General features: G+C 40.9%; 4 protein-coding genes and 2 non-coding genes across 12 annotated transcripts; 1 reads left to right on the top strand and 5 right to left on the bottom strand.

The window, feature by feature from the left end:
• Positions 1–219: 219 nt before the first annotated feature.
• On the top strand, positions 220–178,279 carry SH3D19 (SH3 domain containing 19). Of its 7 annotated transcripts, XM_032633065.1 has the most exons (22): positions 75,724–75,922; positions 76,005–76,044; positions 114,773–114,813; positions 119,401–119,441; positions 120,824–120,866; positions 123,147–123,285; positions 123,413–123,566; positions 124,800–125,831; positions 136,115–136,222; positions 146,438–146,553; positions 151,811–151,872; positions 153,147–153,411; positions 155,747–155,815; positions 155,996–156,136; positions 162,623–162,695; positions 164,003–164,133; positions 166,187–166,242; positions 168,742–168,944; positions 169,418–169,470; positions 172,215–172,401; positions 172,815–172,912; positions 176,338–178,279. In XM_032633065.1, the coding sequence occupies exons 4-22, from the start codon at positions 119,426–119,428 to the stop codon at positions 176,452–176,454; spliced, it is 3,063 nt and encodes a 1,020-aa protein (XP_032488956.1). In that variant the 5' UTR covers positions 75,724–75,922; positions 76,005–76,044; positions 114,773–114,813; positions 119,401–119,425; the 3' UTR covers positions 176,455–178,279. The 7 variants fall into 7 exon arrangements, with proteins under 7 accessions (XP_032488953.1, XP_032488957.1, XP_032488958.1 ...); XM_032633062.1 differs by lacking the exons at positions 75,724–75,922; positions 119,401–119,441 and adding an exon at positions 220–643; XM_032633064.1 differs by lacking the exons at positions 75,724–75,922; positions 119,401–119,441 and adding an exon at positions 279–643 and having other exon boundaries at positions 124,839–125,831.
• Positions 24,641–38,437, bottom strand: PRSS48 (serine protease 48). The gene is given in 10 exon segments (XM_032633183.1): positions 24,641–24,708; positions 24,711–24,759; positions 24,762–25,025; positions 27,057–27,222; positions 27,950–28,060; positions 28,062–28,127; positions 28,129–28,203; positions 30,443–30,590; positions 30,768–30,784; positions 38,304–38,437. Coding segments are annotated over 10 exon segments (1,098 nt in total).
• On the bottom strand, positions 157,264–158,070 carry LOC116754423 (transmembrane and ubiquitin-like domain-containing protein 1). Its single transcript, XM_032633069.1, has one exon. The coding sequence runs from the start codon at positions 158,068–158,070 to the stop codon at positions 157,354–157,356; it is 717 nt and encodes a 238-aa protein (XP_032488960.1). The 3' UTR covers positions 157,264–157,353.
• A 15,273-nt stretch (positions 178,280–193,552) lies between the features above and the next one.
• RPS3A (ribosomal protein S3A) lies at positions 193,553–198,914 on the bottom strand. Its single transcript, XM_032633539.1, has 6 exons — positions 198,793–198,914; positions 197,924–198,027; positions 197,367–197,554; positions 194,759–194,967; positions 194,115–194,224; positions 193,553–193,928 (listed from the first exon to the last, which is right to left on the bottom strand). Exons 1-6 carry the CDS (start codon positions 198,852–198,854, stop codon positions 193,807–193,809), a joined length of 795 nt encoding a protein of 264 aa, XP_032489430.1. The 5' UTR covers positions 198,855–198,914; the 3' UTR covers positions 193,553–193,806.
• Positions 194,425–194,496, bottom strand: LOC116754892. The gene has a single exon (XR_004350215.1). It is a non-coding gene; the product is annotated as a small nucleolar RNA SNORD73 (small nucleolar RNA).
• LOC116754893 lies at positions 196,271–196,333 on the bottom strand. The gene has a single exon (XR_004350216.1). It is a non-coding gene; the product is annotated as a small nucleolar RNA SNORD73 (small nucleolar RNA).
• Positions 198,915–223,446: the final 24,532 nt, after the last annotated feature.

Here is a 223,446-nt window from a genome sequence, read left to right on the forward strand (position 1 = left end):
GCAAATGGGTTTCCTGTTAACACCGGAATACTGTGAAAGGGCAGGAAGAGGCCAGGCCGCCTCCTCTTTCCCCCCTTCCTATCCGGTTTATTTATTTTGTACATGTTTGTTTTGGTGGAGCGGGTGATTGCAGCGCGTGCGGCTCTGGGGCAGCCTCGGCGGCCGGTAACCCCTCCCCGAGGAGGCGAGGCCCGGCCAGACCCCGCCCGATCCCGGCTCCAGCTCTGCAGGGCGGGCTAACGGAGAGAGGAAGGGGGAAGACAGTGGGAGAGACAGAGCTGTGAGACGGAGGCCGCCGGGGCGCGCGAGGAGGCGGGGAAACCTGCTCGGCCCGCGCCCGGCCGCTCCCCCGCGGGCTGCAGGTGGAGCCGCGGAGGTAGCCGCTTCCGCCGCCGCCGCCGCCGCCGCCTCCTCCTCCTCCTCCGCCTCCTCCTCCGCCTCCTCCCCCCTTGGGCCTCCTCCCAGGCCCGGAGGCTGCTGGCGCGGGACGCCCGGAGCTGACGGCCAGCGCGCGGGGCCCTCAGCTCGTCGATGGCTGAAGGCCGGCGGCGGGAGGACGAGGACGAAGAGCTGCACGAGCGCCGGGAGCTCGGGGGCCCGCGCCGCGCCCGGGGCCGTGCGCTGTCGGGCCACTCGGCCGCAGGTGAGGGGCGCGGGCAGCGTGAGGGGGGACCGGGGCACCGGGGACCCAGGGCTGGGTGTCCCGGGGCCGCGCAGGTCCTGCCCCGGACGTCGGCGGCTCCCTCGCCCGCCGGGAGGGGGCTGGCACCTTTAACTCTAGGAGGTGAACGGGAGGGAGAGTAGCTTTTCTATCTCCATCCGAACTTTGCGGCCGAGCCCGAGGAAATTCAAACCTGTTTCTACCTGCTAGTGGCCCTGGAGCCGAAACTACAAATTTTCCATGCACACTAAATCCACGAGCTGCTGGCTTGGAACTTGTGGCCCGGGTGGTTATCTATCTCTGGATGAGTCAGAGACCAGTGGAGAGTGCCTCCTCCCGATAGGTTTGCCTCCGCTGTCGCAACCGGGTCGAACCACATGCTAATCGTCCAGGCGGGTTTCGGTGCCTCTTGAACTTCGGACCTGTGACTGTCCTCCCAACCCCCAGCCGCCCGAGTTCACCTACTTTCTATAGGACTTGCTTTAGAGTTACTTGATGACCCCCAGCCCCACCCCCCAGTCCAGAATATAGCCTTCCAAAAGGCGATTCATCTGGACTGATCATTTCTGGGCCTGTAACTTGTGTTTTGGGGGTGCGCAAAGGGGCGCGGATCAATAGTTTGGCGCAGAAGTGGAAGAGTAAATAAGTGTAGATCCACACCCCTTCCCTCTTTCCTGGGCAGCTTTTCAATTAAACAGAATAGAGAGGACGTTCTTTGGTCTTTGGTTCCAACTGGATAAGCCAGGTATCCTAAAACAAGAGGGAAGAACAAACCTAGGGAGGTGACAACAAAAGGGAGATAAGGCCGTGAGAAAGGTTCAGATGTGAACATTCATTAACGCCCCTTTAGAAGGTGGAATATAGTGAACATTCCACCCAGCCATGGAGCAGCTTTTCTATGTGGCTCCCTTAACCTAAGAGAAAGTTGAAGAATTAAAAGAAGGTAATGGGTCTGTGGGGAACAACTGGAGGGTAGAAAATGGGATGAAAGGAAAGAGTTTGAGTGGAACAGGAAGAAGTAATCAATCTTGCAGCCTTAAAAATAATTCCTTTTGCCCGTTACTCTTTCCATCGAAATGAGGCATTTGACCAAGCACACGAACACCAGCTGTCTTGAAGATAACTGATAGTTTTGTTCAGTATAAACCCAGACCTAACGAAATAACGGGTAATTGCTGGATATGAGTAAATAATTCTTGCAAGAATACAATGAAAAAACTTTACAAAGATGTTCCTCTGTTAAATTACTGATCTGAACATGCCTTGGATTCCTCTTATCTTCAGCAAAAAGCTTCACTTAGGTACTGTGCAGAGCTGTACCCGAGGTCAGACTAGATATGATCCAGATAGATATTTATCATTTAGTTGCAATATGTGTATTTATTCCAAGGCTGGTGGAAATGGCATTTTGTAACTTGTTTTTCCCAGTTCCTTAATTTCCCAAGGCTACCAGAAGCTTTTCTAAGTTTCATGATAATATTTTGCTGATACGTGACACAGTGTCCTTTTTCACTCAGAAATTGGTGTTTGCAGTTTCTAACCATTTAGTGTACCCTGTCTCTGTTAGGGGGTGAGGGGCAGAGATATTATGGAGTGGGCAGAGAGTTAAACTGGCCGTTATCGGGCTTCTTTCTTTTGAGACACATTATTTAATAGTTTACATTTCTTTGCAAGCTGTGCTCCTGTTTCCCCTCATTAGTTCCCGTGTGTTTTTCAGACTCCATCGCATTCCTTACCAAGCTTGGGCATTTGTTAGTTATGTTTTGTGCTGGATGTTCTCTCTCCAAGTGAGAAAGTAGGAACTGACCCAGAGGCTTCATGTTTCTTCTTTTTAACATCTTTCTAGTCTTTCACTTTTTCCTGTTCTCATCCGCTCCCTCCTCCCTCCACCACCTCACAGTCTAAAGATTTTCCGTTTTTCTTTGATTTCACAGAGGTTGACACCATAAAATGAGGGTTTATGGACTTGAGGGAGTCTGTGAACTTCTTCTCTCCATGCTAAATTTAGGTGTGGTTGTGGAAATGTGTTTTTTACTTTGTAATGTACATTCAGGAGAACGTATAAAACCTGTAAATCATAAAGTAAAACTCTTGTAACCTGTGCCCAAGTTGAGAAATAGAATATTATCATTTCTCCGAAGCAAACTCTACTCTCTCCCAGTCATGGCTTCTTCCTTCCCCTTGAGGGAACTACTTTTATTCCCTTGCTTTTCTGTGCAGTTTTACCTGTACAGTTTTATCTGTGCATCCCTATACAATATTATTTAGTTTTGCTTATTTTACAACTTCTTATGAGTGCAATCATCCTGTAATTATTCTTTAGTGTCATTCTTTTTTCACTCCATATTAAGTTTGTAAGATTTATCCCTATTGTTGCATGCAGCTGTAATTTCTTTTCTTTGTATTCTCATATCACACTTTTTGCTTATTTTTTATTGCTTTGTTGGAGTTCTTTACTTGCTCAGGAATCTCAACTTCTGTTGGTTGCATGTGTTGCAAAATCTGCTTCCACTCTGTGGTTTATTTAAAAAATGTTTGTGGTTTCTTTTGATGTGGACATTTGTAATTTTAACGTAGGTGTATTTATGAATCTTTTTCTTTGTAGTTAGTGTCCCTCCTCCCCTCACTGTCCACCTTGGTTAAGAATGCTTTCCCTACCCCAAGGTCATGAAGATATTCTCCTATATCTTCTGTATTATCTCCTAAACTTTTGTTAACTTTCTTTGTGGAGAGGTGCCATAACTTTCTTCAGACTCTCAAATGGGTCTGAGAACCTCTGACTGACCTACAGCATTTTTATATTGTTTCTCCAAAGGGCAGGGAATACAAAATTCTAGGTCCTCCCTTAATCACCTGGAAGAGTGGTAGGCACTTAATAGGGTTTAGTAAATACTAAATAAATGTACTCTCTCTATATGTTGATGTGTTTATGGTAAATGCTAGAAGAACAGATATAACTTCTCCAATGTGTTTTGAGTAAAATAACTAATATTGTCAGTATGAGGTCACAGAATAAAGTTCTTTGTATTCTTTATGAACCAGTTGCTTCGTACATGCTAGCGCCTGTGAGGGAGGTATTATTTTCTCCATTTTATAGTTGAAGTGGGTACGACTCGGTGCTCCCAGTGCAGGGGGCCTGGGTTCGATCCCTGGTCAGTGAACTAGATCCCACATGTATGCTGCAACAAAGAAGCCCGCATGCCGCAACTAAAAGATCCTGCATGCTGCAGCTACACGTGCCGCAACTAAACATGCTGTCATGAAGATCCCACAACTAAGACCTGGTGTGGCCAAAATAAATAAATACATATTTAAAAATAAATTAAAAAAAAAAAAGATTGAAGCTCAGAAATACTTAAGTGACTAGCTCAAGATCCCGCAGCTAGTAAATGGCAAGATGTGGACTTGAATCCAGGTCTGTTTGACCTGAAAGTCCATGTTTTTCCAAGCTATCCCACTGGCTGCAAATAAAAGTCAATTGCTTTTAATGCTCCACATGTTTATATCTGCATGTTGATTGTTATATTTTAGAAATACTTTATTACACTTACCTGGTGCTTTTCTGCTTAGGAGAGGCTTTCACAGCCTCATGGAACTTGATTGTTACAATGACCTAAGAGGGAAGAGGGTACATTTTTATTATTCCCATTTTAAAGATGAGTAAATTGAGACTCAGAAGTGTTAGAAGACTTAATCTAAAGAATACAGCTAGGTATAGCTGCACCTCAGTTACCTCTTTTGGGTGTTTCAAGTCATAAACTGTCGTTTCTTTTTTTTTTTTTTTTTTCTGCGGTACGCAGGCCTCTCACTGTTGTGGCCTCTCCTGTTGCGGAGCATAGGCTCCAGACGCGCAGACTCAGCGGCCATGGCTCACGGGCCCAGCCGCTCCGCGGCATGTGGGATCTTTCCGGACCGAGGCACGAACCTGTGTCCCCTGCATCGGCAGGCGGACTTCCAACCACTGTGCCACCAGGGAAGCCCAAACTGTCGTTTCTTAATTTGATTCATATAGCATGCTAGGTCATATGGCCCATAGTTTGTGGCTCTGTCTAGTAAGTTGTGTAGTTTTGAAAACTGCATTAATTCTTCTGGGCCACCATCTTACAGTTTTTGTTATTAGAATTCCAAAGTTGTCTAATTTACTTTGAGGAAGTTATTTTAAGTCCCATAGAAACTATGGATATATATACATGTTGTTTAAAAATCCTGCACTCACCAACTTCTTTTAGAAGACCTGTCTAGTTATCCTGTCAGCAAAATGTATGCAAAATGGTGTAGAAAATACAAGGAATACAAAGAAATATATAAAATAGGCTCCCTGCTTTTAAAGAACATGTCATAGAATTAAGGAAGGTAAGACTAATATACTTTAAAGAAATAAATAAGAATATAAAGTAGTCCATGGTGACTAGCAAGTGGAGTTTAGCATAAGAGAACCAGACAGTCTTGGTTCATTTCTTGGCTTACCTTTTACTGTGTGACCTTGTGCAAGTTACCTAACCTCTCTGTGCATCCATTCTTTATTTGTAAAGTGGGAATATTAATAAAACCTATTGCATAGGGTTTGAGGATTAAGTGAATTAGTATATGTAATACCTTTAGAACATAGCTAGGCACATGGTGAATACTTCCTATAAAGTTATTAGTGTTTATTTATGTATATTTTTGTTAAAATATCTGATGCCTCAGTGAGTCTACATTTTTCTCCCTTTGGGAATAGTTATGGGGTTTCAGGTTGGCAGAGAAAAAGGAGGTAAAACTGCATCTTCACCATTTCTAATCAAATGTAGTTGCTTTGCTTTGGAGTTCATACATCTTTTTGAAATATATCAATCTTACAAGACCCCAAAAGACTGAGACTAGTTCTTCATTTGACATTCCTTGCACCATACAAACTATTTTAACGTGGCTTGTCGTTGATGTTTACCCTTCCTTCATCATCACAAATGAAAAGCTCATTCTTGTGACATAACTATTTGTGTTCAAAGTGATTTCAACAAATCAAAGGTAAGTTGATGACTCTGCATCCTCTTTTTAACCAGGGTGCATCCCTTCATTTTTTTTTTTTTTTTAATTTTGCCACTATTCATGCAGTGCTTCTGTAAGGTCATTGGCATGTTACATTCTGGGGGCAACTATTTTCCCTCAGATCGTTTCAGCTTTACATTTAATGGTACTTAGAGTCTTATCCTGAGAACGCTTGGGTCTCTCTCAGCTTTAGCCTCAGCAATTTACAGCATCTTTCTGGGCCTTAGTTTTTGCCTTATGAATTGAAAGGATGAGGCCTCCAACATTACATTTTATGATTCTAGGGGATGAGGAGGAAAATAACTTCTGACTCGGTTTACAGAAGCCTGCCGGTGTGCAGGGTCCGATCTAGGGGGTGTTTCTCCGGGCTCCTTGTGATGAGGGAAAAGCCCAAGGTGCCACACTCAAGATGTCGCCTCACTGGGAAAAAGGCAGTCACGTTAGCTTAAGTTGTGCCGCAGGGACCTGCCTTTCAAGATGGGCACTTCACTTCATCAGTGGAGAACATGGGATGTATTCTGGGGGAGTTTATAATACTGAACATAGGTATGATGAAAATATTATCCATGAAGTACAAGATGAAAATATATGTCTAGTAGCTTCAGAGCAAAGAGCAGCGTTAAGGTGGGGAGGAAGGAGGCCCGGCCCCCTCGTTTGTATGAAGGTTCAACATCCATTCCTGCCCCTCAGCAGCTGTAGACCTCACCTTTAGGGACTCTAAGCTTGCCTTTGGGTGGGGATGGGTGCATGGAGGGGGAGGGGTGTACAGGCAGTAAACCATTGTTTTATTTTCTTTTTTTAAATAAACTTTGTTGTTTTAGAATAGTTTTATAGATTTACAGAAAAATTGTTAAGATAGTACAGAGAGTTCCCATCTACCTCACATCCAGATTTCCCTGTTACTCACATCTGCTTAGTTTTTACCTAATGTCTTCCTGCTCTGCAGAATCCCATCCAGGACACCACATCACATGTAGCTGTTGTGTCTCCTCGGGCGCCTCTTGGCTGTGATGGTTTCTCAGATTTTTCTTGTGTTTGATGGCCTTGACTGTGTTGAGGAGTACTGACCAGATATTTTGTAGCATGTTATTCTATGGGGATTTGTGTGATGTTTTTCTCATGTTTAGACTGGAGTTTTGGGTGTTTGGGAGGTAAAGTACCATTTTAACCACATATTAAGGGTATAATAACATCATTTATAACTGTTGATGTTGACTCTGATCTCCTGGCTGAGGGAGTGTTTTTCAGGTTTCTCTAGGCCAAGGTTACCACTCCCCGCGCCCGCCCCCCATACTGTAGGAAGTAAAGGAAGTCACTATGCAGAACCCACACTTAGGGAATCAGGAGTTAGGCTCCACCTCCTTGGGGGTAGAATATCTACATACATCTTTTAGAATTCTTCTGCACAGGAGATATCATTCTTTTTCACCCTCACCTTAGTTTCTTCAGGTTCTCCAAACATCTGCCTTGGGATTGTGTTTAGACCCTGCCTTTTGGGGACTGTAAGCTCAATTCCTCCACCCAGTTCTGTCCAGAATATCCCATGTGTGCTGCTATCTGGCACTTCCTTTCATAATTAGAAAGGAAGGCATGAAATGAGTCTCCAACTTGAGATGACCTGTGACTAAGACTCATTCACACTAGAGTATCAGCAGGTACAATTTTGGAAATGGAGAGGAAGTTCGAGTATGAGAGGAATTTGGAAAAGCCCTGGACTAGGATAATCAAACAATAATGATATAATATTTATTGTGTGCTAGGTCCCAGGTGGCATTCTAATTGTTTTCCATGTATTTTCCTCACTTAGTCCTCATACCAATCTTATGAGATAGGTGGGATGATTTCCTTCATTTTTGCAGATGAGAAACCGGAGGGGGTGTTTACCCAGAGGGGGTAAATAATCTAGTCAAGGTCACGTAGCTAGAAAGCTATGGAGTTGGATTCTGTGCAGACTCCTACCCAGTATTGATTCTCGTCTTCCTTGGTCAGTGCAACCCTATATTGCTGACTGTGGCAAGGTACCCACCTGTGAAACTGCTTCACCCAGCCTACTAATGAGAGGCAAGAAAAGGTTGCTGAGTGTGGTTTCTGGAAAAATTCTTTAAAGGGGACCCAACTGCACAGGATATCCTTTTGCCCTTATCACCTCCCATCCCCCTTACCAGGAACGAGGATGTGTAGCTCACAGCAGCCATCCTGGGTCATGAGGTTATCTTGAGGATGGAAGCCAGGCGCTGAGAATGGTGGAGCAGAAAAATGGATGGAATCTCAGTTTCCAGTGGTAATAGAGTCATCATATGAGCTTTTGATTGCCTGCTCCTCCTTTATTTAAGAAAAAATAAACTCTGTCTTATTTAAGCCACTGTTCTCTTAGGTCTTTTAATTAGCAGCTGAATGCAATTCCTAACTGATAAAAGTTCTGACTTGTTCCTATTTTTCTCTCCTTACCACCAGGCTATTTTTGTTAACATGAGGTTACCTAGGTTCTTGTTGCTATTTTGTACTTTATTATAATGTGACCTTGGACAGATAACTTAAAGGCCCCTCCCTTTTTGCATCTTTTGAATGGGAGTTATTCATTCTCTAAATACAAGTTTACTATGGGAAACATGCTTTTAAGCGTCACATTTTCTCATGAGTGATGTACATTTCTTGAAGAGGGTCATGGTCATACTTGGACAAGTTTAAGGGTATTGCAAAGGAAACCTATAGAATCTGAAAACAGTTTTCTGATTTTGTCATTTTGCTGAGTGCCAGGTCTGAATACCTCTCAGGGAACAAATAAATAGAAGCTGTGACAGGAGGTGATTTCGTCCTGCTCTGATATGCATACGAGCAGATTCTCAGTGGCACCACTGATGAGCGTATAACTCATGCTGGGGCTGCTGCGTAGGATTCAGAGTTTGTTTCCGATGCGGCTGCCTTCAGTGTACCGGAGTGTTGTTTTCTGAAGATACATTAATCAAGGAATCACTATACTGGAAGAAAGGTAAATGCTTTTTCTGAGAGCCGGCCAAGAACATGGCACAGAAGAAAACGTTTGCAACATGTGGAGAATAACTATCACCATTTCCAAAGAGTCCTTTGAAACTAGTACAGAGGTGTTCACAGAAAACTGGAAGGCCCCTCCCTCAGCACGGGGCCACCCATGTCAATGACCCTTTCTTGCTTTGTCATCACCCTTGTTTCTTTATTTCCTCACAAGGACTCCCCCTCAGTACACACTAGCTCAGTGGAGATGAGCTATCTGGAGATTATAAGGTAGATTTGTGTCACTCCATTGAGGTATAACTCTTGCCAGTGGAAGGTGTGGTTTGTAAGGGAAATTCATTTGGAATAAGGCGTGGTATTTCGAGTTTTAAAAGGTGCAGACTTGTGTTTGAATATTACTCTTAATTAGATGCTTAATAATGTGAAATGCCTAATATCACAAACATTCTATCTGTTATGCTGTTCTATTCCTGTTTCTCCTTTCTTCTTGAGGCATTCAACTTTAAAACGTGGTGTGGTATTTCTCGCATTTCTGTAGCAATGGGACCTTTAAACAGTGCTTCTCAAACTTTAATATGCCTACAAATCACCTGGGGATCTTGTAAAGATGCAGATCTTGATTTAGTAGGTTTGGGGTGGAGCCTGAGATTTTGCATTTCTAACAAGTTCCAGGTGATGCTGCTGCTACTGGTCTCTGGACCACACTTTGAGTTACAAGGTACTCAATTACCTCTACCGCAGTGCCAGGGTTCTCAGTGCTGGCTGGACATCAGAATTAAGTGAGGAGTTTTTAAAAGGACCTATACTCATGACCCCACCCTCAGATTTTCCTGATTAATTACTTTTGGAATAGTATCTAGAGAACTGTATTTTGGGAGTTCTATGTGAGGTGAGACTCACTGGCTTAGTGTCCTATTAAAAAATGTGATGTTGAGTGGTTTCAGTGTGCTTTCTTGTAATTTGAACCGTAATATTTTTCCATCATAAGTAATTTATGTTGTGATGCCTTTTGGTCAAACAGAATAAATAAATGGGATCCACATGCATTTTATACATGGATTTTATTAAGTCCCTCTGTTATCCATAGCCTACGAAGACTCCACATAAAGAATGATGTAAGGACCTATCATTGAAGTAACTGGAAAGCAACGTATGGGATAGTTAACGTGCTTTCAGATTGCAAGAAATAGAGGTCTGTTCTGCTAACCTCGGCTGACGGGAGGCAGCTTATAAGGATACTCCAGTAAGTTGGAAGACACAGGAAGTAGCCTTGGAAGTCATTTGGAAATAAGAGTAGCTCTAGGAAACTGACAGCAAATATTTACCCCAGAGAACATTCCTTTGTAAGTTGCGAAGGCCGTTATTCTTTATGTTACTAACACCACCATTCTGGTGACTCAGTTCACTTCTGTCTCCTTCCATGGCTTCTGAACTTACTGAATAATTGGCTCTTGTTTTTCTTACAGTCAGCCTCCCTAAGAAAGAGACTCTTAAGTAGGCTGGCCAGTCAGGGTCCTGCACAGAGTGCCCCTTCGGGGCAGGGGTCTCATGCTGGTTGACCTCAGAGGCTAATGACAAAGTATATAGTAGCCAACTTTTCAGGCCCATCCCTGGTCCCTTCTCCTGGAGGGGATGGTAGGGTCTTGTGGTACCCACACGAGAATTTGAGCATCGCCTGCAGCTGATTCTGTCAGATGGGACTCTGGGCCTGGGGGGGTGTTCTGAGGTTTCTTAGAATGAAGAGAAGGTAAAATTGGCAGATTCCATGCGGACACTCTTTCAGTAATGAGTTCCACGAGGGAAGATTTATGTTGTTCATTGTTATAGCCCCAGAACGCAGAACGGTGCCTGGCACATATATTCGATACATGTCTGTCAAATAGAATAGAATTTTTTAAACGATGTAATGTCTTTATTGTTCATTTGATTACATTTTATTCTAACCCGAATGCACGGGCAACTATGGAGAGTGAATTTGTACTCTGCCCGTGGCTCACCGAAGCAATATGCTCTGACGCGCCAGATCTTTCCTTGTTGCCTTTTTTTTTTTTTTTTTTGCAGTACGCGGGCCTCTCACTGTTGTGGCCTCTCCCGTCGCGGAGCACAGGCTCCAGACGCGCAGGCTCAGCGGCCATGGCTCACGGGCCCAGCCACTCTGCGTCATGTGGGATCTTCCCGGACCGGGGCACGAACCCGTGTCCTCTGCATCGGCAGGCGGACTCCCAACCACTGCGCCACCAGGGAAGCCCTCTTGTTGCCTTTTTAGCAGTGATGAGCTTTAGATGTTTGCCACTTGGCGGCATCAGTACGGCTGGCGTCAGGCTTTGGGCTGAGGGGCAGCAAATGGATGTCAAGTCCAGCGCTCGGAGTCCTTCCTAACGGCCTCCCTCTAGGGTAACCTTGGCGGCGGTGGTTTCTCCTCTGGGAGGCGAGCGGCCCCTCCCCATCCAAGGGCGCAGCCATCTTGGGTCCCAGTCGCATCGGCTCTGAAAGGTCAAGTGTGGATTTGGACGTTTGGCCAAGGAAAGGAGGCTACTTTTCAGGTAAAGAGGGAGACACTGGGAAGATGGGAGTCGTCGTTACTTACAGCAGCTGCTGCCTCTTAAAAAGCTCCAAACCCCCTATCTGTGCGGAATGGGTGGAGGGTGGATGTTAAGGATGTTTTCGAGGAAGGATGGACCCAGCTGATGATGGATGGGATGTAGGGCAGCACAGCAAGCGCCAAGTCCAAGGATGCTGACCTGCCCCGACCCGGGAAAAGGAGCTTGGAGTTGGCACCTTCCCAGGAGAGAGGAGGCAGTGATACCCACCATTGAGTACTAAGCCTTGATTGGAGCGCGTTTGCTCTTCGTGTGAAATATCACGGCCAATACCCACGTAGCTCTGGGAATAAGCCTTTCAGTAGTAGCTCCTTGAGCTCAAGGTTTCTGTAAAACTTGAAGAACGTAATTTGATACTGATCACCTCGTAGGTTTCCAGTGAATGTTTAATGAAGGTGATGAAGAATTAGGGGTTTTAATCCCAATATTCTTCAATTCTTTGCTCTTTTAATTAAAAACTAGATTTCTTCCTCTTGCAGTGGGTGTTTTAAAAGTACCAACTTTTTAGCATGTCTGAACAAAACATTTTATAGATCACTCACCAATTTAGTGCCTAGCATATGCCAGGAACTCACGTAATCCTTCAGCAACACAGAAAGTCAGGTTGTTTTTAATAACAAGGAGGCAAAGAGAAATAGAACTGGGATTTGAAGCCCTGCAGTCTTTTTTCTCCTTTAATTTTTAAATTTACATACAGTAAAGGTGACTTCTTTTGGGTATGTATTTCTGTGAGCTGTGATACACGTACAGATTCTTGTAACCACTCCCATAGTCAGAATACAGAACAGTTTCATCACCTCGAAATTCCTGTGCTGCCCCTTGCAGTCATATCTTCTCTATACCATTTAACTCCTGATCTGTTCTATGTCTCTGTAGTTTTGCCTTTTCCAGGATATGATATAAATGGAATCATTTCACCCAGCACATTGCTGTGGAGATTCATTCATGTTGTTAACTGTGTCAATAGTTTGTTCCCTTTTGCTGCTGAGTAGTATTCCATTGTATTAATGCACCACAGTTTGTTTATCCATTTACCTGATAAAGGATATTTAGGTGATTTTCAGTTTTTGGTATTTATGAATAAGCTGCTGTAAACATACAGGTTTTTGCATAAACACAAGTTTTTATTTCTTTGGTTTAAGTACCTAGATGTTGGTTTAATGGGTAATATGTAAGTGTATGCTTAACTTTACAAGAAAATGCCAAACTGTTTTCCAGAGTGGTGCTAAACCATTTTGCACTATTATGAGCAATGAATGAGAGTTCCAGTTGCTCCACACCCTCATCAGCACTTGGTATTATCAGGTTTTTCTCGTTTGCTTTTGTTTTTGTTTTAGCCTTTCCGATAGTTGTGTAGTGATACTTTGTTGTGGCTTTAATGTATGTCTCCTTAATGGATAATGGTGTTGAGCATCTTTTCACGTGGTTAATTGCCATCCATTATGTCATCTTTGGTGAAGAATGTTCAAATCTTTGCACATTTTAAAATTGGGTTGTTTGTTTTCATATTATGGAATTTTAAAGAGTTCTTTATATATTTTGCATTCAAATTGTTTGTTGGATATGAGATATGAAAATATTTCTCCTAGTCTGCAGTTTATTTTTTCATTCTGTTAACAGTGTCTTTAGCTCTTTGAATATATTGGAAATAGCTGATTTGAAGTCTTTGTCTAGTAAGTCCAATGTCTGGGCTTCCATAGGAACTGTTTATATTGATTGCTTTTTTTTTTCTTTTTCTTTTTCTGTGCATGGGCCATTACTTTCTTGTTTCTTTGTGTGCCTCATAATTTTTTGTTGAAAACTGGACATTTTGAGTATTACAGGGTAGCAACTCTGGAATCAGATTCTTCTCCCTCCCCAGGGTTTGTTATTGCTGCCTATTATGATTGTTGTTGCTTGTCTAGTGATTTTTCTGAACTAATTTTGTAGAGTGTGTAATTTTTGTGTGATGTGAGGCACTGAAGTCTCAGTTTCATTAGCTTAGTGGTCAGCTAGTGATTGGACAGAGTTTTCCTTAAATGAATGCCTAGAATCAAAAAAAAAATCTCCCAGTCTTTGCAGGGGAGCTCTGTGTGTGTATCACAGCACCCCTTCAACTCTCAGCCAAGCAGTGTACAACTAACCTTAGCCTTCACTTTCTGCTTGTGCAGAGCCTGTAGTTCAGCCAGAGCTGAGGTTAGGGCCCTCTCAGATTCTTTCTGAGCATGCACGCACCCTGGGAATGCACATGGACTTCTAGATTCCTAGGAATATGTGGGACCTTTTCAAAGCCCTTATTTCCCAAAGCATCTCATCCTTCAGCCTTTCCCCCCAACTTCTTTGGTTTAGTCTGTTGTTTGCCCCAACTATTATCCATTGCCTCATGCAGCAGCAACAAATATATTTATTTGCCTGTAAATGATTTCAGTAAGCTTTCTCGAGCTAGCCACTTCTTAGCACTTGGAGAGTTTTGAGTTAGGCAAGATAAAGGCAAGTCTTTTGTGCTGGTCTTCCAGGGTTCCACCGGACAAATCAAAGCAAATTATTATAGTTCTTTGTGAATGAGGTCTTTTCTGCTCCCTCTGGTACTGGTACTGGTACCAGTACCAAGAGTGCAGGCTATTATTTTCAAGGCTTCCACTGAGCTGGAGAATGAGGGATGGGACCAGGGTAAGTTAAAATGCCACAAAACTTGCTACTGCAACCAACACCCAGCTAGTTTTCCTTGATTAAGTGTTTCACTGTACTTAAGTGCATCAGGTGGTTGCTGTAAGCTTTTGGTTCGTTTTCAGTGTTCAAAAAGGGTTGATTCTGCCCATTTTAAATTGCTTTTATGGAGGACAGACTTTCGGAGTTCTTTACTCTGCCATTGTCACTGATGTCCCTAAAGTATGGATTAAAAGAAAAACTGATTAAGATTGTTGGTCTTTTTATGAGCAAATTGGCCCAAATTTTCCCAATAAAATACCAAACGAGAAAGTATGGATAGTCTTACTCATTTTTGAAGTGTTTGCACATCCCACAGTAGCATCATCAAGGTATTTGAGGAGCCTCACTCATCTGGTTACAGTGCTGGGGTCAAGACCCTCCGTTTAAACCCTGCATAGGCAGCTTGCTTTTCTCAATTCCAGGCCACAGACCACACCTAACCTGTCTGTTGCTTTTTAAAAAACATGATTTTCAAGGGATATCTGGTCAGGAAACCTATATTCCTCTTTGTTTTTGAAAGAATGACTTAGAGAAGGTAGCTTTATTGCACTCTCCTGATATAAATCAGTCACGTGTTAACACTGGGGAGTGGAATTGAGGAGGGTGCGGAGTGTTTAACTTTATATACTTCTGTATTCAGTTTCCTCCAATGAGTATTATTTTGGAAATTAAAAGAAAGGAAAATAAATGAAAAACACCATGTGAAATAATTGCCTTCTGGCCTAGTGTATTTGTTGCTCATTTTGTGGTATGTTTTTAAACCGGTTTTGCCTTAAGATGAGTTACTGCAATGACCATAGCAAATGCTGTCCTGTTGATAAAAGAAATGATTGATAAGTATTGGAGAAAATGATAGTAGGAAGGAAGTATATAATTACATTTCCTCTGAAGATCATTTTTCAGACACTGGCTAATTTATCATTCGTTCACCTATTCCATCTTATGACATTCACTTGTTTTTATGAAAGCCATAATCACTTGAAAAGCAAATCCTCATCTATAACCACACTGTTGAAAGCTGTTTAACATAATCAAAACCTACCCTTAGCGTTCTCCACCTTATTTTTTGCTGTGTATTTCATCTCCACGTTGTGACGCAACAGAACCTGTTCTAAAGCAATAGATTGAGGAGACCTGCATTGTAATGCTCAGCTTGCCACCAGCCAGCTGTATGTCCTTGATTTAATCTCTCTAGGTCTTAGATTCCTCATTGACAATATGAAGGATTTAGACCAGGGATCTGGAAACCATAGCCCTGTGGACCAAATCTGGCTCACTGCCTGTTTCTGTAAATAAAGTTTTATTGGAACACAGCCACGCTCATTCTTTTATATATTGTCTATGGCTGTTTTTGTGCCGTATCTCAGAGTTGAGTAGTTGCAACAGAGTCTGTATGGCTTGTGAGCCTAAAATATTTACTGTTTATCCCTTAACGGAAGAAGTTTGCCGACTCCAGACCATCAGCTTTTCTTTCAGGTTAAAAGTTCTCTGTTTCAGTTTTGGGATACTTGGGCCAACTATTTCTTTTTTCCCATCAGATTGCTTCTTAGCAGATCACCAGAAAATTTCAACTGGAGGAGGGGAAATACAAATCATACATTGTTATTTGTTAAACACCTATATCCATCATACGTCTGTCATATTTTGTTAATGCTGTGGTTACAGACAACCTCTAAAGCTCAGTATCTTATGACAGGTATATTCAGAGGTGAGCTACAGCTCAGCCTCACTTGTCTTCTTCATTCTGGGATCCTGGCTGGAGGAGCAGTTCCTAACTGGGAAAAGGAGCCGTGGACAAACGATGTGCCAGCTTTTAAAACTTCTGCTCAGAAGTGGCATATATTACTTCTACACACATTTCTTTAGCCAGCTGGGTGTTAGTGGTACAGGGAAGGATAATCCTTCTGTAGGATACCCTGCAAATCACCTGGTACCTCGAGTGGGTGGCTGGCTCATCCTTCTGCAGGGAGAGCTGTGGAACACTGAGAATAACGTCATCTACCACAGCCTCCTTAAGGGTTCCCTGGTGTGAGCAGACTGAAACTAATGGCAAAAACTTGGTTTCAGAATTCTTTGTGTGTTACATTTTTCATGAACTCTCTGCAGTTAACAAGTAACTAGAAGTTGGCCCGTTGAGCTTTTGGAATATATTCTAAATCTCTCAATGTGCTTATTTAATAAATGCTCATTGTAAGAATGTAGTATCTGTTTGGATTTCTCTTTTATAGACTCCTGATGTCTTTAACTTATAATTCTCACCGCTAAGCTGTCTTCTCCAGGGTTCCATATAATGACACAACTCAAGTTGCCCCAGCCAGAAACCTGAGTGAAGTTCTTAACTTCCTCCCTCCCCATTATTACTTATATCTAACCAGTCAGTTACCAGAGTCTATTGAATACATCCCGTAGGTAGCCCTTTGACTAAGTCCTCTTCCCTCCATCCTCATTGCTACCATCCCTGTCCAGGCATCTCTCACCATGCACAACAGCCTTGTAACTAACTAGCCTTTCTACCTCCTGACTTGCTTGTCTGTAATCCATTCTCTACACAACCACTGAAGTGATTTTTCTAAAATGCAAACTGATCATGTTATTCTGTATTAAAACCTTTCAGTGTCTTATTTAATCTTCCCCTTAAAGCTCAAATTTCTTAGCATGCCTTGAACCTTTTTTTCCTTTTTTTTTTTCTGGGAATTCCCAGGTCTGTCCTCTTATACTTAGCTTACATTCATGGCTGGAAAAATATAATCTTTCTTCTAGAAAGATTTTTCTAGAGCATATTTTATGAACTCACATAGTATTTTGCAGACGTTTTTCACTTGTAGAGATTCAAACACTTGATAAAAAGCATTGTGCAAAGCTGACTGTGTGCAGTATTGAGGATGCTCCTGTCCGGATGCTCAGTGGGTTGCTCCTTCTTGGAAGGGTTTGGATAAGCCAGATCGGCTCCAAAGAAAGGCGGGTTGACACAGTTTTGTTTTACTTTCTCAGTGACCTGTTTTTAGAAGTTTAAAATGTGCCCATTTTGGAACTAGTCATTTATTGGCCCTCTTTAAGTGAGCTAACATTTTTCCTTATGATACCAACTCAGCAACTTCAGACAAAAAGAATGTGAAGCAAATGCATTTTTTAAAAATACCATCTCCTCTAGGTCTTTCATGTTAGCTCTCTGTTTCAGAAATAAAAATAGCTTCATTGAACTCATAGGGGGATAGTAGAAATCCAAATACTTGCCTTTGAAGATGCTCTAGTGATTTTAATTTTTCAGGCAAAAATGTTTTCATTATTTAAAATTCATTGACACAAAATTTCTTTGATCAACCAACTGCTATCCTTCTTTTTATCTAGCCTAGTTATGTGGAATTTTTTTTTTTTTTTGCGGTACGCGGGCCTCTCACTGTTGTGGCCTCTCCTGTTGCAGAGCACAGGCTCTGGAGGCGCAAGCCCAGCGGCCGTGGCTCATGGACCCAGCCGCTCCGTGGCATGTGGGATCTTCCTGGACCAGGGCACGAACCCGTGTCCCCTGCATCAGCAGGCGGACTCTCATCCACTGCGCCACCAGGGAAGCCCTATGTGGAATTTTTAATAGAAGGAATCAAAAGTCTCAACTCTGAAGCTTTGCAGTTGTTGTAACCAGCTTTCTGTTATCATAGGCTAATTTTAAAAAGCAAGCTTAATCAAAGAAAAAAGCAAGGTTAAAAAAACGTGTATATCTGTATACACATTTAAAAAGGAGTCAGAGGTGTGTTGGCCACATCTTTAAGCAAGAGGAGAACATGTAAAGGGTGATAGTGATGAACACAGTGGGTACATGGGGATTTGAACTTCCTATGTTAGATATTTCTGTAACATTGTGGGGTTTTTTTTTAATAAGCAGAATTAGGAAAAAGAATTTTTTAAAAAAGATTTTTTTTTTTTAAATGAGTTACTTGGTTTCCTCCTCCTTAGGGAGGGAACAATCATCAGAGTTAGAACAGGCTGCTTTGTGATTACTTACACTATTCTAGAGGTTCCATGAGTATAGAGGTTCTTGACCATCTTGAAATTTCATGAAAAGTTGTGTTTGTGCATGAGTGCTTTTTTGGGATGCAGGGTTAGAGTAATGTGGGAAAGAGGGTCCATAATTCAAACAGATTCTTCTAATTTTTTTTCTCTAGTCCTGCCCTCTCTGAGCTCCAGACTGCCTCCTCAACATCTCTACTTGTATATCTAATAGACATCTCAAATCTAACATGTATGTATGTTTCCCATTGCTGCTGTAACAAATTGCTACAAATTGTCCTACAGTTCTGGAGGTCAGCAGTCTGGAATCAGTTTCACTGGGCTAGAATCAAGGTGTTGGTAGGGCTGCGTTTTATCTCCAGGCCTAAGGGAGAATCATGTTTTCCTTTTTAAAATTTCTGTAGGCCAGCTGCACTCCTTGGCTTGTGGCCCCTTGCTCCATCCTCAAAGCCAGCAGCATAGCATCTTTGTTCCTCTCTTCCTTCTGCTTCCATTCTTCTGCATAGTCTCATAAACACCTCTGACTCTGACTCTCCTGCATTCCTCTTTAAAAAGATTTGGGATTATATTGGGCCCACCCGGATAATCCAGGATAATCTCCAGATCTCAACATACTTAATCATATGTGCAGAGTTGCTTTTACCAGGTAATGTAACATATTTACAGGTTTGGGGATTAGACAGGGACATCCTTGGGGGCCATTATTCAGCCTATCACTGCATTTGATAGCCCAGCAAACTGTTCCTCCTCCAGCCTTCCTCATTTTATTTAATAGTATGGCCGTTCTCAGGCCACTAACCTAGCAGTCATTCTTTTTTTTTTTTTCATCTTTATTGGAGTTAAAGATTGCTTTACAATGGTGTGTTAGTTTCTGCTTTATAACAAAGTGAATCAGTTATACATATACATATGTTCCCATATCTCTTCCCTCTTGCGTCTCCCTCCCTCCCACCCTCCCTATCCCACCCCTATATACACTGCCATACGTAAAATAGGTAGCTAGTGGGAAGCAGCAGCATAGCACAGGGAGATCGGCTCGGTGCTTTGTGACCGCCTAGCAGTCATTCTTGATTTCTCTTTTCAAATCTTTATCTTTCCCATCCTTCTATTCCAGTTACCACCCTCACTCCCATCACCCACATCCAATCCATCGAATCACATCTGAATCCAATCAAAATGTTATCACAGTCCTACCCAACTGTGTCTAGAATCTGTCCTCTTCTCACTAATTTTCACTAAAATCAGGATGCCTTTAGCATTTTGGAGCCTTAGGGCCTCATCCCATCCTATTCTTTTTACTCCTGGGTGTTAATTATCAAAGTTAATTATGGCACAGGGCAGTGTGGGCTAGGTGTCATAAGAGTGGCACAGAGAGCCACGGGACTAGACTTCAGTCACTTCATTCCAACCACATGGAGATCGGAAGTGAAGACTTACATGGTAGAAGACACTGTGGAGAGAATTTGGATTGGTTGAGGATAATTATCCTGGAAAGCAATTAGAATTTCCCATTAAAAGGCTTCCCTGGTGGTGCAGTGGCTGAGTCCGCCTGCCTGTGCAGGGGACGCGGGTTCGTGCCCCGGTCCGGGAAGATCCCACATGCCGCGGAGCGGCTGGGCCCGTGAGCCATGGCCGCTGAGCCTGCGCGTCCGGAGCCTGTGCTCCGCAACGGGAGAGGCCGCAGCAGTGAGAGACCCGCGTACCGCAAAAAAAAAAAAAAAAAAAAAAAAAACAAAGAATTTCCCATTAAAGATTTCAGTCTTCTTTTATTGTTATGACGGTGAACATTTCCTCTCAATTATTGATTGTAGGGAATAAAATTAATCTCTGGTTATTTTGAATGACTCCTTCCCTTCCCTTCTTTCCTGAAGAAGGAACATGTTTAACAGAATTCTCAGGCAACTGATTTCTAGTATGTAAATAAACTGTATGTAGTCAAATTTGGTGTAGAGAATATTATAGCTTCAGGATGAAGCCAAGCATCTGAAAAGGGAAAATACCCATTGTTGAAATAGTATAAAAATAAAGCGTCCACATTTTATTATTCTGAATCCTTTTTCTGTAATATTGCTACATGTTGGGGGTGACTTTACAATTTAATGAAATAAAGAATAAAAAGGGCGATTACTTGAAATAGTCTATTTGTTATATGAATAGAAGACCTGGAAATAACTGTATTTCCTCACTTTTGGGGGAAAAAAAATTCTGGTTGGATTTCAACAGCCTTAGTGTATAGCTTTATTTGTTAAATGTGACCTTAGCAAATCCAACCTTAATTAAAATTCCTCAAGACAAGAAAATGAAAATTGGAGCATATTAAAGCAGATATTCCAAGGAATAAAGTATTCTGCAAATTAAAATAGATTTTTAAGGCAGAAAGGCTATTGAGCCCACCTCCAAAATAAGATGTAAAGTTGTTCCTATTAATTTTCTCCTCATTTGGTCAGTAGTGGTATGGACTAAATTCGTTACCAGTAAGTGTGACATTTTAGTTTTGTGAATACACATGTTTATTGATTTTTTGGTCCTCCAGTAATGTGTTACCAGTTGCTGTACTCATATATTGGGTTAAGCTTTATATTTTGTGTTTTAGCAAGGAAACAGAAAATGTATGTAGTTATTTTGAGCCTTTTCTTGAAATACAGTCACAAGAATTATTTAGAAGATCTTTAGAAAGCCCTAAATACACCATAGACTAGTTGTTTTTTGTATAAGCAGGAAAAAACTTCCCTGCTCATTTTTTAAAAAAATACTTTATTGAGATATAATTCACATACCGTATACTTCACCCATTCCCTGTTAGTTTTTAAAACCATTTCCTAGGGTCCTTTCAGTGTGTATTTCAGATATTCACTGCCTCCTTTTCTAATCAACAGATTGATTGGGTTGAGGTATACAAGAGTAGGGCATTCCAGGTATAGAGGACAGATTAAATAAGGCCTTGAGGTGGAAATGGGAGGAAGGAATGAGAAAAATACTGCTCTGGGTAAGAAGGGAAAAAACAAATAGGAAGTAAGGTAGGTGTCTTAGTGATGAATTATAAAGTGGATGGTAAAAAACTTGGGCTTGTGCCACCTTGGTTCATGGGGCCTTATTATAAGGGTGGTGCAAGTAGGGGACAGGGAAAACAAACAGCCCACAGCCTCCTGGAATCGAACCTTCCTCACTGATGTTCAGGTGCTGTAGTCCTCTGGTGTTTTGCTTGTTAGCTCACTGGGGTTGATTGTCTTTCTCTCTGCTTCTTGTCTAATTCTGCTACCATCCAGCTACCCTGTGTACCATCCTAGCTCCCTCACAGCCTCTGCAGACTCCCATGAGCAGTGGTGTGGGATCTTCTGTTCTTCTATTCTTTGATCATTCCCCTGCTCTCAGCCCTCAATACCTTCCCATCCCACTGAGAATGTGATTCAGAGCCCTTACCTAGGGCACTGCTCCCCCTCTGCTCCCAGTTCCCAGCCCTGTCCCCCGGCCTCCGCTCAGCAGTGACCTCTGTTCAAGCTCACACACACACAGCCGTGTGCTAACTCATCCTCCCACCTCAGGACCTTTGTACTTGCTGTTCTGTCTACCCGGAAGGTTCTTTCTCAGGTATTTGTTTTGCTTCCCTCCTTCATGCGGGCCTCTGTAAATGTCAACTCCTTAGAGAAACTTCCTTGACCACCTGACCTAAAGTGGAGTCCCGCACCCTGATACCTTATCTGCTGCTTTGGTGTTATCTTCCTTTATCAGACTTTCTCGTACTTGACATTATAATAAACATTTGACACTCCACAGCCAGAGTTTTGCATCTGTGGGATTGGTTGAATCCACGAACGTGGAACCCACAACAGATTTGGAGGGTCAGCTTACTATGCCATTTTATATAAGGAACTTGAGCATCTGCAGATTTTGGAACCCCTGCAGGTACTGGAACAAACCCCAGTGGCTACTGAGGGAGGACTGTATTTTGCATTTGGTTATTGTCTCTCTCCCCCACTGGAATGTAAACTCCTTGAAGGCAGGCTTGGTGCACTGTATATGTTGCAGTATCCTCAGTACCTAGAATATGCCTGGAACATGGTGGGCACTTAATATTGTTGATTGCACACGGACATACTATAGGGCCCATTTTCAGACTTCCCATGAGAAGAGGTCTGTTGGGTTGTCCAGTATTTAGTGCATCTGTTGGGTAAGATGCTTGGCCAACCTGCCCCGCTACCTGCTAGGCAGCTCTTTTTTTTTTTTTTTTTTTTTTTTTTTTTTTTTTTTTGCGGTATGTGGGCCTCTCACTGTTGTGGTCTCTCCAGTTGTGGAGCACAGGCTCCGGACGCGTAGGCTCAGCGGCCATGGCTCACAGGCCCAGCCGCTCCGCGGCATGTGGGATCCTCCTGGACTGGGGCACGAACCCGTGTCCCCTGCATCAGCAGGCGGACTCTCAACCACTGCGCCACCAGGGAAGCCCTAGGCAGCTCTTAGGTCAGGTGCTCGTCCCTAGTAAGTCCAGCCAGTAGTGGTCAGGTCAGTGAGGTCATGTGGTCTTCTTCTATAGTTATCCCTTTCTTCCCACTTGAATGGCCTGGTTTCTCCAAAAGGTTTACATTTCAACTCTTGTTTCAGGAGAAAAATTTTGTCAGGTTCCCATGCTGTGGAACAGTTGCTTCCTAAGGGTCTGGAGGAATGATAGGAAGCAGTGTTTTGGCTTTCTGGACCTTCTTTATGGCCCCTTGCCGTGTCATTCTGGCTCATACATTTGTGTGTTTTCTCTTCCTATTTGTTCTTCTCCAGTCCTTGAGTTTAGTCTGTCCTTTCTCCTCCATTTTCCTTTCTTGCCCCTCCTTTCTCTTTTTCTTTTCTCTCAGCTGCCATCTTGCTTTGCTTTGTATCATTCCAGAGCTTGCTTAGCTTGAATTATTGTCTCTGAGAAAGATTTCAGTTTACCTGCTTTGTGTACTGTTTGTTCCTTTGTGCCGTATACGTGGAGAGAGGTAAGAAAGAGAATGGGGCCCAAACATTCTTTCCTTCATCCTTTTATTTAACCTGTATTTGAAAACCTACTTTGTGTAAGACACTGTGCCAGGTTCTGGGCTACCTCAGTAAACAAAAGGTCCTTAGTTGGGGAGACAAAGAGACTGTGTATTTATTTCTCATTCATTCATTCACTCATTCAACAAATACTTATTGAGACTGGAATATAGTGGTTGGCAAAAGCAAAATTTCTTCCTCTCATGGACCTCATTGCATTTTGGTAAGACAGACATACATTAATTAGACAGTTACACAAATGAATGTTAAATTACACCTGTGTTGAGTCCTATCAAGGAGGACACCATAGTGCAAGACTGTATATTGGGGGAATTTGTTCTGGGAACAGCTTCCTTGAGGAAGTAAAGAATGAACTGAGATCAGTAAGACTTAACTATGCAAAAACAGCAGGGAAGGGGAAATAGCAGGATACAGAAGTCTGGTGCTGAGAAGGGGCTTCTGGAGCATTTGAGGAAGTGGGAGTGTAGAGAGCAGGTGGGGGGAGGCCAGATGAGGCTGACGAGGCAGCCTGGGATCAGATCCAGCAGGACTTTGTAGGTCCTGTTAAGGACTTTGGTTCTTATTCTTTGAGCAATGAGATGCCTTTGAAGTGTGGTAAACAGGAGAAAGGAGGAGAAAAGCATTTTAAAAATCTTTATTTTTCAAACACTAGTCTGAATTCTGTGGAGAACAAATGCACTTGAGCATAGGTGTGAGTGACGGTAAGGAGGTGGGAACAGCAGTTGGGAGGCTGTAGTGGCAGCCTAGAGGAGAGGTGAGAGGTTCAGGGTTAGCAAGGGCTTTAACTTTCCAAACCTACCCTCACTTCCTGTTAAATGTATTTATTTATCCAAAAACATTGTTTTTGAAGTTGACTTACCCCAAAAGACACAGATGCAACAAAACTTAAATTCATTCAAATGAGAAATGAAGGATGATTGAAATAAAAAGGAGTATGAGTAGAATTATACCAGAGAGTATAGGATAAAGATAATGACTGAAATCATGTATAAAACTTAGCTCTGAGCTCCTGGAAGCCTAGGCAGAAAAGGAAATAGTACAGGTCACGTGATTGTTCAACAAAAAGAAGCATGCTAGTTAAGCAAGGGAAATAATCTTTTCCTTATAAACATTTAAAGTACTTTATTAAGAAGTAAAATTAACCTGGATAGGTCCAGATTATTGAAGCCCAAAACCTCAGCTCTTGAGATTATTGCATTAATCCATTTTTGGTGGTAGTTATTTCAAAAAGTAAACATTTCAGAAATATTCAGAGCTGAACTACATACATGGATTTCTTATTTGATGCCTGGTTACAGAGGGGAAGCACAAAGCGAAGAGAAAGTAGAGGAAGACAGACCAGATAAGATGCTCATAATGCAACCTATGGGCGCGAAGTAAACCCATAATGTACTTTCTTGAGGACCTTCCCATTTGCTTTCCCAGATACTTTTTTTGTTGCCTGCTTCTGTCCCCATTTCATTTGTGTCTGTAAATACTTCTTCATGGAAGGCATCCCTCCTGCCTTGCAAGATGCATAGTCAGGGACAAAGAATGCCATGCACAGAAGTGGCATTCTTATTTCTCAGTTGTTCACATTCCAGCCAGTGAAAACCTCCTTCCAGAATCAAGAATCTCAAAAACAAAATCACTTCTCATTTTAATGAAGTCATCCAGAGTTCCCAGCGACTCTCCTTGTGAGTTCTCTGCCCCTGGGGCTTCTTCTCCACGCATTCCTTCCTAGCCCTGTACTTGGCCAGCAGCTTCAGTTACACTGCCTACTCTCCCGGTAAAATGTTAGGCCCAAAGGCGCAGGAGGGTCCCAGGAGAGCCAGAGACAGCAGTACAGTAGGGAGCAAGAAGTCAGATAAGTCCAGGTTGTTGGCATCCAAGGCCTCAGCTCTTGAGATAATGGACATAATCCATTTTTGGTAGTAGGTCACGTTGGTGTAGACCCCAGGAAAAGAAAGACCACATCCTGTTCCCCAGCTTGACAATCCTATCTGGATCCATATACCATCAATATGACATGACGGAGGCCCTCCAGAATCGCCCTAAGGAAGAGGGAAAGATCATGAGCCTAGTGAAGAAGGCCCACGAAGAGGAGCGTGGTCACAGGGGTGGAGGTTCCTTCGAATGGGGCAGCGGAGCCCATGGAGCTGTAAAAATCCGGAGGGAGCTGGATTTCCCACTGACATGGAAATTTAGAATCATAGAATCTGAAATTGGCAGAGACCTTAGCTAAATACATCAGTAGTTTCAAACTACTCATCTCTGATTGAAAAGAAATAAATATGATGAGTTTTTCACTAAATTCATTCAGTTGAATGAACTGTCCTTATTTTTCTATTTTTAGGTCCTTTTTTAGTGTTAAGATAATGCTCTCTTATATAAAATGGTGGTGACAGTAGTTGGTGATGTATCTCTCAATCTTGCTATTATTTTGGTAACAGCTTTATTGAGATATAATTCACATACTGTACAATTCACCCATTTAAAGTTCAGTTTTAGTATATTCACAGTGTTGCTCAACCATTACCACAACCCATTTTTGTCACCCCCCAAAAAAAACTCCATACCCTTTAGCAGTCACCCTCATTTCCTCCCATTCCTTCCAGGCCTAGGCCAGCCAGTTACCTACTTTCTGCCTCTGTGAATTTGCATATTATGGATATTTTGTATAAATGAAACTATATATGACCTTTTATGTCTGGCCTCTTCCACTTAGCATACTGTTTTCAAGGTTCATCCATGTTATGTCAGTAGCATGTGTAAGTACTCCATTCCTTTTTATGGCTAAATAATATTCCATTTTATTGACATACCACATTTTGTTATCTAGTCATCGGTTGATGGTCAGTTGGGTTGTTTTCACTTTTTGGCTATTATAAATAATGCTGCAATGAATATTCATGTACAAATTTTTATATGGATGTATTTTCCATTTCTCTTGGGTGTGTACTTAGGAGTGGAATTCCTGGATCATATGGTAAGTCCATACTTAACCTTTTGAGGTTTTCCAGAGTGGCTGCACCATTTTACATTCTCACTAGGTATGTGAATGTTCCCATTTCTCCACATTCCTTGCCAACTCTTGTTATTATCTGTCTTGATTATAGCCATCCTCCTGGGTGTGAAGTTGTGTCTCATTGTTGTTTGATTTGTAAATAATGAATATACAGACAGGAAATTTTTGCAGAGATATAGAAAAATGCGTGTGAGTGGGGCGGGAGGGAGGGAAGGAGGAAGTAAAACCCAAATGGTCATTCTAGAACTAAAAAATAAAATATCTGAAATAAAAATTTCACTAGATGAACTTAACAGTAAAATGTAGATGGCAGGAGAAAGAAGCAATGATTCTGAATATAGATTAAACTATCCAATTTGAAAAACAGAAAAAGGTAAAAATAAAATATCAGGGACCTGTGTGAAAATATCAAAAGTTGTAACTTACAAATTTTCAGTTTCACCCAGAAGGGGAAAAGAGAGAAATAAGGCAGAATAATAGTTGAAGAAATTATGAATGAAAATTTCCCAAGTTTTGATGAAAGGTAAAAGAGTAGATTAAAAAAACAAGTCAGTGAATCTCAAATAGGATAAAGACAAAGACAATCACACCTAGGACATGACATTCAAACTTCTAACAATCACATATGAAGGACAGTGTATTGAAAGCCACCAGAACAAAACACATCACACCCAGTGGAGGAAGACACAAATGATTGCTGAATTTTCATCAGACAGTTATGATCAGGAGACAGTGGAATGACATCTTTTAAGTGTACAATGAAATGTTTCTTACTTCAGAAAATTAAAAAGTTGGCACTTCTATGTCAACCTCTTAATATATTTATAAAAACATATGAGACTGTGAAAATCGAAGCACCAGTGGTTAGCATTGCTCTAGATCAGTAGTTGAAGAGATTAAATTAATAGATAAAGGTTAAGTGACTTATCCAGGTTAACACAGAATTATCGTCGGAATATTTGTCTCCTGATTCCCAATTCACTGTTGTTTACAGATGGGCAAACCTGGATCCAAATTAAGATCTCATGTTAAAATAATTTCAAGAGCAAACCCTGACCTGGCAAGTATCCTTTCTTTTCTCAAGATCACCAGTACAAATCGTGCTTTCCTGGATGACAGGCTCTGTTTGTGGTAGTAGGTAACCCACCGGGTTGTAGATTATTTCTCAATGCTGGTGTTCAGTGATGGGTATTTCTGCTTCTTGGAGGATGGTAGGGTAGTCAGAATATGTAGAGATAAGTAGGAGTGAAAGGAAAAGCAGCCTGGAAAGGTGCAGGGACAACATTCAGTCATGATATGCAGACATCTCTGAATGGGAATCCAAAAGCAGAACACAGTCACTTTCCAATCATGTTGGCTAATGGAAGAGTTTTTTTGGTACAGTTAATCTAAAACAATGGATAATTCAAAATTCTGTTTGTTTGGGGCTTTTCTAATGTGCCACTTGGGGCATTCCTAACGTTCTAAATAAAGAGAAGTGCTGATACATTTTGATTAAGTAAAGACGTGAGTATTCAACAGTATTCTAAAACTTTTTCCTTTCTCATTTTTCTGCTCCCAGATCATTTCCTGTCTTTACCTTATCCTGGGAAAGAGTGACACAACACAACACTTTAAAAACAGATTTAAAGTACTAGACTCTTTCCAGCCTTACATCAGGCTTGTTAACCTCTGTTTCAGAGGGGTAATTGTGTGTTTAGATTGTTAGTATTAAAAAATAAATAAATTGTTAGTATCTTTTCTTGCTGCTATAGCTAGACTCTAGGCAGGATATAAGAGTAAATAAACATATAAATAAGCAAACATTTTATTTGAAGACTTTTAGATAGTGTCTGGTTTTGTTGAAAATATTTGCCGTAGTAATGAAATGCCTAGAATATGAATATTCTAGAATGGGTACAAGAAGGTGATGTATAAAACAGCCCCTTTCTCTTCCCATTCTCACCTTCATCTTCTGCTTTTCCCCATCCAGTCACCCAGCAAGAGTCTGGAATTGTCCACTGCTTTTTGACACTGGACAAGCAAATAGGCAGGATGGAAGAACTGTAGGTGACTCGAGAACAGCCTCAACAAGGCAGTGTCTGCCGTGGTACCGTGGTGTTTGGGATGGATGACAATTCGGAACACGATACTTCACGCCTGTATTTGAATGGCCTATGTCAATTGATCCCAGCCACACAGTATATAAGAAAGGGATCCAGCGCCTAAGGGGAAGAGAAAGAGGAGAATAAAAGTGGAGCATGCTTTTGTGCTACAGCTGGGTCAGAACAAGCTGCCTGTGTGTAGCACTAAGTCTTTAGGTAGGAAAGGAGAGTAACAGACTTGGAATTAACCAGGCTGCTTCCAACTTGGCATAGGGTTGGTTTGTCTTCTTTTCTCCTTCCCTCACTCCCTGATCACTCTTTCTTTTGTTATCTGCTGTTTCTGTGGTCTCCTTTTATATGATTATGGCCAGAGTTTTGTCCTGTATTTTTTCCCTGGTTCTCTTATTCACTTCTACTATTCTCCGTGGTTTCAGCCATAGCCTATATGCTTAACAGTCATTGTTGTTTTATTTTCACTTTTGAGTTCTGAGCACTAGACCTTCATTTCTAAATTTAAAAATTAAAGCAAAATATAACCACCAAAGTTCATATATATATATATGATATATATGTAATTTAAATGTTCAGTAGTTTGATCAGATTTATAAAATAAATAAATAACAGAAGTTCTCTGCCCTACTGCCCTCAATTCATGCTATCCAAAGGCAATCACTTTCAACTCTTAGCTCTTTCTTTTAGCATTTTCCCTAGTGTTTTCAAGAAACCCTATATATTGCCATTAATATTTTTCTTTCAGTTTTAGAATACTGTATTCCTCCTGTAGAAGGTGAGGATTGACCCAACAATTACTGCTAACTCCGCACTTCCTTTTCACCATCCTCCTCATCTAATATAACTTTCTGTTAGATGAGTATTTAGTATGTATGTTCTTGTGACTGTGAAAACATTATTCACTATGAGGCCATATTGAGTACCATAATGCGATTTCTTGTAAAACTTTTTGCTTCTCCTGGAATTAATAATGTGGTCTCACTTGTTTGTTTTTTTTAGTTTTCTATGTACCTATCACTGACTCATTATTTGTTCCCCAAACTGTCTGCCAGAAGTGTAAATCTCTCAATATGTTGACACCTGTTAGGCTTTTTATCAATACTATCCTTTTTTAAAATTAATTAATTAATTTTTTTGGCTGCATTGGGTCTTCATTGCTGCGCACGGGCTTTCTCTAGTTGCAGTGACCGGGGTCTACTCTTTGTTGCGGTGCGCAGGCTTCTTATTGCAGTGGCTTCTCTTGTTGCAGAGCTTGGGCTCTAGGTGTGTAGGCTTCAGTAGTTGTGGCACACGGGCTCAGTAGTTGTGGCTTGCGGGCTCTAGAGCGCAGGCTCAGTAGTTGTGGTGCATGGGCTTAGTTGCTCTGCGGCATGTAGGATCTTCTTGGACCAGGGCTCGAACCCGTGTGCCCTGCATTGGCAGGCGGATTCTTAACCACTGCGCCACCAGGGAAGTCTTTTTTTTTTTCTAAGACCTCTGCCCTCTAACTCCAACCTTGCTACTTTTCTTTATGATTTTCTTGAGGGTTTTCTTCTGCGTTTTATTCTGTTTCTTCTGGATCCCATGTTTTCCTGTCCCCACTCCACCCTTTATTTTGGTAAAGCGCATTCTCCTATGGCTTCCTGAGAAAATATGCATGAGGGGTAATATTTTTTCTGCTTTGTATATGTGAAAATGTCTTATTTCTGTCCCACACTTGATTGATCATTTGTAAATATGAGCAGAACTCTAAGTTGGAATTCTCTCAGCATTTTGAAGTTATTACTCTCTTTTCTTTGAGCTTTCAGTTTGTTATTGAAAAGTCCTGTCGTTTTGATTTCTGTATATATGTCATCTCCTGTGGCATAACAAGTTACCACAAAGCTTAGAGGCTTAGAACAGCAAACATTTCACGGTTTCTGTGGATCAGGATCTGGGTGCCTCTGACCAGGCAGCACTCAGGGTGGACTGCAGTGTCATCTCAAGGCCCGACTCAGGAGGGTCTGTCACGTCTTCATTAGCTGTTGGCTGGAGACATCAGTTTTACATGTGCCTCTCTCTACAGCTTACTCACCACATGGTACCTTACTTCTCTCAGAGATTGTGTTTGTGACCCAAAGCAGCTTAAGACAGAATTCCCTGACTGGTGTTTAGGAAGTGATGTGGTGAAAAGTAAGCAGTTTCTAATATAGTGACTATTTTCATCATTTTTTTTTCTACCTCTATGCCCCGTCCCTAGTCCAAGATGACCTAGGTTTCCTTCTGCCTGTTCATCTTGGCACTTTCCTTAGTCTGTTGGTTCATTCTTGGGTTCATTCAGATATTTATCAAGAACCTCTCTGTGTGCTAGGCGCCAGCTAGGACTCACCTGTGTAGGCGGTGTGCTGCTGTCAGTATCCACCTGTCACTGATGAGGGAACCTCTACAGACGTGGGACTCGCCCAAGTACAGGCTGACCTGCCAAGGCCAGTGCTCACCACACACAATACGGCTCGAGTGTACAGGTCGTCTGCACACTAGAGAAAGAGGAAAGAGAGGAACATGGGAATCTGGTTGTGCTGTTCTTCTGATCCCCATCTTATCATCTCCAAACTCCCATCCATTCCTGGGACCTGAGTCCTCCTGAGCCTCCATACTCCATCCTCTTCCAGTTCCAAACCCAGCAGTTTTGGGCCCAAGGGGAGACCACTCACCTGACTGCAGAGATTTCCTTTGGAAAGAAAAGGATAGGCAAGACCTTAAAACAAATACAGCATATCATTAATATATAACAACACCTCTTATATCCAGATTCACTGAATAGAGAGGCTTCCTACCTACTTAAATTTCTCAGATTGGTGTTAAAGGCCAAATTTTTTTTTTTTGCAGTACGCGGGCCTCTCACTGTTGTGGCCTCTCCCGTTGCGGAGCACAGGCTCCGGACGTGCAGGCTCAGCGGCCATGGCTCACGGGCCCAGCCGCTCCACGGCATGTGGGATCTTCCCGGACCGGGGCTCGAACCCATGTCCCCTGCATCGGCAGGCGGACTCTCAACCACTGTGCCACCAGGGAAGCCCTCCTCCATACATTTTTAATGGTTTTTGTTTTATGCATCCTATGTTTTTTGTGTGTGTGGTTTATCCATTCATTCTGGTTATGTGTCCACCACTCACTGCGCTTTTTATCATTATATGATGACCCTCTAGGTACTTTTCACCTTAATTTTTTCCTGAAATTAATATTGCAACCTGCAATTTTGTCCTGTTCATTTAATCAGAGAAAAGATTCCTTATTCATATCACAGTTGATATTCCAATTAATTTATTGTATTCACAGGCAATTTTAACTATTTAATCAACTCACTTAAATATAGCTTTTAAGAGTCAGACCTCAATTTGAGATTTGCCTTCAGGTCATGTTTGGAGTAAAGATCATCTTTTTGCAAAGTTACTAAAGGTCTGAACAGGTCTTTCTGTTGATTTACCAAACGAACAAAATTTGACCAGACACTCCTTTCCCTCTGAGGGTCCTGTGGTTGTCCTAGACCTTTGGACGTTTTTAATATCCCTGGACAAATCTGTGGTCACTGAAAACTCTTTACATATTAACTGGGTCATTCAGACGATCTTTTTTCCCTTTTGCTTAAATGTTTTGTGAAAATATATTTTTGGTTCTAATTTAGTTGGAAGTAAACTTTATTGTAACTAAGACATGAGCTCCTTACTATTAAAATTGGAAGTAAAAGGAAAGAATTAAATAGCTATCTTGCTTTTCTTGTCCAAACTGTAGTTCAGGGTAACAAAACGGGCTTAGTTGATGAGGGAAGAATTTCAGCTAATAAATTCTTACTGGTTGGAAAGTGATAGAATTTGAAAGCAATACTTACAGCTCTTTATGAGATAATTGATTCAGGGGATGATTCTCAGTAGTTGAAAGTTTTAGATGAAACAGCTCAGGCTGTTACTATTTGAATGATCTGTTCCATCTTAACATCATGAAAAGTGGGATCAGGCAGACATGAGCCTCCCGATGTGACGTAACGTGAAGGAATATCCAATGAAGTTTTCTTGTCAAAAAAGTGAAACCTGAATCTCTAAAGCTACTTCCACTTATAGCAAATACAAGGGATGAAGGAGTAAGTTAAATTACAAGGCCAAGGAAGTTAACAGTCACATCCAGAATGTGGGACATTTTATAAAACAACTAACACTGGTTTCTATAACGAGTCAATGGTATGAGGGTACAAAGGGAGGGAAACTCCTCTAGGTGAAAAGAAACATAAGAGTCATAAGTGTGTGTGGCCCCTGTTTGGATCCTGATTTAGCAAATCAACCCTAAGAGACATTTTGATACAAGCAAGGAAATTTGATAATTAACTGGGTCTTAGATGTTATGAAGGAAGTATTGTTAATCTTGATGGGTGTAATAATGATACTGAGTTATGTAAGAAAATGTCCATTTTTAAAGAGACAGTTGGAACCTATGAGTCCTTTCTAAATCTAAGCTAATCTCTTCTATCATATTGGAGAAATCGTCTTTGGTTTTCAGCCCACAGAGCTATGCTGTCGTTTTTATGGGGAAGACTGCATGACCTTAGGCAAGTCACCTTTCCACTAGGGCCTGTGTTTTCCCGTTGTACCATGAAGGCACTGGAATCAGCTGATGATCTCAAAAGTGTCTTTGCAGATGTAACATTGAATTTTGACTTCCTTATCTATTTACCTGTATTTACTTATCTTTATCTATTACCTCCATTACTCCTCTGCAAATATTTCATTATTGTTGGTTTAGCAATCAAGAAATGTGTCGGGTCTTCCATTTTAATGCTCCCTTGCTTCTTCTAAGGTAAGGAAGTACCGAGGAGTTGGAAGTGAGAGAGCAGGTGCTTGATATCCACTCTAGAGATTTTCCTGAAGACAGCCCTTGTCGCTTTCTGCCTTCTCTTCATGCCCTGTCTCGAGGTCCTAGAGTCTCTGTTCCCAGATCATTACCCTGTTATCATTAACGTTATCTTTAAATACCTCTACCGTACACAATAACTGTTGGTTTGGGAAGTGGCCATGTGGTGGTGTTGGTAAGAGCTTTATTGCTTGCCATGTGGCTGTTGCCTAGTTACAACCTTTTCATCTCAGCAAAATGGGAATAATAATACCTCACAAGATTTTGGTAGGAATTAAATGAGATAGAGGGCAAGTACTTAGCTTGCGTTTAGGCTATTTAAGCACAAACTAATAAATAGTAGCCACTGTTTTTATTATTGTTTTTGTTGAACTAATATCCTAGTTTTAAGTACTAACTTAATTCTGGGCAAACAGGTCATCTTGGTGGTGGCTTAGATTGATGTGAATGGTACCTGTAGACCAGGATTTCTCAGCCTTGGCACTGTTGACGTTTGGGGCCAGATGATTCTTTCTTGTGGGGGGCTGTCCTCTGCATTGGGGGACGTTATGCACATCTCTGGCCTTAACCTGCTGGATGCCAGGAGTACCACCCATCCCTAGTGGTGACAACCAAAAATGTCTTCAGACATTGTCAAGTATCCCCTGGGGTTGGGGTGGGGAGCAGAATCACCCTTGGTTGAGAACCACTGCTGTAGAGTAAGGATGCCACTTCAGGGTGCAGTCTTCTCTTGAGCACCCTGAAAATAAAACAGGGACGACAGTAGAATTGCAAGTCTTGTAGATTTTGTTTTGTTTTGTTTTCTTGGCCACAGCTTGCGACCTGCAGGATCTTAGTTCCTGCAAGCCAGGGATCAAACCTGTGCCCCCTGCAGTGTCATCTTAACTACTGGACCACCAGGGAAGTCCCCCAATTTTGTAGCTTTTTATCTGTAGTTCTAAGAAGGGCAAATGGATTCCATTGTCCCTTTTCTAATTCAATCCATCAGATCAATCTGTTATATTGATCTGAAAATGAATAATTGAAAATGAATAAATCTCTTTATAAAATGAGTAAATGTCTTTATAAAATTCTCCTAAAGAATAACTAATTTCTCACTGATTCCACTTACACAAGGTACCTAGAATAGTCTAGTCAAATTCATGGAGTCAGAAAGTACACTGGTAGGGCTTCCCTGGTGGCACAGTGGTTGAGAGTCTGCCTGCCGATGCAGGGGACACGAGTTCGTGCCCTGGTCCGGGAAGATCCCACATGCCACGGAGCGGCTGGGCCCATGAGCCATGGCCACTGAGCCTGTGCGTCCGGAGCCTGTGCTCCGCAACGGGAGAGGCCACAACAGTGAGAGGCCCATGTACCGCAAAAAAAAAAAGAAAAAAAAGAAAGAAAGTACACTGTTAGATGCTAGGGGTGGGGAGGGGGAATGGGGAGTTAGTGTTTAATGGGGACAGAGTTTCAGTTTAGGAAGGTGAAAAATTCGGGAGACGGATGATGGAGAGAGTTGCACAACAAGGTGAATGTACTCAGTGCCACTGAATTGTACAGTTAAATATGGTTAAAAGAGTGTGTTTTCTATTATGTGACTTTTACCACAATGAAAAAACATTAAAAAGAAAAGCATAATTGATTTCTCTAGCACATGTGTAGCAGCAACAGACGCCTATGCCCTCTATTAAAAGATTCAGTTTGGTCTTCGTTCTTGAACTTGGACAGGAAACTTTTAGTCCAGCTGTGGTTCCACTAACCAGTATGTCCTAGAACTAGTCCGTATACCTGGCCTCTGTTATGTCAGGGCCAAGGCCTAGACAGCCTTTGAGAGACGGCCTTCTTCCTCCTGTTGCTCTCCACCTCGTTGTCCAGTCTACGGTTTCCCTCCCCTGCACTCCCCTCCTCCACAGGGACTGATCCTGCTCGGAACTCCATCCTGCTTGCCTTGGGCCCTACTGCCCTTTAACTAGTTCCCCTCTGCAAGAGTTGGTCCTGTTCTTTTGATCACTAAAATAAAATGTTTGTATGTTTATTCACTTATACTAAATGAATTCTTCCTTTCTGTTTTGACAGCTAGCCTTCTACAGTCTATTGCTCTCATTTTGTTATTTAGAAAATAAGATTTGATACTTTGTTTGCGACACTCTAATAGATGCTGTTAGAAGAGCAAGAAGATGACTAGGACAGCAGTTTCTCTTTCTCAAGGTTGTTCTTATCTATTCAGAAGAAGTAAAGCTGTGTGCGCTCAAATAATTACAGATGGAGACTGGAGTATAATAAGAGGTACAAATAACAAGAACCAAAGGGCAGATGTTATTTTGGCATTGTATAAGGAAGACCTTTATTAGAGCTTTCTAACAGTAAATGGAGGTAACTTGGTATAGTGGAAAGAGCCAAATCTTTTGAGTCAGACAGTCCAGGGTAAATCTGTTTAATCAGATATTAGCTGTGTGATCTTAGGCAAGTCACTTAACCTCTCTGATCCTCAGTTGTTTTTTGTGTGTGTGTTTTCATTTGTAAAAGTGGAATAAGTAATACCTTCTTGAGTTGTTAGGACAAAATAAGATGATTTTTAAGTGGCCCGCATAGTAACTGATAGAAGGCATAAGTAAGTACAAGTTCCTGCCATAGTTAGAGGTAAGATAAAGATGGCATGACCCTCAGAGAATCCACTTTGGCAGGCAGCATGACTAGGCTGAAGTCATCCCGTAGCTTTTTAGCTTCTGAAGTTCTTGTCAGAGCACCTAGAAGAGATCAAATTCAAGAGACTAACTCACTAAAATTTAAGAGACTTGTATATGAACCAGAATGTTGATTTGCAAAGAGGACTATTCATTTTTATCATTTGGAATTTGCATTTTTCCCAGCCAGGGCACACCTTCTCGATATTGAGTAGGGAAACCAAATAAGTAGGTGGGTGGTGGTTTGATGAAGAGTCTTCGGATCAGAACAAGTGGAAGTGGCAAATCACTCACTAGGAGGAAATATCCCTTCTTCACAAAAACTGAGTGAGTCAGTGCTTATCCATAACAGAGCGTGTTTTTCTAAATAGATACAAAGTTTATATTCATCAGACTCAAGAGTCTCTCTTCCTTTACAGCCTAGGGTCTGATGAACACAGAGCTGCCTGGCTTGTGCTTTCTTAGATTCCATGCTGACCATTCCCTTTCCTAATGATGTTTTTCTTCAGTTTAGTGCCCAATACTGTTGATTACACTTAAGCATTCTCAGGTATGATCTTGTTCCTGGTGTGCTGCTTTGAGATTATACCCAAATCTCCAAGTTTAGCTTACTCCTAAGACACATAAGACCTGTATTTACTGAAATTTTGGGCATCCTTTCTACAGAAAACCATCTCCTTCCATCTCACCCATTTTGCGTATATTTTACTTATTAAGTTTCAGTTTTAGAGGATTCTGGTGGGCAAGTGGTGGGACAGTGCCATGTAGTAAAAATAGTTCCCTTTCCTCCATTACCAAAAGTTAGTTAGTTAGTTAGATAGTTTTCCAGTTCTATGATATTAAGAAGCGTAAGATCATCGTGTCTGTGAAACAAGCAAACGTGCCTTGAGCTGAGAGTTGTACCAAATAACTTGTAAGGTACCTTCCAACTATTTTATTTTATGATTCGAAAACCTGCTGTTATCTCTTTGTTGGATTTCTTGGCTTTAGTATCTAGATCCATCCTCTTCGCTCACATTCTTTTATCGTTTTTTACTTATTTAGCATCTCACATGTTTAATAGGTTTATCTCTTCTTTTGCCGAAGCATTGGCACAGTGTCAATTATGCCTTGCTTCCAATTCTGTAGTGTTGCCATCTAAAAAAAAAATCTGAGAAGATCTTGTTAACATGAACAGTGTTCCTTTCAGAATAAATTGTAATCAATCTTTGAATCCTGCTTATACTTTGTATAATTTTTGCATTTGGAAAATTAATTTTTTTCCAAGTTCTTACTATTTTCTTTGTATGTGTGGAAAGCTTTTTAATGGCCCAGATTTAATTTCCTTATTTTTATGTAATTATCTTATCTTTGCAGTTATTAATGAAAATTTTCATTCTCAAACAGTGATTTTATTGGTATTTAATGAAATTTGAGCAAGGGATGATCATTTTGCTGCTGTTCATTCCACCATCTTGCCCAAACTCCTTCTAATCATTTTTCACTATTATTTGTTGAGTAATACAGAGCATCCTGTATTATTTTAATCAGTATCTTATGAAATCCATAAATTAACTCACTGCTGGCCAGGGTCAGATCCCATGTTCCTAACTACTCTTTGTATACGTATACCACAGGCCCAGGAAAAGGATGGGGATAAAGCAGCCATATGAGACATGTTCTTGGACCCCTCTCTGGTCACAGGATATTGCAGGTTGGATATCTCTCTAATAAACACCTTCCCTAACCCCAGTGCACCTCTGAGCACAACCATGAAGTGCTCTTAGTGGGTGGGGTGAACAGGAGACTCCGAAGGCATTCTCCCTGAAAACCTCAATTTAAACCCGCCCCCATGCCTCTCCTTAATCTGTGACCACTAAACACAGTCAGTTTTCGCCTTCCAGCTCCTTAATCCAGACCCTTCCCTTATTGCATTTACAGAATGCAGCCTTTGAGATGTCCTCAGTGATTCTTATCAGCTCACTTCTGAAGAATAGAATACAATAGAAGTAATGAGATGTCGGTTTTGAGTTATAGAGAGACTATAGCTTCCATTTGGGGTATTCTCTCTTGCTTTATCTTGTATCACTCATCCTGGGTGAAGCCAGCTGCCCTGAGACAGCCCTGCAGAGAGGCCCGTGTGAGTGAGCTTGAAGCAAGAAGTCCTTTCCATTTGAGCTTGGAGGTGACTGTAGTTTACAGCAGCAGCCTCTTGAAAGACCCTGAGCCGGAACTACCTGGCTAGGCCCTCCCTGATTACTGACCCACAGACACCAAGAGATAGTAAACATTTGCTATCTTCAGCCGTTATGTTTTGGGGTAATTTGTTATACAGCAATAGATAGCCAATACACTGCCCTAGGCTCCTTTTGCCTGGTGTGCTTCAACTGAAACCTTGTAATCTTCTGAGTCCCTGCTTTTTCTTCAGAACCCGGTCTAGTCCCGGACTGGGTGGTTTTCATCTTGACTTCAGCCAAGGGCAAACTAGTTAACCTCTCCGTACCCTAGCTACTTCTTCCTTAGAATGTGATGAATTGGTTGGGTCAGGTGATTTCCAGATCCCTTTCAGCCCTAAAGTTCTTTGCTTCTGTATTTCCCCAGACCCTGACTCCAGTTTCATAAAAAAATAAGTGAATATGAGAAGTAATAGTTAGAACCAACCAAACTTTATTCATGCCGGGGACCTTGCTTCCCAGGTTGACCTACAGGAGACAAGGCAGCAAGCAGACTGGGCTCCTGGGGGCTGCACCCAGTGGTAGCAGAACTGCATCTGTCTTGCTGAAGCTTCGGAACCGCTCCTCAAAATCTTCAACTTCTAGAATTTCCACTTTCTCCGTCATTCTTAATTGCCACTTCACCTTGGCCATACTGACCTCATCCAGTTAGGGTAGCCCTGGGAAAATGAGAGGCAGAAGCACAACAGGGAAGAGCCCGGAGAAGTCCGGCCTGAGGTCAGCGTGTGAGATGGCTGACTTCTCAATCCAAGACTTGCAGAAACTGATGTTTGTAAATACTCCAGGCTCATTGGTTCTGATGCAGTTTGATTCCCAGCTCACCACTCCTGCCAGGACCCAGAAATCCTCCACTTTACACATCAGGGGATCTCCTCTACTGCCCTGGGGGAGAGAGGAAAGATGGCTGGGCCATGCACGGGGCAAAGGGAGAGACTCCAGTAATTCAGCCAAGAGCAGTGGAGTTAGGGCCTGTCCAGACACTCCTGGGTTCACGCAAGGACCCCGAAGCTACGAGACATGGAGGAAGCACACTGGGGAATGGAAGGGCTCTGAAAGGTGCCTATAGAATGGATTCTTACTATGCACTGATCTGTCTGACCCACTGGGAGCCTGGAGCAGATCATGGCTTCACTGATGGGCTCAACTCCATGCAACAAGCTTTCTTTCTGTGGCGGTTGTTGCATGTCTGGAGATCACTGAGGGGCACTTTTAGCTCCTTCAGCGTATAAGATGGTTTCATAGCTGTAAGGGCAAAAAGAGTCAAAGTTGTCTTAAAAAATTAGGAAGCAACTTTCAGCTATGGAAATAGCTTTCATGCCTTTGATTTTCAGGGATAGCTCTGATTTCAAGTTTCTGCCCCCATAACAGGCAGCATTCTGATGTCTGGTTTGGCAAATGGTCTAAAGGCTGAGTTCCCTGGGTCTGAACAGGACTGATGGCAGTTGCTCCTGCTGTACCACAAAAAACAGAAGAATCTTCTGATTCAGAAAAACCTAAAATCATGAAAGATGTAGTATTAAGTTGTTTGGCTTTGGAATATATTTTTATATTCCATAGAACATAAGAAGGTGGATCTAATAGATTAAGAAGAATCAAGACTATTGAGGGCTTCCCTGGTGGCACAGTCGTGAAGAATCTACCTGCCAATGCAGGAGACACGGGTTCGAGCCCTGGTCTGGGAAGATTCCACATGCCGTGGAGCAACTAAGCCCGTGCGCCACAACTACTGAAGCCCACGTGGCTAGAGCCCGTGCTCTATAACAAGAGAAGCCACTGCAATGAGAAGCCTGTGCACCACAATGAAGAGTACCCCCCCGCTCGCTGCAACTAGAGAAAGCCTGTATGCAGCAATGAAGACCCAAGGCAGCCAAAAATAAAAATAAATAAAAATTTTTAAAAAAGGACTATTGATACATGTAGCCCTACTCTCCTAGTCTGACTTGGGACCTGCTGAGCACTCTTAACTTTCCTGGATCCATCTTTGTGTCTGCTTCCCCCTACCCACCTACCCGCACACACTCTACCCAGGTGCCGAAGGAGAACTGACAACTCTCCTTAAATTCATTGCCCTGTCCTTTTCACTTTTAAGGTCTTAGTAGTATTGTGAAACAAGAGCAGAAGCAGATGTAGATAAGCAAAGCAATTACAGCAGCAGAAGTATGAAGGAGGCAGAGGAAACCTGGGGGTTGAGGAGAACTGAAGTCTGCAGTACCTCGGATTAATTTCCGGAGAGCGGGAGTGCACCACGTCTGGTGCCAGGAGTGGGATAGAGAGTAGGGGGAGGGACTGTCAGTGGAGGAAACAGAGCTCAGAAAGTCTACTTATCCTCACCTTGGGATATCCCAGAATTGCCCCATCCAGTCACCCAGCAGGAGGTTGAGTTCTTCAGCTGGACTGCCGATGATGGGAGGCAGATGGGCAGGACAGCGGGGCCTAAGGAAAGCAGGTGGGCCAGTTCTGCCACAGCAATGGCGCTGGATGCATTTCTCTGGAAGTTGGGGTAGAGAATAATCCTGGACACGGGGATGATCGTCGTTTTGGAGTCTTGGTGACCAGAGACCTGAAGTGACCCCACCAATACCTTGTATTTTCTGGTGTCCTTAGACCTGAGAAGAAGAGGAGCAGAGCAAGTACCGTGGGTTTCTTGTGACTCTGTCATGGAGTGTCACAGCAGAGCCCAGAGTTCTGGAGGTTGTATTTTTCGTCTAGCTCTTCCTAAGCATATGTTCCTTCAATAAGTGCTGAGCATCTCCTGAAAATATAAATGAAACTTAGACACGATCTGGCCCTCACAGGGCTTTTGGTCTCAAGGATTATGTGTGTGTGTGTGTGTGTGTGTGTGTGTGTGTGTGTGTGTGTGTGTGTGAGAGAGAGAGAGAGAGAGAGAGAGAGAGAGAGAGAAAGAGGGTGGAGGAGAGGGAGGGAGGGAGAGAGAGAACACACAAGTAAACAGGTATAAAATTTTAAATTGTGATAAATTTTATGAAGAGAACAGGATTTTGAGGTAGAGAGTAAAAGATGGGGGAAGAGCCTATGAATTGGTGATCAGGGAAGGTCTTGTTGAAGAGGTAACTTTTCAACTGAGTCCCACAAGGTGGGAGTCAGCCATGAGAAGAGCTATAAGGAAGAGCATTCCAGAGGGAATAGCGTATGCAAAGGCGCTGAGCATAAGAAAGAGCTTGGCAGTTTCTAGGAATTGAAGTATACCTGGAGTAGAATGGAATGATGTTAGGGAAATGAGCAGATACCTGGCAGTTCATAGCTTAATAGGTTTTATTCTAGGTGCTTGAGCAGCGACTGGAGGATTGGAAGGGGGGAATGACACGATCCTGCCTCTGACTTTAAAAAAAAAATCACTTTGTTGTGTGTATGAAGGTAGCAAAACTTATTTTGCTATTGCAGTGGTCCAGAACATTTGTGCTGGAGTGAAAGTATTCTGTGGAAGTAAAACTGAAGAATTGGTGTGTGCAGTGAATATGAAGGGTGAGGGAAAGTGAGACTTCATATTTCTGGCTTGAGCAACTGGCTGTGTTGTTGAATGAGATGGGAAGAAAGGGAGAGAAAAGGTTTGGGGATATTGCTGGTGGTAGAATTGTAGTTCTCTTTTGATTACATCACCTTTGAGATACCAGTGAGATATCTGAATGGAAATGCATCAGAATTAGAGTTCGAGCTGGTGATGTTAACAAATCTATGACATTTTAAACCGTGGGAGTAGATGAGGCCACCTAGGGAGAGTGAAGAGGGCTCAGAACTGTGCATCCAGAGTGGTATGCGGATGTGGGCATGCAGTAGAGGGAGTGGCTCCCCCTGGGGAATGTCTCCTTGGGTAAAGAATTAGATGGGGGGGGTGGGGTGTGTGTGTGACATTTTCTAGGCACTCATTTCAGTCAAGATGATTGTCAAACGTAAAGATACCCGAAGTCTAAGAGTAGTCGTATTGAACTGAGAGCTAGGGCAGGAAACATTTGGACCCACTCTTAGGCACAGATACTGTATCGGGCAGTGCAAGGTAAACAACTCTCTGTCCTCAGCCCAGGAGCTCCAGTCACCCTCGTCCCTGATGGGTCTGCCCGAAGCAAGGCTCCGCACTCACCGGAAGCAGCTTGCCACCGTCAGTACCCACTGCTTTCAGATGAGGGTGGCCACACAGATGTGAAACAAGCCCTGGCGGTTGCTGACCTGCTAGGGCCACTGCCCCACGTTGGCCTCCGTGCCTGAGGCAGTGCCAGATAAGGCCGTGGGCCACCCACAGACTGCGGACAAAGAGGAGAAAATCCTGGGAGGCCTGCCCCCTCCCCACACTGGTGTCCCCTCCTCCCTCCTCCTTCGCCCCATCCCCCCCCACCCCCCCTCCCATGCTGGCCCTGGCTGGGGCGCCTTACTTGACTTCACGAGATTCTTTGGTCATCTGTGCCTAGGAAGAGGAAAGGTGGACCGTGGGGACACCCAGGATGGCTTCTTATTGCCGAGGGCGGCCCACACCCCAGGCCCTGTGCAGCCCCCTCCCGGGACTCTCCTCACCCCAGGGGTTCACCTGAGATCCCCAGCAGAAGGGGCAGCAGGAAGACACAGCCCGCAGGGCCCATGTTTCTGTCCTCAGAGCCAGCACTTCCTGCCGTCTGGACTCAGGCTCCCAGGGCGAGGCCCGCCGGGGAGGAGAGAGGCAGGGCCAGCTTCACCTCCTAGCTGGTCCTCGGCTTCGCCCCCTCCTGTCCTTTGGTCCTCACCCTGGTCAGCCCAGATACTGAAGGGTGCAGCTGCAGGACCCAGGGGGCGGAGCTAGGGCCCGAGGCAGAGCAGGGTGCCTGGGCTTCCTGCCTGCGGGTGGAGAAGGGGCCGTTGGGGGAGGGCGCTGGAAGGAGTAGGGCTCACGCAGTGCAGAGACCCTGGTGTGGGCCGAGGCCAGGCTCACAGGCTCCCTCTGCCCCGTCTGCCGCATCTCAGGGACTTGCCCTAGTTGCTCCCATCTTCTCCCCCACCCCCCGGCCGAGGGTGAACTGTCCAGGGCAGGTCCCTGAGCTTGGGTCATGGAGGGCTGTGCAGCGGTCTGCCCCGAGTCCTGGGCCTCGAGAACGGCTACAGGACTGACAGGAGAAGATAAAAAAGAGGAAATAAGCCAGCCAGTTAGCTGACCAATACGTCCTGCTTTCTCACTTTCCCTTTTCTGCTTCAATCTCTACCTGTTGTAACTGGTTCCTTGCCTCCCTGAGTCAGGGAATATTTATTGGATGTTTATTGTGTACAAGGAGCAGGACCTATAAAGGGGCATGAATCATGGGAGTGCCTGCCCCCCAGGAGCTGACGGTCTAGTCCGAGAGAGGCGGAGTAAGGAAGTAACCCTGGAGGTTTTGCCTTACGATTGGTACCCTGTTCATTAGAAAAGGAGGGGCGGGTGGCTCTGAGACCCGAGGGCAGAGCGCTGGGTCCTGGTCCTGGTCCTGGTCCTGGTCCAGAGTGTTGAGCCTCTTTCCTGGCTCCGCCACAGACTGGTTTTGAGAACTTTTAAAGTTAGACAAGACACAGAACCTAAGTACTGAGCAAGTGTTGCTGCTGTTTTTAAAAGCATGGCAATGATGAGACAGCTATTGAGACCCTAACGTTCCATGCCTGTTGCTTGGCACAGGAGGGCATCGTGGGTACATAAAGTGAACGGGATTAGAAGGCCTGTGGGAGGAAGGGGGAGCTTATACTTGCAAATATTGAGAATGGGATTATTACAGTTACTGAAATCGAGAATTTATTTAACTTGAAGCTTTCAAGATCAAGGTGTGGGGAAAAAAAAGGTGAACTACATAGCTCACATCATCTGATAATAGGAACCATATTCTTTAGTCAGGAGATAACTTTTTCCCCCTTGGCAATTAATTCAATGAGTTTGTTACAATATTATAAAAAGCACATTTATAGGTGACTAAGAAGCATTTCTTGCTTTTTACATTATCTCTCACTGAATGGGGATGCCATCATTTTGAATCACGATTAAGTCATTTCTGTGAAGAACTAAACTAACTTAAAAGAAGTATTGATATTTCTCGTTATGTAATTTGAAATAAAAGTAGAATTTAGAGAAGATGCCTCTTGCCGCTTCCAGATGCCTCTCTTGCCAGCTGTGCTTCGGTGGGGTCCACATTCTCTGGATACCTTTTGGACTGTCTTGACATTTTAGTGATGTTTTATTTCCTAAGGAAGCTGGCTCTTATTGCTGCCTCTATGAGATCCCGCCTCAGCTTTGCCTGGTTGTCGGCTGTAGGAAGGGCAGTTCCAGAGCCAAATGCAAGTACCAAAGACCTCAAGATACCAAGTCTCTTCTGTCCCTATTTAGAAGAGAATAGATAAGGTCTCAGAATAGGAAACAAAAATAATTATAGCCATGAGGCTAGAAGTTAGACACCAGTATTAAGATACTAATGTGTATAATTAGGGCTTCCCTGGTGGCACAGTGGTTGAGAGTCCGCCTGCCGATGCAGGGGACACGGGTTCGTGCCCCGGTCCGGGAAGATACCACATGCCGCGGAGCGGCTGGGCCTGTGAGTCATGGCCGCTGAGCCTGCGCGTCCGGAGCCTGTGCTCCGCAACGGGAGAGGCCACAACAGTGAGAGGCCCGCGTACTGCAAGAAAAAAAAAAAGATACTAATGTGTATAATTAATAGTGTAGACAATTAAAAATTCTAGAGCAGGAAGGACTGTTTAAAATCTTTGTTATAATTCAAGTTTGGTTTTTTTTTGGTTTACAAAAAGCATGAACTAGTGTCTACAAATGTTACATTGATTCTAAACAGTTTAACGTGATCAGTTACAGAAGCTTGACAGTATTTTACATTTGCGTAACATTTTCATCCACACATTGACTCTGAGAGAGAAGCATGTTTTCATTTCTATTTTATAATTGAGGAAACTGAGGTTCTTGGAGGCTAAATGACTTAACGAGTTGTATCGTACTGTTCACTAGCAAAGCTTCTATTTCCTAGTCTAGTAATCAGATTTAAATCTAAGTCTTCTGATTTGTTGTCTAGAAATCTGCCTCCATGCTCTGGCAGCCTCCCAGGTCCAGGGTCAACACTCATTTATGTAGCAGTCATGTTCTCAGTGCCCATGCCAGGTGCTGTTCTAGAATAGTCAGGTGACAACATAGCAAAAGCCCTTCATCATGGAGTTTATATTCTAATTTTAGCTCAGATCATGACAGGTTCTTTGGAGAAAAGTAAAACAGGGTAGGGATGCTGGGGTGGGCATCACTTTTAGATAGAGCCGTCAGGGGAGGCATCGCTGAGGTGGTTTCTGAGCAGGACTTTGAGGAAAGAGAGGCAGTGAGCCAAAGGGTTATCTGGGATAAAGGGGTTGAAGCACAGAGCATAACTTACAAGGTTCCTGAGCAGGGGTGTGTTTGGGATATTTGAGAAAAACTGAAGCTAGAGCAGAGTGGGCCAGGGGCTCCAGTGATAGGAAATGAGGTCAGACAGGGAACAAGGCCAGACCACATGGGCCCTCATAGGCTACTGTGAGGCCTTTGGTTTCTGTTCTAAGTAGAATGGCAACATTTTGACCTGACTTAAAGTTTTAAATGGATCCCATTGGCTACTGGATTGAGAATGGTCAGGGGTAGAAACAGGGAGACCAGTCAGAAAACTATTGCAGTCATTTGGGCAGGAGGTGATGGTGGCTTTGGACCAGGGCCATTGAGACAGAAGTGGTTAAGAAGTGGCAGATCTGGTTGCATTTTAAAGGCAGAGCGAATGGGACCTGCTGATGGATTTGGTTGTGGGTAGGAGTCAATAATGACTCCAAGGTTTTTGGCCTGAGCCCCCGGAAGTGTAGGCTCTCCATTTACTGAGATGGGGTGCACAGTAGAGGGAGGTTGTTGTTGAGGGGTAGATAAGAAGTTCATTCATAGGCATGTTAAGTTTAAGATGCTTGATAGGGACTTCCCTGGTGGTCCAGTGGTTAAGAATCCGCCTTCCAATGCAGGGGACATGGGTTCTATCCCTGGTCAGGGAACTAAGATCCCACATGCCGCGGGGCAGGTAAGCCCATGCGCCGCAACTACTGAGCCCACACGCCTCAAACTACACGTAGAGAGCCCACGTGCCGCAAACTACAGAGCCCATGCGCTCTGGAGCCCACCCGCCACAACTAGGGAGAAGCCCACACACTGCAAGGAAGAGCCTGCACGCCGCAACGAAAGGTCCCACACGCCGCAACGGAAATCCCGAGTGCCGCAACTAAGGCCCAACACAACCAAAAATAAATAAATAAAATATTAAAAAAAAAAGATGCTTGATAGATGTCCAACTGGAGATGTCCTCTAGGCAGTTGAATATACCATTCTGGAATGAGGAGATTCCACAAACTGAAGGGCTAGATTAGGGTGCTGTCAGCATGTCATAGTATTTAAAGCCAAGAGATGAGATAAGGTCACCTAGGGAGTGAACATAAATAAAACCCTCTGAGTTTTAAGGACTGATCACACCAAAGTTGGGATGAGATAAGCAGGAAGCAATAAGAGACTGAGAGGAAAGCAGAGAGGAAGGCAGAGAACTGACAGAAGTATTCTGGAAGCCAAGTATGTAGAGAAAGTGTTTCAAGAAGGAAGAAGTGATTGGCTGCTAAATGCTGCAAACAATGAAGAACTGACCGTTGGATTTGGTATCGTGAAATGGATTCAAGAGGAAGAGGAGAGTGATTGGAGACAGCAAATATAGGCAATTTTTAAGAGTAGGTTTGCTATTAAAGGAAGTAGAGACACAGCTGGCAGAAGAACCTGGGTGGTGCAGAGTTTTTAGTTGTTTTGTTTTAAGATGAGGGAAATTACATCATGTTTGTGTGCTGATGGAGTTATCCAGGAAAGAGGGGGAAATTGATGATGCAGGAGAGAAAGTGAGAGAATTACTGAAGTGGTGTCCTTGACAGACAGGAGGGGACTGAGCCTAACTCACTAGTTGGGGTGAGGATGCTTAGATTGGAGCACAGACCAGTCTTTCCTACAAGAGCACAAGCAAGCATGTGGGCACAGATGCCAGCTGGTGGGAGATGTGGTTGTAGAAGTCGTCTGCTGATGGCTTTCGTTTCCTCAGTGAACTAGGAAAGACATCATCTGCCGAGGATGGGAAGGGAAGTGTTGAGGACTTAAGAAGGAGTGAACTGAGTGTGGGAGATGAATGGACCAGAGAAATAGTAGTGTGACTGCTGAGCACAGAAAGTATCCACTTGAATAGGAAGTGAAAGTGGCATAGTTGTGTGTTCACAAGCAGTGTTCAGTAACGTGGGTGGAGGCGTAGAGAGGGCAGAAGGTTGACTGTAACCGGGTTGAGGATTTCTGACGCGCATGTGGTGAAGAGGGGGGGAGAAGGGAGTGATTATAATGATCAATCAGGGACTTCAGCTGGAAAGGAGGGAAGTAAGGGATGGGGGAGGGATGTGCAGAGAGTAAAGCAAGGTGAAAATCAGTGGATTATAAATCCTAATGGTGTTGAAAAATAGTGGAATTGGCATTTTTGCTATAGGGAGTGGAAGAGAGATAATTAATGTTCTGGGAAGGTGAGATGCTTAACATTGAGATCATGGAGAGGGTGCAGTTCTTGGTGATTCTGAGGCCAGGGAGGACCACAGAAGTAGCATCTGAGGCTGGGTGAAAAGATCAGTTAGTCCTAACGGTGGATTATGCTGGAAAGGCAGTGAATGTTCGGCTAATCAGGAGCACGCAGAGATCCGTGGCTCTCCTTTCACTTTCCCTGAGTCCTTCAGAGTGAGGACCAAGATAGATTTCAACCCATGTTTATGGTTCCAAAGTCAGTGCTCTTTCAACTTCTCCAGGAGTCTATTTTCTGTTGATTTTTATCATTGGAAGAAATTCTTGATGCTCAAAGACGTTTTGCTAATCTTAGATCTAAATGTCTCCTGACTGGATTATGCGTGTTTGAACATGTAAAAATATTTTCATGTTAAATTAAGTTTAATCTTTTACTAAATGTTCCCTATTGTATGGGGAGAACTTTGAAGCAAAGATCAGAAATCAGATGACACTAATGCTTCCTAATTAAAGAAATTTCTACTTAATCCTAACTAAAAATATATTGGCTGGACTTCTAGTCAGCTGGGTTTGATTCTCAGCCCTACATTCCTGAACATTATGGGTAAAACACTTTGTCCAGTTTAGAAATAGCCAGACTCTTATTAGGGGAAAAAAAGAAAAGAAAATGAAAATTATTTAAAACTATTTTATTGTTAGAGAACAAGGTATAACGCGCAGTAAAGAAGAACGGCAACCTCTGATGTGTCAAAAGGCAAGGCGATCATGTTTTAGTATTTGCTTGCTGCCCATGGGGCTATTAAGAATAAGTGTTTCTGGAAGTCTCAGTACTGAAGATAGGAAAATGAGAACAATCATACTGCTTTTTTCCCATGAGTACCAGGTAGCTTTAATAAGCAATGAGAAAATTATACCACTTGTTCACAGCACCACATTGTGGTCTCAAAAGTAAAGAACTTTTTAATATAATATAGTCACATTATATGCAATTCGACTCAAGATTTGACTCTTACTGTTCTATTTAATCCATATAAAATAGATGCATCTTTCCATAAACATTAAGGTTATAGACTTGTGCTATTAAAATGGAGGGGCAGGAGATGGCAGCAGGGGTTGACTCTAAATGGGCAGATGGGATCTTTTTAGGGTGATGGGAATGTTTGAAAATGATCGTGGTAATGAATGCACAACTCTGTAAATTTACTAAAAATCATTGAATTGTATGCTTCAAACAGGTAAATTTAATGGCGTGTAAATTATGCTTCAGTAAAGCTGTTAATTTTTTTTATTGAAATGGAAAGTATGTGACCCCGGAAGACAAAAAATCTGAAAGAAAATTTATTATTGATGAAATAAAGCTGTTAAAGAACTACCCTCCCTTCCCTCTCCTTCAGGTTTACAAGGCACATCTGTCACACCTTAACACATCATCCCAATATGATTTTTTTTTAACATCTTTATTGGGGTATAATTGCTTTACAGTGGTGTGTTAGTTTCTGCTTCGTAACAAAGTGAATCAGTTATACATATACATATGTTCCCATATCTCTTCCCTCTTGCGTCTCCCTCCCTCCCACCCTCCCTACCAATATGATTTTAAACTGTTTCAGAAGATAGAAAATGAAGGGAAGTTTCCATATTCCTTTTTATGAAGGGAAAATAACATTGATATAGAAACAACGAAAAGATACTTCTCCTAAAAGAAAAACAGAGATCAGTTTTGCTGTGAATATTGAAACAAAAATCGTTGGAAGAAAAATTATAAAATAGAATTCAGTATCACATTTGAAAAGTAACATACAAAACAGCAACGTAGTATATGCTGAATAGTTTGGGCTCTGGAGCTGGACTGGCTTGGAATCCCAGTACTAGGACCTAGCTTCGTGACCTCAGCAAAGTAACTCAACTTCTTTCTTTTCTGATCAGTAAAGTGGGACCAGTAAATAAGAGAACTTACTTCATAGGGTTCTTGTGAAGGCTGAATGAGTAAAGCACTTAAGTAAGTGCCTGACACTCAGTAAATGTTGAATATGATAATAACTGCATAGCTTATAAGAGTATGAATGTGTCAGAATTTATTTTGTCATCCCTCTATTGTTGATCACTTGGATTTGCTATTATAAAGAACAGTGCAATAATTATCTTCATATGGAAATTTCCCTCACTTTTCTCTCCTGAAGATAGATCTTTAGGAGTAGCATTTTGGAAAAAAGCCATAAACTTTTTTAAAAAAGTTATTGAAGTATAATTGATTTACAGTGTTGTGTTAATTTCTGCTGTATAGCAAAGTGAGGCAGTTACACATATATATTTAAGTTCTTTTTCATGTTCTTTTCCATTATGGTTTGTCACAGGATATTGAATATAGTTCCCTGTGCTATACAGTAGGACCTTGTTGTTTATCTGTTCTATATATTGATGTAATATATAGTTTGCACGTGCTCATCCCAAACTCCCAATCCATCCCATCCCTCCCCCACTCCCTACCCCCTTGGCAACCAGAAGTCTGCTCTCTATGTCTGTGAGTCTGTTTCTGTTTTGTAGATAAGTTCATTTGTGTCATATTTTAGATTCCACATATAAGTGATATCATATGGTATTTGTCTTTCTCTTTCTGACGTATTGCACTTAGTATGATAATCTCTAGGTCTATCCATATTGCTGCAAATGGCATTATTTCATTTGTTTTTATGGAAAAGCCGTAAACTTTTTAAAGGCCCATGTTGCTCTTCAGAAAGATCATACCCCTTCCTACCGATGGTGATAAGAGTGTTTATATTTGCATTACTCCTACCACTACTGAACATCATCATTGCAAAGAAAATCTGAGGTGATTGGATTAGCCCCAAATAGAATGTAATCATTTTATCTTCATTTATTGAGAGCATACAACGCAACCTTAACTCAAACATTGTCCCAAAACACCTGAAACCCTGAAAAATAGAAATGTTTTCAGTGCTCCTCTAGATGGATACCTGGAGTTGAGTTTTCATTTTCATATTCAAATTTTACATGCTGTTAGGATATTTGCCTTTTGTAGCTTTGCTTTAGCTACTTAATCTGATGGAGAAATTTTCCCTAAAAACATGAGTTAAAAAATAATCTACCAAAACAGTTACCACCAGGGAAAACTGTTTATATTTTCAGCTTTATTTTAATTATTTATTTTGCCTCCAAGACAGTTCTAAAGGCATGCATCTTTCCAGCCCTTCTCTGTATTGTTCCTTCTCCAGGTAACGTCATCCCAATCTTTCAAATGACTTTTTTTTAGGCCGTGCCTCACGCGTGGCATGCAGGATCTTAGTTCCCTGACCAAGGATCAAACCCATGCCTCCTGCAGTGGAAGCACGGAGTCTTAACCAGTGGACCACCGGGGAAGTCCCCCAATCTTTAAACTCTTTGGGAACTGAGAATGGTTCGGGTCTCAGAGAAAGACGCATAAGACTGCATCGGGCCAGTGTAAATCCATTCAATTAAATCTGAATTTAGATGACTTTTCAACTAGAGCACACCAGGAACTTTTATGATCTTTTACAGGGAACAGGTATGCCTGTCCTAGGACCATCTAGCAGAGCCTTGGGTACAGTCATCACTAAAAGCCGGGAGAGTGAAAAGAACCCATCTCTGTACTGGATTTGTTCTCCTGCAGACTTGACACTTCAAAGGGAGGAGTCCCTTTTCCTGTGGTAGAACTTTCATCTGAAATCTTGCCATATAGCGAGGTCCCCTTAGTTTTTCCCTAAAAAACAAATTAACAGGGAACTGTGTCTTGTTACACTATTTACTCGACTTGAACGAATTAATATTAATATATTAGTTTTAAGACTTAAAGTCAGAAAGTTCAGCAGTGATAAAATTCCTTAGAAGTTTATTCTTGTATAGATTTGAATTCTATTTAATAGAGATTGCTCCTGTTCACCTGTCGTGTTTTCTATGGCTGTGTTTTAGACACAGCCATACCCATTGACATGTGGTTAACATTTCAATCCAATATTGGAAACATGTTCTCTGTACAGATTAATTATTTTAAATTGGATGGCACAACTAAGAGACTACCACGGTTCTGATGTGCGCTAATGTCTCAGGCTCTTCCAGAGTGTATGTTTCACTTGACATATGTATCTTATGGTCTCTGACTATAACATGGTATAGTTAGACCTTTTAAAAATAAACATTGGATTTATATTTAAATCTTAGTTTTAATCTCCTTTTTTGTAGTTGTTATTTCCTTTTAATTTTTTAATTGAAGTACAGTTGACATACAATATCATATTAGTTTCAGGTATACAGCATAGTGATTCAACATTTATATACATTATGAATTGGTCACTGTAAGTCTAGTAAGCATCTGTCACCATATAAAATTACCATAATATTATTGACTCTATTTTCTGTGCTGTACATTACATCCCCGTGACTTAATTATTTTATAACTGGAAGTTTGTACCTCTTAATCCCCTTGGCCTATTTCACACCCCCCCAACCCCTTATTGCTTTTTTTTTTAAAGGTAATTCTGAGAAAAAGTCATTTCTGTTATCCTCAGATGTAGAAAGAAGCAATTTAGAATCAAGTATTAGCATCCTCCTTTCTTAACCTAGTTGCAGATTCTGTTTTCCTTAGGTTAACTGGATGTTGAGCTTTCCCCCGTGCCCTATTATGGTTTGCTTTTTTTAAAAAAAGATCTTTACTGGAGTATAATTGCTTCACAATACCGTGTTAGTTTCTGTTGCACAACAAAGCGAATCAGCCATATGTATACACATGTCCCCGTATCCCCTCCCTCTTGAGCCTCCCTCCCATCCTCCCTATCTCACCCCCTAGATCATCACAGAGCACCGAGCTGATCTCCCTGTGCTATGCTGCTGCTTCCCGCCAGCCAACTCTTCTACGTTCGGTAGTGCATATATGTTGATGCTACTCACACTTCGCCCCAGCCTCACCCTCCCACCCCATTTCATCAAGTCCATTCTCTATGCCTACCTCTTTATTCTTGCCCTGCAACTAGGTTCATCAGTACCTTTTTTTTTTTTAGATTCCATATATATGCATTAGCATACGGTATTTGTTTTTCTCTTTCTGACTTACTTTACTCTGTAAGACAGACTCTGCGTCCATCCACCTCACTACAAATAACTCAATTTCATTTCTTTTTATGGCTGAGTAATATTCCATTGTATATATGTGCTACATCTTCTTTATCTATTCATCTGTTGAGGGACATTTAGGTTGCTTCCATGTCCTGGCTATTGTAAATAGTGCTGCTGTGAACATTGTGGTGCATGTCTTTTTTTGAATTATGGTTTTCTCAGGGTATATGCCCAGTAATGGGATTGCTGGATCATATGGTAGTTCTACTTTTAGTTTTTTAAAGAACCTCCATACTGTTCTCCATAGTGGTTGTATCAATTTACATTCACACCAGCAGTGTAGGAGGGTTCCCTTTTCACCACACCCTTTCCAGCATTTATTGTTTGTAGCTTTTTTAATAATAGCCATTCTGACCAGTGTGAGGTGATACCTCATTGTAGTTTTGATTTGCATTTCTCTAATAATTAGTGACGTTGAGCAGCTTTTCCTGTGCTTCTTGGCCATCTGTATGTCTTCTTTGGAGAAATGTCTATTTAGATCTTCTGCCCATTTTTTAACTGGATTGTTTGTTTTTTGATATTAAGCTGCATGAGCTGCTTGTAAATTTTGGAGATTAATCCTTCGTCAGTTGCTTCATTTGCAAATATTTTCTCCCATTCTGAGGGTTGTCTTTTCGTCTTGTTTATGGTTTCCTTTGCTGTGCAAAAGCTTTTAAGTTTCATTAGGTCCCATTTGTTTATTTTTGATTTTATTTCCATTTCTCTAGGAGGTGGGTCAAAAAGGATCTTGCTGTGATTTATGTCATAGAGTGTTCTGCATATGTTTTCCTCCAAGAGTTTTATAGTGTCTGGCCTTACATTTAGGTCTTTAATCCATTTTGAGTTTATTTTTGTGTATCGTGTTAGGGAGTGTTCTAATTTCATTCTTTTACATGTGGCTCTCCAGTTTTCCCAGCACCACTTATTGAAGAAGCTGTCTTTTCTCCATTGTCTGTTCTTGCCTCCTTTGTCATAAATTAGGTACCCATATGTGTGTGGATTTATCTCTGGGCATTCTATCCTGTACTGTTGATCTGTATTTCTGTTTTTGTGCCAGTACCATACTGTCTTTTTTTTTTTTTTTTTTTTTACTGCGGTACGCGGACCTCTCACTGTTGTGGCCTCTCCTGTTGCGGAGCACAGGCTCCGGACGCGCAGGCTCAGCGGCCATGGCTCACGGGCCCAGCCGCTCCGCAGCATGTGGAATCTTCCCGGACCGGGGCACGAACCCGTGTCCCCTGCATCAGCAGGCGGACTCTCAACCACTGTGCCACCAGGGAAGCCCCTGTCTTGATTACTGTAGCTTGGTGGTATAGTTGGAAGTCAGGGAATCTGATTCCTCCAACTCCGTTTTTCTTTCTCAAGATTGCTTTGGCTATTCGGGGTCTTTTGTGCTTCCATACGAATTGTAAGATTTTTTGTTCTAATTCTGTGAAGAATGCCATTGGTAGTTTGATAGGGATTGCATTGAATCTGTAGATTGCTTTGATAGTATAGTCATTTTCACAGTGTTGATTCTTCCAATCCAAGAACATGGTATATTTCTCCATCTGTTTATGTCATCTTTAATTTCTTTCATCAGTGGTTTATAGTTTTCTGAGTACAAGTCTTTCGCCTCCTTAGGCAGGTTTATTCCTAGATATTTTATTCTTTTTGTTGCAATGGTAAATGGGAGTGTTTCTTTAATTTCTCTTTCTGATTTTTCGTTGTTGGTGTATAGGAATGCCAGAGATTTCTGTGCATTCATTTTGTATCCTGCAACCTTACCAAATTCCTTGGTTATAGTAGTTTTCTGGTGGCATCTTTAGGATTTTCTATGTATAGTATCATGTCATTGGCAGATAGTGACAGTTTTACCTCTTCTTTTCCAATTTGTGTTCCTTTTATTTTGTTTTCTTCTCTGATTGCTGTGGCTAGGACTTCCAAAACTATGTTGAATAAGAGGTGAGAGTGGACATCCTTGTCTTATTCCTGATCCTGGTGGAAATGCTTTCAGTTTTTCACCATCAAGTATGATGCCTGCTGTGGGTTTGTCATATATGGCCTTTATTATGTTGAGGTAGGTTCCCTCTGTGCCCATTTTCTAGAGAGTTTTTATCATAAATCAGTGTTGAATTTTGTCAAGAGCTTTTTCTGCATCTATTGAGATGATCATATGATTTTTATTCCTTAATTTGTTAATGTGGTATATCACATTCATTGATTTGCGTATATTGAAGAATCCTTGTATCCCTGGAATAAATCCCACCTTGATCATGGTGTATGATTCTTTTAATGTGCTGTTGGATTCTGTTTGCTAGTATTTTGTCGTGGATTTTTGCATCGATGTTCATCAGTGATATTGGCCTGTAGTTTTCTTTTTCTGTGACATCTTTGCCTGATTTTGGTATCAGGGTGATGGTGGCTGCATAGAATGAGTTTCTGCTGAAAGATCATCTGTTAACCTTATAGGGATTCTCTTGTATGTCATTTGTTGTTTTTCCCTTGCTGCTTTTAATATTTTTTCTGTGTATTTAATTTTTGATAGTTTGATTAATTTGTGTCTTGGTGTGTTTTTACTAGGGTTTATCCTGTATGGGACTCTCTGTGCTTCCTGGACTTGGGTGACTGTTTCCTTTCCCATGTTAGGGAAGTTTTCTACTATAACCTCTTCAAATATTTTCTCAGACCCTTTCTTTTTCCCTTCTTCTGGGACCCCTATAATTCGAATATTGGTGCATTTAGTGTTGTCCCAGAGGTCTCTGAGATTGTCTTCAATTCTTTTCACTCTTTTTTCTTTATTCTGTTCCATGGCAGTGATTTCCACCATTCTGTCTTCTAGGTCACTTATCCGTTCTTCTGCCTCAGTTATTCTGCTATTGATTCCTTCTAGTATATCTTTCATTTCAGTTACTGTGTTGTTCATCCCTGTTTTTTTGTTCTTTAGTTCTTCTAGGTCTTGTATTTTCTCATTCTGTGCTTCCATTCTGTTTCCGAGATTCTGGATCATCTTTACTCTCATTACTCTGAATTCTTTTTCATGTAGATTGCCTGTTTCCTCTTCATTTATTTGGTCTTGTAAGTTTTTACCTTGCTCCTTCACCTGTGACATATTTTTCTGCCACTCCAATTTTTCTTTTTTTTAATATGTGGGATTGTGTTCCTATTTTAGTGGTTGTTTGGCCTGAGGCTTCCAACACTGGAGTTTGTAAGCTGTTGGGTAGAGCTGGGTCTTGGTGCTGAGATGAGGAACTCTGTGAGACCTCATTCTGATGAATATTCCCTGGAGTCTGAGGTTCTGTGTTGGCCCAGTGGTTTGGACTTGGAGCTCCCACCGCAGGAGCTTCCGCCTGACCCCGGGCTCACAAATCAAGATCCCACAAGCCACATGGGGTGGCAAAAAAAAAAAAAAAAAAAAGAAAACAATAACAAAGTAAAAGATAAAATTAGACTAGGAAACTAACAGATGTGTTAGAAAGAATCTAAAAATAAAAATATGATGAATCAACAACTGGAAAGTACCACAGTAGTAAAAAAAAAAAAGGAGGGAAAAGGAAAAAAAAAAGGTGGGGCAGGGGGTGGGGTGGGGGAGGCCGTGGCTGTGGAGAGCAGGGCCTAATCAAGGGTAAGGTTGGTCAGTGGGCGGGGCCAGTGCTTAGGACCCACAGGGCTGGAAAAGGCCCCGGGGGCTGTGGGGGGTGGGGCTTAGGCTCAAGGAAGAGAAGGGGCCCAGGCATGCCCCCACCCCTGGTCTCAGAGGGCAGGGGACCTCACCTGGGAGCCTAGCAGGCTTCCTGGGCTCGAGTGGGCAGGGCAAACGCCCTCCTTTACTCTCGTGCTCCTCTGGTCTGGGGTCTGGGAGGGCCCCTCCCCCCTGCCTCTCCTGATCTCTCTGGCCTCAGGGGCACCGATCCTGTCTGGCCTCCACTGCCGCTCCCTGCCTCAGTCCCGCTATGTCCTACCAGTTCATTCTGGGGTTCCTCCCATCTCCTTGAGGGTCAGAGTCTCCCACCAGCGGCCAGCAGGTGCCCAAGTTGTGGGGAGATGCTAACTCCAGGCCTTCGCACCCGGACATCTTGACTCCTTCCCCTATTAAAGTTTTGAATGATGTCTCTAAAATCTACAGGTGTAGTTCCCCACAGTCATGTATTAGGGTGTCTTTGAGCTCAAGAAAATCCTTAAGCATTCTTTTTTCCAAGATGTGAAAAGATTCTGTGGCTTCACAGTAAGATGTCCATGTCTTGTTTACTATAGACTCTTGTTAGACCCAAACGGTCTACGAGGGATTCCAACTCGCCCAAGAACCGCCAAGAGTCGAGAGCCGCTGCAACACGCAAGAGGTTTATTAGGAGCCGATGCACCGGGGTTCCCTGAACCTCACGCAGGAGGCCGATGGGGAACCCCTAAAAGCGGAATCACATACTTTTTATAGGTTTATTTACTCATAGGGCGGGTATATTCTCACAATGATTGGGTAAATGTGGTGACTTTTGAATTCATTGGCTTAGGAACTTTTGTCCCACCTTCTGGCCGTTATAGTTGTTTGTTCATTGTGGCGGTTAGGGCGTATACCTGTTACGGGCAACTGGAAAATTACCCGCTGTCTGGAAAGTTCCCGTCAACTGAAAAACTCCAAGAATTGGTTTCGATAGGGAGAAGGAGTGGCGCACGATAGGGAGAAGAATTGGTTTCGATAGGGAGAAGGAGTGGCACACGATAGGGAGAAGAATTGGTTTACGGGAACAAGTGAGGGGGTGGAAAGTCCCTAAAGGCCCCACACTCTTAAAGGTCAAATCAGCTTTCGTGTCCTTATTATTTTTTTTTTTTTTTTTTTTTTTTTTTTTTGCGGTATGCGGGCCTCTCACTGCTGCGGCCTCTCCCATTGCGGAGCACAGGCTCCGGACGCGCAGGCCCTGCGGCCATGGCTCACGGGCCCAGCCACTCCACGGCACGTGGGATCTTCCCAGACCGGGACACGAACCCGCGTCCCCTCCATCGGCAGGCAGACTCTCAACCACCGCGCCACCAGGGAAGCCCCCGTGTCCTTATTATTAAATTCAGGTGCCAGTAGCTATTTCACTAACCCACAGAAATCACTTAGCTTCCCTACCAATCAGCGCCTGCTAATGCTTTGAAGAAACATATGTTAACACCTTGGAAGTTAAATTCCACGATGAGTCTTGAAAATCCATTGAGTTTTTCACTTTTTGAAGAGGATGTGTTTGGAGATATATTCCCTGTTCAGTTCTTGTTCTTGCAAGGATTCGAAAGTTTCCCTGTTTATGGTTTGTCTCCTTTTTAGCAGTGATTCTCAAACCACATTACCCGGTCTTCCCTTAGCTTATATCAAAGAATTACAGTTTTCCTCAATACTCAGGAAAGGAGTAATAAATCAAGAGTTTTTGAACATTCAGTTTTTTCCCAACAGTTGTGATGCATTGACTTAGGAAATAGCTTTGGGAACACATGGTATAGATCTAATATCTTATGCTTTGTTTTGGTCTTTCAAAATAATCACAATATTGATTACCATTTGTTAATCTCTTTGTCCATTTATGACTTAATTTCTGCCAGTAGGCAACATGGTATGAATGTCTAAAACAGTTAAGAACTTCATGTTGTCAGTTGTCCTTACCAGAGATGGAAGTCACTTAACTTACCCCTTAATACAGTTTGATTCCAGCATGTTAATGGTATTTATGGAGAGAAACAGAAAGCAAGAGACATTTCTTTTTCCCTATTATAGTGTAAGGACTTACATTTTTATTTGCTATTTATTGTATTTTTTATTTGATCTTAGAGTACTCTCAACTTACATATTAAGTGATTTTTTGCAACTTTATTTGCCTTTAGTTGATTAACATCGTAAAGTTTGAGGAGAGAGAACCAGTGAGAGGTCTTTCCTCTAAACAATGCTGTTTGTTTCTGGGAAAAAGGAAGAAAAGTTTGGAGATATCCTGTTCTCTCTAAATCCTTTTACAATGTGTCTAATAGTCAGAATTATTCCTGTGGAATTATCAGTGTGTCTTTCACCTGGAGTTATTATTGGAAATTTCTTCTGCTTATTCTTTTTCCCCTCTTGATTCCTCCAGCTTAATTAGCTGTACTACTATCAGTGCCAAATCTATGTCTGGGGGAGACTTTCTTACAGCTTTTTATTGAAAGATCATTTTTCATTTTTATTTCCCATGTATCATATTTAGCGATTAAGAATCTTCTAGCCCTAGTTAAATACAAACCCCTTTATTATTGAAGCTGTCATACCAGAGGCTTTATGTCTTAGAATATTGTCATTAATTTCCCAATCAACTGTCACCCAAGGGTATAAAGAGCAGCTTAAAGTCATATAAAACCTATACTTCTAAATACATCTTCCCCTTTCTGTTTCATTGCAGTTTTTTTCTTTTTACAAGCAAAATTTTGACTTATTAATAGAAATGTGATGTTTTTACTTTCTTTTACTATTTATTTTAAAAGATAGATCAGGAAAGCCTATGCGTAGTAACGAAGACCCAACACAGCCAAAAATAAATAAATTTATGAAAAAGAAAGACCAGGAATGGGCTGTTGTGAAAAGCCATCTTGAGCATGAGATTGGAGTCAGATCAAGTTGAGTTCCAGTCCCAGTTCTGCCCTTTGCTGGTCTTGTGATCCTGGGCAAGTTAGTTACCCTCTGGGAACTTCAGTTTCCACATTTTCAAATGAGAATAATTGCAGGGCTGTGAGGGTTAGGGTTGATGCACATGGCACATGAAATGGAAGTCAGTAAGCGCAGCTCAGATTATTACCAATTCTCTCCAGTTGGGCCAGGTCAGTATGTGAACTTCACAAATATTAAAGAACCAGAAATCCACTCCTACAGTATTTTAAATTGGAAATCTGAACTTTTAAAATGTGAATATTCAGAGTTCCAATTCATGTCTTAATCTTCCATAAATATTAAAATAAAAACCTCAGCCATTCACTCATTTAATCTGGACTGTTATTTTTAGCAACTTTTTTTGGGTAAAAGCTTCATTAAATATAATTCACATATCATATAATTCACCTATTTAAAGTATACAATGCAGTAGTTTTTAGTATGTTCACAGACTTGTGCACCCATCACCATAATCAGTGTTGGGGCATTTCATCACCCCAAGAAAAAACCCTGAACCCTTTCACCCTCACCCCTCATCCTTCCCAGCCCTAGGAAACCACGAATTGACTTTCTATCTGTCTTTCTATAGATTGCCTATTCTGAACATTCCACATGAAATGGAATCATTGACTATGTGGTCTCTTTGTGACTAGCTTCTTTTCCTTAACCTAATGTTATCAAGGTTCATCCATGTGTAGCATATATCAGTACTTCATTCCTTTTTATTGCTGAATAATATTACATTGTATGACTATATCATATTTTGCTTATCCATTCACCAGTTGGTGGATTTGGGGATTGTTTCCACTTTTTGACTGTTATGAATAATGGTGTTATAAAAATTTGTAAACAAGTATTTTTGTGGACATATGTTTTCATTTCTCTTGGGTATACATCTAGGAGTGGAATTTCTGGGTCATATGGTAACTTTGGGCTGTTTTCACAGAGGCTGCCACATTTTACATTCACACCAGCAGTGCGTGAGGGTTCCATTTTCTCCACATCCTTTTTCACACTTATTATTGTCTGCCTTTTCAATTATAGCCATCCTAATGGGTATCAAGTGGTATTTTCTTGTGGATTCTTAGCCAATTCTTAAAGTCAAATATATGAAAATCATATGACTCATGCTTTGGTACAATAATATCTGATCAATGCTGAGAGTGATGGAGAAGTTAAGCCTCATATGCAGAATCTTCCCTTATTGAATACCTAGTGAACAGAACTTCCCTAGACTTCTTTCTCTTCCCATAATCTCTATTTTGTCTCCTCCTGATTTGCAGTTTTCTGTTTCCAGCAGTTCTCCTGGGCTTATGAGCTCTCCTCCAGCAACCCCTCTCTGTAGATATTACAGCAGAGTGAACAGAGCCATAACAACCTTTTCGTTTTGCCTTTCCTTTGTCCATCCTTCTTGAGAGATTTTCTCCTGACAGAATTTTACAGCATGTTCCTAAAATAAATCTCCTTCTGGATGTTTATGTACTAAGTCCTCAGGATAGATTATTTCTTGTTCATAACTTTTCATCTGTCACTTCTTGAGCATTTTGTCCCTTCTAGCCTCTCTGTTTTCTTCTCCTGAAATGCTAATTTTAGAAATGATGTGCACCTCCCAAATCTAGTGTCCATTGCTGTTAATTTTTTTCTTCATCTCTTTGTGTTTTTAAAAATTCTGTCAACTTATTTTTCAGATTTCAAATTCAGCTTTCAGCTGTGTCTATTCTGGTTTTTAGCCTGTTTAATCTTTTATATTCACAATCATATTTAATTCTTATTTTCTGGTTGCTCCTTTTTCATGGCAGAATCTTCTTCTTTTATAGATGTAACATGCTTGTTCATGTATGAGGATGCCAATTAGAATATCTTAAATGTTCCCTTTTATTCCGTAAATTTTCTTTCTTTTTGATCCAGAGATGATCGTACATTTTGGTCTTTCTATTTTTATATCATTGATTTTCCGTAGATGTTTGCTTATCATTGGTTGTAGGTACATGTTTATGAATAAAAGACTAAATTGACTGGTATAGGTAGTGGGTTTGTTTCTCCAGAAATGCTTTCTTCTGGATGATATAACTGCCTGTGTCAACAGGTACAGTAATGGGTGTACCAGTAATAGGTGGGCTTTTCTGTAGGGGAGGAGGAAGGCAAGCTCAGGACCCCCCCAAATTGCCAAAATAAGGAAGGGGTTAGATGTATCTGGAGATGGAGTAGTTGACTGTGTTTTACCTCTAGGACATGTCTTTCTCCTCCATCTCTCAATTTCTGGGACTGAAGTTACCGTAAATCATAAATTACCTTAAACTCTAGTCTTTTTCCCTCGCAAGCCCCAGGTCCCCCACAGGGAATCTTCCCAGGCAGATCACCAACTTTGTGTGGACAGTAGTTTTCTGCCTTTAGCTCAAAAGGGAAGCCTTGACTGCCTACTAAGGTGTAATTGGTTGTGGAGTGGTCTGGGCACTGCTGAGTAGCTGGATCTGGTAACCTGAATGCAGCTCTTTAATTAACTGTCTTTTTGGTTGCTTCAGGGCCTACTTTTTATTCTTTGATGCAGAAGGAGCTCCCTAGGGAGAATTCCTGTTTAACCTCTGATGTCTTGGACTCTGGTTTCTCAGGATCTCTGATCCCTTGATGACTCTCATTCTTGGTTTGTTTGTTTGTTATGGTTCCACTCAGTTTTTTTAAGTTCTGTTTTATTGTCATTTCACATCTAGAGGGAGGGGAGGTGGATGTAACTACTTATTCAGCCATCTTGAATGAGTCAAGTAAACATGTCCGTGTGATTTTTCACTTAGAAGCCTCAAACTTAATATATCCTAACGCTAAAATCTCCCTGTCTGTTCTCTCATCTTGCTTTTCTGCTAACCTCAGTTACTGGTAGCAGATGCCCCGTACCATGTCATTACTGCTGCTTCCTCCTGCAAAACCGTACCATCCATTCCTAATCCTGTCGTATCCCCTCAACCTTCCCACTTTCATTTCTTCTTACTCACTCCTTATGTCTGCTTTTAATCCTGGTTTATACTGTTGTTAGTGGTCTCTCTGCTTCCATTCCCCACCCCTCTACCAAGTCCATCCCACCAGGTTACTTACCTTTCCTCCATTGCCTACAGAAAAGTACAGATGCTGAGGCATGACATTGATGAATTGCTCCAAGTGATCCTGAATTAATTTTGTAATATTATCTCCCAGTATATTTTCCTCACACCTTGAGGTCTACCTGCAACTGGATTACTCAACACTTTCCCTCAGTTCTTCGCACTGTCACACTTCTGTACGTATGATTCTCCTAAACTTAGATGCACTTCATCCCTTTTTACTTCTCAAATTTTGCCAACCTGAAGTGATGCTCAGGGAATTCCCTGGCGATCCAGTGGTTAGGACTCAGCGCTTTCACTGCCATGGGCCCAGATCCAATCCCTAGTCAGGGAACTGAGATTCCACAAGCCACGAGGGGCAGCCACATAAATGAATGAATGAATGAATGAATAAATAAATAAATACTGTTTTAAAAAAATAAAGTGTTGCTCAAATCAAATGCTATCTACTCTGGGAAGCCTTTGGAGATTTTTTAGTCACAACTAAACCTCTTATAATTCTGTATTTTGGTAACTCTTGGGCATTCATTTATTTTGATATTCACCATTTGATTATTCACTAGCAACTCTGTAAGTCCAAGTAATTTGCATGTCAGCTGATGCAGGAAGTTTTTTATTCCTGCTGCAAAGTAAGTACAGCTGTGCAAGTGATTGATAAAACTAGTGAAAGATGAAAATGCAGTTGACTCACGCTACAAAGATATACACAGGAAATACATGGATTTTGATGATATTGTTATTTGAGAGAGGTCTGGGAATTTGTGCAAATATTTTTGTTGAAGCCTTGGCAGATTCTCACAATTCTTGTTGATATGTCAATCAAGAATGTTAAGGTTCTTGGGCTTCCCTGGTGGCGCAGTGGTGGAGAGTCCGCCTGCCAATGCAGGGGACATGGGTTCGTGCCCCGGTCCGGGAAGATCCCACATGCCGCGGAGCGGCTGGGCCTGTGAGCCATGGCCCGCGTACCACAAAAAAAAAAAAGAATGTTAAGGTTCTTATGTACTTTTTGTATTCGCATTATCCTTTAGAAATTGTTTGTTCTTACAGTCCTCGACATGGATTGTGAGTTTGTCGAAAGCAGATTTTGATGTGTTCCAGCTGTATTCCTTAATCTCTTATCCTCCTAATCTCTTATCCTCCAAGACAGTCAGCGTTATCTTTGTTTCTTTTTTCTCTGGCCCCAGAGCTGAGTAGATCAAACTGAGCCAGAAAGTGGCTGAGATCATCTCACTCACCTGCATCTGCTGGTGTTTCATTTATGGCTCTGTGAGGAGAAAGCACACAACACCTTACTCTGGTTTCTGACAACGTTGAATAGGTCCTGTATTTCATCCCTATATTGCTGCATTTGTCCCCTGATCAAATGATCACTCTGTTTTTCAGACTTAATTTTTAACTGCCTGTGGCGCATGGGTTAATCCATGAATGATGCAAACAAACATATTTCACCATGTGCCCATGAGTCTGGGTGTGGAGTAGTGTGGTGATGACAGGCAGACCCAAGATATCTGAAAGTCTGGTGTGCATAAAGGACACACCAGCTGCCCCAGAGCCAATTTCTGGTCACGTGGCTAATATATCTTATAGTTCTTCCTCCTCATCCTCCAATGTTTGTGTGTCTTAGCTGTCATTAAGAGTGGACTTCGCATTGCAATAAAAAAGATAGCTAATTGTATTTGAAAAGAAAATCAGCAACATCCAGATTGGTATCCTATAAAAATATAATAATTCTCTGAGGTCACTTTATTCTTTTTTAAAAATTTCACTCCGAGGGTACAAGAATTAACAACAAACAGTATTCCAACAGAATTCAAGCTTTTCTCACAATCTGTTAATTTTTAAATGAATTGTCCCTCCCATCATGTACCTGTGTCCGTACTCTGCTGAGCCCATAAATTTCATGTTAGTAGCATAAGATTATTGAGAGCACGAGGTAGTGAATTGAAACGGTTTGCCCAGACATCTTGTTATAAGATGCCCAAGTCAAAATCTTCTGTATTCTTGGGAATTTATAAGAGGGCGTTTGTATGTTTTGTGGAGCTGAGGAAAACATCAGAAACAGTTGGAAGGAATTTGAGGCCCTGGATTCAGTCTCTACACAAACAATACACCATCTGATGCTGAAATATAAGTGTGGCTTCTGGTGAACAGCATTTCTGCACATTTACCCTGTAGTTCATCAAACGAGTGGGACTGCCAGCCTTCTGATGTAGTGGGAAGAGCAGGGACTTTGGGATTCTTCAGATCCAGATTGAAAATTCATACTCCCTTTTAATTTAACTGGCTTCTCTGAGACTCTGTTTTCTCATCAGTAAAATGGAAAAGACTTGCATCATGGGACTTCTGTGAAGATTAAATGCGAATGTATTAAGAATGCTTCTAACATAGTAAACGCTGGGTGAATAACAGCTGTCATTGGTGGTGGAGTTGGCCCACTGATAGCCAGTTCTCGAACTGACCTCAACTATTTTTTGTGACCAGGCACCCACAGAAGTGAATCCCTTGTGCAGCTTCCTGTACTTCTTTGTGATCATTGCATTGCCTCCCCGCCCTCACTTAAACAGTGCATTTTTTCATGACATGAATATGTTTTTACTAATTCTGCAACTCTGAAGTAGCACTTCAAAATGCTTTCATTCCAAATCAAAATTATTTGAAGCCTTCCCATGGTAATGCACAAAATCTCTTCTCTAGGAATTAATAACAGCCGCCTCCTCCAAAAAAACACCAACAACACAAAGGCTGTCCACTTTGCAGAGGTGTTGGAGAGGTTTCATACCAGTATATTCAATGACAGATACTTGGGTTTCCCTACTGTGTGTAAGGGGCTCTGCCAGGCATTACAGGGTACGTAAGGCCCTGTCTTAGAGGAACTGATAGTGGTGGAAGCGTGAATACATAAAGAGAATTATAACGTGAGTCAAAATGTGATAAGTGCCAACAGGTGCGGGGCACTGTGCGTGTTGGCGGGGGTGGGAGGCCCGTGGGGGTTGGAGGGAAAGCATTATTTCTGCCCATGGGAAACAAACAAGCTTCAAAGCAGAGATGGAAGATGCCTCTCGGGCCTCCTCTCACCCCGAGTTCCTTTGAAGAGTCAGAACTGAGCCACACAGCTAAAGAGCAGGAGGCCACTGGGCATGCTCCTTGTCTGTGTTCCAGTAGCCTTTGAAGGTGCCTGCGTGGATGGTAGTTTGTTAATGGAGTGGAGAGGAGGGAGCTCGGCGGGCCCGAACTTGCAAGAAGCCGTGTGGTGTTGTACAGAGAATACATTCTCTACCCGTCAGTAAGGTAACGTGGCCAGGCTTGGATGTGACCTTACCTTTTCTTGAGTAAAAGAAAAAAATGTTTTTCATCATTCTAGATTAGAGGCCAAGACTGCCCCACTGTGGATAAAAATAAGACTCAGATCAGAAAACTCCTCAACCACGTAGGAAAGGTTTGCCCATCAGAGTGAGGTGTGTGGTATTTGGAATAATGTGATCTTCCCTTTGTTTCCTGCTTGCCCAGATAAGGGAGTCTCTTGATTCCAGTGGTTTCTGATATTTGCTCACTTTGCAGAGTCAGTTCTACCAAGGTAAAACCTTGTTGCGACATCTGTAAATTCATCCTGAGTTAAAGGGAAAGGAGCAGTAAGAATGGACCTTTAGGGCTTCCCTGGTGGCGCAGTGGTTGAGAGTCCGCCTGCCAATGCAGGGGACACGGGTTCGTGCCCCGGTCTGGGAAGATCCCACGTGCCGCAGAGCGGCTGGGCCCGTGAGCCATAGCCGCTGAGCCTGCACGTCTGGAGCCTGTGCTCCGCAACGGGAGATGCTGCAACAGTGAGAGACCCGTGTACCACAAAAAAAAAAGAATGGACCTTTAAGGGGGAAAAGAATCATCTTTATTTTTACCCTAACAGCTGAAAAGGCAACCTGTGGTTAGAGATGTTACCTATCCTTTGACACCTGAAATAACACATTTTAATCTTTGTTTTCTGGGTTCTTATAGAAGAAATCCATAGAATCCTAAAATATAGAGGCAGATTTCAGTCATTTCGTAAACAGATAAAATATCTATATTTAGTCTATTTAGTTTCTGTCCTTATATCACTCATTCATCCTTGGGTCTCAGAAAATGACTGTGAGGGCTTAACACCTTCAGGATGAACTCGGATTGGGAAAGGACTTCAAGGGGTGGGAGGGGTGGTGATCCTTGGTTGGCACAGTTTTTCATCCTGAAGGAACTACCTCTGTCTGCCTTTTAGTTCTCTTTCTCCCTTCTGCTGCTTACTTTCGGGGCTTATTTATCACTTCTGTCAGAGGCTGCAGTGGGAAACTGAAAAAAAGTGAAAATCATATGTATTAATTTTTCGTAGTAGCCCTTGGTTCAAAAGAAGGGGAAGGGAAAGAGGCTGGAGCCGTTGGGTAAAGGAAGATTTTGGAAATTATTTATTAGTGCATTCCTGTCCTCTTCACCACTAATAAGCAAGAAAAAAATCCTACAGAATTTCAAAATCCATATTGGACAAAGGATGATTAACCTTTTAGATAATTCTACTTACAATATTATGAACTCTATGAATATTCTGTATCCCTCCTATTATCATCATAATAGTAAACATTTATTGAGCATTTATCATGGTCAGCCACCATGCTATCCTTTTTATGCATCTCTTCATTTAATCCTTGTTCAGCTTGATAAGATGAGTACTACTATGACATGTCCCCCTTTTACGTGTGGATGCTGAGGCTTACAAAGGCTAACTATCTTGCTAAGGTCATTCAGGTAGTATACAAACAGTGGAGCAAGAACTCAACACAAGGCCTGTCTGACCTAGAGTTCCTGCCCTTAACCTCTATCTAGGTTGTCATCCTGAAATAGCAACTGATTTCCCATTATGGGTATGACCCGGTAGTCGAGACCTGGAAGCACTACATGCACAAACCTTCTTTGTGGAACCTGTAATTCTAAAATGCACAAATTAACCCAAACAATGCAAAATTAAAGATAAATAAGTGACGGGATTAAAGGAAGGACGCATTTAATATAATCTTCAAAGATCAGGGTTTAACCCGATCGGGTTGAGGGATTTGTTCATCGTTAGTTCCTTCTCCTTTTTGCGTTTGGGTACCGTGCCTGGCCCTACATCGGCTGGAGTTGAGTTAATTAGAGAAGTGCCATCTACATGTCAGGGGTGGCACTGGACGTGGAGATGCAAATACTAGCTCTGTAAAGGGGCCTTGGGTTCCCAGGGGAGTGGATGGTGATAATTAAATAACATTGTTCATGCTAAGGTACCAGATATCAAGTCTGATTTTGTACGAAATGTTTCCTCTTCAAATTAGTTTGGGAAATGCTAGTTAAAGTCGAACAGGTTTTTTTAATTGTAATTTTTCTTAGAGCCTTTAAGATACTAATATGCTTTGTGACTACCCCAGAGGTTTTTAGAATTTGGGAAATACTGAAAGCAATCCCTGTTATTGGGTCACTTTCTCAGGTTACCTTTCTTGTAGCATATCTTATTCCAGGTAAAATTTATGCCTCCTTTAGAAAAACCCTTAGGAGTGGCCTAATATTTTGAATATGGGTCTAATATTTTTAACTTGGCAGTTGGGGGAATAGAGATTTTTTTTAACTAAAAGTTCTTTTTATCCCATCTTAAATCACAAGTTTCACTTGCTGAAAAAAGTGAGATTTTGTAACAAGAAGAGTTACAAAAGGGGCTTCCCTGGTGGCACAGTGGTTAAGAATCCGCCTGCCAACGCAGGGGACATGGGTTCAAGCCCTGGTCCAGGAAGATCCCACATGCCACGGAGCAGCTAAGCCTGTGCGCCACAACGACTGAGCCTGCGCTCTAAAGCTTGTGAGCCACAACTGCTGAGCCCATGTGCCACAACTACTGAAGCCCGTGAGCCTAGAGCCTATGCTCCGCAACAAAGAGTAGCCCCCGCTCACCACAACTAGAGAAAGGCCGTGCGCAGCAACGAAGACCCAACGCAGCCAAAAATAAATAAAATATATCAATTTATTTAAAAAAAGAGTTACGAAAGTAATTATTAAGAGACTCACTAGGGAGCTTGAGGTTGGAGCAGCAGGGAGTGTTGAGGACACCTTGCTGCGAAGCCTGCTTCCATCTACTCCCCTCATCACCTTGCCTACCAGGACCTGAGTGGCTCTGATGGAATGCCCACCTTCCAGAAGTCTCTACTGAATTCACTTTGAGGTGAACATGGGCAGTGTAGATGGTGGCTCTGATGTTTCATCTGTGAAACTAACACAAAAACCTCAAATCATATAAAGCCTCTTTCAGTAGTGAGTTGCACTCAACAATCAAAATGATTCAGTTGAACTATTTAAGGAAGAATTATTAAAAAGAAGTAGCAGCCTGTTATCAAATAGCTGATTCTTCCAGTTCAAATGTGCTATGTAGTTTTTTTTTTTTTCTCCTGTGTGTAGTTTGGTTTGGTGAGAGCTACTTTGAGACAGAAGAATAGACCAAATGTGGATTGTTTTAGGGCAGAGGTGATCCTTAAATCACTAGAGTGTTTATAAAAAGTAAAAATGTTTGGGAATTCTTAGGAAGGCACATTTTTCAGCAATATCAGATATATCAGTGAACCAACCACAGCCTAAAGAATGCAGCGCAGGAAAGGAAAGGGCTTGGGAGGGCATTGGGTCTTACCATTATCAACAAACGTTTACAGGGGGCAGTCTGAAGCAGAGTCTAAGATAGAGTTCTGCGTTCATCAGACACACTGATAGGATAAGGGGGTAGATAGATGCCTAAAACTAAATAATAGTACAGTATTATTTAGTATTGCTAAATGTCAAGTGAATGGTATAGATAGTACGAGAGTTCAGGTAGGATGTGGTAGGCAGAATAATGCTCTCCCCTCAGAGATGTCATGTCCTAATCCCTTGGCACTTGATCATGTTGTATTGCATGGCAAAGAGGAATTAAGGTTCCTCATCAACTGATCTTGATGTAACATTATTTTGGATTATCCTGGCAGCCCCAATGTAATCAATAATAAGCCTTCTCCACAGTGGAAGAGGGAGTCGGAAGAAGAGGTCAGGGTCAGAGATTTAAAGATGCTACATTGTTGGAGGAAGGGACCACAAGCCCAGGAGTGCGGGTGACCTCGAGAAGTTGGAAAAGACAAGGAGACTGATTCTTCCCTAGGACCTCCAAAAGGAATATAGCCACGCACACACCTTGATTTTAGCCTTGTAAGACCTATTTTGACTTCTCACCTCTAGAACTGTAAGATAATACATCTTCGTTGTTTTAAGCCACAAAGGTTAAGGTGATTTGTTACAGCAGCAACAGGAAACTAATACAAGGGTGCTGAAGAGGAAGAAGAGTTAGGGGCAATTTCATGAAGAAGGTGGTTCTTGAGCCAGGCATGAAGGATAATAAGAATAGTCATAACAGGGGAGTTCCCTAGTGGCCTAGTGGTTAGGATTCTGGGCTGTGGCCTGGGTTCAATCCCTGGTCAGGGAACCAGACCCTGCAATCTGTGCGGCATGCCAGAAAAGAAAAAAGAATAGTCGTGGCAGAATTTGAGTTGTAAAACTTATGTTCCAGGTACTGCACTAAGCTCTTTATACAGTTTAATTCATTTATCCTCACAAAAACTCTACAAAGGTAGTATTCTTCCCCATTTTGTAGATAAGAAAACTGAGGTGTAGAGAGGTTAAGTAACTTGTGCAATCACTACTCTGCAGTACTAGTCACTCCACCTAGTTAATAGCTGGCCTTTTAATGCCAGATGGCAGCTGACATTTATTACTATGCACAGGCAAAGTTCTAAGGATGTCACTGTCATTACCTCATGGAGTCTTCTCAGGGTCTGGGGCACATAGTAATTTGTAATTTTCCTGAGGCATGGACTTATCTGGCCAGCAATAAGGCTGTATTGGAGGGGAAGAGACAGGAACCAGAAAATTCGATCAAGACACAACCATTCATACGAGTGCTGATCAGAACCTAAAATGCAGGTAAAGGCAGCAGGCATGGGAAGGAGAAAACAAGATTCCAGAGACAGTCTGCTTCTTTGTTGAAACATAACTTCCACATGGAAAAAACTTCCCTTCCCTCTCTAATTTCTCTCCCCCTGTGATTTTAGCCTGCTGCATTTGAACGAGTTGAGGCGCTTTATAATTAGAATTAATGAAAGGCGTCAGTATTGGCAGTGATGTAGACCAGACGTTTCCACTTACCCACAGAAGCGTGGGCAGCGCTCATGTAAATACATCTCACTTCTCTCATGCAACAGTCACTCACAGATGTTGTCTTTCATTCCTTGGACCAAGAGAGTAGTAACTTTCTTGCTTAAATTCAACAACAACAAATACATATGTATTGAAAACCTACCATTTAAAAGAGCAATATACTAGGCACTGTGGGAGTCTCAAAAGTGGCTAAAAATCAGTCTGTAAACACCTGAATGAGAGTGGTGAAATGGAATTAGAAAGGGGAGGTGAGGGACTTCCCTGGTGGCACAGTGGTTGAGAAGCCTGCCAGTGCAGGGGACACAGGTTCGAGCCCTGGTCCAGGAAGATTCCGCATGCCGCTGAGCAACTAAGCCCGCGAGCCACAACTACTGAGCCTGCATGCCACAGCTACTGAGCCCATGCGCTGCAACTACTGAAGCCCGCACACTCTAGGGCCTGTGTGCCGCAACTACTGAGCCTGTGTGCCACAACTACTGAAGCCTGTGCACCCTAGAGCCCATGTGCCACAACTACTGAGCCCACGTGCCGCAACTGCTGAAGCCTGCACACTCTAGGGCCCATGTGCCACAAATACTGAGCCTGTGTGCCACAACTACTGAAGCCCACACACTTTAGGGCCCGTGTGCCGCAACTACTGAAGACCCTGTGCCTAGGGCCTGTGCTCCACAACAAGAGAGGCCACCGCAATGAGAGACCTGCACGCTGGAACGAAGAGTAGCCCCTGCTCGCCACAATTAGAGAAAGCACAAGCGCAGCAACAAGGACCCAACACAGCCAAAAAAAAAAAAAAGAAGAAAAAAGAGGAGGTGAATAGGTATTAGCTGGTGTCAGTAATTTCTAGAACGAATGCTGAATTTTTTTCAAGTAGATGTATTTGCCATTTTCTCAGCCTACATATAAGAACCATTTAAAGATTTTAGGAAAGCCTCTGAAACTCTCATCTGAGATATATAAAATTCCATTCACGTTCTATTTGAGTAGAACCAGTTTTGCTATCTTTTAAAGAGTCATGAAAGTAGGATTTGTGAACCCTGCGTAGATACCCTGTCTTCTAATGGAGGGATTCATTGTTTTATTTATTCTGCTTATCATAAGTAAAGAGGCAATAATACCGTAGGTGCAAAGAATTCTTCAGGGCTTCCCTGGTGGCACAGTGGTTGAGAGTCCGCCTGCTGATGCAGGGGACATGGGTTCGTGCCCCGGTCTGGGAAGATCCCACATGCCGCGGAGCGGCTGGGCCTGTGAGCCATGGCCGCTGAGCCTGCACGTCCGGAGCCTGTGCTCTGCAACGGGAGAGGCCACAACAGTGAGAGGCCTGCGTACCGCAAAAAAAAAAAAAAAAAAAAAGAATTCTTCAGAGTGTGTGTATCTTTCAGTTAATACTGACTGGCATTGACCATTTTTTTAAAAAACATAAACTATTCGTATGTACTCCCAAGCCGGAGCACGTAAGTAATGCTTTGGAGCCTGATCCAGAATCCCTTCACAGATAATAGCCATTCTAAAGAGACATGTTAGTATTCTAATATGAGGTACAAGACAGATTCCCAGTCTATGTATTTTCATTCCCATGGACTGTCTTCCCACTAATTTCAAAGAATGATTTCGGACCTTTTGTTGCCGACTTGAGCAAGTAGTGTAAGTCCCTACCCAATGGGGTTTGATTTTTCTCTCCAGTTAAAAGTGATCAGAACCAAATCCTCAAAGTCTGAATGTCTTACAGTAGATTCTAATAAGCTCTGAGTTGGCCATTCTTCTTAGTTTTAATCAAAGCAAAAAATGACATTTGCATTTTTGTCATCTTCATTTCAAAGTGTTTGTCGTATTATTAGATTCAGAATCACTCTGAATGATTAGCATCAGTAGAATCTGTCTAGCCATTCCCAAAAAGCTGTCCCTGCCAGAATAAGGGCCTATTTCTACAATGGTGGTATACCACCTAAATATATGAACATTGGAATCATGTATGTCAGATTACTTAGAACCAGGAGTCATCATGGCAGGAAAATTTGGGTAATCTCGACTTCTCACACAGACCCACGGAAAATTCCCAGCACTCTCCTGATTCTTGGTCCCCTTGATGTGCACGTTGCCTCCTTTCCATGTCCTCACAACATTTACACACATCCAGGCTTCAGCACCCTTTGCACCAGTTCTGCCTACTTTCTGCCTTTGTTCTTCTTGCAGGGTATTCTTCCATTTCCTCAGTTAGCTTTATCAACTAGGAGACGTGGATGAATGGGGACAGGGAATGCAAGGTTTCTCGCTCTCCCTCTCTCTGTCTCTCCATTGGCGTGTGTGTGTGTGTGTGTGTGGGGGGGGGGGTGTGTGACATACACCTACGAAACCAACACACTTTCACACAGCCACCCAGCCATGCTGACCTTCACATTGAGAGTGTACTGCTCATCTTTGAGTGACCTAAAGATCATCACGCTCTACTCGGTGGGCCCCCAGAGTTAGTGCATTATCCACAGCAAATGTGCACCATTTGGCAACTAAATTTTAGAGTTAGGGCATTCTTATCTTTTTTTTTTTTTTTGCGGTACGCGGGCCTCTCACTGTTGTGGCCTCTCCCGTTGCGGAGCACAGGCTCCGGACGTGCAGGCTCAGCGGCCATGGCTCACGGGCCTAGCCGCTCCGCGGCATGTGGGATCTTCCCGGAACGGGGCACGAACCCGTGTCCCCCGCATCAGCAGGCGGACTCTCAACCACTGCGTCACCAGGGAAGCTCGGGGCATTCTTATCTTTAATAACTCTTTTCTTTGTGGAAATGGTGAGACTTTGGGCTAGTAAGTTATTTGTGTGATTTCTAAGTATATAAAAGTTTGGGAAGCCTTTGCAAGTATATTCTAATTATTTAAAAATTAGAAACTCTGAAAAAAATTGGGGGGAGTGTGCCAAAGAGTATTTAATTTGAAATAAATAGAAACCATATGCTTAAAGCACTGTATGTAGTCAAGATGAAATTTCTATGTTTGCTACAGATCTGTTCTCATTTTTCGTAAGGGGATTTTAATCCAAATGTTTTATTATTGTTGGCAAGATCCAGATCCCAAATCTGCCCTCAGTGCTTTGTTTTGTTCAGTCTTAGCTTTTGGATCAAAATAAGCCCTTACTATTTTGCCAGAAATTCAGTGTTACCGCTAATGTATCTCCTGACAATGGCACAATAGCCTCGGCTCTCATGAAAATTACTTTGCTTAAAATAAGTATATAAAAATATGTGTAGACACAGAGGTACACAACATACAGACACTACATATTTATATGTTTTCAAGCTAAAGATGACTTATGGCAAAATGTGAAGTACAATTATTTGTATACTTTAAGAAAAAAGATCAAGCCAAGAACATGTATTTTAATTTGTTTTCCATTGCCAAGAGCTAGGGGCTGGGGAATATTGTGAATAATGGATAATTTACCCTTACCCTCAAATTATCAAATATATGGGTCTTAGGAGTAATTGTGTATGCATATTTACATAGAAATGTAACACATGTAACACTAAGAGTGAATTTGGGAGGAAATGTTTAAAATGTCCTCCAACAGATTATCAAGTTATTGTCTCAGATTTTAATTACTTCTCAATAGGGAAGTACAGTGGGGAGATATTTGTATTTTCTTAGAGCAGAAAGTATTAAAGTGACTGTAGAATTTCCTGTTTTAACCAGGAAAGAAGGAGAACCATGAGCCATTCACTTCCTGAATGGCCACATTCCAGCTGTGCAGACTGATGATAACACATCTGCCAATCAGAACAGGCCCTGGAGGGAAGCCCTCAGATGCTGGGTCTTGTTTACATGCATTGTGACTCTGTTTCTCCCCTCCTCCTGTGTGTTGTACGACTAGGAAGATTTGTAGGGGAATTCGCTATTACATGCCTAAAAAAACTGAACGAAACTGGGACCACAGCCACAGCAAATGGTGTTACGGGCAGACTTTTAGCTCATCCTTAGCCGCAGGTAAGACTTGTTGCTTTGTTATGAGGATAGCTGATCTACATCTAGTAGATGTGCACTGCATTCCTGACTTTAAATTTTTAGTACTCAACAAGTGAAAAACTCTATTTTTATTTAAGGGAGGGGTAAACCAAGTTACATTAAAACAAAAGTTTTAAAAGCAGCAGTAGCACTCAGTGTGTAGAGAAAGTGGAACCAGAAGCATATTAACCTTGTGCCTTTTGAAGAGCATTATATCTTAACAAACATGTTTTATTGTGACTCTTCCTACTTGTTAGTGTTTCAGAGTACAGTGTTTTCCTGTGTGCTAACTCCTTGGTTTAAAAAGACGTTTCTTGTTTATTATGAACCATTCAGAAAGAATTTATATTTAACTATGTAAATCTGATTCCTTTTCTTCCATAAATCTCTCTAGAAGTTTTAGAGAATGTCTTCGTTGCCTTTATGCTGCTCCATCAGCAGTAAAATTAAGGAAGAAAAAAAATGAGAATTCTTGTCTAATCTTTGTTTCACCATTAAATTATATCATGTTAGTGTTAATTCAGAAGATACTTTAGAGAACTGTATTTTGATAACATTGCATAGGATTTTCTTTCTTTTTTTTTTTTTTTTTTTGCGGTACGTGGGCCCCTCACTGTCGTGGCCTCTCCCGTTGCGGAGCACAGGCTCCGGACGCGCAGGCTCAGCGGCCATGGCTCACGGGCCCAGCCGCTCTGCGGCATGTGGGATCCTCCCGGACCGGGGCACGAACCCATGTCCCCTACATCGGCAGGCGGACTCCCAACCACTGCGCCACCAGGGAAGCCCCTTACCCACTGCTTTCTGTTGTTAGTTTTTTCATAACACTGAGATCTTTTTACTTCATTTATTTATTTTTAAGCATGCCCTGAAGAAAAAATAATTACTCAGAGTCAAAAAAAAGACATCCTGTGGGTTTCGTGGCTCTTTCTCTTGTATATAATAGTCTTCAGGCTGATTGTGACAACCAAAAAAAGTCTCCAGGCATTGCCAGATGTCCCCTTGGGGAGGAGGAGCAAAGTGGACACTGGTTGAGAAACACTGCCTTGTGGCACATTAGACCTAATTATCTGTGAAACATGGAAATCCAACTTCTGAAAGGTTCTGGGTGGTAGAGAGTTAAGGAAGAGGCTCTACTGGTCTCTGGGTATTTGCAGATGTAGCTGACTGCTCATTTTTTCCCCCTCCCCATCCTGTTAGAAGCTTTTGCCAACCATGATTCATGGAATGATTTTTTTGAGCTGAGTAATTTGTGGCTTTTCAGTTTCCTTACTTTCTTTCCTTAGCTAAATTTGTTTTGGTTTTAGCAAAGTGTTTAAAACAGCAAAGATCTTTGAAAATGAAACAATACATGTAATGATATATTTTCTAAGTAGATGATTTTAACAAACTGTAAAACCCTTACACGCCTGTCCTTCTTTGTATCGTTCGTACCTCCTCTGTCAGACAAATCCTTTCAACTCTGAAGAAGAGCCTTACAAGGGGAAGACACAGCAACCTTTGAACAGTCCTTTGTGAAATCTAAGGGTACGGCAGCTGGGATGTAAGAACTTCTTTTCCAGGACGTCTAAAGAGCATTTTAAAATGTAACTGTCTTCTTTCTTTACAGATCGAAACGAACGAAATAAACCAGAGCATCGTTCTTCAAGGTATGAATTTATAGTATTTACTAGCTCTGTATAAAGCTTCTCATTTGGAAAATATTGTTTGGAGGGAGTGCAAGTATCCCTTTTAGAAATACTGTACACCTGAATCCTCTGTAGCACTCAAGCTTCACAAGGGAAATACTGTTCATTCTCTGAACAAAAATTCTTTATAAAATTATTGACTACCTGGAAGACATATTTTATTTTGAGAATTCCTATCAGTGACAGGTATATCTTTGCAAAAAATTATTTTATCCCTGCTTCTTTCCTTTTGTGGTTTACTTTCCTCCTTGTTCTTTAATTGGTATTTTTATAAATATGTACTGTTTTTTTCCTAATTATAAAACTAACATGGGCTCATTGTAGAAATTTTTAAATTACTTTTTTTTTTTTTTTTTTTTTTTTAAGAGACCGGGTCTCGTCGGATGTCCGGGCAGAACTGCAGGCACTGCTCGCAGGCGCGGTCCCACCGCCGCCCAACACGGGGAGTTTGACCTGCTCCGTGTCCGGCCTGGGCCGGGTCCCCCCCTCCTTAGACAACCTGGTACCCCCGGGCTCCCCCGGGAGCCCCATGTTGGTGCCAGGCCCGGTGCGGACGCCCGCTCTACACAGCGCGGTAGTCCCGAACCCCGGGGCACCCACGATCCGCCGACCTCAGCCTCCCGGGAAGCTGGGATTACAGGCGCGCGCCACCGTGCCCGGCTAAATTACTTTTTAAAATATAAAGCATTAAAAAAAAAACAGCATGTCTTTCATCAGCTAGAAATGGCTGGCTACTGCTAAAAATTTGATGTAATTCTTTCTAGATTATCAGTATATATGTATTCCAGCTGAATTCTTTAAGTTCTTGTTAGATAGTTTCAAACGGCTGGGAAGGTTCTATTACTTCAGCCTCTTTCTCATGCTGTCTGAGAGTATGTCTCACAAGACCTTCACCAGCACTGAAGAGTATTTTTTTAAATCCATGTCAAACTTATATGTGGAAAATTGTCTAACTTCCACTCCTAGGCAAGAATGACAGACCTGTATTTGATTTTTTAACCCAGTTCTGTGAAGGATTGTAATTTTTTAAATACTATTTTCACCTTATTCCACATTCCATCACTTTTTCTTTGCATTTTATATTGTGGGAATTGATAAAATGGTAATAATACATTCACTGGGTTGAGTGGCCTGGTAAACAAATCCTGATGCTTTTTCAAGGTATCAAACTCTAGAATGCATTGACCTCAGATGAATAAAAATACAAAATCTATGAAAACTCTATTAGTTAGAACAGCAATACATTTTGCAGAGATTGTCAATCAGAATAAGTTAGTGAGACCTAATCTGGGAGAAAAATGTAAATGAGTATTTGGGATATAAGGCTGATTTTTTTTTTCAGTTGTAATTCACATACATTTAAATTTACTCTTTTTGCTGTATGATTCTATGCGTTTTGACAAACACATACAGTTATATAACCACAACCACATTCATAGAAATATGTGTAAGAGTGATTTTTTAATACTTAAAAAAATAATAGAAGGGACTTCCCTGGCGATCCAGTGGTTAAGACTTTGCCTTCCATTGCAGGGGGTGTGGGTTCAATCCCTGGTCGGGGAGCTAAGATTCCCACATGCCTCGCAACCAAAAAACCAAAACATAAGACAGAAGCAATATTGTTAACAGATTCAATAAAGACTTTAAAATGTCCAATTCAAAAAATTATTTTAAAAAAATAAATAATAGAAAAAAAGACAGGGACTTACTTCCCTGGCTGTCCAGTGGTTAAGACTCTATGCTTCCAATGAAGGGGGTGCGGGTTTGATCCCATGTCGGGGAAGTAAGATCCCACATGCTTCGCGGCCAAAAAACCAAGATGTAAAACAGAAGCAATATCGTAACAAATTCAATAAAGACTTTGAAAATGGTCCACATCAAAAAAAAATCTTTAAAAAAAAGGAAAAGAGACAATGTAAGAGGACTCTGACGGCGTGCTTGACTGACATAAAGTTGGAAGGGTAAAAAATAACTAGGGGGCTTCCCTGGTGGCGCAGTGGTTGAGAGTCTGCCTGCCAATGCAGGGGACACGGGTTCAAGCCCTGGTCTGGGAAGATCCCACGTGCCACGGAGCAGCTGGGCCCGTGAGCTACAAATACTGAGCTCTGCGCGTCTGGAGCCTGTGCTCCGCAGCAAGAGAGGCCGCGACAGTGAGGCCCGCGCACCGCGATGAAGAGTGGCCCCCGCTTGCCACAACTAGAGAAAGCCCTCGCACAGAAACGAAGACCCAACACAGCCAAAAATAAATAAAAAAAAAAAAAAAAAAAAAAAAATAACTAGGATTATAAAATCAGGGTGCATAAGACCCTTGACATACCAAAAGTTTAACTGAATTAAGCAATGTGTGTTTTCATTGAAACAAATGTAAATCCTTACACCTAAGGCTGAAGGATCAGTGGAGCATGAGGAGATAGGGGAGGTAGACCTTAACAATATGTTGGAAAAGATCTGGAGGATTCAGAAATTCATCACGAGGGGAGTTCCCTGGTGGCCTAATGGTTAGGATCCTGGGCTTTCACTGCTGTGGCCCAGGGTCAGTCCCTGGTTGGGGAACCGAGATCCCCCAAAAGCCCCGTGGCGGGGCCAACAACAGCAACTAAATAAATAGATTCAGTCATCGTGAGTCAAAAATTTCATGTCATTGCCTCCACCTCCCCAGAAATGTCAGCATTGATTTAGTTACGCTGAAAGAACTCTAATGTCCGGTACAAGAAAAGTGGGTAGCTCTAGGCCACACTTTTGATATTGTATCCAATACTGGGTCCACAAGGCCTTAAAAAATTGGCATACGCAGTGGGCTGGCTATGTTGGTATTACTTGGGGAACTTAAGAAAAAGAAACAGAGTCCCATGATCTACTCCAGAGATTCTCATCCAGTAAGTGTGGAGTGAGTGGATCCTGGGAATCTGTGTATGAAAGAAGTCCTCCAGTGAATCTGATGCAGAGCCGGGTTGGGAACCAACCACTGGGATAGAAGACAGCAGCTGAGTTGGGACAGGGACTATGAAAGAGACGAGCTGGGTAGAAATCAAAGCTAAGTTGCAGGAAGACTTGTGTAAGAAATTGGGTGAAGTTAGCCTCGGTTTGGAAGTTTGGGGAGGGGTATGGGACAGAAATAACTGGCTTCCAACACCTGGAGGACTGTATAGAAGAGACTAGCAAAACTGTTCCTCATAAGTGCTGTTCCCTCTAAGAGGAACCAGGGAGCCTCAGAGGAATGGCTAATTCTAGGCCCTGGGAAGGGGAAAGTACAGGTAAGCTTGGACCCCTAGTGACAGAAAGTAGGAAATGCTCAACTAATGGGGTCATGTCAAAAAGGCCTAGGAGGCAGCTTCAAGAGGCTCCCACTGGCCAAATCTGGGACAATTTGAGTAGCAAAAAATTTTTAAACGATAGTGGATTCTAACACACTGGATTTAAAAAAATCCATGTAGAAGAAGAAATAGAATCAGAAAATTATCATTTTATAATTCTCAATGTAATAATAGTTGATTCAGGTAAAGATCACCAGTGGCTCCTAAAACTTGGGTAAAAAAATTGCTGGAGGAGTAGATATTCATACTCCCATAAGATGATATTTAAGTTTTTAATTATAAAGGGGAAAATGTACCTTTTCAATGAAGAGATCTGGTGATCACATTCTTAATCAAGTGGTCAACTTATATACACATCACCACTAGTGAGACAACCTGACAGTATGTGGCTCCAGCTGATGCTTTAGCAGTGTACACAGATATCACTTATGTAGTAGTGTTCCTGGCCAAAAAAAAGGTAATGTTATGAAAAATACAAAAAGGCTAGAAAAATATTCTAGATTAAAAAAGGCTGTGATTTTTTTTAATCTGGAATTTTAAAATCCAGGTTTAAAGAAAAAAAAACCAAAAAACACTTTGGGGAATTCCCTGGCGGTCCAGTGGTTAGGGCTCCATGCTTCTTCCACTGCCGAGGGCCTGGGTTCGATCCCTGGTCAGGGAACTAAGATCCCACAAGCCACGCAGTGTGGCCAAGAAAAAAATAAAGAATAAAAATAAAATAAAAGAATAAAAAAACCACTGGGGATAATTAAGAAAATTTAAATACGAATTTTATTTTAGATAATATTTGATTAATATTACTTTGTTTAGGTGTATAGTAGGAAAGCTGTTATGTGGGAGAATGTCCTTATTCTTAGATGTATGCAGACATATTAGAGGTGATGCAGGCTTGTGTTTGCAGCATACCCTCAAATAATTCATGAAGAAAAAAAACAGCAAGAGATAAAACAGTAAATATGGGAAGATATTAATAATTGGTGAACAGATGATAAGTATATATGGGTGTTCATTGTACTGTTTCTTTAACTTTTCTGTAGACTTGAAATTTTCACAATAAAAAGTAGCAGTGGAGGGGAACCATTCTGTGGCATCCCAGAGGGTAGAATATGCGTCTGTGGGTGGAACCTTGAGGGGGTAGATTTCTACACAATGCGAGGAAAGATTTCCAGGTGTAGCAGGTCAAGGATGGAATGCGCCATTCTGTAGGGGAACATGTCAAGGAAAAGCTGGACAAACTAGTGCTGGGATAAAATAGGAAAGATTCATGCATGGCTACATCATGATTCTAGATGGCTCCAGTGCTTGCTCATTCAGTAGCAGATAAATATCCAGGCTCAGGATACAACAGAAAACAAGAAAAAGTCTCCAGCTTCCTGGAGCACAGAGCGCCCATTGTTTGGGATTTACATTCCCAGTCTCTCACGTCAGGATCCAAGTCTTCCTAGTTCTGCTTCAGGCAATGCTTGTGGTACTCGGTCTTCAACCTCTAATTTATACTTTCAGGTTCTCAAGGACTCTGCTGCTGGTCTTGGTAACCCTCCCTACCAATTAGCTTCGTGCCTGGTCCACAATGAGTACTTAATAAATGAATATGGAATAATGGAATGAATGTCAAATGTAGCGCGAAGAGAGAAAGGAAGTGCCAGTGTTTTTCCCTTGCAGATTGGGAAGAACCTGACTCTCAAAAGCTCGCCCATGACTGTTATTGAATGTTTGTTACTACAGCAGCAAGGAGTAATGCCCTGTAAGAAAGGAGAAATGTTTTCCAGGAAAGGCCATCGTTGTCTGTCCAGGGTGTCTGCTGAGATTGGCAGCGACCTCCTCTTCCCCTCCCATCCTTAGCTGAGCCAGGCCACCCTGCCAGTCCAGCAGTGCGTCAAGCAAATTAATACCTGCTGCATCAACAGAGCAGAAAGGAGAAAATATAAATAAAAGTCACTTAATTTTGGTATGTTTTTTGGTTCTCCTCAGGCCACTTGGCAGCAAGAACATGGGCTCAACGCCCAGCAAGGATAAGAGATGCATTTCTTTGGTTTGTGTTTTTCTAAGGCCAAACACTCCTATAGCTTTCACAGTGAGAGGTGAATAAATCTGGGATGGCTGCCTGTTCTTTCATGTCGGTGCTGAAATAAGAAGGAAAGTAAAACTCTTGTCAAGTTAAAGGAAAAGTCTTATTAGGTATAGGTCAACACTAAGACCCCAAGCTAAAAAACATCACTAAGGCATTTTCAAGAGGCTTGCTGGGTGCTATTTGATTAGTTTGTTTTGTAGAAGTAAGAAATATCTGAATTCTTCTTGTCTTTTCGTTATTAGTTTAAATATACCATTTCCCAAATTGCTGTCCCATGGAACATTCTTTGTGGGATATCAGGATGCAAGAAGTGAATAATTAGTGCATGCAAAAAGTTTGGAAATGGTGAGTTAAGACAAAATGAGACATATTTCTTTACTGAGAGTCTTTGATATACTGAAGTGCATTATAAAACTCCAAGTGAGAGACTTACTATAAAGGATTTAAAAAATTTGTTTGAATTTGTTACTTCCTTTCCCAGACACAGCTATTAATAACATCTAGAAGAATGTACTATGGAATGGCAGTTTGGGAAACTAATTGAGAGGGAGGTAAAGCTAAAGATAATGAAGAAAGTTAAGCCTTGTGGCAATCCGTGCCAGCAATGGAAAATTAGGAACTCTTTTTATCACCCCACCAGCTCTGAATAATAGATCCCAGTGACTTATGGAGGCTGAAAAACCAGCTACTTTGCCTTCAATGCTTTACCAACTGCAAGGAAATAACTTATAGTAGGAAAAAAAAAAAAAAGAAGGCAGCAAAACAGAGAACCCTTAATCTCTTTCTCAAAAATTATCATTTGAGGGCTTCCCTGGTGGCGCAGTGGTTGAGAGTCCGCCTGCCGATGCAGGGGACACGCGTTCGTGCCCCGGTCCGGGAAGATCCCACATGCCGCGGAGTGGCTGGGCCCGTGAGCCATGGCCGCTGAGCCTGCGCATCCGGAGCCTGTGCTCCGCAACGGGAGAGGCCACAAAAGTAAGAGGCCCGCATACCGCAAAAAAAAAAAAAAAAAAAATTATCATTTGAATATTAGTCTTCCTAAAGCCTGTCATAATCCCCTTTGATACCCATTTATAAAGTTCAGTGGAATTTCAGTAAAAATCACAAAATGTTTTAAATATTAGACAAAATGATTCTAAAATTTATAAGGAAGAACAAGAATAACCAAGGAAACTTTAAAGATCAAGACCAGGAGGTAGACTCTTGCAAGTGTTTTGTCAGCAGAGAAACAGGTCAAGGGAACAGGATAGAGAGTCCAGCAAAGACACAGATGGATGCGCATGGTTCTGTGTCACATGCTGTGATGGAGCTAGCAGTACAGGTCAGCAGGGAAAGCGGATGTGTCAACAAGTGGTGCAGTTGATTACCCGTATTTAAAAATCTAGATGGAATTTGCTTTATTTTATCCTGTAGGGTAGAATCTAAAGCCATACAAGTAAAGAAGTAAAACATTTTGAAGAAATACATAAGGATATCTTTATGACTTTAGAATAACGAATGAGTTCTTAGACAAGTACAGACCACAAAGAAAAAGACTGATAAATTTGACTCTGTGAAAACTTTAAACTTATGTACATCGAGACAGCAAAAGCATGTGAAAAGACAAGTCATGACTGCAATGCACATAGGCAACAACAGGTAGTGTCCAACATAAATAAAAAACTGTGCATCAGAAAGAAAAAGACAAATAACTCAGTAAAATAGGGGCAGGGAGCTCAGAAAAGATGAAATCTAAGGAGCCAACTAATATTTGAAAAGATTCTTTACCTTGCTACTACTAAGAAGATGTGTTCCGTGGGATAATGAGGTACCATTTCACTTCCATTGAGTTGGTACAGGTATGTCAAAGATTGACAGTAACAGTTCTCAGAGGTTGAGAATAATTTGGTACGCCATATTTAGAGAGTAATTGAGCAATGTCTCGTAAAGGTAGAAATGCCCATACCATACAACCCAGCAGGTGTTATATACCCTAGAGAAATTCTTTCACCTGTGCCAAAGGAACTATGTATAGGAATGTTGAAAGCAGCACTCTTTGGACTGAGGGAAGTACAGCTACGTGTGACAACATAGATAAATCTCAGAAACAGAATTTTGGATGATAAAAAGCAAGTTGTAGGGAACTATATCCAATCTCCTCAGATAAACCGTAATGGAAAAGAACATTTAAAAAAAGAATGAGTGTATGTGTCTAACTGGGTCACTTTGCTGTACAGCAGAGATTGCCACAGCATTGTAAACCAACTCTACTTCAATTAAAAAAAAAAAAAGCAAGTTGTAGAAGAAAAATAGGTACAGTATGATACCATATATGTAAAGCAGAGGTCAGCAAATGGTTTTTATAAGGACATGAGTGTAAAATTGAGTGAAATTTTCTTTGATTATTTCTGAAAGAGGAAAACAAAAAGGAGGAAGTAATCAAGAATGTTAAGAGGGGCTTCCCTGGTGGCGCAGTGGTTGAGAGTCCGCCTGCCGATGCAGGGGACACGGGTTCGTGCCCCGGTCCGGGAAGATCCCACATGCCGCGGATAGGCTGGGCCCGTGAGCCATGGCCGCTGAGCCTGCGCGTCCGGAGCCTGTGCTCTGCAACGGGAGAGGCCGCAACAGTGAGAGACCCGCGTACCGCAAAAAAAAAAAAAAAAAAAGAATGTTCAGAAAAAAACATGATCAAACACTGCTCCCATTTCATTTCTACTCATAGTCTACTCCTGTAGTTCCCACTACTCAAAGCACTATTTATTGCTCTGTGGATTTTTATCTCATTTTGTTACCCAAGAGTTAAACAAGTAACACGTGAAAACATTTTTTAGTAGTATAGAAATATGTGGTGTCTGTCTTTATTCCACAAGCAACTATTAAAGGAGTCTGATGGTTCATTGTCTATCCTAGTCTGCTTTCTATGCACATACATAGTATATATTCAAATAATATTTACAATAAATGAGGATATATATATGTGTGTAGTGTATATGTATATATATGTGTGTATATATATTCATATATATATTTATGCCAACTTGCCTTTTCACTGGTATCTTAGAAAGTTTTATCATGCCACTTTCCACTTCATTGTTTTTTTCAGCTGCTACATAGAATTTTCTAGTGTAGTTATATTATTATTTATTTAACCAGTCTTTTATTGGTAGCATTTGGATTGCTTATTGATAGCATAACAGGAATGATGCTGCAGTAAACATACCTTTGTGTACATGTGTGAGAAAACCTCTTGCTTCTTACAAGATAAATTTTTTACTCAAGTTTCTGTCGAACTCCTATTCTCATTCACACTTAAATTTTGACTTTTTTTTTTTTTTTTTTTTTTTGCTGTACGCAGGCCTCTCACTGCTGTGGCCTCTCCCGTTGTGGAGCACAGGCTCCGGACGCGCAGGCTCAGCGGCCACGGCTCACGGGCCCAGCCGCTCCGCGGCATGTGGGATCTTCCTGGACCGGGGCACGAACCCGTGTCCCCTGCACTGGCAGGCAGACTCCCAACCACTGCGCCACCAGGGAAGCCCTAAATTTTGACATTTTATATACCCTACATTTCTGTTTTCTTCGCCAAATCTCAGATGGCTTCATGGTGGTTTGGTCCCAGTGCAGGTTCAGTAGGGCCTGTTGCAACCACTGTCCCCATAATGGGCCTGAACTGTCACCCACATAGGGAGGTACGTGAACTCAACATGAAGAATATTTATAACACATAGTTTGGTGCACTCACAGTTAATAGTTGATGATATTAAAACTCATAGCAACCACTTTGTCATTAAGAATTTGAAAGGGTCTTGGTTTTCTGCATTGGTACCCTACTGTTGGTCTTATAAAGATGTTTAGGATTTTGACACTTTACCATTATCACATTATGGTTTAAATAGATTAGCTAAAAGCAGAAGATTTAACTTGTTTTTGCTTTTCTCCTTTCTAAATATGTCTATTAAAATGTCATGCTCTGCTGGGCTTAGTTTAACTACTGTCATTCTGTAGCATTTCCCTACCCTTATGTTCTGATTCCCATACCTCTATAAACTATAGCTTGTGTGTAATTACTTTCTGGCATTATGTTTTCTAAGCTATAAGAAAAACATTACTTTTGCTGTAGCATCTCTAATGCTGTAAACAAGGTGAAAAATTAAAGTGTATGCAGGTTTTGGGGGAAAAAAATCCTTTTGCAATGGGAGATGAGAAAGGATTCTTAACATTTTATGTCATTCTGCAGAGAATATATACTTTTTATTGTGGTTTTAAGAAATGTGACTTTAGCATTCCCCCCTAGTGTGATGGGAATGAAAATGAAGCATTTATATGGTTTATCAGTTGGGTAATTGAAAAGTTTTATCAGCTGGCCTATCACTGCTCTAGTGCTTAGTGTGGGGGTGGGGGGCCTCTCTGAAGCTGTTTCAAATTAAACTATCAGCAGGCAGTTAACTTTGGAACAGCAGCTGGTTCTGTGTTTGCTGCTTTTCTCAAAACTGGCAGGTGCGGCCCACACTTCTCAGCAGTCCAGGGAGCGTGTGGACATCCTGGCCCTTAAATCTTTTCATCCTAATTCTTTTCTCTCTTTCCCTTGGGTTATATTTTATATTAGTTCTTTACTTTTCTGCAGTATAATTTAGAAGCAGTTATTTACACAGTTCTACAAAATCTATATTAAATAGCCTTTAGTTGAGTGAACTTTGTATACATCTTTGTGGATCTCTGTCTGCCCTTCAGTTATGATTTTACCCCGATTAATAAATATCCTTGTACAGCTAGACTTTAATTTTTTATTTTAATTTTTTATTTAAGTGCTTTCCCTTACTGGCAGAGCATGATCACATTTTTCAGTGTGTGTATTGAATAGGACTATAAACCATAAAAGTGTACTAACTAATTCCTGGAAGCATCTTAGTGTGGACAGAATTCCTAAACAGTCATTCAGAAGCCCAGTCACCTGCTGTCTCGTTAACAGTAAACTGCTGTTGATCAAAATTCAGTCTTGTTTCATACATAAAACGCTTCCTTATTTTCTTTTTGTTTTAAGTTGAAGTATAGTTGATTTACAATATTGTGTTAATTTCAGGTGTACAGCAAAGTGATTCAGTTATATATATGTATTTATATGTATTTTTTTCAGATTGTTTCCCATTATAGGCTATTACAGGGTATGGAATATAGTTCCCTGTGCTATACAGCAAATACTTGTTGCTTATCTATTTTATGTATGGTGGTGTGTACCTTTTAATCCTATACTCCTAGTTTGTCTTTCCTCTCCTCCCTTTCCCCTTTGATAACCATAAGTTTGTTTTCTATGTCTGTAAGTCTGTTTCCGTTTTGTATATAGATTCATTTGTATTATTTTCTCGATTCCACATATAGGTGATATCATATAATACTTGTCTTTCTCTCTGACTTAATTTCATTTAGTACGATATTCTCAAGATCCATCCATGTTGCTGCAAATGCAATATTTCGTTCTTTTTATAGCTGAGTAACATTCCATTGTGTATATATACCATATCTTCTTAAACCAATCGTCTGTTAATGGGCACTTGGGTTGCTTCCATACCTTGGCTATTGTAAATAACGCTGCTATGAACATTGTGGTGCATGTATCTTTTTGAATTAGTTTTCATCTTTTCCAGATATGGAATGGAATTGCTGGATCATACAGTAGCTGTATTTTTAGGTTTTTAAGGAACCTCCATACTGTCATGAAACCATTCTTGAAACCAGAAATCAGGCCTGCTCCCAAAAATATAATTTCAGGGTTGAGGACTTCCTTTCTGATGAGGGGTTCCTCTGGACACCAAATCAGAGCATTCAGTTCTGCCCCGTGAGAAGTTTCTGTCACTTTCCATCTCGTTCCAGTTGTAGAGCAGTTCTCAGGAGATGCAGAGTGAGCCTGCCCACCCTTGTACAACACTTCTGTTGATAAGTGCAGCAAAAATAAGGCAGGTGTGCCAAAGAAGGACTTCGTGTGATTCTCTCTCCTTTTGGAAAGGAGAATTGAGAATGAGTACCCTTTGATAATTAAGAAAATAAAAGAATAGAAGGAAAGTATAAATTGTCTGAATGCTTCAGAGTAACATTGTGTCTAAAATACAAACATCCCATCAATTGTAAACCTGTTTTCTACAGATAAAGTTGTCCCTGGCTGCACTGCCTTGTGTAGACAGTCCAGGGATGTTATCACGGAATGACAAGCAGGCCTTAAAGTTCATCACCATCTCTTGCCCAGTGGTTTCTCTTTGGTTACAGATTCCAGAGAGATGCTGTAAGTAGAAAAAGTCCTTATACGCTGAATTGCACTCTTCGGAATTATTTTTTTTTAATTATTTAACTTTGGGGTTGGTCGGGGCGTATATATTGATTAACACTGCCGAGGTATGCTGATGAACAAGCAGAAAGAGTCCAGCTCTAGCAGGAGTTTTAAAGAAAGAAGCAGGGATAGCGTGGTCTCAGAGGAAGAGAGCTTGTGTAAGAAGCTACCTTATTTCCAGCGCTGCATGAAGTTCAGGTGTACTTCCTCTTTGTGGGAATTCCTGAGATAACCTTGTATACTCATAATGAAAATTCCTTTTATTTAATTCAAGTTGAAAGGGTTTCAGTTGCTTTTAACCTCGTGAGTTAATATAATATCATTAGGAGGAATATCAACAATACTGTAATTTAGAAATGAAAATCAAATACTTACATTGACTTTAGGACTAGCCCAGACTATAGCCTTGATTCTAGGATTTATTTCCACAGAGGTTAGGGTACCATGAGTATATCGACCAAATCCCTGCCATACAATATATTGTGTGTAGAAGAAAATGTATTGCTTGTCTTATGAACACTGACAGCAGATCTATGCCTTGGGGAGTAATAGAAGGCTTTATTGTTCTGTCGTCTTCAACAAAAGGCCAAAAAACAAAACAAAACAAAACACCCCTCTTTTATTTTATTTTTTTTAAACATCTTTATTGGAGTATAATTGCTTTACAGTGGTGTGTTAGTTTCTGCTTCATAACAAAGTGCATCAGTTATACATATATCCCCATATCTCTTCCCTCTTGCATCTCCCTCCCTCCCACCCTCCCTATCCCACCCCTCTAGGTGGTCACAAAGCACCGAGCTGACCTCCCTGTGCTATGCGGCTCCTTCCCACTAGCTATCTACCTTACATTTGGTAGTGTATATATGTCCATGCCACTCTCTCACTTTGTCCCAGCTTACCCTTCCCCCTCCCCATATCCTCAAGTCCATTCTCTAGTACGTCTGTGTCTTTATTCCCGTCTTGCCTCTAGGTTCTTCATGAACTTTTATTTTTCTTTTTATAGATTCCATATATAAGTGTTAGCATAGGGTATTTGTTTTTCTGACTTACTTCACTCTGTATGACAAACTCTAGGTACATCCACCTCACTACAAATAACTCAATTTCGTTTCTTTTTATGGCTGAATCATATTCCATTGTATATATGTGCCACATCTTCTTGATCCATTCATCTGTTAATGGACGCTTAGGTTGCTTCCATGTCCTGGCTATTGTAAATAGAGCTGCAATGAACATTGTGGTACATGACTCTTTTTGAATTATGGTCTTCTCAGGGTATATGCCCAGTAGTGGGATTGCTGGGTCGTATGGTAGTTCTATTCTTAGTTTTTAAAGGAATCTCCATACTGTTCTCCGTAGTGGCTGTATCAATTAACATTCCCACCAACAGTGCAAGAGGGTTCCCTTTTCCCCACACCCTCTCCAGCATTTATTGTTCATAGATATTTTGATGATGGCCATTCTGACCAGTGTGAGATGATATCTCATTGTAGTTTTGATTTGCATTTCTCTAATGATTAGTGATGTTGAGCATTCTTTCATGTGTTTGTTGGCAATCTGTATATCTTCTTTGGAGAAATGTCTATTTAGGTCTTCTGCCCATTTTTTTTTTGTTTTGTTTTGTTTTTTGTTTTTTTTTTTTTTAACATCTTTATTGGGGTATAATTGCTTTACAATGGTGTGTTAGTTTCTGCTTTATAACAAAGTGAATCAGTTATACATATACATATGTTCCCATATCTCTTCCCTCTTGCGCCTCCCTCCCTCCCACCCTCCCTATCCCACCCTTCCAGGCGGTCACAAAGCACCGAGCTGATATCCCTGTGCCATGCGGCTGCTTCCCACTAGCTATCTACCTTACGTTTGTTAGTGTATATATGTCCATGCCTCTCTCTCGCCCTGTCACAGCTCACCCTTCCCCCTCCCCATATCCTCAAGTCTGTTCTCCAGTAGGTCTGTGTCTTTATTCCTGTCTTACCCCTAGGTTCTTCATGACATTTTTTTTTCTTAAATTCCATATATATGTGTTAGCATATGGTATTTATCTTTCTCTTTCTGACTTACTTCACTCTGTATGACAGACTCTAGGTCTATCCACCTCATTACAAATAGCCAATTTTGTTTCTTTTTATGGTTGAGTAATATTCCATTGTATATATGTACCACATCTTCTTTATCCATTCATCCGATGATGGGCACTTAGGTTGTTTCCATCTCCAGGCTATTGTAAATGGAGCTGCAGTGAACATTTTGGTACATGACTCTTTTTGAATTTTGGTTTTCTCAGGGTGTATACCCAGTAGTGGGATTGCTGGGTCATATGGTAGTTCTACTTGTAGTTTTTTAAGGAACCTCCATACTGTTCTCCATAGTGGCTGAACCAATTCACATTCCCACCAGCAGTGCAAGAGTGTTCCCTTTTCTCCACATCCTCTCCAGCATTTATTGTTTGTAGATTTTTTGATGATGGCCATTCTGACTGGTGTGAGATGATATCTCATTGTAGTTTTGATTTGCATTTCTCTAATGATTAATGATGTTGAGCATTCTTTCATGTGTTTGTTGGCAATCTGTATATCTTCTTTGGAGAAATGTCTATTTAGGTCTTCTGCCCATTTTTGGATTGGGTTCTTTGTTTTCTTGATATTGAGCTGCATGAGCTGCTTGTAAATTTTGGAGATTAATCCTTTGTCAGTTGCTTCATTTGCAAATGTTTTCTCCCATTCTGAGTGTTGTCTTTTGGTCTTGTTTATAGTTTCCTTTGCTGTGCAAAAGCTTTGAAGTTTCATTAGGTCCCATTTGTTTACTTTTGTTTTTATTTCCATTTCTCTAGGAGGTGGGTCAAAAAGGATCTTGCTGTGATTTATGTCATAGAGTGTTCTGCCTATGTTTTCCTCTAAGAGTTTGATAGTGTATGGCCTTACATTTAGGTCTTTAATCCATTTTGAGTTTATTTTTGTGTATGGTGTTAGGGAGTGTTCTAATTTCATTCTTTTACATGTAGCTGTCCAGTTTTCCCAGCACCACTTATTGAAGAGGCTGTCTTTTCTCCACTGTATATTCTTGCCTCCTTTATCAAAGATAAGGTGACCATATGTGCGTGGGTTTATCTCTGGGCTTTGTATCCTGTACCATTGATCTATTATTCTGTTTTTGTGCCGGTACCATACTGTCTTGATTACTGTAGCTTTCTAGTATAGTCTGAAGTCAGGGAGCCTGATTCCTCCAGCTCCGTTTTTCTATCTCAAGATTGCTTTGGCTATTCGGAGTCTTTTGTGTTTCCATACAAATTGTGAAATTTTTTGTTCTAGTTCTGTGAAAAATACCATTGGTGGTTTGATAGGGATTGCACTGAATCTGTAGTAAGCTTTGGGTAGGATAGTCATTTTCACAATGTTGATTCTTCCAATCCAAGAACATGGTATATCTCTCCATCTATTTGTATCATCTTTAATTTCTTTCATCAGTGTCTTACAGTTTTCTGCATACAGGTCTTTTGTCTCCTTAGGTAGGTTTATTCCTAGATATTTTATTCTTTTTGTTGCAGTGGTAAATGGGAGTGTTTTCTTAATTTCACTTTCAGATGTTTCATCATCCGTGTATAGGAATGCAAGAGATTTCTGTGCATCAATTTTGTATCCTGCTACTTTACCAAATTCATGATTATATCTAGTAGTTTTCTGGTAGCATCTTTAGGATTCTCTATGTATAGTATTATGTCATCTGCAAACAGTGACAGCTTTACTTCTTCTTTTTCAATTTGGATTCCTTTTATTTCTTTTTCTTCTCTGATTGCTGTGGTAAAACTTCCAAAACTATGTTGAATACTAGTGGTGAGAGTGGGCAACCTTGTCTTGTTCCTGATCTTAGTGGAAATGGTTTCAGTTTTTCACCATTGAGGACGATGTTGGCTGTGGGTTTGTCATATATGGCCTTTATTATGTTGAGGAAACTCCCTCTATGCCTACTTTCTGCAGGGTTTTTATTATAAATGGGTGTTGAGTTTTGTCGAAAGCTTTCTCTGCCTCTATAGAGATGACCATATGATTTTTCTCGTTCAATTTGTTAATATGGTATATCACATTGATTGATTTGCGTATATTGAAGAATCCTTGTGTTCCTAGAATAAACCCCACTTGATCATGGTGTATGATCCTTTTAACGTGCTGTTGGATTCTGTTTGCTAGTATTTTGTTGAGGATTTTTGCATCTATGTTCATCAGTGATATTGGCCTGTAGTTTTCTTTCTTTGTCACATCTTGGTCTGATATTGGTATCATGATGATGGTGGCCTCGTAGAATGAGTTTGGGAGTGTTCCTCCCTCTGCTATATTTTGGAAGTGTTTGAGAAGGATAGGTGTTAGCTCTTCTCTAAATGTTTGATAGAATTCACCTGTGAAGCCATCTGGTCCTCGGCTTTTGTTTGTTGGAAGATTTTTAATCACAGTTTCAATTTCAGTGCTTGTGATTGGTCTGTTCATATTTTCTATTTCTTCCTGGTTCAGTCTTGGAAGTTTGTGCATTTCTAAGAACTTGTCCATTTCTTCCAGGTTGTCCATTTTATTGGCATAGAGTTGCTTGTGGTAATCTCTCACGGTCCTTTGTATTTCTGCAGTGTGAGTTGTTACTCCTCCTTTTTCATTTCTAATTCTATTGATTTGCGTCTTCTCCCTTTTTTTCTTGATGAGTCTGGCTAATGGTTTATCAGTTTTGTTTATGTTCTCAGAGAACCAGCTTTTAGTTTTATTGATCTTTGCTATAGTTTCCTTCATTTCTTTTTCATTTATTTCTGATCGGATCTTTATGATTTCTTTTGTTCTGCTAACTTTGGAGTTTTTTTGTTGTCCTTTCTCTGATTGCTTTAGATGTAAGGTTAGGTTTTTTATTTGAGATGTTTCTTGTTTCTTAAGGTAGGATTGTATTGCTATAAACTTCCCTCTTAGAACTACTTTTGCTGCATCCCATAGGTTTTGGGTCGTCATGTTTTCATTGTCATTTGTTTCTAGGTATTTTTTGATTTCCTCTTTGATTTCTTCAGTGATCTCTTGGTTATTAAGTAATGTGTTGTTTAGCCTCCATGTGTTTGTATTTCATACAGATTTTTTCCTGTAATTGATATCTGGTCTCATGGCATTGTGGTCAGAAAAGATACTTGATATGATTTCAATTTTCTTAAATTTACCAAGGCTTGATTTGTGACCCAGCATATGATCTATCCTGGAGAATGTTCCATGAGCACTTGAGAAGAATGTGTACTCTGTTGTTTTTGGATGGAGTGTCCTATAAATATCAATTAAGTCTATCTTGTTTAATGTATCATTCAAAGCTTGTGTTTCCTTATTTATTTTCATTTTGGATGATCTGTCCATTGGTGAAAGTGGGGTGTTAAAGTCCCCTACTATGATGTATTACTGTTGATTTCCCCTTTTATGGCTGTTATTATTTTCCTTATGTATTGAGGTGCTCCTATGTTGGGTGCATAAATATTTACAGTTGTTATATCTTCTTCTTGGATTGATCCCTTGATCATTATGTAGTGTCCTTCTTTGTCTTTTGTAATAGTCTTTATTTTAAAGTCTATTTTGTCTGATATGAGAATTGCTACTCCCTCTTTCTTTTGATTTCCATTTGCATGAGATATCTTTCTCCATCCCCTCACTTTCAGTCTGTATGTGTCCCTAGGTCTGAAGTGGGACTCTTGTAGACAGCCTATATATAGGTCTTGTTTTTGTATCCATTCACCCAGTCTATGTCTTTTGGTTGGAGCATTTAATCCATTTACATTTAAGGTAATTATCGATAAGTATGTTCCTATGACCATTTTCTTAATTGTTTTGGGTTTGGTATTGTAGGTCTTTTCCTTCTCTTGTGTTTCCTGCCTAGAGAAGTTCCTTTAGCATATATTGTAAAGCTGGTTTGGTGGTGCTGAATTCTTTTAGCTTTTGCTTGTCTGTAAAGGTTTTAGTTTCTCTGTCAAATCTGAATGAGATCCTTGCCAGGTAGAGTAATCTTGGTCGTAGGTTTTTCTCCTTTATCACTTTAAATATGTCCTGCCACTCCCTTCTGGCTTGAAGTGTTTCTGCTGAAAGATCAGCCGTTAACCTTATGAGGATCCCCTTGTATGTTATTTGTTGTTTTTCCCTTGCTGCTTTTAATATTTTTTCTTTGTATTTAATTTTTGATAGTTTGATTAATATGTGTCTTGGCATGTTTCTCCTTGGATATATCCTGTATGGGACTCTCTGTGCTTCCTGGACTTGATTAACTATTTCCTTTCCCATATTAGGGAAGTTTTCCACTATTATCTCTTCAAATATTTTCTCAGTTCCTTTCTTTTTCTCTTATTCTGGGACCCCTATAATTCGAATGTTGGTGCATTTAATGTTGTCCCAGAGGTCTCTGAGCCTGTCCTCAATTCTTTTCATTCTTTTTTCTTTATTCTGCTTTGCAGTAGTTATTTCCACTATTTTATCTTCTGGGTCACTTATCCGTTCCTCTGCCTCAGTTATTCTGCTATTGATCCCTTCTAGAGAATTTTAAATTTCATTTATTGTGTTGTTCTTCACTGTTTGTTTGCTCTTTAGTTCTTCTAGGTCCTTGTTAAATGTTTCTTGTATTTTCTTCGTTCTATTTCCAAGATTTTGGATCATCTTTACTCTCATTATTCTGAATTCTTTTTCAGGTAGACTGCCTATTTCCTCTTCATTTGTTAGGTCTGGTGGGGTTTTACTTTGCTCCTGCATCTGCTGTGTATTTCTCTGTCTTCTCATTTTGCTTAACTTATTTTGTTTGGGGTCTCCTTTTCACAGGCTGCAGGTTTGTATTTCCAGTTGTTTTTGGTGTCTGTCCCCAGTGGCTAAGGTTGGTTCAGTGGGTTCTGTAGGCTTCTTGGTGGAGGGGTCTAGTGCCTGTGTTCTGCTGGTTGAGGCTGGATCTTGTCTTTCTAGTGGGCAGGTCCACGTCTGGTTGTGTGTTTTGGGGTGTCTGTGGCCTTATGATTTTAGGCAGCCTCTCAGCTAATGGATAGCATTGTGTTCCTGTCTTGCTAGTTTTTTGGCATAGGGTGTCCAGTACTGTAGCTTGCTGGTCGTTGAGTGGAGCTGGGTCTTAGTGTTGAGATGGAGATCTGTGGGAGATTTTCGCCATTTGATATTATGTGGAGCTGGGAGGTCTCTTGTGGACCAGTGTCCTGAACTTGGCTCTCCCACCTCAGAAGCACAGCCCTGATGCTTGGCTGGAGCACCAAGAGCCTTTCATCCACATGGCTCAGAATAAAAGGGAGGGAAAAAAGAAAGAAAGAAGATAAAATAAAATAAAATAAAATGAAGTTATTGAAATAAAAAATAATTATTGAAAGGAAAATTTGTTAAGTAATAAAGAAAAAAAGAAAGAAATTAAGGAGAGAGCAACCAAACCAAAAAACAAATCCACGAATGATAACAAGTGCTAAACACTATAGTAAAAAAGAAAAAAGGACAGATAGAACCCTAGGACAAATGGTAAAAGCAATGCTATACTGACAAAATCACACACAGAAGCATACACATACACAGTCACAAAAAGAGAAAAAGGGAAAACAGTATATATATCGTTGCTCCCGAAGTCCACCTCCTCAATTTGGGATGATTCGTTGTCTATTCAGGTATTCCACAGATGCAGGGTACATCGAGTTGATTGTGGAGATTTAATCTGCTGCTCCTGAAGCTAACACCCCTCTTTAATGTAGGATTTTGTAAAACACAAAATACAGCCAGACCCATGAATTTTCAAACATTTATTTGCATATACTCCTTGACATTTTATATATTATGAATAAATCCCAGAAGTGATGACAGTCTTAAATAATTTTCTAATACTCTTCAAGACACCTTCCCCTTTCCTCTGATTTTAAAGCTTCCACCCATGGAGAGTCAGTGAAAGAAGACAAGTTCTCAAGTATCCTTGGTAATTGATTCATAATTCTTATTTAAGTGTTTTTTTGGTGATTTCCTCTCAATGTTCAGCTGTAGGTGAGGCAGTGATGAACACTAGTAGCTAAGAACTCAGGCTCTGGGACCAGATCATCAAAGTTTAAATCCTGGCATCATCATTTGCAAGCTGTGAGACCTTGAATGTTTAAATTACATAAATTCTTTTCTCATCTGTAAAATTGGGATAACAATAGTACATTCCTCTAAGGGTGGATGTGGGGATTAAGTGAGTTAAAAGATGTAAGGCATTAGAGCAGTGCTCAATAAGGTTGGCTGTTATTACCATTGGAATGGATGTTATCAACTCCAGTGTCCTTCATTCCAGGTGGATTAAGTAATTGATTCTTATTAAGTGGAATTTAAATTGGGATCTTGGAGTTTTTTAAGTTTCATATTGAAAAAAAATTTAGAAGGTAGACTAGAGATCATCCAGTCAAAGTGTATGATAGATGAGGAAACTGACATTACGGTTATGCTCAGAGTAGTGGCATGGCTGTAACTGGACCTTGGACCTCTGAACTCTTCTCACGGTCCACTCTCTGTGTCTGACAACTGTCAGGATCCTTGATCCTGAGCCCTACATGCCCTGTGTCTCCAGGAATTCACTTGTAGCATTATTGCTATCAGGTGCTTTATGTACAAGGGTGGATCACCTCTCCCCTCTTCTGTTTGGCCCTTACTTGAATAGAGTAGAGACTTGACCTTGGTATTATTTTATAATAGTGATTGTTGAGAATATAGCCTTCAGATCTCCCGTAGGTTTGTTCTGCTTAAGTCTGAGGCAAAACCACAACTTGCATTTAGGGTAGGCGTCATGTTGGGAAAGGATCGTGACTTAAAAAAAAAAAATCTCCATGAAACATCGATGAATGCAAATTTGATATCAAACAAATGTATTGGGGTTTCTGTATGATGATATATTTGAAAGTGGGATTCACTTATATTCAACAAGTAGTTATTGTGTGTGATAAACATTTATAGGGCATTGAGGTGGTTTTATACTAAATCTGGGGAATTGGAACCCTAAAAAATAATCTACAGAAATTTTGCCCCTCCCTGATTTACCTTGCATTCTTAAGGTTAGCAGTCTTTCTATCTTCCTTTTATTAGTACTTCTCTTCTCTGTAAAACAGCACTCCAGATGTTCCTTCTAGTGGTGCTAGTCTAAGTGGCGAGCCCCATGATTGAGTCTTCTTGACCTCACTCCTCATTTTGAACGTGACCTCACCTTGAGAAAAAAATATTTGGGTTTTGACAACGTTACAATTCCTGTAGGGGAGCTTTTCTAGTGCCTCCTGTAATCTCTTACAAATAAAACATGGAAAAGCAGAGTCTGCATAATCAGAGTGGGGTTTTTTTTGATATAATTTTTTTTTAATTTATTTTATTTTTGGCTGCGATGGGTCTTTGTTGCTGCGTGCAGGCTTTCTCTAGTTGCGACGAGCAGGGGCTACTCTTCGTTGTGGCACATGGGCTTCTCGTTGCGGTGGCTTCTCTTGTTGCAGAGCACGGGCCCTAGGCGCACGGGCTTCAGTAGTTGTGGCACGTGGGCTCGGTAGTTGTGGCGCACGGGCTTAGTTGCTATGCAGCATGTGGGTTCTTCCCAGATTAGGGCTCGAACCCATGTCTCCTGCATTGGCAGGTGGATTCTTAACCACTGCACCACCAGGGAAGTCCCAATCAGAGTGTTTAAAAACACACAGTAGGGCTTCCCTGGTGGTGCAGTGCTTAAGAATTTGCCTGCCAACGCAGGGGACACGGGTTCAAGCCCTGGTCCGGGAAGATCCCACATACCGCAGAGCAACTAAGCCTGTACGCTACAACTACTGAGCCCGTGTGCTACAAACTACTGAAGCCCGTGTGCCTAGAGCCTGTGCTCTGCAACAAGAGAAGCCACTGCAATGAGAAGCCCATGCACCGCAGTTAAGAGTAGCCCCAGCTCGCCGCAACTAGAGAAAGCCCGCGCGCAGCCATTAAGACCCAATGCAGCCAAAAATAAATAAATAAAATAAATAAATTTAAAAGAAAAAAAAAACACACAATGGTGATAAATGTAACATTAATGTAAGATGTGAACAACGGAGGGAACTGGGTGTGGGGTATACGGAAACTACTAATCTTTACAACTTTTCTGTAAATCTAAAACTATTTACAAAAATTTTTTAAAAGGTCTTCCCCCCACCCCAAAATACATATAAAATTACTGTGACAAAATAAGTTACAGCAATTCAGTATTAGCACAGTGAGCAGTTTTTATTCTACTTTACCAGATAATCTAAGATAAAATGGTCAAGGCTGAATCACTTCAATAAGAGAAAGGTCACTATTCTTATACGAAGTCCTAGTTTGAAAACAAACGTTTCTAAGGAAATGTTAGATGTAAAAGGGAATATGAATACAGTCTTTATGTTAAAATTTTAAAATGGGGCCTAAAGTCATTATCATAACATTTTGATATCCAGGGACAAAAAGAAACAAACAAACTGACCAGCTAAAGACTGCTTCCTAATTACTTCAGCATAGTTCTCTCTAGAGCACAGATCACCCTGCATGATAGTTCATCATTATGTTTATAAGTCTCACTCCCCACCTGAAGGCACTTGTTCATCTTTGTATCTCCAGGTTTGGTACATGACAGATGATCAGTTAGGGTTTCCCAACTTGAGAAGAGATACTTTCAAGTGAACTAGAAACAACTAGAAATCTGAGGATCTCAAGAAGTGTACTCCGTTTTGAGGCTACTTGCAAAAGTAAATATATGATGTAGAAAACGCTTTCTGATTTGTACTTGTGTCGGTTATCTCCACACACTGCTGTTTTCTCCGGCTGCTGAAATCCTCCAGAGGCCCTGCTGCCCCACCACCAAGCATAGTCCCACATCAGCAAACCTTCTGGTAGAGGTTCTGGTGGGAACAAAGAGGGAACCTTTGCTGTTCCTGTCCCGAGAATCCCACCCCGTCTTTCTTAGACCCTTGCCATCAGGGTTGTGGCTTGTGGGAATGAGGTGAGATTAGGAGGAGAGCTTGGAAACATGTCTTAGATTCTAACCCCACCATCAGTAGTTATGTTTCTTTCCTCTTTTGTCTCCATCTCCTTCTTTCTTCTTTTCTTGAAATTCCAGGAAGAACCCTAAGTATCGTTGGACTGGGTTCAACTCAGACTGAAACAGTGGTACATCTCTCCTAGGAAAACTGTGGCCCCAGTTTTAACAGAGTGTTTGTCTAGAAGCAAAATGTGTAATATTATCACACCACCTTCAGGTGTGTGTGGGGCTTTCCTCTTTTCGCAGCTCCATTAAAGCAGGAATGATATTTGCTACCTAGATAGGTGGGATGTATAGGCGGTAAGAGTTACTAAATAATGTATCTTCTTTTTTAAAAGTAACATCATTAAGAAAAAACAGGTCTGTCTACCCGTCCATCTGCCTGTCTGTCCACCCACCTACCTGTCCATCCATCTGTCCATCCACACATTCATTTCAGTTGATTTCCGTTGTCAGGAATGCTTGTAACAGGAGGGGCCATGGCCCAGGAAACAGTTGACGTATCTTATAGGCATTCTTAAGGTGACATAGGCATTGGTGGCAGGTGAGCAGGTTGTCCCTGGCGCCCCTGGAAGTTTGAGTTAGGACTGGATTGTTGTGCTAAGCCCATTCTAGAAACGCCAGCCCTGGACTAGCTGGGAGCTTGAGGAGTGGTTCTGGCTTTGGCTGCTGCAAGGAGGTAGATGTGACTCTTCCTATCTGCACCGTCTTGCCACTCAGAACCCATTTTATTATTTTTTAAAGTTTGATTATACTTTACCATCTCTTTCAATTGCATTTCATTTGAATTGACATTCCTGATTTGTTTTATATTTGCAATATTATTTTTTAAAGGATATCTGGAGATGTCCTTAGGTTGTCCCACACTTCCTAATGCAGATTAAAATTGCCGGATTAAAAAAAAAAAAGGAAAAGGAGCTTACCTGTTTACTTTTCTGTCTTTTCCACTAAACTATAAGCTCTTTGAATGTGGGGCTCACCATTTTTATTCTTATCCCCAGCACCTAGGAGAATCTCTGGAACATAGAACACACTAAGGAAGTAATAGTTACACTAATGATTTTTAAACTCTAGATGCTCGTGTTCATTTAATTTGATTATTAACTCCCTCTTTTAAATTTTCATGCTGGAACAATAGGGGTTTGTAAAATATATAGATCATTTTCTTTTTGTAAACTGTTGTGAAGTTGTATGCATGCTGCTGTCCATACTAGGATTCTGGGGGGTTTTCACCCCATAATGGCATTTAGGTTTGACCTTAGCCTGCTGCTTCCATAAAGTGATTCATTATCTGATGGTTTGAATGTAATTTTAATAATTATAAAGTCATGACTTTGATATAAACCGGTCACTTTTTTTGCTTTTTGCCATAACAAATCTTTTTTTTTAATAAATTACAAAAGTAATAATGTTCATTACATAAAACTTGGAAAATACAGAGATACAGGTAGATAACAAATCATATGCAGTGGTGTCCTGATAAACGTTCAACAACCAGCTAAGTGTAATTGCAGTATGAATGTTGGTTGATACTTTTGTTTATATAAATAAGGTGACAGTGAAACAAGCAAAACATAGGTCAGAATTTCCACTCATTTTGTCAGTGACCTGAGCAAATTTTTTGCTGATTCAGATAATAGTTTTCAAATACTGGAAGACTGTTTCCTCAATTTGGGGGTATGTTCCTCATGGAACAGCTACAAACACAACATACTTTTATTTTGAATCTGCATTATTAACATTTTATCCATCACTTTCTTAAGTCTAGACAATCAGTAAAATGATAAATTCAACCCTGGTTTGCCAATTTCTGTGGTGTAAATACTCCCACCTTGAGCAACATGACACCACTGATGATGAACTGGAAAGAGTTGCACAGTAGCTCATCATTATTATAGAATTTCCACCATTCAGAAATGACAGGCATACGTCATCTCGAGAGCATAGATAATAGTGAAATGTAGTAAAGTAATTAGGAGATGATAAGTTTTGAGTATTTATTACCTTTTTTATGTGATTTATTTGCTTGTAAGTTTATATAATTTAAATAAGTTTATATAATTTTTAATAATGGCTATGTTTAAAAAACTGGCCTGTAGAATTTCTGAAAATTTAATTGTCAGCTTTCATGAGCCAGTATGAGCTGTCTCCAGTGCACTGCTGGGTAGATGTATTCTCACTTTTCTTGTATAAATATAAAATATAAATATATAAATTATATATGTGTATATATAATGTGGGTATATATATATAATATGTATATGTGTATGTATATGGTTTTTTAGGTAAGATTTAAAAAATAAGATTGGGATCACACTGAATATTCAGTTTGGGGATCTGTTTATCTACCTTATAGAAGTAACTTCTGTACTGGTCACACTCTGTTGCTTTGCCACAGACTGTACTTTAGGCCATTTCACTGTGGTATAGCTGGTCACGAGGCAGACTGGGTGAGAATGGCTGAATACAAAGCCTCTCCTCTCCAGTGTGGGAGGGAAGAGGAAAGAATGAATGGGGAGGGGACCCCAGAAATCTCCTGAGTAGCGGGCCGGTTATATCACGGTGTGGCACTGGTGTGGGCTGTTCATTCCTCTTCTCTTTAGAGCCTTGGCTCATCCACATTCTATATAGCTGGACCCCATCCCTGCCATTCTCTCCTGTGTTCTCTTCAGCATTTTCTTGCTTCCCTCCTTTCTGCTGCTTTCTAGTGCTTATAGCAGGCAGATTTACTCTCTCTGAATCTTTTAAAATGTCCTGTAAAGATAGAACTGCTGGGACCTCCCTGGCGGTCCAGTGGTTAAGACTTCGCCTTCCAGTGCAGGGGGTGTGGGTTCGATCCCTGGTCGGGGAGCTAAGATTCCACATGCCTTGCAGCCAAAAAACCAAAACATAAAACAGAAGCAGTATTGTAACAAATTCAATAAAGGCTTTAAAAAATGGTCAACATAAAAAATATCTTAAAAAAAAAATAGAACTGCTAGTTTGGGGGCAGTTGTACTCGGTGGCTGCAGTCTTCATCAACAGTCATACCCTTAAATGAAGGTATCTTCAAATATCTAATGTGTATCCTAAAACCTGTTTTTCTGTGGGCTCCCTAATCTAGCGATTTACTGTACCTGTTAGGTAATTTCATGTAACTCTTAGTAGTCATCATTTTAAATGCCTTTAAAGTCTTTTGGCTGCCAAACATGTTCTTGTTTTACAGTGAAAAAGATTTCCAGTGGCTTTGCAAAAACTAGGTATTAGCTGGTAGGTGCGCTGCTTGCAATCCTTATTGTAATGGAGAAGTTGTTGAATATTGCAGTAAACGTTTTCATGCCTACCCGCTGCTGAAGTTCTGTTCCAGTTCCCAGAGGAGAACAAATCTGCATGTTTGTTGTTAGAATGAGCTCAGCTATCTCCGTGTTCTCTTTTACAATTCTTAGTCAAAGTTTTAAGCTTTAACAGAAACTCTAAGAACTGCCAGCTTTTGAAGTACTTGGTTAAATGATTTTTTTAATGTATTTGTTTTTATTAGCAAAACAAAAGCCTTTTTAGGCCTTCAACATATGAAAATGATCAGATTTTTCTGTTTTTGTTATGTTTATTGCTTCATTATTATTTCCTCCACCATTGATTGAACCTATTTTATTCTGGCTTAGACATCACTGAGATTTGGTGAAAAGATAGAAATGTAATGCTGTAGGAAACTATAAAAGGGTAAAAGGAAAGACTTAGCCAACCTAAAACCTTTGATCAAGAAATTACAAAGCTAAGAAATGTGTGGCTACGACATTCACTTTTAAAAGAGATTTTTAAAAGAGTATTGGTCTAGAAAAATCTTGTAGTGCCTTATAACAAATAATTTATGCATTTTTATTAATAACATTTAAACCTAGCTTTTAAAAAATATCTGCCTCACTATTTCAAATAAAAAATGGAGCCAACATTTTACAAATAATACCTTTGTAAAGTTTTAAAGTCAAGGTTTCAAACTGACCTAATTTTCTATCTTATTGGAAGCATCACTTAACTGATATTTTGATCAGTTTCAGATGCTTAAAATATATATTTGTTTTTGCAATGAAAAATAGCAAAACTGCCTTGTGGCAGTTTTATTTTCATCCCATAAAGAATGGAGAGGGGACTTCCCTGGTGGCGCAGTGGTTAAGAATTCGCCTGCCAATGCAGGGGACACGGGTTCGAGCTCTGGTCTGGGAAGATCCCACATGCTGCGGAGCAACTAAGCCCATTCGCCACAGCTACTGAACCTGCGCTCTACAGCCTGCGAGCCACAGCTGCTGAGCTCGAGAGCCACAACTACTGAAGCCCGCGCACCTAGAGCCCATGCTCCGCAACAAGAGAAGCCACTGCAATGAGAAGCCCGCGCACCACAGCGAAGAGTAGCCCCCGCTCACCGCAACTAGAGAAAGACTGCACGCAGCAACGAAGACCCCACGCAGCCAAAAATAAATAATGGAGAAACACGAAATCATGTTTCTCACCTTTTTCCTTTCCCTGCTGCCTTCTACTAAACCCACTGATTTTTCATATGCTATTATTAATAGTAAGATTTCATTTTTTACAAGAGGATACTACAGTGGTTAATTGAGATGAATTTGATCTCATTTGAAAACTACCACATGCTGAGGTTAAGGCATCTTCCCAAATATTCATATGCCTGCACACACCCCTTTGTTTGGAACATATTTTGTTGCTAGCCCAGCTCCAAATATCAGCTGCTTCTGGAACTTCTGAGTTTTGGTACTGATTTTTTTTTTTTTTTTAAAGAAGATGTTGAGCGTAGGAATTTATTAATTTTATTTATTTATTTTTGCTGTGTTGCGTCTTCGTTTCTGTGTGAGGGCTTTCTCTAGTTGTGGCAAGTGGGGGCCGCTCTTCATTGCGGTGCGTGGGCCTCTCACTGTTGTGGCCTCTCCCGTTGCGGAGCACAGGCTCCAGACACGCAGGCTCAGTAGTTGTGGCTCACGGACCTAGTTGCTCCGCGGCATGTGGGATCCTCCCAGACCAGGGCTTGAACCCGTGTCCCCTGCATTAGCAGGCAGATTCTCAACCACTGCGCCACCAGGGAAGTCCTTTGGTACTGATTTTGATTGCCCATGTCATCAGGAGACACCAAGCATCTATGCTATGCAATTATCTCTTCTAGTTAATCCTGAATTATTCAAAGTGAGTTAGGAATGATGTCAAAACGAAGGCCAAAAATATTGGTCTGTACTAATTGTACCTAATTGTACCTCCACTAAAAATTAATCCCCTCACTTTCACTCTGATAGATTTATCAAGTTGTGTGTAGAGTGTAATTCCTCTTTTCCTCCTTCCATCCTTCCTACCTTGTCCTCCTGCATCTTTTATTTATATGACCTAAAATTCAAATAATCTATTAATCAGATACTCTCCCTTACTTATCTATATATATATTCCTTTGATTTTTTTTTCAGTGTCTCCAAAGGAATAGAGTTAATCTCAGGTTATTTTTTAAGTGTTAGATTTGTTCACGTACTAAGGAAGGAAAAAGATAAATAAAAGCTGTAACCAGAAATGTTAGAAAAGAGCCCATCTCCATAACTGACATCAAAAAGTGTTACCAGCTACGTCTCTGAGTTTACAGCAGCAGTGAAGGGGTGGGGTCATTACCTCTTTCTGCGTCCCACCCTCTTCCATCCTTTTGCATAATAGGACAAAGAGAATAGAAAAATAGATTACATCTTCTGATGAGAACTGTCATATAAAAACACACTTATACCAAAAAGCAGATTTTTCTAGGTAGGTGATAAATTAATGTTATGAGAAATTCTTCCTCCTTCTCTTTTCTCCCTGAATATTTTTTTCATCCTTGAGCAGAGGGTTTTCACTTGGTGTTTGCTTCTTATTATCTAGGCATTAGGACTCTGTATATGGTCTGTGATGTAGGAAACATCTGCCTTTAATTGTTCCTTCTGTAGTGTGACCAAGTGACTCTGGATTTCCACCAAGCTTCCTGTGTCCTAATTTTTCTTGCCAGGTGGAGTCCCCTGCCAGTCTCCTGTCTGTCACAGGAGTTTATCCCAGGTTTTCCCTAACATCCGTAAGTGTCCAAAGGGATGTGGCAACCTTTTCCAGTAGAAGCTCTGCCGCAGAATGACAGATTTTAGGGAAGGGTGTGGATTTTCTTTTTTTTCTTTTTTAAAAAGAACTTCTCTTTAAAAAATTTAAAAGTCATTGTTAAATAGGGTGGAATTGCAGGGGTCATTTGTTTTTAGGAGACTTGTTCTTTACTTATGATCTAAAATATTTTATGGCATGGAATCTGAACATGCCAAAAGTACTTTAAAAGTTGTCTTACTTTTTTTAAATTGGCCCTACTTATTTTTTTTAATTTAAGGTTTATATGCAACATCCTTCCAATATGTACCTTGCCTGAGAAGGAGTTTATAGACTAGCAGAGGAAATAATACAACAAAACACCTCTAATACAAGATACCAAGAATATGAAAGACCTAATTTTAAGAAAAGCAGAACTACACACAAATTGTGAGCTCCTGCCCACAGGCTTCTCGCTAGACCATCAGCATCTTACAGCCAGGGACCATGTCCTAATTGTAGATCTTATTTCTTTGGTATCTAGCATAATACCTGGAATAAAATAAGCATTAAAGTTCCTGGTTGAAAATTAAAAATTTCTCTTCATAACTGGGTACATGCCTGTCTTTTGGTCAAAATTACAGACATCATCAGCTAATAAGACAGAAGTTTGAAAAATCAGGCTCTGGATGTTTTGGGTGCTTCAAACTTGAAACTGCCATCTATTTATTTGACATTTTATTATCCCTCACTCTGTCCTGGCATATATATAATGGACGCCCCTTTAGAACCGTGAGATCTTTTTCATGCCCTTTACCAACAAATAACTTTTAATCATAAAATTTAATCCTCCTATATTGCTATATATCCAGCAAGGGGAGGGGTAAATTTTAGCCCTTTTTCTCTTTCTGGGTTTTCTATGTAAACTCATTCTATAGATCACTTTAGGTTGACTATAAAGGAAAGATATAAGCCCAGAAAAGATTTATTCTGATTATTATTTCCTCGGTTCATTCGATAGGTGTTTGTTGAACACAGTTATACATCAGACCCACAGTTTTCACCCTTTTTGTGTTAACATCTGAAGATCCAGCTAAAGACCCTATTCTCACATGTTGCAGTAAATGCCACCTTTCTTAGGTGCTGACTTGACGTTATGCCTATTCCTCTTCTCAGAGTAAGTTGTACGTGCTCTACATCATATAACATAACCCACGGTTGCATCTGATTAATATCACTGTACGCTATTGTGTATGAGACATGGTTTGAAATTTAGCAGCACACCAGTGAAGTTCGTGCTGCTTATGGGTTGGGAATTACCAGAGGCTTAACTTATAAAATTACCCCTGAAATTCCATTAATTGACACTTAAAGTACAGTATTTGTTGCCAAATTAGGTGCCGTGTCGATGCCATCTCTTAATAAGGTGAACCTGGCCAGTTTTCCATCTACTGTTAGGAGAGAGTTCTGTTCTTCTTTGAGCACCAGATGCTCATCAAGGTGACATTTTGTAGGAAAAATACCTATTTTTAAACATCAGACCCAGACACTTTTGGCAAGATGGGCATACAAGATGTACCTGGGAACTGAAACCAACAGAACAAAGCCAGCAGCAAAATTATTTCTGGGGATTTGCTTATTAAGTAGATTGTAGGTGGGATCACCTGTACTATTCAAGTTACATGTGTTTCTGTCTGTGAGTAGGATTGAGTTTGCATTAGTTCAGTGAGCATGTGATCCCACTGAGCTGCACTGTAAAAGCGAGTGGAGACCGTTTCTTTCCTTGAGAAGTTTGCAGGCTAATTAGGAAGTCGAGACATGCATGTGTGGGAAAAAAAGAAAAAAACAAAAAAGTGTTGGAAAGGACAGGGCAACATATTCTAATTTTAAATGTACTCTAGTTATTAATAGTAGAGCTGAAAGCCTCTTTGCAGGATCTTTGAACACTTTTGTGGGATTTGTTTTTTAATAGAGCTAAAGAAATATGAAACTCTGCAGAGCTACTGATCACCATGCCCATTTTGTGAGAAACATCATGGGAAGCATGACCTAAAGGAACAGAGATCTGTGTTCTCAATGGGGAAAATACAGCACTCACAAAAGCCTGGTGGTCTGCTTTGTTCTCTCGGCTTTGTTGTTGCTTCAGCTTCGTAGGAGATTAGGTACATGAGAAGCATGCATTGTGAAACTCAGAGTGGTTGTTAAGTTGTGAATAATCATTGCAACTGAAATGCGAATGGTCAATTATTTGAATTTATAAGGCAGGGTTATGATAACTACCGGGCAACTCAACGGGCGTGGGCAGAATAGCTCCAAAAATTTCAACCACATGTAATTATGGACTCCAGAAGTTTGTGTATTGGCAAACAGGGTGGGAAAGAGAACTAACGTTTTTTGAGACTCTAATAAATGCCAAGCACTGTGCTGTATATTTTATGTAGTATTTTTTCATTCAGTTTTAGTAACAAGCCAAAAGATGGGCATTTGTATCCACATATTACAAATAAGAAACAGTCCCAGCAAGTATTGGCCGAGCTCACACAAATAGGAAAGCAGGTCTCTGGCCAGCTCCAGATTCTGTCGTTTTCCCACTACAGTCATGATACCCCAGAGGTACATCATGCATTCTGTTTGCTTTCTTTCTGCCTGTCCTCTGTATTCTTCAGGTTCACCGGCACACTGTCAATAGAACTCATTTTACAAATTTTATAACACGTAGAGTGTGTTAATGAGACTCATTAAAATATGTATTAACTTTTTTTGTCCAGAACCCAAATATGTAAATAAAGGTTGTACATATGATTTTCTTGTCTTTGAAAAAGATTAAGTAGAAAAATACCTGATGTAACTTGATGTTATATTATAGATCTCAGTGATTATACTTGAGCTGTCAACGTGATGAAAAAGAAAGTTAGTAAACTCAGAACTCATACAACTTTTTGCCTAAAGCTTTCAAAGTATTAATAGAAGTATTTTATAGTTTTGTTTTAGTTTTTAACTTTAGCAAAAGTCATTCTAATTGGATCTCAATTATTTTTCTTTACTAACCTTTATTTTCTAATTCTGAAGAAGGAATTCACTCCCCTTGCCATACCCAAACTTTATGGAAGCCAATCAGAGTTTTAGAACTAAAACATAATTTGTTTTCATTAGTTTCAGATAACTACACTTAATCTTATTTTTTTCCATTCCCCACAGTGTATCAGATCTGGCTCTACATGTTATGATGATGATATTAACTTAGACACTTTTAAAATGACATCATAGCTTTATATTTGTCTCAGTGGCAAAATATTATTTACTAACTCATACTTTCTTCTCCCATTACATGATATTGTCTTAATCTAGCAGGCAATATAGGGTGATAAATTTTGATTGATGCACGGAAAAGATGAAAGCACAAGTATTTTTGTTGTTCTGTAACACTAGTGCTTTCTGTTTCGAGAAGCAAATCAAGGTTGGCCCAAGGCTTTGTTTATAAAAGTGCTATATATGTAATGATTTCTTTTTCTGCAGTGCAGCAAGTCAAGGTTTATTGTAGTCCTGAAATTAGTATCATAAAAAAAGCCGTGCACATAATCCTTGGTTTGTAAACACCTGACTTAAAAAGGTTATTTTCATAGAATGACTGACTTCTTTTGTTCCTTCTTAGAAAGACTAATTTTTTCACCTGATATAGCCATAGTACCGCTTTTCTAAAACTGTTCTTGGTGCTAGAAGTTGCTTTTACTTCTTCTCTTCTCATCACTGCCTTTGTCCTATTCCCTCGCATTGAGCCTCTACCCCTGCCCCATTTATTCCCACTGCTGCCACCATCAACTTGGCAGCCGGAAATGGCAAAGCCAACATCTTTCCCATCTGTATAAGCACTGTTACTCTTTTTTGTTGCCATTGGCTTAGTGGTCCAACTGAGGGCAGTTTTCCTCCACGGGACATTTGGCAATGTCTAGAGACATTTTGGGTTGTCAGAACTGCAGAGGGGTGGGGGGAGTGTGCTTTTGGCATCTGGTACGTATAGGCCAGGGATGCTGCTAATCCTCCTATAATACACAGGACAGCCCCCCACCCCTACCCCCTTAACAAATGTCAGTAGTACCAAAGGTGAGAAAACCTGCACTAGTTCTATTCAAGCATCAGCTCTGTCCTTTCCTCACCTCTCCCAGGGCTAAACTTAGACACTCCTCTTTTGAGCTCCCATAATACCTTGTGTAACATTTTTTTCATATCCTGTTTATATCTTTTATTTGTTGATCTTGTCAATAAGATTGCATACTTCTTGAGGGAAGAGGGTATTTATTACCAATATTTGTGTCGCCAGTTTGTGGCAAAATGTCAGATACATAGTGAGAACTCCATACCTAAATAAATGCATTTTTGAATAAGACACCCTAGACTTCTCCAGTGCCTTTCTGGAACTTCCAGAAACCTCCTCTTGCTCACTTTTATCTTCTTTTTCCTACATCTACTCATTACTTATTTTTTAAAACGTTAGTGTGTCAACCCTGTCATTCATATATTTAGTTCCTAAAAATATGGATCTACCCACAATTCAAGACATATAGTGGGATAGGGAGGGTGGGAGAGAGACGCAAGAGAAAGGAGATATGGGGATATATGTATATATATAGCTGACTCACTTTGTTATACAGCAGAAACTATCACACCATTGTAAAGCAATTATACTCCAATAAAGATGTTTAAAAAAAAAAAAAGACATGTAATGCCAGATTCCCGGGTTTATTCATAAACCCTTTAAAAATGTCAGGCATGCCATAAACATCATGGCTGGTGCATACAGACCAGCTACAGTCAACAGGGCTTGTTCTAGGGAGATGTCCCAGACAAATTCCTACTTGCTTTTGAAGCACTTTGCTGTCATATCCCTGACCCATGGATTCTTAGTGTTTAACCTAGCTAGTCATGCCTGGCATCAACACTGCCCTCTGTAGCACGTTCCCACATCCTTTGGCATGGCACTTGGGTTCCATTCCTTTCTTATCTTTGACTATGGCTTCTTCATATGTGGGGCTCAAACCATGCTCAACTGTCTCTTTACTCCTGATGGTTTGCTACCTGACGCTCTCTCTTTAGAACCTTTCCTCCTACACATTCTTCAGGTCTCAGTCAAGACACATGTCACATGTTAGAAGCCTCTCCTTGGACCCCAAGATTGAGTGATGTATACCTTCTCTGCATTCATAGCACCTTGTGCCTACCCCTGTATACTATTAATAGAAAAGCAGTTGCAGTATTTGTCTTTCTTACCAAGGTCAGAGTCTGTGCTTTCAAGGCATTTCTGGTGCCTGGTACATATTATACATGTAATAAGTATTAGATGTATGAGAGAATGGATAAGACAGGATACCTCTTCCAGCCTGCAAATATCACACCGATCTGGTTAAACCTTTCTGCTGGGATGTGGAGATAAATCAGTCCAAATGTTGAGAGCCTTTGGAGAAGATGCTACATACAAGGAGATAACGTTTATGTTCACTGGCAGCTTTATCAGGTTGACTAGAGGGCTGTACCTCTAGATCACATTAGTTTAACTCCTTGTTAAGCTGATGGCTTTATTAACTAGTACTCTAATGATATGCCCATGGCCTTTATTGAGGATTTTTATATAGAATGCATTTTTAAAAATATACTCAGTTGCCTCTGCACATAGAAAGAACTCCAAAACCTATAAGATGTTGCGGGATGGGCACTTGCAGGCATTGTTCTGATTTGTTTACCAGATAAGCCAAATCCAGCAACTCCTGGATTTGGGAAAACAGTTTTTTCCTTACCAGAGAGAGTGGTGGGGCAATGAATTTAAACTTGGGAACAAGCTGTTGCTTTGAAAGTTGGATAAAGATTTTTTTTAATCTGTTTTATTTTGATAAAACATGATCCAAAATAAAGAGAGATTGGATTTTCTTAGATTAAGAACAACCATTGTGTTTGTTGTTGACAACATTACAGTGTCATACTTAGCAACTTTTATTTTGTTTTTTCCTGTCATCTGCAGAGTCTGGATGAAACTTCAATGTGAAATTTTGGGGGCCAGCTTTATGCCTAGGGGCGATTTGCTTACATATTGAACTTTGTGGAACAGTGGAACATTCAGAAACTTAACACCCATCCACCCAAGCCTGAATTGTAGACTTTTGGATTATAATCAGACACTAGTGAATCCACATCTGGCTCTGCCACTCACCAAGCTGTGTGACTGCAGCCCTAACCTCTAAGCCTCAGTTTCCTCCTCATTTTCAAAATGGATCGTGTGTTTGGCACACGTTATAATAAGCTGTTCTCATCGTCATCTTCATTGCTGAAATCTCATTTCATTATGTTGAGAAACTTTTTTTTAATGCAATTTTCTTTGTTAAGGACACTTTCTTAACAACTAAGCAAGGTTCTGTGCAAAAACAGTGGGAGGGAGTGATCCTACAGCACAGCCTGGGAAGGGCTATTGGGAGAAAGTGGGAAGAAAAGATAGAAGGGGACCGAGAACAGCTGGGGACCCCAGAGTCCTGGAGGAAGACAAATCAGCATCAGCAGTCACACCTGAGACAATTCTGTCTTGACTGCAACTTTTGGTTCTCCTCCTCAGGATAGAAAGCCATTTCCCCAAGCCCTCGTTTCCCTTGGAAGCTTCTTTGACTCTCATACTCTGTAGTGGGTTTATCTGCCGCACCAAGAACAAGGGCACCTGATAATAGGGCAGCAGTGCTTGAAGAGCAGAAGGCAAAAGATCTGGGTCAGCTCTGCCAGGCGCCAGGACGTGGGCTTATAAAATTAGAATGGAGTAAAGATGCAGTTTCACAGTCCTGTGTTTTGTCATGGAGGGGCCTGGGCTCAGGTTCTGTCTGAACAGCAGAAACCAGAGGAGAGCAAGTGAATCTCAAAAGAAAAAAAATCTCTTGAAAACATAAACTGTTAGGCCTACTATCTGTATGATATCAGACCCCAAAGTGAGACCCTGTCAAGGGCTGTATGTGTTGTCAGATGTGTTGTGATGGCCCTAAAGATTGTGAACAAACAGGAACCATGCTGATAGCAGCTCGCGTTTATTGAACGAACACACACTTTGTTCCAGGCACTGTGTGAAATGCTTTAATGGATTCTCTCTCTTACTGTTCACAATGACCTCATGCGGGAGTTGAGTTATTCTTGATTTTATACGTGAGGAAACGAGGGGCCTTGGAGAAGCTAAGTAATTTAATTTGCACAAAGTCACACCAGCTGACAGGCAGAGGCGCCAAAAGTGAATATGGGCAGTTGGACCCAGAACAGGCTCTGCTGCCCCCTCCTCTGACCAGGGGTCATGTGGCCGTGTCTACTGTCCCGTGGTGGCCATCCTGCTTGGATGTTCCCAGCTGAGACATGAGCCTGAGCTCGTGCTGAGGGAGGATTCCTCTGAGGTCTTCTCTTAAGACTATAGAGTGGTACCTTCCACTGCAGTCTGGGCTCTGCAGAAAGATAGAGATAAAGGCGCATCTTCAAAACCCCAGATTTTGCACCTACAGCTACGTTTGAGATACAGACATTGTATGCACTGCACAGCCTGGAGGTTACTCCAGCATCTCCCAAAACTGCTTCCCATAGAGATGTGTTGGACCACTGGCCTTCTTTCTAATTCTCCCTTCCACAAAACATGTCAGCCTCTAAAGGAGAACTTTAGAGCTTGGAAAATGTTGTTTTAGACATAAGATGGTTGTTTGGTTGGTTTTTAGATCTAGCCTGAACGTGGTGCTGCAAGTCTTGAATTGTAGAACCTGAGCTGACCTCAGTCAAAATTCTATTTTGTGCCAAAGTTTCCACCCCCGACACACAACTTTTCATTAAAGTATAACATACAGAAAAATACACAAAGTGTACAGCGCCACGAATTATCACACCTACTCAGCACCCCTGAAGGCCACCCTGTATTAGTTTCCTAGAGCTGCCCTAACAATACTATAAACTGAGTGACTTTTAACAACAGAAGTTTATTGTCTCACAGTTCTAGAGTCTAGAAGTTTGGAATCCAGCCTGTCAGAGGGGTCATGCTCCCTCTGAAAGCCGCAGGGGGTCCTTCCTTGCCTCTTCTTAGCTTCTGGGGGTCTGCCAGTGTCTTCGGTGTTCCTCGCCTTGCAGCTGCATCCCCGTCTCCCCACCTCCATGGCGTCTTCCCTTTGCATCTGTGTCTTCACATGGTCTTCTTCTAATGACACCAGTTACATTGGAATTAGGGGCCCACCCCACTCCAGTATGACCTCATCTTCACTATAGTAATGACATCTGTATTGACCTTATTTCCAAATAAGGTCACATTCTGAGGTACTAGGGGTTGGGACCTCAACGTATCTTTTTTAGGGAGGAAACAGTTCAACCCAAATGACCCCTACCATGTTCCACCCTAGTCAATATACCTTTCTCCTTCACAAAGGTAACAGAGTGTTGTAACATCCCTTCAGATCAGTGGAGACATTCAATAACACCCCTTATACCCTGCCTGGATACATACATGAAACTTTGCATTTTTTTTTTTTTTTTTTTTTTTTTTTTGGACCCTGCCACACGGCATGCGGGATCTTAGTTCCCTGACCAGGGATTAAACCCTTGCCCCCTGGAGTGGAAGCGCAGAGTATTAACCACTGGACCACCAGGGAAGTCCCCTAGACTTTGGCTTTTTGAGCCCTGCTTCTAAGTACTGTTTCTGATCTTTTTAATTACTGTACCTGAGTCAATGTAATACTGACATGCAGTCTCTGCACTTTTACACCAGGAAGTTTCTTCTGAAAACGTCAGTCATCCTATTTGCATTTTCGTGCTGTTGCCTGTTCTGTGTTACCTTATACTAATTTTTTTTAAGTAGTTGTTTACAGAAAGACTTCAAGAACCTTTTAAAAAAATAAGTATTGCTGAAAATACTTATATTTTTATATTACGATCCTAGCTTCATAATATTGGAGACCTCCTGGAGCTTTTTTTTTTTTTCTTGTCTGTCAGAATAGTATATTCTTAAAGTATCCCTCCCATAAAATGAACTGATATATCATTATATCTTCCTGAAGTTTTATCTTATCTACCTAAGTAACTGGCAAGAGGATTTATACAGATTACCACAAGCATAAACTTTAAAAGAGCACAAATTCAAAAATAAGTATACATTTTTTTAAAAGCATTCTGAAAAAAAAATTTATAAACAAGTTTTTTTTTCCCTAAATCACATCATTAAAAGTTCATGGTTGTATATTTTTTCTAAATGACTCCAAAGTTTGAATAAAGACAAGAAACAAATGAGCAACAACCTTACAAACTAGAAGCACTAACCTTTGCAGCTGGAGAGTTTTGGCCAGTGAGTAAGGTGAGGCACAGAAGGCTTCTGTGACTCGCCCAAGGTCACATAGTCTGGGGTAGCCAGGACCAACCAGCTATTGAACAAAACTCAAAGCAAGCAAAGACTTCTATTTTTAGGTGGTGATACTTTTAATTCTAATCTTTGAAAGAAATGCTGTTGGTCCTGAGGTCAAATTGACTCTAAAAATGATCTATTTTGATCTGACATGAGAAGACAAGAATTCTGATTTCAAACACAAAAGAGATATAGGGGGGGTCAGAATTCTTTGGGGCGCCATGTAATTTCTACCTGATTTCAAGTAGTGTCCAGAAGTTCACTGGAAGACTCAGTATGTAGATAGCTATGAAAGCAAGCTTAAGGCAAAATTTTATTTACGCTGTAGACACGTCACCAGCCTCGTCAGTTCCCATAAAGCATCTTAAATATCAAAGGCAATTTGAAAAGTTTTAAAATTTATGTTTCTTAAATAGGATAGACCAGTAACTCATGTATCAAATTTGCTGCTTGAAGCCATTTGAGTCCCAGAAATGACCTGTCATTGTAAGTAATTCTTCTTTAAAAGGATTAATCAATGTGTAATAATTTTTCTTTCTTTCTTTTTCTAGCCAAGGACCCTTGTCATCCATTAGAGCAGTAATCAAGAGATGTAAGTTTGTTTCTTCCTGCTCTGTATTTTCCTCTGCAATAATTTTGAATGATGATTTAGATTTCCAGCAAGTGATTGTATTTGTGAATCTTACAAAGAATCTGACAAGAGTAGTTTCTCCTGAGAAGTAATAAAACCATTTCAGACAAGCAGCTAGGTTTCAGCGTTCTTTCAACTTCTGTTTATTGATAAGCGAGTTCCTCAGAACAATATTGTTTCTCTAGAGAACTAAGCTGTAAAAAAAACCCAAAAACTATATTATGTAGTCAGTTTTAATGATCTAATATAAATTGTATGTAACCATTTTCTATAGGTAGAGACCATCTGATGGGTTTTCAAAAATATCAAACCCTGTCCTTTGTTATTGATTTACTTCCCCAGTATTTTAATTTGACTCTGTAAATAAATGCTTATGGAGATCAGCTCACACTTCCACATACATGCTAGAAGTGCCGTAACAGAATTCTCTCTAAAATGGCACATTCATACTTTCTGACTTTACTTCTTGGTTAAAGCCTTAAAACTTGCTTTTGGTGCAGGAGTTCAACATTCTTTTTAATAAAAGGCTCTGCAAATGTCCCTTTTCCAAAAAACGCATGGATTACCTGTTTTTATTTTTTAAAAGATAAGAAAGGGATATTAAATGTTCTTCGCATTCTTTGAGCTGAGGTCACCACCCTGAGGAGAATGTATCGTATTTCTAGAAACATAAGTTATAATATTTAGTATGAATTTAGGATCTCCACAGGTGTGAAGAGCATGCATTTGAGCCATTGCAGTGAAAAAGTTGTCAGGTGGCAACACAGAAAGATATTCCACGCTTTCCCACGTTTAATTTTTTGTTGGTGGTGGTGAATTATGAAGGTGTGGGAATGCCACAGTGGATATTGATGGGAATTCATATATGAAAATGAAAAATTCATGGTAACTTTATATGCCTTAGAGCCCTTGGGGAGAAAGGGGCAGATGGGGCAGGGAAGGAATTTAAAAAGGAAAGTAGGGTTTGGAATTTAGACAAGATGTTCTTGCTGAAGATATAATTTGGGGTAATTAAGGTTATAGGGAAAACCTTGGGAGTCGCTCAGTATTTAAGGAGATAGTGTTGAGAATAGAGAAGGCGGGGAAAAAAATTAAAGAAAAAAAAGAGAGAATAGAGAAGGTGACAAAAGACAGAATCTTAGGAAATATTGGTGTCAGAGATCAAGCTGTGCCTTTAAGGTTCCATAGGGCCAGAGAGGCGTGAGGTCCTCTCACCGAGTCCTGTCTGCTGGCCCCTGCCTTTGTTCCCTGGCTTCTTACCTTTCCTCCCTCTTGGGTTTCAGAAGGGATTTGTTGGGGATTGTAATCCATTCCTGATTTCCCGTAGATCCTCCAGCATGGCACTTGCTTACACTGAGGCCCCGGTGCCCTGCAAGGCTTAGGAGAAGGCAGCTAAGGAGGAGTGGGCCAAAATAAGCTGAAAAAGAATGATCCCAGTAATAGAAAAACTAGGAGACAGCTATATGTTAGAGGTCAAGGCGGGAGAGGTTTTCAAAGAGAATGAGTGAACCACAAATAGCTCTTAATGCTGCAGCAGGTGAGGTGACAGGAGCTGAGAATAGGCCGTTGAGTGTGGTGCTCAGCAGTGACCTTGGAGCGGGCAGGTTCAGGAGAACGTTGAAGCTGGAAGCCACACTTCATTTCAACAATGAATGGAGCTCGTGAGGTTGGGGCAGCTGAGTAGGCTACTCTTTCATGAACCATGGTGGTAAACAGGAGGAGAAGGATGGAGGGTCAAGCAGAGAGGAAATCTGGGCACATTTATACACTGTGTAGGATGAGGAAGCCTGGAGACTTGGGGAGGGAGGAAGTAGGGGTGAGACCAGATTGGAGCAGGAGAAGAGAGGAAATAGTGAAGCTGGGCCCTAGGAGAGAGGGAGGGAGGAGGAGATGAAACAGAGGAAAAACGCCTGCTTTGAGCTGTCTTTAAAAATAATAATAACCCAGTGATCTTTTAATTCTTATATGTCACTCACTTTGTATACACTGAAGAAATATGTGTTGGTTGTATTTATTCCTGACGTTTAGGCAAGAAGGCCAAACAGATCCTTAGGTGCTGCCACGTAAATACAGAATGAAGAATAATTGTGTCATTCCTTCTATGTTTTCCCTTTTTGCCCATTCTATAAGAAAAAGTTGTAAGCAAATTTTGCCTTAGCCAACTCATTAAAATGTTTGCTTTCCTATCCCAGACTCAGTCATCTATCCTTGGCAAGGAGAAAGACTTTACCACATTGTTAAAGTAATATTCCTTAACTGGTTGTATTTTAAATTCTTTCGGAATGATTCTGGATCCAATCAAGACTTGAGATCCTTCTTTTTGTGTTCCTTCTTGGGAGCCCTAAATATTTTGGGCAAAGATCTTGAAAGTGTTCTAAGTGGATGTTTCTGGAAGTTCGTGCTTTTCCTTTCATTGAGTTTTTAAGAGAAAATTATTCTTTGAAATTCACAGACTTAACTAGTATTTATTGCTTTCTGTGAGTCAGGAACTATTCACTTACATTGTAAAATAACACTCTGCGTGGTAGGCGTTAACCCCATTTTACAGATGGTAGGGATACTGAGTCTCGGAGATTAAATGGCCTCACAAGGTAGATCTGAGATGTGAACCTAGACTTCCTGACTCCAGGGCCATTTTGAGCTTTCCACTCCTTGGGTGTTCCTGTTATCATGTCAAACACCTCTAGTTTATACCCTGTCCCAAGCAAATGTAGTTAGTGAGTTATTTTTATTATTGTGATTTTCATTGGTAAGGTAGCACTGGAGCAAGGATGCTTGTAATATAATAATCCTTCTTTGTGTTTTTTTCTTCTGACAATCATTTAATTGATAATTTTGAATTATTTAGAATTAGGATTAGCATCCAGCTCTCCTGGCTCCACAAAGAGTTTAGTTCAAGAAGCAAACTGCTCCCAGCCCTTCCCATAATGAGCTGTGTGAGGTGGGATAATTCATTGACCCTCTCTGATCTCAGTCTCCTCATCTGCAAGGTTGGAGTAGGATGATCATTAAGGGTGCCTCCAACCCTGGTGGCACAGTGGTTGGGAATCCACCTGCCAATGCAGGGGCCACAGGTTTGAGCCCTGATCCAGGAAGATCCCACATGCTGCGGAGCGACTAAGCCCGTGCGCCACAACTACTGAGCCTGCGCTCTAGAGACCACGAGCCGCAACTACTGAGCCCTCCTGCCACAACTACTGAGCCCGCGTGCCACAACTACTGAAGCCCAAACCCCTAGAGCCCATGCTCTGCAACAAGAGAAGCCACCGCAATGAGAAGCCCGTGCACCACAACGAAGAGTAGCCCCTGCTCACCGCAACTAGAGAAAGCCTGCGCACAGCAATGAAGACCCAACACAGCCAAAAATAAATAAATAAATAAAATTTTTTAAAAACAGAAATTTACTAAAAAAAAAAAAGAAGAGGGTCCCTCCAGGCTTATGATCCTGTGGAAACTTAGGAGAATTCTTTATTAGTGCTAATAATGCAAATCCAGATCTCAGTCTTTTATAAACAGCTGAATATGAATTTGCCCTGTACTTAGAATTTAGCCATATGAACTAGAGAAGTTTGAAAATAATTCTGTAAAATGATATAACTTTGACTGAAAAACCTGCCTTTATTCTGCGGCCTTAATCCAAAATGCATGGAAGACTGGCCTTGTGTGGCAGGGTTTAGAAAGGAACATGTTCTGTGTGGGCCCTGGGGGCAAATTTGAGTCTCCTGGTAACAACCACATCAAATCTGTTTAATCTGGGAAAGTGAGAATGAGATTAAGCAGATAGTTGAGAGATTAGCAGGAAGAATGTGAGGCACTACATGAAAATCTGCCATGAAAATCTAAAGTGTTTCTAGCTACTACACTTGTTCAAAACTGACAAAAAGTGCTAGTCATTCTGTAAGGATCAAGAGAAAAAAGAGATTTCAAAGATGAGTGAATATGAGAAAAAAAAAAAAATCAGAGCAGGAGAGGGGAGAGCAAGTGTTTCTCCAAGAGTGTGGAGGAGGTCTGTAAGCATGATCGGGAGCCCTTCTCTCCCCTCATCCTGCTGCATGCAGTGCAGGAATACCACTGTGCCAGCCGGGGGTTGGGGTGCTGTTACTAATGACTGCTGGGGTGAAGGGGCAGAATCAAGTGGAAGGCCACTGATTTGAAAGATGTAAACTGACTACTGAATTACCTTTTGAGTACTATTCATACTTTAAAATTGATCCCTGTTGAAGTAGCAAATCGATTTTGCAGAACGATTTTTAGATTTTTTTTTTTTTGGCACTGTTACTAAAAACTGTAGGAAGATTTTTTTTTTTTTTTTTTACCGTGGTTATATGTGTGGATATCCTGGTCTGTACAGATATATTTTTACCTGCAACATATTTCTTTACTCTCTGAAACTATGGTTCATCAACTTTTCCATCGAAGTACAGAGGTGGGTAGAAACAGTGGCATGACAAGACAGTTTTGCTGCTTATTCTTTTTAGAGCTTAGGCAACTGCATTCACTCTTTTTTCTCCCTTTCCTCTTCTGTAACCCCATCTTTTTTTCCCTTAGCACTCATGAATAGTGCACAGCAAAAATGCCCCGTGGACGAGGTATGTTTGTGACGATAAATAACATGATGTCTTTTAAAAGTGCTGTGTCTGCTGATTCTGGCTTTAGTGATGGTGGTGATGGGATTGTAGCACACTCGGTGAGCCTCTGACTTAATGAAACCGTTCTTACAAATCAGACCTGCCACTCAGAGCTTTAGCCTCTCAGTCCTCCTTTATTCCAGTAGAGAAAATGCACCTCAAGTTGGTTAACTCTTGATAGAAATGTACTAGTCCATCATACCAGTTGATGGTATGAGTACAGAACATCCTCCAACTCTAGATCCAAGGGTTATGGTTTCAGATGTCAGATTTGCTTTGCTAACCCCACGTAGGTTTGCTGTCACAGCTCCAACCCCAGCCTAAATTTCATCCCCACCTCCCGTCTTCACCCCTGCCTTCCAGCTTTGGCATCCTCCTTGTTCAGAGAGAACCAGAACTTAATAGGAGGAAGAAAGAAAAGATTCATACCTTCAACCTTTTCAAGTCAGAAGAATTGAAAAAGTAGAGTATTGGAGACATAGGAAAGTAGAAGTAGTTTATGTCTGAAACAAATTCCCCTTTGTCCACAAATTTTTACAGTATAGTATTTGAAGATTTTTTTTGAAAGGTATCTTTTAAATGTGCTCCTTAAAATAGAAATACTATTCTCTATTACACATGTGTGTAATATGTGATTCCATATGTGACACATTTTCCAGGTCATCTGGTTAAGACATAATTTAATTTTAAAATAAAATTTGGAAAAAACCATCTAGCTTTTTGAGTTTGAGGTTTAAGGGAAAAGTTAGTGCTGCAAATACAATAATACTATCTACTATAAACATTTTTATAAAAGTGCTTTGAACACTTTTTGCATGTATTATTATTATCTCAATGTAAGTAATAAAACAACTTAAGGCTTGTAAAACTCCAGAAAAATTAGAAAATAGATGGAAATTTGACCACTTCCACTCTCTTTACAATAGAGTTATAAACAAACATTACAAAAGTGTAGTAATATGGATTAGAATAGATATTTAAAATTTTTTCTGCCCTTTGTTATTTCGTGTCATCATAATGCTCTTACCATGCAATTTCTATTTAGTAGCTGTCGTCTTTTCTCTGTTCATTCTTCAAATTATTTTTCAGAACCACGGAATGTGCTTTGAGGAGTTTTTGAAATCTATATTTTCTTATGCAATTCAGATATATAACTATAATTAACTTTATGCCATATGAAAAGATTGTTTTGATTTGCTTTTCTACTATGGATGTTAAAATTCATGCATTCTCTCTGATGTCAAATATAAGCTAACTTTTTCAAATAGTATATCCTATAAAAATTTAAACCTTTATTGAATATACGAATTTTGTACTTTATCAGTGTACTCTTTCTTTTATAGCTTCTCGGACTTCTATTCAGAGTGAGCTTCATCGAGATAGGAGGTATGGTTATATTTATAATAGAGGACATAGATTCTGCTAATTATGAAGTAATAGTATGTCATCAGTTAGCAAGTTAAATATTTCTCTCTCATAAGGAGTGTATTACAGCCTCATCAGTACGTTTTCTGAATTAATCTGTAAGTTTGAATGATGATTTCGCTTGAGAGAAGAAGCAGTACAAGCCTGAAAATCTTCTTTTGACAGTAATTATTTACTGAAGCCAATCTAAAAATGTTTATTAAGCAACTGCTCTATGGGAAGCATTGTAGTAACTACTTCAAAGAAATGCTTTGTACCTCATAGCTACTTAGTAAATGTCACATGGATGAATGAACTGGTGACAGCATAGAAAATTGAATAAAGGAAGGATAAAGAAAGGAAAAGAGTCAGGCAGACTAGGTGGATAGCTGAATGAATAAAAATGGCTAGACGGCTGGTGGGAGGGAGGGATGGAGGGGAGCAGGGAGGAGGGAGTCACTGGATAGATAGAAGGAAGGGCCAATAGACAGACAGATGATAGGATGGATGGAAGTGTGGGCAGGTGGATAAATAGAAAGATAGATTTATGGTCCCTATTGTCAGATTTCTTAAAGTACCGTGTTGACTAATGAAGAGCAAGGAGTTTATAGTCAGACATAGCCAAGTTCAAATCCTGACTTCGTTTCTCACCATGTGACCTTGGGCAAGGTCCTTAACCTTTCTTAGCTTCTATATCCCCACCTTTAAAATGGCGCTAATCATACTTACCTCATAGGGTTGTCATAAGGGTTAATGCATGTATAGTGGTTAACATTTATTAACTAGTAATTCATTATCTGGTTAGATAAAAGCTATATAACAATTGGAATGACTCATTTGGATTCCACACAGGGAAGTGAAAGTAAGTTCACTGTGGCACACTTAACATAATGTCTAAGAGGGGATTGGCTAAATGCAATTTGTGAACCGCTTTTTCTAACTCTGAGTATAATACATGCTCATTACAGAAAATATTGGAAAACTAATAAAAATATAAAGAATAAAGCACAGCGTATTCACTCTCCTACATAAGGACAGCAACAATTAATAGCTTTGAATAGTACATTCCATTATGAAGAAGGTAACAAGATTCTGTACATACATCTCAGAATCTCATTTTTCTCTATAATTAGATCTTATATTTCCCTTTGTCAATCCAGTCTCTTCTAATATATGACTGTTTGTGTTTAAATAATATTTGTCTGTGAGGTGATGATATTCTTTGTTTAATCATTTTTCTCATGTTGAATATATGTGTTCTTATTTCAGTTATTTGTGCTAATAAATAATCCTTGTTATTTAAATTTTTAAAAGCTATAAGTAGAGGTTCTTAGGTAATGCAATTCATTTAATCAATGGGCAGTTTCTCCTGATTCACAGGCTAGCATGAGAGTGTGTGTACGTGTACAGTTTTTATAATGGCGGTGCTTTTTATTTTTATTTTCCATAGAGTTCTAGAGAAAGGCAGAGGAGGTATCATCATACCTATTTGTTAGATGAGAAAAGTGAGGCTCAGAGAGGTTGACTGATTTGCTCAGAGTCACGCAGTTGGTATTTGTTAGGAAATCAGGTTGAAGGTAAAGTGTAAACATGACACTGTAGAATCAGGTTAAGAAAATGATGAAAGAAGCCACACCTAAATCACTATGGCTCCAAGTATTGAAGATTAAGCATCAGATTCCTATACAAACTGACCAGGAACACAGACACACACATCAGGGTCTAGAAGTGAACAAGTAAACTCTAAACACTTAAAGATCATTCTGAATGGGGGAAAAGATCATTCTGAATGGGGGAGAGGTAGAGTGAGGAGGAGGGCGCTGTTCTTCTAATACATAGTATCATTTCAGAGTATGTACTTTATAACGGAAAACTAAAACATTTCCATTCAACCAGTGCATTTTTCTGTCTTATGATACCCTATGTTTGTGCCATAGGCTAGATAGCAGAGCCCTGGGTTGAAGAGGTTGTATGGGTCTTGGTCCTCATTCTTATCAGCCAGGGCAGAGCGAAGTGTACTCAGGATACATCTCTAACTCTCTGAGGCCAGTGTCATGGAGGATGGCTGTCACGTGCTCCCTCGAAGCCTGCCTCGGTGTACTGTTAGAAAAAGTGCGGGTGAGACAGGTCATTTCTGTGACTATGGCAGTTCTTATGTCACTTTCTTGGGTGGTAGTTATTTTCATGAATCTTTGAACATTTACAAATAGACAATAGCTTGTTACCAAGCTGTAAAATCTCACTGAGGCTTCTGTCTGCTAGGCGCCCAGAGATCACCATTGTGGCAGCTGAGCCACTGAGGCCGACCTCGTGGTTTCCAGGAGCCCCACCCCCAGGACTGGCATTTCCCCCATCTTCCGCAGCAGGCCCTTGGAGGCCCAGTGAGCTGGTTCCTGCCGAGGTGAGTAAACATCGCATTATCTCTCTGCATTTTATTTTTAATGAAGTTCAAAGATAAGAACAGTGAGACCGTTAACACCTTGGCTGTCACCCATAGGTGTCTAAAATCTTCATCCTTCATTCTGCAGCTCCCACCATCGTATGAACAAGTCATAAAAGAAATCAACCAAGTTCAAGTTAACACTACAAATAATAATAATGCTGCTGCCACTCCAAGGCACACTATTACTTCAGCAACTCAGACTGACTTTTCAGAAGAAATAGACAACCATCTGCCTCAAAGTAATGCAAGTAATTTGTCTTCCCTAATTCTGACCTAGTTCTAGGGAAGTAATCAGTAGGCTCCAGCCTTTAAAATAATTTGCAATTTGTGCATAATTCATTGAGCTCTGCTTCCCAGTCGTTGTGATCACTGTGCTTGCTTTATTTGGGTTTGCTGTGATTATTATAATAGGCCATTCTTCATCCTCACAAGCCGCAGCCCCAATCTCTGGGGTTCACCCTAGTTCATATCACAAAAACATCATCTTTTTTTATTATTTTTTTAAATTTCTTTATTTTATTTTATTTTGGGCTGCGTTGGGTCTTCGTTGCTGCGTGCGAGCTTTCTCTAGTTGTGGCGAGCAGGGGCTACTCTTCATTGCGGTGCGCGGGCTTCTCATTGCGGTGGCTTCTCTTGTTGCGGAGCACGGACTCTAGGTGCGCGGGCTCAGTTGTTGTGGCATGTGAGCTCAGTTGTTGTGGCTCGCGGGCTCTAGAGCACAGGTTCAGTAGTTGTGGCGCATGGGCTTAGTTGCTCCACGGCATGTGGGATTTTCCTGGACCAGGGCTCGAATCCGTGTTCCCTGCATTGGCAGGCAGACTCTTAACAACTGCGCCACCAGGGAAGTCCCCCAAAACATCATCCTTTTAACTCATGGTGGTATTACTGCTGATGCCCTTTATTCCCATTGAGAAAGCTGTTATATTTAGCACTTAACTTGATAGGGTGCTAAAAGTGGTTGTCCCGTTAGGCTTTTAAAAAGCATTCTATTAAGATAACAAATGAGAGTAAGTTACTTTGGAAAAGTAAAGCAAGAATTTTGGGAATTTTGACAAGAGAGAAATGGTCATTGATAAGTCTACTGAGAATCAGGAATGTAATGGTGTTTTAAAATATTATATAGGGACTTCCCTAGTGGTCCAGTGCTTAAGACTCTGCATTTCCATTGCAGTGGAAGCACGGGTTCCATCCCTAGCCGGGGAACTAAGATCGTGTATGCTGCACAGTGTGACAAAAAAATAAATAAAAATAAAATATTATATAATGAATATTTTTATATGAATAAATATAATATGAAGAACCCTCCTACAGGAAGCTGAATATAAACATCTCTCCATTGATTTTAGAATTACTTTTTCCTAAGGAAGGAAACCAAAATCTCTTGATAGTCTACATGTATATTTTTAAACTCTGTGTATCCTTTTTCTTTGAAATTATAACATGGCAGCTTCTGTTCGTTTTGGTCTTGTCAGCACTGCCGGCACCTCTGAAACCTCTCCTGCCTTCCCCAGCAGCCTCAGCCAGCGATCCTCCGACAGACGAGACGCCTTTAATAGTCTTTGATATTTCTGAAGAACAGAGTTGTCCAGAAAACTCCAGTGCTACAAGATGTCCAGTGCCCAAACCAAGATCAAAAAGCAACCTCAGACCAGTGGCCAGAGAGCCTCACGTTAAAGAGCAGGATCCCCAGAGAAGCAGCCCAGCGGCCACGCCAGAGGAGGCAACCCCGAGCCGGCCCCAGCCCCTGTGGGACGATACCGGCCACTCGGACAGTCAGGCAGTGATGAACATTATGAACGCAGAACGGAGCCCAAATACCGTCGTTTCCAGGATCAAAGCACTTGAGGGTCAGACAAATGCGGGAAGCGTGGGACTGCCCAAGAAGCCAGAAATTGCCCCCCGCACAGTCCCCCCGAGGCCTGCTCCTGCCTCAGGGAAACCCTCTGTGGCTCCCAAACCGGCAGCTGACAGAGCCTCTGGAGGCTGGGACTCCTGGACCACAAACAGACTCCGGGGGTCCTCTAGGGAAGGCCTCACCCCACACTCTCCACCGCAAGAAGCAGGGAGCGTCCCTGCAACCAAACCCGAATTGCCAAAGAAACCGAATCCTGGTCTCATACGAAGTGTTAATCCCGAGAGTCTGGGAGGAGGGTCCATGGCCGAGAGCCCCGCCAGTGGGAAGAAAGCCCCGACTCCGGCTCCTCGGCCTTTGCTGCCCAAGAAATCAGCTTCTGCGGGAGCGGCCCCGTACCCTGTGGCCTCAGAAACACCCCCCTACCCTGCGGCTTTGCTGAAACCCATCACTGTGCCTCCCCGACTCTCCGTGGCGTCACAAGCCAAAGCGTTCAGGTCCCTGGGAGAAGGACCCCCGGCCAGCCCCCCAGTCCCGGTTCTGCAAAGCAAGCCTCCGGGGGACATCGACCTCATCAGCTTTGACGATGAGGTTTTACCCGCCCCATCTGGGAACCTGGCTGAAGACTCTATTGATTCAGAGATGGTTCTGGGTGAGTAAAACTCAGAAGTGGAGAGCAATCTAAATTCATCATAGGGTATCTCAAATGGCACTTGCTGTTTTCGTTTCTGGCACATAAGTTATTGAGGTGTGGACGTGCATGTGTGTACACATGCGTGCATGTGGATGTGTGTGTGTGTGGATGTGTAGAGACAGGGAGAAACACAGCGAGATTAAGAAACAAGGAGCCGGGGCTTCCCTGGTGGTGCAGTGGTTGAGAGCCCGCCTGCCGATGCAGGGGACACGGGTTCGTGCCCTGGTCTGGGAAGATCCCACATGCCGCGGAGCGGCTGGGCCCGTGAGCCATGGCCGCTGAGCCTGCGCGTCCGGAGCCTGTGCTCCGCAACGGGAGAGGCCGCAACAGTGAGAGGCCCACGTACCGAAAAAAAAAAAAAGAAACAAGGAGCCAGGTGGGAGATGGAATCAGAGAGCGAAGGGAAAATCTGGGATGAGGGGAGATGGTGACGGAAAAAGAGGGAGGCACACATGTTGATTACTCTCACATGAGCCAGAAATAAGCAGACTGGGACCAGGGACTTAACTAGATGAGAGGCCGGCCCCCTCCTCGGGCAGGTGGAGGTTCAAGCATTAGGACGAAGAGAGGGAAAGTTCTCAGAGTGGGGAAGTCATGCCCCAGAAGGGCTCCTCAGATGGAGCCAGCCCACGAGAGTGCCGGAAAGGGGCCAGCCCTGCGGAGGGCTCTGGCAAGAGCAGTAAACCCGGCCATATGTTGCAGAATGTTGTTCCGTCATCTTCACAGAACACCTTCCCTTGGGAATGGAAAGTTTTGTAAATAAACTACAACAGTTGTAAGCTTCCTGCCAAGATCGGGACAATTAGATTTCCCAAGAGGCAGAGAGTATGTTTTCTTTCCTCACACTGTTCAAATGGAGAGTGTGATGGTAAAGCTTATCTTTGATTTGTCAAACTAAACTGCTGTACTTGTCATTGCTAAGATTCCTTTCACGGCTGTTTACTTACTTGGGCAAAATTTATGAACATGTAAGCGTAATAGTATTTTCAAAAGGTTAGCTGTCATCTTCTAAATGTTTAACATGCATCAAAATGATATAAGCTCTGTGATTCAGAACCAAATCCTGCTAAGTACAGGCATATTTTAAATGATAACAACCATATATTTATTAAATATTTGTCATGCACACAACATTGTAACTGGCTGTAGCATGCCTCCTGTCCATAAGGAGTGGAAAGAAAAACATTAGGATATATTGAACTTCTGCCTAGCTCCAAACCCTCTGCTAGATGCCCAGACATACATTATTTAATTTAATACTTACCCTAACCCTTTACAAGGCATCATTGGCCTCAGTTTGCAGATGAAGAAAATGAGGCTGAGAGAGATCAAAGGGTAATTACTCGGTTTTCCAAAGCAGGATTCAAAGTCCGTCTTTTCTTTCTAAGTCTAGTTAAATTTTCACTCCATCATGTTGGTACTCAGCATTTTCACGAATCCTTAAACCAGGCAACACATTAAAAACTTTTCAAGTTTTTGTTATACCATTTTCTTATTTAAACCTTTTTGGTGTTAACAGGGTTCAGAGTAGGCCAGGGAGGGGTAGATCCAACAGCAGTTCAGGGGTGGAAACAGTACAAGCCAAAATAGTAACCACCTTCTGTAGAAGCTGCTAGGTTCTGTGGGAACGGCAACTTGGTTAATAATTGCTGAGAATTTATTCTGTGCCATCAAGCAGATAATTACAGTCATCTTCAAAAAGGAAGGTCAACAGTATACATCAGCATGAATACAGTATCGTGCTTCCTACTCAGCCTTTTCTGTTTCTTGATTTCTACCACTTCCTTGCACAATGTTTAATTACTGAGGCAGTCTTTCAGCAAAAGGTCTAATTTGCTTGCCCCACCTGACTTTAACCATTGCTCTTACCTGTGGAGTTATCCTGAACTGAACACTCTGTCTTCTTTTTTTTTAAATTTTATAAATTTATTTTATTTATTTTTGTCTGCGTTGGGTCTCTGTTGCTGCGCACTGGCTTTCTCTAGTTGCTGCGAGCGGGGGCTATTCTTCGTTGCGGTGTGTGGGCTTCTCATCGCACTGGCTTCTCTTGTTGCAGAGCACGGGCTCTAGGTGCGCGGGCTTCAGTAGTTGTGGCTCGCGGGCTGTAGAGTGCAGGCTCGGTAGTTGTGGCACACGGGCTTAGCTGCTCCACGGCATGTGAGAGCCGGACCAGGGCTCTAACCCGTGTTCCCTGCATTGGCAGGCAGATTCTTAACCACTGCGCCACCAGGGAAGTCCACTCTGTCTTCTTTTTAAACCTGCTTCTCTTCCTGTATTCTGCTCCTGTCCTAGTGACACCATCACACACCAGCCCCCACAAAGGATCCTATCCATCATCCTTGGGCCTTCCTACCTGTCACACACAGTGACTAGTTGTTTGGACTTAGAGTCAGGCAGGTCGGAGTCTACCGCTTAAATGCTATGTGACCTTGGGCAATTTACTTAACTCCACAATGCCTCGGTTTCCTCATCTGTAAAACACGATAATAATACTCCTCCTGGAGGTATTGCAGGGTTAAATATGATTATGGAGGAAAGCCCTATCACATTGTCTGAAACATGGTAATAATACTCCTCCTGGAGGCATTGCAAGTGTTAAATAGGATTATGGAGGAAAGCCTTATCACATTGTCTGAAACATAGTATGTGCTCAATAAGTGGTAGTCATTATTCTTACTTCTTGTCCTTCACATCCAGTTAGTGGTCAGGTCCTGCTGGTTTTATTTTCTGAATAGTTCTTAAATTTTCCTCTAGTTTTCCATCACTCCTGCTACTGGCCCACTTTTCTAATCTTTAGGGCCCAGATTCCTGCAGTAGCCTCCTAACTTGAGCCTCTGCTTCTGCCTCAAATCCATCATCATATCATGGTTACCCAACGGACTTTTCTAGAGTGTACATTGGACCTTGTTGCTTCCTTGCTTATTGCCCTCCAGAGGCCTTCAAGATCACCTCTGAATTCCTCAAAATGTAGAGGGAATTTTGTTTGTTTACTGACTGGGGCTTTGTGACTTTTTTGGGGTGGGGGAGCTACACATTTTTTTAATTGAAGTATAATTGACATACAGCACTATATATAATTGACGTACAGCACTATGTTAGTTCCATGTGCACAGCCTAGTGAGTTGATATTTCAAGAGGCTCACCATAAGTCTAGTTACCATCTGCCATCATACAAAGTTATTACAGTATTATTGACTATATTCCCCATGCTCTAAGGCTTTGTGACTTTTTGATGGTGTATTAATAGCATTGTCTTGTAGATAAAGGGTTATGGTCTCTTGGTGAAACCTTGCTTAATCGTCCTGGCATCAGCCAAAAACTGGGGGAGGAACACAGGAGAAAGGAGAGAAACTCACAGATACGTCTTTCCTTCTTTTTCTTTTCCCTCAAAAATAAAGAAAATCCAATAAAGTGGTTTTCATAAAATGAAGTTGCCATATTAATCTCAGGAAATAGAGATCAGAAAATACTGAAGCTATGAAAACACTGTAAGGATTAGAAAAATTATTAAAGGGAAACTCATAAAACAGGCAATTTAATATTGGATTCATTTCTTAGGTAGAATGCCTTCCAGGTTAATGTAGTGGAGCTGAGAAACATTAGCAATTCCTCGTCACACCTTTACAAATCATACCCAGTTGTCAAAAAAGCAGAATACTTCTGCTGTCAACCCCATTACACGGAGCAGAATGATAGTTTAGCAGCCAACTTCTGCTATTAACAGAACTCAAGGGCAAGAAAGAAATGACAGAAGAGCTAGCCAAGGATGGTGAAACTAATTATGATGACAAGCATAGTATTGGAGACAGGTAATGGGCAGAAAACTACATTATCATCAACGTTTTTCTCAACCCAGTAATGAAGACCATGTGGCTATAGGTGTAAAGGGGCAGCAGGTGTGAGGGGGCTGGAAGGAGGGCAGAGTAAACACTGCAAATAAAAGTAGAGAAGGATGCCATGGACTTTCCTTAGACTTGGTTAGGAGATGCTTTTGCAGGTAGTTGGGTTTTCTCTATAGAAGCAAGAGCAAAGAGTCTGTGATAGAGGAAATTATGACACTGGGGTTCTTAACCCTTAATGGATCACAGAACTCAGCCTATGAATCTTTTTTCTCCCTTGAAAATAACCCTTTTGCACACGTATGCACAGTTGGAGGTACAGTTTCCAGAGCTTCAAGGGCCTGTTCTTGGAACCCAGATTAAGGACTTCTACAGAATGTTGGAAATTGCCTTCAGTGGACTTCTGAAATAAATTCTGGTTGCATCCATACAATGGAATATTGGGCAGTAGCTAAAAAAAGAGGCAGACCACCTATTATCCCCTACTATGGACCAACCGCCAAGATACTCTGGGTGAAAAATGCAAGGTATAGATAGTATTCATGGTATTTTAGCTATAGTGTTGGTGTTAAAACGCATATTTACGTGTAAATATGCTGTGTCTTTGGAAGATGTATTAAAAATGCTAACAAAGGTTGTCTTTTACAAGGGAACTCCATCAGCAGGAGAGGATGGGGGAAGCTGGTTTTCAAATAGATGACCGTAAGCAGAATTAGGATGAAAGAAACTAGGAGGCATATCCCTTGTCTTTGCCACAGAGAAAGAGCTGCCCCCCACACTGTTCCTCAGCCTGTGAGGAGTAGAAATTTTAAGAATAATAAAATGCGATTTTTCTAAACAATTATATTATTCAAGGTTACAAATAAAAGCTAATTATTATGAACTAAATATGTCTAAATTAGACAAATTCAAAAATATGTATCTGCATTATTTCCTATTAAATAGAATCACTGAGGAGTATTAGCCAAAAAAAAGAGTTTTTCTCGTTACTTTATGGAAAATTTTATGGCCATTATTGTCTTGAAAAAGCAGCTAAAGGGACAAGTATTTTCATATTTTTCCTCTTCTTTCTTTCTTTTTTTTTTTTTAATTTTTATTGTTGGCTGCAGTGGGTCTTCGCTGCTGCGTTCCGGCTTTCTCTAGTTGCGGTGAGTGGGGGCTACTCTTTGTTCTGGGTTGCTCCGTGGCATGTGAGATCTTCCCGGACCAGGGATCGAACCTGTGTCCCCTGCATTGGCACGTGGATTCTTAACCACTGTGCCACCAGGGAAGTCCCTCCTCTTATTTCTAAGTGATTTTTGTTTCAGTTTGTTTGGCAGGGGTGTTACTTCAGCTTAATTTTGTAACTTTTTTCATGTGATTGAATTTATTTTATTGGATTTTTTTTCAGTCACAAAGTAACATATATTTGCGGTAACAAGTCTAACAATATAAACATTTAGTAAAAGGCAAAAATGAATCTCCCTCCAGTCCATTCAAATCCCCAGGATAACCAGTGTGAACCATGTTGTATGTAGCTTTCTGTGCCTTTGGACGTTCCAAGCCGAAGCTTACAAACACGTACACATACATGTACTTCTTCCTGTTTTTACAAAAGTTTTACCTAACTGTACCCATTACTCAGCAGCAAAAATGTTTACTTACCTAACTGTACCCATTACCCAGCAGCTTACTTTATTCATTTAGTAATGAGGTTTAGGGACTTCTCTCCAGGCCAGTAGATCTAAGTCTGACTCCTTGTTCCCTGATACCTGCCTGATATTCCCTGGTATGAGTGCAACACAGTCAAGTCAACGTTTCCCCTATTGATGGACACCAGTACAAAAAATGCTCTTGTAAACACTCTTGTAAATATTTTTACTTCTACTAGTGCTTTTATAAAGAAATTTCCAAAAGTGGGACTACTGGCTTAACGATCATGAACTTTAAACTTATTAACAGTACCAACAATCCAGTTTCCCACCTGGCAGTGCCAGGAGTTCCCAAACGTGAGGTGCCATCCTTGCCTTCTAGGTTAGGTTGCCCACTTAACATTGCTGTTGGAGAAAAATACCCCTCTCATGAAAAGACGCAAAAAGTTAACATACTGTGTAGCTAGAGAGAGACTCTCACACCATCATCAAGATGAAAAACAGGCCACTGGCTCCACCTTCTCACTGAAGTGATGCTGTCTCTCCTCTCCGCTCATCGGCACGCCTCTTCTGGAAGGCAGCCTGGGACAGGGCGCAGAGAGGCACAGGCCGAGCTCACTGACTCAGGGAGCACAGCTAGGGGAAGTCATTAAGCAGACCCACTCCTGCCAAACAGCCACAGTACTGGAACACTCAGACTTCCTTGCTTCACTGTACTGAGAAAGAATTTTTTTTCTTCTTTGTTTTGGAGACGTGTATACTAGAATAATTACACATGATCTGAGTGCCAGTTATCAAAGAGCAGCTAATGATACTAAAAATAAAGACCAAGAAAGAGAGAGAAAGTGGGTAGCTAGGACACTTTGAATACTTTGTATTTAAGTTGTATCTTGCTACTTTAGTTTAAATCTAGCAGGTTTTAAAAAATGACTGGACCCTTTAATGCGGTAGTTGAGACCTGCAGGATTTGGGACGGGGTTCCCTGAGGCTGGTCCTCCAAGAACAAGCACATTTGGGATCCCCCTGTGCCCAGCCCTCCAAGGGCACTGAGTGGCCTCTTTCTCCTTCTCTGCCCCCCTTGTTCGTCCTCTCACTCCTGGGATGTGAGAGAGAGAGACTGTACGTGGTATCCTGGCCCAGAACATCAGATGAGTTGGGAAACAATTGAAGTGATTCCATGCTCAAGATTTTCTTCTCCCTCCACACTCACCCCCCCAAAATCACCAACTAAAAACCTATACTAATAACCACCAGATCGTAGGGGCCCAAAGCAGCTGTTAAAGCAGAAATACCACTTGAATGGGAGAGCACTGTGAACAGTTATCAGCCTTAATCCTTTTCTTGAATTTTGGTCCTTTTCCCAGCAGGAAACAGCCCTGAGAGGATGGGCTGTTACAACCAAGGTTGAGGGGACGGGGGACAGTCAAGTCTGCAGCAGTAGGGGAAGGAAAGTCGCTCCTTGGAGGTCAGTGGGTTCCAACGAGGGCCAAGGAGGCAGAGCAGGGGCAACGGCAGGGGAGAGAGACGAACAGGAAGGAAAGGTGTGCCCACAGGAGAGATACTATGTTTCTGTGTTTGAATAAAATATATGTTGAGATTGGGGTCTGCAAATTCTTTCATTCTAGCTAGCATTACTCAGAACAGATGACACGTTCAGGGAGTTCAGTTTCAGGTAATGTTTGCAATAATGGGCTTTAATACCAGCCTACCTTCCCCTTTTTATCCATCAGCACTGCTGTTTCCTAAAAACCCAGAGTGTATTTTTCAGCTTGGAAGAACTGTTAGAATATGCAAAATCCATCTGTTGGAAAGAGGATCATGGAGCCCTCCTCTCCCTCGCCCCCTGCACTCCTGTGTCACGCTGCAACCTGCTTCCCTTCTGCCCACAACTGAAGTTCCCCCTTGCTCTACGTTTCCCTTTTTCAGTAGCATGTCTCACCTTCTAATATACCACATGAATCACTCAATATATTTACTGTTTATTGTCTTCGTCTCCTGCTGGGGTGTAAGCATCACAAGGGCAGAGTTCTTTGCTCTGTTCACTCACGTATTCCCAGCATCTAGAATAGCATTTGATGTGTAGCAGGCACCCTATCAATACTGAATGAAAAAAAGTGAAAGAGTAAGTTACAAAGAAATAGGTATAAAATGATCCTGTTTGTGTTTTTCAAAATACCTATGTAATAATACATATGATACAGAAAAAAAATCTGTAGACAGATACACATATTTTAGATAATAATTACTACTGCAGGGATGGGATTACAGGAGACTTTCTATCATATATTGCTTTTTTTTTTAAAGATCAACTTTATTTTTAATAAATTTATTTATTTTTGGCTGTGTTGGGTCTTCATTGTTGCGTGCGGGCTTTCTCTAGTGGCGAGCGGGGTCTACTCTTTTTTTTTAAGGCATCTGAAGAATCACCACTATCTTAACCTGAGTTTTGGCAACTCAGGTTAAGGTTTTTTTAATTTATTTATTTTTAATTTTGGCTGTGTTCGGTCTTCGTTTCTGTGCGAGGGCTTTCTCCAGTTGCAGCAAGCGGGGGCCACTCTTCATTGCAGTGCGCAGCCTCTCTTGTTGTGGAGCGCAGGCTCCAGACGCGCAGGCTCAGTAGTTGTGGCTCATGGGCCTAGTTGCTCCGCGGCATGTGGGGTCCTCCCAGACCAGGGCTCGAACCCGTGTCCCCTGCATTGGCAGGCAGATTCTCAACCACTGTGCCACCAGGGAAGCCCGGGGGCTACTCTTCATTGTGGTGTGAGGGCTTCTCATTGCGGTGGCTTCTCTTGTTGTGGAGCACAGGCTCTAGGCGCATGGGCTTCAGTAGTTGTGGCATGCAGGCTTCAGTAGTTGTGGCTTGTGGGCTCTAGAGCGCAGGCTCAGTAGTTGTGGCTCACGGGCTTAGTTGCTCCACGGCATGTGGGATCTTCCCGGACCAGGGATCGAACCTGTGTTTCTTAACCACTGCGCCACCAGGGAAGTTCCTATCATATATTTCTTAATGTTTCCTATTTTTACAATAAATGTTACTTTTGAAATGGAAAATAATGTTATAACAAAATAAGGAATTGACGAATTTCCTTAGACCTAAAAGAAGAAGCTTTGTTTGTTTTCTGGAGATACAGGTTACAATGGAAGAAAGTGATATTATTACAAGAGCCTTTTTTGAAAGTTTGATATTGTTTTGATGATGTTGAGTTGGATTTTTGAGCATAGACAAGACTCGCCTCACTAATGAGCTAATAGACCGGTTTCCATAGAGGGGTCATCTAATTTTTTTTTTTCTAACTAGCCTAATAATTATTATTTTACCTAGCATGCCATCTGGGGGCCTTACTTAGGTGATAGATAATAAACTTAAAATAGGATTGTACTTAACCATCCTATCTCCCCACCTCGCACCGTTACTGGCACGTGGTAAGCAGACATGTGAGATCAAGTGACTAGTGAGTGGGTGATGCTCTGGTAGCAGGTCTGAGAGTGGGGTTGCCTGAAAGCTGGGTGGAAGGGAAGGGCAAGTATCAAGGAGCTGAAAGGCCATCTTATCCTTAGCTCAGCTCTTCGTGTATTCTGAAAGGAGCTGGTCAGCAAAAGATGCTTTATTGAACTGCAGCTCATAACAGGCAGAACATGAATGCTGTTCATCACAAGTGCTGTGAAGTGCGTTGTTTATAGGGAGTATCTCCCTACAGGCGAGATCCAGAGAACAGGTTCTGAATACAGTATGTATTCATTCTGCCTCTTGCTGAATAAAGGCAAAAGTGGCCTCTTGAGACCCTGTGCACTGTATAGAGTATGCATTATACAGCATTTGATTTTATTTTTGCTAATCTATTTATTTTTAGGTTTTACATCTTCTAAAAATTTTTTGGTCATCTTCCCAAACTACTAAAAAGAACATTTACATTAAAGAAAAAAAGACTATTTCTTTCAGTAAAAAAGTTTGGTGGGGGATTTCTCTGGCGGTCCAGTGGTTAGGGCTCCACGCTCTCACTGCTGAGGGCCTGGGTTCCATCCCTGGTTGGGTAACTAAGACCCCACAAGCCTTGCGGCATGGCCAAAAACGAAAAAAGGAAGAAAAAAGTTTGGTGGTTATGCTTTTATTTAAAATACTCTCCCTAAGCACATACTGTCCATTTTAAATGAGTGGGTTAAGATGGAGAATATATATCCTTGGCCCAAAATTAAATATTTGAAGGGTGATGTCTTATTTTATTTCCAGGATAAAACGTTTTCCGTTTTCATGTTAGCAAGGTGTAGTTTCACTTCACTACTCAATCCGAGAGTGCTGCTGCCAGGCTCCGGCAGGGTGGGATGAGGGGTGGGGACGAGGCCCAGGGCCAGCCCTTCAGGGAGGTTTTCCAATGCAGGCACAGGGGTGGGGCAAAGAGACCTTCCTTCCTGGGGGATCCTGGAAGCTTCACTATAGGGGGGAAATTGGCTGCATGTTTCAATTGCCCCTCATTTTCAGGCAGACACTTACGGAATGATTACACTCCTGTGAAAGATAGCTTCTACATAATTGAAGATTGTCCTGGATCTCTCTCATCAGAGAGGAAGAAAAGCCACATGAATTATTTACGGAGCGCCAAGTTATTTCCTTTCATGAGCCCTGACTTTGTTTTTGTCTCTGCAAACTGAGATTTTGTTTATCCATGAATAGTTTTCCCTAGGGCATGAAAAATATGACTCTTTAATTATGAATGAGGTTTTTTTGTTTGAGTCCATGTTAACTAAAACATGCAAAATACACTGTGTTTTTCATTAGATCCCTTTCAGCTCCCCACAAGAACAGAACCAGCAAAGGAACGAGCAGTTCAACCAGCACCCACCAGGAAGCCGACTGTGATACGAATTCCAGCCAAACCAGGAAAATGTAAGCACTTCTCTGCCTCATTTATTTGCTTCTCCAAGAGCCAGGGAGAAATATATGCTAATTATCAATGTCTGCTTTTGAAATCATGTGTAATCAGCCACTTATTATTATTTTTCTGTCGAGAACATTTTCTTTTAACATCTTTATTGGAGTATAATTGCTTTACAATGGTGTGTTAGTTTCTGCTGTATAACGGAGTGAATCAGCTATACCTATACATATATCCCCATATCTCCTCCCTCATTTATTTTTTAACATCTTTATTGCAGTATAATTGCTTTACAATGGTGTGTTAGTTTCTGCTTTATAACAAAGTGAATCAGTTATACAAATACATATATCCCCATATCTCTTCTCTCTTGCATCTCCCTCCCTCCCACCCTCCCTATCCCACCCCTCTAGGTGGTCACAAAGCACTGAGCTGATCCCCTTGTGCTATGCAGCTGCTTCCCACTAGCTATCTAGTTTACATTTGGTAGTGTATATATGTCCATGCCACTCTCTCAGTTTGTCCCAGCTTCCCCTTCCCCCTCCCCACATCCTCAAGTCCATTCTCTGCATCTGCATCTTTATTCCTGTCCTGCCCCTAGGTTCTTCAGAACCACTTTTTTTTTAGGATTGCATATATATGTGTTAGCATATGGTATTTGTTTTTCTCTTTCTGACTTACTTCACTCTGTATGACAGACTCTAGGTACATCCACCTCACTAAAAATTAACTCAATTTTGTTTCTTTTTATGGCTGAGTCATATTCCATTGTATATATGTGCCACATCTTCTTTATCCATTCATCTGTCGATGGACACTTAGGTTGCTTCCATTACCTGCTTATTGTAAATAGAGCTGCAATGAACATTGTGGTACATGACTCTTTTAGAATTATGGTTTTCTCAGGGTATATGCCCAGTAATGGGATTGCTGGGTTGTATGGTAATTCTATTTTTAGTTTTTTAAGGAACCTCCAAACTGTTCTCCATAGTGGCTGTATCAATTTACATTCCCACCAGCAGTGCAAGAGAGTTCCCTTTTCTCCACACCCTCTCCAGCATTTATTGTTTGTAGATTTTTTGATGATGGCCATTCTGACTGGTGTGAGGTGATACCTCATTGTAGTTTTGATTTACATTTCTCTAATGATTAGTGATGTTGAGCATCCTTTGATATCTTTGTTGGGAATCTGTATATCTTCTTGGGGGAAATGTCTGTTTAGGTTTTCTGCCCATTTTTGGATTGGGTTGTTTGTCTTTTTGATATTGAGCTGTATGAGCTGCTTATAGATTTTGGAGATTAATCCTTTGTCAGTTGCTTCATTTGCAAATATTTTCTCCCATTCTGAGGGTTGTCTTTTCATCTTGTTTATGGTTTCCTTTGCTGTGCAAAAGCTTTTAAGTTTCATTAGGTCCCATTTGTTTATTTTTATTTCCATTTCTCTAGGAGGTGGGTCAAAAAGGATCGCGCTTTGATTTATGTCATAGAGTGTTTTGCCTGTGTTTCTTCTAAGAGTTTTATAGTGTCTGGCCTTAACATTTAGGTCTTTAATCCATTTTGAGTTTATTTTTGTGTATGGCATTAGGAAGTGTTCTAATTTCATTGTTTTACGTGTAGCTGTCCAGTTTTCCCAGCACGACTTATTCTCCATTGTATATTCTTGCCTCCTTTATCAAAGATAAGGTGACCATATGTGCATGGGTTTATCTCTGGGCATTCTTTCCTGTTCCATTGATCTGCGTTTCTGTTTTTGTGCCAATACCATACTGTCTTGATGACTGTAGCTCTGTAGTATAGTCTGAAGTCAGGGAGCCTGATTCCTCCAGCTCCGTTTTTTCTTTCTCAAGATTGCTTTGGCTATTCGGGGTCTTTTGTGTTTCCATACAAATTGTGAAATTTTTTATTCTAGTTCTGTGAAAAATGCCATTGGTAGTTTGATAGGGATTGCATTCAATCTGTAGATTGCTTTGGGTAGTATAGTCATTTTCACGATGTTGATTCTTCCAAACCAAGAACATGGTATATCTCTCCATCTGTTTGTATCATCTTTAATTTCTTTCATTAGTGTCTTATAGTTTTCTTCATACAGGTCTTTTGTCTCCTTAGGTAGGTTTATTCCTAGGTGTTTTATTCTTTTTGTTGCAGTGGTAAATGGGAATGTTTCCTTAATTTCTCCTTCAGATTTTTCATCATTAGTATATAGGGATGCAAGAGTTTTCTGTATATTAATTTTGTATCCTGCTACTTTACCAAATTCGTTGATTAGCTCTAGTGGTTTTCTGGTGGCATCTTTAGGATTCTTTATTTATAGTATCATGTCATCTGCAAACAGTGACAGATTTACTTCTTCTTCTCTGATTTAGATTCCTTTTATTTCTTTTTCTTCTCTGATTGCTGTGGCTAAAACTTCCAAAACTATGTTGAATAATAGAGGTGAGAGTGGGCAACCTAGTCTTGTTCCTGATCTTAGTGGAAATGGTTTCAGTTTTCATCATTGAGAACAATGTTGGCTGTGGGTATGTCATATCTGGCCTTTATTATGTTGAGGTAAGTTTCCTCTATTCCCACTTTCTGGCATGTTTTTGTCATAAATGGGTGTTGAATTTTGTCGAAAGCTTTTTCTGTTTCTATTGAGATAATCACATGGTTTTTCTCCTTCAGTTAATATAGTTTATCACATTGATTGATTTGCGTATATTGAAGAATTCTTGCTTCCTGGGATAAATCCCACTATATCATGGTGTATGATCCTTTTAATGTGCTGCTGGATTCTGTTTGCTAGTATTTTGTTGAGGATTTTTGCATGTATGTTCATCAGTGATATTGGTGTGTAGATTTCTTTCTTTGTGACATCTTTGTCTGGTTTTGTTATCAAGGTGATGGTGGCCTCATCAAATGAGTTTGGCAGTGTTCCTCCCTCTGCTATATCTTGGAAGAGTTTGAGAAGGATTGGTGTTAGCTCTTCTCTAAATGTTTGATAGAATTCGCCTGTGAATCCTTCTGATCCTGGGCTTTTCTTTACTGGAAAATTTTTAATCACAGTTTCAATTTCAGTGCTTGTGATTTGTCTGTTTATATTTTCTATTTCTTTCTGGTTCAGTCTCAAAAGGTTGTGCTTCTCTAAGAATTTGTCCATTTCTTCCAGGTTGCCCATTTTAGTGGCATATAGTTGCTTGTAGTAGTCTCTCATGATCCTTTGTATTTCTGCAGTGTCAGTTGTTACTTCTCCTTTTTCATTTCTAATTCTGTTGATTTGAGTCTTCTCCCTTTTTTTCTTGATGAGTCTGGCTCATGGTTTATCGATTTTGTTTATCTTCTCAAAGAACCAGCTTTTAGTTTTATTCATCTTTGCTATCGTTTCCTTCATTTCTTTTTCATTTATTTCTGATCTCATCTTTATGATTTCTTTCCTTCTGCTAACTTTGGGGGTTTTTTGTTCTTCTTTCTCTAATTGCTTTAGTGTAAGGTTAGGTTGTTTATTTGAGATGTTTCTTGTTTCTTGAGGTAGGATTGTATTGCTATAGACTTCCTTCTTAGAACTGCTTTTGTTGCATCCCATAGGTTTTGGGTCATTGTGTTTTCATTGTCATTTGTTTCTAGGTATTTTTGATTTCCTCTTTGATTTCTTCAGTGATCTCTTGGGTATTTAGTAGTGTATTGTTTAGCCTCCGTGTGTTTGTATTTTTTACAGATTTTTTCCTGTAATTGATATCTAGTCTCATTGCGTTGTGGTCAGAAAAGATACTCGATACAATTTCAATTTTCTTAAATTTACCAGTCCTTGATTTGTGACCTAAGATATGGTCTATCCTGGAGAATGTTCCATGAGCAGAAGAAAGCGTATTCTGTTGTTTTTGGATGGAATGTCCTATAAATATCAATTAAGTCCATCTTGTTTAATGTATCATTTAAAGCTTGTGTTTCCTTATTTATTTTCATTTTGGGTGATCTGTCCATTGGTGAAAGTGGGGTGTTAAAGTCCCCTACTATGATTGTGTTACTGTCGATTTCCCATTTTATGGCTGTTAGCATTTGCCTGATGTATTGAGGTACTCCTATGTTGGGTGCATAAATATTTACAATTGTTATATCTTCTTCTTGGATTGATGCCTTGATCATTATGTAGTGTCCTTCTTTGTCTTTTGTAATAGTCTTTATTTAAACATCTATTTTGCCTGGTATGAGAATTGGTACTCCAGCTTTCTTTTGATTTCCATTTGCATAGAATATCTTTTTCCATCCCCTTACTTTCAGCCTATATGTGTCCCCAGGTCTGAAGTGGGTGTCTTGTAGATAGCATATATATGGGTCTTGTTTTTGTATCCATTCAGCCAGTCTGTGTCTTTTGGTTGGAGCATTTAATCCAATTACATTTAAGGTAATTATCGATATGTATGTTTCTATGACCATTTTCTTAATTGTTTTGGGTTTGTTATTGTAGGTCTTTTCCTTCTCTTGTGTTTCCTGCCTAGAGAAGTTCCTATGGCATTTGTTGTAAAGCTAGTTTGGTGGTGCTGAATTCTCTTAACTTTTGCTTGTCTGTAAAGGTTTTAATTTATCAGTTGAATCTGAATGAGCTCCTTGCTGGGTAGAGTAATCTTGGTTGTAGGTTTTTCCCTTTCATCACTTTAAATATGTCCTGCCACACCCTTCTGGCTTGCAAAGTTTCTGCTGAGAAATCTGCTGAGGAATCAGCTGAATCCGTATGGGGATTCCCTTGTATGTTACTTGTTGCTTTTCCCTTGCTGCTTTTAATATTTTTTCTTTGTATTTAATTTTTGATAGTTTGATTAATATGTGTCTTGGTGTGTTTCTCCTTGGATTTATCCTGTATGGGACTCTCTGTGCTTCCTGGACTTGACTGACTATTTCCTTTCCCACATTAGGGAAGTTTTCAACTCTAATCTCTTCAAATATTTTCTCAGTCCCTTTGTTTTTCTCTTTCTCTTCTGGGACCCCAATAATTTGAATGTTGGTGCTTTCAATATTGTCCCAGAGGTGTCTGAGACTGTCCTCAATTCTTTTCATTCTTTTTCGTTATTCTGCTCTGTGGTAGTTATTTCCACTCTTTTATCTTCCAGGTCACTTATCCGTTCTTCTGCCTCAGTTATTCTCCTATTGATTCCTTCTAGAGAATTTTTGATTTCATTTATTGTGTTGTTCATCATTGTTTGTTTGCTCTTTAGTTCTTCTAGATCCTTGTTAAACGTTTCTTGTATTTTCTCCATTCTATTTGCAAGATTTTGGATCATCTTTGCTATCATTACTCTGAATTCTTTTTTGGGTAGACTGCCTAGTTCCTCTGATTTGTTTGGTGTGGTGGGTTTTTACTTTGCTCCTTTATCTGCTGTGTATTCCTCTGTCTTCTTATTTTGCTTAACTTGCTGCATTTCAGGTCTGCTTTTAGCAGGCTGCAGGTTCATAGTTCCCATTGTTTTTGGTGTCTGCTGCCAGTGGGGAAGATTGGTTCAGTGGGTTGTGTAGGCTTCCTGGTGGAGGGTACTAGTGCCTGTGTTCTGGTGGATGAAGCTGGATCTTGTCTTTCTGGTGGGCAGGACCATGTCCTGTGATGTGGTTTGGGGTGTCTGTGACCTTATTATGATTTTAGGCCGCCTCTCTGCTAATGGGTGGTGTTGTGTTCCTGTCTTGCTAGTTGTTTGGCATAGGGTGTCCAGCACTGTAGCTTGCTGGTCATTGAGTGGAGCTGGGTCTTAGTGTTGAGATGGAGATTTCTGGGAGAGCTTTTGCCATTTGATATTATGTGTAGCTGACAGGACTCTGGTGGACCAGTGTCCTGAACTAGGCTCTCCCACCTCAGAGGCTCACGCTTGACACCTGGCTGGAGCACCAAGACCTTGTCAGCCACTCGGCTCAGAAGAAAAGGGAGAAAACGAAAGAGAGAAAGGGAGGAAGGGAGGAAGGAAGGAAGGAAGAATAAAATGAAGTTATTAAAATAAAAAATAAAAGAATTATTAAAATAAAAAGGTGATCAAAAAAGAAAAAGAAGAGAGCAAGCAAACCATTAAACAAATCCACCAATGATAACAAGTGCTAAAAACTATACTAAAAAAAATAACCACAAAACAAACAAACAAAGAAAAAAACGACAGACAGAACCCTAGGACAAATGGTAAAAGCAAAGCTATACAGACAAAATCACACAAAGAAGCATACACATACACACTCACAAAAAGAGAAAAAGGGGGAAAAAAAAAAAAATATATATATATATATATATATATATATATTTTTTTTTTTTTTTTTTTTTTAAAAAGGGGCGCTTCCCTGGTGGCACAGTGGTTGAGAGTCCACCTGCTGATGCAGGGGACACGGGTTCATGTCCCAGTCTGGGAATATCCCACATGCCGCGGAGCGGCTGGGCCCCTGAGCCATGGCCATTGAGCCTGTGCATCTGGAGCCTGTGCTCCGCAACGGGAGAGGCCCACATACCGCAAAAAAAAAAAAAAAAAAAAAAAATATTATTTTAATTAGTATAACACTACATTTTGATACACTTCCTTACTTGATTTTTCAGTGTTACAATAAATGAAATTTTGGATGAATTTTATTTAATAAGTCCTGCAGATACATCTGATATTATCATAAGAGAGAAGCCAAGAGGGCCAGAACTGTTTACCTTAGGCCCTAGAGATTAGAAAAAGCGTGAGTATGTATGCACATGAATGCACATACAGTGGGTTCCAGAGCAGTTCCTGGGTGATCACAGAGCTTTCTCTGTGAGCCTCTGCTTTCCTTTCATTTCTTTTAGTGCTTTTGCATAGCCCAGTTGCATCTTTGCCTTTGTCTAATGAGATTCTGCCACTCCATTCCTGCCAACAGCAGAGCAAGTGTCCCAGTACTTCACCTGCAGCATCCCAGGGTTACACTGTAGGCATCCCCTGGCATGCCATGAAACTTAGTTTAGGGGTATGGTTTCTCTATAAAATACTACCTAGAAGAATCATATTGGTTTTAGTCTCTTGATGGTTTTATTAACTGATGGCTCTAAGCCAAGTAGTGAGAAGATTGAACGGAGTTTCTATGAAGAATGAGGAGGAGAGAAAGTCAAGGGTACCAAATTCTAGTGGGTTCTCGCTCCTTAGGAGCTTATATTGTAGTGTTAGACTGAAGAACTGGTCGTATGTTTCTTTTGACAGTATTATATAGCCTACAGATCAGTGACAGGACAGCTCATTGGGTTGTCAGCCTGCTCACTGTTACCTTGTTAAAAGTATTTGGGGGCTTCCCTGGTGGCGCAGTGGTTGAGGGTCTGCCTGTTAATGCAGGGGACGCGGGCTCGAGCCCTGGTCTGGGAAGATCCTACATGCTGCGGAGAGGCTGGGCCCATGAGCCACAACTACTGAGCCTGCGCGTCTGGAACCTGTGCTCCGCAACGGGAGAGGCCGCGATAGTGAGAGGCCCGCGCACCGCGATGAAGAGTGGCCACCCGCTTGCCACAACTAGAGAAAGCCCTCGCACAGAAATGAGGACCCAACACAGCCAAAAATAAATAAATAAACAAAAACAAACAAACAAAAAAAGCCAAGCATTTAAAAAAAAAAGTATTTGGGATTTTAATAAGCTGCGTGAGATAGAATAATAATAGATATTACCCGAAGCTCATGTGGCTTTATGCAATACAACTTTTACATTTAAATGTATTCTCCTGTTGTGTCAGGGTCCCCCAGATCCCCATGTTTGAGGATTTGCTAGGAGGACTCACAGGATTTAGCATATAGTTGTGTTCGTGGCTGTGATTTATTATAGCAAAAGTATGTGAAGCAAAAGCAGCAAAGGAAAAAGGTGCCCGGGGCAAAGTCTGGAGGAAACCAGCACAAGTTTCTAGGAGTCCTCTCCCAGTAGAGTCACACAGGGTGTACCTAACTCCACTCAGATGTGAAATGTCCATCAGGGAAGCTCCTTAGAGACTCAATACCCAAGGGTTTTTGTTGGGGGCTGGTTACATGGACACCTCTAGGAATTTGGGCATGTACCAAAATTCCAGATTTCCCAGAAGGAAAGCAGGTGTTCAGCATAAACCATATTCTTTTGTTTTATCTATTCTAGAAATGGTGCGAAGCTTCCCAAAATCCAAGTTCCTAGGTGCCAGCAAGGACCAACCTTGTAACTCAGGCCTGCTGTGTTTACTCTTTTCTACACACTTATAAATTGGATTAATAGTCCTGATATCCTGAGAAGGGTATATTGAGAAAGCACCTTTATTTATTATCCTGACAAACCTCCAGGAACTATTAGAAAGCTGAGTTCTGTACTGCTATATGTGAGAGAACTGAAGTGCCAGTTCCTAGAGAATTCTTTCTGTGTATATCAAAAACCAGTTCCCCAGGGCTTCCCTGGTGGCGCAGTGGTTGAGAGTCCGCCTGCTGATGCAGGGGACATGGGTTCGTGCCCCGGTCCGGGAAGATCCCACATGCCGCAGAGCGGCTGGGTCTGTGAGCCATGGCCGCTGAGCCTGCGCGTCCGGAGCCTGTGCTCTTCAACGGGAGAGGCCACAACAGTGAGAGGCCTGCGTACTGGGGAAAAAAAAAAAAAACAAAACAAAACCAGTTCCCAAGAATTTTATTATTACGATTATTAAGCAATGCATATATTGCTGTGGAGGAAAAAAAATAGGACTTTTGGGATCCAAAGAACTTGGAATGGACAAGAAAAGAAAGGAACAGCTTTGTGGTGCAAAACTCCTTGCTGTGAACCTGTCAGCTTCTTCCCCTGGGGACCTGTTTCTTCTGACTAGGATGTCCTTTCCCCAGATCTCTGCATGGCTCGCTCCTTCACTGTTCCTTCAGGTCTTTGCTGAAATGCCACTTTTCTCACTGAGCACTCTGCTGACCACACAGTTTGAAATTGAAAATCTCCACCTCCCCCACATACCCACACCAGATAATTGCTATGTCCCTTCCTTCCCATAAGCTATCTCCTCTCTGCTTTCATATTCTTACTGCTTTGTACCCTTCAGTAAGGAAACTGCAGCACAGAGAAAATCTTCAAGATGGTGACTGAGTTGGACCATCCCTGTGTGTGTCTTAATTCCCCGTGCAGCACTGCCTTTCAACTAAGAACGCTCGTCTGTCTCTAAATCATTGTTTTCCTAGGAGCTGGCCTGGGTATTTTCCCCCTTGTGAGAGTGTTTTCCTGTCTGTGGATAAAACAGGAACCTGACAAATCATCCTCTTGTTTTGTTATAGGTTTTTCATGTGAAATGGAAGCAGAGAGTGTTCATTTGAACGGGAAAAATTCCTCTCTCTCCTTTAAATGCCCGAACGAGTAAAAGGTGGCTTTAGCCTCCTTTAGTATGTTACAGTCATCCTCTCTCCAAGTGTTTTGCACACAGATTTTAATTAGCTGTCACTAATTAAATCTGGTCATCTTTGTTTTCTTCTTTTTAAAATAAGTTGGGAGTGCACTATCTCTGGGTTAAGGATGTAGTTTGGATGTAAAGTTATTATTGCTTTTTAAAATGGAAGCAATGAAGCCCATTAATCTGGAGCTAATATATTAGAAAACACATTTAATTATTTGGATGGGGGAGGGTTGGATACACCACCTATTAGGAAGCCGCATGCTTTACTACAATGAGTACAGGCTTTTGGTTTCCAGCCCATCTGACCATTACTAGCATTAAGACCTGGCTAGCGCATTTATTTTCTTCTCAGCGTCAGTTTCTTCATCTGTAAAATGGGTAGGATATTATCTAGTATAGTGCTGTCCGATATGGTAGCCAGTAGCCACATGTGGCTACTGAGCACTTGAAATGTGGCTAATGCAACTGAGGGACTGAAATTTTAATTTTATTTAATTTTAATTAAGATTTAAGTTTAAATTGCCACATGTGGCTACTAGCCAGTAGACTCAACATCTAGCACTTAGATTGAGGTTGGTTTGGAGAAATGTATATGAATAAAGTGCCTTAACTTAATGCGCGGCCCATAGAAGGTTCTCGACAAGTGCTGGCTTGCTGTTACAATTATTTAGTAGTATTTTTAATCTCTATAAAACTTTTGGTAAAAATTAAACGATGCCTACTAGCTCATCAGTTTTCTGAGGTTTGCCAGAATACCTTTCTCATTTGCTTAGCTCTCCATTCTTTGTGTGCATCTTTTACAATAGCCATTTTCCTAATAGGGAACCAAGCTGTAATCATTTCATCCCTTGAAACCCCGGAAGACTAGAAATTATTGATTAATTAATTACTGCTATTTTTCCAGGTTCACATGAGGAGGATCCACAAAGCCCACCTCCTCTCCCTACTGAAAAACCCATTGGAAACACCTTCAGCACAGTATCCGGAAAACTCGGTAATGCTAACAGAACTAGAAACTTGGTAAGTGGTCATTATAGGTAATCTTAGGTTGAAGACTAAGCTATGCACTAATTTTAAGTAATCAGCTGATGTCTAAATTATTTTACTATTGGCCAGATAAAACCAATTTCTAAGCTCCATGTACTTATTTAATATTTTTTAAATTCCTATAAAATAAAAGAATTAGGCTAATTCATTGTACTTCATCATAAAATAATTTGCCCTATACCAATATTATGGCATTGTCTTTTAAATAGCACTAATAATGAGAAAGTTACTGAAAATCTCCAAAAACCTTTAATTTTTGTGGGAAGATTTAGTTCAGTTATCAGGTTTTATTTAAAATACCAAATTAGGGACTTCCCTGGTGTTCCAGTGGTAAAGAATCTGCCTTACAATGCAGAGGACGTGGGTTCGATCCCTGGTCAGGGCACTAAGATCCCACATGCCCCGTACGGGGCAACTAAGCCTGTGCACCACAACTACTGAGCCTACGCGCCTCATCCAGAGCCCGTGTGCCTTAAACTACAGAGTCCACGTGCCCTGGAACCCGTGCGCCACAACTACAGAGCCCATGCTCCCTGGAGGCTGCGTGCCACAACTAGAGAAAAGAAAACCCACACACCTCAACTAGAGAGAAGCCCGTGCGCCACAACAAAAGATCCCACATGCCTCAGTGAAGATCCTGCATGCCACAACTAAGACCTCATGCAGCCAAAAATAAAATAGTAAATAATAAATAGATCTTTAAAAAAATAAAATAAAATACTGAAATAGTGACATAATTTTAAGATAATTATCATAAGAATTTGTTCATCTGAAATTTAGGAGAGAATTATTTTTTAAATTTAAAAAGTAGTGCTTTATCATGTACTTGTTAACAGATGGTGGTAAAAAGTTTTTTTTTTTAATTTCAACCTCGATACTGTTTTTCTGTACTTTTTCAAATTCCCATATGATAGATTATCTTTAAGGTTTGTTTCAAAAGAAACCAGTTCTTAAAGTCTTTGAGCAAAATTTTCAGTTCAAACTTCATAATAGTTTTACACTTGTGCATTAACTATGCTATTATACATGCAAACCCATCTAATCATCTAGTGAAGAGAAATTTCTTTGAAGGAGACATTAAATTGAATTAGCCAATGTCAAGTTAATGAGATTTTTCTGTGGGCTGAATTAAAATTTAGTGATCACTTGCATTTCAAAATACTTGGTTAATAAATTTTTATTAAAACTGGGCTAGAGACTTCCCTGGCAGTCCGGTGGTGAAAACTCCACACTTCCAGTGCAGGGGGTGTGGGTTTGATCCCTGGTCAGGGAACTAAGATCCCACATGCCATGCATCAGAGCCAAAAAAATTTTAAAAAAACGGCCAAGATGACCCAAAAGAGGATGATAGGGCTCCCACCATACTATTGTTGAATGGGAAAATCCCAAATTTCCATAGAGGAAAAGTTACTTGAGAAGGTTACTGGCTTCTACTCTAAAGGGTTGTAAAGAGGAATGAGAGGATGATGAGTGGGCATACAAAAGCATTCACTGAGTCATGTCATGGGCTTTGTAAACCCATAAAGCTCTATTAAAATATTAAGTATTATTCCATTTGGTGTTAAGCAGTCCACAGAGCAACTCAAACATTTTAGAAAAAACAAGGAAAGGAAGTTAGAATAAACTAAGCCATCTGGAGAGGGACCATATTCATAACTGTATCTCGCATAAACAACATGAGGGAAATCCTGTCCTGCGCTGTTTACAAAGGGTGGGGGCCGGAGGGGGGTGTGGTCAAAGCACTCTTTGCTGTACTGTAATGAATACATACCATAATAGACACACTGGGTCTGAAGGAAGAAGATGAGAGAAAAGGACCCCAAGTTAAATGATTTGGCTGAAGTCATGCACTTAGATTTCCAGGGCCCAAAAGTCAAAACTGTGCCTGAGAAATTCCTTTGGTTTTGAGGATTACAGTTACTGAGTGAATTTTAGATCAGAGGCCAGAATGGCTTCAGGTGTTGGGGAGGGTCTCTAGAAAGAGTGCTTCACCACTGTGATGACCCATGAGGAAAGGCACGGTCTTTGAAAGTCGTGTCTTCTGATGAGACGCAGGACAAAGACCCTTGACTATTTCTCCTGCCTTGAGTGCCAGGGAACTTTCCATCGCAGGACAAGGTGGCTGTAGTTGCAGAATCTCACTTTCTTCGCTTAAACGATGAGGGAATCCAGGGTGAGGAACCACAGGAGCCACTGGTGCTATTCTCTCAGCAGGAGCAGACGCTTCCGTGGAAACCCAAGGCTGCCAGAGCCACCCGCAAGGTGTCTGTCAGCCGGTGCCAGAGGAGAGTCAGGGGACGCTGCCCAGAAGGTGGAAGGAGTCACAGCTGCAGCATAGGAGATGGCTAATGAATTCAGGACATGAGAAGTGGCACCAATTCCTGGAGAAAAAAGAGAAGGCACATCTTCAGAGGCTGCCCAGTGATTCCAACAGACAAGAATGTGGTTTTGGAAGAAATATCTATTTTTTGAAAAAACAAACAAAAAAACAGGGAATTATTTTGAAATTAGAATATAAGAAACCATTCCAAAGAACATGAACAAAAAGATGGCAGCGGGCCTCCCTGGTGGCACAGTGGTTGAGAGTCCGCCTGCCGATGCAGGGGACACGGGTTCATGCCCGGTCTGGGAAGATCCCACATGCTGCGGAGCGGCTGGGCCCGGGAGCCATGGCTCCTGAGCCTGCGCGTCCGGAGCCTGTGCTCTTCAACGGGCTGTACAAGGCAAAAAACCAACTTCACCAGGAGCTAAAATGCTTACCGGAACACATCAGAAGCCAAAGTTCAGGGATGTCAGAGCTAGAGAAAAACTACAAAAAGCAGGTACAGAGGAGCTCCATTCATGTGTGGACTATTGAAGAGCAGGAAATCCCTAATCAGTAATCTTCCAAAGACTGTCAGCAGAACCTGCACACAAACCTGGACTTTGGCAAAAAAGAGACAGTGGCTCCTACAGGAACCAAGCCCCTACTCTCAGTATTTGACGTGTGTCAGGTGCAGCAGTGCCTTTTGGAATGTGCCTAACAGTCCCAGGGGATTTGAGTGTGCTGCCTTTTTTTTCTGATTTATTTTTGCTCATTATAGAAAATTGAGAAATTAAAAATATATTTAAGATTGCCCATAAAAGTAAAACCAATCAGAGAAAACTATATTCGGTACAAGATTTGCATTTTATGGTATGTGTTTATTAAAGTACACCATCTATAGCTTTCCATGTCAGATTTATATATCTATATTTTTTAAAATCTGCCCTTAATTATTAAGGTATCTAACAACTATAATTTTGAGGAAAGCTATAAAAGTTCCTACCTATCTGCTAGAGTGTTTTTCTCTTGGCTTTGGCTTGTTTGTTTTAATTTTAAAGGCGGCCAAAGAAATAAATGAGTTTTTCAAGTATCATAGCAGTTATTTGTCAGGGGGCACATAGGCAACAGTGTATTTATAAGGCATGGATGATAGCCTGGAATATTGCAGGGTTTATGAGCTGGTGACTTGCCTCACTACATTAACTGAGTTCATTAGTGAAACCAAGTTTTAAGGGCAAGCTTAATTTGTTTTTCAAAATGGGATTATAAAACACTGAAACATATTCACTTGATCGCAGTTATTAGCAATTAATCATTTGGTATTTAAGGAAAACTGGTAAATATTCAGTTTGAATTAAAAACCATAGAAGTGAGTTTTAACTCATTTGTAAGATAAGAAGGGGGAAAACAGGCTGAATTAGCCCAGAGATTTCCAAGCTATAGTTAAACCTGTTTTACAAAAAAAAGGCAGTATATGGACTTCCCTGGTGGTGCAGTGGTTAAGAATCCGCTTGCCAATGCAGGGGACACGGGTTTGAGTCCTGGTCCGGGAAGATCCCACATGCCACGGAGCAGCTAAGCCCATGCGCCACAACTACTGAGCCTGCGCTCTAGAACCCACGAGCCACAACAGCTGAGCCCACGTGCCACAACTACTGAGCCCGCACACCTAGAGCCCATGCTCCACAACAAGAGAAGCCACTGCAATGGGAAGCCCGTGCACCGCAACGAAGAGTAGCCCCCGCTCGCCACAACTAGAGAAAGCCCATGCGCAGCAGCGAAGACCCAACGCAGCCAAAAATAAATAAATAGATAAGATAAATAAATTTTTTTTAAAAAGGCAGTATAATTTTAAAGAGCTGGCATTTTTCCCTCTCAGGTGGTCTTGGAGAAATATTATTTTCTGGAGGTCAGTGGTGAGGGCTTAGAAAGTAGGAAAGGTGAAAAAAGAGACTCAATCAGAATTAGAAGGATTTAGTGAAGACTTTTGCCTAAAAAACAGAAGTCTTGGCTTTAAGATCCTTTGACTTCTCATTCAGCAGAATATCTGAAAATGTTTTCCATGTATTATACTTATTTCCCAATCCCTGGACCATAACATGTTCGGAAAACCTATTTAATTAGCACAGTTTGAACCCCTTCTGAAGAAATCTTCTTGTTGATCCCCATACTTCCAATTTCTCTCATCTACTTTGAGGCCAAAACATTCCAACTCTCCCTATCTTTTGTTTTTCACACTATCCCCCTTTGCTTTTTCCTACAAAATTCTTCTCAGCACATCCAACCCCTTTCCTGTAGTGGTACAAGCTAAGCTGTCTACTTTCTTGGGCCTTTTCTGTTCTTCCTCACATGCCTTCCTTTCAGGCCACCCCTTAAGCTTCTGTTGTGTTCCACCTCCTTCCAGTTCAAAACCCACCACACAATGTGGAAACCATCCAGTATAAGCAAAATGAACTGATCACCACCTCACTTACTATGTGTTTAAACTTAGGAGCACTGCATATCTTAAACGTTGTCATGGGATAGATAGCTGCCATATTTTTTTAAAATTCCCTACAATGTCTGCTTAAATTGCTGCTGTGTAACCCAACATGGTTTAAACAGCATCCTTAATTCCTCAGAACATGCTGGATGTGTAACCATGCAGTGCAGTTGGTTGAGCTGGTGCCCACAGTAGCAGGACACCCCCCTCCCTGCGCCAGCCTCTTCCTCTCTGTTTTCACTTGCATTGTGACATGGACAATGTAGGTAGGAATGAGAAATGAGTTAATATTGCTTAAGACTAAAAAACTCTTTTAATCTCCTTTCTGTAATTCAGCTACATTTCCACTTTATAGATCCAGCCCAAAAGTTGTCCATAATTCCTCTTGAAAAGCTCTTGTTTCAGATTCATCTTAACTAAAAATCATTCTCTGATACTTGCAGGAAACTGACCATGCTGGTCAGTCAGGAGGTTCTGTGCGAGGACCCCCAAGGTTGCCACCGAGGTAAGTAAGCATGGGAAAACTTCTAAAAAGTCAGTTAGAGGGCTTCCCTGGTGGCGCAGTGGTTGAGAGTCCGCCTGCCGATGCAGGGGACGCGGGTTCGTGCCCCAGTCCGGGAAGATCCCACATGCCGCGGAGTGGCTGGCCCGTGACCCATGGCTGCTGAGCCTGCGCGTCCGGAGCCTGTGCTCCGCAACGGGAGAGGCCACAGCAGTGAGAGGCCCGCATAGCGCAAAAAAAAAAAAAAAAAAAAAAAAGTCAGTTAGAGAAAAACTAATGACTCCGAGACTGGACTCTTTTCTATCATGAAAACTGAGTGTTGCTGGCCTTCGATCTTCTTTTAGAGGTACATTTAACTCACAAATTCACCCAGGCCACTAGCCCACAGTCTGCTTCTGACAGCAGGTGTAGGAGTCTCTGCTCCGTTTTTAATGCAATCCAAAAACTCACAGAGCACAAACATAGATATCTATTACTTTTCCTCAAACAAATGAACAAGACTCCTTTCTGGACCTAAAACTCCACTTCTGGAACACACACGCGCGTATACACACACATACATACATACACACACTCGCTCGCTCTCTCCCTGTTCCCAGAAACCAGCCTGAGTTTTGGCATTTCCAAAGGGAGACAGGCCTCGTGAGCTCAGAGGTGACCAGCCCTCCTGAGTTCCAGGGCTATTTAGACAAAAAACTGTGATGTTATCATAAGACATTACTATGTTCGAAATTATTTTTATCATAGGGATTAAGGAAAGGCTTTCAGAGTAATAATTGTCCTGTCCCATTTTTGGAACTAGCTTTCTTTATATTAATCTAAATTAGTGTTTTAATAATGATTCCTATAACATGAATATTAGGGGAGTTTGACGTACCTTTTCTAATCATGTACAAGACCCCATCACATATACCTGATATCTTACTATAAGCTTTTCATCTCAGACTTTGGTAGAAAGTCCTTAGTTTTCTGAAACAGTCATGGTGTGTTTAAGAGCAAATGGAGCCTTAGAGAGCTCATGATAGTAAATGCTTGTTTGTCTTGAACTAATGAATATGTAGTACAAGATAAGAGGAAGCTGGAACATCATGGCATTTCCTCAAATAATATAATGTTTAATGCAGCAGTCATTTGCTAAAAAATAGCATAGCCTGCATGTTTCATTAAATGGTATTTACACTAGCAAAACGCTGTGTGTGTGTGTGTGTGTAAGAAAGGACAAAACAGAACCTACTATCGATCAAACACTGACTCACAGATACCACGTTGACTTTCAGACCTGTGAATGGAAAAGGCGTACTAGCTCGACAGCCTCCTCCCAAGGGGGCCCCTGAGAGACCACCTCCCCCAAAACTTCCTGCAACCAGAGCAGCAGATAAAAAACTGCCTTTTAATCGGTCTTCTTCTGACATGGATCTTCAGAAAAAAACAAGTAACCTGGCATCTGGACTCTCAAAAGCTAAGAGTCAAGTCCTTAAAAATCAAGATCCGGTGCTGCCCCCTCGCCCCAAACCAGGACACCCTCTCTACAGGAAATACATGGTAAATTTAGCTTTTAAAAATGTTTGTGGTCAAGAGGTTTGTCCTAAAGTATACATAAGATCCTTATTCCTTAGAAAAAGATGATACAACTGTGGAATTGCCCCTTGACACTGAGTGCTTTAGACAAGTAGGCCATGTTTAAACCTAGGTCTTTTAAAACAGGGTTTCATTATTAGGAAAAATATAGGAAAAGGAAGTAGGGCAGACAAGGATTGCAACCTGCTGTCTGGCTTGACCAAACAGAAACTCTGAAAAACCTGACCCAGTAGGTTACACTGATGGCAGTATCTCTGCCAGATATTATATTCATATCTTGATATAGTTTATATCTTATAGCTACCTTGCCCACAGAGTAAAATTGGAAGTAGAAAGTTCTTATTAAAATGGATGGTTTTTCCCTCATTTTCCACTTTTGTAAACCTGATTATCATGGTCCATTTAATAGTTACCAGTTAGAAGTTTTCATCAGTAATTGAGATAGTTGAGATATTAATTTTGTTCCCTTTGAATGTTTTTCTCATCATACGACCTTAAGCCTTTGTCTTCGGAGTTGATGTGCTCTGTTTTGGTCAGGTTAACCTGATGAAATCTAGAACAAATTAAAATGATAAGGAGAGCAGGAGTGTTGGCGCTTCTTAAAACAGTTGTACAACAGTAGGTCTTAACAAGAACAGCAATTATTCATTTCATATTTGTTCTACATTTCCATCACTGAGCTGGAAATTGTTTTCACTTTAAGCAGTTTAGGGTTTTTTTCATCTTCCTAAGGAAGGGTGCAGACAGATAAGAAGGAGGTAGGATATTCATATATATTCATATGCATTTAAACTGATAAAATTTTAATTGCTAAAACACAGGGGTGGGGCTTCCCTGGTGGCGCAGTGGATGAGAGTCCGCCTGCCGATGCAGGGGACACGGGTTCGTGCCCCGGTCTGGGAAGATCCCACATGCCGCGGAGCGGCTGGGCCCGTGAGCCATGGCCGCTGAGCCTGCGCGTCCGGAGCCTGTCCTCCGCAACGGGAGAGGCCACAACAGTGAGAGGCCCGCGTAACGCATAAAAAAAAAAAAAAAAAAAAAAAAAAAAACACAGGGGTGTACTTTGGGATAGGATACTTAAAAATAATGAATAAATAAAAGCAGTAGCTGATGTGTTGAATACTTATAAGCCAAGGCATGCTTCGAAGCACTTTATATGTAAATAACTCATTTATTCCTCACACCAACCCTGTGAAGTAGATCCTATTATTATCTCTATTATACAGATGAAGAAAGTAAGACTCAGAGAGCTTAAGTAGCCTGTCCAGGGTCACACATCCAGTAATGGTAGAGCCAAGATTCTGTAAAGTCTCTGCTTGCGTTGGCTGTTCCGTCTCAAGAGCCTCGTTTGGGGGAATGAGATTTTGCTTATAGGTCTTAGCATAGTGGTATAATGTCAACAAAGCATTTGAACAAGTCAAAGAAACTTAATAAATTCAAAATGATGGTGTATTAGTGTGTCTCTTTACGAAATAATTCCTTAAATCCCTCATTGTTCCCTGTGGCCGCCCCACCATTAAATTGCTAACCAGGGTAACCTGGGTACCTTGGGCGCCCTGGTGCTCTGACAGAGATGCTGGGGAGCAACACGACCCGCCCCAGCCCCCGAGGGCCACACCCACGTACTCTGCATCTTTGCTCCTGAGTGCAGCCTCCCTTTCCTTGTTGGAAGCGAGCTTGTGTGATCCCACGTCCTGGGCACAGGCCCTCCGACCCGTGCTCATCAGCCAGAATTTACCAAGGCGGGGAACAGAGTTCTCTGGCCAGAGTAAAAGCCATTCTAAGATCAGACAGGGCTGAGTGGACCAGGAATGACTGAGGTCAGGCGGTGAGATGGGTTTAAGTAGATGCTTGTACCAGAGCGACTGCAGGAGCACATGAGATTGAAGGCGGATGGAAGCGGCTAGTCCAACCCCGCAGGGGAGGCACCAGTCCCCTGTCAGCCGCCCCTGAACTAAAGGCCGTGAGGCCAGGTGCTGAGTATTTACCTTTCCGACGCCCTGGGGACTTGGTGGACCTTGTCCTGTAGAGCAGAACTTCCTGGATGTGGTTGTTAAGGGAACTTTAGGCCACTTTCAGCTGCCGAGGTCCTGTGGGCTCAGCCTCAGGCCCCCGAGGACTCTGAGCAGCCTGAGAAACGGCAGCCCCACCGACTAGATCCCGAGCTTGAGGAAGCCGAGTGAAGAGCTTAACTGCCGGAGGTTATACTGCAGCCGAACGTGCCAAATCCCCACGTGATCAGCCGCTTAGGACGAGGTTATTTGATTGTGAATAATCCTTTTATTGGTTTATGTTTAAGCTGTCTGTGCCTCACGGAATTGCCAGTGAAGACATTGTCCCGCAAAACCCTGGAGAACTTTCTTGTAAGGTAAAGTAGAGCTCTTTCTTTACTGACTAATGTAAAAAAAAAAAAAAAAAAATCTCTGGCCTCTGTTACTGTTTTACACGTTATTATAAATGCTTTAGGCTCCAAAGATTAAAATGTGGAAAAAGTAATAATGTTTTATTAAATAATAATTGCTTCAGAGACTGATATCGTACCTTCCAGCGTGGGGACGTCCTTGTGATACTGAAGCAGGTGGAAGGTAATTACTTGGAGTGCCGGAAGGGAGCCGCTGCTGGCAGAGTTCACCTGTCTCACATGAAGATCATCACCCCACTTGATGAACATCTCAGAAGCAGGCCGAACGTGAGGAATTAATATTGTACCGCCTTCATGTCACACGTGGCAGCACATTTCATAGAACTATTAATTATAGCTCATTCTCAGGTTTTTATTAGCACGTTTATTTTAACCAGAGTAAAAATTACGGTAGCGTTTTATTCCATTTTTTTTTTTTTTTTTTTTTGCGGTACGCGGGCCTCTCACTGTTGTGGCCTCTCCCGTTGCGGAGCACAGGCTCCGGACGCGCAGGCTCAGCGGCCATGGCTCACGGGCCCAGCCGCTCCGCGGCATGTGGGATCTTCCCAGACGGGGGCACGAACTCGTGTCCCCTGCATCGGCAGGCGGACTCTCAACCACTGCGCCACCACGGAAGCCCTTATTCCATTTTAAGAGTAAATTACTTCGAAGAGACTTGCCACTACCATACTAATCACTCTGATACAGAGTGACTACCATGTGTTTTGCCTTTCGTGCATGGTGCTGACTTACAGCAGCCAGGACACTCAGTCATTAATTTTCAACCGTGAGAGCTGTTTATTTTTGAAGTAATGTAAACATGTTTACCCAAGTACTAGAGATTAGTTTTCTAACAGAATGAATAATTATTTTAAAGGCGGCCCTAGAAATGCTAAGCCTGACATTAAAAAAATACTTCCCTTTAAGATTTAAGCTTAATATAAACCTCGTTTCTCTGCTTATAGCCCATAAACATAATGAAATGAGATGTTCCAACAACCTGAAGTCACAGTTTAGGCCTAACAATTTGTCGAGCCTGGGAGAATACAATGATTTTTTTTTTTTTTTAAACTTCACAGTTATTTAATCTGCACATGTTCCAGAGAACCCCCTCCACCCCTCCCAGCTCCCCTTCTCCAGCCCCTCAGTCCTGGAGTCCCTAAATCAGCCCAAGGAGCTGTCAGGGACTAGAAGAGGCTGGATTCTCAGGCAGGACACTAAGAAGGGCCCAGGGGCGTGGCAGCAACAGCAGCTGTCTGACCCAGAGGAGCTGACTGTTAGTGGGTGCGGAGGGCCAGCTGCCCCGGGGGATGGCCCAGAGCCATGAAGGTCACAGGGAGGGGCCTCCACTGGCCCCTGGAGTGCTCTGCGGCACAGTGCTGGGCTCCAGGGTAGCCGGAAGAGGCAGGTCGGAGAGGCAGGCCTAGGCAGACAGCAGCTCCTGCCCTGTCATGGGGAGCAAGGTCCGAAGGGGCCAGCAACACTGCCAAGAGCCCGTGGAGGCACTAGGGGCGGAACACGGCAAAGGCCAGGAGACTGTGGAGCAGGGTGAAGCCGGCCAGACCCAGAGTGGCGGTCCTGGGAAAGAAGGGCCGGTACTGGATCTGGCAGTCCCAGAGCAGCAGCAGCTGGCCGCCTGTGGCCAGCCCAGAGGGGACTGGCTCTGACCCCGGTGGGCAGGGTGGGTGTGGGGGACCCTCCCGAGTGGGCACGTGGCAATGGAGAATGCAGTTAGGAGGGAGGTGAAGGCTGCCCAGAGGCTGGGTGTCGTCTTCTAACGGCTGCCCTTGGTAGATGAGTCGCACGTGCTGTTCCCGGCCAGGAAATTGGGTCCTTTTCAGGGAGTCGATGGTGTCATGGGGCCAGGCCCTGGCCACCTGCTCTGAATCGTTGAGGAATTTCAGCCGAAGTACTAGGGGCTCCTGGGGGGGGTCTGGAGGCGGCGGCGTTGCTGGGAGCCCCACGCCAGGCTCTGGCTGTGCAGCCTGACATCTGCATCTCAGGCTGGGGGTCTCGGCTCCTGGGGCCTCCCCTCCGATGCTGTTGGTGACTGCCATGGTTCCTCTGGGCTGTGTTGGTGTCGGGGTCCCTGATGGCTGGGGCAGTGGGTCAGCGCCCTTGGCAGTGTGTGTTGAGGCACAGGTGAGAGCCAGCACCGGAAGGCAGGCACGCACCGCGAAAAGGATGGTCACCTCATCACCCACCCCTTCGGTCAGGGCCATGGCACCTGCCTTGCCCGCTGCGCTACCGAGCTGGAGAGGCACAAAGAACCCGAGAGGGGCTGGCTCACCCGCCAGGAGCCCTCTGAACTTCGGGGGGCGTCTAACCCCACCCCACCCCAACTCTCCCACAGTCCTCATAGCTCTGCCCGCATACCCGAGCCCTGCCTTGGGACACGGACTGCTCTGATGCCCAGTTATCCCAGACCTGCCCCACGTACCCCTTCCCATCACCAAATCCCAAGTCATTTTTTGTAACCTAAGATCTAGGTCTTTAACCAGCTCCCCAGTTCACCCAAACCCTATTCCGAGGTCAGGGCCTTGACCTTCTAAGCGACTCTCCCTTAAATTCAACCCCCACCAAACTGCACCCCAAAGCTTACCTGTTCTTCCCGCCCAGGTCATCCCAAAGTTCACCTACTCCTTCGTCTCGTTGACCCAAAGCTTATCTACTCTTCCGTCCCTAAAGTTTCTCCAAGGGAGAAAAAGGTGGTCTCTGCACACGCCCGCGCACGCGCGCGCACACACACACCCACACCGCCCTGTTACCATTTACCCAAACCCCGACCCGCTTCCCAAGCCTTCCCCACACCAAACGTCAACCTGCGCCCTTTGGCAAACTGGAACCTCCGAGGGTTGCCACCCCCCGCCCAACTCGGTCCCTCCTGGTCAGCTCACACCCCAGCCCAACCCCGCGCCTCCCCTGGAAGCCTCTCCACACCCAGCCTGCTGCAGGACCCCAGATCTCGCCTGGGAATCTGAGACTTCGCCCTCCCCGCCCCCGTCCTCCATCACCGCTCCCATCTTCCCGCCCCACACACCCATCCCCGAGAGGTGGGAACGCCAATATAATGACTATTGAAGGTCGTTTGTTCAGCAAGAAAAATGCCATTGGACAGTTTATAGAGTTATATATATTTATTTTTATTTTTATTTTATTTATTTATTTATGGCTGAGTTGGGTCTTTATTGCTGGGTGCAGGCTTTTTCTAGTTGCGGCGAGCGGGGGCCGCTCTTTGTTGCGGTGCGCGGGCTTCTCATCACAGTGGCTTCTCTTGTTGCGGAGCACAGGCTCCAGGCTCATGGGCTTCAGCAGCTGTGGCTCGTGGGCTTTAGAGCACAGGCTCAGTAGTTGTGGCGTACGGGCTTAGTTGCTCCGCGGCACGTGGGATCTTCCCGGACCAGGGATCAAACCCGTGTCCCCTGCAGTGGTAGGCGGATTCTTAACCACTGTGCCACCAGGAAAGCCCTAGAGTTATACTTTTAAAAGAGCTTCTTAAGGTATCCAGTTAAAATTTCACTATCTATTAGGTAATGTAACAAACATGAAAAATGAGACCCATCTGTCATTTAAACCAAGTAAAGTACTTCGTCATTCAGCCTAGTTTTCATAATCTCGTCCAATTCTTTCTTCTTAGAAGGCAGCTTACCATTTGAGGTTTGCTAAGAAACTAAAAATTTGAATTTCGGAGAGCAGCAAAGCTATGTCTTACGCTAGTTGCAGCTGGGATACTGAGATTTCTGACTTTGGTCCATACGGGGAGGGTTCTTCTGTTAACTCATTTTCTCTCTGTTTTGATGCAGCATTAACATCTGTCACCGCTCTTCTTCCTCTCTCAGAGCACACTGATGGGTAACCATGGGAGTTGTACTGTCAAAAAGCTCTCCTTGATGAAAATAGAAGCTGAAAAAATTACAAGTTGTTCTTCTATAGAAGCCCACGGTTTTGTCCACTTGAGACATTATCATACTCAGGCTTGTGCTGTAGACTGGCAGAGAGGTGGCCGCTGAGGGCCGACAGCTGGTGACACTAAAGTGGAGCCTCCCTTAGGCTCTGGGTCATGACTAACAAGACATTTTTTTTTAGAAAAATAAAACTTACCTATTTGAAAGCTTAGTTTTAAGGTAAATATTTCTAAAAATGTGTTATGCTTTCCCCTACCTTAGTCAACAGAAGGCACTGCAGATTATCAGTTGAGGCTGGGCTGTCAGAGCTGGGAGGCGGGGGATTGTCACCTCACTTGGTTCTCAGCACAGACGCGGGTTTCAGTTTCCCTCCCACTACCTGAGGCGGTGATCTGACCTCTCTGAACTTCATTTTTTTAATATGTGAGATAATATGTATGATAATTCCTCACAGAGGTGATTATACAATTGATTTATCATTATGATTCCATTTATATTAAGTCCAGAATAGGTAACTCCAGAAGGTAGATTAGTGGTTGCCCAGGGCTGAGGGGAGGGTGAGTGGGGAGAGACTGCTGATGGGTGGGAGGCTTCCTGAGGGAGTGATAAAAATGTTCTAAAGTTAGATTGTGGTGATGGTCACACAATTCTGTGAATATACTAAACCTAGGTGCACTTTAAATGGGTGAATTTTGTGGTATATGAATTATATCTCAAAGGTGCTTAAAAAATTAAATGAGCTAATTAATGCATATAAGGTGTTTGACACAGTGAGTAGTGCATAGTGGGTGAACAGTGAATATCAGCTTTTTTTTTTTTTTTTTTTGGCGGCACTGCGCGGCATATGAGATCTTAGTTCCCTGACCAGGGATAGAACCCGTGCCCCCTGCAGTGGAAGTGCGGAGCCCTAACCACTGGACAGCCAGGGAAGTCCTGATATTAGCTATTCTTTTTACTCATTAGTATTAACCATTATAGCCATACTGTCATACTAGAAAGAGCTTTGAAATATGTTGGATTTTCCTCCCAGATACCCACCCTAATGGTATGGTCTGAGTTGTACAGTCCCCTGTGGCCAACCCTGTTCACCTGTGCCTCTCGCCCTTCATCTGCCAGGCCAAGGTGATGAGCAGCATTCCAGGGGTAGCCATGCATGGAAGGCAGAGAAGGGAAACTGGGAGGCCCAGGTTACTATCCCACCTCTTCTGCCTTCTCAGGCTTGTGTTTAGATCTTGGTCTATCTGGAGGTTCATGTTTGTGTTTGGTGTGGGGTAGGCCTCTGACTTTACTTTTTCCAGCAGATGGAAAGCCATCTAGCCTAACACCCTTTAGTGAGCGGTCATTCCTTTTTCCACAGATGTAAATCAGAAAAAATGAAAACCACACATACACACATGTAATAAATTGTGTAAATAATTTTTAAAGCCCTCTAGGCTTAAAATATCTCACAGTTCCTTTCCACAATCCCTGAAATTCCCATAATGCCCATTTATTTAGGGAAAAGCGCTGAGCATCCTCTAAGAAAATGTCAATGTTGCTTTGGTAAACTAATACACTGAGCTGCCATTAACTGTTCCTCTATTACCATTCAGCTGACATGAGAGAAGACAGCGTGCCTGTGCAGGTGCGTTTTGACTGATTCAGAAAAGAGTCGAGCAAAGGTGCTGCAGGGCAGAAGTGGAAGGAGTGGACCTCAATCCCTGCTGAACATCATGGCCAGGGGATGGGCGAGCCCTGAGGGGACAGGAGCCATTGAAGGAGGGAAGAGAAAAGAAAGGGCACAGGGCTTCCCTGGTGGCGCAGTCGTTGAGAGTCCGCCTGCCGATGCAGGGGACACGGGTTCGTGCCCTGGTCTGGGAAGATCCCACATGCTGCAGAGCGGCTGGGCCCGTGAGCCATGGCCGCTGAGCCTGCGCGTCCGGAGCCTGTGCTCCGCAACGGGAGAGGCCACAACAGTGAGAGGCCCATGTACCACAAAAAAAAAGAAAGGGCACAAAATTTGCCTTCATTTATTCCACAGGTTTGCCAATGTTATAATTTCAAATAATATCCTTCAGTCAGATTTGATGATGATGATGTGGATAAGCCTGTCTCTTCATGTAAAGAAACTAAGAATAACAGCTGCCTGTCAATAAGAAATGGTCACTCTTCAAATTCAGCTTCTCCTCTGGCCAGTCTAAGCACTTGGTTAGATGGGTAGAGAATACTGAATTCTCTTTGCTAGTTTACTTAGAATTACTGGTGAATAAACCGTTCAGATTAAAAAGGAAATCCAGGCCAGGCATGGGAGGTAGCGTTGGCTTTCAAATTAGAGAAAGCATTCAGTTAAGTGGTAATAAACGAAATGGATTTTAACTTTTTGTGAATTATACTTTTGTGGAAGTCATTAGCTCTTTTCATTACAAAAGACGAGAGCATAAATTGCAGAACTTCTTTCTTTTCCCATCTTAATGAAGAGACTGCTTTTAAGGCTCTGTTCTTAAGGTTTAGTCCTGATCACAGTTTATGGGAAAAGTGACCCTTGAAAGGTAAAAAGGTCAAAAACCACTACTTCAGGATAGAATAGGTACTGCTTTAAAAAAAAAAAAAAAAATTATGTAATTTCCTTTTGTTTTACTCTCTTGCTTTAAAAAATGCTAAGGGATATTATAATTGAGAATTATTTCTGTTTTCCTCTGGCAAGGACACATACCTTTTCAACTTGGTAACGATTCCCTTGTGTGGCTCAACTGTGTGGTTTGCATCTTGCACTCATAATGTAATTGTGTCAAGAGGACCCTAATGAGGAAAAATAAAATGGTCTCAGAGTGAATAATAAATCCAGCGTCCATCCTGCACACTCCATTCACCGCCCTGTTTTCCCCCTAAGGATCCAAGCCACGCTCAGAAGCCTGTTGACAGTGGTGCCCCTCATGCTGTCGTTCTTCATGATTTTCCGGCAGGTAAGGACATAAGTAATAAAGTGGTAGAACCTTAGGATCTGGGATCAGGCATCCTCCCCAGGTTAACCTCTCAAGGACATCCTTCTCATTTTCTGCACCAGCAGAGCCCTGGACTGGACAGGTCATCTCATCCATCACCCCACCTTCAGGAAAAGTCAACTGTACTCAGGCATTCCAGAAAACTTAGCTGTAATAGCTTTGCCTTTGAAACTCCTTGTGACAGAGAGAGGAGGAGTGTTTCCCTTACAAATGAACAATTAGCAAATTGCCTACCAGTTGCAAACTTTTTCACTCTTTCAAAATGGGGTACCAAATACCAGTTATAATGAAATTAATTTGAATTTAATAAGTGGAGTTCTTTTCTCCTAAGGGTTGTAAAACCAACACACATAGCTCAGCTATTACTTATGAAATGAGTACAAAATAAAAAATAGGGACTTCCCTGGTGGCGCAGTGGTTAAGAATCCGCCTGCCAATGCAGGGGACACGGGTTCAATCCCTGGTCCGGGAAGATCCCACATGCCGCGGAGCAACTAAGCCCATGTGCCACAACTACTGAGCCCACATGCTGCAACTATTGAAGCCCATGCACCTAGAGCCCATGCGCTGCAACAAAGAGTAGCCCCCCCAGCCACAACTAGAGAAAGCCCACATGCAGCAACGAAGACCCAGCACAGCCAAAAATAAATAAATATAAATAAATAATATAAATTTTTGTAACCAATATTTAAGTACCTTTTATATCCAAGGCTACAAATAAAATAAATTCCTGATTTATTTATAACCTGTTTTTTATCCACTTGGTAGACTGATTTTTATTTCACTGTGAGTAAATTTATTTGCAAAAGAGCTGTAGGACTCCCTTAGTTAATATTTTGAGATTGAAATGATTTTTAAGCATGGTTGAGAATAATATGAATATTATACCATGTCTATAAAACTCTTTTCATTGTTAAAATATGTATTCAGCAGAGGGTTTATATTGACACAGGAAGAATCCTTGGCCAGCACAATGTTTTGTGTGTGTGTGTGTGTGTGTGTGTGTGTGTGTGTGTGTGTGTGTGTGTGTGTTTTAACCATTTTCTATCAATCAGTGCCTGGTAAATATATCTAATTTGATCTTAAAAGAGGAGGCTCATAACAACGATATCCAGGAAAAAAATAATATATTTTTAAAGTCAATTTGATTAGTATAACCTGTTCTCAGAATCAGTAGAACATACTGCCTCGGTAGACAGAACTAAATGCTACTTTAATCAGATCTGCAAGCAGGGTAATTCATCATACATAATTATTTTATGTTACAGAGCAAGTTGATGATTTGAGCCTCACTTCAGGAGAAATTGTTTATCTTCTGGAAAAAATAGGTACAGATTGGTACAGGGGGAAATGTAGAAACCAGACTGGTGTATTTCCTGCCACCTATGTCAAAGTGATTGTAAGTAGATTGTGCTTGTTTAAATTGGTCATATATTCAGTGAATTCTGTGTAATTTGCAGTTTGGAAAAAAAATAACCAGAAGCCTAGATTCTTGGGTTCTGGTTCTCTCTCTTCCATTAATTCATTTGGTGTTTGAAAAATTCAGAAATAAAGGTTTGTTCAATTAGATACTAGCTAATTATTCATATATTATGGAGTATTAGCACTTAATGCTTAAATGCTATCTGAAATCCTAAGGTGAAAAACTACAGGTCCACTGGTGAATCAGCTATTCTTGGAGGGCTGATAAGCACTTGAGGGTATATGTTAATTCTTTGCAACATTCAGCAAACAAGAATTAAATGAGGGGCTTCCCTGGTGGCACAGTGGTTGAGAGTCCGCCTGCCGATGCAGGGCACACGCGTTTGTGCCCGGTCCGGGAAGATCCCACGTGCCGCGGAAAGGCTAGGCCCGTGAGCCATGGCCGCTGAGCCTGCGGGTCCGGAGCCTGTGCTCCGCAATGGGAGAGGCCACAACAGTGAGAGGCCCGCGTACCGCAAAAAAAAAAAAAGAATTAAATGATACTGGATTGTCCTGAAGGAATGTTTGTTCTCTGAGGTTATGGTACCACTTCTCCTTTTCTTTGGAGTACATTTCGTTACTGGTTTCTTTCATCCTTTCCATTCCCATTTATTTCAACCTTTAAAAAAATAGATTTGGGAATACCAAAGTACCTTCATTGGAGGTAATGGTCCATTAATGATTTTTCACATAATAATTCCAAATCTGACTGGGAAACATATATTAAAGTGTCCGAATTTTATACATCCCCAAAGCCTAACTTGTGTAAGTAGAGCCCTGAGTGCTAAGCCCGGGTGGCTGAGAAACATGGGGATGAAATCAGACTGCCACTTGAACGTTTATATCAGTAGGAAGAGAATGACTCAGTCTCTAATATAACTTATTGATACTGGAACATATCAATAAACCTGGCTTAAATAGTTGAGCATTAACTGCTTGGCGGGGTGGGGGTAAGAAAATGATTTTCCATTACATCAGAAACTTAGCAAACAAATATAACAGAAAACCTGTATTTTTCAAGTATGAATGAGGTTGAGTCTCTTGAATTACGAAATGTGGGTCTTAAAAATTGTCTGGTATATAAAAATACCCTGATTCTTTGGAGAAATCCAACCACATACTCTAAATTAATATTAAAGAGTAATGTTAGTTTTAGCACTCTTCCTCATTTTTCTTCTGCCCAATGTAGCTGTACTTTAAAAAGCACAATTACCACACTGAAATCAATCATACTGAATTTGCCAGATTATTGGTGTAAGTGTTATTTCTAAGCCTACAAGTTTAAAAAATTGTTTTAAGACTTCAAACTTTTGAAATTCATTAAGAAGGGCACTGATTTATTTAATGTAAACCTCAAAGCCTTAAGTAGTTTTCAGAGTTATAGTGCATTATGGTCAAATATTTCATCACAACCCAGTTCTCTGGAGCCTTGTAGATGAGTTATTATATAAAGTGCTCGCCTCTTAGTAGATGCTCACTGAGTACTAAGTCCTCTCTTCCTTCCCTACTCACGTTGAAGGGGAAAAAGTGTTCCAGGGTTATGAAAATGGAGAGAATCCACAAGTTTGATTAAAAGATTTTATTTTAGGGTCATGAAAGTATTGCAGAGTTCTACCAACAGTTTGAATAGGTGTCTATGTAGTGCCTGATGCCTAGTTTCTATCCTAAGCCCTCCTCCCCTGAAGTTTTCAACTTGGGGGATAAGGGGTAGAGTATACTCAGTCAGGGGTAGAACGACATTAATGTGCTTATTCCAGCAAATAAGAGGATTGATTGGTTATTCAAGGAAGGCTACATCACAAGTTATGCATTTTTTAAAAAACCCAAATTCTGGATTTCATACCTTTGTAGCACCTGTGGTACATTTCGTCGGTTTAACACCTAGCGAAACTGGCTAACTTCAGTCATGAATTTGCTAATTACTTAGCTTAAATTTATCTTATTAAAATCTGAAAGAATACAGCTGTTGTCTTGATTTTTGTCTTTACTAGACTGATGTTCCAGGAGGAAATGGGAAAAGGGAATCCGTCACATCTCATTGTGTTAAGTAAGTTTTACTTGTGTTGTTTTGCACAAGATACAAAGGATGTGAGCATTTATGTCATACAGAATAAACACTTCAGATGTATGATTATTCAGATTCTCAATGTGTCTTTTTAATTATGAGGAAAACTACTTGTTTAAAAATTCTGGTGAAATTGCAACATGCTGATAGAGCAACTCTCCATATCCATACAGGCCATATAGACAGGCACAAACAGTCTATCCCGGTGCGTCCCACAGCCTGGCCTCACCCGAGCAGAGAGGTTTCATCATCCAGGGCATTTTGTGTTGGCCTTCTGCTGTTTATCTACCAACAGATTTCTAGAAGGTTCAAATATTTTTGTCATAGTGTTAGGGAACCGCTGACCGAAACCACCCACCTTGGCTAGGCACGATGATAACCACTTGTACGAGTTGTGTCACAACAGGAGGTCCTGATAAGGAACTTGCTGCTAACCAGGAGAATTCAGGAGGGGCTGAAAAGAGGGAAGAGATACCAGCCCATAATATGTCTTGTAAAACTAACTAGAAGAATTCAGGAGGGGCCAAAGGGAGGGAGGATACACTAGCCCATAATATTGTCCTACCAAAGTCCCAGAATCCTTCACACTGGAATCCATCTTGGCTGAGGATGGGCGCACCACCAGGAAGGACCCTGAGTCAGACTAAATATGGGCCAACCAAGATGACTGCGAAGAGACAACCCAGAAACTAACCCCATTACCATAAAACCTGAGACTGCGAGCCACGTGGCAGAGCAGTTCTCCTGGGGTCTCTTACCCCGCTGCTCTCCACCCAGGCGCCCCTTCCCAATAAAGTCTTTTGCTTTGTCAGTACGTGTGTCTCCTCGGACAATTCACTTCTGAGTGTTAGACAAGAGCCCACTCTTAGGCCCTGGAAGGGGTCCCCCCGCTTCCTGCAACAATAGAAAATATTTAAACCTGATAGAGGGACTTCCCTTGTGGTCCAGTAGCTAAGACTCCATGCTCCCAATGCAGGGGGCTCGGGTTCAATCCCTGGTCAGGGAACTAGATCCCACATTCCGCAACTAAGAGTTCACATGCCGCAACTAAAAGATCCCGCATGTTACAACGAAGATCCCACATGCCACGACTAAGACCCAGTGCAGCCAAATAAATAAATATATATATTTTTAATGAACAGAAAAGTAAACCTAACAGAAATATGAACCCTACAAAAACTGCTAGGCATTTTGTATTGTTTTGTTTTTGAGAGGAACTAGAAGAAAGTAAAGGAAGAGTTAATTTGGAGGGGTCTTCTTTATGTTTGAAGACCTTTCCGTGAATTTATGTACCCTTTTCTGCATCACTGTAACTCCTTTGTGATTTAAAACATTGCCACAATGCAACTTTATATTCCAGTTAAATGACCAAATTAATAGAATTCAGTACCTGCTGAAGACTGTAAACCTGTCTTTGAATAGGTCAGACATAAGAAGATATGCTCCCTGAGGACTTTAGAAAATAAATGCAAAGGTTATCACAAATAAGAAAACTTCTGATGCCACGATAGTTTAATTCTGTTTCAGGTTCAGTTTTTCTCCTATTTTTAAGCAGTGTTTACTGTGTCAGCAGGTTGAATTTAAAGTGGGCTCTCATGGCTGTTGATCCATTGACCTGACTTAAGTCAGACTTCATTGGAGCGAGTACCCACCTGTTCTCTTCAGGCAATTGCGTCTCCTTAGTCATAGCTGTTGAAACTTCCTTTCCAAAGCCTCAAATCAAAAGTTTGGGATTCAATCATGTCTTCTAGGGACACAGTTTCATCTCTGTTTTTATCTTATTTTCAGTCAAAGTTGTAGATCATATAAGGATCATTCTAATTCTCAGAAATGAAGCCTTTTTAAAGGAGATACAAAAATCGTTTTTAAAACAACAGTGTAAGATATAAGATTAAATGTTATAATAAGCCGAGTTTCTGTTTTCTTCGAACCTTCTAGTTTTGAAGGCCATTCATCTATATACACAGCTCACTGATTCAGCATACATTGAGCATCTACCCTGCCCAGCTGGTGCCCATTGCATTTCTGCCATGGAAGTTTGATGTCTTGCCCTGAGATTCTCAGGGTTAACACTCCTAAACTCAGTGCATTTATGACTGAGAGGGTTCAGACTTGGCCCTGGATTACTGTGGCCCAAGGATACAAAGACAAGGAGACTGGGGAGATTCTGTCATGAAGAAAAGGTGATCAAAAGATGTGCAACATTAACCAACCACTAGCTGCTTATCTGGGATTCTGCCTGTACTTGTGACCTTGACTTTAGCCTTTCTGAGTGAATAGGTTCATATCTAAAAAGTAAGGACTATCATTTAGAAATATAGCTTATTCTTTTTCATGGAAAATTTTAAACTATGCCTAGTATACCTTGTTCCAAAGTAAACACAGAATAAATATTTATTGAAAGACTAAATGAAGGTTTTAAAGCATTCTGAAAGTTAGTACTCTCTAGTTTAACCCACAAATGTGGTCTTCTTTCTTCAGAGGCCCAAGATGTGTTGCTCGATTTGAGTATATTGGAGACCAGAAGGATGAGTTAAGTTTCTCAGAGGGAGAAATTATTATTCTTAAAGAGTATGTGAATGACGAGTGGGCAAGAGGAGAACTTCGAGAGAGATCTGGGATCTTCCCCCTTAACTTTGTGGAACTCATTGAGGATCATCCCACCTCTGGTACAAATGTTTTAAGTGAGTACAGAGAATATGGGTTTTTATTATGTCCTATCCTAATTCAAATAAACCAGATAATAGGTTAATTCTTAAGTTGCATAATAATCCATACTGCCATATTTTTTAAGGTAGAAGGAAAAATGATTTTTAAATGGTCAACATCATTATTGGGATAGTCATTGTTGTGGCAGTCTCTCAAAGAGCTCGTTTTGGTGTTTTAGGTAGTTAGTGGTGGCTTCATATTAGAAATGGCAGAAAAAAAATCACTGACTTTCAAACAGAAATGGCCTATAGAGTATAACTAATGTGTATCCTCCTTCACCTTACAGTAAAGGAAACAAATCCGGAGAGGGTAGTGCTGGGCAAAGTTATACAGCCAGTACATGAAGAGACTGATCTGGAATCCCAGACTTTTCACTCTCCCCGCAAAGTTTTTCTCCAATACTATATGGTCTTTACAGCTGAAGTTTTGACATTTTTTTAAAATACAGGCACAAAGGTACCACTGAAAACCAAAAAAGAAGATTCTGGTGCAAATTATCAGGTAGGCTGCTTGAATAGATAACTAGTGAAAGCCAAGTTTTATCTCTGGGATGACTATTAAAATCATAATTATCAAAAGAAAATGTTATAAATCATTTTTTGTATTTTTTTTAAAAATTTATTTATTGATTGATTTTTGGCAGTGTTGAGTCTTCATTGTTGTGTGCGGGCTTTCTCTAGTTGCAGAGAGCGGGGTCTACTCTTCATTGCAGTGTGTGGGCTTCTCATTGCAGTGTCTTCTCTTGTTGCAGAACACAGGCTCTAGGCACTCTGGCTTCAGTAGTTGTGGCACACGGGCTCAGTAGTTGTGGCTCGTGGGCTCTAGAGTGCAGGCTCAGTAGTTGTGGTGCACGGGCCTAGGTGCTCTGCGGCATGTGGGATCTTCCCGGACCAGAGCTTGAACCCATGTCCCCTGCATTGCCAGGTGGACTCTTAACCACTGTGCCACCAGGGAAGCCCTGTAAGTCATTTTTTAATTCATGTAGCAAATATTTGAAGTAAATAGATGATTAATATCTTTATTGCATATAGAGCTCGTACAAATGAGTTAGAAAGACATGCAAACCCTAATAAAAAACAAGGAGAGATATTATTAGAATATTCATGAAAGAGATACTATAAGTGGCTGATATTAAAAAAGTATTTAACCTTATAGTAATCAAAGAAATGCTTTGTAAAGAGACAATAAAATACCATTTAACGTATCTAGTTAATGAAGATTCAATACAACTCAACAGTAAATAAGTGATTATAAGTATGTGAATGTTAAAACAGAGAAAGTGCAGATTATTGTTATCATTATTTTTATTTCTCACCCTAAGAAAAGGATGAAAAATGAGACAAGGTTTTAGTCACAAAGATGGTCACGGTGGTGTTATTGTAACAAGAAAAAATTGGAAATAACCTAAATATGGTCATTATCGGGAGAATGTTCTGAGGACATTACAAACTAGATTTGTAAAGTAAATGGCATGGGAGGAAAACATGTATTATAGGGAAGTTGAATATATAGCATAAAAAGACTATGAGGAAATGTGTTTGTTACCATTCAGTTGCCCTTAGGTAGTGAGATTATAGGTGGTTGGGTGTTCTTCCCATTCTTCATATATTTCCGAACTGCCAAGTGTTTAGGAACATTTGTATTATTTTATAATGGGAGAGAGAAAAAAATGGATTAAAATTTTTACACTGTATAACATGGCTTCAGAAGTGTTTAAACTGAGTAGGAATGTGGGTGACTTCCCATTGCTTTTTGTGACATTATTTTAGAAGAGTGAGCCTGATGGGGTCATTGTTTGTCAAAAATGTCAGTGGTAATTAGGCTGTGTGTCTCTCAATTCTTTCATCTTCCCCCCACTGCTAAAGTCAAACAGGAAAGAAAGGGACTACAGTTCTCTAAAAGGAAATGTTCACATGGTTCCCTGTATTTCTTGGGAGTGACAAGTACTGTTCTTTAGGGTTGGTTACCCAAGTACAGGAACAAGACGGTAGGGTTACGGTTTTTTGTTTAATTTTTTGTTTTTCTTTCAAGCCATCAGTTGATGAGAACTTAAGATGTACCAGGCACTGTGCTAAGCATTCTACACGCATTATCTCATTTGATCCCCAAAGCAACTCTAAGATGAAGCTGAGGCTCAGAGTAGAGAAGCTTCTTGCCCAGTGTCAGCTAGGAGGTAGCAGAGCTGACTGGCGGGCTCCAAGCCTTTGCTCTTAGTGTTATCCTTGCCTCTCGCTTGGGCTTCTTGAACATAGGGCTCCCATCGTGACTTGGCAGTGATGCCTCTTCTCAGGGCAGAACCTTCTTCTGATGTGTTTGCAGTAAAAGCATTACTGTTGGAGCATTCCCCCACACTAGCCCACCATATCTGGGTGATTATCCTGCCAGCCTTGGAGCTAACTATGCGTCATAAAATTAAAAGTGTGGGGACTTCCCTGGTGGCACAGTGGTTAAGAATCCGCCTGCCAATGCAGGGGACACAGGTTCAATCCCTGGTCTAGGAAGATCCCACATGCTGTGGAGCAACTAAGCCCATGCGCCGCAACTACTGAAGCCCGCGTGCTCTAGGGCCCACATGCTGCGACTACTGAAGCCTGAGCACCTAGAGCCCACGCGCTGCAACAAGAGAAGCTACCGCAGTGAGAAGCCCGTGCACTGCAACGAAGAGTAGCCCCTGCTCACTGCAACTAGAGAAAGCCCGCATGCAGCAACGAAGATCCAATGCAGCCAAAAAAAAAATTAAAAGTGTGAACTAATGAAGTCCTGTGCCATGGAATCTGATAGCCTCTGAAACATGTAGAGACCTGGGAATTAACAGATTGCCCATTCTGATCCTTCCTAATTTAGATAAAGAAGAACCTCACTGAAAATTATATGCTTTTCCAGAATGTTTTCATAGTGTCATAAATACTATACACAAATATTGCAAGCTTTTATCTAATTTTAGTGTAACTGTCATAGATAATAATTAGAAAAAATTTTTGCTTAAGCATTATATAGCCCTTGAAAGCAGAAAGTCACAAATTTTATCACGTCTATCATTTAGAATTCTATTTTAAGAAAAAGTTATTGGAAACTTTTATTTCTGAAACTCAATAGTGACATAGGGTATTGAGTGATTTAAAGTGGCCTTCAGGCTTTGAAATCTTATGACCCCTTAGCTTTTTTTTCCACCACTTTTTAAGCTTTGCAGAAATTAATCTCAAATAAAATCTCACATTTCTTACCAAACTTCTGATTTGAAACAGGAGAACAGTCTTTCTGCAGAATGGTGCGAAGCTCTTCACAGTTTCACAGCGGAGACCAGTGACGACTTGTCCTTCAAGAGGGGAGACCAGATCCTGATCATGGAACGTGTGGACTCCGACTGGTACAGGGGCAGACTGCGCGACAGGGAGGGCATCTTCCCCGCAGTCTTCGTGCGGCCCTGCCCAGGTGCGACAGCTGCAAGGAAGGCTCTTACCCTCTAAGGGGAGCGTGAGGCCTTTGAAATGATACATATTCCGTTTCCCTCTGGCCATGTTCAATTTAAGTTGTTTGCCTACATTTGCAAGTTGATTCATAAAGTCATGCAAACTTTCTTCATACAATTTATTAAAGTTATGGGGAAAAGAGATTTTAAAATGCCTTCAATTAAGAATGGCTAATTTTGTCTCCTAAATATTAATATATTTTGTATAATTTTTTTCCTGCTAAGACAGCATCCTTCATCTTGTTGCCAGTTAAGTAAATTCAAAATTAATTGAAAGTATTATGTCCTGGGAATGACAAGGGGGTTTCTTAAAATGTTCAACTTGTGTTTTAGTCCAATGTCTTTCTATATATTTGAATTTTTGGTGTCTTCACAGCTGAGGCTAAAAGTATGGCTGCTTTAGCACTGAAGGGGAGGAAGGCCAAAGCCTTGTATGATTTCCATGGGGAGAATGAAGATGAGCTTTCCTTCAAGGTCAGAATGTGTATCTTTTTGTAATTGCATTAAGCAGCTATAAATTTTGAAATGTCTTCCACTGAAGGGTGGAACATTTGGGTGGAGTACTGATCATTAGTCAAGAATGAACAGGGCTTCCCTGGTGGCGCAGTGGTTGAGAGTCCACCTGCCGATGCAGGGGACACGGGTTCGTGCCCCGGTCCGGGAAGATCGCATATGCCGCGGATCGGCTGGGCCCATGAGCCATGGCCGCTGAGCTAGCGCGTCCGGAGCCTGTGCTCCGCAATGGGAGAGGCCACAACAGTGAGAGGCCTGCGTACCGCAAAAAAAAAAAAGAACAGATCTCAGACCCTCATTCTAAAGGATGAGATTAGAGAAAGTGAATAGGGCAAATGTAAATAATCAGCAAGGCATTTAGGTACTTAAAGAAAGCCTTATTGATATCCATAGCACCACAGTCGCCTACCAAATTCCTTAGCCTTATAACACGTCTCACTAATGTTGGAGGTTTCATTGGTAGCCCTAGTAAAGGATGATCCTCTACATGGCCCTTGCAGCCTTCATGTCTTTGAAACCAGCAGAGAAATCAGGTGGCAACTACTACAGCTGGCCTCTGCAGCAGTGCCTCATAAGACACTGGAGTCTTGTCCACAAAGACACTGACTAGACTTTAGGGAAATGATCCCAAAAGGTTAAGGTATTTTGCAGAAGTTTTTTTTTTAGAAGCCTAAAATCTAATCTTAATCTTACTTCATCAAGGAAGTACCTTCTATTTTTTTAAAGTAAAAAGAATACTTCCATGATCCTGTTTCCACAGTCCACAGTTCGACGGTGGTCAGAGGAAAGCACCCAGGGTAGTACTTTGGGATTGGGCCAGAGGAAGGAGGGTGGCTTTAGTAAGTCATCGCTGTCAGAAGAGCCTGTGTCAGACAGTGGGAAATTCTCCATTATCAGAGATACTCAGAGGCAGGGGTGCCATAGAAGGAATTAAAGTATCCAGGAGTGATTGGACAAGATGAGACTTAAGACAGAGGGTACCCAAACAAGGTTTTCATCTGTCTACAACAAAATGAGGAAAACAGTGATATTGGGTATGTGCAGGCTTTAGGGGAGCCATGGAGAAGGGGAGGCATGCCTAGATATATAAGGTTGCTAACTTTTCTGTTTTGTGATGGAGCTTTACTTTATTCTGAGAATTTCTTCTTTTTCATATTAAAATGTCATTTCTATTATAAAATATTATTAGTAAATGTATAGATTTCTTATGCAAAATTATAATTGGTAACCCTATATCAGTTTTTTTTTAATTTATTGGTCCATAAAATCCAAATGTTTAGAAACTTTTGCCCTAGTCCTTTTCAATCTTGAGAGTCAGTGGCTCAAAATTAATTCCTTTTATCTTTACATAAAATGTTACTGCAAGTGAACACTCTGGATTCAGACTTTTTGGATATTATTTTGGCCTTCATTTAGGTTATGTCAATGTAATAGAATTCACAGTATCATCCAGAAAATAGGTTGTCTTCATTTTACAAATGCCTGGCTGTAAGCAAGATAGTTCTAGAGATTTTTAGTTAAGGGATTCTGCACCACTTTCAGAGTTGTTGATCATTAATATTTTATTAAATATCCACAGAATATTAGTAAATAAAACTTTTAAAAATTGTCCTAGCCCTCAGAAAACTGACATAGTATGTATGTATGGACCAGAGCTAAGAAAAATAGTTTTAGTCAGTGATTATGTTATAGTTTAGGAAGTGGAAGGAACTTACTTGTTAGTCAGTGATTATGTTATAGTTTAGGAAACGGAAGGAACTTAATTGTAACAGAACCTTTGAATGCCAGAATTTTTACAGATTTTAGCAAGGTAAATTAATGACATGGGATAGTCAGCATTTTCCCTTAAGAAAGGCCTTAAATCAAACCAGTTTTCCAAAGGGCAGTGTCCTAGGGCTACAAATAAATCCATTTAGCCTGATAAAGATATTCTTTAAAGGAGCCAGGGTCATCTTGGACCATTATAGAATCCTAAACCCAGATTCTAAGCAACAGTTAGAAACCATAAAGAACAAAATAGTTTCAGGAGATAACAGATGAAGACATAATTTTTGAAACTGAGGAATTATAATTCATACACGAATAAGATACACAACCCCTTTGACTAACCTGATGAGGATAAATCATGTGCTGAGTCAGGGTGAAGCTCTTTAAGACAGGAAAGAATGCAAATTTGATATTGAGGCCGTGGAGGAATGGAATAAACCAAATGGTAGAGGAGAATACCATTATGTGGAAGAATATAGAGTACAAAGTGCTCAGGATGTTGAGAAAAGGCAATTGCAGTAAAAACCTTTCTAAGTAAAAAGGTCTACTGTAAAACGTGGTGATCTCATGCCTAATAGCAATACGGGCCCTGGAATCACACTAGGTTTGAATTCTGTCTCTACCACTAACTAGACATGCAACACTGAGCAAGTCACGTAATCTGACCTTCAGTTTCCTTTTCTTTAAAATAAGGAAATCTATAAAAATATTTCTCAAAAATGGGGATAATAATAGTACCCACTTCTAGGACTGTGTTGTTTAAATGAATTAATTTCCACTATTCTTAGTTTGTTAAAAAATAAAAATAGGGCTTCCCTGGTGGCGCCATGGTGGAGAGTCTGCCTGCCGATGCAGGGGACACGGGTTTGTGCCCTGGTCCGGGAAGATCCCACGTGCCGCGGAGCGGCTAGGCCCGTGAGCCATGGCCGCTGAGCCTGTGTGTCCGGAGCCTGTGCTCCCCAACAGGAGGCCGCAATGGTGAGAGGCCCGCATACCACAAAAAAAAATAATAATAAAATAAAAATAAATGAGTTAATTCCCATGAAGTACATAGAAGAGGGCGAGGCATACAGTAAACATATGGCTCACTCTCTCATCTTCAGATCTTTGCTTAAGTGTCACCTGGCTGCCCTAAAGAGATGGCAGCCCACACTTTCTGTCCTCCTCTGCTGGCTTATTCATCTCCCAACTCTAGAATAAGGTCTTTACTCTTTGCTGTATCCATAGTGCCCAGAATAGTGTCTGACACACAGTGGGTACTCAATAAATGTTAGATGGGTGAAAAAAATTTTATATATATGATAGCTGGTATTTTTACTTATTAAAGAAGAATTTTAGATTAAGAGTGGTGTATTTGGGGGGCACAAAATACAACCAGGAAAATAAAAGTGCAACAAGGGTGACAATGGCAAAGGAATGTGCTTTGATGAAAAGAGCATACAAGCTAATGGCATCATTAGGGTTAGATCATCTTTGTGGTACATTGTTTAATCCTCTTGGCAAATCAAGATAAATGAGTTATATAAAGAGGAGATGTACATGCCTCTCCAGGTGGGCTGCTTACCATGCTTATCCTCAATAGAAACTAATAATTATTTTCAATTCCTGTCTTCTTACAGGCTGGAGACATAATAACAGAGCTGGAATCTGTAGATGATGACTGGATGAGTGGAGAATTGATGGGAAAATCTGGAATATTTCCCAAAACCTACATTCAGTTTTTACAAGTCGGCTAAAGGTGAAGCTTGACTGTGTTCCTTGGCACAAGAACTCACTTGAACTATCACTTTGACTATCAGATACGTTTTTGCACTATTTTTTTAAACTGAAAGAAATATCTATGCTGTACATGGTATATTAGAACTTTCTGAAAGCAGAAAACATCTGATTTTGTAGTTAGCTTTCATTCACAGTAGAAACGTGCACACGGAAACCCATGAGCACATTTCTACCAAGGAGGACATCAAGCAGGATTAGCAAGGCAGGCAGACCCTTCCCCCGGGAAAGTGTCTGGTGACAGGGCAGCATGAGGACACGTAGAAGCAGAAGTTGCACTTGGACCTCTGTGTTCATCAGCACAAGTAAATTAACCTGCTTCTTCATTTTCTACTTTAGTTTTAAAAGAGGATATTTGTTATTCTACATGCTGTAACTATCAGGCCATGGTTGGTAACCTAAATTTCATTACTGATATTCAAATTAATTCTAACAGCTTGAGCGCATTATCCTTATTACTGGGGCAAAGCCTTGCTCCAGGAGAGGGCAGTTCATTGACTAGTGGGAGCCTTTGTGAGCACATGGTGAATCAGCTCACAGTCACCACATGCGCCTGTGGTAGCGGGTGTTCCGCCTTTGTCCCAGTGTTTGAAAGGTGTTGAAATTTGATGTATCTTAGTCAAAAGAACCAAAACCATCCTGAAATGCCTTGCTAATACAACTAACCCTTCCACATACCTACAGTACTTAATTTCTTTCCTCTGTGTATACTTTATGTTAACAGGGTTATTATAAGCACATTTTCTGAATCTGCAATCATTCTTTTGACTATTACTGGTACCCAAAGAAAAATTCATTTTCTTTGAGTTACCCCAGTAATATATAAAACTATGTCTTGTTATAGTGGTACATTATGAATCACATATATCTCAGAATACAGAGCAACTGTTAAGATGGAAAACAATGCCAAACCCCCAGCTCATTCTTCCAAGTATAATCAGAGCGAAAAATAATTTGAGAATCTGAAGGCTGATACTTTTGGGGTTGTTTTCTTTTTTTCTCCAGCTCTTCCCTGCAGTTATTAGAGTAAATAAAAAACCACTTTCCTGCTATCCATTGTTATGCATTCCAGGCTTACGATAAAAGTGGTTCCTTGCAACACTGAATCAATTGCAGTTTATGGACTAAAGCCAAATAGGTTGAAGACAATCTTCCGAACAGATCGATGGAACAGAATTTCATTGAAAATGTAAAACACTTTCCCAACTATGTTCATAACTTTCTTCTATTTTTGAGAAGAGTTTCATATGCTGGGCCACTTTTTAGCTTTTGGTTTTGTTACCACTGTCTGAATTCAAAGTTAGGCAGTAAGTGATGAAACCATCATGTGAACACCACGTGGGGTTCTGTAAGGGAGGAGATATTTACTGTCTTTTATTAAAGTTCATTTCCCAGTATATGGTTAAAATTGATTTTGGAATATGGGAGCTGTTTGTTCTACATGTTTTGGGTAAAGAGGACAGTATAAAGAAAACTAGTCAAATTTCACTCAAGTTATTTCATAAGAAATGGATGACTTAAAGTATATTATCCCAACTAAATTCCTATTTGCAGCAAGCTTGTACAACAGCAGGAAAGTGAGAAGTGGGGGGTAGTGTCTGGGATAGGACATGAGGTATATTTCTTTGCCTGTGTAATTTTAACATCTTATATCAAAGATCATGAAAACCTAGCTTTACTGGAGAAAAATATTCCTTTTAAATTTTGGCCTCTGTCAGCAGAATGGTAAGTGCAATAGTTGTAAATCTACTTGACACTATAATAAACCGAACTGAACTTTTCAAAGTCCTTTTCTCATACATATTAGACTGAGGTTTTTGAGAACAGAGTTGGTATCTTATATCTCCAGCCCTTTGCACCATATAGGCTCAATAGAGGTTTTTTGGTTGGCTGATTGGTTGGCTGGCTGGCTGGACAACTTTCACATAATAGTGATACTATCTTGGATCCAATATGCTCCAATATCTTTCCTCTTTATTGACAAAAATCTTTATTGAAACAAAATTTGCAGTTTTATGTCTTCCACTCCATCATGCTACATTTTTTGCTTGCCATTTATTACCTACTCAACTGACAAAAAGTAAAAATGTAGCATGGTGTAGGTTTTTCATAGGTACTTTTTTTTAAATTTATTTATTTTATTTATTTTATTTTTGGCTGCGTTGGGTCTTTGTTGCTGTGCACGAGCTTTCTCTAGTTCCGGCGAGCAGGGGCTACTCTTCGTTGTGGTGCGCGGGCTTCTCATTGCGGTGGCTTCTCTTGTTGCAGAGCACGGGCTTTAGGTGCACAGGCTTCAGTAGTTGTGGCTCATGGGCTCCAGAGCACAGGCTCAGTAGTTGTGGCGCACGGGCTTAGTTGCTCCGCGGCATGTGGGATCTTCCCGGACCAGGGATCAAACCCGTGTCCCCTGCATTGGCAGGCAGATTCTTAACCACTGCACCACCAGGGAAGCCCCTTCATAGGTACTTTCTTATTCTGTATATTGACTGAACATGATTTTTATACTCAGTGAATTTCATAGTGAAGAAATAGAAATGTATTCTTGTTCCTTTCAGGAATTTTAGTTGAAAACCTAATGTTCATCCAATCCTCCTCAAACTAGAATCTCCAAATCCTTTTTCTTTGGTGGGTTAAAAATAGCAAAGTCATTTAATATGTTATTCTTACCCTTTTGAACACTAAAAGACAGCAGATTTCTTTAAAAGATGCCCTTGCTTATATGGCTGTCATTTGTGCTCATGGAAATCACAGGTTTTTAATACAGTCTGAAATGTTCATAATGAAAGAAAAATCAGTACATTTATCAAAATTTTAGAAATGACATTTGAAAAAAACAAAATATATTTTTCTATAGGGTTTGTTATATATCAGTACTCTTAACAATAATTGTTTATAGTTTTTGTTCAGCTTCTTAAGCTTAGATAAATATACGTAGAGAAATAGTGATGATATAGGCTAATTATAAGGGGATATTTGGTATAATCATTAATGGTTTATTCTTTTTAATTAATGTCAGATGTACATGGACCATATGATTCATAATTCAGTGCCATTCTGAATGCCATTTTAAACGAATGCTTTAAATGAATGCTTAAAACAGTGAATTTTTCAGAACTAAATAGGAAATAATTTTCTAACCTACTCCTTTTTATTTCACTGTAGTTACAGAGAGGGGAAATACAAAGCCTAACTCAGAACACCACCACCATCTAGGGGCTTTTCACCTAATTGCAGTCTCATCCTGTTAAACCACAGAAAAGTCTGAGGATCAGAGCTCAGCCTGCAGAGGTTAAATGATTTGCCTAAGGTCATAAAGGTATGGCAAAGCCTAAAGCAAAACCTAGCTCTACTGATTCCCGATTCAGAACTTTTTATATTTGTTTTGCTAAAGTGATACATTTCTCTTTAACAGTTAAACAAGTAGAATTGATTTGTTTTATTGTAAAAAGTTGTAACTTCTCAAATATAATAGTTATTATTAGAATGAATTGCAGAGAACAAAGCCTTGAATTTATTCCTTTCAAGAAGAAAAGAAGGGGCTTCCCTGGTGGCGCAGTGGTTAAGATTCTGCCTGCCAATGCAGGGGACATGGGTTCAAGCCCTGGTCTGGGAAGATCCCACATGCCGCAGAGCAACTAAGCCCGTGCACCACAACTACTGAGCCTGCAAGCCTAGAGCCCGTGCTCCACAAGAGAAGCCACTGCAATGAGAAACACACGCACTGCAACAGAGAGTAGCCGCCGCTCACTGCAACTAGAGAAAGCCCATGTGCAGCAACAAAGACCCAACAGAGCCAAAAATATATTTTAAAAAAAAAAAAAGACAATTTAAAAAAAGAAGAAGATTCGTGCTTGGCTTCTCAGTTTTATATAGGCAATTCATATTGATGTTACCTAGAAACTCAAACATGGACTGATCCATTAATGGGGATTCCTTTTTTAGTTTAATAGGAAATATCTGAATGCTTGGAACATCAGGTCTTGAGAAGATCTGTGTCTGTAGAGCTGTGCTCTTGGCAACAGCAAAGCAATCTTAAGCTGAGGTTTTCATACACATGCAGTACAAAACATTATTTTAGTATTTTGGAGTCTAATAGATCAGCTCAACTACTTACGCCAATAAATTGGTATTTCAGATTCTGGGACACATTTTGGATTTTTAAAGGAATCTTAATTGTATGTACACCATGGACTGTTTATTTATCTACAAATACTACGAATAAGGCAACTCAATGAAACTTTTTTCAGGCAAAGTAATGATTCAAATTCATTATTCAGAAAGGAGCATTACCTGCCAGTTACCTGTCCTCTTTTAACAGGAATTGACTGACAATCTCTTAATACAAAAATATTGGCCCACATTTAGTTCTTCTTTACAGTTAAAATAGGAAACAACTACATTTATCTCTCCAATCATATCCAGGTTTTTAATAGATGACTGATAGAGCTCAGACTCAGAGGATCACCGAGGCCCACCACATTGTTTCTCAGGCCACCATGTGGCCAGCAGCTTTAGAGCAGAGTTGTTGTTAACTGAAGAGCCTTAGAGCATGTGGCTAACTCTTCAGTGCAGTACTATGCCTAAGCTTATGCTAGGGAGACGGTGGTGTCTTCTCTTTAGACATATAAAACATCAAAGCTTTTAAAAGATAAATGTGGTGATAAACAAAGTACCCGATTATTCTGTACGTACAGAGCACTCTAGGGAAGATGAATGCGGGGGTGCAGGCAAAGGCCTGCATCTTTGCTGGCCAGAGGGGCCTGGCTGGGCTATAAAAAAGACTAGTTGTCCACTGCAATGAGGGAATTGGGGGCAAGGTCAGAGAGTAACAGAAAATAGGGCACCAAGACACTGTGCATCTATAAGACTAACTACCAAGTGGGACGACTGCCCCTGTGCATGTGTGTCAGGCTATCCCTGCTGGATGGGAATGGATGGTCTCTGTATCATATTATATTTGAGAGATACACATTCACAAATAGAGCTGCTAAGCAGACTCCTCCCACTGATGTTCCCCACAAAGCCAGGACCCAAATCATTCAAGCTGGTGCTCAGCTACAGAAAGTGAGCTTTTTTTTAGTATTTAGCAATAAGGGCTACTACCATCAGGACTGAACTTGCCTCCTCCCACAGACATGCCAAAATTACAACTACTTACAGAGCAACTATCTATGCAGACAACCTAAAGACTAGCAGAAAAGATTTTCCACAACTAAAGACATAAAGAAGGAATCCAACAAGATGGGTATGAGGGTGTAGACTCAGTATACTCAGGACCCACACCCCGGGTTGATGACCCACAAACAGGAGGAATATCACAATCATAGGCTGGAAGGAAGTGGCACAATATAGTCAAAGTGATGAAAAGAAAACCCCTACAACCAAGCATGCTCTACCGAGCAAGGTTCTCATTCACATTTGAAGGAGAGAGAAAGTTTTACAGACAAGCAAAAGCCAAGAGTTCAGCACAACTAAACCAGCTTTACAAGAAATGTTAAAGGGACTTCTCTAAGTAGAAAAGGCCACAACCAGAAAATGAAAATTATGAAGGGAAAAATCTCATCAGTAACGGCAAAACAGTGAAAGTAGTAGATCAACACTTACAAAGCTAGTAGAAAGATTAAAAGACAAAAGTAGAAAAATCATCTATATCCACAATAAGTAGTTAGGGATACACAAAACAAAAATAAGTAAAGTATGACATCAAAAACATTAAATGTGGTGGGGAGTAAAAATGTAGGGTGGTTAGAATGTGTTCAAACATAAGAGATCATAAATTTATGCACACACATACACACGTGGTAACCACAAACGAAAAACCTAAAATAGATACACATACACAAAAGAGAAAGGAATGCAAACATAACAGTAAATACAGTCATCAAATCACAACTGAAGAGAGCAAAACAAGAAGGAACAAAAAAGAACTACAAAAACAACCCCAAAACAATTAACAGAATGGCAGTAGGTACATATCTATCAATAATTACGTTAAATGTAAGTGAACTAAATGTTCCAACCAAGAGACAGAGTGACTGATTAGATTTTTTAAAACTCAAAAAAACAAAACACATATATATGCTGCCTACAAGAGACTCCAGGGACTTCCCTGCTTAGGACTCTGCACTTCCACTGCAGGGGGCACAGGTTTGATCCCTGGTCAGGGGACTAAGATCCTGCATACTGCGTGGCACAGCCAAAAAAACAGACTCACTTCATGTCTAAAGACACACAGACTGAAAGTGAAGGGATGAAAAAAGATTCTGTGCAAATGAAAAGGAAAAGAAAGCTGGGGGAGCAATACTTACATCAGACAAAATAGACTTCAAAACAAATACTGTAACAAGAGACGAAGGGCAGTATGTAATGATAAAGGGGTCAGTCCAACAAGAAAATATAACAATTGTAAATATATATGCATCCAACATTTAGGAACACCTAAATACATAAAACAAATATTAACATACAGGGAGAAACTGACAGTAATACAATAATAGTAGGGGACTTTAATACCCCACTTATATCAATGGGAAGATCATCCAGACAGAAAATCAATAAAGGCAACACTGACCTTAAATAACACATAAGACCAGATGGAATTAATAGATATCTACAAAACATTTCATCCAAAAATAAAATTCTCTTCACCTGACATGGAATATTCTCCAGGATAGGCCACAAAACAAGTCTCAATAAATTTAAGAAAACTGAAATAATACCAAGCACCTTTTCTGACCACAAAGGTATGAAACTAGAAATCAACTGCAAGAAAAAAACTGCAAAAAACCACAAACACGTGCAGACTAAACAACATACTACTAAACAACTGAAGAAATCAAAGAGGAAATAAAAAAATACCTGGAGACAAATAAAAATGGAAACACAATCCAAGACCTATGGGATGCAGCAAAATCAGTTTTAAAAGATATTTATAGCAATACAAGCCTACCATAGGAAACAAGAAAAATCTCAAATAAACAACCTAACCTTATACCTAAAGGAACTAGGAAAAGAAGAACAAAAAAACCCAAAAGTTAATGGAAGGAAAGAATTCATCAAGGCAAGAGTGGAAGCAAATGAAATAGAGAGTTAAAAAAACAATAAAACTAAGTGCTGATTCTTTGAAGAGAACAGAAATACAAAGGATCATAAGATACTACTACATCAATTACATGCCACTAAAATGGACAACCTAGAAGAAATGGATAAATTCCTAGAAACATACAACCTCCCAAGAATGAATCAGGAAGAAATAGAAACTATGAACAGACCAATTACCAATAATGAAATTGAATCAGTAATTAAAAAAAAAAACTCCCAACAAAACAAGTCCAGGACCAGATGGCTTTACAGGTTAATTCTACCAAACATTTAAAGAAGAGTTAACGCCTAACCTTCTCAAAGTATTCCAAAAAGTTGAAGAGGAAAGAATGGTTCTGAACTCATTCTATGAGGCCAGCACCACCTGGATACCAAAACCAAAGACACACAAAAAAAGAAAATTACAGGCCAATATCATAGATGGAAAAATCCTCAACAAAAGATTAGCAAACCAAATTTAACAACACATTAAAAGGATCATTTACCATGATCAAGTGGGATTTATCCCACAAATCAGTCAATGTGATACACATTAACAAATTGAAGAAAAATCATGATAATCTCAATAGATGCAGGAAAAGCTTTTAACAAAACTCAACATTCATTTATGATAAACACTATCCACAAAGTGGGTATAGAGGGAATGTACCCCAACATAATATAGGCCATCTATGACAAACTGACAGCCAACATCATACTCAAAGGTGAAAAACTGAAAGCATTTCCTCTAAGATCAGGAACAAGACAAGGAAGCCCACTCTCACCACTTTTATTCAACATAGTATTGAAAATCCCAGCCACAGCAATCAGACCAAAAAAAAAAAAACAAAAGAAATAAAAATCCAACTTAGAAAGGAAAAAGTAAAACTGTTTGCAGGTGACATGATTCTATATGGAAAATCATAAAGATGCAACCAAAAATGTGTTAGAACTAATAAATTCAGTAAAGCTGCAAGATACAAAATTAATATACAGAAATCTGTTGCATTTCTATACATGAAGAATGAACTACCAGAAAGAGAAATTAAGAAAACAATCCCATTTACAATTACATCAAAAGAAATAAATTACCTAGGAATAAATCTAACCAAAGAAGTAAAAGACTTATAAAACTATAAACTATAGTTTATAAACTATAAGACACTGATGAAAGAAAATGACAACACAAACAAATTGAAAGGTACACCATGCTCATGGATTGAAAGAATTCATATTGTTAAAATGACCATACAACCCAAGACAATCTACAGATTCAGTGCAATCCCTATCAAAATACCAAAGGCATTTTTCACAGAGCTAGAACAAATAATTCTAAAATCTGTATAGAAACACAAAAGACCCTGAATAGTCAAAGCAATCTAGAGAAAGGACAAAGCTGGAGGTATCACACTCCCTGGTTTCAAACTAATTACAAAGCTACAGTCATTAAAACAGTATGGTACTGGCACAAAAACAGACACATAGATCAATGGAACAGAATAGAGAGCCCAGAAATAAACCCACACTTAAATGGGCAATTAGTCTATGACAAAGGAGGCAAAAATATACAATAGGGAAAAGACAGCCTCTTCAATAATAGTGTCAGGAAAACTGGACAGCTGCATACAAAAGAACCAAACTGGACTACTTCCTCACATCATATACAAAAATAAATTCAAAATGGATTAAGGACCTAAATATAAGACCTGAAACCACAAAACTCCTCTTAGAAGAAAACATAGGCAGTATGCTCTTTGACACTGGTCTTAGCAATATTTTTTTGGATTATCTTCTCAGGCAGGGGAAATGAAGGCCAAAATAAACAAATGGGACAACATCAAACTAAAAAGCTTTTGCACAGCAGAGGAAGTCTTCAACAAAACAAAAAGCCAGCCTACTGAATGGGAAAGTATATTTGCAAATAATATATTCAATAAGGGGTTAATATCCAAAATATACCCAGAACTCATACAACTCAACATTTAAAAAAAAAAAAAGAAAAAGCCAATTTTTAAATGGGCAGAGGATCTGAATAGACATTTTTCCAAAGAAGACATACAGATGGCCAACAGACACATGAAAAAATGCTTAACATCACTGTCAGGGAAATGCATATCAAAACCACACTTCACACCTGTCAGAATGGCTATCATCAAAAAAGACAACAAATAACAAGTATCTGGGATATGGAGAAAAAGAAACCCTTATGCATTGCTGGTGGGATTGTCAATTGGTGCGGTGACTATGAAAACAGTATGAAGTTTCCTCAAAAAACTGAAGACAGAACTAGCATACGATCCAGCAATTTCACTTCTGGGTATTTACTAATTTGAAAAGATATGTGCACCAGTGTTCACTGCATTTTTACAATAGGTGAATGGATAAAGATGTGGTATATACATACAATGGAATATTACTTAGACATCAAAAAAATCTTGCTATTTGTGACAACATGGATGGATTTGGAGGGTATTATGCTAAGTGAAATAAGTCAGACAGATAAATATATGATCTCACTTGTAAGTGTAATCTAAGAAACAAACAACAAAAAGACTTAGATACAGAGAACAAACTAGTTTTCTGTGGTTGCTGGGGAGTGGGGAGCAGAATAGGTGAAGGGGACTAAGGGGTACAAACCTCCAGTTATAAAGTAAGCCATGAGGATATAATATACAGCATAAGGAATATGGTCAATATTGTAATAACTTTTGGAATAGTTTAGTAACTTATTGTGGTGATTGTTTCATAATATATGCAAATGTCAAATCACTATGTAATGCTCCTGAAACTAGCATATCAACTATATTTCAATTGTTTTAAAAAAGCATGTGATCAGCCAGACTGAATCAAGATTGTGTTGTTCTGTTTGTACATTTGTACTCATTTGCATTTGGAAGCTGCCGTTGATGGCACCAGGCACAGCAGAATAGTTCAGGACCAGCCATATCTATATGAATTTTCCTGTTTACATAGCACATGGACAGAAATGACAAGTCAGTAGCAAGTCAGACTGTTTAGCTGCAACTGCCACTTGATTCAGGTAGCAGTTTTAGATGAAAAGTAGTGGTTCTCAACTGGGGGAAATTTTGCCCCATGGGGTACATTTGGCAATGTCTGAAAACATTTGTCACAACTTGGGGAAAGGTGCTACTGGCATCTAGTGGGTAGAGGCCAGTGATACTGCGAAATGTCCCAAAATGCACAGGACAGTCCCTCACAACTACGAATTATCCAGCCTAAAATACCAATAGGCCCAAGGTTGAGAACTGATGACCTAGGGGTGAAAGAGTGCCATTAATTGTTCCCCTTCCCTGGGATCTAAGTTGTTTTCTTCCCAGGTGCCATGGTTGTCTTCCCTCCACTGCCACAAAATCTGTACCTATAATTTCATATTTTCTCCAGTTATCCCTACTTTGACCTAGACCTTCTGTCCTGATTATCATCCTGGAGGCAGCCAAGATGAGATGATCCTTTTTTGGGGATTGCCATATTCTGTGACCCAGTAAGGTATGTAGTACAGGAGGTGAGGGTGACAGAGTCAGAAACCTTTTTAAAGCTCAAGAGTGCTAGATATCTGTGGATGGTAGGCAGCTGTGAAGTAGCCATCAAATACCCTGTGGGCTCATTGCCAGGTGGCCTTTGTAACAAGAAGTGCTGCATTGCTAGATTGCAAGTGGTCCAGAAAACTAAGAACATGACACATATGACATAATAGCTTGAAGGGCTGCAGTTGTGTGGCCAAAGTCAGTTGATCCGACTGGGACAGCAACATTGTAACCTAAAAGTGTGTCAACAGTGCTGAGGCACCATCAGCCACCCTGAAAGGTGACCAAAGGACCGGTGTAGTTAGTCCATCAGTACTCAGTCTATGTGATATGGCCTCAACTACCTCAAGACAAATGGGCTGACTTTTGGCAGGAGTCACAAGTCTGCCATGCATGAGGAAGAGTTCTTTACTGTGTGCACAGCCCATGATGGTGGACATGTAGCCATGTGTGAGGGCAGTCTGGGTGGTGCAGGCTTGATCAGCACCTTGATTTTACTAGGTCATATCAGAGAACTGGCCTTTACCACAGGCATCTACATGAGTGACCCAGATGGTCCAACCAGCAGCCACAATTTGTTCCCACAACATACGGCCTCTAAAAGGGGTGTTTTAATCTGCCTGAATAGTCTTGGAAGTGGCAGGCCCAAGAGTCAGCAAAGGTGACTGTTCATGACCAGATCTACGAGAACACACCCGAGTTCAGCTCACTGAGCAGTGACCAACCACATTCACTTTAGCTCTGCATAGCTGGCGTTGAGGTTGGACAGCCACAGCAGCACAGTGGATACCATTAGCTTTTAACTTAGCTGAGCCACAGGTGACTCAGGTCCAGGTACTTAAGGGTCTCTGTGAAGTGAGGGTCCCTTTGAGGCAGCAGCTATGCTTCAGGTAATGGGGTGGGAGACAGTTTTCCAAGAGTTTCTGAGGCTGGCGCATTCCAGAAAACACTATTTTTACTTGACCAGGAAGGTCTCCAATACCCAAAGCATCCAACAAGGAGTCAGGCCTCCGTTCAGTCAATCTCACGTTTAGCAATGGAAGTGTAATAGTACACTGGACTGGCCCAGAGAACCTCACACATACATAAATACTCATAAAATATTTATTTTATAAATAAAATAACTTTTTCTTCATTGTGAGTTTTGCTGAAACCCTATCCATGGGATTTGAATGCTTTATTTCCTTATTTACAGCATGTGCCAGTAAGCTTTTTCTGTAAACGGCCAAGAGGCAAAATTGAGGATATTACGTAAGCATAAAGAGAGGAAACAAATCTCTATAATGAAGTCAAACTATGATGATTATTGAGTAAATTTTTTTCTGTAATACAGACCTTTCTTGTGGGGAGGAGTATAACATTTCACCTAATTAGGGCTCAAAGTTAGTGATCCTCCATCATTAAATCAATTCACCTGGCAGCTTGGAGTCTAGGTTTTCAACTATTTCTTCACAATTTGAACACTTGATGGTTGTCCCTTTTAATTTATTTGAAGTGCTATTTTTTAAAGATTCATCTGTACATGCAAGAAAAAACTGATTCACCTGTTAATGCTTATGTGTAATGAGATTTTATGTATTACATCTTTGAGGATATTTTCTTACACAGGTCATAGATGTGGCACTCAAAACTTGGAGTTAAGTCACTGCGATTTGCAGTGTAGTGCAAAGTGATGAGGGTACCACATATGGTCTGTCACAACTACTCAACTCTGCCACTGTAGTGCAAAAAGCAGCAACTGACAACACATGAAGATGAATGAATGTGGCTGTCTTCCAATAAAACTTTACTTGTGGATACTGGAATGTGAATTTCATATAATCTTCACATGTAGTGAAATATTTTAACTTTTTTCAGCCATATAAAAATTGAAAGGCCATTCTTAGTTTTGCAAGCCATTCCAAAACAGAAACTGGCCAAATTTATTCCATGAGCAGTAACTGGCCAACGTGTCTTACAGAGATACATCCCAAGGAGTTTATCACCATGGATGGTTAGGGACTACAGCAGCTGCCAGATTACAGGCAAAGGTCCTGTTAAAAACAAGTCAAGAGGGACTTCCCTGGTGGCGCAGTGGTTGACAGTCCACCTCCCAATGCAGGGGACGTGGGCTTGATCCCTGGTCGGGAAGATCCTACATGCCGCAGAGCAATTAAGCCCATGAGCCACAACTACTGAGCCTGCACTCTAGAGCCCATGAGCCACAACTACTGAGCCTGCGCTCTAGAGCCCATGAACCACAACTACTGAAGTCCGAGCGCCTAGAGCCCGTGCTCCGCAACAAGAGAAGCCACCGCAATAAGAAGCCCGTGCACTGCAACAAAGAATAGCCCCCCCTGGCCGCAATTAGAGAAAGCCTGCAGGCAGCAATGAAGACCCAACTCAGCCAAAAATAATTAAAAAAAAAAAAAAAAAAAAAAGTCAAGTAAACAGAACAAATGCCAAAAACTGTAATTTAGGAAAATTTTATCCCCCCCAAAATAGTTTTTTTTGAAACTATACATAAAGAGTGTACACACATTCCTTGGTTTGACTACGCTTTGCATCAAGCAGTTCTACTGGTGTCATTTTTCCAACAGCATTTGCTCATTTCCTGTCTGGGTCACATTTTGGCAATTCTTGCAATATTTCAAACCCTCTGCCAGCAAAAAGATGATTCACTGAAGATTCATATGATGGTTAGCATTTTTTAGCAATAAAGTGTTTTAAAGTTAAGTTATATACATTTTAAGACAATGCTATTGCACACTTAATGGACCACAGTATAGGGTAAACACAACTCTTATATGCACTGGGAAACGAAAAAAATTCCCAAAACTCACTCTGCTGTGATATTCACTTTATTGAGGTGGTCTGGAACCAAACCCACAGTATCTCCAAGGTATGCCTGTACTGCATACCTGAGACTATTCAATCAGACTATTACCAAAACCCATTTTATAAAATTACTCGATTTTAAAGAAAGAAAATATTCTTTGGGCTTTTAGCCAAAACCAGAAAGTGACTTGTAAGGGAAGGAAAATTAATTATCCTCAGACTTCCATTAGCAATTCTTTATTGCCAGAAGGAAATAGGAGTGGTATACTTAAGGTGCTCAAAGAGCGAACTGAGGATTTTAGATCCAATAAAAGTGACTTTCAGATATAAAGCAAATAACCAACTGTATTCAACATACAAGAACTCAGAAAATGAACTTCCTGAGCAATCAACCAGAGAACAAGCTTCAACCAAAAAAACTAGAGCACAGAACTTAAGGACTGCAAGTGGGCATTAAGAACATATACTTGTAGCACTGAGACTACACAAGGGCTAAGAAGGAGAATGTAAGTTCTGGCCATGTGCTCAAGCAGTGTTAACACAATACTGTAAAAATGTAGTGGGCCATATGCCAAAAAGTTTTAAAACTGTTCTCAGTAATTATATTGGTGGTGGTGTTATTTTGAGACTTACGCATGCAATGTGGGATAATGATGGGACATTCTATCAGTCAACTTGTCACTGAGAACTTCTTTGCATTTTCCAGCTTTAAGAGGCCACTCACTTCCCTTGGCCCCTGGCCCTTTCTCCAACCTCAAAGCCAGCAACATCGGGCAGTCTTCACATCGCATTATCCCAACCTCCTCTTCGGCCTCACACTTCCACATTTAAGAACTTGTATAATTACATTAGGCTCACCCTAATAATCTAGGATACTCCCCCTAGTATCTCTTCTCCCCACATGAGCACTCTCAAATTAGTGGTGCTGCTGAAATGTACACATTAAAGAAGCAAAAGCCAATTTCAAATCAAGTGTTAGTTTTGCTACCTATTTCAGTCATACCTTAACATAAAGGTCTTCAATAACATTTTCAAAAGACTCAAAATTTGTATCCCTGGTTACAGAAATTTTCCTGTGAAAGACCAAGATAAATTGTTCTGGGTGGAAACAATCAAGTAGAGAAAAGCCACCAGTTAATATCTATGTATTAAGTATGTAAGATATTAAATGGGAAACTTAAGAATTACCTCTTATAATATTTTTTATTAGATGGATGTTAAAACTCCTTCAAGTTGGCCTATAAGAAAGTAACTTGATTATATCAATCATCAAACAAGCCAAACCATTTTTAAAAAAGGAAACATTCTTTTTGGAAGCATTTTCAAATGAACCCTTCTAAAAGAGAACCATGCCAAGCCCTATTCAGAGATGTAGCAGATGGGAGCTTGACTCGCAGCATCATCTGACTAAATGATGTCCCCCATCAAGAAAACCACCACTTATGTAACTCAATTCCTGGTCCCCACCCTCAACAACCACGCTACTGACCCAATTTCTTTCTACCCTGAAAAGGAAGCCCCTGTCATCAATGAGCTGGACCAAAAAATAAAAGAAAAAACCTCTCCACATGGAATTTTTCTAGTAGCCACAAGTGAAACTGCAGGAAAAAAAATAATAGGGAAAACAAGGACTGAAGGACAGGGTTTTTAATAAAATGAACCGATCAGCAGGGTCTGACTTAAGAGGTAAAAGAGCAAGCACTGTGGCCATCTAAGTGAAGAGTGTTCCAAGCACAGGAAAAACAAGTGCCAGAGCCCTACAGTAAGAATGTTCCTAGCTTGTCCAGGACAGTCTGGCTAGAAGAGTAAGGGAAGTGGTAGTAAGAGACAGGTCAGAGGCAAGATCACAGGAGACCTTTTGGGGGAACTGACCATCTAAAATAAACTTCCACAAAGTGTGTGGGCAGGGGGACAGACAGGGACATGATGACACAGGGAGACCAGGCAAGCAATAAAAATCCAGGTTGGTAATAACTTGCTCCAAAGTGATAGCAACAGAGGTAGTAAGAACTGGTTAGTTTTCAGATATATTTTGAATGAACTGTGAATGGTCAAGGATGACCACAGAGGACTCTGGTCTAAAACAGAAGGGTGGGTAAAATTGTTGAGCTCAGGAACACCATTTCAAACATGTTAAATGCCTCACTGACATCCAATGAAGATATCAAGTAGGGAGTTGGATAGGCAAACCTGGAGTTCAAAGAAAGGTACAGATTAGAAGTAAAAATCTGACAGCTTATTTAAAACCAAGAGATTGAGTAAGAATACCTAGAAAGAGTATTGGCAAACGTCCAGGGACTAAGCCCTAAGGCTCTCCAACACTAAGGCCTGAAACAAACTAGCAAAGGAGAGTAGCCAGCAACATGGGAGGAAAAACCGAGGTGCAATTCCAGAAGACAGTTAAGAAACACAGGGAAAATCGACTGTCAAATGTCACTAATAGAGACCAAGTAAAATGAAAGCCAAGAATGAACCACTGGACTTAGCAATGACATCTGGTAATCTTGACGGCAACAGTTTCCTTAGACTGGTTGCAGCAGATTCAAGAAAAGTAAAATTAAATACAAGAAATATGGTTAACTGTTTTGAACTTTGCTATAAGGGATTTGAATAGGGGGATATCTGGAAGGGCAGAGGATTTCTGTATGCTGACAGAACTTGTAGAAGGAATATTGATAAAGGTGACAATTGGTGGAGCCAAGAACTTGACTAGGCAAGAGAAGGTGGAATATGATGCTTGTCCTTGCATAATTCACCCAGTTACAAGAGGGAAGGCAGAAAAAGTGACAAGCACAGATGGCAGGGTAGAAAAAACAGCCATTGATGAGGTTCTCTTGTCATCCGTTCTCAAGAAGCAAGGTCATCAGCTGAACTGAGAATGAGAAAGTTGGAGGTTTGGGAAGAGAGGTATAGAACAGAATGGGAGACCAACTAGGAGGAAATACTGGATAGTGGGCAGCATTAAATGCCCACTTAATAGGAGACCAATAACCAATTTCTCTATCTCTCTACCCAACTTCAGCTTGACCATTAAGTGATACAGTGGGGCATTTACTGCTAGAGAAAAGAGAGCATTTAGATTTTTAAAAACCTCCCCCCCGCAAAAAAACCCCAAAAACCCAAATGCCAATGAGCTCTTCTGTTTCTACTATGCTATCAGTCTAGCACAGAGGTTCACAAAGCATGGTCCCTGACCACCAGCATCACCTGAAAATTTGTTAAAAATGCAAAATTTCAGAGCTCACCCTAAAACTACTAAGTCAGAAACTCCAGGGGCAGGGCCCTGCAATGTTTTAACAAACCTTCTAGATGATGTGAGAACCACCTTAAAAACTTAACTCAGGGCTTCCCTGGTGGCACAGTGGTTAAGAATCTGCCTGCCAATGCAGGGGACACAGGTTCAAGCTCTGGGCCGTGAAGATCCCACATGCCGTGGAGCAACTAAGCCCATGCGCCACAACTACTGAAGCCCGCACCCTGGAGTCCATGCTCCACAAGAGAAGCCACTGCAATGAGAAACCCATGCACTGCAACGAAGAGTAGCCCCCACTCGCTGCAACCACAGAAAAGCCCATGCGCAGCAACGAAGACCCAACGCAGCCAAAAAAAACCACACTTAACCCATGTGTTTCCTTTTATTCACCATCTCTAACACATCCAAACCATTCCAGTTGAAAACAGATCACTACCCTTTCTCAGCTACTTAGTAACTAAGAACAGTGAATAAAATCCACACAAAAGGTCAGAAAAATTCACCGCATTACTATCAAATCAGAACACCTGACTATTGTCAGATTATTTAAAAAGAGTGATCAGAAATTAAATATCACAAATGAGGTCTTTTATTTGTCACCATTAAAAGTCTGATTTTTAAACAGATTCCTGGACTGGTGGCTCATATCCATCAGCTCGTTCAACTTTAGCACCTGTCTCGTCCCCAGTAGCTTTTCCAGAACTACTACCTTCACCATGTAGCTCCATGAGTTTTCCCACTAAAAGGAAGAAGAAATTTTGTTAGTTATAGTGTACCGTATCTTAAAACAGTTATGTTCAATACTATGTAGGCAAGACAAAAAAAAGTGCCATCATCTGGACTCAAAACAACAACATAAAACCACCAAACAATGTATTTGTCCACACAATTTTTTCTTTCAGGAATCCTGTGGTTTCTCACTTACATTCAAACTTGGGCTTCTTCAGCATTTTTACTTTTCTAACAAAGACATCATGGAGTGGATAAATAGATTGGCAGGCCTTTTCGATGTCTTTTCCAATGCTGTCTGGAATCCTGCAAACCAGTAGTGATAAATTAGAATAAACCTACACTTCATTTAATCCACAGTAATCCTCATTCTGTTATTGCCCCTTCATAGGTGAAGGTTAAATGATCTGAATTATACAGCTAGTTACTAGCAAAATTAGCACTTGAGCCTTCTGAGTCCAAGCCTTATGCCTTCTTCATATACCCCTCTTAGCCAACTGCATGGGAACATCAGAAAAATGTTAACAGTTTTATCATCGGACATCATCTGGGACCGAAACATTTTCTCATCACTTATTCCCATACGTTACTGATTGTGAAGGGTTTATCTATTCAATGCCTTTTCTAAGGCAAAGGCAAGTCCTGGGCTTCAAGTCTCACTGCCAGGAGAGAGCTTCATCCAAACAAAGGATAAATAAACCAACAAATAACATTTACTGAACACTTAATATGCTTTCATTTCAAGAGATGCAGATAGACGGTTTCACAGATAGAATTTAAACATAGGTCTGACCCCACTTTGTCTCATCTGAGGGTTGTGTTGTGAGGGAAAATACTTACAATTTATTGACCACCTCTTTCAAGTCATTTGTCTGCACCTCTCGGGTCATGATTTCCATCATCTTCTTACGGATCTGGCGGACCTGCTGGTGCTGGGCATAAGAGGTCTTCCGAATCTGATTGTTGCGTTTTTTAGTGAAACCCACACAGAAGAGACGAAGCAAATAACCATCGGTAGTCTTGACATCAACGTGAGCTTCAATCATGGTCTAGTGAAAAAAAGATGCGCCAGGTTTTAATGTTATCTATTTTTACCTCTCAAATCTAATTTAAAGAAAAGTGGGGCTTCCCTGGTGGCGCAGTGGTTAAGAATCCGCCTGCCAATTCAGGGGACACAGGTTCAAGCCCTGGCCTGGGAAGATCCCACGTGCCGCGGAGCAACTAAGCCCGTGCACAACTACTGAGCCTGCGCTGTAGAGCCTGCGAGGCACAACTGAGGCCACATTCTAGAGCCCACATGCCACAACTACTGAAGCCTGCGCACCTAGAGCCCGTGCTCCACAAGAGAAGCCACCGCAATGAGAAGCCCGCGCACCACACCTAAGAGTAGCCCCCTCTCACCGCAACTAGAGAAAGCCCGCATGCAGCAATGAAGACCCAACACAGTCAAAAATAATCTTTTTAAAAAAAATTTAAGTGGAGGCCAAGTACTCATTACACAATATTAACTATAATATAAATGACTAATTTACAGAGTTAACCTCCTTGAAGTGAACTTACCAACAATTACCCCAAATTCTTACTATCCTCCATGTCTAATTAAATAAGTACGGAGTCCTCTCAGCTGTCTTCACCCCTCCCCTCTAGGTAACTTCTCTCATTATCACTATCTCCCCACAGCAACACCCCCTTTCACATATACATCCCTTTTACAGACACATGCCAGCCTTTAACAACCTGCTCCTCCCCCAATCAATTCTTTAACTCTGCAAGGAAGAGAAAAATAGGTTTGAAGGGACTCTACAATACCAACATCTAAACCTATTCCATTTAAAAAAATGTGTTCTGAATAGTTGAAATTTTGTAATAACACTAAATACATATATTTTAAAATGTCCTTTATGTTCCAAACTAAAGCCACACTGAAGATTAAATATTCAATTTCATGACTATAATTTTTAAAAATCCATCATTAGTCTTACTACTACCTAAATTCAAAAAACAAAAACTAGGGCTTCCCTGGTGGCGCAGTGGTTGAGAGTCCACCTGCCAATGCAGGGGACACGGGTTCGTGCCCCAGTCCAGGAAGATCCCACATGCCGCGGAGCGGCTGGGCCTGTGAGCCATGGCCGCTGAGCCTGCGCGTCCAGAGCCTGTGCTCCGCAACGGGAGAGGCCACAACAGTGAGGCCCGCGTACCACAGAAAAAAAAAAAAAATTAGGTACCAACAAAAACTGAATTGCCTTCTTTGCATTTTGTTAACTTTGTCTTAGTCTAAAAAATGAATACAATACAAACATAGTGAAAGGACCTTAAAATATTTCCAGAAATGCAACTATAAAACCTTAGGAGAGCATCAGAAATAAATGTAACGGAATAATCATAAGAAACCGAAACATTTTGTCGTCATTCATCCCCCCACAAAAAACATCCCCAAACGTGACGGTCAGCCAGACACATCTGAACCATCATTTCCTGTAGTTAAACCAATAGGTACTAAATGCTGTGTCAAGCTCTGTACTAAGCATGTTTACATGGATCTTTTATTTCATCCTCATAATTCCATGAGCTAATATTCTTTTTTTTTTTTTGTCTGAGCTGTGTCTTCATTGCTGCGCGCGGGCTTTCTCTAGTTGTGGTGAGCGAGGGCTACTCTTCGTTGTGGTGCACGGGCTTCTCACTGAGGTGGCTTCTCTTGTTGCAGAGCACGGGCTCTAAGCACGCGGGCTTCAGTAGTTGTGGCTCAAGGGCCCTAGAGCGCAGGCTCAGTAGTTGTGGCACACGGGCTTAGTTGCTCCACAGCATGTGGAATCTTCCCAGTCCATGGCTCGAACCCGGTCCCCTATATTGGCAGGTGGATTCTTAATTACTGCTCCACCGGGAAGCCCCATGAGCTAATATTCTTACCTACATTTTACAGATAAAGAAATCAAGGCTTAACAAGCTTCAAGTTACTTTCCAAAGAGCACATAACTGGGATAAAGAGCCAAAATTTCAGTCTCACACCAGAGGCTCTGCCAGTCCTATTATAGCACAATAGAGAATCAAAACTAGCCCAATCCATCCTTTCACTATAAAATTCACTAGATTCTGATGTCCAAAGGTATTCTGAAGACAGGCAAAGCTAAAACTGCAAACCTGCACCTAAATATTCTTCAACCAGCCACTAATCCATGCAGCAAAAAAACCCTGATGATAATCCAATATTAAATCTTGAACTCAATTTAAACAAATAACTAAATTTAATTTAAACAGCCTCACTGCTGTTGCTCAAGTTCAACAGTGCCAATCCAAGACCGCACACTTAATAACAGCAAGAAAACATCAAGGACTTAAAATGAAATCTAAACCTCAAATGCACAACACGCTCCTTTCCTGACATTAAATCATGACATCTTTGGTCATGCACGGCACAGCACCACGCACTTTAGAGAACTTTTATTCTCACCTGCCATTTTTTGACCATGGAGCACATTTTGTCACGGGTAAGATCCATGCCATGGAAATTAGTCAGGCAGTTTTTGCCCTGAACATCCTCAGTAATAAGCTTGAATTTTCTAAATGCAACTTCATCATTCTGCAGATCAGCAAGGCTCACTTCAAACACACGACCCTTGAGGCCATCAGATGCGATTTCTATAAAACAAGAATCAATTGTTAACGTTAGGAACCACATAAGCAAAGTCAAGTTAATATTCAAGCATTAAGTTTAGAAACCTAATGATAAAGACCTTAACTTCTGTCAACTAAATCCATATGCACACCAACGACTTACTGACAGGGCTCATTAGAACCTAAAAACTACCCATGCACATTTCACTGGTAATTCTAAAAGTGCCATCTTGCTTCTACAAGTGCTGCACTAAAAACAAGCCCCAAAGGGCCCAAAGCTGCAACCAAGAGCTGACACTTCCTTAATGTATCCCACCACACGACGAAAAGTAGACCAAGATACATACATGTCTCAGTTTAAGAAAAATACAAACGTAAGAATAATATACTCACTGGTTCCTTGAGTTCTCGTGACTAGTGTTTTCCCAATATTTCTTATATTGAACATAGCTGGTGCTTTCACATCATACCAATCTTTCTTAGAAAATGGGTCAACCCTGGATTTAAAAAACATGCTTAAATTTTATCGCAGATCACATAATTTTTTTTTTAACTTCCCTCATTCCAATTACTCTAAAAGGCTAACTGACATGCAAACACTGGTGTAAACTATTCCTCTCAGTTAGGTGAGGGGCGCATATGTAAAATCTAGTACTTCACACCATGTCTATTTCACTGTGAAGGCCTGACACTTTGGTAAAGTATGCCACGAACATATACACTCCCACCCCACCCACCCACCCATCGGTGCTTCCACTACACCGGCAACACTGCCTCCAAACAACATGCACGTCTCTTCAACTTTACTGGTACGTTAAGACACATACTGGTAACCCGGGCTCCTTACGGCCTCAAGCTATCAGGAGCGCCCAGGTTCCACCCGGCCCAAGCAGGGGAAGGACGCGAGGTCCCGGGTGGACAAAAAAAAGTGCCTTTCACAACTCCAGCTCTTGGAAGGGCATTACCCGAGGAACTTACAAGGCCCGTGAGCTCACAAAACGGAACACGCCAGTCCCTAGTCACGGCAGCAATCCGTCTCAAAAGGGGCGCGCATAAGGCCCACAAGGCCAAGAGGGAAGCAACAGGTCCGCAGCAGAACAGCACCCGGATCCGCTAGGCCGCGGTTCGGAATTTACCAACCCGGCACGGCCCGCGCAATCCAACTAGCCTCCTCGCCATCCGGCCCACACCACGACTGAGAAACCGCCCGCCGACTCCAGTAGGACCCCCAAAAGCGGGGGGCCACGATAGTTACCACTTACACTTTCTTCTTGGCTCCCTTTTTACCGCCTTTCGTAAGGCGCTTGTTCTTTCCGACCGCCATGGTGCTGCTCCGAGAGCCAAAAGGACGGAAATTATACTCACGCGAGATCTTAGGGGTAAGGGGGCGGGACGCGCTGTCTACATGACCTTCGATCTTACGTTCTTCCGGCCTCAAGAATATCGCGACAACAGAGAGAGGCACGCGTCTGACCGTGGCTGCGACAGCGCCCTCCAGTGGGGGGAGTCTGCACAGCACGCCGCGGGCCGCTCGCTGGGGGGCCGCGCTCGGAGGCAGTGGCACTGGCAACCTCAGGTGCGGACTCCTTGGTTACCTGGGGTTCCCGTGGCTCTGACGCCCGGAAGTAGGTTTCCGTGGGAGGACGCCCACTCAGCATCATTCAAAGCTGAACTCACCTTCAAGCCTGTTTCTTCTCCGACAGCGTGATTAGAGATCAGACAGCAGATCTAGGTTCATAAGCTAATTTCAGTATTTAGCCTTGTGACCTGTCTGTGCTTCAGTTTCCTCGTATTTAAAATGGAGGCAGCAGTGTGATCTATCTCGTAAGATTTTTAGGATTAAATATGTATAACTTCTGAGATATTGATAAGGTTCTAAGGTACTGGTAAGGTTATTGGTAAGGTTTGTTGATAAGGATGCTGGTTAGTGGAGTACGTTTGCTTTGTGAACATCCATCAAGCTGTACACTTACTTGGGTACTTTTCTGTAAGTTTCTTATACATTAATAAAAAGTGTTGGATTTTTTTGTTTGTTTGTTTGTTTGTTTTAATGGAGTGAGTTCTGCTCATTTTTTCCCTGGCGGACTATGGTTCCAGTGTTCCCAGATACTTCAATTTCTCAAGAAAAGTTTATTTTAATTGCAGGGGATAACGAAATACATTCTGGCTAGATGTGGCCTGCTAGCTTCAAGTGTGACGTCCCTGGAAAGCTGGCCCCATACAGGCTTGGTACTCAGCCAGTGGTATGTTGAATTCCCTTCTCTAACTTCTCATCTGGCAAAAAAACCTGCAACCAAGCCAGAAACCTATCCCGACTCACATCACTCCCACAAGCCTTTGAGTCCTTTAATCTCTTCCAGTCTTTCTAACCTACATCCCTTACCTCCTATGACCCTCACTTTCTAAAACAATCTTCCTAAATCTCCAATCCTAGCCTAAAATCTTTCCATTCCATTCATCTCAGTTGCTTATAGGATAGTCAAGTTCTTATTTCACAACAATGTGAATATACCTAACACTACTGAGCTGTGCACTTAAAAATGGTTAAAATGGTAAATTTTATGTTGTGTTTCTTTATCACAATTATTTTTTAAAAATCAAAGTCCTTAGCTGAGCCTATAAAACCTCTTTTATCTTGAGTTACCTCCCTTTTCATCCTCTCCTTATCTTAGTCTTTAGTGGATACCCCAACTCTGGCCATTTGGAGCTATTTAAAATTTTCTCTTGCCTCCATTGCTTTTCCCCTCATCAGCAGGCAAATACCTGTGCATGTTCAAGACAGCTCAGCTTCATTTCTTCTTTCACTAAGAGGTTGATTCCCCAAACAGGCTTTCCCTCACACCTGCTCCCAGAAGACCTAACACTACTTAACTTGTTAGTAACTACAGATCAATGTGTCCCTTTCTTACTGTAAGCAGGAGGGCATACAGTGCAGTCATTTTCTTATTTGTGCCCATTTCTTAGCACATAGTGGGCCCTCATAATATTTGTTGGCTGAATAAATAATAGTAGACGACATTGATGATATTCCCAGTCTTTTGAACTTGATGGGTCAGTCTAAATTTTCAAAATAATTTTGGGAATCAACATGACAGCAATTTTAAAATTTCAACAATCTGTGAGACAAAACCAAAAACAACTGCCATTTTCTATTAGCCTCATTTCATTTAAAAATTATATTTTGACCCCCCAAATAAACATAAAAAACATATCCTCTAAAAAGTCAGTGCTTTTAAATAAATAAATCAGCTTTATGAAAAACTCCACAGACCTTATTTTTCTTATCTCCTCGCAAATTAGTGAATACTAGTAACCAGTGGAAATCAATGAGTCCTTCCAAATATAATATTGAGTCTAATAAACTCTGTATTAATTCTATACTTACAGTTACCTTAACTAAGTTTACTTCATACGTGGCACTTCACTAGCTTAAAAATTTCCCAATGGAAAATGTTATCGACCCCCAGGTCAGACTAAAAACTGAACTTAGGGCTTCCCTGGTGGCGCAGTGGTTGAGAGTCCGCCTGTCAATGCAGGGGACACGGGTTCGAGCCCCGATCCGCGAAGATCCCACATGCCGCGGAACGGCTGGGTTCGTGAGCCATGGCCGCTGAGCCTGCACGTCCGGAGCCTGTGCTCCGTACCGGAAAAAAACAAAAACAAAAACTGAACTTACCTTCTACCTAAGGTAAGTCTGATTCCTCTTTCTGCCCAAGAGTGAAAGAGTCACAGGGGAGGCGTTAATGAAGTCAGCTGCATCTTGTTTATTCTGGAGAAACCAGCACCTAAGAGATCTGTCTGAGGTACAAATTTCAGTCCTCAACTTTGTCTTGTAATGAAAGGTTTTTTAAAAATAAAATTGTATTTCCCTTACACTGTTACATTAAATGGTGCAATCATCAGTTTTAATTAAATTATATTGAATAAAAGATAGCATGGGAGGTGTGAAATCAGTTTATTGGGTCTCAACCATCTAGGAATTTCAAAATTCAGATAGAATAAAATGGAACAGAAAAACATGAGTACCTCAAACCTAGAAAGGTGTCCGTAGCATTTTATTAATTTTCTTTCCATCTGTGACTAATCTATTAAATCCATCCAATGATTTTTTTTTTTTTTTTTTTTTTTTTTTTTGCGGTACGCGGGCCCCTCACCACTGTGGCCTCTACCATTGCGGAGCACAGGCTCCGGACGCCCAGGCTCAGCGGCCATGGCTCACGGGCCCAGCCGCTCTGCGGCATGTGGGACCTTCCCGGACCGGGGCACGAACCCGCGTCCCCTGCATCGGCAGGCGGACTCTCAACCACTGCGCCACCAGGGAACCCCCGTCCAATGATTTTTTTGAATTTTGATTGCTATGTTTTTTATTTCTAAAAGTTCCATTTCGTCCTTTTTCAGTTTCTGTCACTTTTTAAACTTTATTTTTTATTGAGGTTTCATTGCTTTATAACATCATATAAGTTTCATGCGTTCAATTTATATCACTTTGTTGTTCCTTATTCTTTCAGACATCTTCAATATAGATCTAAACCCAGTAAGCATAATTGTGATTGACATCTGAAGCGGGGTGGGCAATCTTGTAACCTGTTAACCTGTCGAATTGAGATTTGAGTTAAATTGTAGGGCACCCAGCTGGTGCCCAAGAATTGCTTGTTTGTGTGGGAATGGCACCTGCCCATGTTGGAATGGGTTCCAAAATTGTTGTAACATCATTTTCTCCCAGTCTGTAAACACCCCCGATCTCATTTCCTTTTCTTCTCAGCTGCAACCCATGGTTGTTCGTGTAAACAACATACTTTTGCACTAAAACTCTGTACTTCCTTGCAGCCTTAGCCTTCTCTGACCCTGCCCAGAAAACCCTAAGCCTAGTTCAATGCGTAATTAACCTTCCCATGGTAGTATTTCCCCCAGTTCTTTCACTCCTCCCTGTATCTATGACCTTGTGTTGTCCCCTCCCACACTGACGTTGGGCCTGATAGTGTTTCTTGCTTTAGTCAAGGGACATTAACAACTCTGACTTGAGCAATGGCTTAAAAGATGCAGGCACATGTGGGCTTTGCTCGTTCTGGTCTTTGGAACACTGAGCTCACTAAGTGAAGAAGCCTGAGCTAGCCTGCTGGAGAACGAGAGGACATTTGAAGCAGAAATAACAAGGCCCAGCTGAGATCTTTCCAGAACAACAAGTCTACCAACCATCAGGTATTTGAAAAAGTCCATCCTAGACCATTTAATCCAACTGAGCTGGCCCAGAACAGAAGAACCACCCAGCTGATGCATAGAATCATGAGAAATAATAAATGTTTGCTGTTTTAAATCATTAAGTATTGGGAGAATTTGATTTGCAGCAAAAACTAGCATGCATTTTTCTCTACCCTTACATTTACCCTTACCCTCATGGTATGGTTAGAGAAGACTGCACATTTCAGACTGGAACTACTAGAAATGAATGGTATTAAAGGATTGGGCCCCTGACAGTCCTTTGACCTGTCAGCTCCCCTTCCTGTTCCTCTCAATATTTCAGTTGCTCACCATGCTATTCCTGCCCCCAACTCAGCCTGTCCCCTGTCATTTTTATAAAATGACCTCGTCACCTACTTCAGATAAGGTGGGGCTTGCAGGCTGCAGGAAGGACTCAATGTTCTTCTGTGTGGGATGAGAAGTCATTGGAGGCTTTTGAGCAGTAGAGTGACACTGGCTGCTGTGGGGAGAATAAGCAAGAGTGGTGGAGCAAGAGTAGAAACAAGAAGTTAAACGAGATGATGGTAGCTTGGTCTAGGGAGATAGAGGAGGGAGTGCAGAGGGTGGAGAGCTGTGGAAACAGGACACTATTCATGGAGACCAAAATGGAAATGACTTCCCCAGGACTTCCCTGGCGGTCCAGTAGCCAAGAACTCGCCTTCCAGTGCAGGGGACGCGGCTTCAATCCCTGGTCAAGGAACTGAGATCCCACATGCCGTGGGGCAACTAAGCCCGCATGCTGCAACTACTGAGCCTGCACGCCACAACAAGAAAGAAGCCTGTGCACCGCAGTGAAGAGCCCACACGCTGCAATGGAAGATCCTACATGCCAAAAGACTACAACGAAGATCCTGCAACCAAGACCTGATGCAGCCAAATAAATAAATAAGTACAATAAATACAATAAAATGCAGATGACATCCTCTGGACTTGTGAAGTGCAGTTGCCCTGGGTGGAAGGACATAGCAAAAATTCTGGTTATATTTTGAAGATAAGAGCAAAAAGAATTTGCTGATGAATTGATACGGGAAGACAAAAAGGAATCAAGGATAATCACATTTTACTATAATGATTTTTCTTTAAATTGGTGCTTACCTACCCCATCCCCTTCTTAGAAGAAGGCAGAGACAGTCCTACATATCTCTCTTTGTATACTAGTCTTGAATGAATGACTCAATCAATAGATGAATCCTGAGTAATATTTTTACTTTATGTCAGATTATACATTTTTGTTGGAAATTTAGCTTTTCTCCTTTCTTTTCTATTTACAAAATGAAATAGTACATATAATGAGTTCTCATTGTAGAGGTGTTCCATGTGTGATTATGAAAATGTACCCTGTTGTCTCCCAAAGTACAATGATCAGAACAGTACAGGTCAACAAACTATGATCATCTGGCAATGAAATAAGGAGCTTTTGATAGAATGAAATCAATTATGTCACTGAATACACTGTTTAGTTCAGTTGACTGTTTTTTTCCATAGTAAAACTTTGTCTACTGAGGAAGTGGTACTGTGATTTGCATTCCAGCTTGAGCTCATCTTGTTGCCAGCTGGCACGTTTTGTTGCACTGCAACAAAGGATCGGCTGGATTCTGCTGCAGAGTATCTTGTCGGGCATGCCAAACACATTAAAGGCCTGGAAAATTTCTTGAAGATGCTCTATCAGAATTATATAAGGGAGATGATATATTTGAAAATAAGAAAATAAAGTTTTGGAAAGGACTTTAAAAAGTTTAAAGGCCACGAGGTATAGTGGAAAAACATGGATTTTGAAGCCAGACCTGGTTTCAAATCATTGCTCCGTCACCTACTATGTGACTTTATATTATAGTCTTTGTTTTCTCACCGGTAAGTGGGAATAATACCTACCTCCTTAGTAGGTATTGGTAGGTACTTGTAAAGTTTAAATGACACAATATACAGTGGAAGCCTAGCACCGGGATTAACACATAGTAGACACTCAGTAACTGTTAACTCTTTTTCCCTATCCAGTATAAATGTCAGATTTACTATCTAGCTTTGTCTCAGCTGCCCACTCACACTCATGTCAACACCTCACTGTCCTCGACCTTGTTAAACATCAAGGGTCGCTCTCGTTGGAGCCATTTCCCCTGCCTAACTCAGCCTGTGTGGTTTGCTGTGGATGGCAGACAGGAAGAAGGAACTTGTCCAGGGAGCAAAGCAAGACAATTGAGAAGGAAGGCTGAGATTGTATCTGTGCTCAGTGATATTAGTGTCATTGCAGAAGTACAGTAGTACGATCAAACAGGATTCCTTATTACCATTGCTATCACTAAGGACAGCACACATCCTAGTGACACTCACATTTTTTGCTGTTGTTGTTGATACCCATACAGCCATTGCTGCTGGTTTTAGGTGGGAATTGAAACGACTTCCCATATACTGTAAGAGTATAAGTAGTGGAACTTTTCTTCTGGACAACATTTCACAAAGTGAAAAGCTAGGATAGAATCTAGTATTGTCACTATTTGGTATCATGTAGATCTGTGTTCAGTCTCACATCACATAGTAGTTTGACTTCAGGAAAGTTTTTAATCTTTCTGAACTTGTCTTCACCTTACTCCGTTAGTGGGAAGTTGAGTTCAAGGTCGCCATGCTGTACAACTCCAGGGAGCGCCACTCACGTAGATTGCAAAGGCTGTTAAGCAAAAACTTGATTCAGAAACTGTAACAAGACTTCAATAATAGTGACATAAACAAGGTAGAAATTATTTGTTACTCATGTGGCAGTCCCAGTGTATACAGTCCGGGGCTGATACATAGGCTCGATGATATTAGGGATTCAGATTTCAAGATTTCATCAGTCTTATTCTGCCATCCATAATATGTTGCTCTCATCCATGTAGCCCAAGGTGAAAAGTTAACATTTAGTCCAGCAAGAAGAGGGAAAAGCAAAGAGGAAGGCATGTTTCTTTCCTTGAAGAATACCATCTACAACAGTGGTCCCCAACCTTTTTAGCACCAGGGACCGGTTCGTGGAAGACCATTTTTCCACGGATGGGGGTGGGGTGTGGGGAATGGTTCAGGCGGTAATGTGAGCAGTGGGGAGCGATGGGGAGCAGCAGATGAAGCTTCGCTTGCTCGCCTGCCTCTCACCTCCTGCTGTGTGGCTTGGTTCCTAACAGGCCACAGACGAGTACTGGTCCACGGCCCGAGGGTTAGGAAGCCCTGATCTCCAAGTTCTTTTTTTTTTTTTTGGCCAAGCTGTGCTGATTTTGATCAGAAACTTAGTTCATAAGAACTGAGTGGGATAATGAAAGTGGTGGTAAGCAAATTTAGGTGAGCAGTACAGATGACCCCAACACAGCGTCCAAATGACTGAGAGTCATTTTGAACTGTCACTTAGGGGATAAACCAGTGGTACAGGGAAGAAAGGATCTTGGTTCTGGAGGGAATTTAGTCTGGGCCTAGGTGGAAATATTTTGTTTGTTTGTTTGTTTTTAAATTTATTTTATTGAACTATAGTTGATTTACAATGTTTTGTTAATTTCTGCTATACAGCAAAGTGATTCAGTTATACATATATATATATACATATTCTTTTCCAATATGGTTTATCACAGGATATTGAATATATTTCCCTGTGCTATACAGTAGAACCTTGTTCTATATATAATAGTTCTATTATTATAGAACCCATTCTATATATAATAGTTTACCTCTGCTAACCTGAAACCCTCACTCCATCCCTCCCCCTTGGCAACCACAAGTCTATTTTCTATGTCTGTGAGTCTTTTTCTGTTTGATAGATAAGTTCATTTGTGTCATATTTTAGATTCCACATATAAGCGATATATGGTATTTGTCTTCCTCTTTCTAACTTACTTTGCTTAGTATGATAATCTCTAGGTCCATTCATGTTTCTGCAAATGGCATTATTTCATTCTTTTTTATGGTTGAGTAGTATTCCATTGTATATATGTACCACATCTTCTTTATCCATTCATCTGTCGATGGACATTTAGGTTATTACCATGTCTTGGCTATTGTGAATAGTGCTGCTATGAACATAGGGTTGCATGTATCTTTTTTTTTTTTTTTTTGCGGTACATGGGCCTCTCACTGTTGTGGCCTCTCCCGTTGTGGAGCACAGGCTCCAGACGCGCAGGCCATGGCTTACGGGCCCAGCCCCTCCGCAGCATGTGGAATCTTCCCGGACCGGGGCACGAACCCGTGTCCCCTGCATCGGCAGGCGGACTCTCAACCACTGTGCCACCAGGGAAGCCCTGCATGTATCTTTTTGAATTATAGTTTTGTCCAGGCATATGCCCAGGAGTGGGATTGCTGGATCATATGGCAACTCTATTTTTAGTTTTTTGAGGAACATGCATATTGTTTTCCGTAGCAGCTGCACCAACTTACATTCCCACCAACAGAGTAGGAGGGTTCCCTTTTCTCCATGGCCTCTCCAGCATTTGTTATTTGTAGACTTTTTCATGATGACCATTCTGACCAGTGTGAGGTGGTTAGGTGGAAATATTTTTGACTAACAGGACAGAATAGGTCTGTTTCTGATTTTGTGGGTCAGAAATAGAGAAAGGTACTTTGACAAGAGGGGAGTAAACAGACAATGATTTTAAGGCAAATGCATTCACTCACACATTTATGTATTTATTCATTCATTAGTGGTAGGTACTATGAGATCAGGGGGGTATAAAACATAAGCTCTGCCCTCAAGAATCTTACGATCTAGCATGCTAAGGAGATTGAGTAATGTACTCCTGTATACTTACATATGACCTAATCTGTACACAGATTCTACTCAGTGACACCTTCAAATGGTACAGTAAAACAGCAATATATGTACCACCATAACGTCCGTGTATAGTCAAGTCAAATTATGAAGACTTCAGAAACATTATGCATGTTGTCGGAATTCCCTGACGGTCCAGTGGTCAAGACTCTGTGCTTTCACTGCAGGGGGCCCGGGGTTCAATCCCTGGTCGGGGAACTAAGATCCAATAAACCCCTCAGTGTGGCCAAAAAAAAGAAACATTATGCATATTGTTTAAACTTTCGGTCAGAATAAATATCCACATACAATTTTCTACCCTCAGCTCCTGAAGTCTGTATTGCAAACAGCATGGACATCCTCTTAAGTAGAATCTCTGCAATGATGTTCATCGTAACAAGATTTTTACTTGTAAATCAGATATTTATTCATTCGATAGTATTATCCAGATACATAGTGTGACCTTTATCCTCTCAGTATGTCCTTTATTTTGAGACCTTCCCCAAAACTGTGATAACTGTGTAATTTGCAACTAACTAACATGCCTTCAATCCCAGCTTCCCCATCAACTAGTCCTGTAATCACAGGCAAGTCACTTAATCCCTCTGAGCTTTAGGTCCCTGCAAAATGGAGATAGTAATGCCTGGCCTATCTACCTGGCAGGATTATGTTCATACTCTCATAAAAGTATTAATAAAAAAATACAGAGAAACAGTGATTTTTTTTAAATTGCTATAATTTCAGACCTTGAGCATATATCAGCATCCAAAGTGGTATTTAAATTGCCACCTAATTTTTCTGGGCATCTTGAAAGATGAGCTCAGACTGAATTTCTCTTTTTCTCTGCTAACCTACCACACAACTTCATGTTTTCTATTCCTATTCCTGTTTCTGCAATTTTCCTTCTTAATAATTGCTAACATGAGAAGTGGTTTAAATTATTGAAGCTGCTGGCAGTTACACTGAAAATACAGAGAAAACAGGTAGAAGTTTTTGTTATATTATGGCAATGAGAAAGAAAATTAACACTGTAGAAGTCCTGACGTGGTAGTAGAATTATTTACGTTATCTCACTTAATGTCTTACAACCTTCACAAGAACACTGTAAGACAGCATTATTAAATGAGGAAACAAGACTCAGTGGTTTAGTGACTTGCCCCAAATCACACAGCTATAAATGTAGAGCTGGGATCAAACCCAAGTTTGATTACAGAGATTAATGTTTTTCCTCTAACAAATTCCCAGGTGATATTGCCTCTGTTGGTGTTGCTCTACATTTTAAGAACTGCTTGACAAGACTACTGTATTGATCATCTAGTATCTGTAATACTGTACTCAACATTGGGTTAGAAACTCAGCATAGTATGGGATAGGGAACAGCTCAGGTTACCCCTCTTGAAACACATACATTCCTTTTGTGTGTGTGCACTAAAAAATAGTTAGAGGAATAAAAAACACATGAGTCATATAAGAAACAAAAATGACCATTGTAAATGCACTCCAGTAACTTTTACATGTGAATGGATTAACCAATTGGATCAAAAGACAGACATTGTCAGACTAGATTTTTGAGAAGGTTCAACTATATACTGTCTACAGGAGACACACTTTATATTCAAAAATACAAAGAAATAGAAAGTAAAAGAATAGAAAAGGATATATAATGCAAACAGCAAAATAAACTAGGGTGACTAATATAAGACAAAATAGACTGAAAGTCTATTAACAAAAAATGTTATTAGAGATGAAGAGGGATAGTTCATAGTGATAGAAGGGTCAATCTATATCAGGAAGCTATGATAATTATAAACATACATGCATCCAACAACAGATCATCAAAATACGTAAAGCAAAAACTGACAGAAATGAAGGGGAAAATAGACAGTTCTATAAGAATAATTGGAGACTTTATACTCCATTTTCAAAAATGGATAGAACAACTAGATAGAATGCTGGTAAAGAAATAGAAGATTTGAACAATGCTATAAACCAACCAGATTTAATAGACATCTATAGAGCACTCCACCCAACAACAGCAGAATACACAGTCTTCTCAAATACACATAGGAGATTCTCCGGGATAAAACAAACCTCAGTACATTTAAGAGGATAAAAATAACACAAAATATGTTTGCAAACAAAATGTCAACAAAAATCAGTTGATCTAAGAAAAGAAATGGGAAATTTCATTCAAACAAAATTTGAGGATTATAACCTTGGAAGAGTATCTCAGAAAGCTCCGAGAACTGTTCTGCCAGTTAGAAGTCAAGACACAGTTATATAAGAACTTTTTGAGACAGAGGACTGTACATCAAATGATGTATTACTGACAGTTTACATAATCCAGATCTGAGTGCGACCTCTTATCAAGATGGAATGTTATCTTCAAGGAGTTATTTTAAGAGAATATTGCTCTTTATGTTTGAGCAGAAATTTCTGCCAATGGAGAAGGTTTGGTCAATGCAAAATGCAGATACACAATGCACAGTGGGGGGAGAGAGGAGGCCAAAGGGCAGAGAAAATTTTGTTTAAATTTTTCTTGTCTTGCCATAAAATATGAATTTTATTTCACAAAAGAAAGGAATGAAATTAGAAATTAATAACAGAAAGAATATGGGGAAACACACAAGTATTTTGAAATTAAAAACACACTCCTAAATACCCAAATGATCATAGAAGAAAGCAAAAGGGAAATTAAAAAATACTTTGAGAAAAATGAAACAACAATACGCCAAAACTTATGGGATATAGCTAAAGCAGCACTTAGAAGGCAATTTATAGCTGAAAATGCCGGTATTAAAAAAAGAAGAAAGATCTTTAATCAAGATCTTAATCTTCTACCTTAAGATACTGGGAAAGGGGGAGCAAATTAAGTCTTAGGCAAGCAAGGAAGAAAATAATAATGATTGAGAGGAAATTAATGAAGTAGAGAATAGAAAAACAATAGAGAAAATAATGGAAACAAAATCTGGTCCTTTGACAAGATCATCAAAACTGACAAATCTTTAGCTAGACTGACCAAGAAAAAAAATTTTAAGACTCAAATTACTAGAATCAGAAATGAAATAGGTGGGCTTCCCTGGTGGTGCAGTGGCTAAGAATCTGCCTGCCAGTGCAGGGGACACGGGTTTGAGCCCTGGTCCAGGAAGATCCCACATGCCACGGAGCAACTAAGCCCGTGCACCACAACTACTGAGCCTGCACTCTAGAGCCTGTGAGCCACAACTACTGAGTCCAGATGTCACAACTACTGAAGCCCGCACACCTAAAGCCTGTGCTCCGCAACAAGAGAAGCCACCACAATGAGAAGTCTGCACGCTGCAACAAACAGTAGCCCTGGCTCGCCACAACTAGAGAAAGCCCACGTGCAGCAACAAAGACCCAACACAGCGAAAAATAAATAAATAAATTAATTTTAAAAAAAAAGAAATGAAATAGGGGATATCATTACTGGCCTTACAGAAATAAAAAGGATTGTAAAGGAATAATTGTATGAACGATTGTATGCCAATAAATTAGATAAATTAGATAACGTAGATGAAATGGGAAGATTCCTATAAAGACACTAACTACCAAAACTGACTCAAAAAAAAAAAAAAACAGACAGGGCTTACCTGATGGCACAGTGGTTAAGAATCCACCTGCCAATGCAGGGGACACGGGTTTGAGCCCTGCTCCAGGAAGATCCCACATGCTGCGAAGCAACTAAGCCCATGTGCCACAACTACTGAAGCCTGTGAGACTAGAGCCCGTGCTCTACAACAAGAGAAGCCACTGCAGTGAGAAGACCGTGCACCTCAACAAAGAGCAACCCCTGCTCACTGCAACCAGAGAAAAGCCCTCACGCAGCAATGAAGACCCAACACAGCCAAAAAAAAAAGAAAAGAAACAGACAATCTTAATAGACCCAAAACAAACATATTAAATTAGTAATAAAAAGTCTACCCACAGAGAAAAGCCAGGACCCAGATGGCTTCACTGATATATTCTACTGAAATTTAAAGAAGAATTAGTACCAATTCATCACAAACTCTTGCAAAAAATAGATGAGGGAACATTTCCCAACTTATCCTATGATGCCAGTGTTACTCTGATTAAAAAAGCTAGTCAAAGCTATCACAAAAGGAAAACTAAAACCCCATATCTCTTATGAATATGAATGCCAAAATCCTCAACAAAATACCAGCAAATCGTGCTTCCCTCGTGGCACAGTGGTTGAGAGTCTGCCTGCCGATGCAGGGTACATGGGTTCATTCCCCGGTCCGGGAAGATCCCACATGCCGCGGAGCGGCTGGGACTCCGAGCCATGGCCACTGAGCCTGCCTGTCCGGAGCCTGTGCTCCGCAACGGGAGAGGCCACAACAGTGAAAGGTCTGTGTATAGCAAAAAAAAAAAAAAACAAATACCAGCAAATCAAATTCAATAACATATAAAAAGAATTATACACCATGACCAAATGGGATATATTTCAGGAAAGTGAGATTGGTTTAATCCCCAAAATCAATAAATGTAATACACCATATCAACACAACTAAAAGGAAAAACCAAAACAAAAAGACAGCCTATGAACTGGGAGAAAATATTTGCAAACGATGCCATCGCCGACAGCTTAATTTCCAAAATATACAAACAGCTCATACAACTCAATAACAAAAAAAAAACAAACTACCCAATCAAAAATGGGCAGAAGACCTAAATAGATATTTCTCCAAAGAAGACATACAGATGGCCAATAGTCACATGAAAAGATGCTTGACATCACTAGTTATTAGAGAAATGCAAATCAAAACTGCAATGAGGTATCACCTCACACCAGTCAGAATGGCTATCATCAAAAAGTCTACAAATAATACACACTGGAGAGAGTATAGAGAAAAGGGAAGCCTCCTACATTGTTGGTGGGAATGTAAATTGGTGCAGCCACTAAGGAAAACAGTATGGAGGTTTCTTAAAAAACTAAAAATAGAGTTGCCATATGATCCAGCAACCCCACTCCTGGGCATATACATAGAAAAGATGAAAGTTCTAATTGGAAAAGTTACATGTACCCCCAATGTTCATGGCAGTACTATTTACAATAGCCAAGACATGGAAACAACCTAAGTGTCCATCAAAAGATGAATGGATAAAGAAGATGTGGTATTTATATACAATGGAATATTACTCAGCTGTAAAAAAGAATGAAATAATGCCATTTGCAGCAACGTGGATGGACCTAGAGGTTATCATACTAAGCAAAGTAAGTCACAAAGAAAAAGACAGATACCACATGATATCACTTATATGTGGAATCTAAACTATGACACAAATGAACTCATCTGTAAAACAGAAACAGACTCATAGACATAGAGAACAGACTTGTGGTTGCAGGGGGGTGGGAGGGAGGAATGGATTGAGAGTATGGGATTAGCAGATGCAAACTATTATATATAGAATGGATAAACAACAAGGTCCTACTGTACAGCACAGGGAACTATATTCAATATCTTATAAAAAAGACTATAATGGAAAAGAATTTAAAAATGTAGATCTCTACATATATTTATGTATAACTGAATCACTTTGCTGTATACCTGAAACTAACACAATATTGTAAATCAACTATACTTCAAGAAAAACAAAAGCAAAAACGACATGATCATCTCAATAGAAGAGGAAAAAGCATTGACAAAAATCCAACACCTTTTCATGATAGAAACACTTAACAAACTAGTAATAGAAGGAAGCTTCCTCAACCTGATAAGAGCACCTATGAAAAGCCTGTAGCCAACAGTATACTTAATGGTAAAAGACTGTATGAATTTCCCCTAAGATCAGAAATAAGACAAGGATGTCCACTCTTGCTACTCTACTCAACATTATGCAAGAGGTTCTAGCAGGGAAATTAAGCAAGAGAAAGAAACGAATGGAATTCAGATTGGCAAGGAAGAGTAAAACCATATTCACAGATGACATGATCTTGTATACAGAGAATCAAAAAAAACAAGTGTACAAGCAAAAACTTGCTCACAAATATTCATAGCAGCACTACTCACAGTAGCCAGAAGGTGGAAATAACCCACATGTCCATCAACAGATAAATGGAGAAACAAAAGATGGTATATCCATACAGTACATTATTCAGCCAAAAAAAAAGTGCATGCTACAACATGGAGGAATCTTGTAAGCATTATCCTAAGTGAAAGAATCAAGACACAAAAGGCCAAATATTATATGATTCCATTTATTGAAATAACCAGAGTTGGCAGATCCTTAAAGACATAAAACAGATTAGTGGTCCCCTAGGGTGGGAGGTGGGGGGAGAGGGAAACAAGGAGTAACTGTTTAATGGGTACAGGATTTCCTTTCAGGATGATGAAAATATTCAGGAACTAGATAGTGGTGATGGCTGTATAAATTGTGAATGCATTAAATGTCACTAATGGTAAATCTTTTTGTTATGTATATTTTACCACAGCAATAATAATAAAAACAAAGCACATATACCCACCATCCAGTTTAAGAAATAAGAGTTTTCAAATATGAAAAAGGCAAACTGACTTCAACAACAAAAATGGATTAATGTTTTAAAAAAAACCTGGCGACGAAAAATTAATCAGTCGATCTAAGAAAGAAATGGAAAATTTTATTTGAGCCTAACTGAGGATTGTAACCCAGGAACAGCCTCTCAGAAAGCTCCGAGAACTGTTCTACCCATTAGAGATCAAAATGCAGTTGTGTAAGTTTTTTTTTTGAGACAGAGGGCATACATTAAATGATGTATTATTGACAGTTTACATAATCCAGATCTGCAAGTACAAAGTGGTGGGTCATTGTGACCCCTTACAAGAGCAAGAAGGAATGTTATCTTTTAAGGAGTCATCTCGTTGATGCCAGGAGAATGTTGCTCTTTATGGTTGAGCAGGTATTTCTGCTGATGGGGGAGGTCTGGCCACTGCATGATGCCGATACACAATACACAGTAGAGGGGATGGAGGAGGCCAAAGGGCAGAGGAAAATTTTTATGCTTAAAATTTTCTTTTCTTGCATACAATAAAATAAGAATTTTATTTTTGTTTTTATTCACAAAACAAAAGCAAGTTAGAGCCTCTTACTTCAAACATTATAGTATGCCAAATAACAAAATAATACGGTTCAGAGTTCCTTTGGTAGGTTGTGGGGAGCCATCATTTATTGAGCAATAAAGTGACACAATCAGAACTCTGCTTTAGGAAATCCATCTGGCATCACAAATTTGATAGGAGGGAGATGGACGGAAGGCACAAGACCTCTTGCAGTGGTCTCAGCTATTTGAGGCACTAAATTGGGCATAGTAGGAATGGAAAGAAACATATGAAAGCCTGTATTTGCCCTTTTGTCTTTTTTTTTTAATGTTTATGGAGTATAGTTGATTTACAAATGTTGTGTTAGTTTCAGGTGTACAGCAAAATGAATACATATATGTATTCATATACGTATATCCACTCGTCCTTTTTTTTTTAGCTGCTTCTCCCATATAGGCCATTAGAGTTTTGAGTAGAGTTCCCTGTGTTATACAGCAGGTTCTTATTAGTTATCTATTATATATATCGTAGTATGTATATGTCAATCCTAATCTCACAATTTATCCCCTGGTAACCATAAGTTTGTTTTCTATATCCGTGATTCTACTTCTGTTTTGTAAATAAGTTCATTTGTACCCCTTTTTTTAGATTCCACATATACACTGCACTTACAATCAGATTTCTGTTATGGCAGGAGATAGCTGACCAGAATATATATGTAGCAGTACCCCTCTAGATACAAGCATATCTAGAGCTTCCCCAAAGAAAACATCAGACCAGGAAATATCAGGCAGCCTAAGATTTTTTTTTTGTTAAGCAAGGAGTTTACAATGTTTGTTTTCTTAGTCTATATCCAACTGGCCTAAAATAAGCAGCAGCTACCATGTACTGATCATTAGCTAACTGAATCATACATATTTTCTAATTAGCTCACTTAATCCTTTTTTACCAGCTTGTGCAGTGAGTACTACTTAGGTTCATCTTATGGATGAGTAAACTGAGATTCAAAGAAAACAGGAAACTTGTCCTTTAAGGTATGGTGAGTTGCACTTCACACCTGACTCCAAAGCCTGTACTCTCAGGAAGGAAAAAAAAAGTTAAAATTGAGAGGCGTGGTGTTTTTGCTGTTCTAATCATGTGTCTATGCCACCTGAGCTTATCATAGTCTCCTTTCAAAAGGGTTAGAGTAAACTTACCCACTTTCCGGAAGTTTGAACATATTTATTTTAATCAGCCCTTTGGGAACTCACAAAAAGATTTATGTACATCTCTTCCAAGAATGTTAAGCTGTTGCATTATCGTCTCAGAAGGATAAAGCCACAGGGCAAGGTCATGCTCCTGAGGTTGGGGTTGAGGGCCTCCACTAAGGAGCTGCCCTTTACTGTGCTAAGTATCAGAGAAGAGGTGGGAACTGAAACAGGAAACCAGAGACTAGATGGCCAGGAGGGGGAACTGCAGGTATTTGGCTGAGAGTTACTCTGTTGTTTACTTGAGAATTCATTTCAAGTCCCTCCGGGAAGGAAAGGAAAAGATGACCTTTGCAGCTTGGAGGCAGCCAGGCCTAGGCACCAAAGCTGAAGATGAATGAGTCTTATCTTAACAAAAGATCTTCCAGGCTCCTGTTACTCACGTTGTTCATTTCCCTCTTATCATCCCTCAGCCTTTGGTAAAATCTTATTTAAATTAACTAGGCCACAAAGAATTAAGAGAAGAGCTCTGTCTACTTTAGACCAGAGGCTAAAAGGCGGAACAAGAGTTGGGAGTTCAGCAGCCTACCCATGTCTCACCATTGTGCACCAGTGGTGTCCTTCCCCCCACTGCCTGTTGTGGAGGAACAGAGAGGTGATTTGTTTTAAGGAATCAGGGGTTCCTTATCCCTTTACCTTAGAACAATGTTTTTCAAACTGCAGGTCAGACCCATTAGTAGGTTATGGAATCAATTTAGTGAGTGTCAATCAGCACTTGTTTTTAAATGAAATGGAGTAGGACTGGCATGTACTTAGAAAGTTTAACTACTGTTCTGTGAGTTTTTGTTTCAGTTTTAGAAAATATAAAGTGGTGTGTGGGTATTGGTCACCATGTAAAATGTATTTCTTACTGTGCATCACGGCCAGAAAAGTTTGGATACCACTGCTATAAGTATCAATATTTATCTAATGAAATCAGAGTTATCAAGGGAAAAAAATGGGTCCTCATATTTCATTGTATTTTTCTTGCACTTTAGAATTTCAGAGATTTTTCCCTTTAACACATGTAAAATATAACCTCACTTTAACAAATTCTTTTGGGTGCTTTCATTGAGGAATTTTGCACTATTTAATAGTTCACAGCTCTGCCAACTCCTTTGTTTGGCCTGCCAGGAATGAAGACACAAAACTGCTAGTGAGTTTAGGTGCCTGGAAATAGTGATCTTTGGTGGGACTTGAACTTCTTTAACCTCTTCACTTCCTTTAAGAGTGAAAGGTATACGCTCTCCCCTGTTGCATCTGTGATGTAATTCACCCAGGCCTGCTTCTGGACAGGTACACTGTGACTTCACCTGAAATTGCTACTCATCACCGCCTAATTGCTTGGTCCTTGTAGTCATTATTTGATGCTAGATAAGTGTCATTGTATAATTTAACTACCTGTCTTTCTGGAATTAAGACAGGTTACAATGTCCCCTCTCGTACCCCTGCTCCCTTGAGTTCAATAATAAATATTTATACCATTAATTCTAAACCTTAATCATACTGACTTACATGTGATTAAACTGTTTCACACGTGTATGCCATAGTTAATGTGAATTCATTTCTCTCCCAGACATTTTTCATCACTTTATAAGTTTAGTTTACAAGCCAAGTACTCAGATATCTGTTTCCTTCTAGGTCATCACAGAAGGACAGTAGTACCTCAGTTATGGGTCATGGCTTGGGAGAATAAAAAAGTTCTTTACCAAAGCAGATGAGCAAAAAGATTAAGTAGTATCTCTTTAGTGATAGCAGTCAATAATTATAACTTATAATAATTTACAATTTAAGGGGAAACTGAAGAAACCCCAACAAAAGCAAAATCTTAGTATAAATAGTTAACTCTGACATTTAATCCATCCTAGATGACCAGTCTAAACCAATCATGGCTATTCTATTCCCTTGTCAGTAATTGGTTCCAAATTAGGTGTGTGACCACTGGTACCAGGGTTCTTAGATATACTTCTTCACTTCTAAGATTGGTCTTCTTTCTCTGGATATTGGCATGTCTGGGTTATGATGCCAAGAACTTTTGCTATCATCTTTCTCTTGTCCAAGGATGAAACTGTTACTTGAAGGATGAAGCTCTGTCAGAAGCATGACAGAGTAAAGGTTGGAAGAGCCCTGGATCCTTCATGACATTGTTATGCAACGGCATCTATCAACCTTGCCCTACCTCTGAACTTCCTAGTTATATGACATAATAAATTTCCTTATTGTTTGAGTATTATTCACAGTGTGAATGGGTTTTATTAATTATTTACAGACAAATCATTCTAACCGTACTAATGAATGTTAGTGCCAGTTGGTAACACTGATTTTCCCCAAATGCTGGTAAAATGCTTTCTTCACCTCATCCCATATTTTCCAGCAAAGTTAGAGAACCCTTAGGAGAATATACATGGCTCCAAATTTTTTAGAAGCTCTAAAATTTTTAGAAACTCTCCCAGGTACCCAGCCCTCAATGTCTTGTCAGGATTAGTTTATGTCAAAAGCTGCTATTCACTTCCTTTCAGCCAAGTACTCCATTGACCTCCATTGCAGACTCAGACCAGGTTTGAGAACTTAATTCTTTCCTTAACAGGAAGCATATGGAAGTTCCCAGGTATCAAGATGCTGCATACTGTTTGTGCCTGTATCTGTTACTTAAACTCTGCATAAGTTCTGAACTCTTTTGACTAGACTGCTTGACTAGGTTTCTGACTCCATATTTCCTTTCTTCTTGCCTGTGTTACTAACACACGTTGAAGAGACTACTTCCAATTTTACCCTCACCAGCTCCCCTGTTGTTTAAACCTCACCTGCCTACCTGAATTCCTTATTCATTCCTTCTATGTCTTGCAGTGTCTTTATGTTTCTTTAAAGCATGGTAAAATGTATTTACAAGAAGGAAATAAATAGCCCAAAGTACATCAGAGAAGTCTTTGAGCAGGAGTGACTACAGTAGTGGTTCCTAGTTTCTTATGCCCATTTTCTTAGTTAAGTATTTATAAGCTGTTATGGTTGAATGCTCTGCATGAATTGTTGTAAAAGTTTCACATGTATATTGAATTTAGTTTAACTACGAAAGATTCCAGAGAGAGAGGAGAAATTAACCAGAGAGGTTTATTTCAAGAACAACTTTTGTTAATTAAAATATCGTTAGAAATAGTTCAGTATATAAAGTTAATAACTTCTTTCATATAGCCGTTTGTCATTTATAGACACCAACCCATTAACCTGAGTAATCAACTCTGGTTTTGCTTCAATTCCACTTAGTAGGTTTAGGGGTAAGCACAGATTTTTCTCTGGCTTGTGTTTGTAAAATAACTTCCTGCAATCTGCTTTATGTGCATTTACACATATGAAAAGAAATCAAAATATATTACAGAACCTTTATTCTTATATATTAACTATGTGAAGTTTAATTTCCTCCCCATCAAAATATTTTTCCTTTTAATTAATTATCAATTAGATTCTCTTTTTCTTCTAATAATACACTCCCAAATTACTTTTCTACCTGCTATATAATTCTATGAAACTTTTATTATGTGTAGGAAAACATTATTCTGGATCCAGATCTCCAAAGGCTTTTCTAAAAAGCAATTTATCATTGCTTTTCATTTAAAAAATTTTATACTTCAAAAGACTACCAAGAAAATAAAAAGACAACCCAAAGAATGGGAGAAAATATTTGTAAATCATATTTGATAAGGGATTTGTATCCAGAATATATAAAGAGCTCTTACACTCAATGACAAAAAGACAAATAACCCAGTTAAGAATGGGCAAAGGACATTTCTCTAAAGAAGATATGCAAATGACCAATAAGCACGTGCAAAGACACGCAACATCATTACTCATTAGGGAAATACAAATCAAAACCACAATGAGATACCACTTCACACCCACTAGGATGGATGGTTATAATAAAAAAGACAGACAATAATAAGTGTTGGTGAAGATTTGGAGAAATCACAGTCTTAATATATTGCTGGTATGATTGTAAAATGGTGCAACCACTTGAGAAATCAGATTGGAAGTTCCTCGAGTGGTTAAACATAGAGTTATCATATGAGCTAGCAATTCCACACCTAGGTATATACCCAAGAGAACTGAAATCATGTGTCCACACAAAACTTGTACACAAGTGTTCATAGCAGCATTATTCATAATAGCCAAAAAGTGGAAACAATCCAAATGCCTGTCAGCTAATGAATGGATAAACAAAATGTGGTATTTCCGCACGATGGAATATTACTGTGTCGTGTTATGGACTGAATGCTTGTGTCCCCACCCCTCAAATTCGTATGTTGAAGCTCTTACCCCCAGTGTGATTTTATTAGGAAGTGGGGCCTTTGGGAGGTAATTAGGTTTAGATGAGGCCATGAGAGTGAAACCCCCATGCTGGGATTAGTGCCTTTCCAAGGAAACAAAGAGATACTAGAGCATCCTCTTTTCACTAAATGTGGCTGACTGCTAGCCAGGAAGAGGGCCCTCACCAAGAACCAAATCTTCTAGCACCTTAATCTTGGACTTCACATTCTCCAGAACTATGAGAAATAAGTGTCTATTGTTTAAGCCACCCAGTGTATTTTGTTATAGCACCCCAACGTGACTAAGACAGGTTGTGAAATGAATGAAGTATTGAAGTATTGATACTTGCTACACAAGGCATGTATCAAAATATACAAAATTTTGTTTTCTTTTGTTTTCTTTAAAAAAATTAATGATTTTAGGGCAGTGAAAACACTCTGTATGATATTATAATATAGATAGATATGTCATTATACTTTTGTCCAAATCCATAGAATGTTCAAAACCAAGACTGGACCCTAAGGTAAACTATGGACTTTAGGTGATTATGATGTGTCAATGTAGGTTCATCCGTGGTAAAAAATGTACCATCTAGTGAGTGATACTGATAATAGGAGAGGCTATGCATGTGTGGGGGTAAGGGGTATATGGGAAATCTCTGTATCTTCCTCTCAATTTTATTGTAAACCTAAAACTGCTCTGAAAAGAATTGTCTTTAAAAAAAGAGATGAGGAATTTCCCTGGTGGCACAGTGGTTAAGACTCCATGCTCCCAAGCAGGGGGCCTGGGTTCGATCCCTGCTCAGGGAACTAGATCTCACGTGCATGCCGCAACTAAGGAGCACACCTGCTTCAACTAAGACCCAGTGCAAACAAATAAATAAATAAATATTAAAAAAAAAAAAAAAAGATGAATGAGGGACTTCCCTGGAGGTCCAGTGGTTAAGATACCAGGCTTCCATTGCAGGGGGCACGGGTTCAGTCCCTGGTGGAGAACTAAGATCCCACATGAAGTGTGGCGAGGCCAATAAATAAATAAATAATGAATGAATGAATGAAAATTCCCAAGTATAGCAACAGACCAGCACCCAGATGCACACTAATTTGCCTATGCTTCCCTCCTCTACAATTTCTTACAATTTTAAATTGAAATGATCAGAGAAGAGACTGGGAACAGTAGGAAATTCATAGAATCAGAAACTTTGAAATCTGAAAGAAACCTTGGTCCAACCACTTCCTTTCACAGATCAGTTACCAAGATATAGGAATTGATGACTGGTATAAGGTCACACCAGAGAGGCAGTACCGTGTCCAGGGTCCGGGTCTTCTGACTTAAGAAAATGGTTCTTCCCGTTGAAAGGAAAGAAACAAATTGGAAAGCTCTTTTTCTCTACTTATCAAAAACCTATATGTTTTACTTTGATGGGGTCTCTGAATCAGATCAGTGATTCCTAACTTGAAATGCACTTCCTTAATTTACAGTATACCACAATCTGCAGTGTATCCAGGGAAGGGCAATAAGGATTGTGAAGGAGCTAGAAACCATATCGTACAAGGAATCTTGGAGTGAACTCAGGGCTTTAAGGGTGGAAAAAAAGTAAATTTAAGGAGGAATTTGGCAGCTACCCTCAGGTATCATAAGATTCTATGGAAGAGCTACTGGAAGGAACTTAAGAGCTAGAAGAGGTCCAACCCCTTCATTTTCATTTTACAGATCAGATGGTGTAATGAGGCTCAGAGTGGTTATGATTCTGACCTAACCTCACATGGCTAGTTACTGGCTGACCTGAGAATATAACTCTGGATGTCTGAATCAAAGGCAGTTGTGCTTTTTGTAGTTCCAGGGATTTATGAATAGAGGATATAGGAAGGCCAATTTTAACTACTTGTGAAAAAGAACTTTCTGGCAATTAGAGCTCTTCAAAAATGCAATGGACCGCTATGTGGTGTAGTGGGCTCTCTGATGCTGGAAACAGTTAAAATAAATGGCCAGGGTACCTGCTTAATTAGACATTAAGGTGAGTTGGATTGCTTCCAATCAACTCTAACATGTGGTTCCATATTAATTTTAAAGTTAAAAGAATGTAAAACAAGGCAATATTTAGCATGACAGTAAAAGCAGAATTCTAGAATCTTAAAAGCGAAACAAAACTCACTTTGTAGAAATAAACAATACATTTCCATTAAAAAATACCAGAATAAAATGCAGGCCCGGTAATCATTGTCAAAATAAGGGTGATGCTCTGAAAACAAAGAATTTTACTTTTCAAGAAATAAAAACAGAAGAGAAGAGTGTACATTTTTAGATTTGGATTATCTGTCAAAATAGAAATGGACACCACTGTGAAACAGACCGTATGAAGTGGAGTGGAGGACATATTCTCATCGCATTTACATCATAATGAACAGGCTTTGGAGTTACCAGTGTAGGACAGTGGATAATCATGGTAGAAATTCTATGTATAATTTTCTCTAGAGGTAATTAAAAATCAGGAGATGGATAGGCTAAGAGATAATTCCTACAATTAAAGTGCTATACAGACAGTACCAGCACTTCAACACCCACAATGAGACAACAAAACATAAGCAGCTCAGCTGGAGCAAAGATTGCAAGTTGCACCTAACAATTATATAAGAAGTGCTTTTTTTAAAGAACAATTGTGAATTTTTTTTAGTTACCAGATCCTCAGGAATAAAAAAGTCACATTCTAATTCAAGTTGCTTTTTAATAACTAATGAAACATTTTTTTTTTTTTTTTTTTTTTTGCGCTATGCGGGCCTCTCACTGCTGCGGCCTCTCCCGTTGCGGAGCACAGGCTCCGGACGCGCAGGCTCAGCAGCCATGGGTCACGGGCCAGCCACTCCGCGGCATGTGGGATCTTCCCGGACTGGGGCACGAACCTGCGTCCCCTGCATCGGCAGGCGGACTCCCAACCACTGCGCCACCAGGGAAGCCCAATGAAACATTTTTTACAAATAAATTCATAGCACTTATAAACTCAGAGGCTCATATGCATGATAGAATGTGGCCTTCCCCATCTCAGTAATGGCAACTGAATTCCTCTAGTAGCTCACTTTAGAATTATCTTCAACTCTTCTCTTTTTTCATATTCCACATCTAAAACCTATCAGCTCTACCTTCAAAATATATTCAGAATCTTACCACTTCTTACTATATCCACTGCTGCTACCCTGGTCGAAGCCATCATTATCTCTTGCATGGATTCTTCTAACTGGCCTTTGTACTTTGGATTTTGCCCTGCCTTCAGCCTATTCTGAATCCTGCAGCCAGAGGGACTCTTTTTTTTTTTTAAGTTTTGTCTACAATTTTGGCTTTCAGGATTTCAGTTCCCTG

This window comes from Phocoena sinus, chromosome 5 (genome assembly GCF_008692025.1).
Source record: "Phocoena sinus isolate mPhoSin1 chromosome 5, mPhoSin1.pri, whole genome shotgun sequence".
Classification (NCBI taxonomy): domain Eukaryota; kingdom Metazoa; phylum Chordata; class Mammalia; order Artiodactyla; family Phocoenidae; genus Phocoena; species Phocoena sinus.

What these genes read in the sequence shown, in the direction of transcription:
- SH3D19 (XM_032633062.1), top strand. Translation starts at nt 532, where the DNA reads ATGGCTGAAGGCCGGCGGCGGGAGGACGAGGACGAAGAGCTGCACGAG. An exon ending in GTGAGCTGGTTCCTGCCGAG is followed by an intron (nt 123,286 to 123,412) that starts GTGAGTAAACAT and finishes TTCATTCTGCAG; the next exon opens with CTCCCACCATCGTATGAACA. An exon ending in TCTTCATGATTTTCCGGCAG is followed by an intron (nt 162,696 to 164,002) that starts GTAAGGACATAA and finishes TTTATGTTACAG; the next exon opens with AGCAAGTTGATGATTTGAGC.
- LOC116754423 (XM_032633069.1), bottom strand. Translation starts at nt 158,070, where the DNA reads ATGGCCCTGACCGAAGGGGTGGGTGATGAGGTGACCATCCTTTTCGCG.
- RPS3A (XM_032633539.1), bottom strand. Translation starts at nt 198,854, where the DNA reads ATGGCGGTCGGAAAGAACAAGCGCCTTACGAAAGGCGGTAAAAAGGGA. An exon ending in CCATGGTCAAAAAATGGCAG is followed by an intron (nt 194,968 to 197,366) that starts GTGAGAATAAAA and finishes TTTTTTCACTAG; the next exon opens with ACCATGATTGAAGCTCACGT. An exon ending in AAAGAGGTGGTCAATAAATT is followed by an intron (nt 194,225 to 194,758) that starts GTAAGTATTTTC and finishes ACTGGTTTGCAG; the next exon opens with GATTCCAGACAGCATTGGAA.